Genomic DNA, 263,293 nt, shown 5'->3' with positions numbered 1-263,293 from the left:
TACGATTCTGGGAATAAAAAAGTAAAGATCAACAAAAATTCTAGGTAAATGACGAAACTTTTGAGCAGGCCGATTTGAACGTGTAATTCGATTCGTTGGATTGTTTTTGTTTTCATCGTGAAACAAGCGTTTGCACACACTTGAATATTTTTTGCATATTCGGATTCCTTGTAAAATTTGCAGTAAATATTTAATATCCAGAAGCATCAGAATTTATTATTGCGGTGGATTGATGGTAAGAAAATTTACCCTAAAGCGTGCTTGAGTGTATTTTGTCCTACCTTCGTTAGCTAGTAATCTTGGCAGTAGTTTGTTGTCAAAATACCAGCGCCGGCGTCGCGTTTTGTGGCTTCTGTCTGACGGAGGTAACTTATTTTCCGTCACTGTGAGTTTAAAATAAAACGTTGATGGTTGATTTTGTGATTAATTGCACGAACAAAAGTGATTATTTTATTGTATTTAAACCAAAAGGATCGTCTAAATACACCAATTTGCGACAATGTCTATTCCAGGTAAGATTTATCAATGAATAAAGAAAATCTCATGCTCCAAACGACGGTTGACGGAACGTTGTTGGTATGACAGTGACTCCCAACCTGTTGTTTACAGAACCATTGCCATCAGCAGAATTTTATTTTCTTGAATTGTGAAAACAATGCCATTATAAAAACACTTTCGATGTTCAGTTTTTTCAGAATCCTTAAGCTCCACAGTGGATTACCGTCAAATGCATTTGACCGAACCATTTTCCCAAGCATTATGCGTGAGCGACTCCGACGAAACACTTTCACAAGATACCTTCCGGACGGGGTCCCCATCGCCTGTAAAGGAAGAACAACATTCCGTCGCCGTCGTAGATCTGACCACGCTATCGAACAGCTTGAACGACACGGTCTCTTCCAAACGGTCTGAACTGACGGAAACAGTCGATAATACACCTGGCTCACTGATTGTGCTGTCCGACAGCGCCGATTCCTTCTCTGCTGATCTCAACTGCTCGACGGTGAACAACAGCTCTCATAGATTGAGTTCCGCTGCTCAGGCTCGCTTGAACGAGTTTTTCGACAACATTCCCAGCTCCGTTTCGGATGCTGATTTTAAGCTGACCGAAACTCAACTGTCGGACGACAGGTTTGGCCGTTCCTCCGGAGATGACGAAGGTGATAGGGAAGTGTCCGTAGCCGAGACGGATGCCTCCGACAGAATCACCCCGGTGGATAAATCCAGTGAACCGGAGGAGCAGCCTTCACCGCCCGTTAGAAATGTCAAGGTTTCGGCCAAAATCAAAATCAAGGTGCACGTGTCGGAGGAAACGGGCGACGAAAGTTCATCCGACGAGTCGGAGAAACGGCAGACAGATTACCGAGAACAGAAGGCGAATCAGCAGGGGCCGCAAAGGGCAGAATCGCCGGTCATCGATGACGATATGGTGCAGATTCTCACGGAAATTTACGGTGACAAGTGGCGGACACCGAAAAATCTGGCTTTGTGTCAATCGCAACCGAAAAAGGCAGCTGAGTGCCGGAAAGGTAAATATGCATACCTACTGATTAAACGACTCGAAAGGTTTTTACAGGATTACGTTAGGCTAAATAAATTACAACTACAACGGTTTAGTAAAGGATTAACGCACTACCTACTGATGATTAAGAACTTAATTCTTAACATGGACAGGGTGGTGTTTTACGACACTTACCGACCAGGGCCGGATTTACAAATGTGGGGTCCGAGGCCACAGCGTTTTGGGGGCCCTTTATTGAGGATATATGTTTGCCGATATAACACGGAAAAAAGTTAAAAACAATATTGATTCTTACAAATATAATAGGGGTACTCACTAAACAGTTTAAACGACTGCTTAAGCCCGTGGTCACCAAAGGGCGGCCCGCGGGCCGAACGTGAAGTCCGGTTCTCTATGTTGCCGAAGAATCTCTTGCAATGTTTCCTATAGAAGTTGTTCTACTCCGGAAATAATTAAGAATAACGTGTTGAATGTTTCATAAATCAATCCAGGTGTTACAATACTAGCAGTTGAACAAATGGGTCTGAGGATCACTGAAGCCATGATTTTCTGGTTATTGAAATGTTTCGTGAAATTCGGGTCCCCACTGTATGACATTCTAGCGTAAAAACAATGACAATATAAATTTATATGAAGAAAAACATTCTTTTGGCGAGTGTATTCACGGCTTGAGATCCCAGATTCAGTAAAAATTCATGCCTGAGTTAAGAGCAACTGCAAGAAGAATTGATAGCTGTAATTTTCAAGAAATTTCTAGTGAAATTTGTAGTAAAATCGGTGATATCGTTTTTGCGAAATCCCAAAAGAATTTCTAGTGCATCGCTGCTGCAATTTTTGGAGAAGTTACTGGTAGATCACATTAAAGAACAAACCTTTAACAAAAAATTATTCTAACACGATTGCTAGGGGAGGTTCACAAGACTTTGAAATCAAAAAGGAAATTCTAGTAGAAAATGCTGAAGAAATTTTGGAGGGAACTCATGATAAGTTCTAGAAGGAATTTCTGACCTAATTTCCGATAGAATTTTCTATTTATATTTCTTGAAAATCTTCAGCGGAAAACCCGAACAAATTTTGAGCCAAATTCTTAACAATTTTTTTCTGAAATTTCACAAGGAATCTATGGATTTGATCAGGAGTTCATCGTGGATTCATCCTTATTTCAGTAAGCAAATTTCTCAACTCAAAACATTCTTCAAAACTGAAGCTCTTCAACTCTTCATGTTAGATTACCTTTAACAAAATGTTTCAACGGTTTCGTTGTTCTCTGATTTGTGTAAGTTATAAGCTGCCTAAGTAAAATCATGCTCAAGAGTTCAAAAATAAACTTTTAAATGTCGAAAAAAGTGTCTTTAATACTTCCAAGAGCTAGCTCTATAGAAAATTCTTCAAAATATTTACAAACACTAGACAGGAAAAAAAACTAATAAATTCAATACGTACCTTTTGACTATGATAAAGCACAGACAAACAGACATAACACTCTGCGAAACGACTTGGCACATGCATTTATTTAACGATCAATTCAAATTTTGTTTGATTGCCGCGATCCTTCAGCCTATAGAGCTAGCTCTATAGAAAATTCTTCAAAATATTTACAAACACTAGACAGGAAAAAAAACTAATAAATTCAATACGTACCTTTTGACTATGATAAAGCACAGACAAACAGACATAACACTCTGCGAAACGACTTGGCACATGCATTTATTTAACGATCAATTCAAATTTTGTTTGATTGCCGCGATCCTTCAGCCTGCAACACAGCGTCCGTTCCGTCGAGGTTTGCGTTTTTTTTACAGTTTTCCCATGAAAAATGTGTCAAACTACTGTCACGCACACGCAAACGTATGCATTGTGTGGGGAACTTTCCACCAGAGGCGCTTGTGTTCGATCGCTTCGACGTTTGCCATTGTATACGTTGCTGAATGATGCAAACCAAAATTACAGGCGATTTGTGTAGTAGTGTGCGTGTTAGACTGGTTAGACTAACGGCAAATCAAAATTCATCATGGCCGGCAGTCTCGCGCGGTTATACCAACAGGTGGCAATGTGCCAATGAAAAAGACACCGGGCAAACAGTTGTGATGAATTATCTCTAAGAGTTAAGTCTGTTTGTCAGTGTTTATAGGGTTTTGAAGTTCCTCTAGTACGCAGTTGAAGTTTTTCTTCAGGATTTCCGGTAAGTTTTCTTAAGCAATTGCACAAAAAATGTTGATAATTGCAGTCTTGAGATAATCACAACATACCACAATACTACATACACTCCCGTTCAAAAGTTTGGGGTCACCCCCTCAAAAACATGTCATATTTTTAGGCCCATATCTCCGCCAATTTGCGTCCGATTTCAAAACCCTAGGTTTCATTCAAAAGATAATAAGTCAAAGAAACTTTGAACATGATTTAAAAGAAACTTTTTCAAAAAAAATTGTATGTAAACTTAACCTAAAGTTGCCAAATTGTCTAAAAAATGAATATAAACTTACGGCAGTGTCGCTGGAAGTTGGGTCGACCAAATTTTAAGATGAGAGCGGTAATATGACCCATTTTCTATTAGCTTTCATCTGCTTTTTACAAAACTTAGCTAAAAAATCTAGAAGAAAAGTTATTAAGTAAAGTAATTCTTGGTGTCATTGACCAAAAGTTTGGGGTCACCCCTCAAAATGCTGTATCGGCCAAAAGTTTGGGGTCACTATCGTAAAACATGGAAAAGTAATTTGTTGATATCTTTGTCATCTTTCATTCAATTTTAGTTCTTCTTGGCTTATTTGAAACAAAATGAATGATACTTACTGCATAGACATTGAACCACACATATTTGTTGAAATTTACATACTAAAACTTAACGTAAAGTTGCCTCATTTTTTGAAGCGTGGTAAAATGTGCTATTTTTACATAACATTTTTATATACAAAAATCGTTAAATACGTTAAGTTGAAGAAATCAAACGTAAATTTAGTTAATTATCTTTGAAATGAGCCAAAAATAATTAAAATCACTTTTCCATGTTTTACGAAAGTGACCCCAAACTTCTGGCCGATACATCATATTGAGGGGTGACCCCAAACTTTTGGTCGATGACATCAAGGATTAATTTACTTAATAACTTTTTTCTAGATTTTTTAGCTAAGTTCTGTAAAAAGCAGTTGAAAGCTAATAGAAAATGGGTCATATTACCGCTCTCATCTTAAAATTTGGTCGACCCAACTTCCAACGACACTGCCGTAAGTTTATATTCATTTTTTAGAAAATTTGGCAACTTTGGGTTAGGGACAAGGTATTTGGAGTACATAGCTCAAAGTTTCTAGAGCACCGTTTTTTAGAACCGTTGAACGGATTTGGATGAAAATGCACCACGATAATGTTCAGTGGTTGTCAACAGCGTGATGCATTTTATTCCAAATCCGTTCAACGGTTCTAAAAAAACGGTGCTCTTGAAATTTTGAGCAATGTACTCCAAATACCTTGTCCTTAAGTTTACATACAATCTTTTTTGAAAAAGTTTCTTTTAAATCATGTTCAAAGTTTCTTTGACTTATTATCTTTTGAATGAAACCTAGGGTTTTGAAATCGGACGCAAATTGGCGGAGATATGGGCCTAAAAAAATGACATGTTTTTGAAGGGGTGACCCCAAACTTTTGAACGGGAGTGTACATACATTTTTTTCTTTGTTTTTGAGACTTTCAGCCCTGAGCTGGTTGGTCTCTTTACATACATGCATCTTGCCAGTAACTTCTTATAATAAAAACCAAATGAGGACAAATTTCTTGCACTACTTTTTTTCCTTGCTTCACATTGTTTTCGCGAATTGAAATTTTCTGGGGTCCTCTAAAATGTGAGGACCCGGGGCCCTGGCCCCCTGCCCCCCACTAAATCCGGCACTGCTTACCGTATTTCAACATGCTTCAAAGTTCATGTCTTAACCTATATTTTACATTTATGCTGATCTTAAACTAAAAATCGAGTAAACCCTGTAAATTATTGACATTGGAAATCGCCTGGGTAATTTAAAATTCTGCTATGGTTTATTACAAGTATTATAGTACAGGTATTATTTGCAAGTTATTACAAATAGTATACCAACGTGCACGTTTATTATGTTGAAGTTTAACAACCGGCCCTTGATTCTCAACCTGCACATTCTTTTGTCGATCGGCCACCAATTGATTACGCGCCTCTGCATATCATCACGATGAAAGCTGTTCCCATCTCGCGTGTATTGCCACAGCTAAGGTAGATGCTCCTAACGTTCGCACCATGGATCCTATCCTGCAGCGGCACGATGGCAATCTCGCGGTGTTTCAGTAGATATGAGCAGTGCTGAAAAATTAATTTCGTCATATCTAAATTCAATCACCTACAGTTCATTTTAGAAGCTGAACCTGAGAATATGGTACATGAAAAACTTGTGCGGCTAAACCAGTTCTGCAAGAAAGTCACGGAAAAAACTATACTTTTCGAATATTTAAGGTAAATGTCACGCGAGAGTGCGGGAGATTGGCATCTAATAGCCGAAAGAGAGATAAAGTTGTGAAAGACGGACCCGGTTTAGGGTGGTGCTTCGAATCCAGTTTGACTTTCTATTCTGCAGAGTTGTAACTTGTTCTGTAGCTTAGTTGGTTAAAGCGCCGGACTAGCGATAACGGAGTCGTGGGTTCGAATCCCACCAAAACAAGTGGTAATTTTTTCACAAATTTATCTCTCAATTTGCCAACTAAACGTACTTTGACTAAAAATACTTCAAGTTTTTACGTCCAAATGTCACGGACTACCTTCGAAAAATGCCAATGATATTCACGGTGAATATCATTTGGCATTTTTCAAAGTTAGTCCGTGACATTTACCTTAAATATTTAAAAAATAGCAGCTTTTCCGTGACTTTCTTGCAGAACTGGACTAGTCGCACAAGTTTTTCATATACCATATTCTCAGCTTCTAAAATGAACTGAATTTTTCAGCACTGGATATGAGTGCTCCCAATGAATTTGAATCGCAAGTCCTTTTTGTTCGCTGAGATCGTTACTGTTGCTGATTTTTCGTTGCAATGCTTTTTAACGGCTGGCTCGCAAGGTTGAACACCAAACCCCTACTTTCCGGGCGACCGTATTGCACAGTTGAGGTTAGAGTTTTTCTCTGATACTTAGACGTCGAGTCGATCAGCGGGCTTGGTGGTCTAGTGGCTACCGCTTCTGATTCGTATGCAGAAGGTCATGGGTTCAATCCCTGGCCCGTCCTTTTCATCCTACTTAATATCTTTCTATCCACTTTCTCTCACTCTCTCTTCTCTACATATACAACTCATGTATATTCATATGTTCATAGCCATCGCTAGAACCAGAAACGAATTGAAAAAAGTCGTTTTTCTCCCTTCCAACTTCCACTCACAGCACAGTGTATATATAGCCTATAAGTTATGCAACCAAAGCGTGCTGTGCCGCTTGACCTTATTCACCTTATTCACCACACAATCTATCACGAACACTATAAATAACCCTATCCATGGATCGCATCACCGACCCAACGGTGACTCCCAGATCTCCCATCCTTTCCGTCTAACAAATACCCCAGTCCGTGCGGGTTGTGGGACGCAGAGTGCTCTCGGTCTCTAGTAGCAACAACCAGTACACTCTAACATTCCTTTCCCTTCCCAGCTGACTATAAGGACTTGGCCGGCGCCGTTATTGATCAAATATGCATGAGCTGCTAAAATTGCACTTTGAGAATAAGTGGAATGTCCCAGCCCCTTATTCAGTTGGATCACAGTGCAACTGGTACCAGTTCAGATCAATCACGGAGGAGCAACCATTGACATGTATAGTCAGAATTGATCGATCGTTGATCGATACTTATGCCGTTTTTCTTTTTGATCCAGTTCCAACCTGGGTTGGAACTGGATGAGATCACAATTTCAACCCCAACCCGACCTCGGTTTCGCTTGTACTAAAGTTTGTTTGACGTTTGTTTATTTACACATTTTCCGCCAATCCAGTTCCAACACAGGTTCAAAAAGAAAAACGGCATTAGACGTCGAGTCGATCAGCCGCCCAGAAGACAGACGCTGCTGTGAGTCGCTCCTCTTGGATAACGAACGCTTAGGTTTGCGGATGCAAACTTCCCCTCCCCTGTCAGCCTACGACCAAAGTTTCCACCGGAGTTTCTTACCCAATTTTCCTTAAGGTTATTCGCTGAGGTAGGAATAGGAGTTGTTGGGCAGAGGCTAATAGAACTCAATGGGGTCAGAATTGTCTACGCAAAATGGCAGGAATTGATTCTATGTTCCAGGTTCCTCTCTAGAGCCACCATGTCGCAAACTAACCGTCTTGTTGATGCTACTAGCACTTTTCACGCGAAGGGACAGGGCGTTTATAGTGACTTATAATTCGAAGCAAAATTTAGATGTTTAGATGTTTTTCGAATCGTTCGAATTTTGAATCGAATTCAATTTGCTATTCTTAATAACTCACTTTCCGTCATTACAGACCACAAGAGACCCATCCTAGCAACTCGAGACGGCAAAACTGTATCATTCCTGCAAGCTCTAGATGGTAAAGTATTCCGCAGGGAATAACGATTTAGGGGATAGATGATTAAGCATATGCCTAAACTTTTGTTGTTTTCTAGAGAAGACTCCTCTGGATTTGTGCACCGCGGAAACCAGAAAGTACAGAACTAACTTCAGCAGCACTAAGGACAAATTGATGGTCCAGTTGTACGAGATGTACAACCAGAATGTGTTTGAAAACAAAATGGATATACCGCTAAGCTGGAACAAGAAATTGACCTGCACCGCCGGACGATGTTTCAATATTAAAAAGTAAGTAGAATTTAATATTTTATTTCATTAATTTAATAAAACGTTTCCTACAACTTACTTTTCTACATCAGGAACGGAGAAAGATCCTGCAGAATAGAGTTAAGTGACAAAGTTATAACGTGTGCCGAACGAATGCGGTCTACTCTAATACACGAAATGTGTCATGCGGCCGCATGGATCCACAACGGAGAGAATGGGCATGGCAAACACTGGAAGAATTGGACCTACCGTGCTCGACGAGTTTTCCCCGAATTGCCGCCCATTACCGTGTGCCACCACTATGAGATCGAGTACAAGTATACCTACCAATGTGTTCTGTGCAAGGCCAAGTAATGATTTCGCTTCGATCTGCCAAAATAGTTATTTAACTGAAATTTGCCCTCTTCCAGGTATAATGCTCACACCCGTTCGAAGAAGACCGAAAATATCCGATGCGCCTACTGTCACGGTAAGATTGAACTATTTGTTAATAGGAAAAACAAAGACGGCGCCACAGTTGCCACTCCGGCAAAGAAAGGCAAAGGCTTTGCAGCGTTCGTCAAAGAAAAGTACAAACAAGTCCGACAAAACGAGAATAGCCATGCGGAAACTATGAAAATTTTGGGGGAAAAATTCGCTGGACTTAGCACAGAACAGAAAAATATATATACTTAGTAGTAACGTGACGATAACAAGGTAAACTGTTTAAATGTTTTCTGTGAAAACGTGCCTTTTTTATTTTGTTTAGTAGTTTAAGTTTTGTAAAGCGCGACACAAAGAAAGCGATCAATTACACAAGCACGTGGACAGCGTGCTTGTATCAATGTATCAGACTTTGGTTGTGTATAATTGGATTTACCTGCTTGTGATCACAAAACTATCACCTATTAATTGGAAATCCAGCACATATGGGATTGGTATGCGATTATAGGCAGTGAATGTAAATGAGCCTCGTCTTGTCTATAACTTTATATCTGTAACATTTGTCAAAATTTTACAGCTGGAAGCAATATTAACAAAAAACCCTGGCACAATCTCAATACATGAACCTTGAAATCTTCCACTGCCTATCGTACATACCGAGTCGAAGCCAGATAATCGATTAAGTAAAAAATTAAAGTTAGAGTATATAATTAAACCTGGTTTAACGCTTAAGCCAGGGTGAAGAAATTGGCGCACTTAAAAAGCATTGCAGTTAAGGGAACGTTCAAAAATTACGTCCGAGATTTGGGGGAGGGGGTGTCTAGAAATCCCGAAAAACGATGGACGTTATAAATTAACCCTAAATCGTTCGCACCGAGCGAACGTCTACTGTACAAAATCCTGCTATGCGGATACTTTCAATATGCAACTCTCATGATCTGGTACTTTTTCACAAATTGACATAAAAATTCGCATTTTTTATTATATGTAGCACCTATTTGGAAATACATCGACAATGATGACTATTCATAATGTAAACTCAAAAGTGATGAAAAGTCACATGGGACTGTTATGCGAGTGGAGGCAGTACAGTTGTTGCAGAATTAAGTAGGCCATATTTTAAGTTTTATTACTGACACGGTTTTTGATTTTTCTTTATTAAAACTTTTTGATGTTTAACATAAGATTAAATCGCATTTACATAAACTGAACAATCCGAACGATCCTTGTTTCTACCAAGATAATATATTAATCGGTTCACAGTTTCGCTACCGTAATAGTCAGGCCCGGATTAAGGATTGTGGGGGCCCGGGGCCAGAGCGGATGTGTAGGCCTCTCGGAGAGATGAGCAAGAATGTTTTTCTTTATTTTCGAACAGTACTTGAGAAATATGAAAGTCATTGCAACCAAAAAAGGTTTTTGTGGGTCCCCTCAAATGTGGGGGTATGGGGCCCTGCTCTTGAAAAGAAGCAAAAGTCATGTGCGATAGCGGAATCGAGTTTAGTTCTACCCCTACAGGTGTCGGAGATAATCAAGTGGTTCCTTAGCTTAACGTCCGTCTAGCGAATTGGGTGTCTTGGGTTCGATTTCCACCGGAGCACGTATTTGTGTTGTGTACATGAATGTCAAAGCGTTTAACAAAAAAATATACTTTGGAACTCTATACAAATGCGCTAGGCCCCACGTCTGGTACCAATGTAACAAAACAAATGTTGGAACCTGTAGCAGGCCTCGCCTGATACTAATAATAGTAGTAGGCCTGGAATCTAGAATAAAATAAAATGTCATTGCCAACCACCAACCAAGTCAGAAGCAATAAACTCTAGCTCCTAGCGACCTATTTTATTCCCTTGGTTACGGCCGTGGTTACGGCAATATAACAGTTGGCAATGAAAAGAAAAAGTTTGAAGCTACTCGAAGACCCTAATGAAAAAAAAAACCGGAAACATCAAGAAAATGCCCGACGCGGTTCTGAAGAACGCTATCCTGCAGCTCACCAATCTCATCGCGCGGCAGCAGCAGATTGAAGGGCACCTCTTCTATCTATCTCTTTCGCGTGCATGTTCAGGAGAGTGAGTGAGAAAAAAGAAAATGCTGGCGGCAATGTCCGGGACTACACGCTGGATGAGACCGTCACGAAGCTGAAGAAACTTTTCGATCGATAGAGTTCGATCTTTCATTCCCGTTACCAATGCCTGCAGTACGCAAAAAGTGACGCGGATGCAGGGTTGATAAGCGTCCTTCTCGTCATCACTGCGTGAAGATAACAATAAAACAATCTTCGTCCGAAAGAACAACGGTGACAATTAGCCTTTTTGTCGCCGACTGCGGGCGTCACGACGAAGCTCAATCATAAATAGTCACCCACCAACTTTTTCGTCGTCCTCTTTGTTCCCTGGAAACGAGCGACGACGGGCCAAGCGAACGCCAACTGGGAATAGCTTTTATTGACGTTTCGGCACTTACGGTGAAACCTCACTAGCTCAGTTGGTAAAAGTGCTGTATTGGCAATCTAGAGGTTCGTTGTTTGATTCCAGGTGCAATTATTTTTTTTATTAAAATCTTTTTTTTTTGTGTGGCAACATTGACTCCGTCGGCAAGATGCACTTGGACGAAGAGCGTAACAAAACGAATGAAGATTTTGTATTCGTCACGACGCAAGCCCTTCGCGGCGATTCGCTGGCTTGAATGAGTCATCCGATGTGGAACGAGCATGGATCACGATCTAGTTTTCGTTCTTGTCGTCGCCTTTTTGTGGTCGTTATTTCAGCCCTGCGCGGATGACTTCACCTCGTATGCTGCCATGACGAAGAAATACTGTGAAGCGTTTCAACTCTCCAAGCTTGCTCTGGATCAATTCGAGGCGTTCCGTTTCGTCTGTGGACTTCAATCGCCACGGGAATACGAACATCCGAGCAAGATTGATCTCGAAGCTGGAAGCCGACGAAACCGCAGTCAACGAACTAGGAGAAGAGGCCAGCAAGGTGACCCTAAAGCACCTAGTGGAAGAACGCCATCGTGTGGCCAACCTCTAGCATGACACACTGATGGTGGAAAACACAGAAGCTCGCAACGTCAACATTGTCTCCTGCAAACCGAATAATCATGTGAAGAATTTGAAAGTGCCCAAAACGCCTTGCTGGAAATGTGGTGACCAGCACTACGTCCGCGAGTGTCATGCATGACACACTGATGGTGGAAAACACAGAAGCTCGCAACGTCAACATTGTCTCCTGCAAACCGAATAATCATGTGAAGAATTTGAAAGTGCCCAAAACGCCTTGCTGGAAATGTGGTGACCAGCACTACGTCCGCGAGTGTCCATTCGCTTCGTACACCTGTTCCAGATGCAAGCAGCCACGACACAAGGAGAGATACTGTTCAAGCAACAAACCTACACCCTTGAAGCCATTTAACACTAGGAGCACCGAATCAAAAAATTTTTTTATCAATCTCATGTCCGAATCTTAAAATTTCAGATGCTTGAACAGAAATTGTTCTAGGGGTGTTCAAATTCCCTCTAGAACAGTGCAACCGATACAAATTTTGTTTCGTCATGATTATCTGGCTGTAAACGTTCCAAATATTTCAGAAAACATCATAAATCTGAGGTGTTCAAATGAAAATAGTAGAAGATAACTGGATGCATATCGTTAATCTAACAGAAACATATTTTGAACATCCCTAGCGCTCCCGGCACAGTGGCTAGTTGCAATTAAATTTTCAATTGACTATATCTCAGCAATGGCTCAACCGATTTTCAAAATTCTTTTGCCAATCTCTTCTCCGAATCCTAAAGTTTCAGATAATTGAACAGAAATTATTCTAGGGGTGTTCAAATTTCCTCTAGAACCGTGCAACCGCTATATTTTTTTTTTTAAATATTTTACCTAATTGGAAGCGGTCTGAAAATTACTGTACGTATAATGGATGTGTGTGGTATAGTATAAGATAAAATATTTTGAACATCCCTAGCGCTCCCGGCACGATATTAGAAAATTTGTTGAAACTAAATTTTAAATCAGTTATATCTCAGCGATGGCTTAACCGGTTTTCAAAATTATTTTCCTTACATGTTGTCCTAATCTTCTAGTTTCAGATAATTGAATAAAAAATATTCTAGGGGTGGTCCAATTTTCTCCATATCAGTGCAGAAGATACGATATTTTTCAGCCATTTTGTCTTCATTGAGGACGTTCAAAATATTTCCTTGAACTTCATAATCCTACATTATTCAAACGAGAATAGTATAAGATCTATCTGGATACATGCAGTAAACCTCAATTAAGAAGATGTTGAACATCCCTAGTGCTCCTTGAATTGTGACCGAAGCTTGACTGTAACTAAATTTTCAATCGCATATATCTCAGCGATGGCTCAACCGATTTTCAAAATTATTTTACCAATCTCTTGTACGAATCTTCAAATTACAAAAGTTTGAATAAAAAAACCCTTCTAGGGGTGTTCAAATTGCCTCTTGAACAGTTCAACTTTTTTCAAAATATTTATATCATTGTAAAAGTTCTAAATATTTCGGTAAACATCATAAATCTTTGTGATTCTAATGAGAATAGCATAAGATCACTTGATACATATTGGGAACTACATAGTAAATTGAACATCCCTAGCATTACTGGCATTGTGATCGAAATTCGGCTGTAACTATATTTCCAAAGGGGTAAATGTCAGCGATGACTTGACCGATTTGCGGTGTTCAAATGAAAATAGTAGAAGTAACTGGATCCATATCGTTAATCTAACAGAAACATATTTTGAACATCCCTAGCGCTCCCGGCACAGTGGCTAGTTGCAATTAAATTTTCAATTGACTATATCTCAGCAATGGCTCAACCAATTTTCAAAATTCTTTTACCAATCTCTTGTCCGAATCCTAAAGTTTCCGATAATTGAACAGAAATTATTATAGGGATGTTCCAATTTTCTCTAGATCAGTGCAACCGATACACTTTTTTTTCGACATGTTTATCTGGTTGTAAACGTTCCAAATATTTTAGTAAACATCATAAATCTGAGGTGTTCAAATGAAAATAGTATAAGATAACGATACATATCGTTAATCTAACAGAAAAATATTTTGAACATCCCTAGCGCTCCCGGCACAGTGATTAGTTGCAATTGAATTTTCAATTGGTTATATCTCAGCGATGGCTCAACCGATTTTCAAAATTATTTTACCAATCTCTTGTTCGAATATTCAAGTTTCAAACAAATGAACAATAATCATTCTAGGGATGTTCAAATTTCTCTAGAACAGTGCAATCAATATAATTTGTTCGACATGTTTACCTAATTGTAAACGATACAAGCGCTTCCGTAGACATGATTAATTTGTATAGTTCAAATGGGAATCGTATTCAATAAAATATTTTGAACATCCCTAGCGCTCCAGGCACGATGGTCGAAAATTAGTTGAAGCTTCATTTTGAATCAGCTATATTTCTGCGATTGCTTAACCGATTTTCAATTATTTTTTACTAATATGTTGTCCTAATCTTCTAGTTTCAGATAAATGAATGAAAAATAATCTAGGGCTGGTCAAATTTTCTCCATACCATTGCAGCAGATACGATTTTTTGCGACCAGTTTTTCTTCATTGTGAACCTTCCAAATATTTCCGTAAATATCAAACATCTATGTGATTCAAATGAGAATAGTATTAGATAACCGAATGCTTATAGTGAATCTCACAGAAAAATATATTGAACATCTCTTGAGCTCCCGAAATTGAGATCAAATTTTAGCTGCAACCAAAATTTGAATCTCACATATCTCAGCGATGGCTCAACCGATTTTCAAAATGCTTTTAGAACTCTCTTATCATAATCTTCAAGGTTCAAACAATTCAACATTATAGGGGTGTTCAAATTTCCTCTGTGCAACCGATATATTTTTTTTTCGATATGTTTACCAATTTAAACGTTCTATAAATTTCCGTAGGCATAATCTATGTGTGTGGTTTATATTAGAATGGCATAAGAATAAATATTTTGAACATCCCTAGCGCTCCAGGCACGGTGATCGAATTAGTTTAAACAAAATTTTTAATCAGCTGTATCTCTGCGATGGCTTAACCGATTTTCAAAATTCTTCTAGAAACATGTTCTGCAGTTATTCAAGATTCAAACAATTGAAAAAAATCATTATGAGGGCGTTCAAATTTCCTTCAAACCATTACTACCATTACATTTTTTCAATTTGCTCATTCATTGCAAAAGTTCAAAATTTTACCCCAAACATCATACATAAATCTACGTGGTTCAAATGAAAATTGTATAAGATTACTGCATGCATATCTCAGCCGGTTTTCAGGGCTTGTTTTAAAAATATGTTGCGCAAACCTTCAATTTTCAGACAGTTTAACAAAAATCATTCTATGGTTGCTGTGTAACAACAACAGCAACAGTGCAACCTAAAAAAATATTTTTCAACATATTTGCCTCATTGTAATCATTCTGAATATTTCGCATACTAGCACTCCCAGTACGTTAAATTCTTAAGTTCCACATTTCGTAGCTAAGAGTTGTCTTTACTAATTACCAGTTTTGCCTTAATATATCACGTGACATGCACGAAGATTCTCTTTGAAAAGACTACACCGTCTTCAACCAGAGGTTGTACAGACTGAACGATCACAAATATGAGACAACGGACAACACACGAAAAACCCAGTAGTCGTCCAGTGATGAATTTTCCGTTTCACGAAAAGTTTTCACCGACTGGAGCAGGAATCGAACCCAAACTGCGAGGCTTACGAAACGCCTAGACGACTGACGCCTCTAACCACACGGCCACGAAGGCCACAAAGATTCTCCTTAGTAGTAGTCAAAGTTTTTTACACGAAGTTTTTTCCTTCCATCATAAAAATCAGTTTTGTGCCAGTTTAATTTCTCTTTTTTTATTACGAAATTCAACGAAACGGCTTGACGGTTTTTGAAACATTGATGTAGTGAAAATATTCATGACTCATTCACACTAATTCAGTGTAAACCAAATGTTCATCAAAATAAAAAAAAATCAACAATTCAAATCTGTGTCAATTGGAACAATTCTCGCAATATTTATGGAACTAGAATAAGTTTTGTTCAATGGTTCCAAACATGAAGTTTCAGACAAGAGATTAGTAAAAGAATTTTGAAAATCGGGCGAGCCATCGCTGAGATGAAGCCAATTGAAAATCATAGTGCCGGGAGGGCTGGGGATGTTCAAAACCTGTTTCTGTGAGGCTAACTACATGTTTCCGGCATTTTTATACTTTTCTCATTTGAAGCCAGCAAATTGATGATGTTTGCGGATTTTTTTCATAACGCTTACAATGAAGTGAAAATGGCTGAAAAAAATGTGTGTCGGTTGCACTGTTCTGAAGGAAGTTTGAACACCCCTAGAACGTATTTTCTTCATTTGTTTGAAGTTCGAAGACTTGAACAACATATTAGCAAAATAACTTTGAAAATCAGTTGTACTATTGCTGCGATATTGCAGATTGAAAATTAAGTCATCGTTATAGGAGCGCTAGGGATGTCCCAATATTTTTTTCTGTGACAGTTTCAGAACGTTTACAATTAGGTAAACATGTCGGAAAAAAATTGTATCGGTTATCTGGTTCAGGGGAAATTTTAACATCTCTAGAATGATTTTTGTTCAATTGTCTGAAACTTGAAGATTCGATAAGTAAAAGAATATAAAAACCCAGTTGAGTTATTTTGCGAGATATAGCCAATTGAAAATTTATTTATAGTTTAATTTCAATCACCGAGTGTGTTTTTATGTGATTCACAATATGTATCCTTTTATGTTATACTGTTCTAATAAGAATCTCGCAGATTTCTCATGCTTGTGAAAATATTTAGAACGTTCACAATGAAGTAAACAAGTCGAAAAAAATACACCGGATGCAGAGCTCTTGAGGAAATTTGAACACAAAACAAAATTCTGACAAGAGATTAGTCAAATAATATGGCAAATCGGTCAAGTCATCGCTGACATATAGCCCATTGAAAATATAGTTACAGCCGAATTTCGATCACAATGCCGGTAGTGCTAGGGATATTCAATTTACTATGTAGTTCACAATATGTATCAAGTTAACTTATGCTATTCTCATTAGAATCACGAAGATTTATGATGTTTACCGAAATATTTAGAACTTTTACAATGATATAAATATTTTGAAACAAGTTGAACTGTTCAAAAGGCAATTTGAACACCCCTAGAAGGGTTTTTTTCAAACTTCTGTAATTTGAAGATTCGTACAAGAGATTGGTAAAATAATTTTGAAAATCAGTTGAGCCATCGCTGAGATATATGCGATTGAAAATTTAATTACAGTCAAGCTTCGGTCATAATTCAAGGAGCACTAGGGATGTTCAACATCTTTTTAATTGAGGTTTACTGCATGTATCCAGATAGATCTTATACTATTCCCGTTTGAATAATGTAGGTTTATGATGTTCAAGGAAATATTTTGAACGTCCTCAATGAAGAAAAAATGGCTGAAAAATATCGTATATTCTGCACTGATATGGAGAAAATTGGACCACCCCTAGAATATTTTTTATTCAATTATCTGAAACTAGAAGATTAGGACAACATGTAAGGAAAATAATTTTGAAAATAGGTTAAGCCATCGCTGAGATATAGCTGATTTAAAATTTAGTTTCAACAAATTTTCGATCATCGTGCTGGGAGCACTAGGAATGTTCAAAATATTTTATCTTATACTGTACCCCACACATCCATTATGCGTACAGTAATTTTCAGACCCCTTCCTATTAGGTAAACATTTTGAAAAAAAAAATTATATCGGTTGCACTGTTCTAGAGGAAATTTGAACACCCCTAGAAAAAATTCTGTTCAATTATCTGAAACTTTAGGATTCAGAGAAGAGATTGGTAAAAGAGTTTTGAAAATCGGTTGAGCCGTTGCTGAGATATAGTCAATTGAAAATTTAATTGCAACTAGTGCCGGGAGCACTAGGGATGTTCAAAATATTTTATCTTATACTATACCACACACATCCATTATGCGTACAGTAATTTTCAGACCGCTTCCAATTAGGTAAACATTTAAAAATATATATATCGGTTGCACGGTTCTAGAGAAAATTTGAACACCCCTAAAATAATTTCTGTTCAATTATCTGAAACTTTAGGATTCGGAGAAGAGATTGGTAAAATAATTTTGAAAATCGGTTGAGCCGTTGCTGAGATATAGTCAATTGAAAATTTAATTACAACTAGCCACTGTCGCGAGCGCTAGGGATGTTCAAAATATTTTTCGATTGTATTTACGATATGCATCCAGCTATTTTATACTATATTCATGTGAACCACGCAGATTTATGATGTTTACTGAAATATTTTGCGCGTTTACAATTAAATAAGCATGTCGAAAAAAATTTGTATCGGTTGCACTGTTCTAGAGGAAATTTGAGCACCCCTAGAATAATTTCTGTTCAATCATCTGAAATTTTAGGATTCGGACATGAGATTGATAAAAAAATTTTGAAAATCGGTTGAGCCATTGCTGAGATATAGCCAATTAAAAATTTAGTTACAACAAATTTTTGATCTTGGGGCCGGGAGTGTTAAGCAGAGGAAATTCAGACAGACCGTGAAGACGAGGAGCGTTCACGTTCCGAACGGTGTGAACGCTCCTCGTCTTCACGGTCTCTCTGGATTCGCAAGCGTAAGTTCATCCCGGTCGAGCTCAACGGTACAACAGTCAAGCTTCAGCACGACTCGGCGTCCGACATCACCATTATCTCAGAAGATACTTGGATCAGCATCGGACAGCTATCCATTCAACCGACGAAGGAATCTGCAGTAACCAGTTTCTGGTGACAACCTCAACCTTCTCACCGAGTTCCAAACCGATATCACCATCAGGAATGTGACCAATACCGGTTGCATTTTCATCTCGGACAGCTGAACTCAGCGTTCTTGGATTCGATACTATGGATCTATTCAATCTGTGGTCTGTACCGATCAGCAGCTTGGTCAACGTCGTACGTATACCAACGTCCCGACCAACAACCCGATGAATAAGTGCATCAATTCAAGCAACACTTCCTCTACGCCGTTCTCAAGCGTGTGTACGTTTCCACTTACGTCTCGAATGTGATGGCACAAATTTCCCAAATGGAGGAGAACGTGCCTCTAGAGCCGTAAGTAAGTAAGTAAGTAAGTAAGTAAGTAAGTAAGTAAGTAAGTAAGTAAGTAAGTAAGTAAGTAAGTAAGTAAGTAAGTAAGTAAGTAAGTAAGTAAGTAAGTAAGTAAGTAAGTAAGTAAGTAAGTAAGTAAGTAAGTAAGTAAGTAAGTAAGTAAGTAAGTAAGTAAGTAAGTAAGTAAGTAAGTAAGTAAGTAAGTAAGTAAGTAAGTAAGTAAGTAAGTAAGTAAGTAAGTAAGTAAGTAAGTAAGTAAGTAAGTAAGTAAGTAAGTAAGTAAGTAAGTAAGTAAGTAAGTAAGTAAGTAAGTAAGTAAGTAAGTAAGTAAGTAAGTAAGTAAGTAAGTAAGTAAGTAAGTAAGTAAGTAAGTAAGTAAGTAAGTAAGTAAGTAAGTAAGTAAGTAAGTAAGTAAGTAAGTAAGTAAGTAAGTAAGTAAGTAAGTAAGTAAGTAAGTAAGTAAGTAAGTAAGTAAGTAAGTAAGTAAGTAAGTAAGTAAGTAAGTAAGTAAGTAAGTAAGTAAGTAAGTAAGTAAGTAAGTAAGTAAGTAAGTAAGTAAGTAAGTAAGTAAGTAAGTAAGTAAGTAAGTAAGTAAGTAAGTAAGTAAGTAAGTAAGTAAGTAAGTAAGTAAGTAAGTAAGTAAGTAAGTAAGTAAGTAAGTAAGTAAGTAAGTAAGTAAGTAAGTAAGTAAGTAAGTAAGTAAGTAAGTAAGTAAGTAAGTAAGTAAGTAAGTAAGTAAGTAAGTAAGTAAGTAAGTAAGTAAGTAAGTAAGTAAGTAAGTAAGTAAGTAAGTAAGTAAGTAAGTAAGTAAGTAAGTAAGTAAGTAAGTAAGTAAGTAAGTAAGTAAGTAAGTAAGTAAGTAAGTAAGTAAGTAAGTAAGTAAGTAAGTAAGTAAGTAAGTAAGTAAGTAAGTAAGTAAGTAAGTAAGTAAGTAAGTAAGTAAGTAAGTAAGTAAGTAAGTAAGTAAGTAAGTAAGTAAGTAAGTAAGTAAGTAAGTAAGTAAGTAAGTAAGTAAGTAAGTAAGTAAGTAAGTAAGTAAGTAAGTAAGTAAGTAAGTAAGTAAGTAAGTAAGTAAGTAAGTAAGTAAGTAAGTAAGTAAGTAAGTAAGTAAGTAAGTAAGTAAGTAAGTAAGTAAGTAAGTAAGTAAGTAAGTAAGTAAGTAAGTAAGTAAGTAAGTAAGTAAGTAAGTAAGTAAGTAAGTAAGTAAGTAAGTAAGTAAGTAAGTAAGTAAGTAAGTAAGTAAGTAAGTAAGTAAGTAAGTAAGTAAGTACTTAGTAGTAAACTCTAATTTATATGTTCTGTTAAGACTATTCCTTATTTTACGTTCAACTACGAAAATGTTTGAATAATTAAGAATAACTTGAAACTAGATCACTACACATTTTGTTATTCAAGACTCTATATGAAAATTTTTACAAAGTGATGCGAGGGGCAAGACACATGAAAAACTCCATCGTAGCGAAAATGATTCCCCTTATCGTATCCGCCTGTCTTTAAAAAAAGTTTCTCTTGGCTGCCGCGTTCTTGACAGCGACAACCAAAACAAACCACAAATAACCACCATACAGGGAAGAAGCCACTTTGTTTTGATGGCTTCGTTTGATCGTGTGAAACAAAGTTTCGCACATCAATTTCCATCGAAGAAAAATTGATCACGATTCTAAATTACGTGAAAGTTATCAGTTTCGTTGACTGGATGTGTAAGGAATTGCACGTGATGCACCGATGGTAAGTAGAAAGCTGTGATTGCCGAAAAAATGGAAACCGATATCGGTAGGCGTATTCACTGATCGTCCCCTTCGATGATTGAAATTGGCTGTGAGGAACAACGAAACACGAACAGGTCGTATACAGGTGAATTGAAACTTAATTGTTGTGATTTGCCAATGGTAACATTGTCCTTTATTTTCAGATCCAACACTAATTGGGCGAGTTGACAGTATTCAACAGCATCATGTTATTTCGAAAGACCGTAAATAGTGTTTTCTGGATTTGCTGCTTGCTGGCCTTGTTATTTGCTTACTTCAATAAAAGCTTGAAGGTAAGTTTTTGTAACATTCATTGCAGGAAACTTCACAGACCTTTTTTTTTAGTGATTTAGTGGTTAGACTGAACCCCAATCCTTAACCCTCGAGTGATCGCGCTGTTGTATTTTGTACAACACGTTGAAAAAATCTCGCTTTTTGTACTCAGCATTAGCGTGGTGCTGACGCAGGTAGTCAACCGCGCGAGTTACGGAAGGTTAATCATCTGCTTCTAATTATTTTGCAATATTGTTACTCAATAGGCAACTAATGAAAAAAAAAAAAAACACCGGTAACACATTGGCGACTGGCACAGAAAACTTTGATTATTATAACTTTTTGGCAAAACTTAGACATACGGGAGCATCGCTAGATGATCATTCAACAATTGAAGAAATGGAAACTACCAGTCAGGGGTCTCCATATAGCCTAGTGGTTAAGGCTATGGATCGCCAAACCGGAGACGGTGGGTTCGATTCCCGTTCCGGTCGGGAAAATTTTCTCGACTCCTTGGGCATAGAGTATCATTGTACTTGCCACACAATGTACATATTCATGCAATGGTAGGCAAAGAAAGCCCTTCAATTAATAACCGTGGAAGTGCTCTAAGAACACTAAGTTGAAGAGAGGCGGGCCAAGTTCCAATGTGAACGTCGAGCCATAAAGAAAAAGAAGAAGAAACTACCAGTCAAAGGTCATTTTGAATGGTCTGCATTTTTGACGGATAGCATCTTAATTGATCAGATATTAGAGAGAAACGTGAAAACCTCTCTCCAAAAGAGGGAGATGCGGTGGATGAAAATTGGATGGACGCTAAAGACTGGCTTAAAAGAAGGAACAGCTGAGAATAGCGTTAACGCTGAGTTTTCTTAATGGTGACGCATTTTGGAAGATTGAATACGGGAGAGAAAGCAAGCGTTAGTTTACTACTAGATCGAGGTTGTAATGGTCAGCAAGCGGAAGACAGATTAGTAAATGCTGAGCTCGTGCGTCTCCGTGGTCGTGCGGCTAGTGTCACTAAACTCTTAGTCGCATCGTGCTGAGGAGCGCTAGTTCGGTTCCCGCCGCAGCTGCCAAGAAAAGTTTTCGGCTATGCCACTGGGCGTTGCATGCTAGGTTATTATTGTCTAGTGTCATGCTTCCTCCAAAGCTCACTGGAAGCATTGAACGTGTCCGTGTCTTTTCTTAAGTGCAGGAAACAAAAGGAATTGGCGGTGAATGCCTCGTTGATTCAATGCGCGATTGATTGAATTTCAAAGGCTATAGTGTGAAAACTGTAAAGTGCCCCACACAATGCATACGTTTGCGTGTGCGTGACAGTAGTTTGACACATTTCCTATGGGAAAACTGTAAAAAAAAAACGCAAACCTCGACGGAACGGACGCTATGTGTTCCAGTCTTAACTTCACCCGATTTTGCCCATCAGCTTCACGTTCAACGTCAATTAGAAAACTAAGGCTGAAGCATATTATGGAATTCTATGGCCGACGGCATGGATTCCACCCTGAATACGGATCAAGCACCTATTTCGCTTGACTCGAGGAAGTTCTTCACTTCAATCGAATGGCCTGCGTACCGCAATCGTTTCACTGCACTTGTCTAAAGTTTTCAATGGAACTTGAACCGACACGCTGAAGAACGAAAACGGCCTACGATTTATCAATTACGTCGCCTACAAGAACATGGCCATTTGTAAAACCTTCTTCTAACACAGCCTCCCTTATCGTTACACCTGGAGATCACCGCAGCAGACGGAATCGCAAATCGACCACGTTCTGATTGCACTTCTCTGATTTTATCGACGGCAATGCCTATTGCCAACATCGACTCTGACCACTATTTGGTGTTGTTCAAGCTGCGTCCAAAACCGACGATCGCCACGGTACAACCCTGAGCGATTGAAGCAACCGGATGTTTCCTCTGTATACGAGCAGAATCCCGAGGCAGCGTTGTCGAACAAGAGTTGAACTTGTTGTAGCTGCTCTAGAGGACTGCTGGTGTACAGAAAAAGCAGCCATAAACAACGCAGCCGAGAGTATCATCGGATACGTGGAACAAAGTCTAGCTGAGTCGACAGAACGGATGATTCAATGCGGAGTGCAAAGCGGTTTTGAAGAATATAAACGCAGCGCGAACGATAATGCTGTAGCATGGAGACCGGAAAATATGATACAAATCAGAAACGGAAACAGCCGACCTGCATCTTTCTGAAAAAAAACCCTGAAAGAAGCGGAGTGGGTAGAAATGGAACTGCTTTCCATTAACCGAAATGTGCAGGGATAATGATGAAAGCCTTTTGACGGACAGTCGTGAGGTGACTGAAAGGTGAAAACAGCACTACGATAAGCGCCTGAATGCCGTGGAGAACGTATGTGTGTAGGGACCTGATCAATGCAGGAAAATACTACGTCAGTGCAGCAGAATACGGATATGATCCAAATTCCACGTTGGGATGCCATTCACCAGCTCAAAATCACCAAAGCAGCTGGTAAGGATGGTATTGCAACTGAAATCATCAAGATGAGCCAAGAAAAGTTGGCCACCCGTCTGCACTGGTTGATAAACAAGATCGGAGTTGTGGAAAGAAGAGGTAACCAGGTCCATTCGCAAGAAAACGCGATGTGAGAAGTTCCAAACTAATCATCTTGAATGCCACCCATAAAGTGCTGTTACGGATTGTCTTCCGTCGTCTGTTGCCTGAAACGAAGCAGTTGGTGGGAAGTTATCAATCCGGCTTCATCGACGGTAGGTCGACCATGGACCAGAACTTCACGGTACGAAACAAGCTTGTGCAGCTTGTTTCTGTTGTATGCAAACGGGGTGCGTCCAAGGGATGACTGATGTCCCTTTTGACGTTTGGTAAAAAAAAACCAAGCCGCTGTTTAGTTCGTCAATTATCGGACTATGACTACATGTTTGCTACTACTAGTTGAGTGGCATGACATATAAATTTCTCAATTCTGTGGTCATCCGAACATGTGTTTATATGGACACGCTGTGTACTAGGATGTAATCGTGCGGACACGCTGTGGACTAGGGTGCGGTCATCCGGACACGCTGTGGACTGAGGGTGCGGTCATCCGGACACGCTGTGGACTAGGGTGCGGTCATCCGGACACGCTGTCGACTGAGGGTGCGGTCATCCGGACACGCTGTGGACTGAGGGTGCGGTCATCCGGACACGCTGTGGATTAGAGAGTACGGTCATCCGGACACGCTGTGGACTGAGGGTGCGGTCATGCGGACATGCTGTGAACTAGTGAGTGTGGCAAGGAGTGTGGTCATCCGGACACGCTGTGGACTAGGGTGCGGTCATCCGGACACGATGTGGATTGAGGGTGCGGCCAAGGAATGACTGATGTTCCTTTTGACATTTACGAAGCAAGGCGGGTTTGATCGTTTTGTTTTGCCTGCTAGATTGTAGATGTTAGTTTATCAGTGATTTGCAATGCTGCTTACACCGAGTGATAGAATAATGTGGACTCACTGTCACACAAAACTCGCCAGAAATACCGTGAATATTCCCAATGCATATCCTGTTCAAGGCAGAATTTGACAGTACCGACAGCACGGAGCTATGGAAAATCATGGACAAGGACGGCTTCTTTGTGAAACTGACAAGACTGATCAAAGTATCGATAAACGGTGTGCAAAACTGTGTAAGAGTCTATCTAGCTCTTTCACATTTCGTCGGAACTGCGACAAGGTGACGAACTTTTATGCCTATCAGACCTCTTAAATCAAACATGAAATGTTTAAATTTAGGCCTCTTATGATCCAGCTAACAATCGGTTATTTCCTGCCTTTTCAGCACCTTCTCCGACGGGGTCGTGTCAGGCCACTGAAACATTCCCAAACTATCCACCATGCGTGGAACATTTGCTTCTTCACGGCAGCCACGATATACCTCTCGCTGTATCACAAACTGTTGATACATCCGGAGATTGCGAACCAGAGCAGCAAATACTTCCCTCAATACAACAACACCATCTTCCTCACGGCGTGCGATGTGGTCAAATTTGAATTTGTAACCATGCTGTTGATTGCCTTCGACGTCAATGGCGCGCTTGGCCGAGCCAAACATGGCGACTATTCGGAAGCCATTTCGAAGCTTTTCTACGCAGCGTTATTGCTGTGCTGCTTTGTATTACGCCTGGAGAACTACAGCGTATTGTTGAATCTCTACTTAGGGATATTCAACACTATACAAGAGTTGTTGCTTTTGTTTTCGCTACACACCAAGGAGAAAAGTGATAGTACTTTAAAACTGTATGTGATATTTATTTTTAGTTCTTGGTAAGATGTTTTATAACAAAATTTATATCTAGTAATCGTTAATCCAGTTCTTCTTCTAGGTCCTACCTGTTCCTTAATGTTCTCCCGTTTGAGTTTCTCATTCCCACCCTCTACGCTAACAGTAAGGAGCTCTATCTGTATTTGAATCTCTTCTTCTGGTTGTGGTACTGTTCGTGTATTTGGAATTCTCCGATACTGAAATACTTCTACCATAAAATCTACCATTTACAACCGAATGATTGCATCGGAGGAGAATCTTCGGTACGTTGCATCCTGTTCAAGGATTCGCCCAATTATCGACACTATCGATCCGTCAAGCAGGCGTACCTGGAGCTGCAGCTGTTTCACGAGTAAGTAGCTAAATCTACGATCTACTCTTCCAATGGGATTTCGATAGATTCAGTAGGGGTAGGCGGGGCATTATGGACACCCGGGGCAGAATGGACACCCTCAATATTTTGAAATATGCGAACTTTTTTGAACTTTCAATGAATGGAGAATATAGTCCATTTGTCTAAAACGTAGTTTCAGGAAAGAAACATTCGAAATTAAAATTATACTTGATTTTACACGAAAAAGTTGCGTCCTCCGTTTTTTGTTCATGGAAATTATAATTTTCACACCATCTAAAATAAGATTTAGTGATTAATTTATTGCAGGCCGTTTAAAACCTGATATTTCTAGAACACATTCAAGTAGTTTTGCTGTATCTGCATGCTTAACATGTTTATATTTTCTTCTTTATCATATCAAAAATCAAGTTTGAAAATATCTTCTGCTGCCGGGGCAAAATGGACACTCACCTTTTTGAAAGAAGCGGCAAGGGAAAAATATAACCTAAATCACAAACCAACCAAATTCTTCGATTTCAGTATATTTTCGGTTAAATGTTTACTATAGTAGGCATAGGGTGAAACAAATTGGTCAAAAAACGACAGCAGTGGAAAATAGTTGTTCTAGGCACAGCTGTACATGCCGACAAAAACGAAGCTTCATCCAAAACACCCTGAATTTAAATTAACTGAACAAAAATGAACTACTTCGGCGTATTATTCATCCATAATAGTTGTTTTGTAATGAAATGACTCTATAGGTGTAAATAATGTACGTAATTCGTAAAAGTCTCATGGTGTCCATATTGCCCCATGGGGGTGTCCATTCTGCCCCGTATGCTTGAAGACGGTCATGAAAAACTAACATTTTTCATAACATTGTTTGAAGTGGATAAATCATTTTTCTTCGTGAGCATTCTTATGCAACAGATGCTAAATAGACTTTAAAAGGATACATGTATCAAAAAACTAAACTTTTTTGACATCTTGCCAGGTAAAGTTGGCAAAAACCTTAGGGTGTCCATAATGCCCCGCCTATCCCTAAGTGTTTAAAATTTAATGTCAAACTTTTTTTTAAATGTTTCATTTATCTCAGCAAATGCAAAATTAGCGGTACGCGACATAGAGAAGGCGAGAATTCATCAACCAAAGTGCTTCAAACTATAAAATGTAAGAACATTAACCATAAACATGAATTCACCAGAAGTGAACTTTTTGAAAATTTTCCTATATTTTAGGCGTGTTGGCGGTGAAGCGAAAACTGAAACGAATGCGCGAAAATCGCGATCAGTTGTGCGAAGACTGATGGTATTATGGCACAATTCCCATGCTTATTTAGGTAGGTACAACTACGATACAGAAACAAACATACACCTCATCAGTGCAAACAGCTTTTCAAGCACATTGAACATAACCTCAATGCGAACAAGCCGGACATAGATCGTAAGGTTTACTTTGTAGTTTAGCGAGAAAATGAAACAAGGAGGCTGAGTAAATAAATTTCGCTCATTTAGCAAAGGTTTCGGATGAGAGAAATTTAGTTCATATCACAGCCATTACACTTATGGCACAATTATGGGTCACACACAATTATTAGTCACTTTCTACTTTAATATATAAATACTCATTAATTGCAAGCTTTTGTTAGCCAATATCATGTTTCATACATAATTTGATTTGTTTTGTGTCACTATACGTATCGCACACAGGCTTATACGTCAAAACATACATATTTTCAATAATTTTTTGTTCGACGCAAAACCATCTATCAAAGTAACGCTTCGATTGTGAACGGTGGAAAATGCGTGCGCTGCTTTCGTAAGCTCTGTAAAAGCGAGCTTTATTGCCGATTTCTTCACCTCGGCTTAACCGGTAAGCCAGGCTTACCCATACAGTTAAACCTGGCTTAACGCTTAAGCCTCTCTCTCTCTCTCTTCTTGGCGTAACGTCCTCATTGGGACAAAGCCTGCTTCTCAGCTTAGTGTTCTATGAGCACTTCCACAGTTAGTCCTCTGCCAATGACCATTTTGCATGTGTATATCGTGTGGCAGGCACGAAGATACTCTATGCCCAAGGAAGTCAAGGAAATTTCCTTTACGAAAAGATCCTGGACCGACCGGGAATCGAACCCGTCACCCTCAGCATGGTCATGCTGAATACCCGTGCGTTTACCGCCTCGGCTATATGGGCCCATAACGCTTAAGCCAGGGGGAAGACATCGCCCCTTAGTGATTTTTAAGTGCGAAATGGTATCGCCACCAGAACAAAGGTATAATTTACGTTCTCAATGTGGAAATTCATGTGATTGCAGCTAATGAAAGCTAATTTCAGGCAAAATTTAAGTGACTCATTATTGTGCCAAGGAACACCGAAAATCACACAATTATGGGTCACTTTTTGTGCAGCATAAAATTGAGAGTTCTGCGTACATGAGCATTGCATATTTTTAGGCGATAAGGCTGTGTTGGAGATTTTGCCTCAATTTTGAAAAATTGATTCCAAATCGTGAAAACACGCTTCATTAAGAGGTTTGAGACCTGTTTTAGATTCTATTATAGTTGATTCACCGAAAACAAGTGATCATTCATTGACAAAACAGACAACACATTATTGTGCAGGCGGTTCCTTTTGAGTGACCCATAATAGGTAACAAATTGACCCATAAATGTTACACATCCAATTTTGACCCATTATTGTGGTTTTCATTAACTACCAACTTTTTTGTAATTTTTTCCACCTGAAGTGAATATTACGAGCAGATTTTTATACAAAACAATAAAATGAAACTCCTTGAAGAGAATATAAAATTAAAATAATGAAAATGTTGTTTTTGTATGAAAAACGATTTATATTATGAAATGATTGCTCCTTGAGTGACCCATAATTGTGCAATGAGTGTATATTGTAAGAACACTTTATCATTTATTTATTTTCATTCATCGGAATACATTCGGGAGGCTTGTCATTGTTTGTATCTTCGTTTGTGAGATCCTTTTTACTGTAATGTGCTACAATGCCTGCGCCGAAGCAGTCGCCAAGTACATTCACCGCAGCACGAATCCGATTTCTGTAATTACATAACAAGATTGCTCTTATTTCAAGGATATACAAGATTTCTCGAGTTATCTGATATACGATTGCAAAATGAACATTGACTAAAACAGTTTCAAATAAAAATACCTAATATGTATAAACGTGTCGTTAAAAAAATAGTTTTTACTACATTCGGAGACCTGGAACCAAAGCTGATTTAACGATAACGTTCATGGGCAGTGACGCTGCAGCATGGAACACGGCAGAAAGTGGAACAATACATTACAAACAGAAGCGAAAACAGCAGGCCCGTCTCTTTAGGGAGTAAAGAGACGCCTGGAAGAAGAAAGGTGTGAGGAAATGGAACTGTTGGGTCATTCTCAAGTTCTACCAGATGATCAACGCATCCCATAACGGCTACATACCACGAGAAAGGATGTACAGGAATTAGGACGGGAGTCTCTTGAAAGGTGGAAGCAGCACTTCGATGAGCATCTGAACGGCATGGAGAACGTAGGAAGAACAAGGCAACCGAAGAAACGACTACGTCGGTGCAGCAGAGAACGGAAACGATTCAACTCACACGCTGGGGAAGTTAAAGATGTACTTCACCAGCTTAAAATCAACAAAGCAGCTGGTAATGATGCTATCGCAAATAAATTTATCTAGCTGGGTACATTTTCGTGTAGCTGCCGGCTTAAAATAACACTGCGATTGACCTGTTCCGTTGGTAAAAGTTCAACGAACAGGGTAACCCCAATTCAAGGTGTCAAGCAACCTGTGTCGAGGAATAAGTGATCGAGGGGGTGAAAAAGATTGAGCCAGTGTGGCACCTGGGTATCCCTTACAATAACACAGCGCAACATTTTTTTTGTCTCAAGAGCAAACTTATGTGTCTCCGAAGGATTTTGGGCCGCTGAATCCGAATCCGGGCTCAGATTTGCTCCAACACGTCACAATTTTGAGCTGTACCTCAATTTATAGGGCAAAATATGCGATTTTGGGCTTTTTTGACTTCAAGCCATTAAGCATGGAAATATTTTTTTTTAAGCAATCAAAAGTTTAAATGGTCAATTAACATCTAAATTAACGACTCATGCAAAATATTTCGTTTTACCTAATCAAATTTGATTGATTTAAGCTTTTTATGTTAGTATGAAAACTTGCATGCAACTTTTGAAGGGTGACTTGTATGGGAAATATCGTACCTAACATAAATCGCTTAAAACTATCAAATTCGATTTGGTAAAACGAAAAATTTTGCATGAGTCGTTAATTTAGATGTTAATTGACCAATTAACCTTTTGATTGATTAAAAAAAATATGTCCATGCTTAATAACTTGCAGTCAAAAAAGCCCAAAATCGCATATTTTGCCCTATAAATTGAGGTATAGCTCAAAATTGTGACGTGTTGGAGCAAATCTGAGCCCGGATTCGGATTCAGTGGCCCAAAATCTGTCAGAGACACATAAGTTTACTCTTGAGACAGACCAAAAGTGAATTTTTGTTACGCTGTGTAATTTGTGCTTTACCGCGTTAATGCAGGGCTTTGTCGTGGTGGACCCCTTTTCCCGTGCAACTCGTGAGATTGAAATATGAGCTTCATTCAAAATAAAGAACAAAGTAGTGGCGGTAGTGGCGAAGTTAACTCCTACGCAAGAAGTAAGTTAGCTAGGTCTCCTTGGAGAGCGGAGCGGAGACGATAAGCGGCAGCTGCGCACTAAGTGTCAGCGTAGGAAGCAGTATTTCATCCCCGGCTAGCTTGTCAGGAGACGTCATGGATGGAGCGTGGTCGATGAGGGCCATGCGCAACAGCTTGACTCCATCATTGTCTTTGCGTCCTCAAAGTCCAACACACGTTGGAAGTGAACGATGGTGGTCAAGCAGAACCAAAATAAACTCATGACAACTGTGGCAGCGGCACAACCCGTGAAGTTGAAGGTGCCGAAGTCTACCCAAACTGAGACCTTCACATTCGGGGGTAGTCCGAAAGGTACGCCAGACGCGATTGCTTACACCAAGAAAATGCAGAAGCTGGGGAAGCAGTTGTCAGGGCAGAAGCTACCAGGCGGTGTTCGCAAGGCCAGGCAATTATTTCACCAAGTCGGACCCCGACCAGATATCCGGAAAGTTGTGAAGGGTAGGCCTGAAGAGATTTGGAAGGAGCAGGAAGTTTCGGTTATATGTAGGTCGTCAGTTCAGTCACCACAGGTAAGGGTGGATCAGGGGAGGACGCCCCTTGGATCCTAGTGGACAAGTAGAAGAAGAAAAAACGACGAAAGAGGCATAGGACCTTAGGGATACCAAGCTATGGAAAGATAGAAGGATGAGTGCCAAGCGCGAGAAGGTTGAACCCCTTGTCGTCAAGGCGGACAGTCTAAGTATTCCGAGGTCTTGCTGGCGATGATGAGTGATACCAAACAAGTGAATCTGGGAGCCGACATACGCAGTACATATTCTACATATGTGTACAAGCGAAATGATCCTCGAGCTCAAACGCGATAAAACCCGGCGACGCTTGCAAATGTGAGGACCTTGGTGAGGGTGTCGAGGTGAGGGCTCTCGCCGCGGAAGCGACTCTAAAGGAAAACAATCTGGATGAGATCACGGACGGGGAAGAGCTTGTCACGACACTGCAGCAATAGTGTAAAGTGCAGGTAGCCACCGAAGCCATTCGGCTTCGGAAAGATCCGGAAGTGACACAGGTGGTGTTGATGGTTTAGTAATTTGTGGCGGACGCCAATAAGTCTGGTTAACTAGGTAAGCTCAATGTGTTTTCCCTGCGAGGACGTTACCACAAGAAGCAAAAGATGATGAAGAAGAAGCATGAGAAACAAAGACTTGGGAGTAAGAGTGGAGATTCTACGATAAATATACTTACACTAGCCAGTCAACGGCAATGATGAGTGAGACGTCTTCACTGGGGAGGCCAATGGAATCCAAAACCATCACCAGCGTTACCAAGCCGCCTTGGGGAACAGCTGCCGTTCCGATACTGGCAGCGGTTGCCGTAATGGCAACCGCTACAACTTTTCCAAATGTGAGCTCAATTCCACGCATCTGGGCGATAAATATGGCCGCCACTGCCTGTTTGAAATAGTAATAGATTGAAATGATATCAGGTCATCAGATTTTCCCTTCCTTTGAACACCTACCTCATACAGTGCAGTGCCATCCATATTGATGGTAGTGCCAATCGGTATAACAAACCGTGTTATCCGTGGATCGATATGATTCTTTTCTTCCAAGCACTTCATCGTAACCGGCAGTGCTGCTGAACTGGACGATGCACCGAAAGCTGTTGCCAAAGCTTGGCCCATATTTGCCAGAAACGTGTAAGGATTTTTCCGTGTGAATATGAAGTATATGAGCGGTAGCGTTACCAATCCATGGAAGATTATACCGCACGTGACCACAGCAAAATACATTCCGAGTTTGTTGAACACTTCGGCCAGATCTTCCATCTCCAAGAACTTGGCCATGATGAGCGACAGGACGCCAATCGGTGAGAGCCTACAAAAAAAAAAAAAAAAACAGAAAGTTTGCAGTTGTTTGCATTTCATTTATTGTATCCTACATTTGGTGACTTTGGGTAATTTCTACAGTTTTGTACCATCTGGAATCGAATCTCTACAGGGTTGTCTGAAACATGCTCTGTTCACCATACCCTTTCGATTCTGGCAACCTTCTGGATTGCCGTAGAGTGCAGTGAGCTCGTGGTTCATCCTTAGCCGTTCTACAGAGGTCCACACGCGGTATAGATTTGGTCGCTTGTCGACCGACCGTCGACAAATTCGGTTTGATAGCTATTCACACTCAAATTCAGAAATCAATCTCTGTTAACGATTCGTTCAACGGAGTTGGTTGATTCCCATCAATCACTTTTCTGGCGTAGAAATTTCATCCGCTGTCTTGATTCTCCATGTTGGTGTTCCCTGCGCCACCAAAGTCTTTTCTGGATAAATTGAGCATCTGGTAGAACTTTGGACTGATGAACTTATGTATCAAAATAACAAAAAAAAATATTGAAAAACACTATGACGCACTTCTCCCCATTCCCTGCGCCTGGTACAATTAATATCTTAAAGGTTTCTGCGAAAATTGTTACTCACCATATAATCCAGCCGGTAATTTTCATAACAGTTTGTGACAGCTGCTGTACAAATTTGAGCAAAATTTGCGCTTCGTTTTTGACGACACTCAACGCAACGCCGAAAACGATTGACGCGGCCACAATACCGATCAAATTGGTGCCGTCGGTGTAGCGTCCACCTATGTCCCATTTTTCAAGATTCGTCTCGTTGGGATTCGCTTTGGGAGCAGTTAAAACCGTCTGATACTGCTGTAGGCATGCTTGCACCACGTTGGGAGGAAAAATGTTACGAATGAGGTCCAACAGAGTGTCCGCCGTTGTAATGTTAGCTTTTGAACCACTTCCCGAGAGTTGATTGTCGTCACCTCGTTTCCCAGGTTCTATGGTTATAACTAGTGCAACTCCTTCCAAAACTGCTATGATTGTCGTGGTCATGTAGTAGAAAATGGACATTCCTCCTATTTTCTTCGACAGACTTGTATCTAGTGATCCTACTGCCGAGATAAGTGACGTCACAATTAATGGCAGTATGATGGCCTTTATCGCTCTCAGGAACAGATCTCCGACAAAGTTGACATACATTACATTCCTTTGAGTCCACGTGCTTCCATGTTCGCCAACATTTCGCAAACCCAGGCCAAGGGCTATGCCGATTACCACTCCACCGATGGTCAGCGTGATCAACAGGTTCCGATCTAGGAAGCGCCGAAACGCAGCTTTGCTTATACGAACCATCCTGGCGTTCCGCTTCTGTGTTACTGATTACAAACAACTTGACCGTAATGATAGAAAACCACCGCAATAAACCGAGCAATTGGGATTTTCAGGGCAGCGACCAAACCCAAATGACACTCCAAACGCGCGCGCCGCGAGACAAGAATCGTACTATTTTCCTGAAGCCGGTCGTACAACCGCGCCAAATCAGATAAAACCGCTTAAAGCATGGGTTGTTCTAAAGCCGTGCGCATCGAAAACTGATCACACAGTTAAAAATGTTACATCATATCACCTGTAACAAAAGGACCCCGTCATATCGCACACATTATTCCATCGTTTTTCAAATTTACAGCTTGCTCTCAGTATGAAGCTTGCGTTCAACATTTCATACAAGAAATTTTTTAATGTACAATTCTGTGAGACGGAATTGAAATTTATAGGTCAAATCTGTTTATGTCGGGTGTAATTTTCAGAAATTTTTGCTGTGCAGCTTATCACTTAATAAAGTCACAAACATTGATTCTTGATCTTCAACAATGTTGTTTCGTTGATTTGCCACAAACTGATACTTTTGCGCCCTGCTGCCAGGTCTTCTTCCACCACGTGTAGCCAGTGCATTCGCAGTCTTACACGAGTTCGCCGACCTCGTTTAGAGACTGTAACTAAAGGGGTAGCTCCCTATCCGGCATCAATGAGACCCCCTTCGAATGAGTTCGTGGGATGTTACCAAGCCGGCTTCGTCGACGGCCGGTCGACAACGTACCAGATTTTAACCGTACGGAAAATCCTCCAAAAATGCCGTGAATACCAGGTCCCAACGCATCACCTGTTCATCTACTTCTAAGCGGCATACGACAGTATCGACCGCACAGTGCTATGAAAAATAATGGACGGAAACGGCTTTCCTGGGAAGCTGACTACAGTCCCAATTCGTTCGTTAAGCGTCTCGATGGTTGAATGTTCGCTGGTTGGGGCAAACCCCAACTAAAAAGCACTGTCAATGTCAAAATCAATGTCAAAACGAGTTTGACGTCTGACCGCCGTCGCATCGCAGCTCCTATATACAGAACGTTTGTGCAAGTATGTGAGTTTCGTGACATATTTCTCGTCACTTGCGTGTGTCTAGAGCATTTTGATTAGTTGTCAGTTGCCCCAACGAACGAACACGATTCGCTAATCGGGGCGCAGTCGTGACCCAACCAGTGAATCCGGACTGTAGACTGATTAAAGTAACGATGGACGGCGTGCAAAACTGCGTAAGGGTTTCGGTGAACTATCCAGTTCTTTCGAATCTCGCTTGGGACTGCGACAAGATGACGGACTCCCTTGCCTACTCTTCAACATCGCTCCGAAAGGTGTAATGCGACGAGCCGGGCTCAACATCCGGGGAATATTTTTCCGGTCATTTTGTGTGCTTTGCGGACGACATGGACATTATCGCCAGAACATTTGGAACGGTGCGTGGCAGAGCTGAACACCCGCCTTAAACGAGAAGCAGCAAAGGTCGGACTGATGGTGAATGCTTCAAAAACAAAGTACATGATGGTAGGCGGAACCAAACACGACCGCATCTATCTAGCTTGTAATGTTACGATAGACGGGGATACCTTCGAGGTAGTGGAGGAACTCGTCTACCTTGGATCCTTACTGACGGCTGACAACAACATGAGGGGGCATACATTTAATACGTCACGCTGAAAATGGGAATTTTCAACCCCCCTCCCCCTTCGTGCGGTTTTTCCCTATATCTAATACATTGCTTGTCACACTTTTCAAAACCCCCCTTCCCCCTCTAAGCGTGACGTACTTTATGGATGCCCCCTGAGCCATGAAATTCTAAGGCGCATTATCAGCGGAAGTCGGGCCTACTACGGGCTCCAGAAGAAGCTGCGGTCTAAAAAGATTTACCCAAGCACCAAGTGCTCCATGTACAAGACGCTGGTAAGCCCGGCGGTCCTCTACGGACACGAGACATGGACCATGCTCGAGGAGGACCTGCAAGCACTCAGAGTTTTCGAGCGACGCGTGCTAAGGATGATCTCCGGCGGCGTGCAGGAGAACAATGTGTGGCGGATGAAACACGAGCTCGCTGCACTTTACGACGAACCCAGCATCCAGAAGGTGGCCAAAGCCGGAAGGATCTAGTGGGCAGGGCATGTTGCAAGAATGCCGGATAACAACCCTACAAAGCTGGTGTTTGCTACTGATCCGGTTGGCAGAAGAAGGCGTGGAGCGCAGAGAGCACGATGGGCGGACCAGGTGAGCATAACATGGCGACCATAGGGCGCGACCAAGGATGGAGAACGGCAGCCACAAACCGAGTATTGTGGCGTACTATTGCTGATTATGTCTTGTCTTAAATTGATGTTGAGCAAAAAAATGTATGTATGTAAATGTATGTATTGTGATTTGTGAATTTTGATGCAGTTTCGCCACCATTCCAAATGTTTTGAAGTCCATGTCGTCCGCGAAGCAAACAGATTGACCGGATCTGTAGAAAATTTTACTCGGCTGAAACATTCGCCATCTAGCAACCGTCTATACAACATCACGGGCATTCAGCAAGACCATGCTGAGGGTGTCTTGATTCGATTCCTGAGCGATTCGGTCGTATGACAAAAGGAAAAAAATGCTGGTTTCGAATTCAATGCGAACAGTTTTTCGATGCACCATTCCTTGATGAGCTCAATGAGCTATCCTTACCCACTAGCCTGGTACACGGTTTATATGGGAAAATATAAAAAATTAAAAAACTCCAACTCCTGTATACTTTTTGAGCTCCATTTTGGTCCCATATCAACTGTGCAAAATTTCAGATCGATCGAAGAAACTATATTTTAGCGCCCGCCATTCTTAGTTTTTCATACGATTTACTATGGGGAAAATTTACCTCTTCAAAGGAAAATCGCTTGAGGTCAACCATTGATCCCTAAAAATAAGTCGTTGAATGATTTCTGTAGATAACTTCACGAGGAATCAGACCACCGAAGACCGCAAAGCGATGCGACATTCGTGGAAAAAGTTATTAAGCCTTACCCGATCGATAAAATGACGAGATTTTATTATTTATTGTTATTCCTTATGTGTTAAAGAGCGTGGGCATGTCATTCGGTTTTCAATCAATAACTTTTTCCACATGCCTTCGATCGCTTTGCGGTCTTCAGAGGGTTTGTTCCTCGTATCCAACAGAAATCATTCATCGATATATTTTAGGGGTTAAGGGGCAACCTGTGGTGATTTTTCTTTAAAAATGTGATTTTCCCCATAGTAAATCGTATGAAAATTTAAAACGGCTGGCGCTAAAATGTAGTTTCTCCGATCGAACTGAAATTTTGCACAGTTGATATGGGGCCAAAATGGAACTCAAAAAGTGTACAGGAGTAAAATGTATTTTGGTGTCCCACACTATTACCCACCCATCTCTCACCACTTAAGCCCACCAGCGTAGAAAGACTTATCAAAACAGTAATACAGTTGAGCTAATACAAGCGTCCCGCAGTCTTATCACGTTTTACACTTCGAATGAGTTTTATCACCTGTAAATACGTGCTTCAAAACAAGGGTTATTAATTTATTAGCGATGACAGTGACATAAATTGTTTATGTGCTCTTCCCCAAATTGCAATGATAGCAAAAGGTGCAATCATCTCCTAAGCATCAGATTGCTTTTTCTGCTGCGTGGTTTGAAAATTAAAAGAAATTAGGTCATTGGATGGAAATTAATGACGTTTTCTAAGACGTTCATAGCTGCTTTAAAATTAGCCATATTAGAGATTCAAAATATCGATTAGGATCATTATGCCACAATTGTAGAAATTATACTTAGAATGGCAGGATATCAAATGAATTAGGATAAATTTATTAACTGAGGTTTGAGGGAGAACGGCGTTGAAAGAGGCCTAGATGAACTATCCGTTTCATTTGAATCATTTGGGCCGGCCTTTTCAAGGCCCATCCTTTCCAGCTCTAAGGGACGCTTGGCCGGGGTCCGACTTGCTGCGCTTCACTCTCGGGGTTAAAAATCTCATGGCCTTAGGAGCGTCGCCTTCTTTTTTCTTCTTAACCATAGAGGGAAAATTTGCTCAACTGAAATCCGAAAAGAAAGGTCTGGGTAGTGTGGGGTTAAGGCCGTCTTCTACAACAAAAGTAAAAGACAGGACTACTCTCTCCATGACCCACTAAACAACATTCCTATGGTCGCCAAACACTTCGTCTCTCCGGAACCACCAAGAAGGCATTGCTTTAGAGAGGGGCTAGTGCACATCGCACCCTCAAGGTTGGCTGCGTAGCCTACACAGCAACGAACATCGATGACTCGCTTTGGAGAGTCTATCACGATAGCATGCTGGCCGCTTAGCCAGTAGTCTTCACCACTCCCTTTGTTCTCGGAAGGGGGACAAGATCAACCCCACGCCCGCGCCCAAATGTTTTGCAGACAACAAGAACTGATGCCTACGTGCAACCAGATCTGACTTGCCCGCAAGGTAAGGGTATCACTACTTACCCTTCAGGCCCACAGAAGGACATGCCGACATGGGGCCTCCATCTACCCCAACCTTTCCAAGGACCCCTTTCCAACCGCGGAGTCGGATACAATCCAGTAGACCGACGCCACGACAACAACGCTATCAGGATGTTCTCCCCGCGGCCACTTAATCCCTGTAAGGGTAGATTTCGTAGCCGACTCTTAACCTTTGGGCCACCTCTTGTATCGCGATTGCACTAGCCATTTTCCGAGTCAACGCGCCACCTCCTCTGTAGCTCCAAGACGACGTGGGTGAAACGGCATTCCAGCCAAACTCATCCCTTCACATCCTCTAGACAAGATTGTCCGGAGTTGTGTCATCTCCGCATGTGGCAAGCATGCGGTCACGCATTGTGTGAAAACGTGGACACACGATCAAAACCAGCGCAAACAGGGCATTCGGGATAACCCGCATGCCCGAAACGATGTAGATAGATAGTGTCAGAAACAACCATGGCCTGGAAGGACCTGAGTCAGGCGGAATGTTACTTCCTCATGGCGCCTGTTGGAACTGTTCCACGCGCGCTGCCATTTGACCATGAAGGCCATTCTAGCAGTCCTGCGTATGCCTCATGCCTCATTTAATGCAGGCCTAAAAAAAAACAATCGCTGCTTCTTAATACTAGTGAGTGTACTAATGTACTGCATAAAGCAACTGGGTCTTACCACAATAGATCAATTAATGGTCGCAGTGGTTGTGTACCCCTACAGGGAAGAAAAAAAGAAAAAAAATGCCTCATGCCGCGCATTTCGAAGCACTCGATGTCCTTCCTGAAGGTACCATACCAGTGATGACGCAGAGCGCGTCGTGTGACGCGCTCGCAACCCTCAGGCACATTAGCTTATAAGTACTTTCCAGCTTACCACGGTTGCTTTTGGTGTTTAGCGCCGTGCCCCAAGCCAGGCCGCCATACCTTAGTATGGACGAGGCGACACTAGCCAGCCACTTTATTTGTTGCCAACACAGTTGTGCTGACACTGTTCCTCAACCGATAGAAGTTTTGACACCAAGTGATTCGCGGTGCCGCTCCAATTTGATCCTGTCCAATGGCTTGGTCATAATGTCCGCGACCATTTCATCGGTCGGCAGATAACGGAGATCGATGACTCCTCGTTGACGCAGGTCTTTCGTGAATTCGTGTTTAGTGTCGATATGTTTAGATCAACGCTCGATGCGGTCCGACTCCACAATTTTTATACAGGACTGATTGTCCTCCCACACGACTATGGGTTCCGAGTTATCCTCTGCCAGATCCTTGAGGAGCTTCTTCATCCACAGTACTTCCTGGCAGCCTTCCGACAGGGCTACGGACCCGGCCTCAGTGGAAGAGAAGGCAACGCAGTTCTGTTTCCGTGTGGGGTGTGGCCCAGCTTACTACGCCGCCGACGAACTTGATGATTTACCCAGAATTCGATTTCTGGTCGCTTTCGTTGCCGGTCCAGTCCGCATCGACGAAGCATTCGAGGCCTTCAGATCCGCCGCCTAGATGGAGCCGCAAGTTTTTCGTCCCCTTTAAGTACCTCAGCATACGTTTAGCTTCGGTGCAGTCACGATCGGTGGGGTTCGAGACCTTCCTGCATAGTAGAGAAGTCCCGACGCTGATGTCCGGCCTGGTATTGACCGCCACATACAACAAACTGCCTACCAATGAACGATAGGATGTGTTCGTTGGCAGGGCTGTCTCTTCCTTTTGTTTTATGTACCCGGGGTCAAGCGGTACCTTCGAGGATTTTGCATCTCCGTGTCCAAATCTTCCCAGCAGCTTCTCAATGTAGCTTTCTTGGCACATGGTGTAGTGCCCGTCGACTTTTTCGATGTGGATTCCGAGGAACTGACGAAGGTCTCCTAGGGAGTACAGCTTGAAATGTTGCCCCAACTTAACTCGAATCTCCTCGAACTCCTGCTCTGAGTGGCAGAAGACGACCATATCGTCTACGTAAATCACTATGAAGCACATCTTACCATCCTTGTTTCTTCGCACGTAGAGGCGCGAATCCGATTTGCCGGGCTCGAATCCCATCTGTTTGAAAATGCCATCGATTTTTGCATTCCAAACCCGCGCGGATTGTTTCAAGCCCTAGAGGCAGCGTTTCAGCCGACAGACCAGATTATCATCCGACCGAAATCCGGGAGGCTGCTTCATAAAGCTCTTCCCCTTCAGGCAACAGTCGCAAGGCTCATCGATGCCACAATCAAACATTTCCAAACCGCTTACCAGGTCGTTCTTTTTCATCCGGATAATCGCTGCCGGGTCCCTGTGCCCGAACCTTCTATGCCTGACGTGCGGGCAGTCTTTGTTGTGATGCCCGCTTACAGATAACGCCACCTCCTCCGGTTGCTTTAGCTGGTACAGTCCATGCTTCAACGTTGCCACGACCATCGTCGTTCCGTCGCGCGTGATTTGGCACCCACGAGCATCAAAAATCAGCATCTGCATTATCGCCGGCACCGACAACAAGTTCATGGCAAGGTCAGGTGTGTAAAGCGCGACACTTATGTTCATTTGTCTTGGTAGTCGGTTTTCATCGCAACACTCGATTGTGCCACACCCCTGGCCTTCCACTTTCGTTAATTTTCCGTCGGCTAGCTTCACATATTTAATGTCACAACTGTTCGGTTCACTAAAGAAGCTCCGATCGGCAACCGTGTGGCGAGTCGCACCAGAGTCCACAACCCACGGCTTCGAGCCGTCGGAATTAGCACACGCGCCGGCCGCGAAAGCAAACGAAACAAAATCTTCTCTTTTCTTCGGGGGTTGTTTTCGTTTCGGCTTCGGGTCACCGTCCGAATCACGAGCTCGCTGCGGGCACTCGAACTGCTTATGGCCTTCCTTTTTGCACCGGTGACAAATCAGAGGCTTCTTCTTCTTGCTGCTTCGGCCTTGTACCCCAGCAACCTTCAAGACTTGGTCGTTTCCGGATGCGCCTTGATGTTTCAGTCCTCGTCCAGGAGCTTTCGCTTTACGAGTTCCAGTGTGAGATCCGCGTCGGACCGGCTCTCAAGGGCAGTCGTCAGGGTATCGTAGGAACTCGGCAAACTCCTCAAAATCATCGCGACTTGAAGATTCTCTGCCAATCCCTGTCCTGCGTTCCTCAGCCTTTCATACAACTCCTCCATGGCAAAGATGTGCTCTGCCATATCTTCACCATCCGCGAAACGCTTATCGCAGATCTGCTTCAAAAGCGAAACTTTTGATCTGGATCGCAATCCAGGCCGCCTTCGCTGTTGGAGCCGCACGGATCAGCCCGTGCTGGTTGTCCTCGATGAGCAGGCCAATGGTTGCCCGGGCCTTCGAATCCAGCGCAATCCAGGCATCGTCGGATTCTCCTGCCTTTTTAACGCCGGGATCGACGCAACGCCACAAATCCTCACGGATAAGGAGCAGTTGCACCTTAAATTTCCAGGTGGGATAGTTGTTATTATTCAACTTTTGGAGGCTGAACCGATTGCCATCCATTTCTACGCGAACAACTTTCGATATTTGGCAAAAAACGAACGATTTTTGCAAAAATCGACAAAATTTAAAAATGGCGTTAAATTTTCTTCCGTCCCGATACTCTCTACCACGCACAGGCCCATAACCTGTTGGCGGATTATGCACAGCGAGAGAGAATAAAAGAACAACGTCTGTTGTCTGGAAGAAACGCGTACGAACTAACTTTATTTATCTTCGGTTTACATAGGGCACTTGCTGGCTTTGTTTAGTGTGCCGAACAGACCCTTTGATTTTGCTGGTAACGTTTTGTAATGAGAATCGCGTTACGAAACGTTTCACAGCAAAATCAAATGGGTCTGTTGGGCACACTAAACAAAGCCAGCAAGTGCCCTATTGGTTTGTGGAGTAAATCGTGTTAATAACTTTATTTGTTGCCAACACAGTTTTGCTGACAATTGGACATTATCCGGAACCGTACTACTACAGCTGTGGAGGCTCTTCTGCAAGCGTAATCAACGTGGCTACCGAAGATAGACTTATCGTCCATCATTACCCCCAAGTGTTTGAAGGAACGCTTTGAAGTGATAGTGCATCGCCTACACTGATCACCGCTTGCTGCTCCGACCTTCGGTTGTTCACAACCCCACCTCAGTTTTGTGGTGAGCCAACTCCAGTTTCCTGAATCTCATCCACTCCTCCACAACCTTGATCGAGTGGAAAATAGTCAATTCCACTTCTTCGATCGATTCACCGTAGCCCTGTAGCGTAATGTCGTCAGCAAAGCCGATGTTCTTCATTCCCACCGGAAACGCTAACTTCAACACCAAACCGAGGATGGAACCTTGCAGGACTCCTGAGGTTATGTGAAAGCACTTCTAGTCTGACCCACCTCCGTATCATAAACTTCGATTCTGGAAGTAACTTCAGAGAATCTTGTACAGATACCCGGGTACCCCAGACGCAGGAGCGCATCAGCAATAGCCGCACAACTGGCGCTATTGAACGCGTTTCTTACATCCACTACTGCACAGTGGCGAATCCCCTTCCTCTTACGCTGGAGCGATTCTTCTTCTTCTTCTTCTTATTCTTTATGGCTCGACGTTCGCATTGGAACTTGTCCTGCCTCTCTTCAACTTATTGTTCTTAGAGCACTTCCACAGTTATTAATTGAAGGACTTTCTTTGCCTGCCATTGCATGAATTTGTATATTGTGTGGCAAGTACAATGATACACTATGCCCAGGGAGTCGCAAGAGTCGGCCATTGTGGCAGCCATCTTGGGATGCCAATGAGCTTGTCCTTAATTGGATTTTTTTTGTATTTAAGACTGGCTTGTAATGGAAGAAATTCGGAAAAATGAAAGTAAATTCTTGCAGTTATAATTGAGGATTGTTTTTTTATAGTTTTAAAAATACATTTAGCTTATCCTAAAAAACTTCAATTACACATGTTAATACAATGTTAACGTAGGCGTTCAACGGAACAGGTTATATTATCTAATAGCTCTCTGTGGATGCGTTTCCTGATGTAATTCATTCTCCAGTAGTGCACATATCCTACTTGAGTTGAAGTGAATTTCATATGACTTAATCTGGTCATATAGAAATTAAATAAACTCATTAAAGACATGTGTGTTACTTGGGTTAAGTATGACATGGTTGCCTTTTATTTTACCATAAGCTCGAGTTTGCCTTTCAGTTGAAGTCGCTTACGTGTATAAACATCAACATCAATGATTGATGTAATATCGCTTTAAAGCCTTTCTTCGAACAGCACTGTCTCGGCACTGTGCGCCATTGAGTTGCGTTGAGGTTTGCCGTTAATCTCACTGCTGGAAGGAATTGTTGCCAGTTCCTTTTGGCTGTAGTGAGCGACGATAGCCGCTCCAAAACTGTCTCCCAATACGTTCACAACGGTTCGGAAACGATCCCTAAAAAACGGAATAGAATATCAAAATACAACATGCTAAAGTACATTTCTCAGGGAATATCTTACAACAACCAATCCACAGCAATGATAAGGGATACATCCTCGGCTGGCAGCCCAACTGTATCCAATACCATCACCAAGGTGACTAATCCGGCTTGAGGAATTCCTGCTGCGCCTATACTGGCTGCCGTTGCCGTTATGCTAATAGCTACGATGTTTCCAAAAGTGAGGGAAAGTCCTAATAATAAAAAGATCATGTTGTTAGGATCTGAAAACGGGTTCATCAAAACTGGTATTCTACCTCTGAGTTGAGCAATAAAAATGGCTGCCACGGCTTCGTACAGCGCAGTTCCATCCATATTGATGGTGGCTCCAATGGGTAGCACAAATCGCGACACCCGTGGATCGATGTGGTTTTTGTCCTCTAGGCACTGCATTGTCACTGGCAGAGTCGCCGAACTGGATGAGGTCCCGAAAGCGGTGGCAATCGCTTGGCCCATGTTTGCCACAAATTTGACTGGGTTTTTACGGGTGAACAGGAAAAATATCGTCGGCAAGATGACGAACCCGTGAAATACAATTCCACCAGCAACTACGGCAAAGTATAGTCCCAGTTTACCGAAAATCTCCCCGAGGTCGTCCATCTCCAACAGTTTCGCGGTAATCAGAAACAGTACACCGATGGGGGACAGCCTGAAAAGAAACAAACGATCATGGATGAAACGTGGTTGATAAGGGCCATTAACCCTTGTGTGGCCGGCAGGGTTCCTTTTTCGATTTCAAATCTTCATATTCATTTGATTTTTGAGAGTAGGAAGTTTCAAATCTGCTAGGTGGCTGTGCAGCAGTTTGATTCCATCATTGACTTTGTATTCTTGAAGTCTAACATCAGTAAGGACCTCAAGCAAGCCCAGATAAAACTTTGTAAGTCAATGATGGCGGCCAAGCAGGACCATGAGAAACTCATGGCAACTACGGCGAAGGCAGAACCCGTAAAGTTGAAGGTTCCGAAGTCTACCCAGACGCATTCCCGGATAGGCCTAACAGTGTACCGGGCGCAATGACAAGCAATCATAGAAGTGTGTGAGGCGGTCGTCAGGTAAGGAACTACCAGGCAGTGCCCGCAAGGCTAGGTGGTTGTTAACCTCGAAAGTCGGAAGTAATGCCAGTAAGTCTGACCCCAGCCAGGCGTCACGTAAGGACGGGTCTGAAAAGGCCGGCTAGGTTGAACAGGGGGTTGCGACCATTGGTAGGTCCTCAGCCACTACAGGTTAACGCCTTGGGCCATAATGAAGCGAAAGAAGAAGAAAAAATAGGAACTTATGGAGCGTAGGGAAACCAGGCCAAAGAAAGGTAGGAGAGTAGGTGCCAAGCGCAAGAAGGGTAACGCACTCTGGATCTGTGAGCCGACATACATAGTATTAAACACAAGGCAAGGGCGTCGCCTACAAAAGTCTCGCTCCTTGGCGAGGGCTCTTACAGCAGAGGCGACTCTGAAGGTGAAAAAACGACGAGATCAATAACGCGCAATAGCTAATCACGGCACAATAGTGCGAGATGCAGGTGTCTACCGCAGCCATTCTGCTACGCAAGGGTCCGGCAAGTGGCCTTGGTACAGTTACCTGTGGCGGACGCTAACAAGCCCGTTAACCTAAGGAAGTTCAAGGTGGGCTGATCAGTGCCACCGAAGGCTTGCTTCAGATATCTGGAACCAGGACACAAATCATGGGACTGTGAAAACTCTGACAGGAGCAAGCTCTATAGGCGATGTGGAGGTGAAGGCCCTAAGGCACAAGGCTGCACGAAGCTTCTCAAGTTGTAGATTTGAGCCGGGCATTCCACGAACAGCAAGCACCCAACGGGAGGCCCAAGGTGCCCGGCCCTAAGAAGATCCACAGCTGACAAGTAGCCGTGCTGGTAACGCAGCTGAAACTGAATTATTGTTTTGCAGCTCAGCAACTGCTGTGTCAGGCAGTTGAGAAGTGGAGGACGGATATCGCCATCATAGCAGACCCATACCGAGTGCCCGCCGGTAACGGAAACTGGGTTGCGGATGGGACCGGAAAAATGGCTGCGATATTGGCGACGGGTACTACTACTAATTACGAGAACGTGCCTCTGGAGTATACCTACTGATACCTGACCTACTACTTACGAGGGCTTCGTTGTCGCAAAGGTAAACTGGGTCTTCTTCTGTAGCTGCTATGCGCCTCCGCGGGGGTCGAACGTGCAGTTCACGCAGATGCTGAACAATTTGACGACCGTTCTGAGAGAGCGAAGGCCGGTGGTAATGAAGGGTGATTTCGATGCCTGGGCCTGAAGAAATGGAACTGCTGTGCCGTTCCCAAGAAACACGGAAGTTCTATCAGAAGCTCAACGCATCCCGCAACGGCTTCGTACCGCGAGCCGAAATATGCAGGGATAAAGACGGAGGCCTCTTGACGGACGGACGTGAGGTGATCGAAAGGTGGAAGCAGCACTTCGATCAGCACCTGAACGGCGTGGAGAACGTAGGCACGGGAGCCCACGGCAACGGAAGAAACGACGACGCCAGTGCAGCGGAGGACGGAAATGAACCAACTCCCACGCTGAGGGAAGTTAAAGATGCCATTCACCAGCTCAAAACCAACAAAGCAGCTGGTAAGGATGGTATCGCAGCTGAACTCATAAAGATGGGCCCAGAAAAGTTGGCCACCTATCTGCATCGGCTGATAGTCAGGATCTGGGAAACCGAATAGCTACCGGAGGAGTGGAAGGAAGGGGTAATCTGCCCTATTCACAAGAAGGGCGACCATTTGGAAAATGAGAACTTCAGGGCGACCACTATTTTGAATGCTGCCTACAAAGTGCTATCCCAGATCATCTTCCGTCGTTTGTCACCTAAAACGAATGAGTTCGTGGGAAGTTATCAGGCTGGCTTCATCGACGGCCGGTCGACAACGGATCAGATCTTCACCGTACGGCAAATCCTCCAGAAATACCAGGTCCCAACGCATCACCTGTTCATTGACTTCAAAGCGGCATACGACAGTATCGACCGCGCAGAGCTATGGAGAATCATGGACGAAAACGGCTTTCCTAGGAAGCTGACTAGACTGATTAAAGCAACGATGGACGGTGTGCAAAACTGCGTAAGGGTTTCGGGTGAACTATCCGGTTCATTCGAATCTCGCCGGGGACTGCGACAAGGTGACAGACTCTCATGCCTACTCTTCAACATCGCTCTGGAAGGTGTGATGCGACGAGCCGGGCTCAACAGCCGGGGAACGATTTTCACAAAATCCGGTCAATTTGTGTGCTTTGCGGACGACATGGACATTATCGCTAGAACATTTGGAACGGTGGCAGAGCTGTACACCCGCCTGAAACGCGAAGCAGCAAAGGTCGGACTGGTGGTGAATGCCTCAAAAACAAAGTACGTGCTGGTAGGCGGAACCGAACACGACCGGATCCGTCTGGGTCTGTTACGATAGACGGGGATACTTTCGAGGTGGTGGAGGAATTCGTCTACCTCGGATCCTTACTGACGGCTGACAACAACGTGAGCCGTGAAATTCGGAGGCGCATCATCAGCGGACGTCGGGCCTACTACGAGCTCCAGAAGAAACTGCGGTCGAAAAAGATTCACCCACGCACCAAATGCACCATGTACAAAACGCTAATAAGACCGGTGGTCCTCTACGGGCACGAGACATGGACCATGCTCGAGGAGGACCTACAAGCACTCGGAGTTTTTGAACGACGCGTGTTAAGAACGATCTTCGGTGTACAGGAGAACGGTGTGTGGCGGAGAAGGATGAACCACGAGCTCGCTGCACTTTACGGTGAACCCAGCATCCAGAAGGTGGCCAAAGCCGGAAGGATACGGTGGGCAGGGCATGTTGCAAGAATGCCGGACAACAACCCTGCAAAGCTGGTGTTTGCAACGGATCCGGTTGGCACAAGAAGGCGCAGAGCGCAGAGAGCACGATGGGCGGACCAGGTGGAGCGTGACTTGGCGAGCATTGGGCGCGACCGAGGATGGAGAGCGGCAGCCACAAACCGCGTATTGTGGCGTACTATTGTTGATTATGTCTTGTCTTAATGATGTTGAACAAATAAATGTATGTATGTTCGATGCCTGGGCCGTTGAAGCCGATTCCCGAACCAGCGGGGACAGATCCTGCTAGAGGACTGACCATGCTGGATGTCAATTTGACAAATGTCCTTACGAAAAGTACTTTTAGCCGAATCAGAGTTGAGGCGATCATCGACGTTCTGGCCTATCAAGTAGTTCGAGCTGGAAGGTAGACAATGTCTACACTCACAGTGATCACCTGTCGGTTCGCTACAGTTTCGACTACGACAACAGCAGGTAGCGGATAGAGGAAGGGGTTGGCTTGGACAAGGCTAGGCCCTCGTAGGTGAAAGAGATCTTACTTCAACAACGAGTCAGCGAAAGCTACTCGGTTTAAGCGGGGACGAATTGGTAGTGGCGTTCTCGCGTGCAAGCGATGCGGCCCTGCCTAGGCAAGTCCACTCTAGGAATGGGAGACCATCTGTGCATTGATGAACTCAAGCGTTTGCGAACCTATACCGCGTCTGCCTACGGATCATGAGGCGGATGGAGCGAGCAAGTGCTGATGAGCATTGAAATGAGCGACGGGTGGTGTCCGCCGCTGCGAAAGTCGCATTGAAGACCGAGATAAGGGCAAGCAAAAAGGCCTGCTTTTAGGGTCTCTATCAGAGTAGCAATGCGAGTCCGTGGGGTAATGCCTACAGGGTTGTGGGCGCCAAGACAAGAGGTGTAATGGCTCCTACCGAGCAGTCTCCAGAGACGCTATCTTGTTAGTTACAAATACCACCGAGATAGAGCTCCAGCGTAAGAGGAGGGGGATTCGCTACTATGGAGTAGAGACTGTGGATGTAAGGAATGCGTTGAAAGTGCCAGTTGGACGGCTATTGCCGATGTTTCTAGGGATACCCGAGTTATGTGTTCTATTGTTAAGGAATTTCATGTACGACAAGGTGTTCAGGTTAAAGTTTCCGGTGGGAGTGGCAATCGTCGGTTTCGCCGACGACATTACGCTAATGACTTAGATGAATCGATCGATTGAATTAACTCCAGCTCACTCGATCGCAGTTTTGGAGGAGTGTATTGGTGAAAAGCACAGTGTAAAAAAAGGTTGAGATCGCGGATGCATCAAGACACTGCAACAACAGTGTGAGGTGTAGGTGGCCACTGTGGCCCTTCGGTTGCGGAAATGCCTGTTAGGAACACAGGTGTGCGGTGAGAACGAAGGTTTGTGACTTTCCCTTCGCATGTCTTACCCCTAGCAAGCAGTGACATTATGAGCTTGTCATTGTGATGCTTCTTCATTGAATAGTGGAGCTTTGGCGGCGTAAGTCGCGCTCATTGTGAGGTCCCGTATTATGCCCCTAGTGATTCTACAATAGTGGTTTGCGAGGAAGGCTTAGAACGGATTGCTCCAGTAAGCTAAGTTACATTCACAATACACACCATGTTCGATGAGAACCTGCAAGCAGTAACGCGTGCTAAGGGCGATCTCTGGCGGTGTACAGCAGAACAGTGTGTGGTGGCAAAGAAAACTAGTATTCAAAAGGCAGCCAAACCGGAAAACCGGACAGGTCTTGTTGTGAGAATGAATTTGAATTTTACACTAAATAACGGAAAACTAACTATTACATAGGTAGATTATAAATTGGTTGAAAAACTTACCAAATAACCCATCCGGTTACTTTCATGATCGTGTGCGACAGCTGTTGAAAGAATTTCAGCACTAGCTGGACATCATCCTTCAGCGCTCCAAGTGCTATGCCGAACACAATAGATGCTACCACCAACCCGATTATGTTCATCCCATCGACGAATTTTCCACCAACGGACCAGAGAAGCAGATCGCTTTCTGCCGGGTTACTTTTCGGGGGCGTCAGAACAGTTTGGTACTGCTGTAGACAGGCTTGAACCAGGTTCGGTGGAAACATGTTCCGTACCAAATCCAGCAGCGTGTCAGCCGTTGTAACGTTTCGTACTTCACCCTTTTCTGAGCCGCTGGTTTCTTCGGCTCCTTTGCCGGGTTGAATGGTTACAACTAGGATAATACCTAAAATTACCGCCATTACCGTTGTTATCACGTAGTACAGGACAGCTCGACCTCCGATCTTCCCCGAAAGTGACAAATCGAGGGAACCGACGGCAGCGATGAGAGACGTTACAATCAGAGGTAGGATCAACGCTTTCAGCATACGCAGGAAGATATCTCCGATGAAGTTGATGTACGATACATCGCGAGGACTCCATTTTTCACCTTCCGCTGGAACTTCCCTGAGGCCAATACCAAGCACTATTCCAACGATGACTCCGCCAATAGTCAAAAACGTCAGCAGATTCTCCTTGACGAACGCTTGAATCTGCTCCCGCCGCATCTTATCAACGTGCTACTAGTGGACTTAGAAGCACGGATAAGCCGTCGAAAATCTGAAAAGGGGGTAAGCACAGAGATTTTAGAAACTTGAACGTATTTCAAGTGGCACGCGATCGATAACATTTGAGAGCCATTGATGTTTTTACAGTTGATTGAGAGATTGTGCAGATGTTTATATGGCGTTTGGCTTTTACGAGGAAATTAGCCTTTATCATCGTCGGCGGTTGTTAAGTGGTTGGATTGGATTGTACAAACTTCCGCTTTTCTTATCGAATGGTCGGCGTGGGGCATTATTGAATGTTATATGGCAATAAAATAATACTCATCCATTAGAGAAATTTTAAAAACAATCATGTTTTTTCGTGTATTAGTTCCTAGTAAAACCCCAATTAAGATTTTCTGAGAAATTAATGATGACCCAATTAAGCCATTGCAAATAATTTAAATCAAGCCTTTGTTACCTATCTATTCTTGTACTATGAGCCTTACAATACATTAATTAATCATGCGAAAGACACGATCAATGACATCATGCCATCTTTTCAGCAGTTCATACACACTATAGGAACGTGATATCTATTAAATCATATGAATTTTTGTAGTGCCAATTCTGGCAATAGACCAATGAATCATGATGCTATGCCAGTGGTCCTCAGAGAATTCATTTTGTGGATCATCTCTTCGTTTGGTAGGTGGAGTAACAATGAATTCACTATCAAGCGCACTAGTGGAGTTGAGTCCCGTGGTCATCGGTGGAGACTTCAACGTCAGGGCTATTGTGTGGGGCCGCTCGACTAACATAAAACGCTGGGTTCTAATCAAAGCTATGGCTAGTCTGAACGTGGATGTCGTGAACGTATGCGACAATAAACTTACAGGAGAAACGGTGCAGAGTCCATCATTGATGTGATCTTTTGGAGCCCGGGTCTAAACCCTAGCTCGGACTGGAGGGTCGACGATGGATACACGGACAGTGACCATCTGGCGATTCATAACAGGGTGGAACACGGAGGTCACTGGGGATGACCGACATCGCGCATGGATAAGCCGGCATTTGTGGAGCGATTGCTTATGGAGGGTAACACCGACGATCTATCTAGCGATGATCTAGTCAAAACCCTTGCTGTTGTGGTGTGTGCTTCCATTCCTATTGCTGCTATTGCTGTTGCTGTAATTGTGCTTGACGAACAGTTCCACAGTTTTACCACACCACATGAGTCAACTGTGGTTGCGCAGTAGAGCAAACGAGATGTCAAAACTCGACTCGAAGCGTAAGGAGAGCGTTCACGGTAGTTCTCCATCCAGCGAGATTTCCAACAATGAATTGGCTCGTTTGATTACGAACCAGGGAAAAACAATGCAGGACCAAATAAACAAGCTCGGGGACGATCTGCGTGCTGAATTGGCGAAAGGTATGGACGAGATAAAGACAGACTTGGTCGAAGTGAATTCGAAGCTGTGCTGCATGCGGCGAGACGTGTTTAACAATACCGATCTTCTTCTTCTTCTTCTTCTTCTTGGCGTAACGTCCTCACTGGGACAAAGCCTGCTTCTCAGCTTAGTGTTCTATGAGCACTTCCACAGTTATTAACTGAGAGCTTCCTCTGCCAATGACCATTTTGCATGCGTATATCGTGTGGCAGGCACGAAGATACTCTATGCCCAAGGAAGTCAAGGAAATTTCCTTTACGAAAAGATCCTGGACCGACCGGGAATCGAACCCGTCACCCTCAGCATGGTCATGCTGAATACCCGTGCGTTTACCGCCTCGGCTATATGGGCCCTTTTCCATACCAACAATACCGATGCGATTGCTCGATCGAATCTATCCAATGATTTGATTATCAGTGGGGTTCCATTCATCGAAAACGAGGATCTCCAGTACTATTTCCGAACCTGGTGTAAAACTTTGGGCTATGTTGATAACTCCATTCCGATCGTGGATATTCGTCGCTTGACCAGAACACCGCCCAGAGCTGGAAACGTTTACTTCCTCTTGGTGCAGTTTGCTATAACCAACCAGCGTAACGACTTTTTTTCGAGCTACCTACGAAGTCATTCCCTCAATCTGAACCAAATTGGCTTCCAAACCAATAAGCGAGTGTACGTCAATGAAAATCTTAGGGTATGGCGGGGCAAGATGAGCACCCTAAGGATCACGTTGAATTTATTGAAAGTGAACACAATTTTTCAAGGTACCTCTCAGTAGTTCTTTTCTATACCATGTTTTCTACCACCCATAAACATGGCAGGGTTCAAAATTCACAATAAGGATGATTTATTTGACTAAACAAAAAAGATGTTTTATGGTCAGTTCGAACATGTAGCGGGGCAAGACGAGCACCCCTACGGGGCAAGAAGAGCACTTCATTAAAAATGCAATATTTCAACTATAAATTAGCCATACAGTGATCGATATAGCAAATCTTGTTTATAGCTATGGTATCACGTTCCAAAATTATCAGTTTCTTTTAAGATTATTAAAAAATGCGGTTTTACAATACTTTATACGAAATGACCCGAAAAACAACGAACGATTATTAAGTCGCTTATTTTTTAGAAGTTCACGCAACTAAATAGTTACAGAGGATACGGAAACCTATGTTTGGCACTATTGAGTGGATTACAATAATTTCAAAATATTTTCTATACTCCCATCAGGGGTGCTCATCTTGCCCCAATATAGATAAATACCTAAAATTGAACAAATTTTAATGTTTGTTGTTAAAAAACATTTTCTAATATATTTTAAAATGCGTTGTAGTATGCCAGTAATGTTGGCTGATAATAAGAATTATGGTAAAAATTTGATTCTGACGTAAAAACCTTATTTTATTTTGATGATTTCTTATAAGAAAATGCTAAAAATCCATGCTATTGACTAATTTGACGATATTTTTCAATTCGTTCATTATGAAGTACCTTTTTTAAGGTTTACAAACAGGATGAACTTTATTCTTACGGATTATGATGTTGTTTGGACAAAATTCATCATAAAAGTAGTAATACGGAGGGGTGCTCATCTTGCCCCGGGTGGCCATCTTGCCCCGTCCTACCCTACTCCAGCAACCAGAAAAATCAAATCCATAGCCATTGATTTGAGGAAAGCGGGGGAGCTGGTGAAGGTGTTTTCCCGTGGCGGAGAAATCCTCGTTAGACGCAAAGACGACGATAGGGACGTAATCATCAAATCAGAAGAGGATCTGCGACGTTTCGGGCATCTTGGGAGTTAACCAATCCTTATAAACAATCTCTATCCTTCCTCACCTATCCCTTGATTTCCATGTATCCTGTCCTAAAAGTATTAGATTAAGTGAAAATTGTTAAACTTGTCAGTAGATTTTTGTTACGTATTTTATTATGATGCCTTTTTTGTTTGTATCAGTGTTATGAGTAGTTTTATGCGTAGTTAGTATTAATTTGTAATTGAACTTTTTTGGTTTGTTTTTGTGTTTGTAAAAGGATGAGTTATTTAAAGGCTACAAAGATAAGTAAACATGTTTTCTTGGGTTTGGGATTAAACTGGGATAATGGCTAATAGTTATCGCGGATATACCTCTACAGATTGGAGTGTTCAAGGTATCGTAATGAAATCAGCATTCGTACATAACAAATTGTCGGTTTGTTGCATGAACGCTCAAAGTATCTGTGCCAGACAAATGAGTAAAGTTGTTGAGCTGCGTGAGATTGCCAACATTTCTAATGTAAGTATGATGTGCATAACAGAATCCTGGCTGAACGAAGGTGTACCCAATGATGTGCTGAATATAGAAGGATACGAAATAGTCAGGCATGATCGTGTAGGTAGACTTGGTGGAGGAGTTCTCGTATATCTCAAGAAGAACTTGAACTTTAAAGTAATTGAGATGTCTGCCAACGAAAGTGGTGCAGCTGAAACAGAATACATATTTTTAGAAGTTTCTATAAACAAAACAAAACTTCTCATGGGATTCTTTTACAATCCACCAGGACTGGATTGTTCGCAAGTGCTTTGCGAAAAGTTGACTTCCTTGAAATTTCAATATGAGCATATTTATGTGATGGGAGACTTTAACACGAACATTTTGGATACTTCATCAGCCTCAACCAAAAGATTCCATATGGCTTTACAGGGTTTATCTCTCTCAAGCTTAGGTCAAGTTCCAACACATTTCAGTCGAACCGGTTCTACACTCATTGATATGATTATTACGAACAATGCCAATTCAGTGTTACGCTTCAATCAAATTGATGCACCGTTTTTATCTAAACATGATTTGTTGTTTGCTTCACTAGATTTTGATTTAGCACCTATTGAAGACATTAGGACATTCCGCGACTATAGTCAGTTGAATCCATCACAGGTTATAACTATGTTCAATCAAATTGAGTGGAGAGATTTTTACAGCACCGATAACCCCGACATTTTGGTTCCTTTTTTCAACAGACATATAGAGCATATTTTTGATGCATGCGTTCCATTGAAAACCACCCACAACCATCCAAAATATAATGCTTGGTTCAATCAAAGTATATCAAGGGCAATGATTGATCGTGATCTTGCCTTTCGAGTATGGAAGGCTTCACGAAGTGATGCGGACTATTCAACGTATAAGAGACTAAGAAATAGTACTACGGCTCTGATAAATAGAGTAAAGAAAGAATATTGGAATGCTAAACTCTCAAACTCTTCTTCTTCGAAAGAATTGTGGAAGTACTTTGGACAAATGAACCTCAAAACTAGGAAAAACAACTCTATAACTCGGTTTTCACCTGATGAAATCAATGTTCATTTTTCTAACTGCTATAGCTCTCGCAATGTGAGTACACGGAATAGTCAGCGATCACCCAATTCAATGTTTACCTTCAGGGAGGTTGATTCCAACCAGATAATAAATGCGACTTACGAAATTAAGTCTAACGCAGTCGGGTTGGATGGAATACCTATACAATTTGTTAAATCTGTTTTTCCTCTCTTGTTGAAGCCAATGCATCATATTTTTAACAACATAATCAAACTAGGGGTGTTTCCCAAAGCATGGAAAACTTCCAAAATTATACCGATAAATAAAAAGGCAAGCAGTAGTTCATTAGATAATCTCAGGCCCATTAGTATATTGAGTGCTATTTCAAAAATATTTGAAAGGTTGGTCAAACATCAAATAGTCAGCTACATTTCGGACAATAGTTTACTCTCGGTTTCACAATCTGGTTATCGCAAAGGACATAGCCCGAAAACAGCCATGATTAAAGTGTGCGACGATATTGGTCTTGTTTTGGATAGTGGAGGTTCAGTAGTTCTTTTGTTGCTAGACTTTTCGAAAGCTTTCGACTCCATTTCCCATGAGATATTATGCCAAAAATTAAAGAATCAATTTTGTTTTGATGATACTGCTGTACGTCTGGTTTGTTCGTATCTGACGGACAGATCGCAAACCGTATTTGTCAATAATGAACTTTCCAAATTTTTGCCAATCACCTCGGGTGTACCACAAGGATCAGTACTTGGACCCATACTGTTTACCCTCTACATTAACGACCTTCCAATGAGACTTACTGGTTGTCAAATCCATCTTTTTGCGGACGACGTGCAAATTTATTTCAATTGCTTAGGGCATTCAACTCAGACTGTTTCAGAGTTGATCAACCATAATCTGCAAAATATTGTCAGTTGGGCAGTAGACAATTCGTTAATCCTGAACGCACGTAAAACCCAAGCTTGTTTCATTAGTCGCACCACAAGAAATGTTGAAAAACCTGAAATAGTTCTGAACGGAAATCGAATTTCATACTCTGAATCTGTATCTAGTCTCGGAATAGTCATACAAAGTAATTTCGAATGGGATAGTTTTATTCTATACCAGTGTGGGAAAGTATATGCTGCTTTACGTACTCTTCGATACAACGCACATTTTTTGGACATACCTTCTAAACTCAGACTTTTCAAAAGCTTAATCTTCCCCCATTTTTTAACTTGTGATTTTATTACAACCCAGGCATCAAGAACAGTTTTAAATCGATTGAAAGTTGCACTCAATTGCTGTATTAGATTTGTTTACAACCTGAATCGTTACTCTCATGTTACTCACCTACAGAAAACTTTGATCGGTTGCTCATTCAGCCAATTTCCCATGTTGAGATCAGTCTCGATACTGCATAACATTATAAAAACACAATCTCCACCTTATCTATATACAAAAATGGTTCCATTGAGAAGTCAGCGAGGAAAAAAATTCCATATTACGCGAGCAAGAACTTCCCATCATTCACGTTCACTCCTAATTAGAGGTATATCTTTTTGGAATGATTTACCATCCGAAATTCAAATCACTAATTCGTCCCTGGGGTTCAAGAAAGCATGTTTACAATTCTTAAATCAACCATAATTAGGCAAAAGTTGTTGCACAAGTGTTTTTACGTGTCATTTCATACTACCGAACTACGCTTAAACAGAAAAGACATTGTCTTAAGTTTATGGAGATAAAAAAAAAAAAAAAAAAAAAAAAAAAAAAAAAAAAAAAAAAAAAAAAAACGTGCATGTGACTTCGCAATGCCAAATCGATCCATGCCCAGAAATGAACGCAATCCGGTACAGTAGACGTTCGCTCAGTGCAAACGGTTTAACTGCAATGCTTTTTGGCTGCAAGTCTGCTAAGTGCCACAATTTTGCAGTTATCGCACTGCTATCTGTCAAAAACAAAACGTCAACAGAGTCGCGATGTTTTTCGGATGCACTACAGCTGCATTGCGATGTTTTTGAGTGCATTCTGGCTGCGTCCAACAGCAATTGACAACTGTTTGATGGCGTAACGTAAACATGTTGCACTTATCGAACGTCTACTGTAAACTGGTGGTGTCCAGAGATCGCAGAACTCCGCGCATCTTGCCTAAGAGCTAGCAAGAGGATGCAAAGAGCTCGCACTGCTGGCAGTATAATGGAGGGTTGCTAAACTGGCACTGAGCAGAGAGATTAAGGTGCGTAAGCGGGCGTGCTTCGAAAATCTCTGCCAGTAAGCCAACACGGCCCCTTGGGCCTACAGAGTAGTCATGGCCAAAACGAAGGGCGCGTTAGCACCCCCAGAACGCTCCCCGAGATGCTGCAGAAGATTGTGGTAACGTTGTTCCCGCGCCACGATACAAGACCATGAGCCCCCGTCCCCTAAGGCCAAACTGGCCAGAGCGAGATCGTCCCGGTAACGAACGACGTGCTCATCGCAATAGCGAAGTCGCTTAAGTTGAACAAGGCTCCGGGTCCGGACGGTATCCAGACAGTAGCCATCAAGACGGCCATCCACGCTAATTCTGACATGTTCAGAATGGCTATGCTGAACAGAGGCGAATTTCCGGAGAGGGGGAAAAGTTAAAGATTTGTTCTAATACCCAAACACAGGAAGCCACCTGGTGACCCGTCGGCATACAGACTTATCTGTCTTCTGAACACCGCCGGGAAACTGTTGGAACGGATCATTTTGTCGAGGCTGATGGTTTATATCGAGAAACTTGATGACTCTGGCCTCTCGAATAATCAGTTCGGTTCCCGGAAGGGTCGACCGACGGTGGACCCTATTAGGACTGTAACCGAAACGGTTAAGATAGCGCACCAAAAGAAGCGAACGGGAATCCGCTTTTAAGCGGTCGTCACGCTGTACGCAAAGAATGCGTTCAACAGCGTTAGCTGGGCCGCCATCGAGTGCGCCATACATCCCCTAGGAGTTCCGATTAGCTTATGCCGGATACTGGAGAGCTACTTCCAGAATAGGGTGCCTATCTATGCACCAAGGATGGCGAAAGGAGTTACACCATGATACTATGGAACGCGGCGTATGATGGCGAATTGAGGCTGGTCGTCTTTGCCGATGATATTATCCTCGTGGTAAATGGCGAGTCGATAGAGGAAGGGTAACTGACAGCAACGCACGCAATTGACATGCTGTAGGACTGGCACTCGCGCACCATAAAATGGAGGTGGTGGAGGTAAAAATCCGCAAGTCTGAACAACTGGCAGTGGTCACCACAGGCGGGTGCACGATCAACTCTATGTACTCACTGAAGCGTTTGGGGATCATGATCGACGATAAACTGAAATTTGGAAACCACGTGGAATATGCCTGCAAAAGAGCAAGCATTACGATAATGGCATTGCCTAGGATAATGTCAAATAGCTCGGCAATAGCCTCGAATAAGCGTAAGCTGCTCGCGACAGTAGTGGTCTCCATACTACGGTATAGCGACGCTGCATGGATGAATGCGTTAGTGGTCAACCAGAGTACCTACAGGCTGATGTGCCTTTGGGTGGTTAGCACATACCGCACAGCCTCAAAGGAGGAGGCGGTATGTGTGCTAGCGGGCATGATGCCCATAGCACTAGTGGTGGCAGAGGACGAAGAGTGCTTCGAGCGACGCGGCATAAGAGGCGAGAGACGGATCGCTAGTACATATATGTATCGTCTATGTTGAAGTGACAGAGAGAATGGGATTCATCCAGGAAGGGTAGAAGGACACACAGTCTCATACCGATCGTGTCTAAACAGACGAGCAGCCTACGAAGGTGGCCGGAGAGTGGCGGATGCAGCAAAAACCCTCTTCGCGGGCCGGGCGGCCAGGTGTGACGGGTGTGGTTGTAATCCAAAGGCGATCTGGCATTTTGGCGAAACGTCCAACGGAAGTCCATCGAGCGGTTGGGCTAGCAGGCCGTGTGGCGGGGCTTGGTAGAATAGCGACCGACGTGAACTCCGCGTGTCGTTCGACACTTGGGTGCTTGCCACGGTCCGGCGGCCGATGAGTTTCTAACCGGACGAACGGGTGAATGAAAAGGCGAGCAGCGAAGAAACGCCCGTAGCTGACTTTAGGCAAGGTTTTCTGTAAAGTCTTGCTATTCCCGATAGTGAGCGGAGGCCTTGAGCGGTTTTACGTGGGTTACCGGAAGACGTCGTTCTCGGGCTAGCGGACGCTGCAGTCCGTCCATAAATTGCACAAATTGTGGTTATTCGCCTACGAGGTTCAAACTGAACTCCATTTTTCGGATCAAAGACTAAAGCTTCGAATCTCCTTCATTGGAAAACATGATACGCATGCATGTCTTCGAGCCCGAGTAGCAATTCACTGATCCCGAACACCTCTTGTCACCTATCTCGCAGTGCCATCGCCAGATTCTCTCTTCGGTTTCCGCAGAAATTCATAACTCTTTACTGTGCGTTGGCGTACCGTGGCGCGCATTCTGTCGACACACACGACGCTCACTCTTCACCAGACCGTTGAAGTCCCAAGAAAAAGAACTTTGTTTAAGAGTCATTTGTTCCACTCTTGTACAGCAACAACGTTTCCATTCATTCCCACCTCCATAAAGTAAGGTTACCGTTCGGATGAAACCTTGTGAAAATCTTGAGGTTACGTGAAAGCACTTACGATCCTCCTCTGTGATGAATATCAGTACATACTTGAATTTAAAAATAATATTCAATAATCTTGTGCATGCCGTCCCTAGGCTTAGGAATTATCTAGAAGCCCAACTGACGCTATTCAACCCATTCCTTACATAGAGGGTCCCCTTCTTTTACGTTGGTCAGCTATATCGGTAGTTTTAGTAACCGAAAAGATAGCATCTACAGTAGAGTCTACTGAGTAGACTTCCTCTTCCGGAAGCTAAACTGGTTACTCGAGCGACTAATAATACCCTTGGTGTACCTCAACAGTCTGTTGAGGATGATCCTCTCTAGTACTATTCCGCCGTGTCGAAAAAGCAATTGGTCTAGCCTACGGGTCACCGAGTGCTTTCCCATTTTCGCACATGCTTATATTGTCAAATAGTCACGATTTTCGATGTAAAATAAAACGCGTCTTTGACTATCTGCAGCGACGCCGCGCTTACGCTGTATACCACAAGCGTGCATTTTTCATGGTGCGTGTACTCAGTACACGACGCGACCGCTCCCGGGTTAAAAATCAAAGTAGAATTTCATGAATTTATTGTAAGCTGGATATAACAACAGTTATATAAACAAATCACACCCAATCATCATTGTCATTTAATAGTGAAACAAATGCACCAATCGAATCCGTCACATGCCAATTAGAATTCTAATGAGCGAGACGACTTAGCAGAATATCTACTTATTGAATACCTCACTAAATAATGCATCACGCTACAGCCAGCGGTAGGGAGATGTTGAAACAGCAGCGTCTACTGTACACAGTCAGTGGGAGATGAGTACACGTGCAACCGCAATCGACACATTCGTATGATTTTCATTCAAGGAACCAACCAAACCAAGTGGAGATCGAAAAACATACGTAATTGACCCGATCTACCCTACAATTAAGCAACAAACTTTCACTTCTCGTGTTCTTGCCACTACATACCTATTGTGTAGCAGCAGCATCGGCATGCCGAGAATGCGAGGGATAGATAAACCGGACAAAATGTTTAATAAGCATGCCTGCAGCTTGGGATTAAACTCGAATTGTTTGCGATCTGTGCGATGGTGGCGATATTTTTCCACATGGCTATGTGTACTAGTACCTAGTCGTGCTCACTTTATGTTAATTGATGCATAAGCCGTAGGGAACAAAGTGGTAGAGTTCACCTGCGCGCGTGGCTGAATTGACTGGCACCTCAGTGAGTCAAAACCACTACCGTAGTGGGTGGAAATTTCAGTTTGAAAAGATTTTTTCTACTAAATGGTTGTCACCACAGTTATACATTATGTGAATGATTTATCTTTATATTTCTAAACAGGGCCCATATAGCCGAGGCGGTAAACGCACGGGTATTCAGCATGACCATGCTGAGGGTGACGGGTTCGATTCCCGGTCGGTCCAGGATCTTTTCGTAAAGGAAATTTCCTTGACTTCCTTGGGCATAGAGTATCTTCGTGCCTGCCACACGATATACGCATGCAAAATGGTCATTGGCAGAGGAAGCTCTCAGTTAATAACTGTGGAAGTGCTCATAGAACACTAAGCTGAGAAGCAGGCTTTGTCCCAGTGAGGATGTTACGCCAAGAAGAAAAGGAAAAGAGATTTCTAAACAGATAAACTGAAACTTTATATTTCTAAACTAAATAACTGGATTATCGTGCGCAATCCAATGCCAACATCGGTGATCTTACGGTAATGCAAAATAAAAGAGAGGAAATAAGCGAAACAATTAACCAGTTGTTAATCGTTCATCATCGAAGCGATTGAATTCGATTTGCTGCATTGCAATAGCATTGAAGCTATTTGATCGCACCGAGGAGAGACGACATGATTGGTTGGTAGGCACTTGAAGTGCTTGTTGTTCTGACATTTTGTTAGCTTTTGTTTTCAGTTCCTATCCAGAGTGAATGTTTAGCAACTATGTGCGTCATTTTGATAGGTACCCCTTTCACCGAATGAGTTTATGCAAACAAATACAGAATCGACAATTTTAACTGTATGAATTAGACTACTGAGACCTACATATTTTTCTCCAAAAGTTCATACATTCTACTGCATTCTTGTTTCTCAAAATTTAATAATTGCACAAAATGTGAAAAGTTGTTTTTGTCAGATGTGCTAGGTGCAAGGCTAGGTTATCCAAACTGACCTTGAGTTTTCATCATGAAGCCTACGGGTATAACAATAACCACAGACAAACAGACGTAACTCTTAGAAGAAATTCATCAAGAACATTTGCCCGGTGCCATTTTCATGAGCACACTGCCACCTGTTGATGGAACCGCGCGCGACACTGTCAGCCATGATGGATTTCGATTTGACACGCACACTACTACACAAATTGCCTGTAATTTTCGTTTGCATCATTCAGCAACGTGTACACTAACAAACGTCAAAGCGATCGAACGCTAGCGCATCTGGTGGAACGATCGCGCAAATCAAATAAAATTTGAATTGATCGTTAAATGCATGTACCAAGCCGTTTTGAAGAGTGTTACGTCTGTTTGTCTGTGCAATAACTTTTTGACGTTTGTTAGTGTACACGTTGCTGAATGATGCAAACGAAAACTACAGGCAATTTGTGTAGTAGTGTGCGTGTCAAATCGAAATCCATCATGGCTGACAGTGTCGCGCGCGGTTCTATCAACAGGTGGCAGTGTACTCATGAAAATGGCACCGGGCAAATGTTCTTGATGAATTTCCTCTAAGAGTTACGTCTGTTTGTCTGTGCTTTTAGCATCGCTCAAGGCTACGAATCTACCGAGTCAATTGAGTCTTCTGAAAGTTTAGTTTAGAAAATATTGTAAGATCAGTTGGGATGCTTCAGGTTTTCCAAACTCTTATTGAGTTAAAAAAAAAACAGAATCTACAGTGAATAGAGTTTCATTTTTCTAAATTATATTCAAGAGTTATGTTTCAAAGTAGGTCTTAGTAGCATGACGTTACAAGTTTAACGTTTTAACGTTGGCAGGCCTAACTGGCCTCTCGGATAACCAGTTCGGCTTCCGGAAGGGTCGATCGACGGAGGACGCTATTAGGGCTGTAATCAAAACGGCCGAGATAGTGCTCAAAAAAAAAAAGCGAACGGGAATTCGCTATTGCGCGATCGTCACGCCATACACCACCTAGCTACTTTCAGAATAGGGTGCTAATCTATGACACCGGGGAAGGTGAGATGAGCTACAAGATCACCGCGTAGGTACCTCAGGGTTCCATCCTGGGCCCGGTACTTCCACAGGGCCCAGGATGGAACCCGGCTTTGCCGATGATATTACCCTCGTGGTGGGTCGATAGAGGAAGTGGAACTGACAGCAACGCACGCAATTGGCATAGTGGAAAACTGGATGAGTTCGAGACAATTGGCACTCGCGCACCACAAAACGGAGGTGTTGATGATAAACAATCACAAGTCTGAACAACAGGCACCACAGCACAAGTGGTCACCACAAGCGGGTGCACGATCAACTGTAAGCGCTCACTGAAGCAATTGGGGGTCATGATCGACGATAAGCTAAAATTCGGAAGCCACGTGGAATATGCATGCAAAAGGGCAAGCATGGCGATAATGACATTGTCAAAGATAATGTCAAATAGCTCGGCAATAATCTCGAGTAAGCGTAAGCTGCTCGCGACAGTAGCGGTCTCCATAATACGATATGGCGCCGCTGCTTGGTCGAATACGATTGTGGTGAAACGAAGCGTGAAGCGACTTGAGAGTACCCACAGGGTGATGTGCCTTGAGGTGGTCAACGCTTATCGCACGGTCTCATAGGTCGTAGTATGCGTGCTAGCGGACATGATGCCCATAGCACTAGTGGTGACAGAGCACGATTAGTGCTTCGAGCGACGCGGTACAAGAGGCGCGAGACGGATTGCCAGAGCATCATCGATGTTGAAATGGTAAGGACATTGGGAGCCCTCCAGCAAGGCTAGACACACAGGCTCATACCAAGCGTGTCTAAGTGGACGAGCAGGCCCCATGGCGAGGTGAATTTTCACTTGACACACTTTCTGTCAGGCCATGGCTGCTTTAGGTGCTATCTGCACAGATTCGGACACGCGGGCTCCCTCCCTCGGAGTATGCAGACTGCGACGAGACCGCGGAGCATGTGCTCTTTGAATGCCCACGCTTCGTGTAGCAAAGGTCGAGTATGCAGGAGACGTGCGGTAGAGATATCACTCCTGAAAAACATTGTTGAAAGGATGTGTACCGTTCTGCCGAATCCTATACTTGAATTACATAGAAAATAACCAGCCGACCAACAGCAAGTTTGATTGTCCCCCCTCCTTATAGAACTTGAGTCCAACGGGTAGTCTTAAAGTACTAGCCAGGACGCAAGCTTCCAGGGGAGATAGGACAACTTAAGGCGATAGCTGGTGCAACGCCAACCAATAGAGCGTACTCATGAACGGTCCCCCCTTCTCGAAGTCATCCTTAACGGGTATACCGCGAAGATAAGGGAGAGGGAGAATGAGCTTTTAGTGAGTCGAAACCCACATAACCCGAGGAACCACCTCTTGGGTATCAGCAGATTTTCTCATTCTATAAAAAAGACCCAATGTGTTCCTTCACGAAAAGTTCTTAGGCCGACCGGGGATCGAACCCGTCACCCTCAGCATGGTAATGCTGAGTACCTACGCCTTTACAGTTGTGGCTATATGTGCTAAGGGATCTAGTTCGTGGCTTGCAATCAAAAATTCCAATATCGCAAATTTTGCCCCATAAATTGAGGTCTAGCACAAAAATGTGACGTGTTGCAGCGAATATGAGCCCGTATTCGGATTCAGCGCCACAAAATCTGTTACGCTCAACCCTTCCAGATTTACGGTAGCGGGCAAGCAGTGGAGAATGTTGAAAGCTTTCGGCACAAAAAATTCGGCACCAAAATTCGAATTTTCAACTCAATCGTGAAATCTGTGCTTCTGTACGCCAGTAAAACCTGATGAGTATCAGTGGAGAACACTCAACGGTCAGAGATGTTCAGCAATAGATGCCTATGGTGGTTGGGATAGGCATTTTTTTTTATTTTACAAAAAAAATCAACAAGCTGTTACTTTTTATAGAGTGCATAAAAAAATCTCAAATTCTGACTGTTTGTCAGCGTATTATATGTGCATCATTGGTACAATTTAGATCTCGATTGGTTGATCTTTCGCGAAGCTAGAACCATTCTCTTGAAACACTATTTTAAGACAATCAATTATCACCGAAACCAGTGAATCAAATTTAATAAATTTTTGATGCACTTTACGAAAAATTAAAGCTTGGTGAACTTTTTGGGAGAGAAAAAAAGTTGCCTATCCCAAACATTTTGTTCACCCCCTGTATATAGTTCGTGCATGTTGGCCTCAAAATTGGATCACAAACGTGGAGCTACATCGTCGATGTTATCAAAAGCCGATAGCAACAGAAATTCGTGAGCAAAAGCGCCATACCTTACGCAGGGCCGGAAACGAAATTTGCAAGCAAGCGGTAGATTGGAACCCAGCAGAACATCGCAGCAGAAGCAGACCCAAAGGCGCATGGCGGTGCAGCCTAATAAAGACATTAAGGAGGCGCAGTATCATAACGTCCGAGGCCATAAAGTCCCAGGACTTTATGGCGCATTTTTCCGGGGCATAACGTCCGAACTTGTAGATACGCCACGAAGTCCAAGGAAAGAAGGCACATAGGATATTATGACGCATCCAAACTTTTGGACGCTATTTCGCAAAAAAACGCGACTTAATGTCCGGGACTGTATGGCCTCGGACGTTGTGATCCGGCCCCGAAGTCGACAGCAATTTGACCCAAAGGTCAAGGCGATGACGGGCAATCGCCCAGGATGGAGATTTTTCCATTCGGCCCTCTGCACCATCATGGGTGCTCAGGATTGAAACTACATACACAGAGAAACAAACATAATACTTATAAAAAAAATTATTTAAAAACATTGTAATGAAAACGTAATCGCCCAATGCTAAACATACTGTGCTTGACCGGGCCACCACTAGGTGGCGGTAGTAAGCAAATTCAAATAGGAGCAAAAACAATGCCAGCACCACGAGTGGTCAATCGATCACCTACTAAAAATTTGAATGTTCCGTTAAAAGGTGATCGATGGGAAGCGGTCAGAGTGTGACGTTTGTTTCTCTGTGTTACAAACATATACATATTAGCGTGGGACACAAAAAGACATTTTACTCCTGTACACTTTTTGAGTTCCATTTCGGCCCCATATCAACTGTGCAAAATTTCAGCTTGATCGTAGAAACTATATTTTAGCGCCAGCCGTTTTAAGTTTTCATACGATTTACTATGGGGAAAATCACTTTTTCAAAGAAAAATCGCCACAGGTTGCCCCTTAGTCCCTAAAAATATATCGATGAATGATTTCTGTTGGAAATTTTACGAGGAACAAACCCTCTGAAGACCGCAAAGCGATCCAAGGCATGTGGAAAAAGTTATTGATCGAAAACCGAATGGCTTGCCAAAGCTGTTTAACTTGTAAGAAATAACAATAAATAATAAAATCTCGTCATTTCATCGATCGGGAAAGGCTTAATAACTTTTTCCACGAATGTCGCATCGCTCTGCGGTCTTCGGAGGCCTGATTCCTCGTGAAGTTATCTACAGTAATCATTCAACGACTTATTTTTAGGGATCAATGGGTGACCTCGAGCGATTTTTCTTTGAAGAAGTAAATGTTCCCCATAGTAAATCGTATGAAAAACTAAGAATGGCGGGCGCTAAAATATAGTTTCTTCGATCGATCTGAAATTTTGCACAGTTGAAATGGGACCAAAATGGGACTCAAAAAGTATACAGGAGTTGGAGTTTTTTTTCATTTTTTATATTTTCCCATATAAACCGTGTACCAGGCTAATACATATGACCTTTACGACCCTAAAGGGTTATAGGGTTACATATCTTGAAGGTGATCAAAAGGACCCACAGAACACGCCTAACAGTATCACACATCCTCTTCATGTATAGTAAAATGTAGAAATCAAGCTAATACTTGACGTGGCACTGATTGAAATAGCGTCAGTGTTGTCCATATTCTCAACTTTGGATTCCAGGTTGGCCACAGGATCACTTGTGTTTCTTATGAGAGTGACCAAACTAGAAGACCCTGGTCAAAACACTCATATATTTGCTGATTTCTTAAGGAAAATTATTTTTTCTACGGTTTTTCGATTAAATTAATGGTGTTGAAAGCTGTAGTCATGTGAAGGTAACTACGTAAGCCATGATTATATGCGTATTGAAATGTTTCAGGAAATTGCGAATGAAACAGTCAAAGATGGCATTGCAAAGATATCCTTCCTTTTTGCAAAGCCCCATTAGTTGACACTGAAATGATTTTATCTAGTAAGGAATTAGATTCAAGTAGGGGTATGCGGAGCATAAATTAGAAGGTGGAAATAATGAGCACCTTCTATTTTAACTGTAAATTTCCAAATTTTCAAAACAAATTTCTTGATTGTAGCTTATGTATCTCAAATCCAATGAATTGATGACGAAATATTAGTAAAAAAGCCGTTTGCTTTAAGAAAATAATCAAAATGCGTGACGTGGTCATGATCTGGGGAAATATTCTAAGAATCAACTGACCTAAAATAAGGTTTTTGGGATCGAAATAATGACGTAGTGGGTATCTATCTATCCAGTTTAATGATATTTCCCATTTGGCTCCTTTCCAGAAATCTGAAGCGCTTGTGATAAAGTGCAACACACTCGCACAATAAATGCTCATAGGTTTCAGTCTCTAATTTACAAAATCGACATTTATCTTGCAATTTCAAAAGAATTAATTCAAATATTACGCCGAGGGATTGCGAGAAATTCTAGCGATATATTACGTTCTATACAAAATTTCAAGGTTGCCCATACAAAAGATTTTTTTGTTTTTATTCAAGAGGTTTTCAGCTTCACAGCTGGTTCGCTGTTACGTTGGGTTAAGTGGAGTTGAAGAATTGTCAAATTCATCGTTACGTATTATTCGAATGAAACCAAAGAGACATCACATGAAATCAGTGTGTGGAGCTCATTTTACCCCGCTCTCTCTTTCTCACACATTTTTGATTAAGGGCGGACGGTCGAGGAAATATCCGCCATTGCTCTGTTGCTACTAAGATGGTAATCTCAGATTCTACTTCATATAATGGAACAAAAATCTATCATTGTGTATGCTCACTTGCAGTGCATATGCTGATTGTTTTTCAGCCTCATCTGTGCGATAGAAATCGAGATTACCATCTTCAAAATCGCGAGGCAAATTGTTAGAAAGAGAGGGAAGATAGGAAAAATAACACAGCGTCCCGATTCACCTCAAATCCTCATATTCCCGCCTGGCGTTCAAAATAAATACCTTGTTTAACTTGTATTTGGTTTCACACAAGTATCGGCAATTTGACATTGATTGATGCACCAAGCGAAAATAAGAAGAAGCTTTGACATCCAAGCAGTGTGCCGTTTACATCCATCGACCAATCAGCGACGAGGATCTCATCGACGGCACACCGCTTGGATGTCAAAACTTCTTCTTCTTTTCACTTGGTGCAACAATCAATAGGGTTGGTCCTGCTCTTATAGTTTGCGTTCCACTTCGGGCGGCGATGCATGTGAAATTTTAAAGAAAAAGGGGATGTCGGGGTAATTTGAAAACATTTCAATTTTTAAGGCCGTGCGGTGAGCCAAACCAGCTCCATTCGATACTACGGAAGTTTTTACACAAACCTAAATTAAATGAATTATTTATTTTGTACTTCAGGATTTTTTCCGAAAAGGTGAAAATGAGAGAGAATGGGGTAAAATGGGCCCGATACACAGATTTCCAGCAAAGTGCGGCGAATGACACCCTCCTTATCTGAAACTATAGAGATTTTTGCAGTTTGTATCAAAAATTCATTCGAAGCCATCCACTCCGAGCAGAGATATTGTTTGTTGCTTTCATAACAAAACGCGCTGCCAACTTCCAGTCGGCATTTCTGAATCATCGCAACGAATCAAGCACCATCTCTGCTGCTGTTTGTGTTAGTGAGATCGGAGAAACATCAGACTCTCGCCTGCTGATTGGCTGCGACGACTCTGGCGACGGTTTCAGCCGCGACGGATTCAAATCGTCGCGTTCGATAAGGGGGGAAACCGTCAATATTGAATTTATTTGCGTATTGTGCCTATTTTTTCCCATTGTGCAATAATGCGCCTATAATAGGTTGACAAACAGTCAAAATTTGAGATTTTTTGATGCACTCTATGAAAAGTTACAGCATGTTGACGTTTTCTGTGAGAGAAAAAAAAAGTGCCTAAGAGCCTATCCCAAACATTTTGGCCACCCCCTGTAGTTCATACATTGAACAATCGATAGAAAAATAACATTGATAGTTTGATAACATTGATGATGTTTGATATTGTTTGTTGCTTTCATAACAAAACGCGCTGCCAACTTCCAGTCGGCATTTCTGAATCATCGCAACGAATCAAGCACCATCTCTGCTGCTGTTTGTGTTAGTGAGATCGGAGAAACGTCAGACTCTCGCTTGCTGATTGGCTGCGACGACTCTGGCGACGGTTTCAGCCGCGACGGATTCAAATCGTCGCGTTCGATAAGGGGGGAAACCGTCAATATATCCTAGAAAATCACAATTTTCAAAAAAAAAAAATATCACCCCAACTAAAGTTTTAGCATTTCTACAGCATTTTTGTTCATCGCATTATTAAGTCGCAATATGCCGTTGTTAATTTATATGAGAATGTAAATCATAGTTTTGTAGTTTGTTTTCTATAAACTCGTCATTTGAAATTCTTTCGTTTCCGTATTCACTCACGATCGGTACTGTCGATCTGCGCAACCCACTCAATACATAATTCAAGCGTTTTCCGGTGATTCATTGACTATGTTTCATAGGTTTTATTCTTAAAAATCCCGCGTTACGGGGATCCACGTGCCAAACTACCATAAACAAAAAGGTTACCACAGCGATGTTTACGTTCTCGCTTCGCCAATCTGATTCACATATTCTTCAGTGAATTTGAATTTCTGATTCATCTATCATCTATCATGCACATGCACTGCTAGGGCTAATCCACCAAAAAACTTTCACTTTCTCTCGTTGACCCACGGCTCAATGAATGCACTGTTGGAACCACAAAACGGAACCGGTCATGGGCTTATGCTCGCCCAAAAAAAAACTTCAACCGCGCTTAAAACTGTTGCACTGTCCCGATCTTCACAGCAATGCTGCTATATTGAAGTTATGAATCTAAACTAAGCGGGACGTACTCTCGATCAAAGCTGGTGCTGTGTTCTCTCACCCAGAACTAGCGCGCTGCCAGTCTGAAGGGCCACACTTCGTGTTTCAACTACTTAGCCCTGTGCTCACTAGGACCGGCCGGACGGGATCAACGGAAGCTTCGGGCTAACGCGTGCGCACCTGAGAACTGGTAATGCTAAACTGAGAGCTTTAAAGTTTTGCGTTCTAACCGCGTTTAGGGCGTCAATCATCATCGTCGTCGTCGCGCAGTGGTTTGTAGCGCTGCAATATCAATTTTATGGATGATTGACAAATGATACAAAAAGTTTTAAATTTTTTATTACATATTTTAATTATACTAATAAAGTTTACAAATTTAGATGAACTGTTTTATTTAGGAAAGTGAAAAAATAACTTGGGTAATCTTTTATACTAAATTAAATGGTAAATATTAACAATCCATTTATCGAAAAAGATAGAAAGATTCACATTCACATTTATGTATTTCAAACCAGCATACCCCATTATACAAAAAGACGTTGGGAATAAGATCGCTGCATAAGCGTTTGCTAAACATAAAATACGTTAGGCATAAAGACATTAGGCATAATGGACGTTTGAAAAGATTAGCACATTATGCTCGTCGTTCATAGATCCTAACGTCCATTATGCTAGTCGTCTATTATTCCTATCGCACTTAATGTCTAACGTCCGTATTCCTAAGAGGGCGTCCAAAAATTACGTCACACATGTCACAAGTCACAAACAGGCAAGCTTGCTGAATTGTTGCTCGATAATGGTAATGATAGCTGAACTAGAGTTATGCTCTACAAATTACTGTTTAAATGATTTTATGCAATTCAGTATCATAATTGATATTTTATCTAACTCATTTTGGTATCATAATGGCCATTTTTTCCGAACTGGTTCATTATGCAACTGAAATGAGTTGTATAATAAAAAATAGTTGTATAATTTTCATAATGCAACTCATTTGAGTTGTATTATGAACATTATGCACTCAAATGGGTTGCATTATGAAAAAATCATTGCATAAAATTTTGTATGGAACTCGTTGCAAAACTCGCTTTTTTCAGCACTCTTCGTATTTATCCAACTCGGCAAGCCTCGTTGGATAAATGTACAACTCGTGCTGAAAAAATCAACTTTTTGCAACTCGTCACATAAATAACTATTTCAATTGAAAAAGTAGTCAATATTCGACTTTCCTCACCGGTATTATAAGGTATCAGGTATCAGAAGGCCGGCTCTAGAGGCACGTTATCCTCCATTTGGGACATTTGTTTTATCGCCATACATATAAGCCTATTACATCATTTACCTGAGGGGATGAGAATGGGACAAGGGATGGGAATTAGGAAAGGAAAAGGTGATGTAATAGGAAGGGGTGCCCTAGAAGAGGGAATGAACGCATAAGCGCAACGAGAGCTCATACCCCATACCACAGCGGGTTTAATCAGTGCCCTGAAAAGGACACTGTAAAATGCATAAGCGTAAAGAGTGCCTATAGCTCATTGGAGGTAGCTTGTGATGTCATGCGACTATCAATGTGACATTGAAAGGCGTCATCGAAAGCATCCTCAGTATTCAAGAAATCATCCAAGCATAAACTACGTTTGAGTGAGAGCTTCCTTGAAAACGTATACAACTTTGTGTAAAAGAGTCACGGTGGACTTTCCAAATTGGGAGTTCACATGAATAGGCATGTTAGCCAGACGAACATCACTGAAGTGATGAACGACAATGCGTTTCAATCATTTCAGAAAGAACGAGGTAACCAGATAAATCTGGAACTTATTCCTTCTTCATACAACGCACGTACCCTTTCGGGATAAAACTATAGAGTAATTTCACGCTATGGAAATACTCAATAGAAAACTACAAGAGTTCAAAACATGTTTAAAATATTCAAATCCCTCTGGAGAAAAATAGTACAAAACCCCATTTGCTCCTGGAGATTTGTAAGATGGAGATAAGTAAACAGAGCTTTTTAGTGCCCATTAAATCAATTCTACAATGCTACAATCCTCAGGGCAGAAGCTACACGGAGAAATCAAACTACCTAATTTTTGGGTTGATTTTACTCAAAGCTGAGTATATCGAATAAACTAGTTACCCAAAATTAGGTTGTTTTCCCTCTTTCCCTCACCGATGTTGTCAAAAACAAACAGAGATGCATCTACCCAACGAGGGTCCTTGAGCCCAATAAGCCAATTTTGGGTAAATGCAGGTTTACTCAAATTTGGGTTGAATGAGGGGGGGTCTTGGGTTGAATTTACCTACTCTTAAGTAAATGTTTTTGCTGGAGGTGAAGGCAATTTACCTAGTGTGAGTTTAATCGATTTACTCAAATTTGGCTTATTGGGCCGAACTATGGGGTTGCGTCAAAAGAACTCAATTTTGGGTAGTTTGGCGGTTCCGTGTAGAGATTCGTAGCAATACAAAAGACTGGTTTATCCGAAGATATTTTGAACTTGAACAGATCAGAGTTCTATTCAGGAATGCCTCTTGCGGTCCGCATAGACCGCAGAGGACAAGTTTCCTTCAAAGCAATAGTTATGGTATACCACAATGGAGGGTGTGGTAGTAACAAAACCACAATGAAGCTCTCTTGGAGTAGCAATGGAAGCGAATTATCCATACAATGTGGTTGCAACCAGTTAGTACAGGTTCCCTAGGTTGTTTAGCAGGGACGCCTGAACACGCAAAGTTTGCGAAAGAACACTCTAAAGTGCAAAGATGGTCAAATGGAGACTCCTCATCTGACACATGCCAATCAGTCAACTCATGACAAATTCTGCTCATGCAGAGTTGGGTTAGGTGCAATTCTATGTTAAGTTATCCATAAACTGTACTTCCTAAGTATTCCATCAAACTGAAGCATCTCTAATTAATGTTTGAGCTACTTCAGATGATATAGGATGCATTGTAGCAATACTGCCAAATATCAGCGAATTATCTCCTGAATCGGTTGTTTTGGACTCTCAGGAGTTCCATTCGAAATTTGAGCAAAATTGATTAAGTCTAAGGGGGCGCTCAAAGTGATTGAAGTTTGTATGGGAAAACGAGGCCAAATGTATGCAGAATTTTCAAGTTTTCGATTTCTGCCGCTAGGTGGCGCTGTAAGCGTTTAATGATGAAACCCTTTGGTATTACTGTAGGTGACTATTTTTCAATCAACTTCGTCGAAGACCGCAAAGTGATCCGACGCCTGCGAAAAAAGTTATACCCTAGGCAAAGTGGGGTGAAGTATTGAAATTTCATTGATATTATTCCTTTGCATGTAATGAAAAAACAACCATAATGACTCGCCTCATTTTATCTACGGTATAACTTTTTTACCATGCGTCATATCTCTTTGCGGTCTTCGACAAACTTGTTTGGCATATAGTCACCTGCAATAATACCAAAGGGTTTTATCATTAAACGCTTACAACGCCACCTAGCGGCAAAAATCGAAAACTTAAAATTTCTGCATACATTTGACCTCGTTTTCCCATACAAACTTCAAGCACTTTGAGCGCCCCCTTAGGCATAATCGATTTCGCTCAAATTTTGAACGTAGCTTCTGGGAGTCCAAAACAACCAATTCAGGAGGTAAGACTTGACATTTTCCAAATTTTTTGTTTTTCATATAAGTGTGGGCCACCCTAGTTCACAAGGTAACCTATACAGAAGTTACCCTACGAAGATGAACTTTTTGAAGTATAACCACTTCGACTACTCACGCTTTTTACGCCAAAATTGATCTGAAGTTTCCTAGCCGTAGCCACTACCCAAACTAGACAGGATTACACTCTTCACAATCTCCCTGCCAAGTTAATCAAAGTCTTTATTTAAAAAAAAAAACGGTGTAGCTCTTTAATTTTTTTCTAAGTTGTTGTCTCGTTGTCTCGTGTATGTAATGTTCAGTCTGTGCAGCCTCTGGCTGAAGACGTTGTAGTGTCTTTAAAAAAAAAAGTTCCTGGTGGAGAAATAACTGCAACAACCTCTAAATGATTTTCTAGATTCTTGGAAAAATATCCGATATAGGAAAAATCATTCTGCAAAGAATCAAAAAGCAAATCTCAATAGAAGTCCTGCAGAAATGTGTGATAGAAAAAGGACGCTAAGAAAAGGCTTCGCCACACAGCTTCGGATATTATGCTCCAGGGGCACGTTTTGATTGCCACACAGGTTCTGAAAAGAAAGAGATGTCAAGAGGAAATTCAAAGAACTGCTCCAAAAATGGCTGAAAATTACTTTTTGAGGAAATTCTGGGAAATTCCATAGGAAAAATTCTAATGGATTTCCTAAGTACGTGTTTGCCATAAGAGTCATAAGAGACTAATTTTTTTTCTTCTCAGCTGTAAGAAGAAATTCGGCAAAGTATGGCGAAGCATTGGGATCAGTTCCATATTTGCAGGCAGTGTCATTTATACTCATCAAATGGCTCGGATTTAGCAAGATACTAGACTGCAAGATACTAGGATCTCCAGTTAGCCTAGTGGTTAAGGCTATGAATCACCAATCCGGAGACGGCGGGTTCGATTCCCATTCCGGTCGGGAAAATTTTCTCGACTCCCTGGGCATAGAGTATCATTGTGCTTGCCTCACAATATACAAATTCATGCAATGGCAGGCAAAGGAAGCCTTTCAATTAATAACTGTGGAAGAGCTCAAAGAACACTAAGTTGAAGAGAGGCAGGCCAAGTCCCAGTGGGGACGTAGAGCCAAAAAGAAGAAGAAGAAGAAGACTGCAGCAAGAAAGCTGCATAGCCTTATACTTTTGTCGAGATTGTAATAATAATGACGAAGTCAAAAACTATTCTCATGCCATGGTGTAAATACCTGGTAATGAACAATTACCATCGTTATCCAACCACTGTGTGTCACTCACTACCGATACTGCCGCCACCCACCCCCACGTGTTTCTTCCGTAACGCTGCTGACTAAAATCTGTGGGTATCGTTTGATTGCCCATATCAACTGACTCGCGATGATGACGATCATTTTATCTTGCTTTATTACTGCTGGCTGGCTCTGGCTAGGCGGGAAATGTGGACAAATAACTATAAATCTTTGTTTTTTCAAACTTTATGGTTTGCTATGGTAGGAGAGTGCCCGCCCATAGAAACCTCTGAAATAACATCTAGTGTTTTGCGAAAGCTCTCGAACTATTATTTACACAAGCATGAAACTGGGATGCAAAAGAATAACATTAGACGATATATCACAGAAAATTATTTAAAATGAGCAATCAAGCCTTGTCTGTTTTTAATCAACCATGAGCATAGGCATAGCTAACCGTAGAATTAGTAGATGCTAATTCTTGATCGACTACGTATAACAATAAAAATTGCAAATAGAACCAATAAATAGAGCATACCCTAACCACTCTCAATGCACATATTTTAGAGGCTCAATCTTCCCGAATATCCTACTAGGGTTAAGACAAGAACAATACCGTAATCCGGGGTCAAATTGATCACTTTAAAACAACTTTTGCGGATAACATCAGTGACAATTCAAATATTTCTAAAAGAATTTCTGTAAAACCAGTATCCAGTGGATCTCCATGGAACCATGTGACAGAATTTTGTTCAACAAATTTGAACTTTAAGTTAAATAACTTCAAAAATCAAAAAGTTGGAAATGCCACTTTGGGACGAAATTGATCAGTATACAATTAAGCATCGGTTGGAAAGGAATATATCCCTTTCCGCTTAATTTTGCTCTTCTAAAACCGAATAATGCGTTTAAAATTTTACAACTAGTGAATTTAATACTTATGCAAAATAAAATTTTGAAATTTCCCCTGAAGTTAGGCAATTTCATTTGATATAAGTGATTTCTATCACAACAAATGATTGTTTCATCATAAAACTTTTTAACTATTTAATGTTTTGATTAGTTACATAACTAACCAACCAAGGTTCCACAAAAATGTTAAAACAGAGAATTCACGGGAAGTCTTATTTGCAATCGACTGTTTAGTAGCAATGATTTCGGCAAAATGAGAAATACATTGCAAATTCCTAAAAAATAAGGCAAAACTAACTTTTTTTTAAAAAAATAAATGTCTACTCTCATCTCTATACATCTACGAACCAGATGTCGTAAAAGTTTAAGATCCTTACGACGCTTAAGGCGAAACTGGAAGCAATTCCTCACTTTTTGGTTTTTGATTTTTTTTATTAAAAAACGAAGCAACATTTTCAAAATCGGTTTTCGTGCACATGTAGCATATGGATCAAGGTGTCTCCTGATTTTTTTTCCTAGTGGAAAATGTTTTTCGTTTTTGCGGAAACCATTTTTGACCAAAATTTCACACCAAAATGGTTTCCGCAAAAATGGAAAACATTTTCAACCACAAAAAAAAAAATCAGGGGAAACCTTGATCCATACTCTACATGTGTACGAAAACCGATTTTGAAAATATTGCTACGTTATTTAATTAAAAATCAAAAACCGAAAAAATGAGAAAATGCTTCCAGTTTCGCCTTAAGAGTTCCTAGTATGGAATTACAACGTAGTACCCGAATGATCAATTTCACCCCGCTGATCAATTTGATCCCGGTTTACGGTACCGACCACGTACCTATTTGAAATGTTCGTTACAAATGATAGTAAAACGTTTCTTTTCTGTACAGTTCTGGAAATATTTGCTTGCCTTTTTCGTACAACAAAGTATACTTAGGAAAGACTGAGGGGACTTGATCCCTTTAGGGCATAGGTTCTCAAACTTTCAGGTCACGCGACCCCCTTTTGCCAGCTGATGTAGTTTTCGCGACCCCCCATAGAAATTCCCTCATTTGTTGTCTGTTACAGTAAAATATTTTACTGTCCCTCGCGACCCCCTGGATGAACGCCGGCGACCCCCTGGGGGTCGCGACCCACAGTTTGGGAAACCATGCTTTAGGGTGATTGTATTTGTTTTTCAAACTATGTATTTCTAATAAGCGTCGGATGCTAAGAACCGTTCTTGGTGGTGTGCTGGACAAAAGGGATGGGCGGCGAAGGTTGTATCACGATCTTGCTGCAGTCTACGGCGAACTTAACATCCGGAAGATGGCAAAAGCTGGAAGGATATGAGGGGTAGGATATGTTGTGAGAAAGTCAGACAACTATCCTGCAAAACTGGTATTCGCAAGAGATCTGGATGATACAAATAGACCTGGAAGGAAGCGCGCAAGGTGAGCAGTCCAGGTGCAGAACAATCCGGTAAATGTAGGACAGGGCCGAGGATGAAGGACTACAGCCAGGAACCGAGTGTTGTGGTGAAGAATTATTGATTGAGTGTTATTGTAATTATAATGTAGGTAACGCCGAATAAATGTAATGAATGAAACGCAGCTGCTATCAAGGCAAAACAGGATAATTTACGGCCCATATAGCCGAGGCGGTAAACGCACGGGTATTCAGCATGACCATGCTGAGGGTGACGGGTTCGATTCCCGGTCGGTCCAGGATCTTTTCGTAAAGGAAATTTCCTTGAGTTCCTTGGGCATAGAGTATCTTCGTGCCTGCCACACGATATACGCATGCAAAATGGTCATTGGCAGAGGAAGCTCTCAGTTAATAACTGTGGAAGTGCTCGTAGAACACTAAGCTGAGAAGCAGGCTTTGCCCCAATGAGGACGTTACGCCAAGAAGAAGAAGAAGAGGATAATTTACGACGAATTACATCCCCGCAACTTCGACATCGTGGCGTTGCAGGAACTTTGTTTGACTGGACAGAAAGTGTGGAAATGTGGCTATTGAGCGGCTACCTTCTACCAAAGCTGTGGCACCACCAATGAACTGGGAGAACAGGATTTATAGTGTTTGGCAAGATGTGAAAACGTGTGAACGGGTGGGTGCCGATCAACACAAGGATGTGCATGTCGAGAATTAAGGGCCGTTTCTTCAACTACAGCATCATCAACGTCTACTGCACACATGAAGGGCGACCTGATGACAAGAAAGTAGCGTTCTACGCGCAGTTAAAGTAAACATACGATGGTTGCTCGCTGCGTGACGTGGAAATCGTTGTCGGCGACATGAACGCGCAGGTAGGAAGGGAGGGAATGTACAGACCGGTAATCGGGCGAAACAGCCTGCACGCCGTATCGAATAATAACGGCCAGCGATGCGTAAACTTTGCAGCCTCCCGTGGTATGGTAGACTACGCGCAGCAGTTAGCAGTGGCCCTACCAAAGGAAGAGCAGCTTGGCGCAGCTACACTTGAAGATGACTGGAGGGCATCCGATCCGCCATAGGTAGTACCTCGGCTACAGCACAGGCTTCGCGACTCCGAATCACAGAAACGACTAGTACGACGGCGAATGTGAACAGTTGAAAAACGAGAAGAATGCAGCATGGGCGAGAATGCTACAACACCGTACGAGAGCGAACGAGGCACGTTACAGACAGGTGCGGGACAGGCAGAACTCAGTCTTTCAGATGAAGAAGCGCCAGCAGGAAGAACGAGATCGCGAAGCGATGGAAGAGCTGTACCGCGCTAAGGACACACGAAAGATCTACGAGAAACTGAATCGCTCGCGCAGAGGCTTTGTGCCACAAGCCGACATGCGCCGAGATAATCACGGGAATATTCTCACGAGCGAGCGTGAGGTGGTCGAGAGGTTGCGGCAGCATTACGATAAGCACCTCAATGGCGACGTTGCAAGCACCGAAGGTGAGGTGGTAACAGATCTGGGAGTACGTGCGCGGGACGAAAGATTTCCAGCCCCTAACCTCCAAGAGATTGAAGAGAAGGTTAGCCGGTTGAAAAACAACAAAGCCGCTGGAGCAGATCAACTACTAAGCGAGTTACTAAAACATGTTGGAGAAGCACTGGTTAGAGCACTACGCTGGGTCAATACCAAGATTTGAGAGGAGGAAGTATTAACAGAGAAATGGATGGAAGCTATCGTGTGTCCCATCTATAAAAAAAGGCGACAAGTTGTATTGCGGGAGCGGGAACTATCGCGCGATCACACTACTAAACGCTGCCTGCAAGATACTCTTTCAAATTTTATGCCCACCGATTCCATGAGAGTTCGTGGGGCAATATCAGGCTGGATTAATTGTTGAACGCGCTACAACGGACCAGATGTTCGCCATTCGCCAGGTGTTGCAGAAATGCCACGAATACATCACTTGTTCATCGATTTTAAATCGGCGTATGATACAATCGGTCGAGACCAGCTATGGCAGATTATGCACGAATACGGATTTCCGGATAAACTGATTCGATTGATCAAGGTCTGCTTGATTCCGCTGATGATATTGGTATTATAGTTCGCAAATTTTAGAGGATGGCGGAAACGTACATCCGACTAAAGAGTGAAGCCAGGCGAATCGGATTAGTCATAAATGTGTCGAGGACAAAGTACATTATGGCGAAGAGCTCTAGGGAGAAATTACCGAGCTCGTCACCACGAATTTCTATCGACGGTGATGAAATCGAGGTGGTTGAAGAATTCGTGTACTTGGGCTCACTGGCGACATCAGCAGAGAAATTCAGAGACGCATTGTTGCAGGAAATCGAGCTTACTTTGGACTCCGCAGAACTCTACGATCGAATAAAGTTCGCCGTAACACGAAGTTAACTATCTACAAAACGCTGATTAGACCGGTCATCCTCTATGGGCACGAAACATGGACCCTACGGGCAGAGGACCAACGCGCCCTTGGAGTTTTCGAACGGAAGGTGTTGCGTACCATCTATGGCGGAGTGCAGATGGAAGACGGGACTTGGAGAAGGCGGATGAACCACGAGCTGCATCAGCTGCTGAGAGAACCAACCATCGTCCATACCGCGAAAATCGGGAGGCTACGGTGGGTCACGTCATCAGGATGTCGGATAGCAACCCGACTAAAATGGTTCTCGAGAGTCATCCGACCGGTACAAGAAGACGTGGAGCGCAGCGAGCTAGGTGGGTTGATAAAGTGGGTGGACGATTTGCGAACCCTTCGCAGAGTGCAGAACTGGAGACGAACAGCCATGAACCGAGTAGAATGAAGACGACTCCTATGGGTGTGCGTTAGTTTGATGGCATATTATACCTGTTTTCCCTAAGCGGATTGACGATTCGAAGGCTTCTTAGTTAGGAAGCCCCGTGTTCGTAATAGATGGAAAGAACTGGAATAATTGGATCAGAGGTGGAGTGGAAGAAGTATTTGCAGAGAAAGATGGCTAGATCAGAGAGGCAAACGTGTGAACGTCAGGAATCCAAGAGCAACAGCAAACTTGCCGATGTTGGAAATACAAGATACTAAATCCGGATCCATAGGAAAGCCTGTATCAGAGTTACGGGCTGGAGAGCTGGAAATGTAATTGAAGTTCTCCTGGTGGAAGTTATCCGGAATCAGTTGATTTGGATAATAAATGTCTGGTGCAATCATGAATTTCAAGTTTTTGTAACTCTGTGATTTTAGAGAGTTAGAGCTCGTGCAACACGCTTTATTTTTCAGGATGAGTTCAGCAGGCAGATGATGGAAATAGATAACAATATTTGTGCAACGAGTGTTTTCGGAACTCTATTTTCGGATAGCGACACCCAGGAACATGCATTGAGCATTACACAGAAAAAAATGTAATTAAAGTTCAGCTAGAAATCATGCACATAAAGGGAATGCTAGAGTTAGTGCATTTTTACATGAGATTTAATGTAAAATTACATTACCATCGTGTAAATTTCCGTCAACCATCGCGTAAACCATCATGGACTCCAACCGGTTACGTGAATATTAGCGGAAATTTACACGATTGTAACGTAATTTTACATGATATCTCATGTAAATATGCACTAACTCTAGTATTCCCTTTATGTGCATTATTTCTCGCTGAATTTTTCATGAATATTTTTTTCTGTGTAGTTATAGCTCATTTGGGAATCATTGACTGCACAATAAACCGGAAGTAGGTTGGAGTCCAAATTAGACTCGGACATTAAAAAGCTTGATTACCCTGCTTTTCAATTTCCGACTATAATTTTCAAATCATTTCTTTAGTAATCGCTGATTACCTAACGACGCGACGCAAAGCTTCAATAAACTCCTGAAAGTAGACAATATTTGTCATAAGCTGCATTTGTCCTATTAACGAGATAAGAAGATACGTTGAACACTATATGCGTTCCAATTTAGTGTTCCGCCGCAGTCGTTAGAGTCATATTTTAATTGCATCTATCTCACTTATTAGTATAAACTAACATAGAATAATTGTGCAATGATTGTTTAAATATAGAGTAACTATTATCCGAAGTTGTGTTCACTGTGGGCATGACTCAATTAACATATTCCAATGTTAATGTCCCAAAAAGGAAAGTGTTTATTAATATACACACAACCGGCAGCAAAGATAACTCCCCCTCGTGAGTTCCACACTCAGCTGGAAAAGATCTGACCAGAACTCTTGAACTTGAAAAATTGTGCCGATCGGTATTAGGTGTACACAAATATCACATCGGTATCGGAAATCGATGATAAGATAACGAGCATGCGGTCTGCTGATAGGTGCTCAGTCACTGTTCGCCGTTCAGCAAAAGTGGATTAATGTGAGCAACTTCAAAAAGGCTACGGAGATGAATCCCAAAGATAATGACGCTGGGCGAAATGATTCGTCGAATTTTGCAGAAGGTAAACTCCATAATGTAGAAAAAAAACTTGATAACTTACGAATTACTAACGTATTAATAACGTACGAATAACTTATTTTTCATGCAAAAGAAAAGTGCAAGCAATGGGTGGAGAGCAGCGAATTTTCGGCGATAAGCGATGACGTATCCTCTCTCAGTGGACGCAGTACGGAGTTCAACTCGACCGTAGCCGACAGTGACGTTAACTCCATCACAGGCGATATCGGCAATATCAACATTGGAAGCGTTAATAAAGGCAAGTAGTTAATGCTGCATTTAAATCATAAGGGGTTTGCTTCACAAATAAATGTAAGTTGGTTTTGCATACGATAACTCTGGTTATCGTAGGTTATAAGTACCGAGGTTCAAATATTTGCCAAGCGATGAACTGAAGAGCAAACATCTGTTTGATAATAACGAAATTTCAATCGAATCGAATTCCAGATGTGTGTGCCGTGCATTGATTTGTATATGGTAAAATGTGTATGCAAGCTTCCAGCACAAATTTCCCAAACGGAAGAGAATGTGCTTTTGGTATCGACCTACTGATGCAAGTTTCCTAGTTTGCAGATGATGACAAATTTTGCGATCTTTTTCTATAAGACACTGATTCTTCCGGGTGCCTCTATACGACCATATGACCACGACACTTGAAGGTTAAGGAAGTCGATGGGTAAGAATTTGGCGTATTTGAACGTAAATTTCCGCGAGTACTACTCGGTGGTAAAGAAGAAAATTCATCTGGCCACATCTGGCAGATTTTCATGAATCACAAGTTATATCAACAAGTGTATAAAGGCATACATAGATGTTTTCAAGCTAATAAAACACGACAGGCTGCGTTGGGCTGGGCACGTCGCACGGATGCCGGAAGAACTACATACGAAGATGCAATTAAGTAGAGAACCAGGACAATGCCGGCGAACCTGTGGCATGCTGCACACACGGTAACCGTTTGCGGATGAAGAAGACCTAACAGTAATCAACGTCCAGGGTAATAGGTTCAGTGGAGCAAAAATTGGCGTAGATTTCACGGGGCGAATTGTTGACCATCAAGTACTAAGCAACGCAAGCTTTTTTTTACAAATGTATACAGTTTCAAACTAGAGTGATGTGAGCCAATGCTGATACAATCTTACTTACTTTAGCGGTCAGACTAAAGCATGAGTGTCCTCTGCTGTACGTAGGAGTTGTCTCCAGTCTACTCGGTCCATGGCTGTGTGTCTCAAGTTCCACACTCTGCGAAAGGTCCGCAGATCGTTCTCCACTTGATCAACCCACCTAGCTCACTGCCTACCACGTCTTCTTGTACTGGTCAGATGACTCTCGAGAACCATTTTACTGCCCTCCATGTTTTTAGTCCCATGTTTGCTGGGTTTCCTATTCACATGGGACGGTTGTGCGAATCGAGGCAGTTTAGTCGGGTTGCTCTATCCGGCATCAGGATGTCGTGATGACACCGTAGCCTTCCGATTTTCGCGGTGTCGACGATGGTTGGTTCTCTCAGCAGCTGATTCATTCATTCATTTATTTAGTTCAACATCAACTTCAACACTGAATCAACAATTTGCCGCTATAATACTCAATTTGTAGCTGCAGCTCTCCAAAGTCGATCAGGCCCAACGCTCGCCAGATCACGCTCTACCTGGTCCGCCCATCGTACTCTCTGCGCTCCATGCTTTCTTGTACCAACAGGATGGTTAGCAAACACCAATTTTGCAGGGTTGTTGTTCGGCATTCTTGCAACATGCTCTGCCCACCGCCACCGTATCCGTCCGGCTTTAGCCACTTTCAGGATGTTGGGTTCACCGCAGAGTGCAGCGAGCTCGTGGTTCATCCTTCGCCACCACACACCGTTCTCCTGCACGCCGCCGAAGATCGTTCTTAGCACGCGTTGCTCGAAAATTCCGAGTCCTTGCAGGTCCTCCTCGAACATCGTCCATGTCTCGTGTCCGTAGAGAGCCACCGGTCTTATTAGCGTCTTGTACATGGTACATTTGGTGCGGGGGTGAATCTTTTTTGACCGTAGTTTCTTCTGGAGCCCGTATAAGGCACGACTTCCACTGATGATGCGCCTTCGTATTTCACGGCGCACGTTATTGTCAGCCGTTAGCAAGGAACCAAGGTAGACGAATTCTTCTACCACCTCGAAAGTATCCCCGCCTATGGAAACATTGCTGCCAAGGCTTGTCCTGCCTCGCTCAGTCCCACCTACCATCATGAAGTTTGTCTTAGCCGCATTCACCACCAGTCCGACCTTTGCTGCTTTGTTTCAGGCGGGTGTACAGTTCTGTCACCGTTCCAAATGTTCTAGCAATAATATCCATGTCATCCGCAATCATCTTCATCGTACTGACTAGACTGATTAGAGCAACAATGGACAATGTGCAAAACTGCTTAAGGATTAGGGGTGAACTATCCAGTTCATTCGAATCTCGTCGGGGACTGCGACAAGGTTACGGACTCTCATGCCTACTCTTCAACATCGCTCTGAAAGGTGTAATGCGACGAGCCGGGCTCAACAGCCGAGGAACGATTTTTACAAAATCCGGTCAATTTGTGTGCTTTGCGGATGACATGGACATTATCGCCAGAACATTTGAAACGGTGGCAGTACTGTACACCCGCCTGAAACGCGGATATACCTTCGAGGTAGTGGAGGAATTCGTCTACCTCCGATCCATAGAGCAATGCGGGGCAAAAGTTCGCACCTAACAGACTTCACAAAATAACTTTTAAAGAAAAAGATAATAATATCATTTTTCTTCGTTAAACGGGTCCCTATCATGTTGCCTTCAAAACGTAGTACTAAATTTGTTCGTGTTCCTTTTGTAGTTTTAGTAATACAATTTTTAATACAAGTAGTCCAATGCGAACTTTTGCCCCATAGCCGATGACCTTAAGATCTACGTTGTCGTCGAAAGCCCGGCGGATTGCGTCAGACTGCAGAGTTTGCTAGACATATTTGCTAAATGGTGTGAGGAAAACCGCATGACACTTAGCATTAGCAAATGTCAAGTAATAACATTCCATCGCTCCGCGGCTCCTGTCCACATGGATTATAAAATCGGCGACACTAGTATTCAGCGCGTCAATCAAGTGAAAGACTTGGGTATACTGCTTGACACCAAACTAACATTCAACGACCACCGCGCAGAGATCATCGATCGCGCCAATCGACATCTAGGCTTCATTATGAGGACGACCAAAGATTTCATCGATATCCACTGCCTCAAATCGCTGTACTGCTCGCTGGTTCGTTCAATCATAGAAACGTCCTCAGTTGTCTGGAGTCCACACCAAGCAAACTGGATCGATAGGTTCGAACGGATTCAGAAACGTTTTGTACGTGTCGCCCTACGATTACAACCTTGGCGGGACCGCGCTAATCTCCCGCCCTACATTGAGCGCTGCGGCTTGGTAGGCATCGACACTCTGGAGCGTCGTCGGACTATCCAACAAGCAGTGACTGTTGCAAAAATCCTGAACTGCGATATAGATTGTCCAAACCTTCTGGCACAGTTGCCGTTAATCGCTCCTACACGTATTCAACGTTGGACACTTGACCGGATGCTTGCGACGCCGTTTCACCGTTCACAATTTGGCTTTTATGAACCGATTTCCGCCATGGTGAGAGCCTTCAACGACGTGGCTAACTTTTTCGAATTTGGAGTTTCTTCAGCAGAGTTTCGGAGCAGAATTATTGCTTCAGCACGTCCGGCAGTCGCTAGTTAGATTAGTACACATTCATTAAGACGTAAGTCAGATGGATTGTAATAACATAATAATAATAGTAATAATAATAATAATAGTGGGGGCAAAAGTTCGCTCCTTGTACAGGGTAGTTTATTGGTGTGATGTTCATTTATTTCATGTTAATTCATGTTCGTCCTTCCACTCTAGCCATGAAATCAGTTTCTTTCTGTCCTTAGCATTACGGTCCAACTGGAATACGATTTGGTGTTCAGCTTTTGTAGACAATGTATTTTATGAAGACTTTCACAAATATTAACTAAGGAGCTGTCCTTTCCAGCGTTACCGTAATCCGGGGTCAAATTGATCACTTTAAAACAAGTTTTGCGCATAACATCAGTGGTAATTCAAATATTGCCAAAAGAATTTCTGTAAAACAAGTACCTAGTAGATTTCCATGGAACCATGTGTTTAAATTTTGTTCAACAAATTTAAACTTTGAGTTAAATAACTCCAAAAATCAAAAATTGGTAATGCCACTTTGGGGCGAAATTGATCAGCATACAATTAAGCATCGGTTGAAAAGTAAAACTTTCTGCTCCGCTTAATTTTGGTCTTTTATAACCGAATAAAGCATTTAAAATCTTAAAACTAGTAAATTTAATACTTAAAATGCAAAATTAAATTTTGAAATTTCCCCCTTAAACGCCTAAAGGTAGGCAATTTCATTTGAAATAAGTGATTTATATCACAATAAATGATTATTTCATCATAAAATTAACTTTTTTTAAACTATTTCATGTTCAGAATAGCTACATTACTTCCCCACAAAGGCTCCACAAAAATGTTAAAACAGAGAATTTACGGGAACTCGTATTAGCAATTGATTGTTTAGTAGCAATGATTTCAGCCTAATCAGAAATACATAGCAAATTCCTATAATAAATAAGGCAAAATTAACTTTTTTTTCTGAAAAATAAAAGTCTACACTCATCTCTAGACATCTACGCACCAGATGACGTAAAAAGTTCAAGATCATTACGACGCTTAAGAGTTCCTAGTCGCCGGGGCCCGTGGCGTAGTGGCTACACGTTTGCTTCATAAGCAGATGGTCATGGGTTCGATCCCAGCCCCGGCACTTTCGTCAGTTGCTCTTTCCTCCTGAGAGCAGCTGACACCGACCCTCTTCTGAGCCCATGGCTCAAATGAACCCGGATACCTGGACATCGGCGAACGGCAGCCCATAATGGACCCCAATCGGACTGGAAACAGGAACAACCAACAGCACCACATCATTCCTCGAGCTCATCATTCTACCATGATAGGGTAGAAAGTGAAAGTAGCGCAACGGCCACCAGTTTCGTTGTAGTACAATTAGAAATAGAATACATTTAGGCGCTGTACAAAGGGTATGTACAGCTTCCAATTGGAATCGCTCACGCAGTGCCTTAGTGGACAATAGAGCTGAAAATTAGGTTTAGTGATTAAAGAATAAAAAAATAAGAGTTCCTAGTATGCAATTACAATGTAGTACCCGAATGATCAATTTCACCCCGCTGATCAATTTGACCCCGGTTTACGGTACTGAAGTTGTCAAAATAAATTGTAGGGTAATCATAAAGATACGTGTTGCACAAAATACATGAAAAAAAAAATTAAATAATGCAGAAAAACTATTGAACGGGACCGTAATCGAATCTTATCCCCGTCGGTATGGTGATGAATTATAACTGTGATTTTACAAACTAAGGTATGAAAGACCCCGTTAAAGTAGATGAATATAAGACCTTTATAAGACATACGAAAAGACACGACAAAGAAAATGTTTTAAAATGTTTTTTAGGTATTTTTCGTTTCTTGATTTATATGGGTGAACATAATGTTTGCATTACAATCGATCTTCTTACAAAACGAAGATCAAACCCTCCGCCGGAACGATTTCAGGGTGCATACTACACATGTTATACATAAATAGTAGTTTCTATTCGAAATCATATTTGCATAAAAGATTCTGTAATTATATTGATGTACTAGATTCAGAAATCTAGTGCGAACTTTTGCCCCACAGCTACTGCGAACTTTTGCCCCACTGTCGAGGTTTTATCAATGTCCTTTTCTGCAAGAAGCACTAGTAGTTTATTGTTTATTCGAGTGCACCTCTCGAACTGCTATGGATTATCGATTCTCTGACATCAATAGGTTATGAGATTTTTTTCTTCGTGTTACTACAAATTCTTATTCCAAAATTCTATCAAAACACATAGAAACACATTTTTTCGCATAACTCTGCCAAACCATAACAAAATCGTTACAATTTTAATTGACGAGTAACTGACCTGATAATGTATCGAACCCATACAGATTTGTTTGGGTTCTTAACTCATGCTCAGAAAAAGACCCACTGCGAACTTTTGCTACTGACGGCTGACAACAATGCAAGCCGTGAAATACGAAGGCGCATCATCAGTGGAAGTACGGAAGGCGCATCATCAGAAGAAGCAACGGGGGATCTTCAAAATAACTGGAACAGGTAAAATTTTCACTTTTCAAAAAATGTTCAACTTGCTGTAACTTTTCGAAATGGGCATTAAATATTCTCAAATGTAAAGTTTATCAATTAGTTATGTATCAGTGGTCCAAAAAAAGATGGAAAAGATCGGGCTATTCTACACGAAGTAAGAAAGATTTAAAAAAAAGGGTATAATTATCCGATAGCCAACTTTGAGCTATTATATCTCCGGATTCAACAAACTGAATGCAATGAAATTTAGAACATTTATGATTAATATAATGAGCTTTGAAAATCATTTGACTAAATTTGAAATTGTTGATAAGAAAAAAAAATACATCGATTTCATTTATTCTATTTTTTTAAACAAATTTATCTATTTTACATATGCATTCCATTTCTTTTGCAATTTAATGCTGGCCATTTGGTTGCTTTCCTTCGAAACATAAATATATTCAAGTCAATTACACTGAATTTAAATGAACTATAATTATTATCTCGAATTTTCAAACGAAGATGAAGTTTCGGATGAATTGGTGTTATATTAGAAAAATAATCTAATCATTTTCATTTTCTTTCGTGTAAAGAATTTTATGTTTAGTCAAAAGTTTTTAATAGTTCATTATATCAGTCATAAATGATCAAAATTTCATTGCATTCGGTTTGTTGAAACCGGAGTACAGTGACCCCACACCGATGAATCACCTTAATTTTTGTACACTTTTTATGAATCACCGTGTTGATCAAATGGAGTGATCCATAAACCGTGGTCATTTTTGCCGATTCATAAATTGTGGGGTCACTGTATAACAGCTCAAAGTTGGCTATCGAATAATTACACTCTTTTCTAAAATCTTTCTAGCTTCGTGCAGAATAACCCGATCTTTTCCAAATTTGGACCACTGATACACAACCAATTGATGAACTTACAGTAAAAAATTGAGAATATTTGACGCCCTTTTCGAAAAGTTACAGCAAGTTGAACATTTTTTGAAAAGTGAAAATTACCTGTCCCAGTTAGTTTGAGTATTCCCTGTATTGTCTAAAAGGATTTACCCAGGCACCAAGTGCACCATGTACAAGACGCTGATAAGACCGGTGGTCCTCTACGGACCATGCTCGAGGAGAACCTGCAAGCAAACGAAGTTTTAGAGCGACGCGTGCTCAGGACGATCTTCGGCAGGAAAACGGTGTATGGCAGAGAAGGATGACAACGAGCTCGTTGCACTTTACGGCGAACCCAGCATCCATAAAGTGGCCAAAGCCGGAAGGATACGGTGGGCAGGGCATGTTGCAAGAAAGTCGAACAACAACCCTGCAAAGTTGGTGTTCGCGACTGATCCGGTTGGTACAAGAAGGCGTGAAGCGCAGAGAGCACGATGGGCGGACCAGGTGGAGCGTGACTTGGCGAGCATTGGCGTGACCTAGGATGGAGACCGGTAGCCACGAACCGTGTATTATGGAGAAATATTGTTGATTCAGTTTTACATTGAATTTGATGTAATACTAAATAAATGAATGAATGAATTTCTGCTATGACAGTGTCATACCTGGAAGCCTTTCACGCGGCTAACTGTTTGATAGAGAAGACGAGCTTGATGTAGTTGATCTGCGTAGTTGACTTAGAATCCTAAGACTACCTTTAGGTTGCGACTGACCTAGCCACTTCTAGAATCCACGCTCCACCTATTTTGTAACTCAGATACGATATGGACGATAGCTAATGAAACGACTTTCTAGCCAAACAGATCCCTACACATTGCATGATTTTGCATACTGTGAGGCAACCATAGTGATACCCTATGCCCAGGGAAGTCAGGAAATGTTCCCAACCGGAACGTGAATCGAGCCTGCCGTCTTCGGATTGGCTATCCTAAAGCTTATGCACAAGGCTAACTGGAGTCCACAGGCCTAAGTTATCTGGATTGTCGGATGTTTTTATACAAGTCATCGCATACTGTACTTCAAAAATCCTCCCGCAAATTGTAGGCAGTGATGCTAATGCTCACCATATCATCTGGGGCAGCTCATACATTAACTTGAGATGCTCCAGCTCGGGTTTCATGGAATATTGAATTAATAATTAACATAGGCGCCCAATCATCACGGAAAGAAATCTATTCCCATAATCATGAATTAAAAATCATGGTTCTCTTACGTTTTCCAAGTCATAATGTCATGGCAATTGTTCATAATATCATAAGCGAGTTTTCCAGAATCATGAATAGAAACAAGCATATTGCGTCCCTTCTCTATCAAAGTTCGTGTTTTCCCCTCTGCGATGCCGTTCTGTTTCAGCGTGTAGGCGGTCGTGAGTTGTGGAGATATCTCCTTTGAGCGGTGGAATCGTCCAAGCCTTGGACTCCAAGGCGTTTGGACTTATATTTCCTTCCTTGGTAGGACTGTTGGGTATCTGCCGACGTGTGTGAACCATTTTCACATAATCTTCGACTTTCTCGATGGCATCGGACTGGCACTTGAGGAAGTACACCATCGTGAACCGACTGTGGTCGTCGATCATCGTCATCAAGTATCTTGATGATCAAGCGTCACGATGTTTATCGTGTTGGGCACATATGAAGAGTGCGATAAATTGGGAAATTGCGCCTGCGAGCTTAGAATTTTGGGACTTATTCTTTTACTTAATTTTATTATTTAATAATCTGATGTAAATACTTAAGGCGAAACTGGAAGCATTTCCTCATTTTTTTGGTTTTTGATTTTTCATTACATAACGAAGCAATATTTTCAAAATCGGTTTTCGTGCACATGTAGAGCATGGATCAAGGTATCTTCTGAATTTTTTTGGGGTGGAAAAAGTTTTCCATTTTTGCAGAAACCATTTTTTTGTGAAATTGTATTCAAAAATGGTTTCTGCAAAAACAAAAAACATTTTCCACCTCGAAAAAAAATCCTACATGTGCACGAAAATCGATTTTGAAAATATTGCTTCGTTATTTTATAAAAAAAATCAATAACCAAAAAGTGAGGAAATGAATCCAGTTTCGCCTTAAACCACAATTTGCAATATTATTTGACTTCCAGGTAACGAATTAAAGATAGTGTCAAATGGAGGGCAAACTGATATCAACCACACGGAAATTTTACAAACTGTGTTCCAAGGAAATAACACTCAAACATTTGGTAACGTACAGGTATGTATATGATTTAAAATATCGTTAAAACATGTCACCCGTTTTGGTAACTCAAATTTTTACTACATAATACGTAAAAACCAATGAAAGCTTGCGATACGTAAACTGTACCCAAGTCAATTAAATTTTGTAATTACAGGTGGAAAATTCCAACAAAGTCCACATCGGTAATGTCACATATGTGACGGGGCCCATCCATATTATACACACCGGTGGTAACAACCTCGGATCTATACAGCAGTTCATAACAAATACTCCACCGGTTTCGCTACCTTCCAGTAATAACGGTACGGCGACGCCAGCCGTTTCGGAATCGACCAATGGAGAAACAGAGGAAGAAACCGATGCACCGGAAGTGGTAGAACGAAATCGTGATGAAATATTCGTTTCTAACGTTTGTATGTTATTGTGATATCTAGTTAATTTCATACTTCATACTTAAAAGGATATTATTTCAAGCAAAAAAGTTGAATGCTAGAGTGCTGAGAATAGTCGACCGACGGTCGTGGTTGGCGCAACCTGCTCTGGAATACCAAGACATGAAAACCCCTGTACCTTATGTAATCATTTGTAAGTAAGCAAGAAAAGTGCCTTCTGAACATCCCAAGAAACTTAAATTCGACGCAAATCTTTCAGCTCACACAGCCACAGAATCGGCAGATACCCAAGCCGGAATGGTCTACATGGTGCGAATGATTCAGTGCTTTCACATAGAGTCGAGGCGATGGCATGATATCGCCTACAACTTCCTGGTAGGCAACGACGGAAATGTCTACGAAGGCCGTGGATGGAAACGAGTCGGAGCGCATACTCAAGGTTACAATTCACGGGCCATCGGTATTAGCTTTGTGGGTTGCTTCATGAACGAGATTCCTGCCCAAATAGCGATGGATGCATGCCGGTCGTTGATTGAAAGGTATGCTTTGAATTATGTTTATACTAGCTAACTCTCCTATACCCTTCCCGGATGGGCGGATGGGTCCAGAAAAATGGCAGCTATATGGACGACGGATAAATACCCCGTCCAGTAGTTGATGTCTACTACCTGCTATGAGAGCTTCGTAGTCGCCAAAGTAAACGGGGTCTTCTTCTGTAGCTGTTATGCGTCTCCGCGGTGGCCGATCGAGCAGTTCACGCAAATGCTGGACCGCATAACGACCGTGCTAACAGGGCGAAGGCCGGTGGTAATAGTGGGTGACTTCAATGCCTGGGCCGTGGAATGGGGAAGCCGTTTCACGAACCAGCGGGGTCTGCAAGAGACGCTGGCCTTCTTAGATGTCGACTTGGCTAATGTCGGTACCAACAGTACCTATAGTATCTGTAGTCCTGGCCTAACAAGTTCGAACTGGAGAGTAGATGACAGCTACACTCACAGCGATAACCTGGCAGTTCGCTACAGTATCGACTTCAATAACAGCAGGCAGCGAGTAGAAGAAGAGGTGGCTAGGCCAAGGCCAAGCCCTCGCAGGTGGAATACATCATACATCGACGAAGGGGTATTTAGGGAGGCGCTCCGCCGTGAGCGAAAATTACTTGGCGACCATGCCTAGGCGAGTCCACCCTAGAAATGGGAGGCCACCGGCTTACTGGTGAACCGACGCGATTGCGGACCTGCACCGCGCCTGCCTAAGGGCTAGCCGGCGGATGCAGCGAGCACGATCAGAGGAAGAGCGAAATGAACGGCGGGTGGTGTTCGCCCCTGCAAAAGCCGCGCTGAAGACCGGGATAAGAGTAAGCAAAAAGGCCTGCTTTGAGGGTTTCTGTCAGAGTGCCAATGCGAACCCGTGGTGTGACGCCTACAGGATCGTTATGGCCAAGACGAGAGGTGTGATGGCTCCTACAGAGCAATCTCCAGAGATGTTGAAGGGGATCATCGAGGGGCTTTTTCCGCGTCATGATCCTAGTCCTTGACCTCCTTTCGTAGGACAGCCGGGGACTGGGGCTGGCGATGAGGAGAGGGTCACCGATGCGGAACTTGCGGGGAAAGCAAAGCCCTTTAGCGTAGGTAAGGCCCCAGGTCCGGACGGAGTTTCGAACCTGGCCTTAAAAGTACCTATTGCAGAGGCTCCCGAGATGTTCAGTAGTATGGGACAAACATCAAATTCTCGCTCCAGTCGACTTTTTTGATTCCATTTAGGTCCCATATGAACTGTGCAAAATTTCAGCGCAATCGGCGAAACTATAATTTAGCGCAAGCGGTTCAAAGTTTTCATAGGATTTACTATGGGAAAAGTTACACTTTCAATCAAAAAATCCCAGAGGTCGCCCTTTGCCTCCTTAATTCAAATCGATCAACGTTTCTTGTAGAAAAATCATTTGTGAAACTTTCCTTCGAAGACCGCAAAACGATTGGATGCTTGTGGAAAAAGTTATTGATTTATTACCGATTAGTGATCCAACGAACGGCTTTTTGTTTTGATTTATTAGCAGCACTGTAGCTACTGTCTCGGCTGCTGCTGTTTCTGGGGGTGGTGATGCCTCCCGCCACCCCATGCAACAACGATTTGAAGTAAGGAGGCAAAGGGCGACCTCTGGGATTTTTTGATTGAAAGTGCAACTTTTCCCATAGTAAATCCTATGAAAACTTTGAAACGCTTGCGCTAAATTATAGTTTCACCGATTGCGCTGAAATTTTGTACAGTTCATATGGGACCTAAATGGGATCTAAAAAGTCGACTGGAGCGAGGATTTATTTTTTCCATACATGCGTGTCCCACACTAATGTTCAGGTCTGCTATGCAGAAATGCCTAGACGAGGGAATTTTCCCAGAAGCTTGGAAGAGGCAGAGCCTGGTACTATTGCCAAAGGCGGGGAAACCACCCGGCGACCCATCGGCATATAGACCAATATGCTTGATAGACACGGCGGGGAAGGTGCTCGAAAAGATCATCCTCAATAGAATGTTGAGGTTCACCGAGGGCGAAAATGGTCTTTCGAGTAACCAGTACGGCTTCCGGAAGGGGAGGTCCACCGTAGACGCTATCTTGTCGGTTACAAAAACCGCCGAGAAAGCACTCGAGCCTAAGAGGAGGGAAATTCGTTTCTGTGCGGTAGTGACTCTGGATGTTAGAAATGCGTTTAATAGCGCCAGCTGCTATTGCCGATGCGCTCTTGCGTCTAGGGATACCGGGGTACCTGTGCAGGATTCTCGAAAGTTACTTTCAGAACCGAGTACTAGTTTACGACACGGAGGTGGGTCGGAAGTGCTTTCACATAACCTCAGGAGTCCCGCAAGGTTCCATCCTGGGTCCGGTGTTATGGAATGTCATGTACGACGAGGTGTTGAGTTTAGAGTACCCAGTTGGAGTGGAGATTGTCGGATTTGCCGACGACATTACGCTCGAAGTCTACGGTGAAACGATCGAGGAGGTGATGTTGACTACCGACCACTCGATCAAGGTTGTGGAGGCGTGGATCCGGTCCAGAAAACTGAAGCTGGCTCACCACAAGACTGAGGGGACGGTTGTTAACAATCGGAAGTCAGAGCAGCAAGCGGAGATCAGTGTACGTGAGTACACTATCCTGTCAAAGCGCTCCGTCAAACACTTGGGCGTGATGATCGACGATAAGCTTACCTTCGGTAGCCACGTCGATTATGCCTGTAAAAGAGCCTCTACGGCTGTTGCGGCACTGTCCCGGATGGTGTCCAATAGCTCTGCGGTGTACGCCAGTAAGCGCAAGCTTCTGGCTAGTGTTGCTACGTCCATGCTTAGGTATGGCGGCCCGGCGTGGGGCACTGCGCTAAGTACTAAATGCTACCGACGGAAGCTGGAAAGTACTTACAGGCTGATGTGCCTGAGGGTTGCGAGCGCATACCGTACCGACCGTGTCACACGACGCTCTCTGCGTCATTACTGGTAAGGTGCCTATCGGCATCCTTATCAGTGAAGACATTGAGTGCTTCGAAATGCGCGGCACAAGAGGCATACGCAGGATGGCCTCCATGGTCAAATGACAGCGTGCGTGGGACAGTTCCACCAAAGGAAGGTCGACACATAGGTTGATACCGAGGGTAGATAGTTGGATTAATAGGCGCCAAGGGGAAGTTACATTCCACCTGACACAGGTCCTTCCAGGTTATGGTTGCTTCCGACAGTATCTTCACCGTTTCGGGCATGCGGATTCTCCCGAATGCCCAGTGTGCAATGGTTTAGAGGAAACGGCGGAACACGTTTTGTTCGTGTGCCCGCGTTTTCGCACAATGCGTGACCGCATGCTTGCCACATGCGGGGAAGACACAACTCCGGACAATCTTGTCCAGAGGATATATACGGATGTGTTTGGCTGGAATGCCGTTTCAACGGCTATCATCAACATCGTTTTGGAGTTACAGAGGAGATGGCGCGTGAACTCGCAGAATGGCTAGTTCGCACGTGATATAACAGGTGGTCCAGGGGTTCGGAGTCTGCTTCGTAGATCATACCGGTGCCCTGCGGTCGAAATAGACCCTTACAGCGATTAAGTGGCCGCGGAGAGAAAATCCTGGTAGCTTTGCTGTCGTGGCGTCGGTCTACTGGGTTGGATCCGAGCCTGCTGTTGGAAAGGACTCAGCAACATTCTGGTGCTGATATGGCCTGAAGGGTAGAGATACCCCTGCCTTCAGCAGGTCAGATCGGGTTGCACGTAGGCATCAGTTCTTTATGCTTGCAAAACAGATGGGCGCGGGCACGAAATTGACCCTGCCCGCCTTCCGAGGTAAAAGGGAATGGCGAGGACCACTCGGGAAACTAGCTAAGCGCCAGCATGCTATCGTGATGGACTTGCCAAAGCGAGTCATCGATGTTCGTTGCTGCAGGCTATACAGCTAACCTTGAGGATGCGATGTGCACTGCCTTTTTGGTGGTTCCGGAGAGACGTAGGGTTTGGCGACCATGTCGATGAGAGAGTAGTCCTGGCTTTTACTTTTGTGGCAGAAGACGGCCTTAACCCCACAGGGGCCGTCCATATACCACGTGGACAGAAAATTCATGGTTTTTTACCCCCTCCCCCCTCCCCCCTCCCCGTGGACAACCGTGGATTTTTCATTGATCCCTATTGTCCACGTGGACATCAGAAAAAAAGTTTATCTAAAAAAATAGAACAAGTGATTTTGAACAGTTTTTTTTTATTTTTTTTCGTAAATCATGTTTTAAATATAATTCAAAACTTTATAAAATACAAATATTCTATAGCTTTACATAGAATACAAACAAGTAGCACAAAATAGGTATCTACAAGTTTTCAACATTGTTTTTAATTCAGCTTAATGTTTGTGAGAGTGTGGGTTCGATTCTTGCTCCAGTTGGTGAAAAATTTTCGTCAAACGAAAATTCTTCATTGGGTGTTTTTCGTGTATATGTCTATTGCCAAATGTTAGTGATTGTTTAATGTTTAGTCTGTACAGCCTCTGGTTGAAGACGGTGTTTTTTAGAATATTTATTCAATCTATGATTGTCTGATTGTTTTGTTGAGATAAGGTAATTTAAAATCTTAGATTTTTGTTGAGATAAGATTATATTTCTCAGATTCTCACAAAAACCAAAATTTACAGCAACTAAATTGTATTGGTGAGGCTTAGACTTCAATATCCATTAGAAAAATCTTAAATTTTAAAGGAACCTACAAAAAATTTTTTTTGAGATAAGCCTGCAAATCCCTACTTGTATTTTGAAACTTTGAAGTAGCTTAAAAATTGATATGAAACTTATAAAAATTCATACAGAACTTCAAAGAAAATTTTCTGACTGAAACACCAACATTAGCATGGTCTACACTCCATTTTAAATCTCCAGTATATTCCTCGATGAAGAAAACTAAGTAAATAGAAATTCTGATAATTTAAAACAAATTAGTCTGTGAATCAGTACTGTGGTGACGAGTGTCTTTACTCGTTCACCTTTATACAATGCACTCGCGCGCATACATGCACCTGCGTGGAGACACATCAGCCGACCCACTCTGCGCGGCACAGCAGCAGATTAGTTAGTCTTATATACACGCTCGCGCTTGCCAGACGCGGTTACCACAAGTGGCGACGAGGATAAACAATAAATCGAATTCTGTCGCGAACTGTTCGCGATTTTGGTTCGTTTTTGATTGAGATCGAGATAAATTATGCTTATAGGTATTTTGTGTCAATTTATCGCGAAGTGATTGAGAAATTTTTGTTGCATTGGAGTTAAGAAAAGAAACACCATGTGATTGGAATTCATACGAGAAAAAAAAGATATTTTTTGGTGAAAAATGCAAATAGATCGGGAAAGAAAAAATATATAGAATTTAAATCGTGAAAAGTGAAGCAAAAAGGCTAATGGTGTGAGAAGTTTTGATTTTCTAGCAGAGTTATGAGGTGGCGAAAAAAAAGAAAGCAACGATGTGACGCCGCTTGTGGCGTGGTTGCTTTATGCAGAAAAAAAATGATGACCTTGAGTCATTGTTCCGTGCGCGCGGCATGCAAGAGGAGTGTGTTACAGTGAATGTGCTAGTGACCAACCGAATGTGAGCAAGGTAATCAGATCGTGCAACTGTGTTTATGATACTGTTGAATGAAGGCTTTGAACTTGGAATTACTGCAACATGCGCTGATGTTTAGAGAAAGAAAAAAAGTGAGTATTGATTATTGCGTCGGCGTTGCTTCAGATGCACCACCAGTAGTGCAGGATGTGTGCTGTTTTGTACTGAGAGGTATGTAGGTATTATCAATAAGGTTGGCAACTGGACTTTACTAGTCGCGAAAATCAATTTATCTCCACAACAATGTGTCGGACCTAACGTCGCGCATAATGCACTGTGTTGCGCATCTTATGCGCCATGTATATTAAATACAGACGGAGAATTACAGAATGCCGTTGAGATGTTCTTTGATGAATTTAAATAACCCCGGGAGCGGTCGCGTCGTGTACTGAGTACACGCACCATGAAAAACGCACGCTTGTGATACACGGCGTGAACGTAGTGCCGTTGCAGGTAGTCGAAGACGCGACTGCTCGAGGGTAAAGGAATTGTTGAGGTTTATGACGAATGAAATGTTATCTCGAAATCGCGTATCTAAAGTGAAATAAAAAATGAAATGCCCATTATTGCACCAAAATCTTTGAAGACATCGTGATTAAATTCACTAGTGATTAAAGAAAGTACTTTGAAATATTGTGATTAAATTCACTCCTGGTATTATAAAATCTTTTTATCAAATTAGTGCATTCCCCAAGAGTGCTGCTATGCTATGTTAGTAAAAATGCCATTCTTCAAGTTTCCAGCACCTAATTAATCGTGTTGTTCTCTGTACAGCTCAGCAATAACGAAATTTACACAATGTTTTTGTGTATATGTACTCGCAGGGAGTTAGTCGCTTGTTTATGGAAAACACCAATCGGATAAGCATGTGCGTAGCACATTTGTTGTAGAACGAGTTTCTTATAGGCCGCAGTTTCTTTTACAATCCATAGAATGCATAATTTTCATTCATGGTTGCTAGTATAAAAACAAACTTATTTCGATATCTACCACTAGGTTTGACGCTTTCGGTGTTTCGGATGGTGCATTCTAGTTATCAATCCACACATACGGTGGATTATCATGCCATAAAAAAATGTCAAGACCTTAAGACAATCGTACCAGTGTTTAATAAATGAAACGTTTCGTGGCACTATCTTTAATTTGAACTACATTCAACAAATACTCTAGAAAGTCTTTAATTTAGTTCAAGTGACCAGCGGTTGTTCATGCAGTTTGTCCAAGCCTCATGGGGAGGTTGATTGCATGAACGGATGTCAAAAGACCTCATTAAGTAATCACAATATTTCTGGCGAATTTTCCTCACATTTCGGATGTAGTCCATGTCATGTATTTGAATATTTTGATGGAGTTTATCGTTTGTACCTGGTGCAGGATTTAGTTGATTTGTGATTAGATTCACAGGAAGCATGTAAGATGCATGTAAGGATGTAAGATGGTGTGATTTGATTCACTGAACACAAATGGAAGGTATTTGTGATTAAGATAATGAGAAGAACGTAACACGCATTGAGAGGACTGTGATTCAATTCACTGAGAGCAAGACGATGTTGGGATTAATCTCACAAAAGCACGGATAGGTAATAGTCATGTGATTAAATTCACTAACAATATGTTGAAATTGGCTGATTGAGTCACTGAGAAAGCTCATGGGACCAACTGTGATTAAATTCACTGATTGACCGCCTGAGTACACAAAGCGTTGTGATTGAATTCGCTTGCATGCGAATAGAGAAAGAAGCGTATTGAATAAGAGTACAACAGATGTGTTTGGGTTCACTGAGGATGAGGTTGGGAGAGAAGCTGTTCAGCGAGATCATACCGAGAGTCTTGGTTCAAATCCTGGTATCCTTTTTGTGCTAGATGGTGTTATCAGGATAACCATACCATTAAGTGGCCTCTTGCAATGAAATGAGCGCTGTTTTGTTCTTTTGCTTCGTTGGTAGCCGAACAGAGTTTTGTGTACTAGTTGTTTCTGTCATGGATTGTCCCGGTAGCTGTTTCGTTTCAGCGGTTGAACGAGGGAAGGAATGAACAGTTCCTTAGATCAAACTGGATATATGGTTGCTCCAAATATGAAATAAGTTGGTTTTCTCATAGCAAGTCCGAGCACGCTGGTACTACGATATTTCGAATTGTTCACAGGCGTGAAAAAAAATGTTCTATAATTCCACATCAATTTGATCAACGTAAAACGGCGATTAGAACGACGTTACATGTTTATGTCGAAAATTAATGTGTACACAGGTTACTGCCTGCTTTGTGAACTTGTATGCCGTGGCTGGTACGTCCACCTGGGACTTGTCCTGCCTCGCTCCAACTTAGTGTTCTTTGAGCACTTCCACAGTTATTGGTTCATTGATTTGTCTTTATTAAAGAGACTTTCAGCCTTCCACAGTAATTAACTGAAGGGCTTTCTTTGCCTGCCATTGCATGAATTTGTATATTGTGAGGCAAGTAAAATGATACTCTATGCCCAGGGAGTCGAGAAAATTTTCCCGACCGGAACGGGAATCGAACCCGCCGTCTCCGGATTGACGATCCATAGCCTTAACCACTAGGCTAACTGGAGACCCCATCCTATCCTAGGATATTGACCAATCCAAATACATGTATGGCAGTGATTTGCTTCCAGATACCCTGTGTTATGAATCTTTTGTTCTCCCGTGTATGGATTGCTTGTATTAGATTTCCTGAGACTTTTTTGGACAACTCAATACGATGGTACAGGTTCACATCTTTATTGTTGAAGTAAGGGCTTCTGCTTGACAAATGCTTTAGTCAGAGTGAAAGTTGGTGGAGTAAAGTGATGTTGTGCTGCAGTTGTAACGGATCTGTAATTCAGAAATAAACAGACAGCGCCAGCGGTCTGAACAGGGATATGTCCACACAAAGTGATTTCTGCCCCTGGAAACTGTCTTTCTAGTAATGGGTCTGTTTGGTTTGTTTCGCAGTATTGTTACATATTAGACAATTGTTGCAAGTTCGAATGCAAGGAGTGATTTGGTTGAGGTAAGCAGAGTTTTATGCTTGAAGCTGCGTCGCTTGAATTTGTTGTACCAAACAGTGTCCAGGACTCTGTTATGAATGTGATTAGTTGTATCTGCCTTATGGCCGAAGCGGTGGATGAGCGACTATTCAGCAAGACGTAATGGTAGTTTCCTTGGACTTCTTAAGCGTAGACACTCACGCTATGCAGTTGCATGATAGTTATTGACAGAGGGAGATCTCAGTTGGTGTAGAGGTGGTCGAGGCTGGGAAGCAGGCGATGTCCTAGTTGGTGCGTTGTGCCGAGACGAGGAGAAAAAACCTTCAAGTGTAGGTCGATCCAACATGGTAAGGACTTGTGTTTAAATTCACTGGAAGCGTGTTGTTGTGATTAAATTCACTGAGGGTGTTCAAGTAGCAATGGATTCGATTATAAGAATTTATTATGGAGGATGGGGAGTGTAGTAATTAATATTACAAGGGTTCCACCTCCGTTCCACCTTAAGGTGTCTTAAGAAAAAAAAAATGCAGTAATGCGAGAGATCAGTATTTTTATTGGTTCTACTGCGAGAAGGTGTGTTTCGGAAAGTCAGGTTACAAAGAGCATCAGTAGTGCTGCGGAGCTATGCTGAAATGGGATCCAGCAGCATACTTTGGATGATCAACATGCGAGCTGCACTGCAGTGGTTACATAGGGCGGACACCATAAGAGGGCCTATCGGAAAATATGACGTTATTTTCATGCCAGGCTGCTCGCATGAAAGATTTTTGCGATTGAAAAGAATATTCGTGGCCTCGGAGTTGTACGGTTAGTGTCATCAACCATTTGACCGTGTTGTACTGTGGGATGCGGGTTCGATTCACGACGCAGTCGGCAGGCGGAATTTGTGACTGTGCGTTGCATGTTAGTCTGTTTTCTGGTGTCGTGCTCCCTTCATAGACAAAAGGGAAGTCATACAGGGTATATTAAATGTTTTGATGTTTTTGCTCATAAAATTGAACATTCAGTGCAACCGAAAGTGTTTGACTAGGGCAAATGGAGAATGGACCCACGATTCAAAGATAACTAATAATAAGTAATTATTCGTTGAAATGAGAAGTCTTACGAGGAAGTCGTATATTCGGAACTTGAAGATAATATGCGTGTGTTAATGAATAGTGATCCTATGAGGAGTAAGGGGAGCAACTGCTATGCTATGCAACTATTGGTCAGATGGTAATTGGTGTTTAGACAGAAGAGTGCCACAGTTCCATGCTTTTGATAAATCGTACAAGACCGGTCGATTGTATTCTAGATTAAGAGACACATTTTATTGTATGGGGGGAGTGACGGAGCAAGTCTGCAGAAACTTGGAAGTATTGGTCTGGCGATAACATCATAATTGTCTGAAGGGTGGTGGCTTGCCGAACATGATAATCATTGGAGATTCATAGAGTACCAGTAGGTGTAGTTTACTCATGGAGTGCGGCATCGAATCTCTACATTAAATTATTGATTATACCATATGACGTTAAGACGATTCTGACACTCGACGATTTCAAGGATCAGTCGGACTTTAGAAAATGTTAAGCCAATGTGCAAAATCAGATTATAGAAAGGGGGATGTGGTGACGAGTGTCTTTACTCGTTCACCTTTATACAATGCACTCGCGCGCATACATGCACCTGCGTGGAGACACATCAGCCGACCCACTCTGCGCGGCACAGCAGCAGATTAGTTAGTCTTATATACACGCTCGCGCTTGCCAGACGCGGTTACCACAAGTACCATATTTTTTTTGTATAATAAAATAAAATGCATGAAAGAACTGTTGAAGAGAATCTCATCAATAATGCGACATAATTTGTTTCGTTTGTTGATTCTTGTTTCCTAATTTATATGTTAATGTTGTCCACGTGGACATTTGACGAACCCCCACCCCCCTCTCCGTGGACAAGCGTGGACTTTTCGCTAACCCCCTCCCCCCTCCAAGCTGTCCACGTGGTATATGGACGGCCCCACACAAGTTTCCGAGTATTCGGTAAACATTTGATCAAGTGAAACTGACCTAAGAAGCTTGAATCTTCAGGATGTTCTGTTGTTCTGAACCCGTTGTGGCAAGTAGCTATAGGCTTACTTTATGCTTTATGCGCTTATTACAGTGCCCTTTTCAGGGCGCTGTTTGAACCCGTTGTGGTACGCTTATGCGATTATGTCTATTCCCTTACCTTCCCTTTCCCTATCCCATCCCTTATTCCTCCCCTCGCTCTCCCTCAGGTAAATGATGAATAGGCTCGTATTCATGGCGATGGCACAAATTTCCCAAATGGAGGAGAACGTGCCTCTTGAGCCGACCTACTGATAACTGATAACCCCACACTACCCGGACCTTCCTATTTGGGTGTCTGTTGAGCAGATTTTTCTCCCATGGCTGTATGTTGTAAAACACATTGGAAAAATCTAGCTTTTTGTACTCTACATTAGCGTGATGCTGGCGGTGGTGGCAAACCGCGCGAGTCTCGGAAGGTTAAAGACGACGCCGAAAGCAAACGGAGTCGAATGAATAGTTGATTTTTAAAGAAATGCTGCAGCATGGTACACAAGTGGAATGTGGAATGATATAAACAGAAACATGAGCCTCTTTCGGGAGAAAGAAAAGATATAGAGAGAGAGCGATAAATAATAAATTCTGTTACATACCTGTTACGGTGAAGCAATAAGCCTGTGACGAGCGCGTTGTGCATTTCATATTTCTTTAGTCAATGGTGTACTCCTCCAGATCCTTTACACCGCCATGGTTGCCAGTAATTATAGTTTTTTTGAAGTTTACAAAATTTTTAATCCAACTTTGACTATTCACTTCACAGGAAACACAAGTAAACATATATTTCAATAACTTCAAATACTTCCACATTATTCACTATCACTGTAGTAGTTTTCCTGTGCTTATCTCTGTTTGTACATAACCACAATCATGTCTAACTTTTATTGACCAGTTTCCATTAGTCACTATCAACCTAATATATTTAGTCGGAAACTCGTGTTCAAATGCGCAGCATCTACCACAGCCGTGACCATATGTTTATACATATAGAATAATAACCATATTTCCTTGCACTTTTCGTTTCAGAGGTGTCGAACAAGGCTACATTCAACCAGACTACAAACTATTAGCACACTGCCAATGTAGTGCAACCGAGAGTCCCGGACGGAAACTTTTCGAAATAATCAAAACGTGGCCGCACTGGACGGCGGAACCATGACCAAGGATGTTCTCACAAAAGTTGCTGTGCAGCAAACAAGCGCTCTATAGTTTTGGATCAGTTCTATTCAGAAATAAAGGTCCATCGACGAGATTTAACCTCTCTGTAGCATGCAGATTTACCTCGTGGCGGTCCGAAGGATATCACATACCCCTTTAATCCACAGCATCGTTGAAGAATATTTTTGCACTGCTCAGATTGCAAAACAGAAGATCGAACTCCTGCTGGACCATCTTGAGCCGTTTTCGCGTCAAAGCGAACGTTTGCATCAGTTTGTCACCGTCGGCCGTTTTGACAAACTGCTGTTGTTGAGTTTCTAGTTTTTTGATTTCTTGGTTGTATTTATTCTTCACGGAACGGAACCAATGTAGGGAGTTGAACTTTGATGTTTGGTCCAGGAGTTTCAGAATGTAGGCAATTCCTGTGAAGTAGAAGATCGGAGAAGGAAAAACTGAGATTTTTGTTTAAAGATTTAAGTCTTTTGGATAATGTACCCAACATTCGCATTAATAATCTTCTTTAATAGGCTGTGCTACTTTTCTCCGAATGTCGTTTCCTTGCACACCAATTTTTCGAATGTCGTTGCCTTAAATGAAATTTTCCCCATATTAATTTCCCGGAATCGTCTATTATAAGCCTTCTTCATTTCACATGCCGTTCTTCCGGGGTCTGTGTCATTTCTAGACGAACATTTAAAAAGGGCCTATCTGCTTTGCGTAAACAAACATGTTTTTGTCTCTGTGGGGCCCATCTGCATCCACCCACGCACATCAACACCCTTATCAGAAAGAGTGTTCTTCAAGCTATCTGTTAAGGGTGTTGATGTGCGTGGGTGGATGCAGATGAGCCCTGCAGAAACAGAAACATGTTTGTTTACAAAAAGTAGATAGGCCCTTTTCAAATGTTCGTCTAGATTTGACACGAGGTTACTTTACATAAAATACAGCTCGCATAATAGTCATTTGGCATAAAAAGGTGCAAAAAGACCGTTATATTAAAGAATTTGATATGTAGAAAGAATGTCTGATGATAATGTATCCGGTGGTTCTCGGAGCAAGGTTATCCAAGATCTTTTGCGAGTAAGTGCCTACAAGCGTAATCAAATGGACTGTTGACACATTCATTCATTCATGGTGCAACATCCTATATGGAGCATAGATTTATAGAGGAATAGTTTTCTCTTCAAAGATGTTGTAGGTCCACCAAGAACTTCCGCGAGTAAAGCCCTTCAGATCTACAAGCGTAGTCAATAGATTGTTGTTACATTACTGATGCGGTGTAACATCCTAACAGGTCCATAGAGCATACACACTTAAAATTGGTCCTCGAGCTCGGCAGAAATATTTGCTGATTTCGAACGGCAATTCTTAATTTTGCTGATATTTCAGCAAACAAAATGTTTTTGCCGAGATTGTTCAAAACATTTCACTTTTTTTTTTGTTTTTATTTATGTGTATTTTAACTAGTTGCTAATTCTACACTCAAAACATTTTACTGAAATATCAGCAAACTGCTTTAAAAATTGGAAAACTGACAGCATTTTTTGCTAAACCTGTCGGTGAACACGGATTTTACCGAAATCAGTAAACGTGTTGGGGACGGAGATTACCTTTCGGAGATCTTTTTAGCAGACTCACCAATGTTCCCGGTAGAATCAGCTCAAAGCTGTAAATTTATTGTTTAAGAATAGATGCATAATATAACAACAATTCGTACTCACAATTGGTCTCCTTACTAGGCAATTCGAATCCTGTATATCGGTACAAATTAGGGCTCATATAGGGTAATATAGAATGATCTGTAACTCTAATAGGAAATTAAGTTAGAATTTGGCATTTAAATAATATAATTCGTAATTCACTTCAATTCTGCGTATACAATTCAGCATCCAAACAATGATTTGCAAATTCTAACTATCACGGTCTCTGACAGATCATAGCGATCGACTCACACATTCGTACCTGAACGCCAAAGCTTTCGGGGGGCGCTCCGATGGACGAAGCTGTCGCAACATCCTCCCCCTCGTGTCGTGCGGACACTGGTTCGACGACACCATATCCGCTGCGTTCACGAAGCCCTCCGCTATCTTCATCACCATGACCATCCTGTTGCACATCCTTGGGATCTTTGACATCCAAAACGGCCAGCTTGCAAACTGCTCTTCTCTTCAACACCCCTGTAGAGGTATTCACGTCCACCAGACGTACTGCTCCATCCTTGCCGGGATAGGTTCGGCTCACCCGTCCACGTATCCATTGGTTCCGCATCTTCCCGTCGACTATAACAACCAACGCTCCTTCCTTGATAGGCGTCATGTGATTGAACCATTTCGATCGGCGAGATATTACTGGCAAATACTCGGAGATCCAGCGACTCCAGAAAGCGTCCAACTACTGTTGAATGAGGTCCCAACTGTTCTTCAATGCTTTTCGTTCACACGCTGGTGCTTTGATCGGTTGCCGCACTCCAGTAGAGCTAAGCATCAGAAAATGATTAGGAGTCAACGACTCCTGCTCCTCGCTGTCAACAGGCAAAGAGGTTAAAGGGCGCGAGTTGACCATATGCTCCGCTTCTGCCAACAGTGTCATGAAAGACTCGTCGTCCAATTCCCTTAATTCCGGTAGGGTTCCCAGTGCGGTCTTCACGGATCGGACCATGCTGGGAGGGTTGAATCGCCACTGGGTATTGGTGTCCGTGAATGTGCTGCTCAAGGTAACGTTGATGTTCCGCAACTCATCTTCCAACTCTCTACTCGCGCCGATGAAATTCGTCCCGTTATCCGTATAGACTTCTTGTGGTGCTCCTCTGCGAGCGATGAACCGCCTAACTGCTTTCTTACAAGAATCGGTAGAAAGCGAATGCACTACCTCCATGTGTATAGCCCGTACGGTTAGGCAAGTGAATATCGCTACCCACCGTTTGACTGCACTACGACCGATCTTCACTAGGTAGGGCCCGAAGTAGTCTATGCCCACAAATGTGAAGGGTCTAACGAATGGTGTAACGCGGGGCCGAGGCAGTTGACTCATCTTCGGGACAGCAGGAACGGCTTTGTAAACGCGGCACCACTGGCAACGTTTCGCAACTGATCGGACGCATGATCTTAGCTTCGGGACGAAAAACTTCTGACGCACTTCGTTTACGACCGTTTCATTGTTGGCGTGACGAAACTTTCGGTGATACCAGTCCAGTAGCAAGTCCGTAATCGGGTGTCCTTTAGGTAGAATTACTGGGTACTTGGTGTCGTAGTGTACGTAATCTGCGGCTGCGATTCTACCATCAACACGGATCAATCCATGCTCATCCAACACAGGAGGAAGATTTGTCAACGAACTGCTTCGACCTAACGATTGTTGGTTTTCAGGTGTTGACTGCTTGTTGTGTGTCAATATAGCGACCTCATCCGGGTAACCATCTGATTGAGCGAGCCGCCAGAGACACCTTTCCGCACTCCGCAAATCTTCACCGCTGACACTCAATGCACCTTCGGAAGGCCTTCTTCCAATTCGTTGTAGAAGCCTATTACAAAACCGATAGACATACGCCATGCTCCGTAACAGCCTTTCGTATTTTGAGAATCGCGAAATATCAATCATGGGAACTGACAGGAAGTGACTGCACACGTAAGCTGGTCTCAATTCCTCTGGCGTATCTTCAATCATCACGAACTTGTCCTTTGGCCAACTATTCTTCTCTTCGTACAGAAAGGCGGGCCCTCGCATCCATCGGCTGTCGGAGTTACAATTCGGTCCTTTTCCCCACTTGGTGGCTTCATCTGCAACATTGATCCTCGTTCCCAACCATCGCCACTCTTCAGTTTTCGATAAGCTCAAAATCTCATTCACCCGAAACGCAACGTACTGCAGGTATCGACGGGTGTCAGACTTGATCCATGAGACGACAGTGCTGGAATCACTCCAAAAGTAGGTGCGTGTTACCTTTATGGAATGGCCATCCTCGATGGTCTTACGTAGACGTGATCCAATTACGGCTGCCTGCAATTCCAGTCGTGGGACGGAAACTAGTTGGAGTGGAGCTACCTTCGTTTTAGAGGCAACTAACGCACATCGTATCTGCCCTCGATCTCGAACACGGAAGTAATCTGCGGACGAGTATGCTTGTGCACTCCCATCCACGAATACGTGAAGCTCCAGGGTATCGAAACAGGTAGGATCGTAACCCCGAAAGTAACTTCGAGGGATGCGAACGTTGTTCAACTCCTTCAGCATTTGCAGCCAAAGCTTCCAGCGCGAGAACAGATCTTCGGAAATCTGCTCATCCCAATCCATTTTAGCTCTCCACACGTCTTGCAGCAGTATTTTTCCTTGGATCACTAGTGAGCCCACTAGTCCCAAGGGGTCGTAAATCTTCATAACAAAGCTCAGCATCGTACGTTTAGTCGGCGCAACCTCACTTTCAAGGTCTCCTTGAAGATTAATCGTGAAGCAGAACACATCGTCACCTGGAATCCACGATATTCCAAGCACACGCTCGAAAGCGCTCTGACTGTTCATCGAAAGACTTTTCACTGCGGCCGGATAAGCTTCTCCGATTGCTTCCAGAACCGTTGTCCGATTAGATACCCAATTGCGGATGCGGAAGCCCGCTTTGCTGTGGAGTTCAGCAACTTCTAACGCTAGCTCGACGGCTTCCTCTTCAGTGTCGACGCTATCAAGATAATCGTCGACGTAGTGCTTGTTTTTGATCGCCGACGCTGCTCTTGGGTACTGAGCCTCATGCTCCGTTGCGTTGATATTCTTCACGTACTGTGATTGGGCCGGGGAACACGTCGCTCCGAAGATAGCAACATCGGACGCCATCGTCACTATAGGTTCGTTCGAGTGATTGCGGTAAACAAACAATAGCGCGCTCCTGTCCTCCTTTCGGATTCCAACTTGCAGAAACATTTCTTGTATGTCGCCGGAAAAGGCAACTTCTCGCTCACGGAACTTGAACGTAACAGACAGCTGCGGAGTTAAAAGATCGGGTCCTTTCAGCAGCATCGAATTCAGCGATGATCCGCCAACTTTTGCCGCCGCGTCCCAAATAACGCGTACCTTCCCGGGTTTGTTTGGGTTCAACACGACGCCTAATGGAAGATACCAAACACGTCTGGGGTCGAAACTTGCCATTTCTTCATCAGTAACTCGGTGAATATAGCCCTTGGACTCGTAGTCTGCCACTTGCTGCCTCACACTGTCGTCCAACTGCGGATTTTTCTCCAGACGTCTCTCCAAGCATTTCAACCGACGCTCAGCCATTGGTCTACTATCCGGGAACTCGACGACATCATGCTTCCAAAGTAATCCGGTCTCGAACTTTCCGCTACCCGTTCTAACTGTTGTTTCTTGTAGGATTTGGCGTGCTCGTTGATCCTCGTTGCCCTCCAAGTTGGGTGCTACGGCAACGCCAAGGCTTTCCACGGAGAAAAATTCCCGTACGTAATCATGCAGGTCACGATCGGACGTTTCCATGCAAATGTGCATCTGACGGTGCTGGAACTGTTCTTCTCCCCCTCGTACACGGCCGCAGATGACCCATCCTACTCGCGTCCTTGCAGCGATCGGTTCTCCCTCTGTTCCTTCCCGAATCTTCGTTGTTGTAAGTAGGTGCGAATTGCTTAATCCAATCAACAATCCAGGAACGGCCTTGCGGAAACTCTTCACGGGAAGATGACGCAGATGCTTGAACTCCTCCGTCAGCTGTTCAAAGTTCAACGATTGCTCAGGCAGACCTAGGTTTTCAACGGTGTATACTTCCGATAAGTTGAAGCGCCTTTGACTTCCGGGCTCCGAAATACTGAAGGTTTCCAGAGCCGTTGTCGCAATCTGCTTATTTATTCCACTTGTCCAATGGATGCACAAGGAATGCGGCTTCCCATTCATCCTCAACTCATTCGCAATGGTCTTCTCTAGAAGGGTTGCCGAGGAACCGTCGTCCAAGAATGCGTACGTGTTCACGACGCCATTCTTTCCATACAACGTCACTGGTAGGATTTTGAACAACGTTGGTGAAACGGGCTGACGATGAATAGTAACAGTAGCGTCGGTGGAGTTCACAACCTGCCTCTTGGATGGCTCATAGTGAAGTAAGCGATGGTGACGTTTCTGGCAACTGTTGATCCCGCAAAGCTCGCCTTCGCATGGCCAGCGAGTATGCGCCACTAGGCATCTCCTACACAGTTTATTGTCTTTGACAAAGTTCCACCGTCCATCTACTGAAAGTTTCTTGAAGGCTGTGCATTCCGCAGTAGTGTGTCCATCAGCGCTACATAATGGACAACACTTGCTTCCTTCGGCGATCTTTCCTCTAGAATCCTGGGCCTGTTCTCGTCGATTTCTAGCTACTGATTTGTAGGATGGTTTTGATTCCTTGCGCTCGTACGTAGCATGAGCATTCACGAACGCTTTATCCTTTATCTTCACCTTTTCTTCCTGCGTAGACTTTGCCGGAGTGCAGAAGTTTGTAACTCCACTGGTAGCGGTTGTGACCTTCCTCATATACTCGCTGAACCCGTTCAGGTCAACCAGTGGTAGAGTTTCCTGATGAAGCGCCCAGCTGAATTTGATGTTTGCCGGAAGCTTGTCCACGAGCTCTTGCAGGAGGATAGGGTTGGAAAGATGGTTCTCCATTCCCACCGCCTTTAGGTGTCCACACAAGTTCTGCACAGCCAAACCGAACTGAATTAACGTCTTCAATCTCTCTGCTTTCGGTGCGGGTGTACTCCGAACTTTCGCAACAAGATTGTGGACTATCTGCTCAGGTCTTCCATGTAACGTCTGGAGGGTTGATATGACCTGCGGCACGGTAGATGGATGGAGGAGAAAACTACTGACAGCTTCCTTCGTAGCTCCTTTCAGTGATCTTTGCAAACGCAGCAAGTTTTCTGAAGATGAATAGCCACACGCCTCGGTAGAATGGTTGTAGCTACTGATAAAAAGCGGCCATTCTATGGGGTCACCACCAAATACTGGCAGCTCTCGTGATATCACCTGCCTTGCTGCCATCTGATGAGGTGTAGGCCCCTGCGCCACCGGTTGAGGGTAGGCCGGCCCGAAAAGGTTGAAACCAGCTGGATCGTTTACATTAAAGCCTGACTGTCTTACTGTATCGCCAATAGGAGGCCCTAACTGGGAAGTTACAAATGGTGTATAGGGGGGCCCTACTCTCCTGTACTGATTAGCGACACTTGGACAAGGTGTCAGTCGACTCGGATCACCATCGTGTATTTGGCTTGTGTCGTTTTGCTCGATTTGAGAACTACTTACCGGAGCTGCCGGTGGGTTAGTACTCACTAGGGGGACTTGCTGATGAACTATCTCTGGAGGTGTTCCGAACTCTGCCGCGTCTGGTGTTTTCCCGCTATGCAGACGCAGTAACTCCAGCTGCTCAGTCAGTTGCTGTTCCTTCGCCAGAAATGATTGTTTCTCCTCATCTCGCTTGGCCTTTTCCTGTGTGTACTGCTGTTCGTAGAGCTTCAGTCGGTTGACTAAATCCATTTCACGACTTCGCCGCACATCGTTCTCCCTTCGGTGTTGTCTCTCTATGTCCTGCTGCTTCTTCAACAGTACTTCAATTTCTTGCATTCGCAGCCTGTCCTGCTTCCGTTGTTCCTCGGAACGCTTCAACAGATCAGTCAACTCCTGTTCGCACTGATATCGATAATCGTCTGCCTCTTCTTGGCGCTGCTGTCCGCGAGCATGCTGTCTCCGCATTTCGCTTGTTTCGCGTTGCCACACTGCGTAGGGTAATGACGGTCCCACTATCTTCTTCACGATCCTCGGACACGCATCTGTTTTTCCCAAATTCGGAACTAGCGAGCATGTAGGGTTCGCTTCTTCGAGGAGACGAATATACGGTTGAATGTTCACTAACGGTAAATTCGGGACACTTTCCGACCGTTCTACATTTTGTTGCTGTCCTCGCTGTTGGAAATCATCTTCGGCACCAGGACTCTCACCAATCGAAATGCTGTCGGTGGTACGCGGAACTGACTCCACTTCCGTTGTTCCAGCTTGACCCCGCTGAAGACCAACCTCCGCCACTCTGCTCATTTCCATAGGAGTTGACGAACCAACAGGCCCTGCAGGTCCACTCACTGGGACCTGTTGAAGAATTGATTGGTTTGACCCGACGGTGGGTAAATCGGACATTTGGTTGTTGAACCAAGCTTCCACTTTCTGCCTACTGCTTGCTTGACTTCGGCTGCTGCGGCTACTCCGTATACTAAACACCTCTTCGTCCTGCTGGCGAAGCAGCTCATGCTTCCGAGCCAAGAACTCCTTCTCGCGTTCCAACTTTTCGTCACTTGCCTTTTCGACAAGCAACCTCTCTTCTTCCAAACGTTGTAGTTCCCGAGCAATCTGAGCTCTTTTTGAACTGGCAGCACTCGAACGACCGGTACGCGAGCTGGCGGGAGGAGGTGGATCCTTTGCTTTGCATTTTCCGCAAACGAAATCGCTAGATTGTGCCGTAACTGTATCCACTTTCGCACACGAGAAATGGTACCAATGCTTGCAATTTCCGCATCGTACCATGTACAACTCAGCGCTGTTGGGTCTCCTACATTCGACACAATCGTTATCATCGCCGTGTTCAACGTCTATCACCGAGGGCTCAAAAGCTTCTGCAATCGGTTCCGGAATTTCGAGATGTGTACCGTCGCCGCGGGTCGGTTGAGAACGACTGGCGGCCGCTCGTGATTTCGATCGTGTCTGACGAACAAATGATCCCTGCATACCGATGCCTCAATTCTTTGAGATTGTTGGGAACGGAGATTACCTTTCGGAGATCTTTTTAGCAGACTCACCAATGTTCCCGGTAGAATCAGCTCAAAGCTGTAAATTTATTGTTTAAGAATAGATGCATAATATAACAACAATTCGTACTCACAATTGGTCTCCTTACTAGGCAATTCGAATCCTGTATATCGGTACAAATTAGGGCTCATATAGGGTAATATAGAATGATCTGTAACTCTAATAGGAAATTATGTTAGAATTTGGCATTTAAATAATATAATTCGTAATTCACTTCAATTCTGCGTATACAATTCAGCATCCAAACAATGATTTACAAATTCTAACTATCACGGTCTCTGACAGATCATAGCGATCGACTCACACATTCCTACTAAACGCCAAAGCTTCCGGGGGGCGCTCCGATGGACGAAGCTGTCGCAACAAAACGAGATTACCGAGATATCAGCAATCGTGTAATCCTTTGCTGAATTTCGGTAATACAACTGTCACTTTTGCAGGTGCCATGTTTTGGTGAAAAACAAAACAACAAATCAGTGGTAGTGGTGCTGAAGTCACATGAAGTGCATTCCCAAACGATTACGAAGTCCAGATAGGTATGTAAGAACTATCGAGCTTCTATATATAAATTATTGGAAATTAGCGTCATATTCAATTTATTCTAGAATAGCGGTCCCTCCCATTAGTAGATGTTTGTCGAGGAGCGGTACGCCTTTGCAGTAGCCAATTTTGAAATGAAAGGTGAAACCCTGGGAGTAATGAATGTTTCCGGCAACAAAATACATATTTTTCATTCCAATTTTATAGACCAATGAAAAATAAATGTTCAAGAATAGAACTCTTTTATTGTATTTTCGTGCGGGTTAAGAACGCGTAATTTTATTTTCAATACTGTCTTCCATTCTCAAAAGAAAACAAAATCAAATGCCGAGATTCAGTAAGTTCATTTAAGCTGGGTAATGATTTTGCCGAGCTTTCGGCAAATATTTTTACTGAGAATCTCGGCAAAAAATCGATAGCTGTCATTTTTTGTGATTGCCGAGGACCCGGCAAATCTAATTTTTGCTGAGCTGGTTGCCGAGCACTCGGCGGTGCCAATCTCGGCAATCGGTTTGCCGAGTTTCAGCGAAAAAAACTTAGTGTGTAGGTCTAGGTTCATGGAAGATAATTTTGAAGGATCATTCGGATCATTCGGAGAACTAACTTTTGCGGTAACCAAGTACATATTTTAGGAATCAGCGTTCGGGAAAACGACATTCGATGAAAAGTAGCACAATATCTTCAACTTTATACTCACCCATGGCAAATCCATCGTCGGTAAATAAGGCACCCACTTTGTCTTTCTTGGTGATTTTCTCTTTCGCTTTCAGAATGTATTCCACAAAGTTGATCGTTAGAGGCGGTACGATCATGTAGAAATTTTGCAAATGAATATTCTCCGCGTGACGTAACGTGAGGAAAGCATTTACCAACAACCGGAAATAGTTGGTATCGATTCGATAATTTTTACACAAATTGTTGATATCGTTTTCCAAGATCTCTGCCGCCTCGGCTGTCATATCATGGAGGGATTCCTCCTCGCAAAATTTGGAAAAATTGAGATCTCCGTCTATAATGGGCAAATATACGGTAGCCTCCGTACATTCGTGCAATGCTCCGGAACGGATCATCCGGACGTATCCCATGGCGTTACCTTAGTTGTAAGAAATACAATGGGTTATTATGCAACTATTGGTACACCTCTACCGTGAATACTTACCGATGTGACAAATCAACTTCCTGAACAGATCCATATAGGTTTCGCCTGCTTCCGATAAACCCAGATTCTTAATCTTGCGATTGAAAGCATGGGCACGGTTGTAGTCGTACGTTTGGTTGAGCGCCTCGCCATTTTCCAGGAAATATTTGGCATCACTGGTCAATCGGGCTTTAATCTGTTCATCGTAAAGGAAGTGCGAGAAGGCAAAGAACTTCTGACGAAGGAATTGGAATGTGTAGTTAACCTGCGAAATATGAGATGAAAGAGTTATCATGAACCTACTATCGTCTAAACTGATTATCGATGGACGTAGGTAAAAATTATGATTTGGTGAGCTCGTTTTATCTTATTTATCTGATACAACTGATCTAACGCAGCTAGAGTTATAACTATGGTCCATCGAGCACAAGCTACAACAAATACACTAGTTTCGGCTTACCGTAGTGTTGATTATCCCATTGCCGTGCCGCCGCAAAGAATTGGCAATGTGCCCAATGTTGACCGTGTTCAGGAAATTATTGCTACTCGACTGCTCGATAAAGATCTGGAAGTTCAAATTGTACACGTAGTGGCTAACAAAGTGCTCAATGTTGTGCATAATCTCCAGCACGTCCAGTCCTTGCTCCAGCGTTTGCTTCGGTAGCTGATCCTCAATAGTTTCGATCTGAAAGCTAGCCGCGTGGCAGCGCATTTCCTTGTAGATCTTCCAGTCGTGCTGCGAAATCGATGCCAGCGTGTAGTACGTATTGCTGAGGTAGCGTTCGACGTGTTCCTTCACGCTGAGGTACTGACCCCCGACCAAAATAGGTTCCATCCTCACTAGGGTATAGATGTTACTCAGAGCCATGGTGGTATCGGTGAAAGGGTTATAGGGCTCAATCTGGTTAGTCTTCCCGTAGTAGTCCAAACGGATGTACGTTTCAATATGGTTGCTAATTTGTTGTAGTAACTTCTCCTGGAATGATTTCCTATGGTTTTTTGATAGGGCAGCAACGGCGTTCTGCGTGGTATCATCGGAGGCAACTTGGGTAACTGAGTTGCAGCAGGTAGAAGCAGACTGCAGCAAGTACTTCAAGTTGTTTTGAGCCGTATTGTGATCGTAGAAATCCGAAACGTACAGGGAAAAGAACGTTTGATGCCAGTACAGGAATTGCGTATCGCTAAGATTTCGAAGCTTAGTTTGCAGGTTTGCTAGAATGTCGAGTTGATCCAGGAGAATGCGGATTTTTTCGAAGCTTTCAGGAGAAAGGGTTTGTCGTGGATCGCTTATGGAGATGGCCAAACGTGCGATGGTTAGGCGAGTGCGGTTTGCCGGTCCACTCATACAGCGCTCTATCACGTGGAAGGCCGACAGTTTATCGATGAAAATTTCGCTCTTTTTTAGCTTTGCTTGTTTGGCGTCTGCTAATAACTTTTTCTGCGAAGAATTTTTTTTTTTGAATGTATTTAGTGTCGGAACGTTTTATGCTTCATAGAAACCTTGTACGTCCGCTTACGTACTCTCTTCTACAGTTATTAAACAATATATATCTTACCTTCGAATGCGCTACAATTACGAAAACCTTATGCTGCAAATGCTGAATGATGAACTGGTTGGTTTCCGCAATGGCTTGCTGGTTGGTATCGAAGAAGTTCTGAACGGCTTGTAGATATTCCAGCAATTTACCCACTGCGTGGAACATCTGCTGACTGATGGATTCGTGCATCAGTAGATGTAGCGACGTTATCGATTGCACCAGAAAACTTATCTCCTGTGCATAATGGACACCCTCGAATATAAGGCCGCACTTTTGCCGCAAAGTGTCCAACGTGGTGTCGTATTGGGTCGTTTTGAATGCAGCCGTGGTCCGAACTAACCAGCTCGTTATCTGGATGCAGTACACCAGAATTTCTTTGACCATGCTCTTTTTCCGGTAGATCAGCGCAGCCTCGCGTGACTTTCGGTAATCGTTGCGATCGCAATCACGGATGGACTTATGGCCATATTTCCGAAAGAAGTCATCCGGAATCCACATCACCTTTCCTAGCAGCGGTACTCCACAGAACTATTTGATTAGGAGACTCGATTTCATAAACGTGAATTAAATTTCCAGAAGACAACATTCTTACCTTATCATTGATGTCCATCAAGCTTTTGATCACCTTGTTGTCGATGCTTACGAAAATATAATGGTACAAGTTTACCATGGCGTTCAGCTTCACAACGTTGGTAGTTTCATCAATACTAGACAGATTGGCATTGTAGCTGCCAACCTCGACCAAACGCTGTCTGAGATATTTCATGAACTTTTCCGACAGAACCGTTGCCGACTCGAGAACCAGTTTTTGCTTGGCGTTGAACATGGCTTCCAACATGTGCTGAAAATGAAAACTCACGGCATTACCCATACTGCAGGTTGAAATCATTTGACATTTTTTTTTGGGAAATTATTAATTCAAAGTTCAAAGGTACATGGTTATGGATCAGTGGCGGGCCTGAAAAAAACACGAATTGTGTCTAAATTGACTGAAAATCTTATCTACCCACAAACCAACACAACTGTACGATGAAGAGGTCACTTCTGTGTCGTAAACTAGTACTCGATTCTGGAAGTAACTTCCGAGAATCTTGTACAGGTAGGTACAGGTACCCGAGTATCCCCAAACGCCATGCCACAAAAGTTCAGCTTATTGGACGCAGTGGCTTAATTTCCCCAACAGGGGAGGAACGAAAAAATCCCCAGGCGCAAGAGCTCATCGGCAATAGCTAGCCAACTGGCGTTATTGAACGCATTCCCAGACTCACTAGTGTACAGTAGCGAATCCTCCTTCAATTCGCTTGAGTGCTTTTCCGGCGGTTTTTGTAACCGACAGGATAGCGTCTACGGCTGACCTCCCCTTCCGGAAGCCGTAGTGGCTACTCGAGAGACCATTTACACCGTCAGTGTACCTCACCAATCTGTAAAGGATGATCTTTTCGAGCACCTTCCCCGCCGTGTCGATCAAGCATGTTGGTCTATATGCCGACGGGCAATAGAACCAGGCTCTGCCTCTTCCATACTTCTGGGAAATTCTCTCGTTTATGCATTTCTGCATAGCAGACCTGAACCATCTCGGGAGCCTCTGATATAGCTACTTTTAAGGCCAGCTTCGGAACTCCATCCGGACCTGGGGGGCCTTACCTACGCTAAAGGACTTTGCTATTCTCGCAAGTTCCACATCGGCGACCTCAGACCCCGATTGTCCTACGAAAGGAGGCCAAGGACTAGGATCATGACGCGGAAAAAGCTCGATTACGCCTTCTAACATATCTGGAGATTGCTCTGTAGGAGCCATTACACCTCTCGTCCTGGCCATCACGATTCTGTAGGCATCACCACACGCATTGGCACTCTGACTGACAGAGACCCTCAAAGCAGGCTTTTTTTTTGCTAGCTCTTATCTCAATCTTCAGCGCGGCTTTTGCAGCGGCAAACACAACCCGCCGTTCGTTTTGCCTTTCCTCTGATCGTGCTCGCTGCATTCGCCGCCTAGCCCACAGGCAGGTGTGGTGCAGGTCCACAATCGCTATTATCACCGGCCTCCGCCCTGTTAGCACGGTCTGCTCGATCGGCCACCGCGGAGGCGCACAACAGCTACAGAAGAAGACCCCGTTTACTTTGGCGACCACGAAGCCCTCATAGGTAGTAGACACCAACTCCTGGACGGGGTATTTACCCGTTGTCCACATCGGCGCCATTTTTCTGGACCCGTATGCGACCCAATTGCCATACCTTGAGAAGGTACTGAGTCGTACGCCTTTTTGTAGTCGATGTACGCCATGCTTAGATTCCTCTGCTCATCGGCGGCTTAACCCACAATACTTGCAACTATGATGAGCTGATCTGCAATTGCGTGTTTACGCGACACCCTTTTGTTCCTCGGTCATCACGATGGCATCGCAGCGGGTTTGTATCATTCTCGCTATTATCGCCGACTGCGCTTTGTACAGACTCGAAAGGCACTTTATTGGCCTGCACTTTGCTGGGTCAATTGTGTTTTGCTTTTTCGAAAGGAGATGGATAAAATTCTACGAGGGAAGCGGGCCTGAGATCCATAAACTGAGTTATGTTTATGGACAGCTCACAGTGTTCAAAAAATAAAGTCGATTACTATGAAATGCACTCCTTTTGGATTGGTCAATACGAATCGCCTAATACGATCATACAATTCAAACGTTTCAACGATATCTACCTCTTTTTTCCCTTCCCTTCTAACATATTTTTGCAATGATGCGTACGATTTCTCAGAGCGCTTGCATAATGAAATAAATGAACGATCCCAAATACGGTATTGGTTTCCTTATTAAGCATGTGGCTCCCATTTTCATCCCACGAAAAACAAAGGATTGAAGCGTTGTTTGTTTTGTTTCATATTTTTGTAATTTTTGTTAGAAGCGTCATGCGTGCTCAATGGAAACAAAAAAAGTGGAATCAATCGGTGCGGTAATCGCTTGTTTTCGAATAAGATGAATGTGGGAGCATGAGATTACCGATGGCACACATACCCTACCTTATACAAATAGTTTTGCAACATTTCACAAATGTAAAGCTACCCCGTAACGTGGGTAGATCACCTTAGAATGGTGCGTTGCGGTGTAAGATCTACCAAATCAAATTTTGATCTTGATATTTACCGTATTTTTAAATAATCCAAGATCAAAGTTTGATGCTCTTTTCCCTGTGTTTTGTAGTATTTGTGTTTCAATGTACTGCTAATTAACATTTTATTTCAGCAGGATTCAGGTAAACGTATCGTACGATATAAATAATATTTTAAAAATATGTAACTGTGGCGAGCGTATCACTAATATGTAGCTTATTTGACGTACGATGTTAATATTATTTTATATTTCAGATTATCAACCGAAGAATCTAGTAATTCAACCAAATGCCAACAAGATGACGAGGACACCAAGATGAATTGGGCAGACAACTGATTCGCAGTCTAACAATGGTGTGACTGAACGTTAACTAAGCGTATCCTTTGGAGTTTACCCTTCCACTAACAACACCCAAATTCCCGTGACACCTAGGCCTGAGAGATCGTAGAGTTGTCTACATTTTTCATAGGTGTCCAAAACTAACCACCCTTTCCCATTCCTCAGCAGTCGCAAGGACGTGGCCAGGACAGTGCTCGATCATTGGAGGATTGCGTCAGTCTTGTCTAAGAGTCAGAGATTAGTCCCAAATCTTTGTGCTTTGGTTCGGACGGGAAGGAGGCAACCCTCATACCAGCGGTCTAGGACTGTACCACCTACGAATTTGTGCGACTCGCTTAATGCTAATGCTAATGCTAATGCTAATTTCCCAAATGTAAAGCTCACCTTATAGGCATTCTCATCAAGCCACGCCGAAATTTCATCGATAGCTTTGTTCAAATCGTAAATCTGATCGACCTTGACCGGCTTCGACAGCTTTTTTGGGTTCATTTTCAGTGCTCGCATCTGTTTCACGTAAAACTTCCAGTACGTTTTGAACATTGAGCTTCCGAGGACGCAATCGAACAGCAGGGGCATGTACATCAGTTCCGACAGGTAGTTGAACATTAGCTAGAATGCGAATGGGATGTTTGATTAAACAGAAGCCAAATTGTTGGTGTTTTCACACTTACATCCATCTCCCAGTTGGAGTGATTGAAGTGGCCCAGCTTGTTCGACGGATCAAAGAGTGCACCCAGTTGCAAGACAATCACAACGGCAACTTCCACGATTCTCTCAAAGTAGCATTTGATCCTCGTCAGGAGTTCAATCTTTCCGCTGATGGCCAGCAGCGAAGACCGATCCACAGCTACGGTGCTGTCCTCTCGCAGCTGTTCCGTGTTGTCGTCCAGTGATTCATCGAAGCAGAGGAACTCCCGGACGATCAGCTCGAATTCCTCCTTCAGTTGGTCCACCTCATGGCACAGTGCACTGAACGAGTAGAGGATTTTGTTCAGGATCTTATTGTCGGTGTCAATCAGCTGGATGCTGCTCAGATTTTCCTTCGATGAATCCAGCTGGATTGACACTGTCGGAACGGTTGAATCATCCGCAGCACCGACTGCGGATGCAAGCCGCTGCAATGTGACATCGTAGTCCTCGAGGAATAATCCGAATTCTTTGATTTGCGTTGCTCCGTAGTAATCTGTAAATTCGATGTTTGCGGAGAACATTAGTCATCGGATGTGGGCACTACCTACTAGGTAAATAACTTACTCAGATTTTGTTGGTTCCGGTGCATTTTATATCCTACTACATGCAACAAGTATTCACATTTAAAATACGACACTGGGACGATAGATTATTATTTTCTACAAGAATTTGATTTAATTACCCTGGGAGATTTTCTTTGATATTTTTACGAAAGCAACGTAAACAAACTGATTCTTTGAGTGTTAACTCGAAGTTAAATAAACCCCTGTTCCCACTAGGCGTTACGAAAATGCACTTTTCTGTTTTTTTTTTGCACTGGTCGCAGACTGTCAGACTGAAGTCGACAGTGATTTTTCATTAAGGCCTGACTGACATTATTGATTGATGCACCAAGCGATAAGAAGAAGCAGTTTTGACCAAGGTAAGTAAAAGGAAGGTAATCCAATATGTCAGATTCCACCATCCGCCATATTGGAAAACCTAACGACAGCTGGCAAGTTTGTATTCAATTTTTTTTCACTAGTGAGATGACAAACAAAAACTTTCAGCCCTAGCAACGTAGCAACCCCACAGAAACCATGCACGCTTAACTTTCTCATCACTAAAATCGGACAAACTCCATGACACTCATCGAGTGTTTCCTACTTACACGGATTGCAAATTAGCTCGTACACCCACTCAAGCAAATATTTTGCAATATTTTCGGCAAAGCAATCTCTTTTGGTTAAGAAATCATCATTGTATTCATAATTAACAAAAATGCGGGGGCACGAGCAAATTTTAAACCTGGGGGAATACTACTCATTTTATGAGTGCCATGGAAATATGTCAACATTGGTTAACCGTGTTGAGAATGTGGTTGCCGATGCGGCGCAGCAACGCTTCTGTAGCGTTCTGCAGCATAAACAAACTGGCCGGCTGTCACCTTCATCCCCCCGCAGTGTGCCGCACTCCCCGCATCCACTTACTGCTTATACGCTAACACCTTCCTTATAAACATCTTGGTTTTGACATCCAAGCGGTGTGCCGTTTACATCCATCGACCAATCAGCGACGAGGATCTCATCGACGGCACACCGCTTGGATGTCAAAACTTCTTCTTCTTTTCGCTTGGTGCATCAATCAATTGCGCATTGCGCGGTTATAAGTGCGACGATGAAGTGCGGAATCTCAAATAAAAGTGCGATTTTGCGTCAGATTGTTCCGGTGTCTTCACCGCACTTACTCATTAGCTCGTGATGAATAAGTGCGGTGAAGACACCGGAACGATTTGATGCAACATCGCACTTTTATCTGAGATTCCGCACTTTGTCGCAGTCCAGTTAGCAATGCAATAAACTATATCGATTTCTTTTTATTGATACTCTCGGGTTATTATTAATTCTGGCGTTCGATTTGAATAGGTCGAATCTACATAGGAATCACAACTAACTTAGGACCTTGCTTATGACTTATTCAAATCGACAGCCAGAATTTTCCGTTACACGAATAATAGAGAGTGAAAATGCTGCAAAACCGCTAATTCTTCATTACACCAACAAAGCAAGCCATGAAAATATTTGACAATTCACAGGTCATTTTGACAGACCACGCACATGCACGAAAAAGACGGATAACATATTCTACTTTATCGATCTTGTTGCCGTCCTTTTCATGCTCATTATACATCTGTCAAAATGACCTGAGATTTGTCAGTCATTTTGAGGTTAGGTTCGTTGGTGTAATGAAGAATAGACATCGGCTCGTACTTTTAGTCGTTCTGGTGTCCTTACAATAACTGCGCGAATGGGCCAAGGAATGGTCCACTGCACGAATTTATGCTGGCCTGCTTACTCTCATAGAAAATTTGACGTTTAAGAGGTGCGGACACCGCTCAAACGTCAAATTTCGTGTGAGAGTAAGCAGCCTAGATCTAGAATAAACTCGTGCAGTAATCCATACTGCGCCGAAAACATAAAACCGATGTGATGTACCGTACTGGCACGCACGTACACGAGCGTTTTGCGCAAATGTTCGCGCAACGCATATACAGAATATGTATTGCACGTTTCACCGTAGATTATCGCTCAAAATATGTACAAAATTGCTCACAGATGGTCGCCAATACATCATTCTAAAATAAGTGCGGAATTTAGCTAATGATGACCGCACAGAAGATACCGACACTATTAAATGCAACCACGCATATCTAGTAGCGTTTTCGCATCACTTTGCGTGATAATTTAACTTGCCATGCATATTGCGCATTTCCCACCCCATTCCAGCCATTGGCAAAACTACGATTTTTTGCCAGGGGATGCCCTACAAACTAATATTCATTAGTTCATCCATTTAACATTCATCACCCCATATTTCATAGTAATGCATTTAAATTCTCCTTCACCGCCAGTAGTTTCGCCTATGATTCCAACATCTAAAAATGAATAAGTGCGCAGAAGACACTGACACGATTGGATGCGAATGCAGTTTTGTTCATGATTCCGCACTTATGCTAACTCCGAAAGGGGCCCAGTGGAGTGGGAAATGCGTTATAATAGGGGAACCAATATATTTTGGTTCACGGCAAAAACAAATGGAAGTCCCGCATAGAGAAACACAGTTTGTCATAAAGTTCAAATAGTAAGCTTCCTCTATATGTTAGAGTTCATGTATCACAAACAGTTGCTGTTTTGTTGAACGACAAGACACTTGAAGCTTCTAACTGTAGAAAACTGTGTGGGTCATCCATACCAAATTGTAGCAATATATGATACTGTTTAGATACTGTTGAATGATAAAAAAACACATTCGTGCTTGCATTCGTGAGAAAAAAGTTGCAATATAAAACAACATTCTGTCAAATGGTTTGTGCGCAGTACATCCACACATGAGAAATTCAACATATGCTACTCATATTTAACAGTTTGGGATACTGTGGCATGTATTAGTATTTGTTAGCGTCTTCTTTAGCGCTGTGTGCCTACAGTAATAAAGATACACGCCTAAAAAAATAACGCTGAGCCAGTGCAAGTTTAGCATTAAATCGTCATACCAAGCTGTTTTTCTCTAATGTAAATCAGCCCTCTAGTCACTCAAGTAAATAAAAATGAAACAAATTAAATGTTACATTGTTTCTCCGTTTGGTATATGGATGTTTTTTTAAAGTACAATGATTTTTTATCGTTATTATTGAATTTTATTTCGCGGCCACTGCATCACTTTTTTAAGCGTGTATGTTTTTGCTGCATCAGCATCAGTGCCGTGCTCGTCAAAGCAAAAAAGCGTCTGTTTTTTGAAGTGTCCTGCTTTGCGGATTGTTCGGGTGCGCAAAGAAGTTCCGTTTCCGTTCCCCCCGTTTGCTGCTGTTTCCAGAAGGCGCCGGCCGGCCGGTACCTACTGCTGATGCAATTTATCAAAATATCAACACGCGACTCGCATCTCGGCTCGAAGAAAAAAAAACTGCGAGGCGGCCAACTACGTGAACGGGAAGGCTGTTGGGGAAGTCCAAACATCCCATCGGTGCTGCAAAAAGTAAGTAAGTCTAGAACAGTATTAAATTAGGATATTTTTCTGAATTTGTTAGTTAACATTGGAGTTAACTTATAATAGTGATTTTATCTAATTCCAGTTTTCGAAACTATCCATAAAACCATGAAGATCGGCCGCCAGGTGTCGATCCACAAGCACAACGAGGACCGGAAGATGTGCGTCAAAGAGCGCTTCAATTATGAACTGGCTGAAACGCGAACAACATCGGAGCTTCCGGCCAGAAGCGAGAAGCGCAATGCCGATGAACAGGTGGACAAGAAGCGCATAGCTCGGAATGTTCGCGGGAAGGAAACGGAAGTGGAAGCTACGGAAAGGACTGAGCAGCAACCACGACGCTGGAAACAAGTTCGATGAGTTCGTGTAATGCAAGATCTTTCTTTGCATTTCGTGACTAGGACGGAAACGGAACCAACCAGCCCGATGGCAGTTGCGCACACTGATGAAGTACGAACCAACCCGGAAGAGGAAATGGCGTGTTCACTTACGTTATATCTTCAAAAAGTTTATGATTGAATCTCGGATTAAATTTAAATCGGTAATAATTATATATGTTGTAATAAATATGTATCGTATTTAAAGTTTTTTTTATTTAGCAACAATAATACAAGTAATGACACGCGGGAAAATCTCATCTCAGTTTAAGCACATGGAGCTCAACTAAATCACGTTGAGCTGTATGCTAGTTTAGATTGAAAGGATTTTTCCGTTCGTTTTTACTTGTATTATTGTATCTGATTAAATTTATTAATCAATTGTTCAATAGTACAAACGTAACAGAACCGTAAAACGTATTGTTATTACAACTGTAAGAGAACTATATATTATAAGATCGGCACCATAATACACAATAAAGCAATGATTACACATACATTGCTTATTTTATTCAAATTAAATTGGTCAACAGTTCTAGAACTGTTTGCTTAACAGTAAACAGGTCAAAAAATGGATAGTATATTGACCTTATGACAAACTGTAAACGAAAAATTTTGTTCGAGAAAATTGGCGTTTTTTTATTGTAACATAACTTAACCGCCTATTCCACATACTGTTATTTGCCCGAGAACCGTCTACCAAACTGTTAAAACCGTTTGTGACACTGTTGGCTTATTGTTACTTTGGGTGCTATACCATACTGTTGAGATATTGTAGTAAATTGTTGGGAACAGTATGGTACACAGTACGAGTATGGTTCATGGTTATGCGGGGTGTTTAAAACATATTGGAGTAAGGCTGTGTCTAAAATACGTTGGTTCCCCTATTGACCAATCCAAATTCCTGTGTGGTAGTGGTTTGTGTTCAGATTTCCCGTGTTAATCTATCTGTAAGAACTTCGTAAACATCTTTTGTTCTCACGTATATGGATAGGCTTGCAGTAGGTTTCGTGAGACATTGTTTGGACAACTCAATGCATTAATGATAATTTTGTTTTATTTTTGAGTTCAACCTTCTCAGATCAGTGAAAAAGCTGAATACGTCCTTTTGAAAAAACATGCTTGATTTATTTTCCACTGGGGTGCTCTGCACTTTTTGCTTGGCGCGTTTGTTGCATCCAAACGTAACGCCTGTCTCTTCGCAACGAAATTCTGGGAGAAGAGCGCATCATTCTTCTCTGTTTTGCATTCGTGTAAACACGTCCAGACGAAGGAAGTGCGATTGTGAAATTAATTTGAATTCTGTTTTGGGAATTTCATTGATTGCAATAGTGAAATTCGGAATTACGCCAGTGTGGTCGATATTTTGGTGAATACGTGTGAAAATAAACCCGACAAAATGAGTGAAACGGATGTTAGCGGAGACCAAAAGCAACAACAGCAGCAGCAGCAGCCAGTGCCATTGCAGGACTCGACGAACAAAACCAGCAAATTCACGGATGTGGCCGACGCTTTGGGGCACGGAAATGGCCTGTAAGTATTGTGTGATTGATTTTTGTGTATGTGTCACATTTGTTTCGTTGTACGATCTTTTGGGTGTAATTTCTACCTGGAAAACACAAGTTTCTTTCTTATTTTTGTGAGTTCTTCGACTCGAGGATGGGGCGATGAAAATTGGAAAACAAAGAACAAAACGTCAAAAAACAAAAAGAACGATCGGCTGAGCTCGTCGCCAGGGGTTGTCCACACGTCTAACGCGTACCATCATCTTAATTGAGTATTAAATACTCAAAATTTTAAATTTTAATTTTTATTGTTTATTAAATATTAAAATTATTTGTTTGTTTTTGAGCCGCTATTTTTCGTTCTATTTGCTAATTCTGCTAATACCGCTGGAAACCCTAACTGAAAAAAATCGCATATTTTAACATTCTTAGCTACAGGTGAAAATGGAACTCATAGTTAGCAACTTTTCCTAGTAGAGAAATGGACCAATATTTCAATAATATAATATATGCTCTGCTCTAGTCTTCGCCCCCTCTATGCAAATTTCATTTTTTATGTATGAAGTGGCGAAGATTACAGCAGAATTCCAGGGGGCGAAGTCTAATGTTTTTACTCTCTAAACAAATAAAAATATGTAATAAAAAAAAAATCGTAGAAAGTATAGCCTATGGTTGAAAGCAGTAGGGTAAAAGCACTAGACATCGCCACTGCTCTAGTCTTTGCCCCCTCCAAACAAATTCCTTTTTTAATGTATGGAGTGGCGAAGATTAGAGCAGAATTTGGGGAGGGCGAAGTGTAGTGTTTTTACCTTAAATATTCCTGATGAAAAAGTTTCCCTGAATTATTTTGATCAAAATTCGTCACAACGACTCATTTGGCCAAATAACATTCGTCCAAACGATATTAGGCCAAACGGAATCCAAACAAGTAGCCGGACATCGAACTTACTTACTCACATTTCGCAGTTAGCAGAAGTGTTTCCTGGTTTATCTTCTATCTCCAAAACCGTTAATCTTGTCACTCTGAAGCTATCGCCGTTCATCCAAATCACTTAAGGTACACCGGGGTAAGTTGAAACGGGTGGGGCAAGATGAAAGTTTCGAAATAGATTTCAATAAAAATTGGAAATTTATCCTTCACTAAAAGATTGTTTGAATCAAAAACTATGTGTTATGGCAATCAAATTGTTTATCATCCATAGAAAACATCATGTTAACCCGCTGTTTCATCTTGCCCACCCGTTTCAACTTGCCCCGGTGTACCTTACTTACCTTACCGGTCAGACTAAGGCCTGAGTGTCCTCTGCTGTACGTAGGAGTCGTATCCAGTCTACTCGGTCCATGTGTCTCCAGTTTCGTACTCTGCGAAGCGTCCGTAAATCGTCCTCCACTTGATCGACCCACCTGGCTCGCTGCGCACCACGTCTTCTTGTACCGGTCAGATGACTCTCGAGACATCCGACGTCCTAAAGACACCGTAGCCTCCAGATCTTCGCGATGTGAACGATGGTTGGTTCTCGCAGCAGCTGATTCAGTTTGTGATTCATTCGGCTTCTCCACACCCCGTCTTCCATCTGCACTCTGCCGTAGATGGTATGCAACACCTTCTGTGCGAAAACTCCAAGGGCGCGTTGATCCCCTGCACGTAGGGTACATGCTTCCTGCCACAATGCGTCTCTGAATTTCTCTGCTGGTGTTGTTGTCGGCGATGAGTCCAAGTACACGAATTCTTCAACCTCCTCGATTTCATCACCGTCGATAGAAATTCGGGGTGGCGGGCGCGTGATTCCTCCCTGGAGCCCTTTGCCATCATATATTTTGTCTTCGACACATTAATGGCAGAGGCGTCTCGTGACCCGTAAAGCTGACTGTGCTCTTGAAAAGTTTTCACATGGGCCTGTAATATGAATGGAAACAGCAGGAACCTGAACTCCGCTAGATAAGCGAATCTATCGACGATTTCGTCGAGAAAACTGCCTTGTTGTTTCAATTGATGAAACAGAGGGTTTTTTACCGACATCAGTTTAAGCCTTTTTAGTCTTTGCTCGCTCATTGTAACTGAAGATAGGTTCTTATTCTTTTGAGATGGAAAAGCTCCTTCTAACGGCATCAGCTGTAGACGTAAGTGTTATTATCAGAGTAATAAGCAGATACGTTTCTGAGAAGAAGTCTTCCAAATTGTTCTTAGTAAGAACTATCTCTGCGACTTTTTTCGTGTAAAACATTCTCAGCTTATTGGTCAGCTGGACTTTATCGAAATGTGGGAAGCGAGAGAAGACATTGCCCACCAATTGTTAAGGGATTTTTTCGGAATAACTTTAGAACTTCGAAGAATCCACTCAGAAGTGGATAACTGACACTGAAGAAGTGAAACACCCATTGCACAATTATGGGTCACTCTGTAACTATTACTATTCAGTCTGTTCTCTATGCTATTCAAATAGAATTTAAATCAAATTAACCCATGTGAGTAACCCATGATTATTCTATGACTGTAGTCGAAACATGCGTATCTGTTTAAGGGCTCCAAGGGTAAGCATTAGAGGGCGGAATTAAAAGTACAAATCTGAGTACACTCAATCGAAGAGGGTATTCTACTTAGATGATTACCGCCTGGCAAACGAATTGCGGGACTAGATTGTCTACGATATCGCGCTCCATTTTCCTTTGAATGTTGCTAGAAAATGACACTGTACGCGACGTGCAACTAGTAGTGAATGAATATGCCACCCATTCAGGTCCACCCAAAGGCATGAACGCATGCCAAAAGAGTGGATGGGCGGCCTCCGTTGAATGGTACACGTTCTCTCACTTTGCTCTTTCGCCTCGCTCTCTTGCTGAAGCATACAGTAGCTCAAATGCGACGTTGCCAAACTTAGTAGCTTCCCTGCGAGCGCAAGCTTGGTGTGAGCAAACAATCTTTCCTTTCCTCCGCCACCGATGAGGCCCACGTCGGCACGTCCATTGGAAGAAGTGCACAAAAATTTTACTAATACATTGCCAAAGCAGCACAGAACAGTCGATCACAAGTAAACACAGTTCTTGCATGCATATACAGCGCTCCCGTGTACTTCTGGAAAGTGAACTGAGGCGAGAGATTTTTGGCGATGCTGTCACGTGGATGTTTCGCATGCTTCGGCGTGGAGCACTAGCAGCGGCAGGGTAGTGTGGCTTCTTCTTCTTCTTCTGTATGGCTCTACGTTCTCACTGGAACTTGGCCTGCATCTCTCCAACTTAGTGTTCTTTGAGCACTTCCACAGTTATTAATTGAAGGGCTTTCTTTGCCTGCCATTGCATGAATTTTGTACCTTGTGAGGCAAGCACAATGATACACTATGCCCAAGGAGTCGATAAAATTTTCACGACCGGAACGGGAATCGAACCCGCCGTCTCCGGATTGGCGATCCATAGCCTTAACCACTAGGCTAACTGGAGACTGGCAGGGTGGTGGCATAGTGAGATTAAGTTGGAAAATTTATTTGATTCCTATTGGATACGCACTAGTATTTCATAGTGGTTTGTTCACTTGAAGTTGTGAACATCTAAAGGATCGAATGAGTAGTTTATATCGTTTGTAGCAAAATGTTGACATTATAGTGATTTATTTTAGTTTTTATCAACTGTGTAGTGAACGCAGTGGACCTATGGACGAGACGCCACTGATTAATGGCTAATCCGATTCGCCTGGCTTCACTCTTTAGTCGAATGTACGTTTCCGCCATCGTCTCAAATTTACGAGCTATAATATCAATATCATCAGCGAAACCAAGCAGCTGAAAGGACTTCATGAAAACACTCTTGTTTATTTCCGCTCTCCTTAATACACCTTCTAAGGACGATGGTAAACAGCAAGCACGAAAGACCATCACCTTGCCGTAACCCTCTACGTACATCACTTGATCCGTCGTTGACTTGATCAATCGTATCAGTTTATCCAGGAATCCGTATTCGTGCATAATCTGCCATAGCTGTTCTCGATCGATTGTATCATACGCCGATTTGAAATCGGTGAACAAGTGATGTGAGGGCACGTTGTGTTCGCGGCATTTTTGGAACATCTGGCGAATGGTGAACATCTGATCCGCTGTAGCGAGTTCACCTATGAATCCAGCCTGATATTGCCCCACGAACTCTCTTGCAATCGGTGATAGACGGCGGCATAAAATTTGAGAGAGTATCTTGTAGACAGCTCTCAGTAGTGTGATCGCGCGGTAGTTCCCGCAATCCAAACCGCCCTCGCTGCGTTCTTCTTTTCCAAAATCGCACTACACTCATCGTCGAACCAATCGTTCCTTCGGCTCCGTCCCACATACCCAACGTTGGTCTCCGCTGCGTTGTTGATGGCTGCTTTTCTTGAGCAGTCCTCGAGAGGGGTTTCATTGAGCTCGTCCTTGTCCGGCAACGCTGCCTCGAGATTCTGCGCGTATGCGGTGGCGACATCTGGTTGTTTCAGTCGCTCCAGATTATACCGAGGCGGCCGTCGGTACCGTGTGTTGCTGATCACAGAGAGTTTTTGGCGCATTTTCACCATAACAAGAGTCGTTGGTCAGAGTCGATGTTAGCGTCACGATAGGTTCTGACGTCGATAATGTCCAGTGCCATCCGTTAATCAGGACGTGGTCTTAGAGGCGGCTAAATCAATTAGTCGTAGGTCGTTTCTTTCCAATTGTCGATCTAAATTTTGTCTTCTGACCAACCTGAGCATTTATTACTTAAATTAAGTCTCCGATGATGATCTTGACATCGTGTTTTGGGCAGCTATCGTACTCGCGTTCGAGCTGCGCGTAGAATCCGTCCTTGTCATCATTAGTGCTTCCGGAGTGTTGGCTGAGCACGTTTATTATGCTAAAGATGAAGAACCGACCCGTGACCCTCAACTTGCACATTCTTTCATTGATCGGCCACCAACCGATCACGCGCTGCTGCATATCGCCCATCACTAAAAAATCTGTTCCAAAATCTGGCCAAAGTCTACGCCAGGCTTGATAATCCTCCTCGAAATCAAAAGAGTTTTGCAACATACTCCAGAGCGGTGTTTTACTTTTGCCTCGTCGCGAGGTAGCGAACGAACCCCAAACAGAGAGGCGATAAAAACTGAGCGAGGAAGAGGGGAACGAAAAAAGAGCCGATGATTATTTCGGGTTTTTGAGTGTGATTTTCGCCTCGAGAGTCTTTCTTTGTATGGGAGTGGAACTCGCGAGAGCTTTTTGAGTGTGAGTGGACGTGAGAAACACAACAAGCAATTATGAGTGTTGGACGAACTCCTCGTTGCGCGGCAAGCTCGCGCTCGTTGCTGTTGAGAATTTGCGTTGTGATTTTTGAGTTTTATTTTCACCCCTCAGAAAATCGCCAAAATCGCTGCCTCATTTTCTCGCGAGGGAGTTTCTGTCAAGCCTGGTCTACGCTCCACACAAATTTTTAAATTTTTGTATGGACAAAAGTCTACGGAGGGAGAGGGGAGTTCTGAGATGGCCAAAAATGAGTCTACGTAGTTTATGGACAGCGCCTAACTTAAAAGTCATGAAAGCGCCACCTATGTGGATGAGTTGCACACTAAAACATTATTGATAGTTGAAGCCCTTATTATGCCAAAGAAGCTTGTCGAAAACACAATTTTAGGGTACTGGTAGCTGGTAGTTTGCTCTACCAGGTACCAGTTACCCTGCTTTGAAAACGGGATAAGTCTGTGTATAAACCTTGAATTAATTGTCCGAACCTGTGCATACTAAACCTTGTTCTTTTTTATGCTCAACTACACTGAGAAAAAAAACATAGTAAAATTAATAATTCAACCATGTTTAATTTTACCATGCCGAAAAATAGTCGTAATGAACATGATATCAGTAATGACTACTATGTTTTCCTTACAATTACCATAATTTGACGATCAAGCGCATAGTAATCAATACCATCAAACGTGGTTATCTTGATTACGCTATTCGTGATTGTGAGAACCATGTTCATGTTTTCCAATACAATTCTCATGCTTAGTCACACCTTTTCCGTAAGTTTTTCTCGTTATCGGCCATTTTCACAGAATGAAATGTTTGCCACGTCGGTTTCATAAAAAAACGATTTGTGATAGATAATTAAAGCAAAATTGTGGAATTGTGCATTGAGTGAACATAAAACTTAGTGGAAAGCGTTCATAGTGAGTTGGGTCATAGTTGATTAAATCAAATAATATTGATTATATACACTATTCATTAAAATTCACAGAACCTCGGTACCTGCTGCCACTAACAGAAGCCAGTATTTCCGGAAGCCTGTTCCACCCAAGGTTCCACCGTCATCGTGGGAGGTTAACGATTGTTTACCGGTAGACAACGAATCTAAAAACACGCAACTCTCACCACCCAAAGGGCAGCCAGAAGTTCCGACACTTATTGCATGATGTTTTTGGTTACGGTGGAGCCTCCTCTAAAACCGCCTCCACCGCGGTGTATTCAGAATGCCAAACCACCGTTTGCAATTGAACCGAAGATGCAGGACTCCCACTTCGCCGGTCACTCCGTTTCTCAAACCATAGAAGAATCAAGGAAGTACCTCCGAAAACGAACGACACAGAAACCTCCACATTCAACAAATCGGCTACCAGGCAGCACACGGAACAGCTTTAACAGTTTCAGGACTATTCCATCGATGCCCGGGACTGAACGAAGGAAGTGAACTTTGTGGAAAAGTCTCCGTCAGGACAATCTCAATCGTAACAGCTCAACAGCATCGCAGCGCCAGCGGCCTCAGTTTCCAGGAAACCCCAACGCATCGCCCGGTGCCGGATCTGTCTTCAGTTCCGCCGATGCATGCCTCGAAATCCACTTAGCCGCACGTTTCCAAAAAGCGTCGCCGTACGCCAATGGCGTTTTAGAAAGATAATCATTATGTTTATTGTGTTTATACATGTTATTTATTTTTATTGAAAGCCAATAAAGTTATTGAATGTATCATAAGGATTTTTTTTAATCTATACAAAAGAGATGAAAGTACCATTAACGGAACCAAATGCATAGTAACTGAAACTATTACACGATGGTTAAACGTACTATGTTATTGCTTGCTTTTTACCATGCGCATGGTAAATTAAACTATGGAATCCCATTCAAAAATACCATGAAATGTCAACATTATGCAGCATGGTAAATTCAACCCCTTCCATTGTACGTTCAAGCAGGAATCATGGTCTACCAAAATCAAGTAGTAAAAGTGTTTTAAGTTCACCCTCGATACGGTCAATATTACCATGTCGGTTTTTTCAGTGTATGTTGTAGCGCACCTTCTGTGTGACATTTCCTTGATGATGATGATGATGATGATTGTGTACCCACCATCAGCGCAAGGATTACCTATGGCTGCAGAGTCATACCAGAAGGGAATGATCTACCTGATGGTTTGTTGTAGCAGGGTAAGCTAAATTCACTGGAAACCTTCGGAAGACAACACGATGGTTGATATCTCGTGACAAAGTCTGGCCACCCCACGAACATTTGTCCAGAAACCAGTTCATTTATATAGCTTCCTTAGGCTACCCCTCCCAAAATCACAAGTATCGTGTAATTTAAATATAATTAATTACTTAGTTGATGATTTACCTGATTTTATCTGAAATGAAAAATATTATTATAGATATATAGAATTTTAATTGACCTACATTATAATTACAACTTTATTTACCTGAACAGCGCTGAAACAAATAGTTATTATAGTTGTTTCTTATAGTTAAAATAGGTTAAAATCAAGCAAATAACACTGAAACAAATGGGGTATTAGTAGTGAAAAACAAAATACAAAAATAAAACAAAACCAAAAAGTAAACCAAATTTTGATCTGATAATTAATTTAAATTAAATTAAATTTTTTTCTGCTTTCAAATTAATGAAGCTGGAGAATTACGAAATCAAAATTTGTTATGGTAGATCTTACGCCTTAAACCTTCTGTGTGACATTTCCTTGAGTTAATAAATTAAAATGTGTATCGACGTTAAAGCGAAAGCACGCGTTTTATTTCGTCGCGAAAACGAGTTTCTTTATACAGTCCGCTGAATCTGATGACCATCTTTTTGGTCCTTTAGGAGCCGGATAGTTCCGCGGAACGGCCGGAATCGAACATCGACGGGGTTTTCCACCGGGAAAATCTCGATTCTAATCCGAGAATTGTGAACATTCGGTCGGGGCGTTGCGTCGGTCGAGTGTGCGTGTGTGCTGCCGACGAGCTCGCAGTGAACGCGCTCCCAGTGACGAACATGATTGGACGTGTTCGAAACGCTTGCTGAATGGAAGATAACGGAGCTGCTGCCGTGCAGTCTATCAGTGATCAACTTTCTGTGCAACGAAGAAAAGAAGAATCGCGAGTGATGGAAGAAGCGCTCAAAGCTCTCGTTCATCAGAGAGGGGCGGTGAAAGGAAAATTAACGCGAGTGAAGAATGCGATCGTACATAGTGCCACGGTTCCGAATGCGAACATTAGAAACGTACACTTTCTGAAGCTGCACGTAAAGACTGTCGAGAACTGCTACAGTGAATACAACGCATTCCAAAATCAAATATACGCCCTTCCCCTCTCTGATGAACGACGACGAGAGCAAGAAGACCGCTATGTGGAGTTCGAAGCTCTTTATAATGAGCTCACGATCCAGCTGAGCACCCTGCTGGAAGAAGCGATGCCGAAACCGGAGCTACTTCCTCCGGTACCCCTAGTAGCTGGAAATGCGATTGCTCCTGTTGCTCCAGCCATTGCCCCCCAACACTTCATCTCTCCATTGACCGTTCCGTTGCCTACGTTCGATGGAACGTACGAAGCATGGTACTCCTTCAAGTCCATGTTTCAGAACGTGATGGCACGGTACGCGACGGAATCACCCGCAATCAAGCTATACCATCTCCGGAACGCCCTCGTCGGTAAAGCAGCGGGAGTGATCGACCAGGATATTATTAACAACGGCGACTACGAGGCTGCTTGGGCGATTCTAACCGACCGATTCGAAGACAAGCGCTTGATAATCGACAAGCATATCGAGGCGATCTTCTCACTGCCGAAAATCTCCAAGGATAGCTCCACTGAACTACGGAAACTGGTTGACACCTGCGTCAAGAATGTTCAGGCACTCGAAAACCTGGAACTCGAAGTGGATGGCTTGGGGGAGCAAATGCTGATTAACCAGTTGGCATCGAAGATGGATCAGCAGGACCCGGGGGAGCTGTCATCGTATGCGGATACCATCGAGTTCCTGAAGCAGCGGTGCCGAATAATGGAAAAAGTGGAAACAAACAGTGCTAAAGTGGAGAATCCGAAACCGGCACGCCCGGTAACAAAATCGAAGACTCTAGTGTCAGCAAATGAACTACAGTGTACAGTGTGCAACAACTCCCACGAACTCTATAAGTGCGAAGAATTCAAGAAGAAGAGTGTCAGCGACAAGTACAGCTTGCTTCGGAAGTCTGGTGCTTGTTTCAACTGCCTTGGAAAGGGGCATCGTACCACCGAGTGCTCCTCCTCTAGTACGTGCCGGAAGTGCAGCAGGAAGCACCACACGCTTCTGCATCCGGAGGAGAGCAAGAAGGAAGATATTGTGCATCCGTCAGCAACGAGGCAGGCAGCAAGTGAAGGCTGTTCCCGAGCTGAGTCCTCAGCTGCCAGTGCCGCTCCGGTTGAGGCAGCAACGAAGAATCAGAACGTCGTTCTGTGTGTGTCATCGGACCGTCCGACAAGACAGACGCTTTTGACAACCGCTGTAGTGATGGTCAACGGCTATGGCAACGTCTTGCACCCGTGCCGAACCCTCATCGATTCATGCTCCCAGAATCACTTTGTGACGGAACGATTCGCCACGCAGCTGGCGCTCAAGAAGCACCGTGCCGACTATCAAGTTAGCGGTTTGAATGGAGTTACAACACGAATCCACAACGTCGTCCGCACGACGGTCAAGTCTCGCGTCACCAGCTACTCGACCGAGCTCGAACTGCTGGTAGCGCCGAAGATCACAAGTGATATGCCGGAGAAAGCGATCGATGTGACGAACTGGAACCTCCCAGTCCATGTGGAGCTCGCCGACCCCAACTTCAACAAGCGAGGTCGGATTGATATGTTGCTGGGAGCAGAAATCTTCTGGGACCTCATCAACGCGGAAAAAATCACCCTTGCGGAGAACCTTCCTTCGCTCAGAAGCACCGAACTAGGATGGGTGATTGGTGGCGTGATTTCGGATCAAATACCCGTCATCGCACGCACATTCTGCAACGTTGTCCAGCGAGACGACCTGGGCGATTTGCTGAAACGATTCTGGGAGATCGAAGGTGCTGAAGATCTACGCCGAAACTCTACTGCGAGTACCGATGAGTGCATCCAGCACTTCCGGAGCACCTTCCAACGAATGTCCGATGGAAGGTTCCAAGTTCGACTTCCATTCAACGAAAGAAAGACAGAACTAGGCGAATCGCTGCAAATGGCTACCCGGCGGTTCCTGATGCTCGAACGTCGCCTGGATCAGAGACCCGAGCTGAAGGCAGAATATTCCGAGTTCATCCACGAGTACGAGCGGCTCGGACACATGTGCGAAATACAGGCCAACCCGAACGAGAAGGTCGGATCATCGTACTATTTGCCGCACCACTGCGTATTGCGGCCGAGCAGTGCAACGACGAAACTGCGGGTCGTTTTTGACGGTTCTGCAAAAACGTCCACTGGAACCTCCATCAACGACACGCTGAAGATTGGCCCAATCATGCAAAACGATTTGGTGTCGATCCTGCTGAACTTCCGGTGCTATCGGTTCGTCTTCACAGCCGATATACCGAAGATGTTTCGCCAAGTGATGATGCATGCTGAAGATGCACCTTTCCAGCGTATACTATGGCGGGATGATCGATCGAAACCCCTGAAGACTTTTGAATTACGCACGGTGACCTACGGCTTGGCTTCGTCGCCGTTTCACGCCACGATGGCACTCTCCCAGTTGGCCGATGACTCGATGGAGGATTACCCGATAGCTGCACCCGTACTCAAAAAGTCTTTCTACATCGATGACGCCCTCTGCGGGGCGCGCACAATCGAGGAGGCGCAGTTGTTGTGTCGACAGCTGCTGCAATTACTGCACAGCGGTGGATTCGACGCACATAAGTGGTGCTCAAACGAACCAGCCATCCTAGAGGAAATCCCGAAGAACCTCTGGGGTACTACTTTCGACGTTGGAGATGCTGCTGATAAGGCGGTTGTAAAAACTCTCGGAGTGGTTTGGAATGCTTCGCAAGACTGGTTTTCGTTCCGCGTCCAACCACCTGAAGAAGCTTGCCGGTCGGTGACTCGCAAGGGAGTGCTGAGTGAAATTGCAAAGTTTTTCGATCCACTGGGACTTGCTGGACCAGTGGTCACTACAGCGAAACTGATCTTCAGAGAAGTCGGCCTTCTCAACCTTGGGTGGGACGATCCCATTCCTGACGCCATTGCCGAGAAGTGGCGTGCCTTCCGGACTCAACTGCCAGCATTGAACGACTTGGAAATTCCAAGGTGGATACTCAGCGATGGAATGAATCTCGTGGAACTCCACGGGTTTGCTGACGCTTCAGATCAAGCCTATGGGACGTGCCTGTACACGAGTCTCGTACTCCCCGATGGTGCCGTCAAGATGAACCTTATCTGCAGTAAGTCGAGGATTCTGCCGAAAAAGACAGGTAAGATGAAACCAATCACAACGCCAAGAGCCGAGCTTCTTGCCGCCTTGCTTTTATCTCGAGAAGTAACGAAGGTACTCAACTCGGTCGACACAAGATTCGATCGTGTGACGCTGTGGAGTGATTCGCAAATTGTGCTTTGCTGGATCCGAAAATCGCCTGCCGATCTACAGCTATTCGTAGCGAACAGAGTCATCGAAATTCAGAAGCTCACCAACGAATTCCAGTGGCGGTACATTCCAACGTATGATAACACGGCCGATTTGATATCGAGGGGCGAGATGCCTCAGCACCTGATCCACCGGTCTATTTGGTGGAATGGACCCGATGTGCTGAACCAACAAGTAGTGCAACTGGAACAGCCGTCTCCTCTGAACGATAGTGACCTCCCTGAAATACGAACGTGCCTTGTTCTCACCAAACCGCCAGCAAGATTAGCAGTATTTGATCGAATCGGTACGTTCACTCGGCTACAGCGTTGTATGAGCCTGGTGGTTCGATTCACCCACTATGTGCTTTCGGGACGAGAGATGTTGACAAAGGGTCCGCCAACAGCCTACGAACGAGACGAAGCATTGAAGCTGATAGTGCGATGCGTGCAAGAGGAGGCATTCCAACCGGAACTGCGCGCATTGAAGGAAGGCGGTACACATCGCCTACGAAGTCTCCACCCGTTCATCGATCCTGTTGACGGGATTCTGCGAGTTGGTGGTCGTGTCAAGAAGGCTTTCATTCCGTATGATAGTCGCCACCAAATGTTGTTGCCACCAAACCATCCCTTCACCGAACTGCTGATCCGCCATGAGCATCAGAGTAACCTTCACGCAGGACAAAAGGCGTTGCTTGCAATCGTACGACAGCGGTTCTGGCCATTGCAGGCTAAGAACACTATTCGGAAGGTGATTAGGCACTGTATCCCGTGCTTCCGAGCAAACCCGATGAAGACGACGCAGTTGATGAGCGATCTCCCATCCTATCGTGTCCAGCCGTCACCAGCTTTCTTCCACACCGGCATCGATTATGCGGGACCTTTTTTGATCAAGTCGCTCACCCAGGCACGCAAACCGATGATCACGAAAGGGTACGTATGTCTCTTTGTTTGTCTCAGTACGCGCGCCATCCACCTTGAACTGGTGTCAAGCCTCACGACCGAAGCCTTCCTTGCAACCTTGAGGCGGTTCACTGGACGAAGAGGACCTGTCAGCAAGATCTATTCCGACAATGCGACGAATTTTGTCGGGGCTGAAGCCGAGTTGGAACAGCTGGGCAAACTTTTCGCTGACGAACATCACATCAAGGCGCTGACTGAGTTCTGCGGAAGCCGATCGATTTCGTGGAGTTTCATCCCACCGAGGAGTCCCCACTTTGGAGGGATTTGGGAGTCCGGGGTAAAATCCGTAAAACACCACCTGAGAGTAGTCGGAAGCCAGAAGTTAACGTTCGAAGAAATGAGCACAGTACTTGTTCAGATTGAATCGGTGCTCAACTCACGACCACTCACGCCATGCTCCGATGACCCCAACGATTTGACCGCCGTAACCCCAGCACATTTCCTGGTTGGACGGCAAATGCAGTCAATCCCCGAGCCATCGTATACCAATATGAAGCTCTCGACGTTGACACGGTGGCAACTAGTGCAGGCCACTCAACAACATTTCTGGAAAAGGTGGCTTGCCGAATATCTGCCGGAGTTGCAGAAGCGCCAGAAATGGTTCAAGACAACCCAAATCAAACCTGGTGCCTTAGTGCTCATCAATGATCCCAATGCTCCGCCGATGCAATGGCAACTCGGCAGAATCATCGAGGCTCATCCGGGTAGCGACAACATCACCAGGGTCGTAACTCTGCGTACCGCCAGGGGTGAATGCAAACGAGGCGTCACCGAGATTTCCCTTCTTCCACTGGATCAGGAGGAGCAGAAGCTGGACCATTGAAATAGCCATTTCAATGCGGGGGAGGATGTATAAACCTTGAATTAATTGTCCGAACCTGTGCATACTAAACCTTGTTCTTTTTTATGCTCAACTCTGTTGTAGCGCACCTTCTGTGTGACATTTCCTTGAGTTAATAAATTAAAATGTGTATCGACGTTAAAGCGAAAGCACGCGTTTTATTTCGTCGCGAAAACGAGTTTCTTTATACAGTCCGCTGAATCTGATGACCAGTCTGCATTTATAAATTGAAGTACGTCCAGGAGTAACGAAAGAAGCTGAAGCGTGTAATGGTTCCGCATTTTTCACATGTTGGTCTAGTATGTCCTGTTAGATTGTGATTCTGGTCCTTAGTTCATTGTTAGTAAACAGTTGAGAACCTCTTGATGCATTGCTTCGTCATACCGCTCTTGTGGATCTGTTCGTTCCACCTGAATGAGCTTCCCTTAGATGATGATTACCCCTATGCATGGAGGTAGAAATTTGACACCGAAGATAAAGCTGTGATTGCGAAACATAATCGTCGATCTTTATTTGTCATCTTGCTAACGTTCGCGTAACGATTCTCTTCCAGGGATAGCTATGGAAACCGCTTCAAAGCACGCATGCCGGTGGATCGTTATGCCTCGGAATATAACATGAATCATCCGAAGCGCGGCCTGGCACTGATTTTCAACCACGAACACTTTGAGATCCCCCAGCTGAAGGCTCGCACCGGGACCAACGTGGACTGCGAAAACCTTGCCGCTACGCTTAAATATCTGGACTTTGATGTGCGCGTGTACAAGGACTTAAAGCTGAGGGATGTACAGAAGGAGGTCGAGAAAGGTACTACTTACAATGTTTGCCTTATATGTACTTGCTTTAAGTACAGTCATTGCACAATTATGGGTCACTCTGTCACAATTATTAGTCAGACAGTTCACCATGCAATTCAAATGGAATTGATCCATAATTGTGGGTGACCCATGATTGTGCTATGACTGTACCTGTAGCTGAAAAGTTAAACAAATGCATAAAACCATTATCATTTTTTGTTTCAGTTGCCATGATGGACCACTCGGAGCATGACTGCGTCTCCATTACGATTCTTTCGCATGGTGAGCTGGGCTACCTTTACGCGAAGGATTGCCAGTACAAGTTGGACATCATTTGGTCGTACTTTACGGCCAATCGGTGCCCTACGCTGGCTGGCAAGCCAAAGGTGTTCTTCATTCAGGCTTGTCAGGGTGATCAGCTGGACGCTGGAGTGTCCTTGGCCGAACGCACCGAAACCGATAGCGCCGGCTCGATGAGCTACAAAATCCCGTCGCATGCGGATTTCCTGATCGCCTACTCGACTATTCCGGGATTCTACTCGTGGCGTAACACCCAGAAGGGTTCCTGGTTCATGCAGTCGCTTTGCCAGGAGCTGAACCAGCACGGTAAGAAGTACGATCTGTTGACCCTTTTGACTTTCGTTGCTCAACGCGTGGCGTACGATTTCGAGTCCAACACGCCGGACATTCCTATGATGCACCAGCAGAAGCAGATCCCTTGCGTGACTACCATGCTGACGAGGTTGTTACGTTTTACCGAAAAGTAATAGCGACCGAGGCAGTTCGATGTTTGATCATCCTGCTTTGAGCATGACAAACCTCCCCCCTCTAATAGCGTAAACGCACCACCTCGTTTCGAAATTTAAAATTACTTCTTCACCCGAACACCTGCTGCACACGGGTAGGAATGGCCGCGCACCGATGCTTGGGATAGGGGACTCAGATTTTGGGCAGGTAGGCTCGACTGAAGCAATTGGCTGTAAGCAATTTCGACCACGATTTCCTGTATTGATTTCTTCGCTTTTTTACGCGCTAGGTTTATTTTCCTTTTAGGTGTTTAAGTTAATCGTCAATTTTAGAACTTTTTATTATTATTCGATCTGACTTGTGTATGATATCCTGTAAATGGTGTACACATCGTATTGTGTACTAGGGGAAAGCTAAATTCAAGTTTTTCAGTTTGCTTTTCGTTCGTTTTGTGTTTGGCTAAGTATAAAAGAAAAAAAAAGGCATTATGGGTAAAGCCAATGGTTTGGACAAGTGTTAAACATTTCAATTTTTTATTTGTCATAACAAATTATACAAGTTTTACTTGAAAAAATATACATATGTACGTACACTATTGCTTGAAGATCGAATTTCATGTTATTGGGGTTCAGTGCTATGAGTGAGAAAAGTTGATTGAGATGCTAACATAAGGTTGAATTTCACAAGACTGAATGCACATAAGGTTGGGCACAAAAGACTGAAATTATAGATTGTGACATAAAGGTGAAACTACAAAGGGCTGAACATTGAAAAAGCTGAAAGTAATAAAATTCATGAACAAAGTTGTTGCATTATGACTAGTAAACGGTATTTTTTATTAGTAATATAACATACCTACCTACTAACGGAACGCACAAGTAGAGATGTTCCTTATTTCGATATGAGCTGTTCTTTCGAGTTAACAGCATGATCAGAGACTTCGACATTGATTTTTCATTTGGGCCTAACTGACATTTTCGAATTCTCTTCATCGATCCTCTCTTTGCGTTATCACAGAATGTGTATTGAGTTTTCCAAAGATTTTTTGGTTGAAATGCGAAGAAGACGACTACATGTTGCTATAGAAACAAAAAGAATGATGATTTTGTTTGTTTTGATCAAGTTATTAGCGAAAGAGAGAGTCGATGAAGAGAAATCGATCAAGTCAGTTAGGCCCTTATGAAAAATCATTGTCGACTTTCCCCTTTTCCCAGAGACAAACGCTATATTTTTGAAAAATACTGCCCTAATTTTGTAGCCGTTCAATATAGCAATTTGTTATCGTTGGGGTCGTCTTTAGCACGGCTGTACTTGGGTGGACGGAGTTTGAAATCTAACAGAATCACTTTTTAAGCCCTATATCATGTTTTTCAGCTATTTGACCGAGTGTAGAATTAGCATTTAAGTTAAAATACACATTAATAAAAACTAAAAAAAAGCTTTTTGATGTTTTCAGCTTTTCGAGATTTAGCTTTATGTATTCTACCTTCTGTAATTTCAGTCTTCTGTCCCTATAAATTAATTCTTCACTCGTTTCAGACTTTTTTCCTGACATTTTTTTCAAAAATTAGCCAGACATTACTTTTTATTATTTTAACTCTTTGTGATCAAATCTTTCGTGATTCGGCCATTCGTTATGCGACCTTTTGTGCATTCGGTCTTCTGTGGTAGTTGGAAGCTATTCGGTAATTTGTGCTGCAATTCTTCAAGTCATTACTGTTAGACTAATTCCATTTATCCAATGATTTTTCAAAAAAAAAAAAATATCCAGGGCATTTTGTTTATGAATTTCTTATGAGTTTTTTCCAGGAATTTCTCTTGTAATTATTCCAGGAAGTTCTGCTGATAGTGCTTCAGGAATTTCTGTTGAGATTTATGAATAAATTTCTGCTGCGTTTCCTTCAAGAATTCTCCCAGGAATTTCTCTAACAATAATTTATGAGATTTCAGTAGAGATTCGTTCAACGATAGCTCCAGAGATTTCTACAGCAATAGAGTAAAAGCTCTAGACTTCTCCCCCTTCACAAATTCTGCTCTAATCACTTCATACATAAAAAATGGAATTTATATGAAGAGGGCGAAGCCTACCTCTTGAACTGGGGTTTTCTCTAGAAATTTCTCCATTTATTTCTCCACAGAATCCACCAGGAACTCTTCCTGTGATTCTAAACAAGATTTTTTTTTTCGGGAATTTGTATTGGGATTTTTTCAGTGATTTTTCCATAAATTCGAAGAAATCTCTTACAAGATTCTTCTGAGAATTCTTCTACGGAGTCCTCTATGGATGTGTCCAGAGATTCCTTCAGGAGTTCCTGCTGGGATTACTCCCAGAAACCCTTCTGGTATCCCTTCAACAATCATTCCTGTAATTTTGATAAGAATTCCTCGAAAAAATCGTTCATCATGAGATTTCTTCAGGATTTCCTCTTGGCATTTCACCAGGAATTCTTATTAGGATTACTCGAGTTATTCCTACTGCGATTGGTCTAGAAATCTTCATGAGATTCCTCTAGGAATTTTCCAGGGATTGGTCTAGGGATTTCTACAGGGATACTTTCATAGATTATTCCATAGATTCCCCAATAATTTATCTAGGTATCCAACTTGGGATTTCCACAGAGGTTTTTCTAGAGATTTATCCAGGCTCCTCCAGGAATCCTTCTCAAGATTCTTTCAAGTTGTTCTTCACTTGATATTTTTCTAAGGATTCCTTCAGAAATGTCTCCAGCTACCGTTTTCATCTACTGTTGACTTCGAAATCAGGTACAGTGCATAAGAACGAATAGATATTTTTAAACATGTTACGAAGGGACTTCCATCAAGCTCCGGTAACGAAATTCTGACAAGAAATCACAACATTTCGTAAAACATGTTCAAATTGAAAAAAATTAAGAAGTTTGAATCCGTGTTGAAGTATATAAATCACTGACGCAACTTACGAAGATTGAACAATTATAGAGCCAACTTAGTGGGATTCGATCTCAGGTCCTCGTCATGAAACCATCATACCAGGTCTGATTAACCGTTTTGTTTGTTTCAGTCAATAAAGTACAGTTTTAGCTCAAATCGCGTGAAAATTATCAGATATTTTGAAAACACAATATTCATCCCGCAAAGTTAGCACTAGCGCTGTCTTTTTTGCACATCATTAAAGGCTTATTTACAAGTTCAGGGCAATTGTCCCTGGGATTACTACCAGAGGAGTTTTTCACGACGTTTCTGCAGAAGCACTTCCCGGGATTTTTTCCAGAGGTTTTTTCGGCATTGCTCTTCCAAAATGTTTCCAACAGTTTTTCCACCGAGTTTTGCAAGACTTCGGCAAAAGGTCAGCCCAAGATTCCTTACAAAGAACTTTCCGAGCTTACTATTGGAGTTCCTCGCGGGATTTTCCTCCTAGTTCCATAGGATTTTTCGTAGAGGTTTTCTGAGTTCCTCTCGGAATGTCCCAATACCCAAGATTACTCGCAGACCTTTTTTCAAGATGTTCTAGTTTTTCTAGGATTCCTTAATCCTTACGAAGTTTTTCTCGAATTTCTCCAACAGTTCTTGTCGGAATTTCTTGTAAAATTCTACCTGGTCTCCTTAAAAAAATGCAGGAATTTCTCACGATCAATTTCGTAGCTTATTCGAGAAGGTATTCGTAGAAAATGTTCTGGTAAAATTTCGATAAGAACTCTGGGAGTAACTGACATGCAAAGGGCGTGATAAAATCGGAACATTACTGTACCAAATAAAATTTCAAAAACATGGTAACATCTGAGAAATATCATGGAAGATATCCTAGCAAATTTTCTTGGAGATAACACAAAAATAACTCCGAGATAAATCTCGCAAGGACCTCTTGAAGAAATCCTGCAAAAAGAAACTCCAGGAAAACCCAGAAATCCTGGAAGATTCTCAAGGAAGACATCCGGAATGGGTGGCTAGAATCTTGGAAAAATGCCGGTAGAAATCCAGAAGAATCTAGTGTGTTTTAACTTAAATGTGCTTAAAGCTTATTCTATACTTATGCCTGAACTTATTCACGCGGATTTGTTGTATTTTATGGGAATAACCGACTTGTCGGAAAAATCTGCTGGATCGAGGAGTTTCACAAAAGCTCATGTTCGGAAGAAGCAAACACTAGGTACATGTTTGAAAACTTTTTTATTCATACCAACAATTTAGTTAACTCTGTGGATTTTACTTCTGAGTGGATACCAAGCAGGGCCGGATCTAAGGGGGGCCACATTTTAGGGGCCCCCACAAAAACCTTTTTTGGTTGCTAACATTAGCTTTATTTTTCATATTGCTCAAGTACTGTTCGAAAACAAGGAAAAACATTTTTGGTCATCTCTCCGAGAGGCCCCATCATCCGCTCGGGCCCCGGGCCCCCACAATCCTTAATCCGGGCCTGATACCAAGTATTAAAGTTCTCAACTTTTTTATTCATACAACCTTTGTTATAGTTGGAAAGTTACTCCAAGAATTTTAAGAACAGTACTGTGAAAATTCAACTTCATTTTGTTATGCCATGTTGCCTCAAAGAGCAAAACCTTATGAAATTTTGATAGCTTTTTTCTCAGTTGTACGTTTTTCACATGGGCCAGTTGAAGCTTAGAACGGCAATAGATGAGTTTGTTCCTCTGTTTCGGACCCCCCAAGATCAACATGAACATCTTCAAACGCGTGTACAAACGTAAAAATTACAAACACAACAAAATAAATAAAATAAGACCATCCAGAAAACGGAACTGCCAATCATCTCAGAGATAACAACAGTTTTAACAATAATCAAAGGATTTATATATTTTAGAATGGGCACAAAGATGGAACAAGAGACGAATAAGCAAAACTGTGAACGAATATAAAAGACTAAAAGTGATCGACCTAGCAAAAGATATAGGCATTCGATTGAAAAAAAAAAACAAATGAAAGACTCGATTGATCTTGTATGAAGCATTTATTGACACTAACCTACTTAATTTCCTACGAATCGGCTTCCGGTTCAATTTATGCGAACTAGCAGTTTCAATCCTGTTCATCTCAATTGAACCCGAAGCTGAACTTGTTAGCGCGTAACAACCGTTTGACAAACCATCTATCTCTCTATTCGTCCTTCGTATGAAAATTGTTAATGAAGTATATACCTAGATTCAATAATAGCTTGTAGTTTTAAGAACAACGTATTCAAACTCCACAAAAACAGAATCGAAATATTTTTGCATGCTGACAACACGGAAAACTGCAATGCATATATCAAGCAGATTAAGAGATGACGTATTACATTGAACACTACAAATAAATGAACATTGAACAGTAAACATCGCGTTCCGTCATCATTTAATCCCGAACGTTCTTGTTGACCTTGTCGTACACCTCGGGGAAGCCATCTTGACATTGGTACTTCTGGCGCATCTTGTCGTACAAACCGTGGTCAAACATGCGGCGGAACTCCTCACGGCTGCGGTACGTGTCGGCGTACAACATCTGGAAGCCTTTGCTCTTCTCAACTAGGTCTTCGATCGCACGGGTCGTGTCCACCGGGTGGAACCGGCGGCCCTTCGGTACTCCATACACTCCGATGTCCACGTACAGGTCGCTTTCCATTCCCTTGGCCGGCTGAAGCATTCCGGGGTTGTTGGGCAACAGGAACGGACACAGCCACACCGGGTAGACGTTCACAAGGCGGTCGAATTCTTCGCAGCACTTCTTCATGGTGCTGGTCGGCACCAGCAGATCCTGGATGATGTGATTGTTTTCGTACAGCTTCTTCACCGTTTCGGTTTGGGTGAGCTTCAGCAGGGATACTTTGACGGGCAGCAACCAGCCGAACAGGTAGCGGAAGATGACGTTATTTCCGAAGGGTACAATGTCCTGTAAGTAGGAATAGCACGGTAAATGTTTTCTTAGTTGATATTCAGTAATTCGGCCAAAGGTTTCACTCGTCCGGTAAGAGAACTATTTTCATGAGGAATGGTTTATAAAGGGCAAGGGACATTTAGGATTTTTATTGCACTATTAGGGACTTTGCTCTCTTCGTTTGGCAAGGATTTGAGGCCAACTCTGAGTTCAACAGGTTTCAAAAAAAAAATCCCATAGCGAAGAGACCAGAACTGTCGAAAATAGATAAGTTCCCCTATATAAAATTCCTCAACCACAGTCTGAGCTTATGCAGATACCGAACCATGGTTTTCTAGCGAAACTTATTAGGTAAATAGTTGCACCTATCTTGGATAAATCAAATGACAATAACAATACAATAAAACATACCTGAATTTCCCAGAACAGAGCTCTAGAATGACGGTGGTAATATTCGCGCAATGGGATGTACTCATAGGTCTTTTCGCGACGTTTCAAAATATCCCGCACATGCACAAAAAACCAAGGCTTGTACCACTTGCTAATATCGTTGATCTTCTCGGGCTCGACCTCACTGTCCTCAACCATTTCTCCGGTCATGATCACTGCTTCATCGAGAGTATACAGCAGACCTTCCACATACTGATTCCGTTTCGTGTCTCGACTGGCACTTTCGAATTTGTCGACGATGTTTTGCAGACCAACCACAGGCTCATAGTGCAGTCGAATGTATCTGCAAAGTATGTAAGATCAGTAATTATATCATTAAGCTAAGCCACGTTACTCACGTTGAAGCCGGAATGATTTTGATTTCTACGGCCGTCAGCAATCCCAGTGTTCCGTACGACCAAGGGACCGCATAGAAGAGATCCGAATTCTCCGTTTCAGAACACTTCACCACGCTTCCGTCGGCTAGTACCAGTTCATACGATAGGCAGATGTGCTGAAACAAGCCGTAGATGTGCGAACTGGACTCCACACCGGTTCCCATGACCAATCCACCCACAGTCAGATCATCCAGTTCAGGCACAATTGGGATGGTCCAACCCAGGGGTGCTAACGTCTCCGACAGTTGACCTGGAATACCAACAAACTCCGTTGTATTTCCGAGAACCAAAATAGTTGCACAGAGCTACTAACCCATGCTTACGAGTGGTTCGCAGCGGACCACTTTACGATCGGTGTCAACTTCCAGAACGTCCACCAAGTTGCAATTGATTTGATAGGATGATTTCTTGTACATAGGCTTTCGGAAGCTCATCGTTTGCCAGCCGGGGCGTGCCGTACACATTTTCGTCTTCGATCCAGACTCCTTCCATTGTCGGACCTGGCAGTAACAAAATAAAGGTAAATGAATACAATACTAAACAGGATTTCAATTAGCAGCTGTGCAGCGGGGTTTTGCAAAACTACATACACTGCTGCTTCGTAACACTTTTCGCTGGCGTACAACAGGAGAGATATCACGTAGGAATGGAAAACTAGAATTTTGGTGCGTTGGTTAATCTGATTAGATATCCATATATTTAGTTAACTCGCAAAATCTGCCTTTTTTATCCTCCAAACCATGGGGGGATAATCTGCTCAACAGACATCTGAACAGGGAGGTCCAGATATTGTGGAGTTAAGGATCGTATTCTACAACAAAAGTAGAAGTCAGGGCTTCTCTTTCCTCGATCCACTAAACAACAATCCCATGGCCGCCAAACCCTTCGTCTCTCCGGAACCACCAAGAAGGCATTGCTTCAGAGAGGGGCTAGTCACACCCTCAAGGCTAGCTGTGTAGCATGCAGCAACGATCATCGATGATTTGCTCTGGGGAGTCCAACACGGTAGCATGCTGGCGCTTATTAGCCAGTTTCCCGAGTGATCCTTGCCATTCCCTTTGTCCTCGGAAGGCGAGCAGGGTCGACACCACGTCTGCTTCCAACTGCACAGCAAGTATCAAGAACTGATACCGCGTGTACAGTGATTTGACCGCAAGTAAGGCCCTATCAGTCAGCACACAGAAGGACGTGCCGACATGTCCACCTGCCTCGACCTTGCCGAGGACCCTTTTCCAACCACGGTCTCGGATCTCACCCAGTAGACCGACACCACAACAGCAACTGTTACGACACCGCCAGACAGTACGACTGTCCCAACGGGCTGTCAAAATTCGAATGGCGAAAGCGCCATGTATAGACAATTGGCAAACAGCAACACTACCAGAATTTTCCTCCGTGGCTACTTAATCGCTGCAAGAGTCGATTTCGACAGCAGGGCACATGTATATGACCTACGTAGCCGAATCCAAGCCCTTGGACCATCTCTTGTGTGGCGCCGCCTGAACTAGCCATTCTTCGAGTTCACGCGCCACCTTCTCTGTAGCTCCAAGACGATGTGGGTGATAGCCGTTGAAACGATATTCCAGCCAAACTCATTCCCACACATCCTCTGGACAAGATCGTCCAGAGTTGTGTCCTTCCCGCATGTGGCAAACATGCGGTCACGCATTGTTCGAAAACGCGGGCACACGATCAAACGTGTTCCGCCATTTCCTCTAAAGTCTAAACTAACACTAAGCGGACATTCGGGAGAATCCGCATGACCGAAACAAACTGTCTCACGCACGTTGCCATTTGACCATAAAGGCCAATCTGTCAGTCCTGCGTATGGCTCTTGTGCCGAGCACTTCGAAGCACTCTATATCCTCCCCGTGGAGGCGTGGATGCGGTCCAGGAAACTGGAGCTGGCTCACCACAAGACAGAGGTGACGGTTGTTAACAACCTGAAGTCGGAGCAGCAGACGGAGATCAGTGTAGGAGAGTGTACTATCCTGTCAAAGCGCTCCGTCAAACACTTGGGCGTGATGATCGACGATAAGCTTACCTTCGGTAGCCACGTCGATTATGCCTGTAAAAGAGCCTCCACAGCTATTGCGGCACTGTCCCGTATGATGTCCAATAGCTCTGCGGTGTACGCCAGTAAGCGCAAGCTTTTGGCTAGTGTTGCTACGTCCATACTTAGGTATGGCGGCCCGGCGTGGGGCACCGCGCTAAGTACTAAATGCTACCGACGGAAGCTGGAAAGTACTTACAGGCTTATGTGCCTGAGGGTTGCGAGCGCGTACCGTGCCGTGTCACACGACGCTCTCTGCGTCATTACTGGTATGGTGCCTATCAGTATTCTTATCAGTGAGGACATGGAGTGCTTCGAAATGCGCGGCACAAGAGGCATACGCAGGACTGCCGGGATGGCCACTATGGTCAAATGGCAGCGCGCGTGGGACAGTTCCACCAAAGGAAGGTGGACCCATAGGTTGATACCGAGGGTAGATAGTTGGATTAATAGGCGCCATGGGGAAGTTACATTCCACCTGACACAGGTCCTTACAGGTCATGGTTGCTTCCGACAGTATCTACACCGTTTCGGGCATGCGGATTCTCCCGAATGCCCAATGTACAATGGTTTAGAGGAAACGGCGGAACACGTTTTGTTCGTGTGCCCGCGTTTTCGCACAATGCGTGACCGCATGCTTGCCACATGCGGAGAGGACACAACTCCGGACAACTTGGTCCAGAGGATGTGTAGGGATGAGTTTGGCTGGAACGCCGTTTCAACGGCTATTACCCACATCGTCTGGGAGCTACAGAGGAAGTGGCGCGTGGACTCGGAGAATGGCTAGTCCAGATGCAGTACAAGAGGTGGTCCAGGGGTTCGGAGTCGGCTAGGTCATACCGGTGCCCTGCGGACGAGATCGACCCTTAGCGGTGCTGTCGTGGCGTCGGTCTACTGGGTTGGATCCAAGCCCGCGGTTGGAAAGGGGTCCCCGGCAAGGGTCGGGGCAGGTGGAGACCCTGCCGTCAGCAACCTACGGATGCATCTGATAGGGCCTGAAGAGTAGTGATACCCTTCCTTTGCGGGCAGATCGGGTTGCATGTGGGCATCAGTTCTTGATGTCCGCTCAGCAGTAGGGCGCGGGCGGGATTGACTCTGCCCGCCTTCCGAGGACAAAGGGAGTGGCGAGGACCACTCGGGAAACTGGCTAAGCGCCAGCATGCTACCGTGATGGACTCTCCAAAGCGAGTCATCGATGTTCGTTGCTGCAGGCTACGCAGCTAACCTTGTGGGTGCGATGTGCACTAGCCCCTCTCTGAAGCAATACCTTCTTGGTGGTTCCGGAGAGACGAAGGGTTTGGCGACCATAGGAATGGTTTAGTGGGTACGAGGAGAGAGTAGTCCTGGATTTTACTTTTGTTGTAGAAGACGGCCTGTCAGACCTACACTACCCTAACTTTCTGTTAGGGTGTCTGTTGAGCAGATTATCCCCCTATGGTTTAGAAGGAAAAAAAAAATATCCTCCCCGATAAAGATACCGATAGGCACCATACCAGTGATGACGCAGAATGCATCGTGTGACACGGTACGGTACGCGCTCGCAACCCTCAAGCACATTAGCCCCTAAGTACTTTCCAGCTTACCACGGTAGCTTTTGGTATTTAGCTCCGTGCCCCAAGCTAGGCTGCCATACCTTAGTGTGAACGAGGCGAAACTAGCCAGAAGCTTGCGCTTGCTGGCATACACTGCATAGCTATTGGACACCCTTGCAGGCATAATCAACGTGGCTACCAAAGGTAAGCTTATCGTTGATCATCACCCCCACGGAGTGCTTCGAAGTGATGGAGCAATCACCTACACTGATTATACATCTTGCTGCTTCGACTTTTACTTTATTCACAACCACCATCTCAGTTTTGTGACCTCATCGGTAATCCTCTCCTCGTTGCCTGCCCGAATTCCCAGTTGTCCTACGAATGGAGACCAAGTACTAGAATCACGGAAAAAGCCCCTCGATGATCTCATCCACCATCTCTGGAGGCTGCTCTTGTCTTGGTCATCACGATCCTGTAGGCATCACCCTACGGATTCGCATTGAATGACACCCTTCTTGCGTCGTTTGTCACCTAAAACGAATAAGTTCGTGGGAAGTTATCAAGCCGGCCTCATTGACGACCGGTCAATGACGGACCAGATCTTCACCGTGCGGCAAATCCTCCAGTAATGCCGTGAAAACCATGTCTCAACGCATCACCTGTTCATCGACTTCAAAGCGGCATACAACAGTATCGACCACGCAGAGCTATGGAGAATCATGGACGAAAACGGCTTTCCTGGGAAGCTAATTAGACTGATTAAAGCAACGATGGACGGTTTGCAAAACTGCGAAAGGGTATGCAGTTCATTCGAATCTCGCCGGGGACTGCGACAAGGTGACGGCCTCTCATGGACTACTCTTCAACATCGCTCTGGAAGGCGTGATGCGACGAGCCGGGCTCAACAGCCGCGGAACGATTTTCACAAAATCCGGTCAATTTTTGTGCTTTGCGGACGACATGGACATTATCGCCAGGACATTTGGAATGGTGGCAGAGCTGTACACCCGCCTGAAACGCGAAGCAGCACATGTTGGACTGGTGGTGAATGCCTCAAAAACAAAGTACATGCTGGTAGGCGGAACCGAACACGACCGGATCCGTCTGGGTAGTAATGTTACGATAGACGAGGATACCTTCGAGGTGGTGGGGGAAATCGTCTACCTCGGATCCTTACTGACGACTGACAACAACGTGAGTCGTGAAATTCGGAGGTGCATCATCAGCGGAAGTCGGGCCTGCTACGGGCTCCAGAAGAAGCTGCGGTCTAAAAAGATTCTCCCACGCACCTAATGCACCATGTACAAAACGCTAATAAGACCGATGGTCCTCTACGGACACGAGACATGGACCATGCTCGAGGAGGACCTGCAAGCATTCGGAGTTTTCGAGCGACGCGTGCTAAGGACGATCTTTGGCGGTTTGCAGGAGAACGATGTGTGGCGAAGAAGGATGAACCACGAGCTCGCTGCAGTTTACGGCGAACCCATCATGCAGAAGGTGGTCAAAGCCTGAAGGATACGGTGGACAGGGCATATTGCAAGAATGCCGGACAACAACCCTGCAAAGTTGGTGCTGTTCGCTACTGATCCGGTTGGCACAAAAAGGAGTGGAGCGCAGAGAGCACGATGATGGGCGGACCAGGTAGAGCGTGATCTGGCGAGCATTGTGCGCGACCGAGGATAGAGAGCGGCATCCACGAGTATTGTGGCGTACTATTGTTGATTATGTTTTGTGTTAAATGTGATGTTGAGCAAATAAATGTATGTATGTATTACACTCTCCGTATCTGAAACTGTAGAGATTTCTGCAGTTTGTGTCGAAAATTCATTCGGATCGATCCACTCCTAGCAGAGACATTGTGCGATATTACTCCAGAAGTTCATTTAGGAAATGTTCAAAAATTCTTATCCAAGAAATTCTTTACGAATAACTTCGAAAAGTTTTCAACTTTTGTAAAAATTCAAAAAGATAACAAATAGGTAATTATCATCTACATTTCTTGCACCATTCAAAAGGCTGTTAAATTATGTATTGTCTTTCAACAATGGTTCAGTCAAAGTAGAATACATAATTTAGTATGTTTGCTGAAATACCAGCCTCATTCGATAGCCACCCATAGAACTTCTAAAGGTCATTCAAATGAATATTCTTCTCAATTATCAATCTCTACCTACCTGTTTTTGAATGCCGGCCACTTTAGCATCATGTCGCTTCGGTGCTGAGTGCAATTTGAAGATTATTTTACTTCTAACACTATAGAACAAATTGTACAGAAATGATGCCGGTAACAGGAAAAACACCACAATTATCCACCGATAGTCTATCAGAAGGATCTCTGTTAGAGTTTTGTGTGGCATCTTGAACGTTCTGATATCACTGCGCTCGCGAAATTAACCACCGGACGCGGGACTCCAAGCAGATAAAACTGATGGAGAGAAAAAGGCGAGAGAAGTTCAATGGCAACGACCTGACCGCGAACTGATTCGAAACACGAGTGAATCAAATTTGCAAATGCGCCCACGGGAGGAGTTGCGTTTTTGCAATTCTATTTTTTTTCGTGGTTTGTCGATTTTTTTTATTGCACTCTGTTTCGTCCACACATGCTCCCTGTTTATATTTAGATAGGTATCAATTCCAGACAGTGTGAAATCATTCGCCGTTTAGCGTTGCATCCCGTGCGTTTGCAATCGAAATATTGCGGTTTTTCGTATGTAGCTACCTTCTGATTATATAGCTTATCATGAAGGTACGAAAACGCAGCAGATACAGCATCGACTAAGGTCAGTTGAAAACAACATTAGAGTAACATTTGCAAAGATTGATCGTTTCATGATTTCTTTGGTCATTTCCAATAAACAAAGATGTACAATAATGTATGTGAATGCACATGACCATTTCAATGCTGAATAATCTAAAGGCTACCACTAAAAGCCCTGAAATATAACAGATGACCTTCCAGTGTATATCATCTGGAAAGCAATCACTTGTTAACAACTATTCGAAATGTTATGAATAGTTGTAGAAAAGAATATCTTTTTTTATAGAATGAGGAAATCTGCTGATCAGATACTCAAGATGTGGTTCTTCGGGTTATGTCCCAAGCAACACACATGGTCACAAAACAGTCACGGCAGCTCAGGTAATGGTTGCGCAGTAAGTCAGTCAAGTAGCTGTCGTTTGGCTCGCCATTTTCTCTGTCGTTCAAGTACGATTTGAGAAACCGTGGACGTTACGGAATCCCACTTGTCCGCCCTCGTACACATCCTTTCAACAATATTGTTAGGCGTGATATCTCTACCGCATACCTCCTTGATACTCGACCTTTGCTCCACGAAACGTGGACATTCAAATAGCACATGCTTCTCGGTCTCGTCTTACTTTGCACACTCCGGACATACGGGGGAGTCTTTTTTTATAGAATGAGGAAATCTGTTGGTTGGCAACACCGTAGAAAAACCTCATTCTGCACTACCTACCTGACCTTGCTCCGCGGTACGCCCGTAAGGGATTACTTCGTAGAGGGGACCGTACTTTCGCACTCTCACTATCAAACGTCAGCCATCACATACAGCTGTTCTCTATAGGGGGCCAACTCGACTAACTGTTGGTCGGCCCCCCATTTCCTCTGGAGATGAAGCACAATTGTGGATACCGTGGTCGACACGGCGTTCCACTCGTCCACCCCCGTACACATCCTCTCTATTATGTTATCGGGAGTAGTATCCCTACCGCATACCTCTAACATGCTCGACCTCTGCTCCGCGAAACGCGGGCATTCGAAGAACACATGTTCCACCGTTTCCGCCCTGTTTGCACACTCCGGACATGAGGGTGAATCTGCATGCCCGAATCTGTGCAAGTACCACCTAAAGCACCCATGGCTCGACAGGAATTGTGTCAGGTGAAAGTTCACTTCGCCATGGGGCCTACACGTCCACCGGGACACGCTCGATATGAGCCTGTGTGTCCACCTACCCTTGGTTGAAAAGTCCCTGACTCTGCCATTTCACCATGGACGAAGTTATGGCGTTTCGTCGGGCACTTCTAGTACTTCTTTCATCGTAGCACTCAACATCCTCGGCCAACACCAGTGCTATCGGCATCATGCGTGCTAGCACGCATACCGCGTCTTTCGAGACGGTCCTGTATGCACTGGCCACCCTAAGGCACATTAGCCTATTATTAGAGAGGTCAACATTCCTCTGCACTTTGAGCGCGTTCGACCATGCGGCGGCGCCATACCGTAGTATGGACGCCCTCTTTCAACCATACTCGACATGACTACTGAAGCTCAACTTGTCGTCGTCCATAACTCCAAGAAGCTTCAGTGAGCGAAAAGACTCGATCGAGCACCCGCCCGTGGTGACCACTGCTTGTTGTGCAGACTTACGGTTGTTCACCACCACCACCTCCGTCTTGCGGTGTGCGAGTGTCAGTTGCCTCGACCTCATCCTGCCTTCCACTATGTCAATCGCATGCGCTGCCGTCAATTCCACCTCTTCGACCGACTCACCGTATACCACCAGGGTAATGTCGTCAGCAAAGCCAACCAACTTTACTCCCGATGGTAGTGCTAGCCTCAATACGCCGTCGTATGCCGCGTTCCACAGTACCGGGCCCAAGATGGATCCTTGCGGTACCCCCGCGGTGACATTGTACTGCTCGTCCACTCTGACACGCTTGGTATGAGCCTGTGTGTCCATTTACCCTTGCTGGAGAAATCACATTCTCTCTGCCACTTCAACATAGACGATGTTCTGGCGACCCGCCTTGTGCCTTTCATGCCGCGTCGTTCGAAGCACTCTTCATCCTCTGCCACCACTAGTGCTATGGACATCATGCCCGCTAGCACACATACCGCGTCCTTTGAGACCGTGCGGTATGCGCTGACTACGCTAAGACACATCAGCCTGTGGGTACTCTCGAGTCACTTCACGTTTTGATTGATCACTAGCGCATTCAACCATGCAGCGGCACCGTACCGCAGTATGAAGACCGCTAAGTAGCACTGTGTTATCTTTGACAATGCCCTTATCGCTATCCTTGCCCTTTTGCAGGCATATTCTACGTGGCTTCCGTATCTCAGCTTATCATCCATCATGACCCCCAAAAAAAGTTGATCGTGCATTTAGCTATGGTGACCACTTCATGTTGTTCAGACTTGTAGTTGTTTACCATCATCACCTCCGTTTTGTGGTGCGCTAGAGCCAACTGTCTCGACTTTATCTTGTCCTCCACTACGCCTATCGCGTGCGCTGGGGTCATCTCCACTTCATCAATTGATTCGCCGTATACCACGAGGGCAAAATCATCAGCAAAGCCAATCAGTTCTACGCCCGGTGGAAATGTGAGCCTCAATACATCATCATACGCCGCGTCCCGTAGTACCGGGCCCAGAGTGGACCCCTGAGTTACCCCCGCGGTGATTTTGTAGCTATGGCACACTCGATGGTGGCCTAGCTGACGCTGTTGAATGCATTCTTCACGTCCAACGTGACGACCACGCAGTAACGGATTCCCATTCGCTTCTTTTGGTTACAGCCTTAGTAGAGTCCACCGTCGATCGACCCTTCCGGAAGCCAAACTGGTTATCCGAGAGCCCAGAGCCATCATCCAACATCAAGCTCCTCAACGTCGGTAATCTCGTCCAGGTTTTTACATGCCACCACCGTCAGGGCTCTCACCTGCACCTTCCCGTCCAGGTGCTGGCGCTGGTCTTACCCTTTCTCTTCGACGATCTGCTTAACTCTGCAAGGCGCTTCTTGGAGGTCACGCTTCCTCGACCGGTTTCGACCATGCAGCTCAAGCCGTAGGCTTCTCCCCTACGGATCCGACGAGTTACATTGTTTCGTGCGCCATCGTCGCGTTGCCAGCAAAGAATAAGCTGTACGTTTCAGTAGACCGCTCATCCTTACACGCGTCTATCGATCAAGCTCCTATTCCGTATGCCTTCCCGAATAAAAAATACAGTTGAAAAACTGAACGTTGTATTGTAACAGTAGTATTTAAAACCATATTTTTACAATACACTACTGTAAAAATAAAAATACAAAAACAATAAAATGTAATGTAAACACCATACAGTAAATTGTAAATAAGATTTTTACAATATACTATACGGGTGGTTAAGTATCGTAACAATATAAAAAAATATTTTTCTCCATATATTTTTTTTGCAAAACCATACATTATATTGTAAATGAATTGTTATAAATACTGATACGTGGGTTTTAATAAACCGTACATTATATGGTACACATATGGTTTCAAACAATAAAATGTATCGTAAATATATTGTTTTTAATTGTAGTTTCAGTACTGGTTATACATTTAATTAAATGGTTTTGGAATGGTTCTCTTTTGTTATGTTGTATTGGTTTACATTACATAAACCATATAATATTATATTATCTTGTCATTTTCCTCCTGTTAATGGCATCTTAGGCTTACTAGCATTATGAGAATGCGCTTTGGGAATTCTCCAGAGCGTTTTGGATAACCCTTCATATATTGGATCACCCACGTCTAAGTCTGAGTCGAGGTCTGAGTAGTCTCTGATTGCATTAACAGTTGAAGCTTAGGCTCCCATGCCCCACCAGCCAGATAACCGGGTTTCGCAAACTAAGCATTATTTGTGGCAACACTTTGAGAGGCATGATGGAACTATGCCGAGCGCGCTAAGTATTATTAGACCACTAATGTAGTTGCATGAATTGGGTGACGAGGTACATAAGTATCATTACAGCGTGCTTAACCGTTATTGCAATATTGAGGCTCCAGTTTGACTAAAGTTTAAAATACACGGGGAAATACATAACAACTCATGAGAAAACTGTCAAGTTCGATTCAAGTATATAAGTTAGGTTCAAAAGCGAACCCGCAGACGAACCTATATTAAAAGTCATGTCAGTGTTCGGTCCAGTCCAAGGGGAATGACATTTCCTTTGCTAACCGAAAATATCCGCATTTATCCGTTGCTAACCGTCGTTAACCGCGTCTAACTCGTGGTCTAACTGCTGCTCGGTTAGCAGCGGTTAGCGACGGTTAGAAACGGATAAATGCGGATTTCCCGGTTAGAAAAGGAAATGTCAAACCCCCTGGTGTTAAAGATGGCTCTACGTCAAAGAAAAAGTTTATCAATCGCATTTGATTCGTTTGTGGTCGAAGGCAAGTTCGCATAAGAGAAGAGGAGAAAACTCCCCTAAATGCAAATACAGAAATAATAGTGTTGAACTCATCCACTGATTTACGGTAATCTAACATGCATCATTCCGGGTTGGCCTACATTCGTATTTCTGTCATCGCACTCTACACACCTAGTCCGCCATATCTCTTGGACCCCTGCTTGGACCTGCAGTTCTTAGGATAGGACATTTGGTTTACCACTGATTTAAACATGTTATTGATTTTCAATTGATGTTTCAACTTATTCACTTTTTTCTCTTTCCTATGAAAGCTTTCCTTTGCATCAAAAAAGTCACAAACATCAACAAAACAAAGCACGGAAAAAATGTTAAACTGAATAAATCTGGTGTTCGATTTAAATAGGTCGAATCCGAGGTCGATTCTGCACATGAATCACAGCAAACATACGACCTATTCAAATCGAACACCAGAAATAATTAAAAATTCACGGAAAAATAATGTTTCGGAAAAGTGAATGGTTCAAACGTTAGAAAAACAGTATAATATATTGTTACATAAAAATCCAATGTAAATGTATAGTCTAGCGAACCATTTCATCACAAAACAGTTTATTGTAGCTGGTACACTGTTTGGTGCAGAAATGGTTTTCGCCATACACCCTATGGTTAGTTTTTATCCGGGTTCCTGGCCAGGGCCACCGATTTGTGGAGCTTCAGCAGACCGAGGGCACAAATCTCTTCATAAAAAAAAACCAGCGCACCTGATCTGAAAAAAGAGCAAGAACAGCATAATAAAATACACTTGTATGAAGCTTCTTGAGATTTGTGCATTTTAAGTGCTGATGCACTGTTGAAGCGGAATTTCAAGACGTTTGTCCTTAAAGATCTTTGCTGATATAACTCGACCTCGTTCTGACTGATGTACAAAACTTCTTCTATTTCATGTTTATAGTTACATAACTTCTCAATCAAGGCTCCACAAAAATATTAAAACAGAGATTTTACGGGAAGTCCTATTAGCAATCGATTGTTTAGCAGCAATGATTTCAGTTGAATGAGAAATGCATTGCCAATTCCTGAAAAAAAAATAGGCAAAACAAACTTTTTTTCAAATAATAAAAGTCTACACTTATCTTTTGACATCTACGAAGCAGATGACGTAAAAAGTTTAAGATCATTACGACGCTTAAGAGTTCCTAGTACGGAATTACAATGTAGTACCCGAATGATCAATTTCACCCCGCTGATCAATTTGACTCCGGTTTGCGGTATGTATTTAGTGAACTATTGCTGATTATGCGTAGGATATCAGGGTTGTTACAACAGCGCGGATTACGCGAATTTCGCGGATTTCGCGATTTTCGCGGATTTGGCGCGGATTTACCCATGGAATTTGGCCCTCGCGCGGATTTGGCGCGGAATTGATTTTTGTAGTGTGTATAGCTATATAATTGAAAGATTTTCGACACTTGATAATAAAATTATGAAATGTGTTTGTTTAAGGCGAAACTGGAAGCATTTTTTTCATTTTTTTGCTTTTTGATTTTTTATTAAATAAGGAAGCAATGTTTTCAAAATCGGTTTTCGTGCACATGTAGAGTATGGATCAGGGTATCTTCTGATTTTTTTACGCGGTAGAAAATGTTTTTCGTTTTTGCAGAAACCATTTTTTAGTGAAATTTTGTTCAAAAATGGTTTCTGCAAAAACGAAAAACATTTTCTACCGCGTAAAAAATCAGAAGATACCCTGATCCATACTCTACATGTGCACGAAAACCGATTTTGAAAATATTGCTTAGTTATTTAATAAAAAATCAAGAACCAAAAAATGAGGAAATGCTTCCAGTTTCGCCTTAAATTGCCAGGATTGGATATAGTAGTACGTAGTCGATATATTTCAAAAATATGTTAAACTAGCTGTCTCCGACAAACTTTGCGTTTTTAACATTTCAAGTCCAAGTCACAAAGCCGAAGAATCGGACGTTTCGTTCACGAGTTATGCGTGGTCCTACGTATCCCATTGCATTTATATATAGAGTGTCTTACAACACAATACGACCACCTGTCATTTTTATACAAAATTGCCAAGTTTGACGATATGGTACATATTCGGTTTTTAGTGAGCCGATTTGGCTGAAATTTTGGCAACCGACATGAATTTATGGGAAATTTGAATTGTATTGAATTGATTGAGTTCTGTTCACTACTTCCAAAGTTACAGATATACGAAACGACAAAACAATAGGACCAGGACCACTTTCAGGTTGCCTTTACCAAAGGATATATCAGAGTAATGTTCGGTGATTGAAATACTAGTACTATAATTAAGGATGCCATTTAACCCCTTCGGGACGACTTTTTGCAACAACCTCGCCGCTGTAAAACGCGTCAGCGAGGTGCAAATGACCCAACCGTCCTGAAAGGATTAAACTTGGGGACATTTTTATTGAATTTACCACAAATAACCATCATAAAAGTCTGGTGTTATTTGTTTTGTCGCATCGCATATCTGTAACTTTGGAAGTAGTGAACAGAACTTAGAACAGAATTCAATACAATTCAAATTTCCAGTAAATTCATGTTGGTTGCCAAAATTTCAGCTAAATCGGCCCACCAAAAACCGAGTACCATATCGTCAAACATGGGCATTTTGTATGAAATAGAACCGGTGATCTTATTGTTTAGTCCGAACAAAAAAAAAACACAAAGCAAGCGAAACTTTGGGACTGGTTTCTGTTTTCTCGAATTTCTTTGGGCGGATTTTGGAGCGGAAAAATGTGCTTGAGAAGGCGCTGTGTGCTAGTGAAGAATTTAGAGCAAGTTTTCATTTTGGTTTGCAACATTTTTTTTACGATTTTCATCAGTTCTTCAAAATATTTCTCTGAAGAAGTTGTGCAACAATTCCTCCAATATTTCTATTACGGTATGTTATTGACGGTTTCCCCCCTTATCGAACGCGACGATTTGATTGATTGATTGATTTGTCTTTATTAAAAGACTTTCAGCCCTTGGCTGGTTCGTCTCTCCCGACGATTTGAATCCGTCGCGGATGAAACCGTCGCCAGAGTTCTAATTCTTTAAAGAAATTTTTTTAAGCAAAACGTTCTTAATGTTATCGAATGAGATTTTGATGCTCTATATTATAGAAATAACATTGTGATTTAAAAACTTTTTGTCTAAAACCTAGCTAATTGAAAGTATATTGCAAAACATTAACACTTTTTTCAATCTGAAGTCCCTAAAATATTTTAGAAGCATTTTAAAATGCAGCTCCTATCCTTTCCCATGTTAAAAAAAATGTTTTCACGCACAGCGCAATTCTCTCAGAGAGCCTCCGTCAAGGCGAATTCGTTGCGATGATTCAGAAATGCCGACTGGAAGTTGGCAGCGCGATTTATTATGAAAGCAACATACAATATGTATCTAAATTCAACTGTCAAAGAACACAAGTTTCTCAAAAAAAATCAAATTAGTTCCCAGGAAATCAATTTATCAGAAGCCGAAAGACTAGTTCCGAAAAAATCTGCCTGAATTACCGGTACAATTCTAAAAGTCACTTGCTATATATTTTTAAAAGAGATTTCTAGATAAATACCTAGTTTATTTTGAGAAAAATCAGTTGAGGGGAATCCTAGAGAAAAAGTTTTTTTTTTTTGTCTGTATTAACGAGATTTTTAACCTTAGGCTAGTTCATCTCGGGACCCACGCTTTACTTCCCTTCCGAAGGAAGAACCCACATTTTTGTGAGTATGTTGGGAGTGGGATTCGATCCCAGGTCCTCGGCGTGATAGTCTTGTGTTCTAACCACCACACCAGGTCCGCTCCACTGAGAGAAAAAGTTTGAAAAAGGCATACCGTCTGTGTACCAGTAGCCGCTCATGACCCAATAGCCGCTCACTGTTGCAAAAATCAAGTTTTCACGCATAAATACACTATTTTCGTCGCTGATATTCTTGGACAATATAAATCATATGAGAGCAAAGCCATTTTATGCAATATTCAACGAATAACATAAATTTTAAAAACAAAACAGTAGAATTTTTTGAGCGGCTATTGGACCCAAAAAAGCCGTAGGAAATTTTTTGTGTTCAAATAACCGCTCACGCAAAAAAATGCGTGAAATTCGTAAAATCTGTCGATTTTAGTACACAGTGTATTTAATCACTATTATACACTCCCACTGAACAGGAAAAAATAATTGTAAAAACATAGAGTTGCAAAAACTAATTCACTTTTCCGCAAAAGTCTATTTAAAAGATGGCATACATTTGTCCGTGAGCGGAATTAGGACTACTTTGGTCTCACACAAATTGTAATAAAATCATACTTTTTTGAAAAGTTCTACATAAGTCTTGTTCTCTATCTGATTGTACTTAGATTAAACTATCATAAAATGCAAAATATTACAAATTGGCTTACCAGTCATTTAACAGATGATGTTTTTTTGCAAAACTGGCCTTAGATGAGCGGAATCTGGTACCCTGATGGTATAAATCATTACAAGAATTGTTACTGAAAACATTAGCGAACATTTCTGGGGAATATCTGCAGGTATTTCTGGATATATTACTGCAGGAATTGTTAGAGAAACTCCTAATAGAACCAGGTAAACCCTGTAAGAAGTTCAGTGGACTCTAGCAAGTAAACTTTTCAAATTTTTAACATTGTCCTTCTAGGCTTTTCCCAGTGATAACTCATTGTAAGGGATGTTTTCCAGGTATTCTCCTGAGAAAATTCCTCACTGAAGATTCATTCAAGAATTGCTAAGGCATTACTCAAAAAACCGAAGTGATTTTATAAGAATTTTTTAGGATACTCTCAAATTCAAGTTCTCTAATTGGTTTTAAAAATTCTTCTAAAAATTGTATTCGGGAACTTCTCCAAAAATATTCAGAAATACTTAAAGAAAGTCTTCACGTTCTGTTTATTTAAAAGCTTTTTATTTACAGAAATACCGTCAAGGCGCCATTCACCGTGGGGGCTCCATTCACCGTGTCCCTAAGAATATTTTTTCATTATTTCCATATTATGATTGAATGATATGACAATTTCCCTTCAATTTCACCAATACAACACTAATGTATTGTTACCATGTCAAAACGCTCATTAGAAACATTTAAAAGTTTCATTTTGACACTAAAGTGTGTTTACATGAAGCGGGTTTCTGCTTGTTCACTGCATTCATAGTGAAAAAACGAAAACTGCGCTAAGGTGATTTAAGCGATAAACTAAATGTAGTAACGTTTTTATTCCACCAAGAAGCAATTAAATTCACATATCAGGTATGTATTTTGCCTTACCGAAGTAAGTTTAACAAGAAAGTACAATTACTCGTACTTTTTAATTGAATCAAAAAGGCACGGTAAATGGGTACCCTATAAATCAATGGTCTCCATTCACCGTGCCCCATATTGTACCATATATCTAAAAAAAATCGAAAATTTAAACATTCGTTTTTCTAATAAAATCGTGCAAGTTATTACTTGAAATGAATTTAAACGAAGAAAATTCCCTTGGCTGGGTTGTTTTGATCATTTTTAAACAAAGTAGAATAAAATTTCTCATACACGGTGAATGGTGACCTACCACGGAATTAGGCGACCCTACTACCCTTTACTGATTGTACTATATCACCAAATTTTGTGAAAAATTTTCTGCTTCTGTGGATATTGCTTTAATTTTAACCTATAATGAAGGCAATTAAAAACGGCACCAACAATGTTTATAAGACTGGTGTCAAATGACAGCCCTTATTTGCCCCGAATCCTCTTAGATCCACGGTGAATGGTGCCTTGACGGTATATTTATTTATTTCAGTTCCCTTTTAAATTTCTCCAGTTTTTTTTTATATTTTTCCCACGAGTCCAGTACCTAGTTCTGGGCATGTTTCTCCTGAGATTTTGTCTAACGAACTCTTATCAAAAATTGATTAAAATATATTTGAGAGATGTTTTTAGCAAAAAAAAAATCGGGAGTTTTGCAGAAATGTCTTCAATTTCAAGCAGAAAGCTTACAATAATCGAAATGAGTTGCGTTAATTTACAAATCAAAAGTTCATTCTTCATTAAGCACTCAACTAGTCCACTCCAGTTTAATGGATTTCTTCAATAACGCGCGTAAAGTAAAAAAAACACAAATTTATCGTCACACTCTCGCGGATTTGGCGCGAATTTGATCCCAGATTCGCGCGGATTTGGCGCGGATTCAAATTTAACTCGCGCGGATTTGGCGCGGATTTTTTCCCACCCTTCTCGTAACAACCCTATATATACTGGGGATGGCCAAAATGTTTGGGATATGCAACTTTTTTTCTTCAACAAAAAAATTCAACATGCTGTAACTTTTCATACGGTACATCAGAAAATCTCAAATTTTGACTGTTTGTCAACCTATTATATGTGCATCTTTGGTACAAATTTGGACTCGATTGAATAATTTTTCGCGAAGTAAGAACCGTTCGGGTAAAACACTATTATTGAGACAACTAATTTTTGAACTGTCATATCTCGGAAACCAGTTAACCGAATTGAATGATTTTTTTAGCGTTTATCAACAATATATTGAAACTTAATACGACGTTATAAAATGTAATATTTTCTCACGGCTAAATAAGTTACACCGGGTTCAAATTTTTACTCATATAGAGGAAAATAAATCAAATTTACAATACCACACAAAAATTACTAAATATGTTCTTCCTTCAATCTAAATAGGCTCCAATATGTCCGATTAGAGATAACTTGAGAACAGAAGTTGAAAATTTCCGGATATCACCACTAGAATTTATTGACATTGATGCAAAAAAATCACATTTTTTCGAAATAAATCCAAAAAATGTCAATTCTTGATAACTTTTTTCTACGTTCAAAAAGTACCTATGTTTTAATTGTTTGTGAAGCATTTACATAGTGTTAGTGTACGTTCAAAATTTCATTCAATTCGGTTCACTGTTTTCCGAGATATGACAGCTCAAAAATGAGTTGTCTAAAAAATAGTGTTTTACACGAACGGTTCTAACTTTGCGAAACATTAATCAATCGAGCCCAAATTTGTACCAATTTGAGATTTTTCGATGCACTCTATGAAAAGTTATAGCATGTTGAACTTTTTTGTGAGAGAATAAAAGTTACCTATCCCAAACATTTTGGCCACCCCCTGTACACGCCATGCAAACATGTTTGCGGTTTTATACTAAAAAAATCGTTCAATTTAATGACCCCCTTCATAAGACGGTAGAAATTGTCTTAAGTTGTAATTTTAGAAGAGGCCCAATCCAAAATCAAAACGATCAACGATCAATTCTGACTATACATGTCAATGGTTGCTCCTCCGTGATTGATCTGAACTGGTACCAGTTGCACTGAGATCCAACTGAATAAGGGGCTGGGACATTCCACTTATTCTCAAAGTGCAATTTTAGCAGCTCATGCATATTTGATCAATAACGGCGCCGGCCAAGTCCTTATAGTCAGCTGGGAAGGGAAAGGAATGTTAGAGTGTACTGGTTATTGCTACTAGAGACCGAGAGCACCCTGCGTCCCCACAACCCGCACGGACTGGGGTATTTGTTAGACGAAAAGGATGGGAGATCTGGGAGTCACCGTTGGGTCGGTGATGCGATGCATGGATAGGGTTATTTATAGTGTTCGTGATAGATTGTGTGGTAAATAAGGTGAATAAGGTCAAGCGGCACAGCACGCTTTGGTTGCATAACTTATAGGCGTTATATATACACTGTGCTGTGAGTGGAAGTTGGAAGGGAGGGAAACGACTTTTTTCAATTCGTTTCTGGTTCTAGCGATGGCTATGAACATATGAATATACATGAGTTGTACACTCCCGTTCAAAAGTTTGGGGTCACCCCCTCAAAAACATGTCATTTTTATAGGCCCATATCTCCGCCAATTTGTGTCCGATTTCAAAACCCTAGGTTTCATTCAAAAGATAATAAGTCAAAGAAACTTTGAACATGATTTAAAAGAAACTTTTTCAAAAAAAATTTGTATGTAAACTTAACCCAAAGTTGCCAAATTTTCTAAAAAATGAATATAAACTTACGGCAGTGTCGCTGGAAGTTGGGTCGACCAAATTTTAAGATGAGAGCGGTAATATGACCCATTTTCTATTAGCTTTCAACTGCTTTTTACAGAACTTAGCTAAACAATCTAGAAAAAAAGTTATTAAGTAAATTAATCCTTGATGTCATCGACCAAAAGTTTGGGGTCACCCCTCAATATGATGTATCGGCCAAAAGTTTGGGGTCACTTTCGTAAAACATGGAAAAGTGATTTGATGATATCTTCGTCATCTATAGTTCAATTTTAATTATTTTTGGCTCATTTCAAAGATAATTAACTAAATATACGTTTGATGTCTTCAACTTAACGTATTTAACGATTTTTGTATATAAAAATGTTATGTAAAGTTAGCACATTTTACCACCCTTAAAAAAATGAGGCAACTTTACGTTAAGTTTTAGTATGTAAATTTCAACAAATATGTGTGGTTCAATGTCTATGCAGTAAGTATCATTCATTTTGTTGCAAATAAGCCAAGAAAAATTAAAATTGAATGAAAGATGACAAAGATATCAACTAATCACTTTTCCATGTTTTACGATAGTGACCCCAAACTTTTGGCCGATACATCATATTGAGGGGTGACCCCAAACTTTTGGTCGATGACATCAAGGCTTAATTTACTTAATAACTTTTTTTCTAGATTGTTTAGCTAAGTTCTGTAAAAAGCAGTTGAAAGCTAATAGAAAATGGGTCATATTACCGCTCTCATCTTAAAATTTGGTCGACCCAACTTCCAGCGACACTGCCGTAAGTTTATATTCATTTTTTAGAAAATTTGGCAACTTTGGGTTAAGTTTACATACAAATTTTTTTGAAAAAGTTTCTTTTAAATCATGTTCAAAGTTTCTTTGACTTATTATCTTTTGAATGAAACCTAGGGTTTTGAAATCGGACACAAATTGGCGGAGATATGGGCCTAAAAAAATGACATGTTTTTGAGGGGGTGACCCCAAACTTTTGAACGGGAGTGTATATGTAGAGAAGAGAGAGCGAGAGAAAGTGGATAGAAAGATACAAAGTAGGATGAAAAGGACGGGCCAGGGATTGAACCCATGACCTTCTGCATACGAATCAGAAGCGGTAGCCACTAGACCATCAAGCCCGTCATTAATTTTAGAAGAGGCCCAATCGGGACACTTAGTCTCGCTTTCTCCTAGTTTATTGATTTATATGTGTTAGGAGTGCAGTATAGGTATACCTATGTACTGATTGCTTCCCAATTGGTGTGAATTTTGGGTTCGGTGCACTGCCCCTGTGATATCAGTTCACCACACATTCGGTTGTGCCAGATGTTCGAAATGTTAATTGTTTTATGGCTTATTGTCGGCAATCAGGACAGATTCTTTCATTCCAGTACGGAGTACTTACGCGATAGAGAGATATGACTTACCGCTGTTGAGGTTCGGTTGACCTGCCCGACATTGCACCTGGAATACGTATCGGTTGTCAAGATGGACAATCAGGTAAACCTATCAGTTCACTTTATCATCTACCAAACAATATGGATTTTTTGCATTGAGTTGTGCATGGTTTTGTTTATTATGACAGAGATAACGATGTGATTAAGGATTGAGATCTACAAGATCGTAGTTTCGCGGCAGAGATCAAATTAGCATCTTTGAATTGATTCATAGTCAATTATGCAAATTGTTAGAAATTGATGTAATGCATTTCCCGTAGAAAATCTTCCTACTGATTATGATGTTTTGCAATTCATGACCTGACGGTTAGATCTTTAAACCGATAAAAAATTAAAATAATCTGTTTTTTTTTTTATCAAAAGATTGATATTAGTGGGTATCAAAATTGAAAATTTCAATTCAAACATCATTAAAAGAAAGTGTTCTCTATGACCTTTGTAAAGTTAAGTGGTCTGAACGTGGGTCTGAACACAAACCTTCTTCGGCGACGACATCTAAACTTTGCTTGCATCAACTCTCCTATGCTTTCTCACAGCATGACATTCTTATTCATTAGGTAGATTGCCGTCTTGACGAGCCACTTGTTGACTAGGTATGTGGCTGGCTATTTATTATCGGCAAATTTGAAATGGCTTGTCTCTGTGGCAAGTACTCGCACATGTATGAACGTTGTGTGTAAGTAGGTCTGCGCACGTATTATGTCGTTTTCCACTTGAATCGCGTGCTGAGTGCATCGTTTTCGGTTCCAGATTCTGCCACTCATGTACCACACGTACTTTTCAGCAGTTATTTTTCAAACTGGTAAAGTGTCGATTGCCACCCATCATCGTGCCGAGTAAGGAGGAAAAATGTATCCCTTTTGCAGTCTTCTCGAAGCTAGGATTTATGACATGGTACTCGTGTGTCAATATAGACGATATAAATAACTATTTTAGCAATGACATTGGTACAATTACTAGAAGACGATTGGTACTTACTACATAGAACGGGAAAGCATTCCAAGGTCAATTATGACGAAGAAAAGTTGAAATGTATCGCTTGCACTTAGAAGATGCAGGTTTTATCCAAAAGACAAAGCGAAGGGATCTTACTTGGACAAGGACGTAGTCCCTCATGACGAAGAGAATAAAACGTTATTCAGATCAACACCAAATTCATGATAACACTGAGGCAACAATTTGCCGCTATAATACTCAGTTTACAGCTGTAGCTCTTCAACACTCGTCAGATCACGCTCCATCTGCTCCATCCATCGCGACTCCGCGCCGTATCAGTAGCAAATGTAAATTTTGCAGGGTTGTTCTCTGGTATTCTTACAACATGCCTTGGCCACCATATCCGTCCAGCCTTAGCCTCTTTCAGGGTTCGCCGTAGAGTGCAGCGAGCGCATGGTTCATCTTTTGCCGCCACATACCATTCTCCTCCACGCCGCCGAAGATCATCCTTAGCATGCGTCACTCGAATACTCGCAAGTCCTCCTCGAGCATGGTCCAAGTCGAAGTATCATGTCTGTAGAGGATCACCGGTCTTACTAGCGTTCTGCTTCCTCCATCACAACTAAACTGGCTGTGATGGCGAAATAAAATCGAAATAAACAACTATATTGACGATGTTTTAATATATGGCATAACAAGTGTTACATGTTGGTCATTAAACATTTCTAGATTTGGCTAGAATCACCAAAATATCAGTTCAGTTGCCATGATAGTGATCTAGAGAGCGGGTCAGTATCAAGTCGTTCCCTTCACCCTGATGTTGATCGGCCTGCAGTGATAGTGACGGTAGTGCAACATCAGTAGTCAACTGACATGACTGATATTGTGCAGCTGGATGTGAGAGATGCTTCTTTCTAAAAAATAGTCTATAGAAGACTTTCTAAAGGAAACTTTGATTGAATTTCTACAGGAATCTATAGAAGATTTTCTTAAAGATCTTGGAATGATTTCTGAAGCAATTCTCAGAGGCATTTTAAAGGAATCTTTGCAGGATTTTCTATAGAAATTTAAGGAGGAATTCCTGAGGAAATCTATTGAAGAGATTCTAAGTAACCCTTAACCTTCCAGGACGCGCGCCATCAAGCAACCGAAACTGCACCGCGCTCGCGCTGTATACAATAAGCGAGGTTTTTTGGTAGTGTTGTACTTTTTACAACAGCGCGCGCGCTGAAGGGTTAAATATATTTTTCACGAATCTTTAGAGAATTTCAAAGAAAAAAAACTGGAAAATTCATAAATGATTCTCCTGGTGAAACCCAATGTCAATCCGTTCCGATATACGTGAACTCTCAATCACGGCAACGGCAACAAACGGGAACTATGCATAGCAACGATAACAACAATAAGAAATGTACACCGCCCAACTTACAATTGCAAGTCACAAACAAGCAAGCTTGCTGAATTGTTGCTTAATAATGTTAATGATAGCTGAACTAAAATTATGCTTTACACATTACTGTTTAAATGATTTTTCAATTGATAAAATAGTCAATGTTTGACTTTCCTCATCAGTATCAACAATGATAAATTAAAACACTATTCAAAAGTTTAACAAGAAATTTATTCGACAAGCATTGATTCCTTAACAAAAGAGTTTAACAAAACATGTGTCTGCAACTTATTACACGGGGAAACGAAATAACCCAAAATTAAGTCTTTTTCACTCAGCTTGACAGCTAAGTAAAACCAGTCAAATTTGAGTTTTTCGCGAAGTACTCAAATTTGAGTTGTTTTATGTAGACTCTGTTTTAAGTAAAAATAATGTATTGCAAATATAGTGGATTTTGAGCTAAAAATACTCAAAATTAGGTTTTTCTTAATAGATAATTTTATGAATATTTGATTTTTGGTTCTCGTAAATAATAAATAAACTCATAGGTACCAAGCGTGCATCCAAGTTTCTTTTATTTAAATATTTGGTACAAATAATCAAAAATATAACACAACGTCACGTAATTTGATAATTTACGCCCGCCTGGGGCTGGTAGATACGCCATCCGGGTCCAGGTTACATCAGCGGTCACGTACAGTTTTCCGTCTTCCATCACCGGGAGTTCGGCCAAGAGCGGCTTAATGACCAGAGAAAATTTCTGTTTGTGAGGATAAAATCATCAGTTTCGCATTGAACTGAATAAATGCAATATAGAGCTTACCTGCGATTATTAACCAACGAATAAATTTGATCATCTTTTGTCCAAATTGAAGCTCTTGGAATTGAAAATCGTGGAATCAACCGGGGAATGATGTGCGCTTATCGCTTGGTGCATGAAGGTAACAAACATTTCCTGAAAATGATTTAAAAATGAGGTACAATCCGAAAAATATCATAAATTTGTGAGAACTTACCAAAATACTCGTAAAGAATGACCTGCAAATGCCCAACTGGAAATAAACATGGCGTAGAATAAAATTTTCATCCAAAATCATGTATGGTAACAACACCTTCTTTTGGATACTTTCAACAAAAACAAAACAAATCACCAATCTCTAAATTTACTCAAAGCTTAATCTTTTCGGTATACTCCAACATTAAGTTAAAAGTATCCAACAATCAGAGTCAAATTGTACTCAATCCAGTAGTGTTGGAAAAGTACTTGATTTTAAGTACTTTTTATCTCCGTTTTGAGTTATTTCATTTCCCCGTGTAAGCTGATGTATCGATAAGCATATGCTCCTGAACAATGTGCTTTTCACTTGTCAAATAAACGCCTTCAGCCCGTCATAGTTTGACTCGGAACTTTCAGGCTTATTCTGCGCGGCGTGTGAGGTGAGACGAGTCGAATGAGGTGACAAAAGTCGACTCGCCCCATTTGATTTACATTAGTCGTCTCACGTCACGTGAGACGAAACCGTCCGTCTCACCTCACACGCCGCGCAGAATAAGCCTGTTTGTTCGGATTATGGGATAAATCATGGCTAAAACTGTTTAGACAACCAAGTTATTGAAGAACCAAAATATTAAACGAATCACATAAAATAAAACAGAATAGAATCATGTAGTTCAACATTGAGTTCCAAGAGACGTAATCAACGTAAAAAAGAGGCATTTATTTATTATTATTAGTCTGTAACAAGATATCTTGTACCTTGATTATTATATTTTTTTATCTTCCGCAGCAGTTCGATTGTACGAGACGCTTGGATCGATGCATTTGACATTTCAGGGCTGTCGTGTTTACTGAATAAAGCCTGTATTCGCAATAATCGGGACACAGAAATACAGCTAAATGAGCTAAATTGCTCAAATTTGGCCAAAAATTATCTTCAGATGTTTTCATATCACCTACAAAATTTCAGTTGAGTCGGTGCAGCACTTTTTGTTGTAACAATGAAAGAGTGGAATGCGCGCCATTGAATTTTGTACAGCCCCTAGTTTTGTTAGTCAGCGCTGTAACTTTTGAATTTGTCAAAAGAAATAGCTGAAATTTTGAACACAAATCTCTCAATCTACATTTGTTGCATAGGCAAAATTGCAAAAAAATCGATGCGCTATTAACAATTTTATAGTCGAAACATGTATTGGGACTGAACGTGATTTTACCCCTCAGACAGCAATTAGTCAGCAACCTTTATTGTTTCGATTGTATTTTTGAAAACTATACCAATAATCATCAAATTTTGTAGGCATAATATACACATAATCAACTACCTTCTGTGAAAATTTCATGGAAATTGGCAGAGAAATTCAAAAGTTATGAATATGCAAATATTTCACATGCAAAACACGAAAAAATTTGACTAAGATTCACCCCTATCAACACCAGTATTTTGCAAACCAATTGATCAAAGTTGATGAAATTTTGCAAGAAAGTGTCTTTAAATATAAGTATCATAACTGCTAACGAGATTTCATAATTATCATCACAGAACTAAGAACTGTAACGCAAAAGAACCATCTAGTATGCGAATGAAAATTGGTCATAATTGTATAAAATGCTTAAAACCATGTCCGTTTGTTTTTCATCCACAGTTAAAAGTAATGTATCGATTTTTATAAAATTTGGCAAACATAATAAACATGCACTAAAGAGCTCTCAGTCAATTGGGTTGTTTAGTGAATAAAACATTGCCATTTTCTTTACCCTAATCGAAAGAGCTCATTTTTCTGAGTATATCATGATTTTATTGCGTTCCAATTCTTTTGTTTTGATGGTTAAATAAACAAAACAGTTTTAATTTCCGTGGATAGATTGACAGTTCAATCGCTAAAGTAACAGTTCGCCCCGAACAAAAAAATTTCCCCATACAAACTTGAAATGCATTTTAAAAATAGTTCCCGGGCACCAAAAATGATGAAATTTTTGATTTCGACTAAATTTTGGACGCAGATTCCGATTATGCAGTAATCTGGATACCCCTAAAGAACCCAATTATTTGGCCAATTTTACCGATTCATTACAGAGCTACAGCTGTACTTCTGTGTCCCGATTATTGCGGATACAGGCTTTACTGTTCCCACAGTCACCTAGATAACCAAACAGCATTCAGAAATCGACACATTTCAAGTATCCCTAAACATTCTTATGCACTCTTTATTGAACATAATATCAACACAGACAAACAGACGTATCACTTGGAACAAATTGCGATAAAAATCACCGTCACGAAAACATAAGCGCCCAATGCTAACCAGGCTGTGTTACGCAAATAACTCAGTAGGTGGCAGTAGTGAGCAAACGTCAAGCAGGAGCAAAAACGACACGAGCGCCGTGGCCGAGCGATTTTCGAACTACAAAAGATTTGAACTAACCGTTAAAAAGGGTAACGATGAGAAGTGAGTAGAGTGGGACGTCTGCTTGTCTGTGATATCAAGATTCCATGGCAAAATCATACATAAAAAATTGCTTAACAGATTTTCGACTGAGCATGAGTAAAGATCGATATTTAATAATAAAAATAAAAACATATTCATATCGGAATTAGTTCGTCTGGAAACAATATCTTCAATAAGGATCAACACTTTTTGGCCGCATTCGATACAAGCTTTCTCACCGTGCGATAAAAATACTGACAGCGAAATCAGAATGGAAAACACGTGTTTTGGGTTGAACAGCTGTTGAAGTATAAGGCGTTGTTCAGTTGATTACCACGTGCTGTGCTAATTCACCACTGCTGAACACAAGTTCAGGAGTGATCATTATTGAGGAAGATTATGTTTTGCTTTGGGTGCTGCATCTCACCATCTCTAGGATGGCGCAGATAGGAAGGCATGCGGCTGGCAATCTACAGGTCTCGAGTTCTAATCCGGATTTAGGTAATTTTAATTCTTATTTAATAATAGGTGTTCTCAACATGAGAGCAAATAATTACTCTCGTGAGAGTTCAACATTTTTGCATTTTATTTATTTTCAGTCATTTTTGCCAAAGCTTAATAACAACTTTCTTGTCATTTGTAAAATGCTTTGAACAACAAAAAATTAAGTTGGTGTTCAACATGATGCTTTATAACTTCTCCAAATTTGTGTGAACCAAACCCGAACATAGGTTGTACGTGAAAATAATTCAAATGTTATTCAACATTATGCTGAATTAATTCGTCATAATGGTGCCTGTTAAATGAGTGATTGTTAGTTGGGCGTGAACTAGATTTCACGTTTTCTAGAACGCCCATATTGACAGCTGGAACTAGTTCCAGTTCACGGTGTATATTTGCTTGTTCTCATATTTACGTTTGTTTGTTCACGTTTATCAGAACGGTTTTCTGAGCGTGTGTGGTGAAAATGTCTTGAAGAAACTGACCAAATTTTACTCTGAAAGATTTTTTAAAGAATCCCTGAAGTAGTTTCCATGTGAATTTCTGGAAGAATTCTTGAAGAAATTTACAAATAATTTCCTAAAAGAATTTCTGTAAGAATCATTGAAAGATTTTCAATCCAGCAAGAAATATGGAAGAAATACTTGGTGAAATTTATGAAGGAATTTATGGAATATTGAATTTGTTCCGGGAACATAAAATAAACTGACTGGTAGTTACACTAGTTTACAAAATAAAACGAAATTCGAGAACTTCTGTTAACGATCAACTTTTTGGAAGCACAATTTAGCGCTGATTTTGAAACCGTGCTTCAAAAAAAAAAAAATAAGTAGAACGGGTTTTGAGTTTTGGCTCAATATTGAGTTTTACAACTTTTTAAAATATGGAATTTACTAAAAATCAAATATCTTGCGTTTTGTTCAAGATTCAAAAATTTTCTCCATAAATTAAGAGCTGAATATAATACCATTCGATCATCTGAATGTGTGAAGTGAGCGACATTGCCTAAAAATAGAGCAAACATCGATTTCAAATCATCAACCTTGTATGGAAAGTCGAACAAATTTCCGCTCTACTGTTTTTTTTTCCTTCGCGTTTTCAAACTCAGGGCATGATTCCACACCAAAAAATGACCATCAGCTTACCGAGTTCAAAAAAGCTGTAAACATTTGCCTTTTTCTGGTAGATTTACAGTTTAAGCTTAAAAACCATTAACTAAAAAAAAAACAATTGTATGAACTGAAAGAGCAGCATCTGGATATTTTCCAGTTAAAATAGTTTTATCACGGAGCGGACCTGGTGTGATGGTTGAAGCACGTGGTTAACACGCCGAGGACCTGGGATCGAATCCCACTCCCGACCAACTCACAATATGTGAATTCTTCCATCGGAAGGGATGTAAAGCGTGGGTCCCGAGATGAACTAGCCTAGGGCTAAAAATCTGGGTAATACAGGTAAAAAAAAGTTTTATCACCACTGTAAAATATTTCAATGAATGCGAAGAAAATGCTAGGAAGTAACCTCAAGACATCCCGCAATGAGAATGTTTACGAATTTTCAAATTCAAATTTTCACTAGAATTTAGAGTGCATATTGGTTTTTCTTTGCTCATTAAAAAAAACTAAAATAGTTTCTTAAAATAAAATAGTAGAAAAAATCACAAGTAACATGGGTAAATATTCAAAAAAAAAATCTAAAGAAATCTGATTTTATTTGAGAATACGGAAGAACATAAAAAAAACATGATCAATCTTAGATATTGTAAATAGTAAAATCTTCACCCTGCTTCCTGGTAGCCTCAAGCCTTCTCGGCATCCCTCTAATGCTGGCGCCCTTGGCGAGGGCCAACCAAACGCAGCTCTGGTCACGGCAGTGCATGTAAGGGTTGCGCAGTAAGTCACAGTGGCTTCTGTGCAACCCTTACATGCGCTGCCGTGACTGTTTTGTAACTATACAGGGGGTGGCCAACATGTTTGGGATAGGCAACTTTTTTCTCCCACAAAAAAAAATCAACATGCTGTAACTTTTCATAGAGTGCACATTTTGTCTGTTTGCCAACCTATTATATGTGCATCATTGGTACAAATTCGGGCTCGATTGGTTAATTTTTCGCGAAGTTAGAACCGTTCGGGTAAAACACTATTATTTAGACAACTAATTTTTGAGCTGTCATATCTCGGAAACCAGTGAACAGAATTGAATGAGATTTTTAGATGCAATCTATGAAAAATTACAGCACACGCTCCCGTCAGAATACCCATTTTTTCATTGCTATCTCTGTCGCTCTTCAAGAGGCTCCATTTGAAAATACCTATTTTCAAGTTGGGTGGCCCAACTCATAAATCGGTATTTGTAAATGGAGCCTTTTGAAGAGCGACAGAGATAGCAATGGAAAAATGGGTATTCTGACGCGAGCGTGCATGTTGAATTTTTTTGTGGAAAAAAAAAGTTGCCTATCCCAAACATTTTGGCCACCCCTGTAGTGTTGCTTGGGTCAACATGGTTATGCCACAGAGAACAGACATCCAAGTCCAGCTCCGAAACTGTGTAAGGAATTTAACGGCCATTTGAAATCGGCATCACATGTGACAATAGCGAGGCGCTGTAAGCGGTTAATTTCGCATACTTATTTAATTCACCACTTGAAATGTTTCAATTCACCACTGACTGTGGCAATATGGTGTTTGGTGGCGTTAGTGTTGTCTTCGTGTATTGGTTTGCAACCTTTCTGAAGTAAAGATTCAAATCCTTACACAACTTTCCGAATGAAATTTGTTCTAGCCGGGATGTCTGTTCTTTGTGGTTATGCTGAATATCCACGCCTTTACAGCTGTGACTATATGGATCATAATCTGCAAGCTGTACTTTTCCACAGGGTGAACATCTGATCCATCGTTGATTGGCCTTCACTAAAACCCGCTTGATATTTTCCGACGAAGAAATCATAACATAAAGTGTTATTTTAAACATGTTGCAAAACTCAATTTTTTCATTTTATATTTCACGTAATGTATTTAAAATCATAGTTTTGCAACTCGTTACGTAACAACTAGTTTATTCTAAGCCAAGTTCTGAGCACAGCAAAATAATAAACCTAATTTAGCGCATTTTACCGACTGTTTTTTCTAAATTTAATTGTAAATACTTTTCATTTGAAAAATACAACTACAAACCTAGTCGGTTAAAGTAGAAATTAAAATTTTTCTAAGGTCGATTTCTTCTTACCTCGTTCCAGGAATATTGTCTGGTCAGCGGCATATCTCAACCGACCAAAGTATGTCATGCAATGAGACGCTTCTATACATATAACTTATGCACAGCTAAATACCTTAATTATTATTTGCCTAGCAAACTTACTCCTCGAACGTCCAAAGCCCACATCAATGAAATTACAAACGGTCCGGTGCTGGTGACGTCAAATCTGCACGGCTAAGTGATCTTGCATGTAGCCACTCACAGACTTTGCAGCGAATTATTTCGGATGCGACATGAGGTTTGAAGCAAAAATCACCCCCAACCAACATACGCATGCCATCCGGAAAATCGGTCGGCTTTTTTACTTCGCCAGCATAGCAGTTCGCTTTCGCCTCGATTCCCCGCCGGTCCGGTACGCACACCGAATGACTTGCGCGGTTTCCCTCTGCTTCCGATCTGTTCTATATAAAGTCCTCAAAACAGTGTCTCCGGCTACCAGTAGCAAAGTTTCCGGTTGCAGAAGAAGTTGTCCCCACCGAAGGAGAATTATTAGAAGCAAGTGAAGTGATAACGCTCGTGCCGTTTCTGGTGTTTTCCCGTTGGCCGCTGGCGGAACGAATCTCTGATCCAAGCAAGCCTAGCATCCCAGAACAAGGGCCAGCCAGCGCCTACTTCAAAAGTGGCAATCGGCGGAGTGGAGTGGACTTTTTAACAACTATTGTGGGGCCCATGCAATCTAGTTGGCAGTGACCGAAGACAGGTGTGTACAGCACAGTGTGCAGTGTATCGTCAATATATTAGATTACTAGCTGACCGGAAATAATACATCACAGAGCAGTTGTAATTCAATATCCAGCGCGTCCAGATAGTTCTCGGAGTTCTGCTAAAAGGTTTGTAGACACAATCATATGCTATCAACTGTTTTCAGAGTGATTGTTTCCAGTGCCTACGGGGGGCTAGTAGTGATGCAGGCGTATCCGAAAGAGTGAAAGACAACAAAGCAGGATAATTACAACGTTTTATATCGTGATTTGATTGCGTGGATTATACGTCAGGACACGAACCTGAATGATTGGCACGTGATAACAATGCCATTTCAGGTACTCGATTAGTGCATTTAGTCGCGTTTTTGATTTTATTTAAGTTTTATGGTAAAAAAAGGAAAGCTAAAAACCTAATCATGGAAGGTGAATGGCGATTAGGATGTTTCACGTCCGGGTTGATGACCGTTTTCGTATTAGTTTTAGGTTTTACCCAAGTATAAAAATGTTACATTTGATTGGAAAGTGTAGAATTACCATAAGTTAAAATACACATAAATAATAAAAAAAAAAAAAAAAAACATTTGCTTGGAAAAAAATTACATCGCAGCCATATGCCGGATTGACCTTTTTATAACTCATATTTTGTTTTTTATTTTTACTAGAATTAACTGGAATATAATACGTGTAGGTAAATTTATATTAAACTAAATGTCCATCAATCGCATTTTGTTTTACAAAATTCTTATTTTATCATGATTATAACCTCGTAAACCGGCCTTGGGTGGAACCTATCGATTACACTAGTTAATAAAATAAAACGAAAGTCGTTAACTTCTGTCAACGAGCAAAATTTTTCATGCATAAGAAAGTCCCTATTTTAGAATCGTGTTTGATATTTTAAGTAGAACAGTTTTTGAGTTTACGATGAAATTCGATTTTCACTATACATAGGGTAATCCCTTATTAAGCATGTGGCTCCCCATTTTCATCCTACTTAAAACAAAAGATTGAAGCGCTGCTTGTTTTGTTTCTTATTTTTGTATTTTTTTTGTTAAAAGTGAGAACACATGAAACCAAATAGAACGGAATCAATCAGTGCTGTAATCGCTTGTTTTAGAATAGCATGAATTTGGGAGCGTGAGTAAAAAAAAATGGAATTAAGTAAAATTCAAATATCTTGGGTTAAGGTAAACCAATTTCGAATCTGTTGGTGAATTTTTGGCGAGTACCGTAATCCGGGGTCAAATTGATCACTTTAAAACAAGTTTTGCGGATAACATTAGTGGCAATTCAAATATTTCCAAAATAATTTCTGTAAAATCAGTACCCAGTGAATCTGCATGAAACCATGTGAAAGATTTTTGTTCAACAAATTCAAACTTTGAGTAAAATAACTTTAAAAGTCAAAAAATCGGAAATGCCCCTTTAGGGCGAAATTGATCAACATACAATTAAGCATCGGTTAGAAAGTAAAACTTCCTTCTCCGCTTAATTTTGCCCTTCTAAAACTGAATAACGCGTTTAAACTCTTACAACTAAAGCTATGTTCACTTAGAATCCGGAATCATGTCACATTTTCTAGTGGCGCTCTCAATGAACATAATCATCATTCTTTTGCAGCACTCTGATCATACACTAATCCTCTTTAAATGGTGAAAATTTCATCGATTTTCTTGCAACGAGTGAAAAGTTATTTCAGATTGAAGACAAGAGGAGGAAAAAATCTTGCACAAACACGTTGAAAATTTAGCGTGGTCAGGTATGACAGTCGCGAAAAATGTTAATATCGTCAAAACCATTATGTGTTATGTGCACAGATGTTGTTAACCATGGCATAAGGAAGTGTCCGCGGAAGAAAAAAGCTTGGGTTCATTGATAAATCTGCTTTGAATTTGAAGATTTGGCATGAAGTTCGAACTCTGGGCATGGTTTTTTCGCAACAAGATGATGAGAAGCAATTCATACAAGGATGACAGCCTCAAGAATCGCGTGCTGCTTTTCAAAAACGCACACAAGGGATATGTAGAGGTTTTACCTATTTTGATGAGCTGCCATGACAGCCGGAGACGTTCAGTGGTATCGTAACAGATGGGTAGTGTTTATCAACGAAAAAAACACTCAAATTTCGCGTTTTCTCAATTCACTGAATTGCCCCTCATTTCGCAATAAAAAAAAGTTTGGCAATTTTTCTTCGGAATCCTAGTCAGACTAGTCAAGGCACTCAGGACACTGCATAGACGACCTGATTGTTGAACAAACGTGCGGAAGGGGTTGTTGCTAAAATTTACCACCGTTGTGCAGATTTTTAGAGAGGTCAACACTGAAAAAGTGAGAAAATGTGTGAAAAATAAAAATAAATAATTTCAATGATATTTTTCCATGAAAGTACAATAAATAACCTTTGTTTTGAGGGCTTCACCTTTTATGTTTGTTATTCCATCCCTAAGATATACGTGATTTTGTCATTCCGGATTCCAAATGAACATAGCTTTAGTGAATTTGATACATAAAATGCAAAATTAAATTTAGAAATTTCCTTCTAAACGCCTAAAGGTAGGCAATTTTATTTTAATTAAGTGATTTCTATCACAATAAATGACTATTTCGTCATAAAATGAACTTTGTTTTAATTATTTTATGATCAGAATAGCTACATAACTTCCCAACCAAGGCTCCACAAAAATGTTAAAACAGAGAGTTCACGCGAAGTCCTACTGGCAATCGATTGTTTAGTAGCAATAATTTTAGCTAAGTGAGATTGCCAAGTGCAAATTCCTCAAAAATATGGCAAAACTAACTTTTATTTCAAAAGTTAAGATGCCATACTCATCTCTAGACATCTATGAACAAGATGACGTAAAAAGTTTTAGATCATCATGACGCTTAAGAGTTCCTAGTATGGAATTACAATGTAGTATCCCAACGATCAATTTCACCCCGCTGATCAATTTGACCCCGGTTTACGGTATATGGGACAATCTCCTTGAAATTTTGCAAAATGAAAAAAATAAGGAAAATGTGGAGTTATTGTGCCCGGGCTGGTTTTTTTGGCCCACATAGAGAGTTTTATTACATTTATCATATAATTCCTATAAAATCTTGATAATTTTTTATTGGAACAATGAAAGTTTTTAATTATTTAGTGACCTTTGTTTTGGTTGTCAGTTAACCTTCCTATGGTGTTCGGGTCATTATGGAGTTACTTTAAAATTCTTCCAAGAATTTCACCAGAAATTCCCCCAGCAACCTCTAGTTTCTCTAGAAATTCTACTAGGGATTCCTCCAGAAGTTTCACAAAGAGTTGTGTAAGAAAGTTGTGTATGAGTTTCTGCAGAAATTCCTCCAGGGATTTTTTTAAGGAAATCCTTCAGAGATTTACCCTATTTTTCGGGACTTTTCTATTTTTTTCCGAAAATCTTTTGGAAATTCCTTTAAGCATTCTGTCATATAATTTTTCAAGGATTTATTCCATAACATTTTTGCGGTTTGCTTTAGAAATTTCTCCAGGGATTTTTTTTTGAAAAACTGTTTTTCTGTCAGAAAATCTTCCTGAGATTTCTTTAACTGCCCTAGGGGTTCCTTCGCAAATTTTTCGAGGAATTCTTTTAGAAAATTTCCCATGACTTTTATCATAATTTCGACTTATAATTTCTTCAGAAATATCTCCGAATTTTCCTCCAATGATTTTTCTACGAATTTCTCCAAGGATTACGTTGAAAAAACTTCCACTGATTTTTCGATAATTCTTTCATGGCCCTTTGCTAAAATACATCTAATCCATTTTTTTATAGAAAAATGATTCACGGATACTCACGAGAGTGGACACCAGCACCTGCTCGACCTTTAAGAAGGGAGCCATCAGTGTAACATATGATGCCGTCCGAAATACTTCTCTCCAGATAACCAGATGTCCACTCATCCCGAGAAGGGATTTTCGTGGAAAATGTCCTATATGGAAAATTAAAAGCAATTGTAAGATCACTTGGAGCAAGGACCACTTTGCAGTGTTGCAAAAATTCAATTCATTCATTTGAACACTAACCAACCAATCTGTTCAGTCATTTTTCCTTCTAGTTATGTTCAAAACGATTTCATTCAATCAGAGCACCTATCAAACGAGAAGCGAATCCTTGTCAATTGAATAAATTGTCACTCGAATGAGTAGCTTGGCATGAAACACAAAAAACCCCGAAAAATTCCGCCAGACTGAAAAAAATGTCGAATGTCGGGTCAAAGTCGGGTCAACTTTTATCGAATGTTGGGCCAACATCGATCAACTATTGGGTCTATGTTGGGTTTGGTGGCCAAAATAAAAATAGGTGAATGATAGGTTGATGTCGGGTTTGACGTCATCAATGATGGAAAAAGCTTTGAACCTACAACACCACACATTTATGCTTCCTAGCTGGGGCTCAATTGAATGATATGCGCCTTGACTGAGGCTGGAGCTGATGTCAATTGAATAATCAGAGGCTAGTCAATTGATATTGCGATGGTAAATGGAAAAATGAGTGGTTACCTATCTCAATTTCATCTTTAAATATCGGTTGATACTGACACTTAGCAGCTCTGCCACTTTGTCCCAATTTACCAATAGTGAAAACAACGAAGTGTGTGTTGATCTACGGTTCACAGAATTTTCTGATTCTGCACTCAATATGAGGTGTCCAGCAAAGCTTGGAATGACCCCAACGGGCTTTACCTGATCAGTCACATTAATTTCAGAATCAAAGAGACGCATAGGTCGAACGCCATCACGGGTTCGCCTTTCCGTGAAAAGAACAATAGATGTTCCAAGTTAATCCGAGTAAATGAAGTAGGCCGAAACGTTATGCCAAAACGATTTGGAAAGTCTTTTTTCACCGAAAAAAATCAACAAATCTCGAAACATAAAATTCAACGGTGACGAAAAACCCCACTTGTGTAAAAGAGTCACATTGGACTTTCCAGATTGGTGAGCATGTTGGTTCACATGAAGAGGCACGTTGGCCAGATGAACATCACGGATGTGATGATCGACAATGCGTTCTAAACATTTAAGAAGAAAAGAAGTCTAACCGATAGGTCTGAAACTGTTTGCTTCTTCATACGATGCATAACCCGACCCACTTTATAAATATCCAGTAATATCCCGCCAAGATTTGGGAATATACAGGGTGTTAGGTTCCTGAGTGCAAACTTTTTAAAGGGTGATAGAGGACCATAAATGGTGAAAAAAATTGTTCCACGCATATGGTCAAATCTCAACCGTTACGTAGTTATTGAACTTTCCATGTATCGTACTATGATTGACTTAACTGGCTATAATTTGAAAATGGTCAAACCAATCGAATTTTTTTACCCTTATTCGAAAAATTATTGAATTTTTCTATCAAATGGCATCTTTGAATCGATTGGTTTAGTTAAATAACTAAGTTTTCTAGAGCAAAATAGCTCAAAATAGCGTGTTTTAAATTGTTTTTGTCAATTACCTTTGAAAAATGCGTAATAATTTGAAATTCTTTCTTTGGCAAAGTTGTGGCCCCTGTTCCACTCTATAATTCGTTCTTTGACGCCAAACTTCTAGCTCTTATCGTTTTCTTGAAATTTTGATTTAAATGTGCGGCACAGTGCGCAAAAAAGAGCTTACCTTGACAGTTGCAAATTTATGGTCTGAAATGCGATGTTTAAATCAAAATTGCAAGGAAACGATAAGAGATAGACGTTTGATATCAAAGAGCGAATTGTAGAGTGGAATAGGGGCCACAATTTTGCCAAAGAAAGAATTTCAAATTATTACGCATTTTTCAAAGATAATTGACAAAAACAATTTAAAACACACTATTTTGAGCTATTTTGCTCTAGAAAACTTAGTTATTTAACTAAACCAATCGATTTAAAGATGCCATTTGATAGAAAATTCAATAATTTTTCGAATAAGGGTAAAAAAATTGCGATAAGTTTGTCCATTTTCAAGTTATAGCCAGTTAAGGCAATGAGAGTCAAAAACATAGAAAGTTCAATAACGTTCAATAACTACGTAACGGTTGAGATTGCGTAGAACATTTTTTTTCTCCATTTATGGTCCTCTATCACCCTTTAAAAAGTTTGCACTCAGGAACCTAACACCCTGTATGTACCCTGTAGCAAAACTGCAAAATAGTAGTTTTTTTCAAAACATGTTTGAAATAATCAAATCCTTTCTGAAGCAAAATAGGATTATCCCATCTGCTTCAGGAGATTTGAAAGGAGCAAAGCTGTTTAGTGCCCACTCAATCGAGTCTATAGTTATGATATTAGGAGCCGAAGCTAGAAAACCATAACTACAAGAAAAGCCATCAGGTTCATCCGAAGATGTAATATCCACACATCCGGAGAAGTGTGCACTGAATAAACATTCCAAAACTTCTTCATCAGAGGAAATGAAGTCGCCTTTAGCAAACGAACGTCTTCACTCGAAAATCCTTGGATTTTGTAAGGATTTTGTTCAACCGACTGGCTTCACTCAAACTGGAAACATTTTTACAAATATTTTCTAGCTGGTTCGATCAGCAGATTGGAGAGCTTTGTCGTAGGCCTTGCGGGCCGACCTGAAAATCTCCGATGCAGCCGGACGTCGTCTGTTCCAACTCTTTCTACATTGTTTCCTGAGCATCGGTTCCTCTTGTGGTCTTCACACACCGAAGAGGGCAGGCTTCTTCAAAAGCTTCCATGATGAAGACCGTTGAAGTATCAACGGCATCATCTAAATCACTTGGAGTGTCAATTGATGGTGAGTATCCATGAAATTTGGCTGCAACCAAATCGGTAAAGAGATCCCAGTTGATTGACCGGGGATTCCTGAAACGCAAAGTTTGCAAAGTAACATTCACATGTTCAAACAATAAGTAGCGATGGTCAGATAAAGATTCTTCATCTGACACATGCCAATTGGTCAGCTCATGACTAATTCTGCTAGAGCAAAGCGTTATGTCTAACACTTCCTCTCTACCAGATACCATGAAGGTTGGGCGGTTGCCTATGTTAAGTAATCCAAGATCTGTACTACTTAAGTATTCCATCAAACTGGAGCCTCTCAAATTGATGTCTGAGCTGCCCCAGATTATATTGTGAGCATTAGCATCACTGCCAACAATCTGCGGAAGGCCTTTTGAAGTACAGTATGCGATGACTAGCTTGAAAGCATCCGTAGGGGATGGTTCATCATGCGGTAAATAAACCGAACAATAAACGTATTTCCTGTTGAGGTTTCCAACAAATACATCGATTGTGATAGTACATACATCTCTAGTAGTTAGTTCAGAGATGAGTGTAGCAACGATTGCGTTGTTGACAAGCACACATGCTCGAGGCATGACACGTGTTTTTGCCTTTTCATTTTTACTGAAAGTAGCAAACACCGGATTCACAAGGTTTCCTAGATAGAAATTCCCTTTACGAAAGTAAGGTTCTTGGACTAACGCCACTTGGGCTGCACCATTTTGCAAAAGTCTGCAAAGATTAATCGTTGCTGTTATTCTATGCTGAAGATTGATCTGAGCTATCCTAATCGTAGCCACTACCCAAAATAGGCAAGATTAAACTCTTTACAATCACCAGCACAAGACACCGTCTTCGGCCAGAGGCCGCACAGACTGAACATTACTAATATTAGACAACGGACAACACAGAATTTTCTGTTTATCGAAAAGTTTTCCCCGACTGGAGCGGGAATCGAACGCACACTCCGAGGCTTACGAGACACCTAAACGACTGACGCCGCTAACCGCTCGGCCACGAAGCCAATACAGAATATGTTGTGTAAATAGCATAATGCAAAACCATATAGGTGAAAATTTTAACTCAAGTTCGAGACTAAATAAGGGCTGATGATTGTCTCGGAGAAGCATAAGGTCCATCGCGCTTTTGCTCCGGTTAGCGCAAAAGGGCAAAATACTGTGGAGGCACTGATGCTCCACAGGCTCCGTTTGCGATGTTTTTATTTACCCCTCTAACCATTAATTTCTAGACACGGTAAGCATAAAGCCGCATAACACTGTGAATTAGAGGTCATCTGATTAGCGGACTCCTAACACTGGAACAGGCGGTCCGTAGTGCTATTCTTATCCAGTCGAACGAACCGCTACCGACACCACACAGCTATCTAGGCTGATCGGGAAAAGAAGTTAACTCTCGAGCAGTCGCGTCTTCGGCCATCCTCAGCGACACCACGCACACGCTTTGTACCACAAGCGAGCTTTTTCATGGTGCACGTACTCAATACACGACACAACCGCTCCCGGGTTAATATTGATGATCAACTTCAACGGTCCCGAAAAGCCGAAAAATTGACCGGGTGCCTACAATTAACATTCAAATTACAAAATTCTAACAAGGTAATACAAATATTTTTTTAATCTTAACAAAACTACTATTAAAACTAAATACTTTTCAAAAAAACACTACAAATTACTCAAAAAATACGTAAAATAAAATAAACTGAACGGTTACAAAATCTTGGTGACTTGAAAAGGTTTTTTTTTAATTTTTTTTTATATTTTTATTTTTTAATGCTAATTCTACACTCCTTGAAAAGGTGCTTTTTAAGGACAAACGTTTTGAAATCCCGCTTCAAGAGTACATGAGAACTTAAAACGCACAAATCTCAAGAAGCAAGCTTCAAACAACTGTGCATTTTATTATTCTGTTCTTGCTCACTTGTAATAAGCTGAAAATAAAAAGATCAATTGCGCTGGTTTTGTTAACGAAGAGATTTGTGCCCTCGAAATCGTGAGTAGGTGCCAAAGTCGGCCATTGTGGCGGCCATCTTGGGATTCTAACAAGTCTGTCCTTAAATAAAATATGAAAATTATCAAATTTATCAAAACTTGAAAACCTAATTGCTTTGAGGTCAAATTGTAAATAAAACGCGCTCACCTGCAAAGCACTAAACTGAAACAGCCTATTTTTAAGTTAATGGTAGTTATTGGTTTGCGAGGTAGAATGCCAAAATTGATACAATTGAGCCGATATGAATATTCACCACATGTTGTCCCTTCATTTGTGATGAATGAATTCAAATACATAATGTAGGTTAAGGATGAAAGCGAGATGTGATTGACACAATAGTACAAAAACAGGATGAAAACACTTGTTCTGTTTTTGTGATTTAAACTGAGATCCAAACATATGAATACTATCCAATATATGTATGTATCTACAAAAAAAAAAGTTCATGAATCCCCGCCAAATGCAGTGGCAGTGTTTATCAAACATGCGGTGCAATGACAAATGAACTTGGCGCTTGATGATAACCCTTGTGTTGTTGAGATGACGTGAAGAAGTGCAAAATGTGCCAGCATATTTCAACAGCTAGAGCAACGTGGGCCGTCTAGAACCATATGTATATGTAGGATGGTGATGTTGCATCTGCATATGTAGGACTGTGCAGCGTGCTTCCATGTCTCTCGTCGTCACAACACTTCAAAAGCAGTCATTCTAAGGGAGAAGATGTGTGCAGTGGGGTGATCTGGTGGGCAAGTTTAATGTTTTTTTTTCATTAATGTAATTCTTCAAATTCGAATTTAGCACTAGAATTTCGAAAAAAATTAAGCATAGAATTAAAAAAAAGATGAGAATTGATGAACGATATCTTCGTGCTCTTCAAATATCAAAATGTAATGCAATTTAACACAAGATTTCGATAGTTTTTCCAATTTGGCTCCTGTCCTGTTCACCAATATAAATTATTTAGCAAAAAAAATGAGGATGTCTGCTTCGGCCGTTTTAAATGTGGAAAATGTGAATGGGTTAGGGATTTAGGAGTAATCTTAGATTCTAAACTTACATTCGTTGACCACTACAACACAATCTTTCACAGGGCTAATAATATGCTAGGGTTCATTAAGCGCTTCTGCTATAACTTTCATGACCCATATACAATTAAAACACTTTATATTGCCTATGTTAGATCTATTTTAGAATACTGCAGCACTGTATGGTCTCCTTTTTCAACCACGCACGAAGAAAGATTAGAATCAGTGCAAAAACAATTTCTACTGTTTGCTCTTCGTAAATTAGGCTGGACATCATTTCCACTTCCGTCTTACAAAGCACGCTGCATGCTTATTGACATACAAACTCTGCAAGAGCGGCGTGAAATCGCAATGATTTCATTCGTAAACGATATCGTTTCGCATCGTATAGACTCGCCTGAAATCTTATCAAAACTAAATTTTTATATACCTACTCGGCAATTAAGAAGTCGAAATATTTTCACAAGTAACCACCACCGAACAAACTACGCCAAATTTGGGCCTATAAATCGCACGATGGTTGCTTATAATAAACATTGCGAAACGATTGACTTTACCATGTCTAGGCAAACTTTGAAAACATATTTTCGTACCATTAGAAATAGGAACACTTAAAAAACACTACTAAATTTAATTTTTTTTAAAAATGTATTTTTCAATGTATTTCATAATTATATTACTAAGTATAATGTACTAGTCTACGTCGGTTGACGAAATGAAAAAATAAAATAAAATAAAAAATGAAAAAAATATATATTATCTGTTTTATGTCAAGAAAAAGTGATGAGTATACCTTTTCAATTTTTCGATAGCATTTTATTAATAATAAGGAAATTGTTTATCCTTTTCCCCTAGTATCCTCTCTTAGTGGACATAAAAGTAAAATAAAAATTTCCATCAGTTTGAACAAATCAGCAAAGCATATTCCTAAATTGGTATTAATTGCTGACTGTTTTAGAAAGATTTGCTGGTAAATCTGTACAAAGCTGGTAAATTGTATACAAAATACATCATGCTTTTTGAAAAAGGAGCGGTGTCTTAGAGCGCGATAACCATTAGAAGCAGAAGACGTCATTTTTGTAGATCATTCAAATTTTGTGGTATTTAATACATTAGGGGATGCTTAACTCTTTGATGCAGCTGCAAAACGGTGAGTCGATAAGGAGAGCATCTAACATAGCTCTGGTCCTCACAAGCTCCTACCTCATGCTTCCACGGGTCAAACGATGACAAAGACCGCCAGCTAAGAGTTGTGTGCTTAGCTGGTAGTGCAGCCTGGGCACTGTTGTCCTTCTGACTTCAGCTAGATTGAGGAGGTACGATCCGAGCGTCTGTTCACCAAGGAGGTGCGGCTCAAACAGCGTCTGTTCTGGCATCCAGCGGCTGAGTATGAAATGCTGTATTGCGTCAGCTATACCTAAGAAGGCAGCCCCTTCAACGCAATGTAGGCAGCGCGGCCCCGGTAAGGTAGCCTGCTGAAAACCTTCAAACACCCAGAAAAGCAATAGTAGAGTAAACGGATTGATTCAACGGCAACAGACCCGGCAACGAATAAAGGACAACGATTGGAAAGTCGGATCTTGGAACGTGAGAACTTTGAATGAACCCGCACGTGTTGGGCTCCTGGCTCGTGAACTGCGTAATGTCGGCGTTAATGTGGCCGCTATCCAGGAGATACGCTGGCCCAAAACTGGAGAACGCGAATTCCGAGCGGTGGATCCCATCGCCAACACTTCATTCAAGTACCACATCTACTACAGCGGCGGCGATAAGGCAGAACGTGGAGTTGGCTTTATAGTGATCGGGAAGCAGATGAAGCGAGTTATTCGGTGGAAGCCGATAAGCGACCGAATCTGTGTGTTGAGGATGAAGGGCAAGTTCTTCAACTACAGCCTGATCAGCATCTATGCGCCAACGAACGACAAACCCGATGACATGAAGGATGAGTTCTATGAGAGCCTTGATAAGGCCTACGGAGAGTGCCCAAAACAAGATGTCAAAATAGTCATCGGAGATGCAAATGCGCAGATCGGCAGAGAAAGTTTCTTTCGGCCTGTCATTGGAACGGAAAGCCTTCATTCTGTTACCAATGATAATGGTCTGCGCCTTGTGACATTCGCTGCTGCTAGAGGGATGGCAATCAGCAGTACCTACTTCGCACGTAAGAATATCCGAAAACACACCTGGCGACACCCGAGTGGTGACACTTGCTCCCAGATAGACCACGTGCTGGTCGACGGGCGACATTTCTCGGACGTCATAGATGTGAGGTCCTACAGAGGCCCGAACATCGACTCGGATCATTATCTTGTAGCCGCTAAAATTCGGGCGCGATTATCCAGCGTCACGAGTTCAAGAAACAACAGGACGATGCGTTTCAATATCCAGCGCTTGTCAGCCGAAGGGGTTGCTGCACAGTACCATCAGAAGCTAGACGAGAGGATAGGAGAGACCAACGGATCTGGAGATGTCAACAGCTTGTGGGGAAGTATCCACGAAGCAGTGACAACAACAGCGCAAGAGGTGATTGGTACCGCTCAGCGACGCCAACGTAATGGTTGGTTTGACGAGGACTGCCAACGAGCGACGAACGAAAAGAATGCCGCCAGAAGTCGAATGCTAGTGGCCGGTACCCGGCAGAACAGAGAGCGGTACAGGGTTGCAAGAGCAGAAGAGAAACGAATCCACCGCAGGAAAAAACGGCAACACGAAGAGAGTGTTATTGCTGAAGCGCAGGAAAGTATGGACAGGAACGATATGCGGAGATTTTATGCAACTGTCAATGGCGCGCGGCACAAGACTGCGCCAGTGCCCGCCATGTGCAATGACCGGGAAGGAAATTTGCTGACAGACAAAACAATGGTGGCAGCCAGGTGGAAGGAGCACTTCGAAGATTTGTTGAATGGTAGCAGCGAAGGAGCACCCAGGAATAGGATTAACATAATGGATGACAGTCAAGCAGTGGAACCACCAACACTGGATGAGGTTAAAAAGGCCCTTAAGGAGCTGAAGAACAGCAAGGCTGCTGGGAAGGACGAGATCCCGGTCGAACTTCTTAAGCACGGAAGCGAGCAGCTACATCAATCAATCCACCAGATTATTATAAAGATTTGGGAGGATGAAGAATTGCCCACCAGTTGGTTGGATGGCCTCATATGCCCAATCTACAAGAAAGGGCACAGACTGGAGTGTGCCAATTACAGAGGGATTACCCTTTTAAATTCGGCGTATAAGATACTGTCGCGTGTCCTGTTCAACAGACTGCGACCTCTTGAGGAGTCCTTCGTCGGCGAATACCAGGCTGGTTTTCGTGAGGGCCGATCAACGACGGATCAAATGTTTACCCTGCGGATGATCCTAGATAAATTTCGGGAATATAACTTGCAGACTCACCATCTGTTCATTGATTTTAAAGCAGCGTACGATTCAGTGAAAAGAAATGAGCTTTGGCAGATAATGTCAGAACATGGTTTTCCGGCGAAACTAATTAGGCTGATACGCGCAACGCTGGATGGATCAAAATCAAGTATTCGGATCGCGGACGAAGTGTCTACGTCGTTTGTGACCTTGGATGGATTGAAGCAGGGGGATGCTCTTTCAAATTTATTGTTCAACATTGCACTCGAAGGAGCGATTAGGAGGTCAGGCGTGCAGAGGAATGGCTCTATCATCACACGGTCGCACATGCTCCTCGGTTTTGCGGACGATATTGATCTCATCGGCATCGATCGTAGGGCAGTGGAGGAAGCTTATGCTCCTCTGAAGAGAGAGACAGCGAGGATAGGCTTGACGATTAACTCTACCAAGACGAAGTACATGATAGCGGGTAGAGACAGAAGCAGGCCTAGTGGTGTTAGTGCTGAGGCAGTGATTGATGGGGAAGTGTTTGAAGTTGTTGAAGAATTTGTTTATCTTGGAACACTTGTGACATGTGACAATGACGTTTCCCGTGAAGTGAAAAGGCGTATTGCAGCTGCGAATAGGGCCTTTTACGGATTGCGTAGCCAGCTTAGGTCCCGTAACTTGCAAACGCAAACAAAATTCGCTCTGTATAAGACGCTGATTCTTCCGGTTGCCCTCTACGGTCACGAAGCGTGGACGTTAAAGGAGGTAGACCGAAAAGCTTTTGGAGTTTTTGAGCGCAAAGTGCTGCGGACAATTCTCGGTGGGAAACAAGAAAATGGAGTGTGGCGCAGACGCATGAATCACGAGTTGTACCAAGTGTACGAAGATGCGAATATTGTGAAACGTATAAAATACGGCAGACTTCAGTGGGCTGGACACGTAGTGCGAATGTCGGAAGAAAGAATAGCGAAAACAATATTCAGCAGAGAACCCGGTAGAGGTAGGCGGCTTCGTGGGCGGCCGCGAACTCGCTGGCTGCACGCGGTTGAAGAAGATCTACGATCCCTACACGTTCGGGGAAACTGGAGGAACATCGCCCAAGACCGACGAAGATGGTGTTCTACTATACGCTCGGCATTGGAGTAAAGTTACTTTGTAGCCAACAAGGTATCAAGGTAGGTAACTCTTTGATGTGTTAAATTATTTTTGTTGCCATATCTTTCATATTCAGATGAATACATTGCATCGATGAACACTTGGTTGTTGGTTGATTCCTGTGCACAACCATGGACACGATATGATGCAGATAACTGCCAACATCATGCTGCATGACACATGCTTGCAAACCAAATGTATGTAGACAATACGCAGAACACTTTAAATCCACATCCTTAACCTCCTGCCCGTTGTTAGTTTGGACCATTTGTCAGTAGCTGCTGGCTGGCACAAATCTACTACATATTTAGGTGAAAGACCGAGAAGAAGATTGTGGGTGTGGGTACTAGAATATGCCACCTGTTTGTCATCTCCTTGTGCTCCTTCAGTCTAGGGAGTAGACGTCTTAGAGTTGTACTGCATTTGAAAACACTAAAATAAACCACCATCCAAACAGGTGGTTTGTAGTAGAAATCTGGCACACGGCGTTATTCTTATGCACAAAGATATCAGGCGAACTGAAGCGGTTAAAAATGGTTGAATGTCTAGTTTTTTGAAAGCCAATGCAAATTACATCAATTTTGGCAACATTTTTTCTAGACGAGGATGGGCAGATCTCAGAGCGAGAATTACTCATTGTGTATATGCTTTATTGATTTCTCAATTCCCTTTGTATTCTAAATCATTTTGGCCAAGTTTAGGTTTGATGGGGTCTCCACTTCACCTAGTGGTAGCATAGAAAGCCCTTCAATTAATAACTGTGGAAGTGCTTAAAGAACACTAACTTGAAGAGAGGTAGGCCAAGTTCTAGTTGGAACGTAAAGCCATAAAGAAGAAGAAGAAGAAATTAGGTTTGATAGAAATACTTCTTTAGCGTCTAAAAGCGATGAACCATATAAGCTATCGATCCTCATGTTATCATTACTTTTCCGTTTTCTAGAAGTAGGCAACATTGAAAAAGAACAGACAGTTCGGATTCAAAAGTGAAATGAAAAAGGTCGTAAAAAGTACAACACATTCGGTTTGTGGCAGATAATAGCTTGTCGAAGCATTAGGCCGATGTCCTGTGCAATAGGCGAATGTGATTCAAAATGCTTCTTTTTCTTTTTCTTTATGGCTCTACGTCCCCATTGGAACTTGGCCTGCCTCACTTCAATTTAGTGTTCTTTGAGCACTTCCACAGTTATTAATTGAAGGGCTTTCTTTGCCTGCCATTGCATGAATTTGTATACATATTGTGAGGCAAGCACAATGATACCGGAACAGGAATCGAGCCCGCCGTCTCCGGATTGGCGATCCATAGCCCTCATCACTAGGCTAACTGGAGACCCTGATTCAAAATGCTATAGACACTTGAAGCTTGCTAAGATTCCAGTTGTAAACGCTTTTATTTTAAGATCTACGGGATAATAGAAGCTGAGCAATATTTGCGACAGAAAAGAAAACTACAAAATCAATGCATGAACAAAAACTAATATGGTGTAAAATGCCATTTTACATGAGGTGAAGTGAAACGCCAGATTACACGGGTAGCATTTGCATCAACTACCAAGCGTCTCCATTTGATTCTTAAACTTTCATATGTTTGATAACAGCAACAATGTCATCACAAAAACTTATCCGCGTTCTTGCTCGCGGAAAAGCTTTTGTGATAACATTGATTTTGTTATGGAACATGTCAAGGTTTGAGAAACAAATGGAGACGATTGGTAGTTCATGCAAATGCCACCAGTGCTAACTGGAGAGGAAATATGAAATCACATGAACTTTCACGAATTTACCAGTTTACAAGAATATGTGAACGTATCTCAATGCGGCTCACCAATAATAATAAATAGTGGGTACTTTCAGAATTTTTCTATGTAGCCACCGATGGATCATTTTACCCCATGAGTGTATTTTATGCCATGTCCCCATTGGATTCGGGTTTCGAATATTTGCACTCTTCCTAGCAAAGGGAAAAATAACTGCGGGTGATATGTGCTATGTTGATAGATTTGTTCCCTTATGTTGTCGCATGCCAGTTATCCCAAAATGCAATGGAGCACCCATACAATTCGACAAAAGGAATGATAGCTTTCAATCCTGTCGTAGACAACTTTATGATGTCCTCTTGGCTATTGAGGAAAGCAGTCGGGCAGTTAACTTAGTTTATGTGGGTAGCTAGGTACTAACTGATACATAGCTTCTTCACTTACGGGCAGTAGGATTGCCTTTTTGCAATCTTTTTTTTTATCTTTTTGCAGTGCTAAAAACATTGATAAGGGAGTAATTACTCTCTACATGGAAGCAAAAATCGACCCAACTATAGGTTCTTTTCACTCATACCAACTTTTTCGTGCGAGAATTCAAATTTGACTGAACTGCGTTATAGCTTGAAGTGCTCAAAGAACACTAAGTTGAAGCGAGGCAGGCCAAGTCTTAGTGGGGACGTAGAGTCATAGAGAAGAGAAGAAGAAGAAGCGTTATAGCTCTGAGTGAGTATTACGTTTCCAGTTATTATGTTTTCAGCATAAAATCGAATAAGTAACATTTTTTCCTTCACTTCCGCTGCTCTTTCTATACGTTTAATACAATAATGTCAGGAGTGCCACGATGAATGCCACAGTGATTTTTATTAAATAACAAATTCATATTTTAAAAATCTGTTTCCATGGACATTTAGAGGAAGGATAGAGGTATCTCCTGATGCATTTCCTGGTGGAAAATAATTTACTAAACTAGAACACCGGTGCAAAAAGCCGTGGTCAATTCGTTCCATTCACAGATCAAAGTTTTTAAAAGCAATTTATATTTTATGACGCATTTTTTTTTAATTTTTCGTGTGTTATGCTATTTGATTTCGTTAGCGTATTTTGTCAAATTCTAATTTGTTATTTCAAAATGTTAGTCTTAGTTCTTTGTTTTCATTTTGTATTTTTTTTTACCGCTAGTGGTATTTTTGCCGCTGGTGTTTCCGCAAATGCAAATGGACAAACAGTCATACATATGCCGAGCTTCAGAAGGGATATCGGTTGCCGTTTTTGCATCAATTAGATAAACAAATCAGACGCGTCAGGAAGATAATGCACCTGCTCACACGAATCCAGCTACCATGGTTTGGTTTCGCGAATATCATATTCAGGCTATGGAATATCCAGCTTTTTCTTATTACCAATAAACCCAATCGTGAATTATGTAAGAGTCTATTATAAAAGCAGTGCATGCAGGTCAAGCATCTGCCTAAGATTTCAAAGTATGCCAGACAAGCCTTTTGAGTTTATTCATATTATGCTTTTGGTTGAAATCCGAAGTGACCGGCGGTGCGAAAATTAATTTTGAAGCTACTTAGAAATGTCGCAATGCAACTGGGATTAGTGCATATTGTAGCTCTTAATTAGCTTAATGATGCGCAACAGAAAAAAAAATAGATTCTATTTTACTTCGCGGCTCCAACTTCGCATGCGCTTCAAGCGACGACTTCGATTTGGTGGTGCGACGATAATACATAGTAAAGGAAGGACCTTAGACCTTAATCTAGAACACAAATTTTAGTTCATTCAATTCTGTTCATGTTCGGCAAACACATGAATTTTTCAAAAAAAAAAATATATATGAAAATGGTTTTTTTTAAATGCGTTAAAAATATAAGAAAGTACATCTTCGAATGAGTGTAATCAGTTTCGTACCTTTTAATTCCGCCCTATGTTGCTTATCCTTTGACAGATACGCGTATTTCGACTACCACTTGTAATCTTCCTCAGTGTCAGTTATCCACTGAGGAAGATTACAAGTGGTAGTCGAAATACGCGTATCTGTCAAAGGATAAGCAACATAGGGCGGAATTAAAAGGTACGAAACTGATTACACTCATTCGAAGAGGGTGTTCTGCTTAGAGGGTTCGAAAAGTCGGTACAAGATATTGTCCGCCACCAAACCGGACTTCGCACAATCAAGTCGCGACGCGACCCAACTCGCGACGTTTTTGAATCATGTTAAAAGTAGTGCGCATCCTTCCCGTTGTTGTCAGCAACACAGCGCACTAGATGCGAAACAGATGCGACACTTGTGGTCCAAGGAAATGGCAATTTTTGATTGAATGTCTGTCCTGATTCCAACCGGATAGGCAATAAGAAAGTGCAGTTCTGTATCATCCAAAACACGGAGAAAAAAATAAAGTCAAGTCAATCATATTTCGGTCCCAAACAAGCATATTTGTGCACTGACTTTTATATAATCCTATTTAGAGATTGTATTGCGCATAATATAATAGGCCGAAGAATAATGGAAGCTTGAATTAAGCAAAATTGATGATCTCTTTAGAACAAGAAGTATGGTTGATTCAAACATAATATGCTTACATCAGCAATATTTATGGTTGATGATTTGACAGTTCATTTGACAGTCATGGTAGATTCAAACATGTTTATGTTTAACTTGACCCCTAACTTGAGGCTTGAACTAACTATACCGGATGATTGATTTAAGGTATTCCAAGCATACATAGAAAATCGCTGTTATTTCATTTAAAAAATAATGAAAATCTTCAAATTATTGCGTAAACGTTTCAAGAATAGTAGTATGTATGTGCAATATGTTCTAATAAGTCTATTTAACGGAAGCCTACGCTCACTTCAACAACTGGTAGCAGGAAAATGGGATAATCTGGTTGAAAGAATGACTTCGACAAAAATGCCCTTTCTCCGTTGCAAAGACCCCTTTTCTCACTTTTATTATCGAAATATGCACCTCAGAGGATCAAACAAGCCATTTCTTGAGAGAAAAGTAAGATTTCTTCTAGATGTGCTTGGATCCGATAGGTACTTCGAAATAAATTGGGGCAAAACTTAAATTCATTTTGGGAATGAAAAATTAAAATTCGATTTTGGGTACACCTTGTCCTTTTTTTACGTCCATGCATGACTTAGCGACAAAAAATTCTGCCGCCAAGAAAATGAGCAAACTCAACATTTTTATATTTTTTAAAACATCTCCGTGATTAGGAGAAGTGTACAAAAAAATAAAAATGTCTATTTTAATTATTATTTTGGCAGAAGAATTTTATTTCGCTAAGCCAATAGTGGACGTAAAATGAGGTTTAGGTGTACTTTAACTCACCTGGTGCCGCCGCCGATTTTCGGTTCACGCCGCCCCCGCCGATTATTTTTCGGCGCACCGCCGCGTACGTCGCCGATCTCCAATTTTCTACGCCGATCTCAAAAACGCATCGATAAATTAAATTATTTCTTGATTTATTTCATTACAATATTTCAAGCAATGGAGTCATCTGCATACATAGCATTTGTAAGGTCGTTTTCAGCGGTGGACCATTTTTTTGGTCCAAATTTAAAACAGTCCTAAAAAAGTGAAAGAGTTTGTCCTTCGAATTAAAACGAGTTTACAAAGATACCGGGGGTCCCTGAAGATAACTGATGGCTGAAAATAGAGTCTAGGGATTCCGAAGATTGAAGAAAATGCTGGTGATTCTGAAAAAAAATGTTGTCGTTTTCATCTTCAGAAGAAATTTCTCCAGCAACTCTTTTGAGGATTCTTCCAGCAGTTTCGCCAAGCATTCCTCTAAGAGTTCCTCCGGGAACTCTAGAAGGTTCTTCGGGAAATCCGAGGGTTTCCTCCGAGACATCCTCTAGGAGTTTCTTCGGGCATTGCTACAGAAATTTCACTGAGACTTTTTGTAGTGCTTCCTCTAGAAACTCTTCTAAGAGTTCATTTCATTTATTTAGTTAACATCAAATTCATGATAATACTGAATCAACAATTTGCCGCCATAATACTCGATTTGCAGCTGCAGCTCTCCAACCTCGGTCACGCCCAACACTCGCCAGATCACGCTCCACCTGGTCCGCCCATCGTGCTCTCTGCGCTCCACGCCTTCTTGTACCAACCGGATGGTTAGCAAACACCAACTTTGCAGGGTTGTTGTCCGGCATTCTTGCAACATGCCCTGCCCATCGTATCCTTCCGGCTTTGGCCACCTTCTGGATGCTGGGTTCGCCGTAAAGTGCAGCGAGCTCGTGGTTCATCCTTCTCCGCCACACGCCGTTCTCCTGCACGCCGCCAAAGATCGTTCTTAGCACCCGTCGCTCGAAAACTCCGAGTGCTTGCAGGTCCTCCTCGAGCATCGTCCATGTCTCGTGTCCGTAGAGAACCACCGGTCTTATTAACGTCTTGTACATGGTACATTTGGTGCGGGGGTGAATCTTTTTTGACCGCAGTTTCTTCTGGAGCCCATAGTAGGCACGACTTCCACTGATGATGCGCCTTCGTATTTCACGGCTCACGTTATTGTCCGCCGTTAGCAAGGAACCGAGGTAGACGAATTCTTCTACCACCTCGAAAGTATCCCCGTCTATCGTAACATTGCTGCCAAGGCTTGTCCTGTCTCGCTCAGTCCCACCTACCAGCATGTACTTTGTCTTAGCCGCATTCACCACCAGTCCGACCTTTGCTGCTTCACGTTTCAGGCGGGTGCACTGTTCTGCCACCGTTCCAAATGTTCTAGCAATAATATCCATGTCATCCGCAAAACAGACAAATTGGCTGGATTTCGTGAAGATCGTACCCCGGCTGTTGAGCCCGGCTCGTCGCATCAAACCTTCCAGGGCGATGTTGAATAGTAGGCAGGAAAGTCCATCACCTTGTCGTAGTCCCCGTCGAGATTCGAATGAACTGGATAGTTCACCCGAAATCCTTACGCTGTTCTGCACACCGTCCATCGTTGCTCTTATCAGTCTAGTCAGCTTCCCGGGAAAGCTGTTCTCGTCCATAATTTTCCATAGCTCTGTGCGGTCGATACTGTCGTATGCCGCTTTGAAGTCGATAAACATGTGATGCGTTGGGACCTGGTATTCACGGCATTTCTGGAGGATTTGCCGTACGGTGAAGATCTGGTCCGTTGTCGACCGGCCGTCGATGAAACCGGCTTGGTAACTTCCCACGAACTCATTTACTTTAGGTGAAAGACGACGGAAGATGATCTGGGATAGCACTTTGTAGGCGGCATTCAAAATGGTGATCGCTCGAAAGTTCTCACACATTAACTTGTCGCCTTTCTTATGGACGGGACAGATTATCCCTTCCTTCCACTCCTCCGGTAGCTGTTCGGTTTCCCAGATCTTGACTACTAACTGGTGCAGACAGGTGGCCAACTTTTCCGGGCCCATCTTGATGAGTTCTGCTGCGATACCGTCCTTGCCAGCCGCTTTGTTGTTTTTGAGCTGGTGGATGGCATCCTTAACTTCCCTCAGCGTGGGAGTTGGTTCGTTTCCGTCCTCTGCTGCACCAACATAGTCATTTCCTCCGCTGCCTTGGTCCTCCGTGCCTACATTCTCTTCGCCATTCAGGTGCTCGTCGAAGTGCTGCTTCCACCTTTCGATCACCTCACGTTTGTCCGTCAGGAGGCTCCCGTCCTTATCCCTGCAGATTTCGGCTTGCGGCACGTAGCCTTTGCGGGATGCGTTGAGCTTCTGATAGAACATACGTGTTTCCTGTGAACGGCACAGCAGTTCCATTTCCTCGCACTCCGCTTCTTCCAGGCGGCGCTTTTTCTCCCGGAAGAGACGGGTCTGCTGCTTCCGCTTCTGTCTGTATCGCTCCACATTCTGTCGGGTTCCATGCTGCAGCATTACCGCCCGCGCTGCATCCTTCTCCTCCAGAACCGCTCTACACTCCTCGTCGAACCAATCGTTTCGTCGACTCCGTTCTACGTACCCGATAGTGATCTCGGCTGCGTTGTTGATGGCTGCTTTGAATGTACTCCAGCAGTCCTCTAGAGGGGCCACATCGAGCACACCCTCGTCCGGCAACGCTGCCTCAAGATTCTGCGCGTATGCGGTGGCGACATCCGGTTGCTTCAGTCGCTCCGGGGCGGCCGCCGGTAATGTACGTTGTTAATGACGGAGAGTTTTGGGCGCAGTTTAACCATCACCAGGTAGTGATCAGAGTCGATATTAGCGCCACGATAGGTCCTGACGTCGATAATGTCGGAGAAGTGCCGTCCATCAATCAGAACGTGGTCGATTCGCGATTCCGTTTGTTGTGGTGATCTCCAGGTGTAACGATATGGGAGGCTGTGCTGGAAGAAGGTGCTACGAATGGCCATGTTCTTGGAGGCGGCGAAATCGATGAGGCGTAGGCCATTTTCGTTCGTCAGCTGGTGGGCGCTGAACTTTCCAATCGTCGGTCTGAATTCCTCCTCCTGGCCTACCTGAGCGTTTAGATCCCCTATGATGATCTTGACGTCGTGGTTTGGGCAGCGGTCGTACTCGCGTTCGAGCTGCGCGTAAAATGCGTCTTTGTCATCATCAGTGCTTCCGGAGTGAGGGCTGTGCACGTTTATTATGCTAATGTTGAAGAATCGGCCCTTGATCCTCAACCTGCACATTCTTTCGTCGATCGGCCACCAACCGATCACGCGCCTCTGCATGTCGCCCATCACTATAAAAGCTGTTCCCAGCTCACGTGTGTTGCCGCAACTCTGGTAGATGGTATGATTACCTCTAAATGTTCGCACCATAGATCCTGTCCAACACACCTCCTGCAGCGCTACGATTCCGAACCCGCGGTCCTTCAGTAGATCGGCGAGTATGCGGGTGCTCCCGATGAAGTTGAGAGATCTGCAGTTCCACGTACCGAGCTTCCAATCGCAAGTCCCTTTTCGTCGCTGTGGTCATCGCCATTGGTATCGGTTCGCATTCTTCTCTTGTTGATTTTCCGGTGCTAGTCTTTTTTACGGCTGGCTCGCAGGGCCTGACACCAACCCACTAACCCAGGGAGCTGGGCTTACCTTCCCGGAAGCTACGGGTTCTGCATTGGCATTTCCTCCAACTACAGTGCTAAATAGCTAGGCTCGAGCGCCAGTCTTCGCCGGGGGTGGAGTTTTTAATAGGCGCCCAGGAGATAATATTTTACATGAGCTTCCACCCCCTTCTAAGAGTTACTCCGGGTATTGTTTTAGGGAATCCTCCAGGAATTCATCTAGAAGTCTAGATGTTTTTCCTGTGAATTCCTTTAGGAGAACATCCGGAAATTCCTCTAGGACAGAGGGACGGATGACCACTAGTTTAAAGTCCCTCTTCAAAACCAAATTTACACACAATTCCTCTGGGAGCACCTCCGGGAATTCCTCCAGAATACCAGAAGTTTCCTTCGATAATTTCTCTAGGAGTTTCTCTTGTAATTCCTCTAGGAGTTCTTCCGGGAATTCTTCTGGGAGTTCTTCCGGCAAGTTTTGTGGCAGTTCCTACTGGAATTCTGCCAGGGTATTCTTTAAGAGTTCGTCCGGAAATTCTTCCAGAAGTTTCTCCGAACATTCCTCTAGAAGTTCCTGTGGGAATTTCTCTAGGGTTTCCACTAGGAATTCTTCCGGGAATTCCTTCCCTCCGAGTTCCTTCGGGGATTCCTCACCAATTTTTTCCGAGCATTACACTAAGAGTGTCACCGTGACTTTCTCTACCTATTTGAAATATTTTTTAGAATGTGGTCTTTTCTAATACTTAAGTTTCCCAAATACATAACTTTTTGTTTTGAACGTTCTGATTTATTTACACCTTTTTCTTCTATCTTGCGATCTGTTGTTTATTGTTGATTTTCGTGCACCTTTTCAAAGACATCTGGCAATGTATTTATTTATCTAAGTATACATCAGATGTTACAATAAACTAAACCAAGAAGAATGGTGTGATATTATCATTTTAGCTAGACTTGCTCAATTTCTATCAGGACCTCGTAGTATAAACTGGACACTAGGGCAGTTCAGATTTCAAACATGTTGAAAATTCAAAGCTCCCATATGTTCATTACAATTCTTGGTACAAAGCTAGAGTCCTGTCAAATTTTCAGCCATTTCGGTGGTGATTTAATGGTGGCCCAAGAGCAAAATAGGTTTGTATGGGAATTGCTATGGAGAATTTTCAAAAAAAGTTCTCCACGTTGTAGAGCATTCACACATGGATAAAGTCATAGGGTCAAAGCCAAATTGAATTCTTCAGATCTCAATGATGAATGTTGCCGAAGACCGGAACTTATTTCGACAATCGGCAAAAAAGATATTAAACAAATTCTTACTCGCATGCGCATCTTCTTACACGATGTCCTGCAAGGTGTGCAAGAAGCTAACACGCATACTATGATTGCGTGTCAAGCGTGTCGGTCGAGCTGTGGTCTTCTGTTCAAGCATGCATGGATGAATATTGATTTATAACTTTGGACTCGTGAGTCGAAATGAGTTGCGGTCTTCAGCAACATTCATCATTGAGATCTGAAGAATACGAATTGGCTTTGACCCTATGACTTTATCCATGTGTAAATGCTCTACAACGTGGAGAACTTTTTTTGAAAATTCTCCATAGCAATTCCCATACAAACCTATTTTGCTCTTGGGCCACCATTAAATCACCACCGAAATGGCTGAAAATTTGACAGGACTCTAGTTTTGCACCAAGGATTGTAATGAACATATGGGAGCTTTTAGTTTTTAACAATTTTGAAGTCTGAACTGCCCTACTGGACACGCGTCCAGTGATAATCTCTATAACCAAAATGAAATCACTGCAGCAAGTGCTGCCGGCCGTGAGTGGGTGGAATAAGTGTGCGGTTATCCGTTTATGTCCGAGCATAAATTCGCCTAATTATAGTCGATTTTTTACGTTCCTCCGCGAATGTGCTATTCTCGCTTGCATGCAAACAATGTCTCCGATCAAGTGGTTTGCGGTGTGCAAATCATCCGTTTGTTTGCAATAGTGTGATGCATTGTGGACAACTAGGAAAACGAGGATTTTTGTTTGATGAACGGCTTCATTAGTAGTAAGTGATGGTTGTTCGCTCTTTTGTGGGACATGGTTTATCGTCGTTCAACCTCTCCGTTGCCCGTTACAGCAATGCTCGTGGGGATGGGGTGGAAATATGACACAGTATTTTTCCGAGCCATATCACAACCATTGCCGTGAAGGAGTAGATGCCTTTTCATTAGGAGAAATAGTGAGACGCAAAGCAATCTGACTTTTCAATCACATGTTGCAAGGATGTTGTGTCAGGCCAAGGTTGGGATTGGCGGATACGCTAAAAATAAACTGCGGATGACGAATGTTCATAGATTAGGGGAATGGGAATTCAACTACAATTCAAACGTAAGTTGCTTTTCAATGTTTTGATGATTATATCGAGCACAGTTGTGACCAACATCGCGGTGTGTACCGCTTTTCCAAATGTGGTGTTGGTAGGCTTGCACCCGCCTAGGCGTCATCAACCATGAGGTTGCTTCGCATGGAGGCGCATGGTTACTGATGCAAGGATCCTATTTCCTTCATCAACGCGATCGTTCATTCTTTTTCTTTTTCTTCTGTGTCATTCATAAGGTTTTACGACAATGGATCAATGAAGGTAACTTTTCTAGCATTCCCCGCATGTAAACAGAGGCGCCACCGTATATGAACGTTAACATTGTTACAGTAGTGGAGTTATGTCAAACACACAAGACTACGGTGGCGCTATCTGTTCATTTCATAGCGGCCGTTTTAGTTATTTTAGTGCTCCATTAATGACAACACGAATCCAACAATTTGACCGTCATTTCATTTGGTTTGCGGCTGCACTCTTCAACTTCATGCAATGTTCGCAAGGTCAAGCTCCCGGTAGCACTCAACATTCGTACTACAAAAGTGAAGCCAAAAACTGTTTGATAAATAATATACATACCATATAACACATTGTTACTACTATCGCAATCTGTAAACTATAATGAGATCCCCATAATTCATGTACACTATCTTGCGTAGCAACTACTACGGTCCAAGCATTCGGTAATCCAAACACCTGTTTGAGAATTAATGCGCCTTCTGTTGCAACCGGGGAGGTGCTCTGTTGCTCCTTGGCAAATTATTCTTCAACACGGCTGCACCGTTATCTCTATATTAGGGAGTTTGCTTCTCGAACAGCAATGTTTTGGTTATACGGTTTACCTTGCAGCAATCATCATCATCATCATCATCGGGTCAGAGGGTGTCACACCGAACATTTTACGCTTACCGAAACGAAATTGACAGGGTCTCACGAACGACCGACATCAATCACGTTAAGATGACGAATATCTGCGTATATGCTCTAAATCTGTATTTGCGGCAGTGATTAAATTAGGCGCAATCTATTTCCCAGCGTAACAGGAAAAAGTAGCCTAGCTTCATCGGGAAGAGAGATTACCAGACCAGGAGTAAATCAAGACGACGCGTCGCCGCCTTACATACCTTCACAGGGGGCTATATAGGGCGACATTTTTAAATTGTATCTCTAGCGAAGCAAGCTGTATTAAGGTGAAGGTTGCTCGAGATCATAATAATAAGCTTGGCTCCCGCTCTAATAACCCTCTCAACCACCCACTCAAAACAAACAAATCAGACGGCGCACAGTGTAGTATGACTTGGTCAAATAAACTAACAAAAACATTCCAAAATGAGCTGTAGTAAAATAGCAGTTTTACCTTTGAATTTTGGCACACATTTGATTTGTTGCATATGCCCACCAACACATTTTGTTCTTATAAAACATTTTAAAATTTATTTAAATTCCTACTTTGCCCAATGTTTTCATCAATTATCCCATTGTGCACCACTTTATTTACGTTTTTGTTGACAACTCTCTCCTCTCTTCTCTCGTACTTTTTCTCTCTGACCGTAGAAAACTACCGTGTTATGGGGTGACATTATTTGATGTAATTTCAACTCATAAACAGCAAACGATTGTTCTGTTATCTATTGAAATTACATTGGCAATATGATATTTAAAATAGTTGAAAAGATTAACAGAATAACAGCCTTGTTTCGTGATGAACATGAACTGCGGTTTAATCAATTTCACCGTACGTTGAACAATGCCACTCAGTTTAACGGTACGCTTTTCCGTTTTAGCGAACCGCGATGTAAATTGATCCGGGTTTTCGACCACAAAAGTGGAAAACGCGTAAGTTTTTCGCGATAAACGGTAGATCAGGCGAAAGTGAGGACAATTTCACGTAATCGATCAATTTATTACAGTGCTGTGTTGTTTGGAAGACTGCTAAAAAATGGTTTAAAAAAGTGGGACGCACTAGACGAAGAAAAAAAAAGTGCAGTGTGTGCTACATTTTGGCACGAAATCGTGAAAAGACTGTGAAAAATGCAAAGCAGTACTTCCCGACGGACGAAAAATATAGTTGTCTACCACCAGTAGCAACCTAAGTGCATTTTGAGAAGGTAAGCACGTATAATTTTGATAATTTGTTTGCTTACTTCCGCGCTACTCGACGACTAGGGTGAGGGGAGAGAGGTATAAGAGAGAGAGTGGCGGCCATACTCGCTGCCATTTTGTAACCCCAGCAACTATGTCCTTAAGATAGGTACAGCTGATTGATATATGAACCAGCTCGGGGGTGACATTATTTGGTCTGTTATCCACCGGAGAAGAAAAGTGGCTGAGGTTGTGGGAACAACCTGTGGCAATTGCGTCATATCGCACAGAAGTGGGACATCTGCTGCTTGGTATGTTCCCTATGGGTAGATATCCATACACCTATTCATGTAAAAACCTGATTGTCATCAGTTCTTTGAGTAGGTGTAAATGCCAGTATTGAGGTAATTATTGTCATCACTTGCGTTTTCTACAGATATATTATCGCATTTATCATAATTGTCTGGTACTATGATTTATATGATTAGCCTAGTTTTTTGATTCTATTTATTATATCTTAGTGTGATCTTTTTCTGAATTATAATAATGTTCCCATGTATTCTGGACACGTTGCTCACTTGTGGATGCATACCAGACCCTGAAATAAATAAGTAGACCGCGTGTCTGTGGTCTAAGTCAATGCCTACTTTAATTTAAATTTATTCATCAAAGCCTACTGCAACTCGGCCATCCGGACCATTTCGATGTCCTCATCTAAATAAGGCTATCTGACGTTTGATCACCTTTCTCTGTTTCGCTACCGAGGAGGATAGGTTTGATTTCATACGGAAACGTTTTCGTATGAAAATAATAAACAAAAAATTGCTATCTTCTGGGTCTGGTTGAGAGAGAAGGGTGATGAGCGCTAGATTGCCTTATAATCTCATTTCGAGACATCATCATCCATTTAAGCATTTACTCATATTTTCAATATCAACTGCATCACTCAAAGGGGCTTTTCCCTCTTTCAAATTTTTTAGTTAAAAATAAATAACAATAACAATAACAATATCAACTGCAACGAAACGATCATTTGGAAACAACTTATAAATTTTATAGGGACCTTTAAATTTTGAAGACAGTTCTTCAATACAACAAAATCTCCTTCTTTATAGTTAGTAATGTTAATTCCTTTTTTTATCTGCTTTTTTTGTTTTTATTCATGTTTATTTTAACTTATGATAATTCTACATTAATTTTTATTTGCTATTTTTTATATTTAAGAATTTCCAAGTTGTGTTGCTGTGCCTTTTTTTTCTTATTTCATTAAAATTTTGAATTGCACTCGCAACCATTTCGAACAAATTATTTTATATTAAAATTATTGTTTCAAATACTGTGTTGCATTTGACTAAATAATGAGACACTTGGATAATTAATAATTAATTTGTTTTACGTATTGTTGTGTACAAATTCTATTTTCGATAGCACTTTCCATGTGTAACCGATCGCGTAGCGAAGCCATTGAAGTAATTCAAAGCTTTCAGTTTGATATGCTTTATAATTCAATATGGATTAGGCAAGCGTTACACCACGTAACGTTTCAATTAGTCCGACTGAGATTCTAGCCCGGACAAGAACCAAACCACGTGAAACGTATAAATTTAGATTTGAGCACAAAAATTCCACTCTCAAATTTCTCTGATATTAAAAAAACTGGATTAATCAATCAGGAGGGGACACATGTTGGCGCAATTTCCACCCAACAGTTTGAGGGTCTCTTTATGCCTCACATGTGCAAGACAGATGATTCCCAAGTTGATCTTAAAGTGAGACAGTTCGTTAGCCAAAGTTAAGCCGAAAGATTAACTACCAAGTAGTGAGAGAAGTTCGCAGTGAAAGATTGTTAAACCACAACGTGTCGTAATTGCTAAGTTGAACGAAAAGCGAAGCCAAATCTAGTTGCCCCAAAAAGCTGTGTAATACAGGTCAAAGCCTTCGAACGAAGGTTTTAATTGCGGGCAGATTTGTAGTGGCCATAACCGTGGCAAAAACGGCGTGCAAACCACCGCAGCCTTTGTGTTCCGTCGACCGGCCTACGTGATCGCCGCCCTCCCACGTGCTCGGTGGTAAACGCCTATTGTTGAAGAACAATACCCACTCGGATCATCACGAGTGCAGCGCGTCCTTCGTAAGCGCCCGTGCAAACGCCCTGAGCAACTGAAGCCCGCTGCGCAATAGTGTTCTTCTTTGAGCGCCGTCAAATCGTCCCAAGGTTCACCACACGTGACTGGCCCGACGCGAGCATTCACCGGCGCCTTCGCGCTAGCCCCACTGCAAACAGTCGTGCAGTGAGAAGTGTGAATCACAGCGTTCTATTTTTGTCGCTGGGCCACCCTAGTCCGGTTCAACAGCCAAACCGTTGGAACACACTGCGCACACGTGTTCTACCCCGATTGCCAAAAGCAAACCGCCGTAAGTTTCATCACACGTGACTGGCCCGACGCGATCATTCACCGGCGCCCTCGCGCTAGCCCCGCTGCCAACAGGTGTGCAGTGTGACGTGTGAATCACAGCGTTCCGTCTCCGTTGCTGGGCCGCTCTAGCCTGGTTCGTCGACAACACCAGCTTGCCGCCAGATATCCAGTTCACGTGCACGTTCATCATCCTTCGGATCACCGATCCGAATCCACGTTCATTCGCCACGCCTTCATCGTCAAGTCGTTCTCCAGCATCACCAAACCTTCTGAGTTGAAGATCAAGGTCAGACCTCTTAGCTTGTAATCTAAAACCATTGTACACACACTACTAACCTCCTAACGCCAATATTCCGGAAAAATTATACTATCCAACCATTTTGCAAACCATACAACCTATTGTAGTAAGTGAAGTACTGTAAAGATTTGGTGACGTCAGTTAGTTTGATATTTTGAGATTTTTGAGTTTGGTCCCGCGATCGGTAGACCCGCCCTGGGGAGTTAGCTGGGCATCCTTGAAACGCGCATTTCCGCATCACGCTGTAAAGCGTGTTGGCGCTAAAGCGGATTTGTTACTTCCATCTCTTAGGGTATTGGTCAATCTCGTCCGTTACAGAAGATCAGTCCTCGGTAAGTTGAGTTCCATTTCGTCTGAAAGCTGAGAACCGCTTCACTTCTGCTATCGAACCCGGTGATCAGGATACCTACGGCACAGGCGTACTGAAATATAAGGTTCCGTATCGTATCGTTTAGTTTTGACGTTTCGGTTGGTCTGCCCCGTAAGTATCTTGTTACACATGGGCGTATTCAGAGGGGGGCACAGGGAGCGTCATATATTTTTTTCAATTCAATCCAACTTAAGATTATTAGAGTTCCAGAAAACAAACTTTGATGAAATTCAATAATATTATCAACATGATTATCAAACTTTTTCTTCTCGAGAGCCATAAAAAAATTCGCCAACAATTTTTCAGGAGCGCCACTTAAATTTTATCATAGAATTTTACTAAACAACAAGCATGGTTGAATGGCTGAATTTTGCGATATTTATTCATGGAATACAAAAAAACAATTTGCCAAATTTTCCGTATATGGCGGAAATAGTCCCGTTAGGGAAAGAAAAGGACTTTGTAGAATCATATTTTTTAAATTTTTTTTATATGCTGGTATCGACCTAAGTAACCACAAGCATTATATCATTGCACGAATTAGACTGAATATGAACCTTTGCAATGCAAAATGCAGTAATTCCACACTTTTCATGCAATAATCCTTTAGATTGGCATTATCAATGTATTGATGTATTACAATTTTTCTTTACATTAGGGTGCATTAAAAGGTGATATACGATAATTCAATAATTCAGCACTGCAAAAACTGGATAAATGCAATGTACAAACTAGCAAAGGTTGCTCTAACAATACAATTATAAAAGCTTGACTCCAATGGTAAACAAATGAAATCAAGAAGAGTGAACAAACTTTGCGGTCAACTCTAGCGTTCTTTAACACTTCTGGTTCGACTCCTGACCAACTTATTCTCCGTTTGAACCACCGATCCACGACTTTCTTCAGCAAAACCTTTTTAGAGATGACTTTTTCTCTTAATTTCTGTTGCCTGCTATCGCATGCCAATAATGCTGGAATTCACAATTAGCATATGAGTAGTGTGCGAGGGGTGTTTTAATTTTCTTATATTGAATAAATATATTCTAAAATGCATTATGTATTTTTCAGTGATTTATCAGAATGTAATTACAGGGATTCTATTACATATGGCATAGTCGTTTTGCACTCTACAGCAATGATTGAGACAGAAGAACAGTTTCCTTTTAGTTAATGAAATTTCTGTTGTTATCACTGCAGCAGAAACAGTCCAAGGCGCCAGCACGTATGGAACTCATCTAGCGGTCTTCAACACTTCTGGCTCGACTCCCGACCCGGCAACAAAAAAATGATGGTTAAAACATTCATATGGGGGGCATTAGTGCCGTCGATAACGAAACGGTGCTAAAAATAGATTTTTGTTTTGGTTTTTCGTGTTGCACGTATTAAGCATGTGCAAATGCAAATGTACAGCACATGCCTGACGCACCCCCCCGCTTGCGAGTCAGCCGCGTAGTTGCCGGCTAAGAATAGGACTACTAACCCCAATTCAAGGTGTCAAGCGACCCGTGCCGAGGAATGAGTGATCGAGGGGGTGAAAAAGATGCTCGATCTTTAACGGAGCCTGTGGGGCACCTGGGCACCCCCCACAGTAAGCTGTCCCTTACCGCGTTAATGCAGAGCTCTGGCGTGGTGGACATTCTTTCTCGTGCGACTCGTGGGAATAAAATATGAGTAACAAACCAATACAGAAATCAAGTGTAGCAGGTAGTAGTGGTGGGATCAACCCCTTCGCAAGAAGCGGGTTGATGAGATCTCCGACAAGGAGAAGTGAGGAGATAGGCGCTGGGAGTTGCGTACGCAGCTCAAGCGTGGGTGCTCCAGTCCACTTCCCGGCAAGCCAGCCGGTGGAGGTTATGGACGGAGCGTGGTTGTTGAGGGCCGTCAACCGAGGATCCAAAGGACGGTCCGCAATAGAGGTGGCTGAGCAGCAGCTTGGCAAAATCATCGACTTTGCGTCCACTAAGTCGAATATAAGCAAGGACCTGAAAACGGCCTTGCCTCGACTTAGGGCGTCGATCGACAATGCCAAGCAGGAGCACGCGGCACTCGCGTTGCTGACTGCTGCAGCAGCGGAGCCTGCAAATGAGAAAGTGCCGAAGTTTACCCAAACGGAGGCCTTCTCCTTCGCAGGAAGTCCGAATAAGGCGGAAGCGACTGCTCGCGACAAACGGGGCAAGCAATCGCAGAAGCGGGCGAGGCAACCGTCAGGCGAGGAGCTGTCTGGCGGTGCCCGCAAGGCCAGGCGAATCATTACCCCGAAAGTCGGTAATAATGCCGGAAGGTCGGACCCCAGCCAGGGTTCCCGGAAAGCTGGGAAGGGTGGGCCTGAAAAGGCTGGCCCGTCCCTGAACGATGGGAACAAGGGGTTGCGACCGCTAGTGGGCCCTCAACAGCCACAGAGTAGGGCGATCCAAGGGGTGGACCCCCCTTGGACGAAGGTAGAGCGGAAGAGGAAGAAGAAGGCGAATCCGCAGGTAGTAGCGCAGGACGCCAAGCCAAGGCGTAGGAGGGCAGGTGCCAAGCGCGAAAAAGGCGACGCTATCGTCATCAAGACGGAACAGTCCAAGTACTCGGACGTCTTGAAGATGATGCGAAGCGACGCCAAGCTTGAGGGTCTTGGAGCCGACGTACGCAGTATTAGACGTACTCGTACGGGCGAGATGATCCTGCAGCTGAAGCGCCAGAAGGAGCACAAGGGCGCCGCCTATAAGAGGCTGGCAGAAGAGGTCCTTGGTGAGGGTGTGCAGGTGAGGGCTCTGACACATGAGGCGACTCTGAAGGTCAAAGACATCGATGAGATCACCGAAGTGGAAGAGCTCGTCACGGCACTGCGGCAACAGTGCGATGTGCAGGTGGCCGCCGCAGCCGTTAAGCTACGGAAAGGGCCAGCAGGGACACAGATAGCTTTGGTTCAGCTACCTGTGGCGGACGTCAAAAAGTCCGTTAAAGTAGGGAGCATAAAGGTGGGTTGGTGTGTATGTCACCTGACATTCCACGAGCCACCAGAGGTTTGCTTCAGGTGTCTGGAACCAGGACACAAGTCGTGGGACTGCAAAGGCCCCGACAGGCGCAAACTGTGCAGGCGATGCGGCGCTGAAGGTCATAAGGCCCAAAGCTGCACGAGTCCGCCCATCTGCATGATCTGTACCGGGAAATCCTCGAACAACAGACATCCGATGGGTGGTCCAAGGTGCCCGGCCTTCAAGAAAGCCGCAGTGAACAACAAATCACAGTGCAGGTAACGCAGCTGAACCTAAACCACTGTGATGCGGCTCAGCAACTGCTTTGTCAGGCAGTTTCTGAGTGGGAGACGGATATCGCCATCATATCGGACCCATACCGAGTACCCGCCGGCAACGGCAACTGGGTCGCGGATGGGACCAGAAAAATGGCGGCGATATGGACGACGGGTAAATACCCCGTTCAGCAGTTGGTGTCTACTACCTATGAGGGCTTCGTGGTCGCCAAAGTAAACGGGGTCTTCTTCTGTAGCTGTTATGCGCCTCCGCGGTGGCCGATCGAGCAGTTCACGCAAATGCTGGACCGCTTAACGACCGTGCTAACAGGGCGAAGGCCGGTGGTAATAGCGGGCGACTTTAATGCCTGGGCCGTGGAATGGGGAAGCCGTTTCACGAACCAGCGGGGTCAGATCCTGCTAGAAACACTGGCCATCTTAGATGTCGACTTGGCTAATGTCGGTACCAAGAGTACCTTTAGTCGAAACGGAGCGGAGTCAATTATTGACGTGACCTTTTGTAGTCCTGGCCTAACAAGTAGTTCGAACTGGAGAGTAGATGATGGCTACACTCACAGCGACCACCTGGCGGTTCGCTACAGTATCGACTACAACAACAGCAGACAGCGGATAGAAGAAGAGGCGGCTAGGCCAAGGCCAAGCCCTCGCAGGTGGAAGACATCATACTTCGACGAAGGGGTATTTAGGGAGGCACTCCGCCGTGAGCGAAACTTAATCGGTTTAAACGGCGACGAGCTGGTAGCGGTGCTCTCACGTGCGTGTGATGCGACCATGCCTAGGCGAGTCCACCCTAGAAATGGGAGGCCACCGGCTTACTGGTGGACCGACGCGATTGCGGACCTGCCCCGCGCCTGCCTACGGGCTAGGCGGCGGATGCAGCGAGCACGATCAGAGGAAGAGCGAAACGAACGGCGGGTGGTGTTCGCCGCTGCAAAAGCCGCGCTTAAGACCGAGATAAGAGCAAGCAAAAAGGACTGCTTTGAGGGTCTCTGTCAGAGTGCCAATACGAACCCGTGGGGTGACGACTACAGGATCGTTATGGCCAAGACGAGAGGTGTGATGGCTCCTACAGAGCAATCTCCAGAGATGTTGGAGGGGATCATTGGAGGACTTTTTCCGCGTCATGATCCTAGTCCTTGGCCTCCTTTCGTAGGACAGCCGGGGGCTGGGGCTGGCGATGAGGAGAGGGTCACCGATGTGGAACTTGCGGGGATAGCTAAGTCCCTTAGCGTAGGTAAGGCCCCAGGTCCGGACGGAGTTCCGAACCTAGCCTTAAAAGTAGCTATTGCAGAGGCTCCCGAGATGTTCAGGTCTGCTATGCAGAAATGCCTGGACGAGGGAGTTTTCCCAGAAGCTTGGAAGAGGCAGAGCCTGGTACTATTGCCAAAGGCGGGGAAACCACCCGGAGACCCGTCGGCATATAGACCAATATGCTTGATTGACACGGCGGGGAAGGTGCTCGAAAAGATCATCCTCAATAGAATGTTGCGGTTCACCGAGGGCGAAAATGGTCTTTCGAGTAACCAGTACGGCTTCCGGAAGGGGAGGTCCACCGTAGACGCTATCTTGTCGGTTACAAAAACCGCCGAGAAAGCACTCGAGCCTAAGAGGAGGGGAATTCGCTTTTGCGCGGTAGTGACTCTGGATGTAAGGAATGCGTTTAATAGCGCCAGCTGGTCTGCTATTGCCGATGCGCTCTTGCGTCTGGGGATACCGGAGTACCTGTACAAGATTCTCGGAAGTTACTTTCAGAATCGTGTACTAGTCTACGACACGGAGGTGGGTCGGAAGTGCTTTCACATAACCTCAGGAGTCCCGCAAGGTTCCATCCTGGGTCCGGTGTTATGGAATGTCATGTACGACGAGGTGTTGAGGTTAGAGTATCCAGTGGGAGTGGTGATTGTCGGATTTGCCGACGACATTACGCTCGAAGTCTACGGTGAAACGATCGAGGAGGTAAAGTTGACTACCAACCACTCGATCAAAGTTGTGGAGGCGTGGATGCGGTCCAGGAAACTGGAGCTGGCTCACCACAAGACAGAGGTGACGGTTGTTAACAACCTGAAGTCGGAGCAGCAGACGGAGATCAGTGTAGGAGACTGTACTATCCTGTCAAAGCGCTCCGTCAAACACTTGGGCGTGATGATCGACGATAAGCTTACCTTCGGTAGCCACGTCGATTATGCCTGTAAAAGAGCCTCCACAGCTATTGCGGCACTGTCCCGGATGATGTCCAATAGCTCTGCGGTGTACGCCAGTAAGCGCAAGCTTCTGGCTAGTGTTGCTACATCCATACTTAGGTATGGCGGCCCGGCGTGGGGCACCGCGCTAAGTACTAAATGCTACCGACGGAAGCTGGAAAGTACTTACAGGCTTATGTGCCTGAGGGTTGCGAGCGCGTACCGTACCGTGTCACACGACGCTCTCTGCGTCATTACTGGTATGGTGCCTATCAGCATTCTTATCAGTGAGGACATGGAGTGCTTCGAAATGCGCGGCACAAGAGGCATACGCAGGACTGTCAGGATGGCCTCTATGGTCAAATGGCAGCGCGCGTGGGACAGTTCCACCAAAGGAAGGTGGACCTATAGGTTGATACCGAGGGTAGATAGTTGGATTAATAGGCGCCATGGGGAAGTCACATTCCACCTGACACAGGTCCTTACAGGTCATGGTTGCTTCCGACAGTATCTACACCGTTTCGGGCATGCGGATTCTCCCGAATGCCCAGTGTGCAATGGTTTAGAGGAAACGGCGGAACACGTTTTGTTCGTGTGCCCGCGTTTTCGCACAATGCGTGACCGCATGCTTGCCACATGCGGGGAGGACACAACTCCGGACAACTTGGTCCAGAGGATGTGTAGGGATGAGTTTGGCTGGAACGCCGTTTCAACGGCTATTACCCACATCGTCTGGGAGCTACAGAGGAGGTGGCGCGTGGACTCGGAGAATGGCTAGTCCAGATGCAGTACAAGAGGTGGTCCAGGGGTTCGGAGTCGGCTTCGTAGGTCATACCGGTGCCCTGCGGTCGAGATCGACCCTTACAACGATTAAGTGGCCGCGGAGAGGAAGTCCCGGTAGCGGTGCTGTCGTGGCGTCGGTCTACTGGGTTGGATCCGAGCCCGCGGTTGGAAAGGGGTCCCCGGCAAGGGTCGGGGTAGGTGAGATCCTGCTGTCTGCAACCTACGGGTGCATCTGATAGGGCCTGAAGGGTAGTGATACCCTTCCTTACGGGCAGGTCAGATCGGGTTGCACGTGGGCATCAGTTCTTGATGTCCGCTCAGCAGTAGGGCGCGGGCGGGGTTGACCTGCCCGCCTTCCGAGGACAAAGGGAGTGGCGAGGACCACTCGGGAAACTGGCTAAGCACCAGCATGCTACCGTGATGGACTCTCCAAAGCGAGTCATCGATGTTCGTTGCTGCAGGCTACGCAGCTAACCTTGTGGGTGCGATGTGCACTAGCCCCTCTCTGAAGCAATACCTTCTTGGTGGTTCCGGAGAGACGTAGGGTTTGGCGACCATAGGAATGGTTTAGTGGGTACGAGGAGAGAGTAGTCCTGGATTTTACTTTTGTTGTAGAAGACGGCCTGTCAGACCTACACTACCCTAACCTTCTGTTAGGGTGTCTGTTGAGCAGATTATCCCCCTATGGTTTAGAAGGAAAAAAAAAAAAGAAAAAAAAAAAAAAAAGCACATGCATTTATGTCACTTTAGCAATGGCTGTCAACGTGCTGCAATATGAGGCACTAATTTGATTTCAGTGGGGCCCTTTTCGACTTTAATATTGCTTCAATGAGGTGTTTAAAGTAATGCAGCATTATATACACAATTTTAAATATAAATATATGGCAAAATTGATGCACTTATATACGGCTTCGTGGTTACTTGGGGAGTGTACTAACTCAAAGTGCACGAATTTTTAGGGGCCGGATCACAATGTCCGAGGCCATACTGTCCCGGTCGTTGAGTCGCGTTTTTTTTTTTGCGAAATAACGTCCAAATGTTTGGACTTCGTGGCGTATCTGCATGTTCGGACGTTATCCTCCGGAAAATACGCCACAAAAGCCCTGGGCAGTGAAGAGAATTGTCAGACAAAAGAGGCACAAAACAAGCAACAAAGAAGTAAAAGAAGGTACATCTTCAGCAGCGTTGCAGTATTTATCGACTCGAAGTTACCGCTCGAAAATCACAATGCAAGCCTTAAAAATCTCTAAACTGATGGTGCACGATCTTTGTCCTATTCTGCTCAAGTTGGGACAAAAGTATGTCGCATTGGGTAGAATGTCGCAACAAATTCAGGTTGCGACATTGTCGTTATTGTTGCGCGATGGTTGCATTTTGATTCACTGGCCCTGGGACATTATGGCCTCGGACGTTATGATACTGAATTTTTACTAGTATACAATTCTAATTAACGTTATGCTAAGAACAAAAAAAAAATGGGCTCTATGAGTTCCTCCAGGGACTTCTTCGTGAATCCATGGACGTCTTGCGGGGTTCCGATTGTGATTGTTTCAGGGCTTGTTCCAAGAAATGATTCAGGAATTCCTCCCACGATTCCTTCAGAAATTTTTAGAGATACTTCTGCAAGGATGCATCGACACATTCCTCCAGGAGTTTTCCCACAGTTTCCTTTAAGAATTCCAATATGAACTCCTCCAGATTTTCCTTCAAAAAATCCGCTAGACATTTCACCAGACATTACACCGGGATTTTTTCTGGAATATCTTTAGAGCTTTCTGCTGTGGTTGTTCCAATGCTTCATTTCGAGGATTTCTTCAGGAATTTCTGCAGGTATTCATTCAAAGATTTCTACAGGGATTTCTCCGTATATTCCTTCAAAAATTTTGCTAGAGTTTGCTCCAATAATTCTATCTGAAAATATTCGAAGTATTTCTGCAGGAATTTCTGCCAGTAATTCTTTTAGAAAATTTAACCAGATGTTCAGGCTTGTCATTTGCTCCCGCAATGTGCCTCAAATGCATGTTTTTGTTCTCTTTATCTTTGTACGCTCCCACCGCTATCATTTGTGCGAGAGCGTTACGCAAGGAGGAAGCATGCGAAAACAAAGAGAAACGTCGAACCACAATAAATCAGCACAAAGAGAAACATTTTTGTGCACCCTTAAATGAAACAACACAGCGCATGAGTAACTTTCACGCAGCGAGCAAAAAGACAAAGGATTTTTCACGCAGATTTGTGTACGACTGGATCAACACAAAAAATGTGCTGATCCGGTGTTACAAAAATCTGCGTTAAAATTCTTTTGTCTTTTTGCTCGCTGCGTGAAAGTTACTCGTTGCTCTGTGTACATCGAGTTCTGCGTGTGCATCATTTTTGAGGCTCCCGCAAAGTTGTTCGACAATAGGGTCCTAAAATTAAAGACGAAATCTCGCTTATATTGAATAATACGATCAAGCATGGTATTCTAATTGAAATTGTACTTTACTCGAACTTGAAAAACAAAGGAATAATGAGAAAATTCGAAATAAGTAAAATGGTAAATAGTTCTACTTTGACATTTGAGGTCTACCTTGTGTGACTGAGCTCGACATTTTTCGCACTGGGATTTCAAAAATGTTCCTATCTGACATACACGGTGAAAAAAAAATTACTCAAAGTATGTGTTATAAGCTAGGGACGAGACAAAAGGCTAAAAAAATAAAAATTATATATTTTCAACTACGGTTAATAAAAACGTCAAAAATTGAGTAAATATGTACTCTTGAACCATATATTGTGGTTTAAAACAAGAAACTCGATAGGACTTTAGGAGCCTATTTCACCGGCGTTTTGAGCGGTATGATCGTGCCGTTCGCATTGCATGACACAATTGCATATATAAATACTTGTACGCTTGTTAATTATTGATTTTATGAGCATGAGCATATTTATGTTAACTCCCGGTGCACAAAGTGCCTCAATTTTGAGCAAACGCACTTTTTTGTGCAAACAAATCCGCACATGTTTCGGTGTCACAAGCTGCAAGCAGGAAGGCGAAAGAAACCGAGAGAAGTCGCTCTGGCATTGGATGCGGGAGCGTGGTGCAGATTTTTTGTTCTCTTGTTTTGCTCTGAGGAGGATTCCATCTCTGCAGATGTTATTCAAAATGAATCCAGGAATTCCTTAAACATTTTGTACAATATATGGTTTAAGAGCCCATCAATGGATTTCTCTAAAAGAAATCGTCCGGATATTACTGCAAACATTGATACTTTTAGATATTTTTTCCAGGGTTTCCTACAGAAATTCCTCATGGGATTGCTTCCGGGATTTCATATGGGGTCAGGAATCCCTCTAACAAATTCTCTCGGGAATTTCTTATGTGATTGTTTCAGAAATAACTCCAGGTATTATTTTAAAAATTCCCCCAAGTGTTCCTCCTGGAATTCTTTCAGGGACTCCTCCGAGAATTAATCCAGGACTTCCAGGATTGCCTTAGGGATTTCTCTTGGGTTTGCTTCTGGGATTCCTCCTGAGATTTCTTCAGGAACTGCTACAGGGATTACTCCAAGAACTCTTCTTAGGATTCCTTTAGGATTTCTTCAAGAATTCTTTCTGTAATTTCTTCAGTAAGAACTTTTTGTGATTGTTTGAGATACTGATCACCCGGCAACACTGACTCCAGTTGATATACCGGAATCGAGGTCAATGAAGAACGTTAAGTGGACAGACGAATGACAGACATGATGAAGACAACACGCACAAGATAACACAGAATTGATTACACTGTTGAAAATGCTTTGACACCCATGTGCACAACAGTACATGTGCTCGATGAACAAATTGAGATTTAAATTAAGAAAAAAAATCCACGTACTCCGGTGAAACTCGAACTCACGCCTCCCAATTCGCTAGTCGGGAGTCGTGGGTTCGAGTCTAACCGGAGTCAAAGCATTTTCAACAGTGTTATTTCCCACATGGCTTCGTCAGCCAAAGCAAAATCAAGAAATTGAATAAATTAACTTTAATTTGACTGTAATTAAACCACATTTTTATACTAAAACATTTGAATTTCATATTAAGAGTAGCTGATTTTCTCATCAGAGATGTTTCCCTTGTATAGACTGTTCTTTCAAGTTTCATTAATTTACAATGTTCAGATGTTGAAGTTGCTGGCTTTTCATCAGATAGAAAGAGAACCCTATTCTGAAAATACCAACTAATGGACTTTGGATTGGTCAGACATACATGCATACATTTGTTTGCTCAACATGACATTCAAGATAAGACATAATCAACAATAAGGACTGTTCATTTTATAAAGAGGACACCTTGCTTGTGCGACATCTTTTTTATTTTTCAATAAAATCATTATCAGTTTTTTGCATAACTTTCAATGGATACACTGTGTTAATCGCATAATACGAAACCTATATGGTTGGTGAAAATTTAAACTAATTAACAATATCTTCATAATCCCGCCGGAGAAACACAAGGTCCAATGCACCATTGCTCCGGTTAGCGCAGTAAGGGCAACATACTGTGGAGGGCACCCTGGTACTCCACAGGCTCCGTTTGTGGTTAGGTTTTTATTAGACGCCATTCCCCCCCCCCCCCCCCCCCCTAGCCATTCATTCCTAGGCACGGTAAGCATGAAGCCGCATCATACCATGAATTAGGGGTCACCTGTTAGTGGACTCTTACCACCGGAACAGGCAGTCCGTAGTGTTATTCTTAGCCAATTCAGACAATCACTACCGACACTACACAGCTATCTAGGCTGATCGAGAAAAGAAGTTAATATTGATGATCAACTTCATACGGGCCCGAACAGCCACCATTTTATAAAGAGGTCACCTTGCTTGTGCGACATCTTTTTCATTTTTCAATAAAATCATTATCAGTTTTTTTGCATAACTTTCAATGGTTATTCTGCAATGTAGAAAAAATATAACATTATACAAACTGTTCTTTATTAGGCAACTGAAGCGGTTTTCGTTGAACCACAATAACAACCCAAGCAACACTCATGGTTATAACAGTCACGGCAGCGCATGTAATGGTGGCACAGAAACCACTGTGACTTACTGTGCAACCATTACCTGCTCTGTCGTGACTGTTTTGTGACCATGTGTGTTGCCTGGAAACCCATTTTTCAAGATTCTACATAACTTTTCACATGCTAAACATTCACATTTTTATCAAGTTCTTAATGTACTGGATTCTCATGCTATTCTACTGAGGATAGAGTTTAATAGTTGGTCAGTAATAATGTACCAAGCAGCATCCAGCTTGATATACTGAGTTGCCTTGTTTCCATAGAAATTGATAAAAAAAAATACTGGACTGATGCAACAAACAACCATACGAATTCAGCTCAACATTTGTCCAGTGTAGTAGAGAAATGCTTTCTTATTTATATAGAAGAAAGATATGCTTTTTAAGTGCATTCTTCAACATAAAATTAATCCATAATGATGGTCATAGTGAAAAATTGCATACCTTCTGTTCCATTATTGCAATTTTTCGACTCTAGAGAAACTTATTATTGTTGTTTTTTTTTCAACAAGGCTTGATTTTACGTCATTATTAGGGTGGCCCACACTTATATTGTCGCCTTTCTTGTGGATGGGACAGGGTATCCCTTCCTTCCACTCCACACTGGGCCACGAGCGGGATCTAGCAAGTAAAAACCTCTAGCGTTTTGGGAGTACATTTTTTTGAGTTGGTGTCTTCTGAGACTTGTATTTATTTTACCTGTACTTTAATGTGGTGAAGAAAATTAGTTGGTAATTTTGCCGCATAGGTGGCGCTGCGATACTAACTTTTTTGTCTTACGTCCTAGAGGTTTCCCGTCTTCTGCAAAGTTGTAGAGCGTGCAAAAATAAGTAAAGTTGTCGAAGACACCAAAGTTGTGTGACTTCAAATAGCAAAGTTATATTAAAAATAGTAAAATTTACTTGAAAATCACGTTTTCATGACTATTTTTAATGTTTATCTCAAATTTATCAATTTTAACACTTTACACGTGTTAATCAAAGTGGCTTGTGTCTTATAATACCAACTTTACAATTTTTTTGAGACCTTTAAAATGGTTTTTCAGGCATAATAGTAAAAATTACTATGATTTTTACTAGCAGTTTTTTCAAAAAGCTGCAAATTTCGGCTTAATTTGATGCTTGCTTCAAAATATACCACTCAAGATCTATTAAATCTGAAAGTTTGCCGGAGGTATAATTTGGTGTTTTTGAGATATCTTGTTTCTAAATAATGATGTTTTTAAATCTAAATTATTTTGAAAGAGAAGCAATTCTTAATTCCACAGTTTTTTTTGTCTGTATTAACGAGATTTTTAATCCTAGGCTAGTTCATCTCGGGATATTCCGGAGTTGTCCTGCCAGTAGATACTCACGGATCACTTTTCAATTAAGAGTTTTATGTTAACCCATCGCCCTGATTACTCAAAATTGACGTTTTGTGTTCAATTGTTTTGTGCATCAATTTGTTGAATCAACAGTGCTCATATATTTATTGAAAGAAAGAAATTATAATGGTTTTTGACCCTGTGTGAGCGACTCACGCAAGTGCGAAGTTTCGTAATACCAATCCGTGTGGTCAATAATGATTTTCAGTTAACTCAACGTACATACGTAAAAATGAATAAATTATTGGTTATATTATAAAAAAAATCTTCAGCTCAAGATGAGATTTGAATTCACGACTCTTATACAAGTGCTTTACTTACTAAGTCACAGTGCCAATTAATGACACGGCATTGATGAGCTAAGTTTTTTTTCCATAATGTCATCAATATCCATCTAAACATACGTTGAGTTAACTGAAAATCATTATTGATTCCACGGATTGGTATACCGGAACTTTGCACTAACGTAAGTCGCTCACACAGGATCAAAAAGCATTATTTTTTTTCTTTCAATATACCAATACATATATGTGCATTGTCGATTCAATACATTGATGCGTAAGACAATTAAACACAAAACGTGTCAATTTCAATTAATTAAGGCGTTGGGTAAACATAAAACTTTTTATTTAAAAGTGATCCGTGAGGGTCTAATGGCAGGACAACTCCGGAATAAAGATTTGCATCTCTTTCAAAATAATTTAGGCATAAAAGCATCAATATTTTAAAACAAGATATCCCAAAAACACCAAATTATACCTTCGGCAAACTTTCAGATTTAATAGATCTTGAGTGGTACATTTTGAAGCAAGCATCAAATTAAGCCGAAATTTGCAGCTTTTTGAAAAAACTGCTAGTAAAAATCATAGTAATTTTTACTATTATGCCCAAAAAATCATTTTAAAGGTCCTAAAAAATTGTTAAGTTGGTATCATCAGACACAGGCCACTTTGATTAACACAAGATTGATAAATTTGCGATAAACATTAAAAATAGTCATGAAAACGTGATTTTCACGTAAATTTTACTATTTTTATTATAACTTTGTTATTTGAAGTCACACAACTTTGGTGTCTTCGGCGACTTTATTTATTTTTGCACGCTCTACAACTTTGCAGAAGACGGGAAACCTCTAGAACGTAAGACAAAAAAGTTAGTATCGCAGCGCCACCTATGCGGCAAAATTACCAACTAATTTTCTTCACCACATTAAAGTACAGGTAAAATAAATACAAGTCTCAGAAGACACCAACTCAAAAAAATGTACTCCCAAAACGCTAGAGGTTTTTACTTGCTAGATCCCGCTCGTGGCCCAGTGTGCACTCCTCCGGTAGCTGTTCGGTTTCCCAGATCTTGACTACTAACTGGTGCAGACAGGTGGCCAACTTTTCCGGACCCATCTTGATGAGTTTTGCTGCCATACCGTCCTTACCAGCCGCTTTGTTGTTTTTGAGCTGGTGGATGGCATCCTTAACTTCCCGCAGCGTGGGAGTTGGTTCGTTCCCGTCCTCTGCTGCGCCAACATAGTCATATCCTCCGCTGCCTTAATTCCCCGTATGTATGTACGCCATTCAGGTGCTCGTCGAAGTGCTGCATCCACCTTTCGTCACCTCACGTTTGTCCGTCAGGAGGCTCCCGTTTTTATCCCTGAAGATTTCGGCTTGCGGCACGTAACCTTTGCGGGATGCGTTGAGCTTCTGGTAGAACTTACGTGTTTCTTGTAAACGGCACAGCAAATCAATTTCCTCGCACTCTGCTTTTTCCAGGTGGCGCCTTTTCTCTCGGAAGAGACGGGTCTGCTGCTTCCGCTTCACTCTGTATCGCTCCACATTCTGTCGGGTTCCATGCTGCAGCATTACCACCCGCGCTGCGTCCTTCTCCTCTAGAACCGCTGTGCACTCCTCGTCGAACCAATCGTTTCGTCGAATCCGTTCTACGTACCCGATAGTTCGAGCTGCGCATGAAATGCGTCTTTGTCATCATCAGTGCTTCCGGAGTGAGGGCTGTCCACTTTTATCATGTTGATGTTGAAGAATCGGCCCTTGATCCTCAACCTGCACATTCTTTCGTCGATCGGCCACCAACCGAACAGAGAATTGCCAAACGAAACTCCTGGGGGTATCCCTTGAAGAAACCTTCGGAGAAATTTACTGCAAATTTTTCCCTGCTATACCAGTACAGTAAGACTTCCTGCTGGATTCTACCAGAAATTCCTGAATGAATCCCAGCAGAAAAGTCCTGGAGGTATTTCAAGTGGTTCCCTCTTTATCTTGAAAGAAGGTGATTTCACTTGCGGTTGTTTTTACTTGGGATTCGTGAAGAATATCCTTGCAAGGGGCTGTCCATTTAATACGTAATGGAATTTTCCAGACCTTTTCCGACACCACTTACCCCCCACCACCCCTTGTAATTTTTATTTTGTATGAGAACTTAAATGTTTTTGTATAGCGCGTACAATTTCTCGCTCGGTAAAAATATTTCAGTGTAACTGTAGAAGTGCTGATATAATGCTGCGAAGCAGGCTTTGGCCCAATGAAGACGTGCTTCTTCTTTGTCTTCTTCATGGCGTAACGTCTCAACTGGACCAAAGCCTCGAACTATGAACACGTTACGCCAATAAGAAGAAGAAAATGGAATATGGGAGCATTAGATTTCTGCTGACCTTATGTAAACATAGATTTGGTTTTATTGATCCCATTTTTAATCCAAGCTTTACGTGATTAATTACAAAAAATCTTCATATCAGCTTTGATTTATAGACCTTTTCCCATGTGAAGGCAGGTAAAACTCATGCAGGGTTTTAATATTATCACATCCTAGTGTTGGTAGGTACATCCTCTACAATGGCAAGAAAAGCTCCATCGATATGAAACTGTGTGACAGTGATTTGTGCGATTTGTTTCACCAGCACGCGTAGTAACGGCAGGCGCGTCGACTTGAGCAATTTTCAAGCATCAATAACAGCATTGTCTCTTTGGAAAGGTATTCGACGAGTATAAAACTTCACTCGAGAAAAAAAAAACAAGCACCCAGCGAGTCAAACCACGCGGAAAATATCGCCTATATTGAAATGCTGTGTTTTCTTTCCACTTGCACTCGCAAGCATCAAGTCAGTGGCGGAAAAGTGGGTAAGCAGTTTGTTGAGCAGTTATTTTCAGATTAGGAATGGCATATCCTTCAGGCTTGGAAGAAAGTTGCCCTACGGAAAACTCACTTCAAGTAAGTTCCATTCCTTCTGTGCATACTAGAAATAACTTTTTCCCAGACAAATATATACTGTGGACAAGAATTATGATTGCAAATCAGTGTTAAGCAAAACATTGGCGAAAAATGTTGTTTGTCCCCTGTCTCATTCATTGTTGTTAATAAAGTTGATCTTTGAAGTTGTCGCGCGAGAAATCAACTATGTTGTTTTCGTAAGGTGACAAAAACGCAATGGACTTTTTTTTTAACAAGATTGGGTTGTTTAATGAATAAAATATTGCTATTTTCTAGAGCCTGATCGAAAGAGCTAATTTTTTTCTGAGTATAATGTGATTTTATTGCCTTCCAATTCCTTTGTTTTGGTGAAAAAAAAACAAAACAGTTTTAATTTCCGTGGATAGAATGACAGTTCAATCGATAAAATGACAGTTTGCCCAGAAAAAAAAAATGCTTTTCAAAAATAGTTTCCGGCCGCCAAAAATTATGATGTTTTGGATTTCGACTAATGTTTGGACGGAGATTCCGATTATGTAATAATCTAGATACCCCTAAAGAACCCAATTGTCAACTTTCGGTTTCTCGTGCATGCAATAATTCGGCACCAACATTTCAAAAGGGCGTAACTGCATTTTGAAACAAACCACTCTTTCACATCTGTGGGTCATATTTTAAGTTTCCCACGAAATTCACAAACATTACTAGACAGAGAAATTGCTCTTCTTTCCCATACTGGCGGTGATTTGCATGGCGGCATTGAAATACGATCCACAGATGTGAAAGAGGGGTTTGTTTCAAAATGCAGTTACGTCCTTTTGAAATGTTGGTGCCGAATTAAGGTTTTCTGGCCATTTTATATTAGCCAAGGAGATTGAGACACACATGGAGGCGCATGGTTGTTGTTGCCTGCGCTATCCGTGTTAGAGGTCATTCAAATATGATGACACTCCCAGCGGGACAGAGGGGGGAAAAAGGGTCTGGAATGACCGAAAAATGATAGACGTAATTTTTGAATGTTTTCATCAAGTGGCATCTTACCTCATGGCAGATGGGGTTTGTACCACTTCCGTTTTACGAACCAACATTTCAAATCGCTAAAAATCATTGAAAATGCATTAGCTTCGGGAATATTTTTGCTAGAGGATCAAGCAAATATTGTTTAGTTGCTGTTACCACTTTGAATGCCTAACAAATGACGCTTTTTATCATTGAAAGCGATGAAAGTTTGAAAAATGGATCTTACCCCACTTTCCTCTAGTAAAAAAATGCTGACAACTTATCAATGTGGTATTTTTAACATCTATCTAGAAGCTAGGCAGGCAAACCCCGGATTTTTTTGGATTTCCCAATGAAAATTCCGGTTTTTGAGCTTGCAATTCAGGTTTTCTGGTGATTTGATTTATCACATGTTTCCATCTTTAGTCATTTCAATATTTACAGCTGGAGATGGTAGCAGGCTGTGCGCGCATGTGGCTACATTTTTAAAATCGTCTGTCACGCGTTTTCTCTGTTCCACGTTGTTTTGAGTATGGCCGGCCAAAATGCTATGCCATCCGAAAAAGTGCCTTCGAAGTGATCTTCGGTGTTTTCACATTTTTATCACTTGCCGGTGGATCACGTAACAGTAGCATTGTGGCTCTTACGCTACCATTAATAACTCCCAACTTCCTGTGATGTCTATAGAAGAGATGGATGTGTTAGCTAGATACTCTTTTAACCCTCGAGCGATCGCGCTGTTGTATTTTGTACAACGCGTTGAAAAAATCTCGCCAGTTGTACTCAGCATTAGCGTGGTGCTGACGGTGGTGGCCAACCACGCGAGTTACGGAAGGTTAAGTAGGCATTCAAGCCACATAGAAAATGTTAGAAATTTTCCAATTCCACAAAATTGTAAAGATGTTCATAGGCTTCTAGGTTTGATGAGCTATTTAAAAAAATGTATCCAAAATTTTGCAGTTATTGCCAGGCCTTTCCACATTTTTTTTCAGAAAGATGTAGGGTTTCGATTTGAAAAAGAACAACACGCAGAAAAATATCACAAGGTCGAATCTAAGAACACAATGATTAGAATCAATTATTTTTGTACATTTTGAAACAAATACTATATTTTATTATTTCTAAGCATGCATTTTTTAGAAACAACAAAAATTCGAGTTGAATCAAAAATTGCATTTTAATTATGATTTCAACTGATCGCAATTATTGCTTCAACAATGCAGTTTTGTAGAATCAACAAAACTTTTGTTCAAACCAATAAATTTTAATTTTCGACTTTAAAATTTGTTCCGGTGTATAAGATTGGAAGCAAAATACGGCCGCCATCTTGTAGTTGTCAAGTCAAATAAACAAAAATGTCGAACGCGGAACCGAAAATCGAAGAGCTGGTGGAGGTTGAAAGCCTCGACGAAGAAACGGCAGAATTTATTGCAGTACTTGAAAGTTTTGGTTCGTCGGATACTATTATCAACGCTTTTTTGGGTAAGTTTATATCGTTTGAACTAGATCAGAATAAACATTCAATATTGTTTTCAGCAAATCAGTACACAATCGACACACTGCGAATCATCGAGCGGCAGGAGGTGGAAGAGCTTATTCCGCAGCCTTTCTTGGCGGAAAGGACGAAGTTTATACACGGCCTCAACGAGTGGAGAAAGCAGAAGGTAATGTGTACTATGCCGATATAATAGTCAATCGAATTAATTTCTTCTATCACAGAATCTCCCTCTTCTCTCCGGAACTGGAAATCCTCCTGCGGTATCGCTGCCGCCGGCTATACCGGAATTATCGAGAGAAACGTGTACCGCCGCATATTTCCTCCGATCGTCAGCAAAAGGCCAGGCAATCCTGAACAAATACGCTGAAAGTCCGTTTCTGACCAGAACTGATAAGAAATCGATTACGCAGATTGTGGTGGACGAATTCAAAGATCGTTTTTCGAAGCTAACCTCTTCCGAACTGGAGCAAAGGGCGATTGAGTTGTCGAAACTATTTCCGAGTGAACCGAAGGTAAGTTCTTTTGGTGCTGTTTATTACCTAAGATTAATATAACCACATTACTTTACAGGAAGTGTGGTATCAATCCCCGTGGAGCACCGACGGCGTTGGCCGAAGGATTAAGATCAGGAAGCAGGCTAAGGGAAGATTGTACGACCGTAATATAAATTACAAACCAGTCGGCGTGAATAACCTTCAGCCGCCGCCATCCGGAAGTGACGCAGGACAATCAGCAGAGGAAATCACCGACGAACAAAGTAAGTACTCGAGGCAAAAAATTGTTAATTATCGAGCAGTCGCGTCTACGACCACCATCAGCGACACCACGCTTATGCTGTGTGCCACTTGCGTGTTTTTTATTGCGTGTGTACACAAATGATCTATCCACTTTTTATGTTTGCTATGTTATTTATATTAGTTTAAAACAGTTGTCCAATTCATCAGTTCAAGAGAGACGCAAACATTCAAAGCTTTTTCTAATAAATCTTTATTAATTGAAATAAAATTATTACTAAAATCACAATAACAATAACCTGCATTTAGTTTCAGAGTATCAACAGACCAAGAAATGGATTGTGCATAATCAGGATGAGTGGGAGGAGTTGAAGACTAAATGGAAACAAACAGCCCGATTGAGAATTTACGAACTGTCAAAGAACACCAGCAAAACCGCTGCGTCTATTCTCTCTGAGTACTCAGTGTTTCGCAATCATCAAGCCTATCAGCTGGTACAGATTGATTTCCAGCAGCGATTTCCAGACAAGGAGAAGCTACTTTTTGATCGTTGGTATCAATTTCTCGCGGGTGTCCTCCCAATATTGGAGGCTGAAGTTAATGATGCAGACGGGAAGGAATTGCTTAATCATTTGAGGGCTCAGGATATAACAACTGGTAATTATTGTTTTATTAAAACATATGAATGATTTATAAATTGGTAATAAGCTTTTCTTTTTAGATGGTCAAGGTTTCATAACAGTTTTGCTGCTGGCTCACATACTGCCAAGCCCGGTACTGACGTTTGCGCAGAAGCGACGTTGGAAGCCTTCAATCGTGGAGTCCCGTGACAGCGTGATAATCCAGGTCGACAATTTGGCGGAACTACGGACAACATTGAACAAATATTTCAACTCCTGTCGTGAAAAGGGAATAGACTCAACGCCTTTCATCGTTGTTCATGGAAGTGATCCAAAACATCCGGAAGGATTCTCAGTCTGGAACAATGTAGTGGCGTATAAATTGCCAAATCTGCAGAAAGCACTTGACGTTTGCGTGAAGCTGTTCAAAACCTACGACATCCCGTTTCCACGACAATCATCGTTGATTTGGAATCTGCTGGCTACGTTCCTCTACGGCTTTGACGCCCCACCGGATCAAATTCATATCGCTGCCCTTTGCTCATCGATTTCGTCAAACAACTGATCTGCAATATGATCCACTGCATAGTTCCACGATGTAATTGGAAAAATAGCTCGATTGAACGGTTATATGATCACTTAAATAAATACCACGGAAGTCTCAAAGTTTACGAATGTAATTCAGGAAAATGTACCAGAAAGTTCAACGTGAAGTCCTCGTTTTTACGTCATTTCAAAACGCATTTCAACGAAACACCATGTACTGGAATCGCCGAATCAATCGAGCAGACATCAACGCAGTCATCCACTACCGAACCAACCAATTTTACCACTGCATACGCCGAAAACGACCCAACTACAAGCCATACCCCAAGTGAACCGAAAGAAATCAATGCTCCAAGTCTCCGATTAGAAGAAGACCTGTTATATAGGACCGAATTGAACGTTCTGCTTCAGAAAATGCAGCATGCATCTATAGACTTCAACCTGAAATATTTGAATGAAAACACGATTCCTAGAAAAATTGTATTTGATATTCAGAAAGACATCAAATCAAAAATCATCGATCCATTTTCTGAAGCGGTTGACGTTATGCAATCGCTTGGTTTGGTAACCGAAGAAGGTAGACATATTTTCAATCAAATGCTGTCAGCGGTTAACGAAGTAGAATCTGAGTATAAGTACCTAGCAAAGTTGAAGGAGTTGGATTTGTACGTCGATCCCAGGGAATTTGTTATAAGTAATGAACTTCGACCTGGTATTGTACATAATGAACAGATGTTGGATAACAATCCCGTAACAGGTAAGCGATAATTTAAATCAATTTAGTTACATCTAAGCTTTTACACTTTATTTTTCTCTGATTTCGTACGCTTCCATACTATCAATAATATATACTTCATTATATACTATTCAAATTTTAAATGATCTAAAAAAACAGCGCATATTAAAAAACGAGCGTAAATAAATAGTAAGTTATTGAAAACGATAGGCTTTTGAAGAATGTGGGTTGGGTTTTCTGTTAGATATGATGGGTACAGTAATTGCGTTGTGCATAATTATTTTTTATTGAAATATATTACAGGTGTTCTTCTGCCAGTCAAATTTACCTTGAGGAAATATTTAGAATCGGAAGGAGTCATGGACACCCTGATGAGCAACATTCTACCCTCGGCAGATGGTTATATTCGGAGTATACTGGATGGCAGTGTTTGGAAATCTAGAACTGCAGGACTAGAATCGAGGGTCATCATCCCGCTAAACCTATTTTTCGACGACTTCACTACCACCGATACTGTCTCACCTCATGCAGCGCGTACATCTATATGTGGAATTTACTGTTACATCCCATGTCTTCCTTCGAATGTTCTGACAAAGTTGGAGAACATACTTGTCGTCGGTTATGTACTATCAGAAGACCGAAAGGAGTATAACAATGATCAGTTGTTCAGTAACTTAGTTAGTTCACTAATCGAATTGGAAACAAAAGGTCTAGTAATCAGTTTTAGAAAAGAAAACATCACAGTTTATTTTATGCTAGGAAATATTACTGGAGACAACTTAGGATTATCAGGTATCCTAGATTTGGTAGAGTCGGCACGAGCTAATTTCTATTGTAGGTTGTGCAAACGAAATCGAGAGCAAAGAGAAAAGGACACAGTTGAGTATATAGATAGTTTCAGAACGATTGAGAATTATCAGGAGGATTTGCTCAAGGATGAAGTATCGACAACGGGCATCAAAAGTAACAGCGTTTTTAACATAATACCATCTTTCCATGTAGTTCTTAATGTTTACTTTGATATGATGCACGATCTCTGGGAAGGAGTATGTGTGTATGGCTTAGGACACTATTTCCATTATTTTATCAAAATCAAAAAATGCTTCACTCTAGACGATTTGAATTACAGAAAAAATCTTTTTGTATTTGGAAAACACAACTCATCTAACATTCCAGATGACATAAAAGATATAAATATTTCAAAATGCAAAGTTAAAATGACGGCTAGTGAAATAAAAACTCTAGTTACGTTCTTGCCACTAATCATAGGAAATTTAGTACCTGAGGATGATCCAGTATGGAAACATTTCTGCATATTGCTCAAAATATGTAACATATTAATGCTCCGCGAAATATCATTAGATCATTTAAAAATTTTGAGAGAGCTTGTAAATACGCATCATGAACAATATACAATTCTTTTTAACGATTGTCTCAAGCCAAAACACCACAACATTGTTCATTACGCAACTTTTATTCTATGCTCAGGCACCCCTCGTCATCAATGGACTATGCGAGGAGAAGCGAAGCATCGAGAAGCCAAGCAATATAGTAGAGTGAACAATAACAAAATCAATCTGTGTAAATCTCTTGGTATTAAAGCTAGCCTGAAATTTGCTTTCAACGTATTTAATAATTCATTTATTTCGTCCACAATTGATCTGTCTAAGTCAAAATTATCGGTCATGCATCTTAAAAGCGAATATGCTGGACTTCTCACTAATGATTACAAAATAGACAGTAACGCGGTAAAATATGTCGACAAGTTTTGGAAGTATGGATTAGAATTTTCAAAAAACACAATATTTTATGTACGACAAAACGAACTGATAAGTATTTATGAATTGGAGGATATACTGTTAAACAACGATGAAAAGTTGATAATTATTTGTCGCAATATTCATTCACATGGTTTCAATGAACACTTCCAGTCGTTTGAAGTTTATAAAACAATGATTGTTACTGTTGTTGTCGACATAGAGATCTTAGAAACTTGTATAGTTGATTTACATAAGTTAGAAGATAAGTTGTATCTACGTTGTTGTAACTTGATAAAAATAATAAATAATGTATGAACATAAATTGGGAGTAAACTTTACTACAAGGCGCAGTTTTTTGCAAAGGGATTCAATTTTGTCAAAGAACAAAATTGAATTCCTTGCAAAATTACGGCGCCTTGTTGCAACTTTTGATACATTTAACAAAAAAAAAAACTATTCAAACTCAACAAATCTGCTTTTTGAATCAATGTTTCGCATTTGTTGAAACAAAAATATTTTTTTTAGAAGCAAACGCACTATTTTGTCGTTTTAAACTGATCGCAGCTGTTGATGCAAAAATATATATTCATTAAATTTACAAATCATATTTTGGTTTCAACAATATTATGCTTTGTTTTTGACAGCTAGTCGATTTTAGGCAATTTTAGAATCAACAATTTTCGTTTTTAGAAATGACTGGGTACATTTATTGAATCAAAAGAAATTATTGGTAAGCCCTGAGTCTACAATATTATTTGTTGAATCTATTCGTATTTCTTTTATATTTACAATATATTTCTCTGCGTGAAGTCTTAAGTGACAATAACAATTCTATGATGATCTAGAAAATATTTTCAAAGATAAAACCATGAAACAAAACTGTTTATCCTACAAAGGTAGAATGATCCAAGGTATACGTCACAACACTAATTTGGCCCACGCTACAGTAGGTTTTCAAGACTATTTTTTAAGTTTCGCTTAAATAATAACGGTTTTATAGAAACGTACTCAGAATACGGGATATTCATAAATCAATGATAAGGTTAGCTCTAAGTTTGTCGATCTTAATATTACCTCTTTTAAATGCGATTATAGCATAGCTTAAATCAATATCAAATAACATCTAACTAACATTTAACTAACATCTTTAGTTCATATGAATCTGTTTAATTTTTCAAATATAGGAGGTACACTTTATTTAATAAAAGATATATTTGAAAACATAATAAATATTATTCATAGATGTTGCGGTGTTCTCCGGCACGAATAGACAAAAATTGAAAGCAGCTTTGGTTGGAGCAGCTTCAATGCTGGAAATACATCATTCATTATAATACCATCTCTTTCCACAACAGTTTACTTTCTGCTATGGATCCGAACCTTATTGCCAGTTTCACAGATAGATAATAACCACCACAACAATAGAAGTATCAGAACATCAGATTTAAGATTTAGCATGGAAAATCAAGATGTCGCCCTCAGTCTATCGGTAATATGGTGCGTAATATTTGCAAAATACACGTATTTTTTTATACGAAAAATATATCATTATCTAAAAATAAAAACAGCTTTTGGACTCACAATCTGTTTTTGCATTTATTCCAACATGGCTTCCGTATCAGGTATCAGAAGGCCGGCTACAGAGGCACGTTATCCTCCATTTGGGACATTTGTGCCATCGCCATACACATAAGCCTATTTCATCATTTACCTGAGGGAGAATGGGACAAAGGATGGGTATTAGAAAAAGGAAAGGTGATGAAATATGAGAGGGGTGCCCTAGAAGAATGAACGCATAAGCGCAAGAAGAGCTCATAGTCCATACCACAACGGGTGTAATCAGTGCCCTAAAAAGGACACTGTAAAACGCATAAGCGCAAAGAGAGCTTATCCGCTTATCCGCGAGCGGTAATGGCGGCGGCGGGCACAAATAACCGATTCGAATTTTGACATTTCTTGGGGATCGCAATCGGTTGGCGCCACCGAACGGTGGGTGAAGGGGTGAGGAGGAGAATGGCACTGTTTTGACTTTCCCCCAATAAACGTCAAAATCCGAACCGGTTGGATATGCCCGCCGCCGCCATTACCGCTCGCGGATAAGTGGATAGCTCATTGGATGTAGCTTGTGACGTCATGCGGCTTTCAATATGACATTGAAAGGCACGGCATCGAAAGCATCCTCAATATTAAAGAAATCACCCAAGCAAAAACTACGTTTGAGCGAGTGCTTTTTTGAAAACGTATACAACTTTGTGTAAAAGAATCACTGTAGACATCCCAAATTGATAAGCATGTGAGTTCACATGAATAGGTATGTTAGTCAGACGAACATCACAGATGTGTTAATCGACAATGCGTTTCAAGCATTTTACAAAGAACGAGGTAACCTGATAAATCTGGAACTCATTTCTTCATTATACAACGCACGCACCCTTTCGGGATAAAACTATAGAGTAATTTCACGCTATGACAATACCCAATAGAAAACTACAAGAGTTCATAACATGTTTGAAATACTCAAATCCCACTGGAGATTAATATGACGGAGAATCAAAGCTGTAATTTAAATGTATGTAATTCATTGTGTAGTACAGTTTTAGTTATAACATATGTCTACCATCATTTCTACGTCCATTGTGAAATATTATGCGTTGCGCGAAATTTTTTGAGCGCGAGTGCCCGTATACCTCCGCCAGTACGGTAAATCGTGTTGGTGTTTTCGGCGCAGTATTCTTTGGCCCATTCGCGCACTTATTGTAAAAGACACCATAACGATTAAACGTACGAGCGGAGGTCTATTAGCGATTTTGCACCATTTTCGCTCTCTATTTTCTTGCAACGGATAATATTTGTTTTTTTAGGTTAACATTAATAAGTACGATTAAATTGCTATTCGACTAAATGTACATTCGACCAAATGTCATATAATAGGTTATATTAAAACAAACCTTCAACCAAACGTTTATTCGACCAAATGCCCTAAAGCCATTAGGGCATATGTTACATTCGGGTGGATAGTTTTCGGTTAAATGTAAATGGTAAAGTTTTCGCGACCCACTAAAGAAAAATAGAGAAGCTAAGGTTATACGAAAATAATGAAAAAACTGCAGAATATTTTCACTGAATTATTTAAGCCAAGCAGTTGCAGAAGATCTACTTTTTTTATCAATTACGTTACAGTTATTTCAACTACTTTTTTTTGAAGAAGTTGAGCAAAAGCAATTTTAAGACATTCCCAAACAATAATAACTGTAGTCCCGTTACGTGGGTAGATCACCTTAGAACGGCGCGTTACGGTGTAAGATCTACCACATTGCATCAAATTTTGATCTTGCTATTTTGCTGCCTAAAGTGGTAGCATTGCAGATTAAAATTTGATGTATTTTTTGTTATGTTTATGTTTTGTTTTAACTGCTAATAATCCTTTTGTTTTAGGGAGATTCAGGTAATTTTAATGTATAATTTTGAAAAATAGTAACTGTAACGAGCGTATCACTTATATCTTATCCAGTATTTATTTATTAATCCTTTATTCTCTTTTCAGTGAATCTTACCATCATGGCTGGCGCACTAATAAATCTTTTTAGCAAATCACCGTACACATCATCATATTGATACATGCGAACATGTTTAAATATCTATATCGTTCTGGAAGCGTTTGGTACGGGAGGTCCACGCTTCCATCTTTCCCATCGATTTCAAGGTGTAGAATGTTTTCAAATATTTATTATGTTGAAATCGTTTTATCCCTTGAAATCTTCTCTGCGGTACATGCTGCGCAGTTGGTCTGGCCATTAGACATGAAAAATGATAGACTTGAAAAGTCTTCATTTTCCAGGATGCATTCAAGTAATGGCTGCGTTAGTGTGAGATTAGATTAGATTAGATTAGATTAGATTAGATTCTCAAACAATAATAACTGTAATGTTATTTTAAATTGTAGTATGTTGGAGATGATTCCGATTTTAGATTTTTACTTGACATTTTTAGTTAGAAAACTACACGGATCAATTCTAAATCCTATTTTCAAATTCTATGCTACTAATATTAACATCAAATTCGTCATAAGGCATGGTACACAAATTACGTAACGCTAAAATCAGCGATTTCAGACTCCCCCCTCCCCCATGTAACGCTTTTTGCATGAAAACCAAAAATATTTTGTATGCCTCGTAACGCTAAGCTAGACCCCCCCCCTCTCCCTATAGCGTTACGTAATTTGTGTACGATGCCTAAACAGCATTATTTTTTATTATCTATATGAACGAGATTTTTAGTCCTAGGCTAGTTAATCTTGGGTCCCATGCTTAACTTTCCTTCCGAAAGAAGAACTCACATTGTGCGTGTTTGCCGGAAATGGGATTCGATCCCATGTCCACGGCGTGATAGTCCCGTGCTTTAACCATCACCTCAGGACCGCTTCACTAGCATAAAATAATTCGCATGATCTGTCCATAATCAGTTCGATGTCCGGGAATCTATAAAAGGTTAGCTGTGCGGACTGCGGAGTTGTCGGTTGGATGTGCGGAAATAAATTCTTTGGAGCAAGCAGCTACAGTCGATGCGATTAGCCAACATGTCAAAAAAACAACAACTTTCTCCGAAGAAAGTTTGACGTTCCGATAAAGTCATGTATTAATGCGGAAAAAAAGTAGGTTTCGAGCATCAACACAGGGCAGTCGGCGTAACAACGATGATAAATTGCTCACTAGAAACCCGAACTGTATGAAGCTAAAAGCCTAACAAACATAAATCAATAACAGAATAATCTGTACGTATATTAAACAAATGACCACAAATGTAGAATGTCCCTCGCGACCCATCCAAAAAGGTTGAAAAAGGTCGGTTTTTGCGTGACATAATTTGTGTATCACCCCTTGGGAAACCATGACCTAGAATACAATTATCTACCATGCGTCTCCACCACAATCTAAGGTAAGTTACATTTTTGAATATAAACATCATACTTTTGACGATGCTGTGTTCAAATCGTCAACACTTCAGGATTTAATTTCTTCTTCGTGAGAGTCAGTTATGTGCCCGTTCATGCCTATAAACATTTGGGAATCATTGAACTTGCAGAGACGACAATTACAACCGAACAACTTCTCTGCAGGAGCAAAGAAATCGTAACCTGCATACAATCGGATTGGAAAAGTCATCATGAGAATGCGACATTGAACTCGAACAAAAAGCAAGATCATGTACAAGTGATGGGAAAGCACTCCACCCCCGTATCGCCGTGGGAGGGCACATTTCTCACACTTGACCAATCGCCTTTCCCCCATAGGGGTCGCATGCATGGACGATGAAGATATACCGCAAGAGAAAGTAAAAGCTACATACAGTTGGATATGTGTTTTGTCAAAAGTGCCGGAAACCTGGTGGCAATGTTAACCTGTGTGACAATGACAATAGAACTGGTGTGTTGAATCGAGTATTGCTTTCACACGGCGCACGATAATGATTTCTGTTTGGTTTGCCGTAATGGTCATCTGTTGTAGAACAAGCTGTTGGATTAGTAATGCCTTTTACTATAATAAAATGTTAATTACTGTACGTAGGCAAGGCACTTATCGGACGTATGGCTGACATAATCAAGCCACTATAATCCTAAAGGGTTTAGATTTGATTAATGAATCCCCTTTTTGGTGTACATGACTGCGCGCGTAGGGGTTAAATTGGGCTTGAACCAGACAGACATTTGAACTTTAGATGGTTTATAAAATGGCAATCGATATCCAACATTGTCTAATGCTTATTTCTAGACATTAGACATTGATAAGGTAAACAATTATATGCACTAGTTAACGGGGACACCAACTTCTTCTTCTTCTTCTTCTTTATGGCTCTACGTCCGCACTGGGACTTGGCCTGCCTCGTTTCAACTTAGTGTTCTTTGAGCACTTCCACAGTTATTAATTGAAGGGCTTTCTTTGACTGCCATTGCAAGAATTTGTATATTGTGAGGCAAGTACAATGATACTCTATGCCCAGGGAGTCGAGAAAATTTTCGGACCGGAACGGGAATCGAACCCGCCGTCTCCGGATTGGCGATCCATAGCCTTAACCACTAGGCTAATTGGAGACCCCAACTTAATGTGGAGTTCATAGGCGTAGCCAGAGGGGGCAGGGGGGGGGGGCGTGGCCCTCCCCTGGCCGCCAGATTAATTTTTAATATCGAGCCAACTCAAATATTATCAATAATTCAGAGTTCCAGAAAAAAAAAATCTCAAAAAATTTGATGTTTTAATAATTTAGGTTTTTATCCACAACTATCAAACCCTTTTTACTCGAGAACCACAGGAAATTTCGCCAAATATTGCTCCAAGAGAACCACTTCAATCTTATCTTAGATTTTTTTTACCAAATAACAAGCTTGGTCGAATGGCTAAACTTTGTGATGTTTAATCATAGAATACAAAAACAGCATGCCAAATTTTCCAGATATGCCGGAACCGGTTCCGGTAGGGAAAAAGAAGGACTTAGTAGAATTATATGCTGCTATAGAGTGTAGTTATGTGCTACTGCAACACGAATTTTCACTAGTAAAGCCTGTATCCGCAATAATCGGGACACAAAAGTACGGCAGTAACTCTGTACTGAATCAATAAAAAATGGCCAAAAATTAACTGAGAACTCTTTGATGTATGTTTATTATTTGTGCAAAATTTCATAGAAATCGATGCATTACTTTTAACTGTGGATGTGAAACAAACAGACGTGGTTTTTAAGATTTTGTACAATCAACACCAATTTTCATTCGCATATTAGATGGCTCTTTTCCGCTACAATTCAAAATTCTGTGAAGATAATTATGAAACTTCGGGAGCAGTTATGATACTTATAGAGACACTTTCTTGCAAAATTTCATCAACTTTTATCAATTGGATTGTCAGTTACTGGTGTTGAAAGGAGATAGTGTTAGTGAAAATGTTTCATGATTTTTCTGTGCGATGTTTGCCCATTCATAACTTTTGAATGTCTCTGACAATTTTCATGAAATTTTCACAGAAGGTAGATGATTATGTTTATATTATGACTGCAAAATTTGATGATTATTAGTGTAGTACTTTCAACAATACAATCAAAACAATAAGGGGTAATCACTAATTGTTGTCTGAGGGGCTAAAATCACGGTCAGCCCCAATATATGTTTCGACTATAAAATTGTTGATGCAAGTAAAGTAGATTGAGAGGTTTGTGTTCAAAATTCCAGTCATTTTCTTTATCAAATTCAAAACTTACAGCGCTGACAAGCTAAACCAGGGGCTGTACAAAATTCAATTGCTCGCGTTCTACTGTTGCATTGCTACAACAAAAGGTACTTCACCGATTCACATGAAATTTTGCAGGTGAAATGAACACATCTTGAGATATTATCAGGCAAAATTTGAGCAATTTTAATGTATCTATTGCAGAGTTGCAGCCATATTTCTGTGTCCCGATTATTGCGGATACAGGCTTTATTCAATTCAAACAAACGCCATGCTAAGAGCCAAATACCGGGGATTTCTTTACAAATGCTTTCAAGGACACCTTCAGAGATTTCTTCAGGAATTTCTTCATATATTCCTTAGAAAATTCCTCTTAAATATGATACAATCTGGAATAATTCGAAGTATTTCAGCAGGAATATCTTACAGGAAATTTTATCACAGATTTGCGAAAAAATCCAGGAGTTCCTTAAAACATTGTGCAATTGTATTTTTGAGTCCATCCAAAGATTCGAACAATTATTCGACCAAAAGTTATTGCGGACATGCATTCCTCCATATTTTTTTTCCAACAAAAATATGTGCAATAATTTGTTAAGAAAGTTTTCCTGGGATTTCCTAAGGAATTCCTCATGGGGTTGCTTCCTGGATACCTCATGGTTTTTTTTCAGGAATTCCTCCATGTTTTCCTTCTAGAATTCCTCCAGGAATTCACCCGGGAATTTCTTCCGTGTTTCTTTCAGGAACAAGTCAAGGGATAATTTAAAAACTCCTCGAACGCTTCCCCCAGGAACGCTTTTTAAGGAGTTCCTCTTGAATTTCTTTCAAGAATTAATCCAGTACTTCCTCTAGCGACTGTTTAGGGATTCTTTTAGGAATAACTCTAGGAATTGCTTTCAGGATTCCTGCTGGGGTTTCTTCAGGAGCTCATGCAGGGATTCCTTCAGGAATTGCTACAGGGATTCCTCAAGGAGTTCCTCCAGTAACTCTTCTTGAAATTCCTTCAGGATTTCTCCAAGGATTCCATCTGCAATTTCCTCAGGAATTCTTTCTGGGATTCCTACAGGAATTTCTCAAGGGATTCCTCCACGAATTTCTTCAGTGATTCCTCCAGGAATCATTCCAGGGATTCCTCTGGGAATTGCTGCAGGGATTTCTCTAAACAATCATCCAGGGATTCCTTTAGAAATGCCTCTAGAGATTCCTCCAGAAACTCCTCCAGGAATTCTTTTAGTGATTCCTCCAGGAGTATTCCCAGGGCTTCCTCCGTTTATCCCACAGACATTTCTCTAGGATATACTCCAAGAATTCCTCCATGGATTCCTCCAAGATTTTCTGCAGGACTAATCGGGAATTTCTTCTATGACTGTGCAACTTCTTATTTTAAAAATTTCTGCAAAGATTCTCCCAAGAACTCTTCTTAAGATTCCTTCAAGAATTCCTCCTTGCATTCTTTAAGGAGCTTCTCCAGGAAATACTTCAGTACTTCCTCCAGGAACTGTTTAAGAATTTCCTTAGGAATTCTTCTTGAAAATGCTTCCGGGATTCTTTCTGGAGTTTCGTCAGGAACTCTTCTGGGGATTCCTCCATAATTTCTCCAAGAATTCCATCCGTGACTTCTTCAGGAATTATTCCTGTTATTCCTCTACGAAGTTCTTAAGAGATTCATCCACGAATTTCCTCAAGAATTCCTCTAGGTATTTCATTTTATCTAGAGATTTCTCCAGGAGTTGCCTCTAGGATATCCTCCAGGGATCCCTCCAAGAATTTCTACAAGATTTTTCTTCAGAGATTCTTCCAAGAAATCCTCCAAGTTTTCCTCAATGCATTCCTTCCTCTAGGCATTCCTCCAGAGATTCCTCTAATAATTGCTTCCGGGATTCTTCCATGAATTTTACCAAGAATTCCTACAGAAATTTATCCAGGAAATCTTCGAGGGATTCCTCTAAGGATTGTTTCCAGAGACTCCTGCAGAATCTCATTTATAGATTTCTCCAGGAATTGCTTCAGGGAATCCTCCAAGAATTCCACTAGGAATTTTCCTAGGCATTTTTCCAGGAAATTTTCCAGGCATTCTTCCAGAGATTCATCCTTGGATTCTTGCAGAGATTTCTCCAGAAATTTTTTCAGCGATTCCTCCATGAATTCCTCCAGATATTCCTCCAGGAATTCTCCAGGAGTTGTTCCAGGAGTTTCTCCTAGGATTGTTTCACGAATTCTTAGTGGGGTTCCTTCAGAAATCAAGGGAATAATCAAGGAATTCCATCATACGTTATATCAGTAATTCATCCAGGATGTTTTCTAGGAAATGCTTCAGGGATTCTTTCAATAATACTACCAGGATTTTCTCTTGAAATACCTTCTAGAATTTTTTCAGAAATTCCTCCAAGAATTCTTGTAGATTTACCTCCAGGCTTGGATTTCTCCAGAAATTTCGCTAAAAATTCCTCCAGGAACTTCTTCAAGGATTTTTCCAGGGGGTTTTCCACGCATTTCCCCAAGAACTTCCCCAAGGATTCTTTCAGAAGTTCCTTCGAGGATTTTTCCAGGAATTTCTCCAGAAATTTCCTCTAGAGATTCTCCAGAAATTCATTCAGTAATTGTTGCAAGAATTTCTCCAAAGATTCCTTCAGAAATATTTCCAGGCTTTCCTCCAGGATTTAATCCAGGAATTTCTCCAGAAACTCCTTCAGAAAATTCTCCAGGAATAACCCCAAGAATTTCAAGTAATTATTCTAGTAATCAAGTAATTACTCAAGGAACTGATCCAGGAATTGCCCCTGGACATCCTTCAGAAATTATGCCAGCAATTTCTCCAGGAATTTTTCCAGAAAATCTTCTGGGATTTTCTCCAGGAAATTCTCCAGGATTACCCTCAGGAATTTTTCAGGAACTACTCCAGGCATTTTTCCTGGAATTTCTCCTGATATTCCTTCATGAATTACTCCAGGAAATCCTCCAGGGATTTCTCCACGAATTTTCCCAGGGATTCCTCCAGGAAATCCTTTGAAGATTTCTCCAGAAAATCATCTGGATTCCTCCCAGGATTCTTCCAGTAAATCCTCTAGCGGTTTCTTCTGAAATTTTTGCAGGAAATTCTCCAGGAACACCCTCAGGAATTTTTCAGGGATTCCTCCAGGCATTTGTCCAGGAATTCCTCTAGAGATTCCTCCAGGAATTTATTCACAAATTTCTTCAAGGATTCCCCCAGGGATTCCTTCAGGAATTCCTTCGAGAATTTCTCAAGGAATTCCTCCAGAAATTCCACCAGCAATTCCTCCAAGATTTTCTCAAGGGATTTTTTCAGAAACAGAAAAATAATATAAATCTTCCAGAATTCCTCTGGAGATTCCTCTAAAAGAGATTCCTCTAAAGGAGATTTTTCTAAAGATTCTTCCAGAAATTTCATCATGGATTCCTCCAGCAATTCCCCCAGAAATACCTCTAGGAACTCATCTAGAAATTCCTCCAGGAATTACCCCAGGACATCGTTCAGAAATTTTGTTAGCAATTCCTCTAGGGATTCCTCCAGCCATTTCTCCAGGAATTTCTTCAGGAATTCCTCCGAGATTTCTGCACACATTTCTCCAGGGATTTTCCCATGGATTCCTCCAGAAAATCCTTCGAAGATTCTTCCAAGAAGTTCTCCAGAAGTTCCTCCAAGGATTCTTCCAGGAAATCATCTAAGGATTTCTTTATAAATTCTTCCAGGAGGAGAACTTCTTGGAATACCTACGGGAATTTTACAAGGATTCCCCCAGGTATTCCTCCAGGGATTTCTCCACAATTTTCTTCAAGGATCCCCCAGGGATTCCTTCAGGAATTCCTTCGAGTATTTCTCCAGGAATTCCTCCAGAAATTCCGCTCCAGGAATTTTTCAAGGTTTTTTTTCAGATATAGAAATAGAAATGTCCAAAAATTTCTCTGGAGATTCCTCTTGAAATTCATCCAGTAATTTTTCCAAGAATTCCTCCAGATGTTCCAGCAGTGTGATACCTCTAGGAATTCCTTCAGGCAATTGTCTAGGGTTTTATCCAGGAATTCCTGCACGAAATACCCCAGGAATTTCTTCAGAACTCCTCCAGGAAATTCTCCATGAATTGCTCCTGGACATCCTACAGAAATTATGTCAGCAATTCAGGAAATTCTTAACAAATTTCTTCAGAGATTTTTCCAGGAAATTCTCCAGGAATACTTGCACGAATTTTCTTCCAGACATTCCTCCAGGATTTTTTTCAGAGATTTATCAGGAATTGCTTCAGGGGTTCCTGCAGGTAATTCTCCACGAAATTCTTCAGGGATATTCCTAGAGATTCCTCCCGAGAATCATCCAGAAATTCCTCCAAGGGTTCTTCCAGGAAATCTTCCTGGAATTTCTCAAGGGATTTTTTCAGAAATTTCTCCAGCAATTCCTCCCAGAACTCCTCTGGAGATTTCTTCGGTGATTTTTCCAGGGATAGCTCCAAAAATTCATCCAAGAAATTTTTTCAGGAATTTCTTCAGGATTTCCTGTTAGGTCTCATCCAATAATTCTTCCAGAAATTATTTACGTCAGGAATTTGTTTAGAAGTTTCTCCAGGATTTTCTCTAGAGATTTTCCCAGGAACTGCTTCAGGGATTCCTCCTGGAATTCCTTCAGAGATTTCTCCGAGAACTTTTCCAAGGATTTTTTTTAATTCTTCTAAGATTTCGTCTTTGGATTCCTCAAGAGATTTCTTCTGATTTTTTTTTTCTAGGGATTCCTCCCAGAATTCCTTTAGGATTTTCTCCAGAACTTCCTCCAAGGACTCCTCCAGAAATTTATCTAGAATTTCTTCTAGGATTTCCTCATGAGATCTCTTCAGATATTTCTCTAGGTATTTTTCCCATAATTTATATAGGAATTCCTCCAGGTATACTTTCAGAAACTCTGCCGGGGATTCCTCCGGGATTTCAACCAGGAATTTCTACGGGAATTCCTCCAGGGATTCTATAGGGCTTCCTCCAGGTATTCCTGTAGGAATTGCGCCAGGGATTTATACAGGAAGTCTTCCAGGGATTGCTCCGGGAATTCCTCAAATTATTTCTACAGAAATTCCTCTCAGATTTTCTTCTAAAATCAATTCAGGAGTTCCTTCGGAAATGTTAGAAATCCTTCAATCATCTTATCAGAAGTGTACCCAAAAACTTCTCCAGGTTTATTTGATGATTTATTTTTATTTATTTCAAGAATTTCTGGAGGGATTCCTCCAGCGAATAGTATTGAAAGATAATTTAAAAAGGACTCAAACAGGAACCAGGAAATTCTAGTCCTAAGAATCCTTAATCTTCCAGAAATTGCTCACTGCTACCAGCACCACCTTGATTCATGTAGATCAGTGACTGCTGATGGGTTAAATAATGCTTTTAGAATATAATGTTATTATATTCAATTTCATCGTACTGCGTATAGATGTAGAAGCTAGTAGGCACAAATTTTCTAAGGGTGCTTGCCCCCCCCCCTGACCGAAAAGCTGGCTACGCCCTTGGTGGAGTTGGTCGCCTACATACGTACGATTAAGGTGAAGATATGACGAAGTCACACCCCAGATTTTCAAGACCACAAATTTGACAAACCAAATATTGGTTTGCACTAAAAAAATGATCGATTGGTTACTCGCTGGTGGTTATCAATCGATCAACTTTTCAGTGCAAACCGTCGTTTGGTTCTTCAGATTTGTGCTCTTGAAAATTTGTACCATTGAAAATTTGGGGTTGAAAATTTGTATGTCTTTAACACCCCTCCCCCTTTTATGGAATTGTCCTATTGTTTGTCACACTTTCACAATCTTCCCCTCTACTCATTCTAAGCATGACTTTATGAATGGCTCCTTCAAATGGTTTAACGCTTAAGGAATTATTTCACAAATAAGCGTACTTTTTGTCGCCCTTCTCCAGTGCGAGCTGCGAACACACAATACATATCTCATAGGATAACTAGCCGGGTGGGCATGATTTGCAACGCCAGCAAACACTCAACATCATTTTCCAGCTACTTTGGGGGGAAGGAAGAATATGTAAATTTCCACAGCGTTTGCATTTCCTGGTGCGGTGGTGTTCAACAGGTCTGACAGTGCGGTGGTGGTGGAGTGGACCTTTAACACTGTCTGTCGCCTAACTTAAACGCCATCCACGAACAACCCCGATGAAGTTGCATTGTAATACTTTGTGCTAATATATAATATGGCTCAGCGGCAGCATCCCTCAGTTTTGTATCTTGTCAACAGCATTCTCTTCGTAAGATGTATTGGACTTATTGGGTAATGATTTTCTCCCATATTCATTTTGAATACTTGAAGCTTACGGTTACGATCAATGGTACAGTGACTTTAGGTGAAATTGTTCGAAATAAAGGCCGTTTACATTACATGCAATTTGTTAAAATAACGCTTTAATGTGAAAAATTACCATCATTTCACTTAACCCTTTGGAGCCGGAGGGGTCATATATGACCCCAACGTAGAAACGGCTGTATAAATTCACCCATTCGATATAACAGAATACTGTCTTCGGCAAAGTTGTTGCAAATTCGGTCCTCTATTAGGGAAAAAATGTGGATATTTGTATTTGAGACTTCATTGATAACCTAGAACATCCTGAACACCATGAAATTTGGAAAATACGAAATAACGTTTGCATTAAAAAAAGGGACTTTTTTCAACAAGTTTTTCATGAAGTTTTTTTACACTGGAGTGTGACCAGAGTTTAAAATTTTCATTTTCAATGAGTGAAATTCAACGTGAATTTTGAAAATTCTCAACTGAGGGATCAAAATAAAATTCATTTTGGTGAATGAATGTTTTCACCTTTTCATTCATTTTTCTGTCACTGACAATTTTCACTGAGAAATAAAACAGGACCGTAACTCCCGATTATACTTCCAATCACCTCAAAACTTGTGTATAGTAGTTAATTCGAATATTAATTAGGTTTTCTATTTGTTCATTAAATCGGATTGTGCGTCTGTTAACAGAAATTGGACGTGCGAAAAAATATTCGTGACAGAGAATTGAATGAAAAAAGAGAGGCATTCAGCTGACATTGAATGTGGCCAAACTCGAATGAAAAAATGAGAATGTCAATCTTCACTTTCAATCTTCGAATTTTTTACTCTCTGAGTGTGACATTTAAAAATTTTCTTTCAAAACTTGTTTACCACTTTCACTCCAATTTTCATAACGATATATGCATTTATTGTGAAGTTATTCTAATAAATGTGAAACGGTATTGAAAAATTCTATGTTTTTTTTTCAATGATTTTCCATTAGCACATACAATACATTGCAGTGTATCTCTGTGCTCCATTGAGATAAAATCGTTCAAAAATTTATACGAATATACCTAGGCATGATCAATGAAAATACATGGGAAACTTGGATGATTGTGATCATGTCCAGGGATGGGAACACTCACTTGCAAAGAGTTACACTCACTTGCTATTTTCTCAGCTCAGAAGCGTGCAATCAAGAAACGATGTATGTACGACTTTTGCCTTGTGATTTGGTCTAAAAGTTTGCCGAATAGAGTAGGAGTCGCACACGCATACCAATGTCGAGAGGAAGCTCTACGAGGTGAATGTAAATTACACTCACCTCGTGGAGAGTCGCTTTCACAGCTCTGTCACGTTGCAGCATTTAAAAGTAGGTAAAAGCTCAACTATCGTATCCCAGGTTACTTAGGATTTTAACAAGAAGCATAATACCTGTTGCTAAATCTTTATCCATTGTTTATCCAGTACTATTGAATCTTTGGGACATTTTTTTAAAATCTAGGTACTTGGTTCAGCATATTCACCAATGTTGTTCCATGTTTTAGAAATCACATCTTGAAAATTTTACAGAATATAGATCATGTAATTCCCTTCCAAAAATATTTTTTTATAATTTTTTTCTGAACTTCGAAAATAGGTTTTCCGACTTTTTCAACCGCTTTTCCTCAACAATGGAAAATTTTGTGAAACACAATTTTCATTTTGTATTTTTTTTTTGACTGTTGAGAAAATTTGCTTACGATTTCACAAAAAAATGTGTCTACGATGCTTCGATCGTAAGTTATGATTTTTCAAAAAAACGGCTAATATAGCAAATCAGGAAAATTTACACAAAATTGGTCATAACTCAGGAACGGAGGAAAACCACATCACAACTGCCCTAAACACGCGTCTCTTTTCACTTTTTTCCCGAAAATGATTTACGAATGCATTAAGAATCAGTAACTCAGAACTCCTTTAAAATTTTCCCAGATGCTTTCCAAAGAATTTTCTTCAAGGATTTCTTTAAAAATGCTACAAGAAATTATTAAGGAAATCCCAAATATTTTTTCACATTTATTTAGATATTCCTTCAAGACATTTCTCTTCCCGAAATTGCTCCAAGGATTTCTTAAGTAAGTCCTCCAAGGGTTGCTTCGGTTTCTACAGATTCTTTCAGAGATTCTTATAAGGAATCTAACGGAATGGCTGGAAGACATTCTTGCAGAGATTCCTGCAGAAAGCCGGGGCCCGTAGCGTAGTGGCTACACGTTCACTTCATAGTAAGGCGTTATATTGCTCGCTTGTACGTCCAATTCTTGCCTCTATTGTATGGTTTCCGCATGAGGTTTCATGGTGTTTGCTAATAGAAATAGTTCAGAAACGTTTTGTTCGAATGGCGTTGCGAGATCCAGTTAACCTACCGCCATATCCGGCGAGATGTCAATTGCTTGGTTTGGACACACTAGAACGTCGGCGAAAAATTCAGCAGGCTGTGTTTATCGCAAAACTTATAAATGGGGAAATTGATTCACCAGAGCTGCGAGCGATGATCAACTTCCGGATTCCTAGTAGAGAACTGCGATACTCAACCCTGCTTGTGCACAGATTCCACAGAACCTTGTATGGCTACAATGAGCCCATCGCCGCATGTATTCGGACATTTAGCATTGTGGAAGATCTGTTCGAGTTTGACGAGCCGTCCAATCGTTTTGCAAACAGAATTCGACGATCTGGTTTACTTTAATATTAGATTGGTTGTGTATTGTAAGCACTGTAACGTGACAAGTGTTGTTTATGTTTAAGATTAAGTTAAGTAAATGTGTGTATTATGTATTTTAACAGTTTATGTAGACCTTAACCCTCTAATACCCAAATTTTTGATTTTGATCTAAATATCATTTTTCGTCATCTAAAATCGATTTAAACATGTTTTGGAAGATGATTCTTTTTAATTCTCGATTTCGTGAATTTTAGTTTTTGATTTTTCTTATTTTTATTTTTGAACATCCCCACAGTTTTATATTTTTCCTGGAAGCCTATTTGGAGTACGGATTTTTTGAGATGAAAACATTTCGAGATTTTATGATAATTGTTGAAATATTTTTATTTTTAATTTTTTTCATAGAAAATTTTATTTTCCGTGTTATTTTAAGGAAACTGATTTTAGAGTGTATTCGATTCCCATAAACTATTAAACTAGGATAGAATGATTTGGGAAAAATTTAAAATATGTTTATAGTAGCGATTTAATACTAAATAAACAATGACTTCTAAAAGGTGACTAAAACATCAATTTTTCAAATGATTTTTAAAAAATGTAAATGCGCTTTAAAATACACCAAAAACAATTTTGAGATATACAAAACAGTCCTAAATATCAGCCAAAAATATAGAAAAATTGATTTTCTACGGAACAAAAATTACAAAAATTCTCAAACTATACCCCGTCTAAAGGCGGGTGTTACCGACCGATAGCAACGAGGACATAGGTGGCTATGCATTGAAGAAAAAAAAATCTGTCATTACTTCAAAAACTTTCAAGCGAAGCAGAAGCAATTAAACCAAAAACTCAAACCTCCAAACCTGACAAACTCAAACCTACAGTCCCGAAATTAGTCCTCCCAAGTCAAGGCTTCCGAACCGAACCTGACCCCTGAAATCCGCAAGAGAAATACCGCAGCGACGTAATCTGGTTGTTGGCATCCGGTACGGTCCGTCTCCCGGAAAGAAGTCCCCGATCGCTGGCATCTGGAACGATCCGCCTCTCTGAAGGAAGTCCCTAGTTGCCGATATCAGATACGGTCTCCCGGAAGGTACGTCCCGAGATTCCGACCGAACCCTGAAGTGTCCCCTGTTGCTGACATTTGGTCCCTCTCTCCGGCAGGTACGTCCCGAGAATCCGACCGAATCCTGAAGTGTCCCCTGTTGCTGACATTTGGTCCCTCTCTCCGGCAGGTACGTCCCGAGATTCCGACCGAATCCTGAAGTGTCCCCTGTTGCTGACAGCGGGGTTGGGTATTAGAGAGTTAAGGTCCGATGAACTTAAATTAATAATAAATAAATAAATAAATAAGTGGATGGTCATGGGTTCGATCCCAGCCCCGGCACTTGCAATTTTTCGTCAGTTGCTCTTCCCCCCGAGAGTGGCTGACACCTGACCCTTTTTTGAGCATATGCTCTAACGGACCCGGAAACTTGGATATCGGCTAACGGCAACTCATAATGGACCCCCAATCGGACTGGAAATGGAACAAGAGCCACACAGCAACATCGTGCTCATCATTCTACCATGGACAAGGTAGAAAAGTGACAGCAGCGCAAAGGCTACCAGTTCGAGTTAGAATTAGTGTATTTAGAATAGAATACATTCAGGCGCTGTACATAGTATAAGTGCAGCCGCCAATTGGAATCGCTCACGCAGTCCCTAGTGTATAAAATAGCTGTAAATTAGGTTAAGTGATAGAAGAATAAAAAAAATCCTGCAGAAAATCACAGAGATTTTATCAGAAATTTTACCGGGTATTGTATTTTCTCAGAGATTCCTCTAGTAATTTCTCGATGGATTCCTCCAGAAATTCATTATAAAATGGTTTTGTTAGGTATTCCATGTTTCTTCAGGTTTCATGGAATTTCTTCAGAAAATCCATGAATAAATTCTTAAAATAATCCTTTTTCTTCAGATTTTTTTGTTTTAAATTCCTTCTGAAATTTCCTCCGCGATGCTTTCGGCATTATATTCAGATACTTCCTCAATATTCCTAGAATTAATTTAGACATTTCAACAGGGATTTCTTTAAAAGTAGTTCCATGTTTTTTCAGAAGTTGTTCCAGCAGTTCCTTCAGGAATTGCTCAAGAGGTTCCTTCAGAGATTTCTCCAGGAATTTCATCCGTGGAAATGCACCAGTGAAGGGGCGTCATGACTAACTAGCTCTGATTTTACCATGACAGCACTGGCAATAATTTATCACACATCTTGTCAGTAATTTTCCGAAGCATAACAATGACCTTTCTGTTGAATTTGCTATTTCTGACTGCACCCCAAATTTGACTGACACAATAATGTGCACACATCTTCAAAGTGTGATTGCAACGCAGGGCCACGTCGGATTACTAAGTTTACGTGGCAACTGCATATGTTGTTTTCAGCTAAAACAGTAGTAGTGGTCGTTTTTAACATGTCTATGCTTGTACTGTACTGAACAACGTCGAATCATTTTAAAGCAAACTAAGAGAATATTGAATTTTGCAATAAATTCAGTCCATTAACAGTGTTGAGAATACAGGCATAGAACCTACAGAAAATTACCCATCTCCACTGCCCTTTAGTAACATAAATGGGTCAACCAACCAACAGTTACCAGAAATTGTCTCAATTGAAAATTGTAATTTGCATAATTTTTTGCGCTACTACCTTCATGCCCACCAGTTTAGCTGTCCATTTTAAATTTGAAATGAGCGTATCCTGTCCTGGATTAAAATCACAAATACCTGCCCGGAAGAAATAGATACCACGTGGAGCAGCGGTTACTGGAAACGCTTAATCGGTGCTTTCTGGAACAAATACGCTATCTCCTGCATACATCAGTTTTATTGCTTCTTACCTTTACCTATTCTGTTAGCAACTATTTCCGTTGCGACAAAGTGTCCCACTTTCAGTAGCCAATGCAATGTTAAAGAAAACATGGAAAATATTGCTCTGTTCGAACAACTAACTGTACGCGGGAGTAACTTCAATGAACACTCAAAGTCGATATGCAAACAAAACTCTTGAACTTTTGAAGAAGACGGCATCCTCTAGTCGATGGCTCCAGGAAGAAATTCTCACGTCTCATCTTTTAACAACACACCCCACCTATCGCCATCTGCTTCGATGATAACAAGGATACGAAGAAAAGCACCATCTTCCAATGCATGAAGATCTCCCGCAAAGTTTCCCTGTTGGGTAACCAATTTGCTTGACTTTTGAATGCAATCATGGTCATTGGTTATGTCACTACTCTTTATTAGTTGTTTTACTATACGCATTTTAATTTATAGTAAACTTTTCAGGTTTTAAGTTTGCAAATCGTATGGTTTCAATCTCAAAAAAGCTCAGAACTACTAGATTAGGAAATAGATTTAACTCACACTTCACTGCATACAAGCTCTCTTCCTTTGAAGTTCATCTCAAGTCAAATGTAATTACCCAGCATGAGATTAAATTCCAATTCCAAGTAATTACTACTTAACACCTTAATCGCGCTAAAACTGTGCCCAACCAAGGCTACGGACATTCCACGCCGCGGTTGAGTAATGAATTTCTTAATTGTTCATGCTTGTCTGGGCAGATGATGCCCTCATTCGATATGCATACAATTTACGCCGATAATTTCAATGTGAAATTGAAAAGAAATACAATGGGTGACGTAGAAATAAATTTCAATAAAACGACTATTTATGCCAACGGGCAGTCCACTTAGCGTGGCGAACGAACGCTGGAATTGAAATTGTTTGTTCTATGCTTTCTCTTACGAAAAGTGATTGGTGTGAAAAATTTGCATTTTATTTTGCAGCAGCTGTTATCAGAATCAGAAAACGAAAACATGATTCATGCAAACAATTGCTATTCAACTGCTAATCAATTATCTAATTCTTTGAGGATTCAACCTCGCATCAAATGCACCATGTATAAAACCAAAACGTTTATAAGACCGGTTGTCTTTTACGGACACGAGGTGTTTTCGAATGACGCGTTCTAAGGAAGATCTTCGACAGTGTGCAGGAAAACGTTGTGTGACGGAGAAGAATGAAACAAGAGCTCATAGTAGCACTAGTAGCACCACTATTGGTGCGTTTACTCCATAAACAGTAAAACAATAATCAGTGGGGCTAGCCTCGCTATAGCCTGCGTACATGGTCTCAGTGGACTACTTTCAACAGGTTATAGGCCCAGGAGCGTTTTTGACAGCACGTTTAGACCTGGAGAAGAAACGGCCACAAAAGCCGCGAAGGCGCAGTGCGGGATCCTTAGGGAGACGGATTGAGATGAGGAGGTTGAAAATGGAATGAATGGTTGCCGATAGGAGGAATGTTCCGGTAGCCAACATGAAGGAATAGTTCGGAGATGGTCTGAGCTCGGTGTGTTGTTGCAGAGCTTGTGCAAGCGTCGAAGTAAGTCCACTTACTCAAGGCTTGGAATAAGACGCAGCTTCAAGGTAGAAGGAAGCTCATTTTTTTTTCTTCTACGCAATGGGAGTTAACCTGCTCAACAGACATCAGAACAGGAAGGTGGTGTGAGATTAGGGACCGTCTTCTACAACCAAAATAGAAGCCACGACTACCGCCGAGTGGGAGGCAATAATGGATGAAGCCACACGGAAGGAGTATGACAGGGCCGTCCGGCAGCGCTCCTAAGTGAAAAGCAAGCTTGTAACAGGATAAACCTCAGTTTTTTGGCCGATACGATACGATACAAAAATGCTAACCAGAATTTGCCTCGACCGAGGGTCACTGTCACGGTTAGGGGCAACCTTTGTAGTGCGCTAGCGTTATATCGCAAACGAGACGAAATAGGTCCAGGCTTAGCGCAGCTACCCTTCTGTTGCGACCGATTTCCAAACCCCGTAAAAGTATACAAGTCCCACTTATGCGCCAACACACTTAATAAATGTGATGCGGAACCGCGTTTTTTTAGTAAATTGCCCGACTACCTCACTCAGGGCGGGTTTTGGGACGATCCACTCAACAAAAGAAACTCAAAAGGAATCAAACGAACAACCGTATCAAGAAATTTGGATTTCGTTAACAAAACTATTGGGGCTAGTGTTTCAGCTTATATTCATTACTTGACCTTTTCTCTCCCTAGCTTATTGTGCGCGCACACAGACTATAGTGAATATAAAAGTTGTAAACTAGTAACTACTATGCTCTATCAAATTAATACTAATGATTCGACTCACGTGACGAAGTGGTTGATGCGATGGCGGCTACAGTGGCTTTGGTTGGCCGATGGTTTGCCCGGACTCACTATCCTTGGGCGACTCTACGGCGTAACTGGGCCAGCGGATAGCTAGCGGCGGAACGGCGTCTCGACGTGTCGGAAGGTGACTTGATGGTGCCGACGGATGGGCGCCGGATTTCTGACGGATTGCCAGTGGATCACCAGCGACGATAGGCCGGTCTGTTTGGTCGAAAGTTGGCTCTCGACAGTACCAACGGATTGCCGGCGAATCACCAGCGACGGATAGCCGGTTAGCTTGGTCGGAAGTTGGCTTGACTGTGCCGACGGATTGCCGGCGAAACACCAGCGACGAATGGCCGGTTAGCTTGGTCGGAAGTTGGCTCGACTGTACCGACGGATTGCCGGCGAATCACCAGCGACGGATGGCCGGATTGTTTGGTCGGAAGTCGGCTCGATAGCGCCGACGGAATGCCAGCGGGTTACCAGCAGCGGATGGCCGGATTGCGCAGTCGTAAATCGGCTCGACAGTGCCGACGGAATGCCAGCGGGTCACCAGCAGCGGATGGCCGGTTCGAGTGGTCGGAAATCTGGCTTGACGGTGCCGACGGATTGCCAGCGGATCACCAGCGACGCTTTGCTTGGTCGGGAACCGGCTCGATGGCGCCGACGGAATGCCAGCAGGTCACCAGCAGCGGATGGCCGGTTCGAGTGGTCGGAAATCTGGCTTGACGGTGCCGACGGATTGCCAGCGGATCACCAGCGACGCTTTGCTTGGTCGGGAATCGGCTCGACGGCGCCGACGGAATGCCAGCGGGTCACCACGTGGTGTCGGGTTATTCGACCGTTCACTTATCTTCACCCTAATCGAAACTGAAAGGCACAGCCTTCAAATAACAGAAGAAATTAGCTGCATGCCACAAATAGAATTCATCGCTTTCACTTCCCACCTTTTATTCCTTATAAAACAGCCTCTTCTGGCTAGTTTTCCATTATAAATTATACTGTTTTATCAACTGTTTAAATCAACTGTTTCCTACGACGTCCAAAGTTTAAAGAGAACAGGTTGTTGAAAATGACTCAGGGGGAAAACTCGCGGGACAGATTATCATGACGTTTTCCATCTGATGAGGCTCATCAGTTTGGCTGATGTGATGAGGAGAAAATCAAAATAAAAGTCATAACAGTATAACTGTTATACACGGTGAATGATCACCGATCGCTCTAGATGGGTCCTGGCTAAGGTAGCGTTAGCTTCGCTAACGCTTTTCAATTGACCCGTACTGTTAAAGCATTCGTTGGCTGCTTACGCGCGAACGCACAGATTATTGCCCGCTATACTGTTACAAGCTGCTAAGGATCAAAAGAACGTTGGTTCAAACCAACGTGATTGGATTGCCGCAACCTTGGCTGCAACTGAATGTACTTTCCAAGAGCATTTCCGCGATCTACTCGGAATACAGTCAACTCCACACCATTATCGTGGGGCTGGTACCGTACGAAGCAATGGAGGATCAGGAAAACGAGTATGCGGATTTCGAAGATCTGCATTACGATATTTCCAATATCGTCGAAGCGCTAATTTTTGATGCAGAACCGGTGAGTAAAGCTTCGAATCCTCCACACGGTGCAGCTGCACCTCAAGTCGTTATTCAGCAGCAGCCACTGAAAGCGCCAATCCCGACATTCAACGGCACCTATGCCGCTTGGCCCAAATTCAAGGCCATTTTCCTAGATTTGATGGCCAACTCGGGGGATAGTGACGCGATCAAGCTCTATCACCTCAACAAGGCGCTGATCGGCGAGGCGACTGGTGTGCTGGACACCAAGGTCCTTAGTGAGGGCGACTACGATACCGCTTGGGGCATTCTGACGGACCGCTACGAAAATCGACGCGTGATTGTGGAAACGCACATCCATGGGTTGCTCTACCTGAGAAAGATGGCATCGGAGTCTCATAAGAAACTACGGGCGCTCCTCAATGAAGCGACTCCCCAGTCAACCAATGATCGTATAAGATGTTGCATAAGATGATAAAGTGGAGGTGATATGCGTATATTTTACATGCGCCTAAATGGAGGCATGCACGCATATGGCCTCCACTTTACCATCTTATGCAACATCTTATACTATAACTGGTTTTCTGGGTCGGCACGTCGAAAGCCTCCGCTACCTTAAACAAGAAATAACGGGAGTTTCGGAGCACATGATCGTGTACTTGATCGTCTCGGCGCTTGATAAGTCCACTCGAAAGGCCTGGGAAGGAACCCAGAAGAAAGGAGACCTTCCCAAATACAAACTATCGAGTTCCTTACATCGAGGAGCCAGATCCTGGAGAACTGCGAGGAAGCCTTCCCCCAGCGAATTCTGCAGCGAAGCCAAAGCAACTTCAGTTACTATCAAATTTTCGTGATTTGTGCCAACGTAAGAACAGTAACGACATTCACAATACGCGCGACGTGAGACGAAACATAACACTTATAGTTCTTACAATCGTCAAGATATTAAAATTTACCTTTCGTCGACCGGTTTCGGGCGCGATGTCGCCCATCAACAGGACAATGTCCGACTGATTGCCTTCAGTTTTCGTACGATGTTCGTACACGTCCGAAGAGAAGAGATGCTACTGGGGAGTCGTGCTATCAGACTAAAAAGACACGACGTAATGGGCGGGTCGTCTTCATTCATCAACGGCCTTCGTGTGTTGCTGATGAACATTGACTCCCAAGCGTTTAAGTGTAACGTTTTTCTTACGCTTTTGACGAGTTTGGCATTATTCCAATCAATTTCATGTTGGGAGTCTACTGTATGCGCTGCCACGCTGGATTCGGTTGCTTTGGAAGACTGGACAGCATTTTTGTGCTCTTTGAAGAAGAAAAAAGTCGTGCGTATACAGCAGCTGAGGTGAACGGATACGACAGGCCTTTTGTGAGCAAAGTTTTGAAGAAGCACAAACGGAAAAACCACCGCAGGAACATTACCACCCTTCAACAGAACCCAGAAGAAACCAGAAGAATTAGCTTGCCGTTTTACCCCAGGATAACCAATCAAATAAAAACAGCCCTTCGCCGACAAAATCTACACGTTGTGCATAAGAGCGACAAGACCTTACGTGACCTTTTATGCAACCTTAAGGACAAGGTACCGCCGGATAAACAATCCGGAATATACGAGATACCATGTAAGGACTGCCCGGCAGTTTACATTGGCCAAACTCGCCGGAAAGTAAAGGTCTTTTTAAAAGAGCACAAAAATGCTGTCCAGTCTTCCAAAGCAACCAAATCCAGCCTGGCAGCGCAGACTCCCAACATGAAATTGATTGGAATAATGCCAAACTCGTCAAAAGCGTAAGACAAACGTTACACTTAAACGCTTGGGAGTCAATGTTCATCAGCAACACACGAAGGCCGTTGATGAATGAAGACGACCCGCCCATTGCGTCGTGTCTTTTTAGTCTGGTAGATACGACTCCCCAGTAGCATCTCTTCTCTTCGGACGTGTACGAACATCGTACGAAAACTGAAAAACGAAAACTGAAGGCAATCAGTCGGACATTGTCCTGTTGATGGGCGACATCGCGCCCGAAACCGGTCGACGAAAGGTAAATTTTAATATCTTGACGATTGTAAGAACTATAAGTGTTATGTTTCGTCTCACGTCGCGCGTATTGTGAACTTCAGTTACTTTTGAAGAATCCACCGCTGAAGAGCCATGCGGTTTCCACTTTCTCGCAGGCGTTGGGAAACTTGATACCTCCCCAGAGAAACGAGAAGATCCGAGTTGCAGGACTTTGCTTCAACTGCCTGCGTAAGGGGCACTGCTCTCGAGAGTGTCCGTCCATCCGACAGGACATGCCACAAATGCCAACGCCGGCACCATACGCTGCTCCACGATGATGGGGCAATTACCCAGGACACCCGGTCCAACATTTCCCTCCCCGCGGAAACCGCGGTATTGAGACCACCACCGGTTCCAGCTGTTCCATCTCTACCTACGGTGGTGCATGAAAATCCTTCTGCCATTGATCAACCAGTATCCACCATCTGCTCGTCGAACTTCGCGCAGTCATCGAAAACGGTACTGCTGCTCACCGCAGTCGTACAGGTGTTCTATAAGAAGAACCAGCCGCATCCATGCCGCATCCTGTTGGACAGCGGCTCCCAGGTGAATTTCGTGACTGAAGAGTTGACCAACCGCCTGGGTCTGCCGAAGAGACAAGCGAACATTCCGATAACCGGGATCAATGCTTTGCACACTCTCGCCCGCAATATTATGCGTTGCGCGAAAATTTTTGAGCGCAAGTGCTCGTATACCTCCGCCAGTACGGTAAATCGTGTTGGTGTTTTCGGCGCAGTATTCTTTGGCCCATTCGCGCACTTATCGTAAAAGACACCAGAACGATTAAACGTACGAGCGGAGGTCTATTAGCGATTTTGCACCATTTTCGCTCTCTATTTTCTTGCAACGGATAATAACGTAAGCCTAAACATTAAGTCCCGAGTATCCAGCTTCCGAGCAGGCCTCGAGTGCCTAGTAACCCCGAAGGTGACCGGCATAATTTCTTCGTCGAAAATAAACATCGATCACTGGGACATTCCCGACGGTGTCGTCTTGGCCAACCCCACATTCCACACACCCTACAATGTGGACTTGCTGATCGGCGCTCAGCTATTTTTCGACATCCTCAAACCGAGTACCGGACAACCTTTCGTTTCTGCGAGAAACCCACTTTGGGTGGATCGTGTCTAGAGTCGTCGTCAAGCCCCAAGTAGCCAAAGTTTCTGTGCAACAAGCCAACCATGCATTCGTCGACGATCGAGCGGATGATGCAGCCGTTTTGGCAAATCGAGGAAGTGTCAGACGTCCCGAAGCTTTCCACCGAAGAGGTGACAACCAAGGTGCAAGAGCGACCATCCTTCAATGAACCAAAAGAATTCCCTTGTCAGCAACGAACCAACCATCTTCATCGACAGTGAAGGTGAAGCCGAATACTATAAGATACCGTCGTCAAGCAAAGCGCCTATCGGAACCGACCCGGTGACAAACCCATTCCCAATTCCATTCGACCCGATTGGAGTTGATCCGAAGCTGACGTTTCTGATGCCTACCGGATTAGATCCGGTGCTGAAGCCCGTTCCACCTCCACCAGGATTCCATCCCACGCAGAGGTGGATCCCGAAATCAACCGGAATGCCTCCGGCGCCTCAAAATCCGACCGGATCCCTTCCGCCGTATCAATCTGCGACCGGCTTCTGTCCGGTATCCCAGACGCTGCAGTTCGTGACCGAATCCCGTTCGGTAACCCTACAGTTCCAGTGTTCAACCGGTTCTTTCCCGGTAACCCAGCAGTTCCAGCGTGCAACCGGATCACATTCAGCAGCTAATCCGATCCTAAGGTCTACCGGAGCCAGTCCGGTAGTCGATTCCGCCTTGATGCCCGTCGATACCAACTCAGCGGCTAAGACGTCTACGTGGTTCACCGATCCTCCGATAGCCAAGCCGTTTCCGAAGTCCACTGAGATCAGTCGAGTGGTGAAGCCGATCGTGATGCTCGTCGGTACCAGTCCAGCAGCTACGCCTTCGATCGTATCAGCCGGTCTCAGTCCGGTAACAAAGCTATCTCCGAAGTTCGCTAGAAGTCGTCCAGTGATTAAGTCAAACCCTAAGACAACTACCATTGCTACAGTATCCCCACTGGTACTTCTACGTGTGTCAGCATCATCAGGCTTGCTTCGAATTGTGAAGCCTATTCCAAAGAATACTGAATCTAAGAAGCGAACCTCTGCGACAAACGGAACTCGTCCGGCACTCAAGCCAAACCGTAAGACAGCCGGAACCCGTCTAGTCTTGAGAGAACCTCCCGAGAATAAGTGAATCGTAGTGTTATCAATGTTGAAACAACCACCGTTGGATCCGCCACCGCTCAAGCTGACTGGTGCCTATGAACATCTACCCGTGGCCGTGGAAGCCACCCGAAACCATTCAAGCCATGTCGACCCAGCGAGGCATCCCGAGGCACGTGTCCCGAACACGCGCATCCAACGACCCGAAAGTAGCTGAGCCAGACCACAAAACCCATCGAACCCAGCGAACCTTAATTAGTCTTGAGTAACCTCAACGGGGGGAGTATGTTCCGACTACCGTCGGAAGCTGAACCACTGCCACTGCCACATTTTGCTAAAGTAAAACCCAAACTCGAGCCAGCGCACCAACGACGGCGGAGTCGCGGAGTACCGTTTTACCACCACTACACCTCAAGCCACCGCATCAGCGGCGGCGACAATCAGTCTTTTTCGAAGCGTCGAACCGATCGGCCGCGCGCGCACTCGACAGCAGCGCAAAAGAAGTGCAAAAGAAAAATTTGTAATAGAGAGAAAGAAGAGTAAAATAAATGTAGTGCTAAGAACGTAGCCGTCAGTGCCCTGATCACCTTTTTCTACCGAAGAATTGGCCTTTGCCAAGTTCCCTCCCTGTGAAGTGATTTTCCCCCTGTTGGCCCTTGCCAAACGAGGTTGTGTCCATCATTTTTCGACATCCGATTCCCAGAGACTGGCCCTTGCCAGACCTTGCTCCTCTCGCGAGTGTTTCCCCCAATAACTAAAAGTGATACAGTACGCTGCAGTTCGACCCACCCTGCTGGGCTCGAACAGTCCGTTTAATAGAAAAACAGAGTTTTGAGGTTGAATGTTTTGGAAAGTTTTCTACCTGAATGAAGGATGTAATTTATGGAAGTACAGGGGATGGCCAAAATGTTTGGGATAGGCAACTTTTTTTTCTCTCACAAAAAAGTTCAGCATGCTATAACTTTTCATAGAGCGCATCAAAAAATCTCAAATTTTGACTGTTTGTCAACCTATTATATGTGCATCATTGATACAAATTTGGGCTTGATTGATTAATATTTCGCAAAGTTAGAACCGTTCGCGTAAAACACCTTTTTTAGACAACGCATTTTTGAGCTGTCATATCTCGGAAACCAGTAAACCGAATTGAATGAAATTTTGAACGTATACTAACAATATGTAAATGCTTCGCAAACTATTAAAACATAGATACTTTTTAAACGTTGAAAAAAGTTATCATGGATTGACACTTTTTGGACTTTTCTCGAAAAAATGTATTTTTTTTACATTAATGTGAATAAATTTTAGTGTTGATATCCAAAGATTTTCCACTTCTGTTCTCAAATTATCTCTAATCAGAAATATTAGAGCCTATTTAGATTGAAGGAAAAACACAATTAATAATTTTTGTGTGGTATTGTTAAGTAAAAACGATTGAAGAAAACAACGCCTTTGAAAGCCCCTGAAACACTTCTGGATACCCATGGAACCCGCTGAACACGTCTGCAACGACCCTGAAATCCCTGCAAACCCGTGGGTCGCTCCTAAACCCCTCTGGAACGCCCTGAAATACTCCTGGGACCACCTTAACACTCTGAATCCTAGAACGCCCTTGAAACCCTTTCAAAACCCCTGGAATCTTCCTGAAGCCCTCTACACCACTCCTGGAACTTCCCTGGAACGTCCTTGAAAACCCATGACATGCACAATTAGGTAAAGTGAAAAAAAGTCTGGCAGTCATGCTAACATCGTAGGTTATGCCAGTGTACAACAATTGGATTCTAGACGCATAATGTGTGATAAGAATTTTTTTTTCAAACGATATTACAATGAAAATGTGATTTAAACAATGTTAAACTGTTAAGGACATCCTTCCAGTTCTTGTAACTATGGTGTGACTTTGATATTTGTGAACGATTTGCCAGCAAAGCTTATTTTCCTCTATATGGGTAAAAATTTCAACCCGATATAACTTAATTCGCCGTGAGAAAATATGACATTTTTTAACGTCGTATTGAGTATCAATATATTGTTGATAAACGTTAAAAAATTCATTCAATTTGGTTCACTGGTTTCCGAGTTATGACAGCTCAAAAATGAGTTGTCTAAAAAATAGTGTTTTACGCGAACGGTTCTAACTTCGCGAAAAATTAATCAATCGAGCCCAAATTTGTACCAATGATGCACACATAATAGATTGACAAACAGTCAAAATTTGAGATTTTTTGATGCACTCTTTGAAAAGTTACAGCATGTTGAATTTTTTTGTGGGAGAAAAAAAGTTGCCTATCCCAAACATTTTGGCCATCCCCTGTAGTTCTGGCAAAACACAAAGATTCCCTGAAAAAAATCGAGGAAATATCTTAATAGGTCTTGAAACAGTTAAAAGATGTTTAGTTCATGGAAATCGTTAAGTGTAGAATTAGCTATAAGTTAAAATACACATTAATAAAAACAAAAAAAAATGGAAATCGTTCAGCCACTATGCACAAATAATTCCATAGCAATTGTGCTAAAAATTCTACTACAAAAAACTTTGCTAAAAGTTCTTTATAGAAAACTAAAGTAGCTTTGTATAATCATCGAGTATCTAATTTTCTTTGCGTTTTTTTTTATTTACAGCGATTGGTATAGCTATGATCAGCCAGCACCTACTTCAATGGGCAAATTTCGGAAAGGTTCTGCTGCTGCTCGTGATATGTTCTCTAGTTAGCAACATCCAGGCGGAAAATGCTTCCTCGGAGCAGCACCAGATGGAGCACGTTGACGAGCCATCGCATGCACACACAGCTCAGAAACGAACGTGGAAGAATCTACAAGGCGGTTGGGGTAAGCGAAACCCAACCAGCGAGCAACCCGATCCCAATGCCGACTACTATGGGTACTCTGGCAGAAATGACGAAACATCGGATTATGGCAACGCCGAAAATGAGCTGGATAAGTTGAACAAGTATCTGATAAAGGGACTGATCAATCAACGGTTGGCGCAGTTGGACACTCAGTATGACGGGTCCGACGAAGAATATCCGGTGGAAAAACGAGCTTGGAACAAGATCAACGGTGGATGGGGAAAGCGGGTCAACGCTGGACCAGCGCAATGGAACAAATTCAGGGGTAAGATTTATCTGCAATACTTCATAGGAGATGCTGAACATAACGATCAAATGCATCATGCTCAAAATTTTTAACCATTATATTTTCCAGGTGCATGGGGAAAGCGCGAACCCGGATGGAACAACCTGAAAGGACTGTGGGGCAAACGATCGGAAAAATGGAACAAACTATCGTCGTCTTGGGGCAAACGGGACAGCGGCAATAGCAATAGTTACTAATTATCCAATCCGCCAATTACCGCTCACCGAACTTGTAAATATCCACGAAATCTCTACAGTCTGTTATAGGATAAGTTGTTTTCGATATTGTAATTTTTCTTTTGTATACATACAACTTAGGTCGCATATGCAATAGCACAACTGGAAAATGAAATGCGTGAAGAGCTACAATCTAGAAAAACCAGTGTATTGATATTGGCCATGAGGTGTTACCGCAACTTTCTGTTTAGCGACAATGGACATGCAGTGAACATTATCATATACTAAAAACAAAAAGAAAACAGTTTTCAGACTTACAGTATCAGTGGAAAACGCAAAAAATCATGGAAGTGTACAATATGGATGTCAGAAAATATTCCAACATGTTACCAGTATCATATACCCATGCCGTCAGTATTACTAAGCAGATGCTGACACGAAGATAAAGAAAATAAATAAATTTAGCGTTTACAGTCATTCATGAGTGTGGTTCTTTCTTTTATTTTTCCATCCACCGTTTACTTCAGTGTCTTGACTTTCTATGCCTATATGATATGTGGGGGCAAGATGGGTCAGGGAGCAAGATGGGTCAGTACCGTTTTCAATCGCACAATAAATGTTTTGAATCTTTCAATAATTTTCCCAGATGAACGACGGGGATACACAAAAAAGTGATATATTGTTTTGAAAATTCTACACGTTCCACGCACAGAAAAAAACAAAATATTTTTTCGTTATACTCCTTATGCTATACATTCCATATAACTACGTGTATTGTGTAGACGGGGCAAGATGGGTCACCCTAATTTTTCGGTATGTTTGCATAGTTTTTGAAAATGTTTTATTTTTCCTGGAAAGGCTATTCTGTGACCTACATTATTGAAGCGATGAGAGCGCTGAAAATTTGAGAACATATTTTTTAAATTTTCCTTCAAAAAATATAGGTTTTCAAAGTCCGTTTATGGCTACCCGAACAAAAATCTTCTAGTTCTGAGAATAATCTACCGATATGTTTCAACACTTTCTTCATGTAATCTGTACGTCTATGAAGCTTAGATGTATAGAGGAAAACTAGAAGATATAGTATTTTTTGTTGGAGGAAAATCGAGTTTTCTTATAGCTGACCCATCTTGCCCCCGTTAAAATGAGGTGGGGCAAGATGGGTCATGTTTTGAAAATTGTTTGTCAAGAAGCAGGTTTCAAACTTTATTACCTTTTTATACTCTTATATCATAGCTGACTAGTGTATCTGAGAGTCGTGGTAGAATACAAAGAAATGCGATTTATATTCAGAAAATTATAGGTATCCATTTCTTAGGTGACCCATCCTGCCCCCACTTACCATACTAACTTCAATACGACCTGTATGGTCGTCGAGGTACTGCTTCTATCTTTAACTCATCTCAACTGAATAAGATGCAAAATTTTCCCTCGCTCGCAACTGGACTGGACTTACAAAATTTAATGGTTTTCTTTGGTACATCGAGGTCTTGAAATTAGTCTATGGTACTATGGCAGCGCAGTAAGTGGACTGTACCGGCTGAACACAGTGGAGGTATGTGGTGGAGGATAATTGCCAACATAACAAGGATTGCCAGCACTTGTGGCACCGCAGACTCGGCCACAGAGATCCAGATGTGGTGGGATCAAACGGAAGCACCTGGCGTCCGGGATGCAAGTGAAGAATTGCGCAATACAGATGACGTGTGAATGTTGCATTGAGAGAAAGATGCCACGACCGGCGTTTCCATTGGTAGCTGTGAAGACTTCAAAGGAGATTCTGGACATCGTTCATAGTGATGTCAACGATAACTCCAGGCGGATGTAGATTAGCGTGGCTCAAAAAATCGTTTTTGCTCCACACCGCTTATTCGGTTCGTAACCAGATTCTATGCCTTCTCCCAAAATTTGAGCTCATTTGGTTGAAAATTGAGACTGCACAAGCCCTTCAAAGTTTGTTTGGGAATTACTATGGGAAAACGATGTTTTTCATTCAATCGACCGTAGTATTTCCCCAAGTGCCATAGA

General features: G+C 42.1%; 14 protein-coding genes across 19 annotated transcripts; 7 read left to right on the top strand and 7 right to left on the bottom strand.

Moving 5' to 3' along the window:
* The first annotated feature begins 318 nt into the window (after positions 1-318).
* Positions 319-9,919, top strand: LOC109415581 (germ cell nuclear acidic protein). Its single transcript, XM_019689470.3, has 6 exons — positions 319-512; positions 687-1,529; positions 8,003-8,068; positions 8,145-8,337; positions 8,409-8,666; positions 8,727-9,919. Exons 1-6 carry the CDS (start codon positions 500-502, stop codon positions 8,989-8,991), a joined length of 1,638 nt encoding a protein of 545 aa, XP_019545015.3. The 5' UTR covers positions 319-499; the 3' UTR covers positions 8,992-9,919.
* A 10,542-nt stretch (positions 9,920-20,461) lies between these two features.
* On the top strand, positions 20,462-27,093 carry LOC109431504 (uncharacterized). Its single transcript, XM_019707726.3, has 6 exons — positions 20,462-20,773; positions 20,832-20,960; positions 24,755-25,239; positions 25,299-25,589; positions 26,668-26,741; positions 26,810-27,093. Exons 2-6 carry the CDS (start codon positions 20,874-20,876, stop codon positions 26,875-26,877), a joined length of 1,005 nt encoding a protein of 334 aa, XP_019563271.3. The 5' UTR covers positions 20,462-20,773; positions 20,832-20,873; the 3' UTR covers positions 26,878-27,093.
* A 1,378-nt stretch (positions 27,094-28,471) lies between these two features.
* Positions 28,472-33,644, bottom strand: LOC109431503 (excitatory amino acid transporter 3). The gene is made up of 4 exons (XM_019707725.3): positions 32,718-33,644; positions 31,761-32,118; positions 31,487-31,692; positions 28,472-28,638 (listed from the first exon to the last, which is right to left on the bottom strand). Exons 1-4 carry the CDS (start codon positions 33,431-33,433, stop codon positions 28,494-28,496), a joined length of 1,425 nt encoding a protein of 474 aa, XP_019563270.3. The 5' UTR covers positions 33,434-33,644; the 3' UTR covers positions 28,472-28,493.
* A 5,696-nt stretch (positions 33,645-39,340) lies between these two features.
* LOC134289748 (uncharacterized) lies at positions 39,341-39,961 on the bottom strand. The gene has a single exon (XM_062856188.1). It carries the CDS (start codon positions 39,959-39,961, stop codon positions 39,341-39,343), a length of 621 nt encoding a protein of 206 aa, XP_062712172.1.
* Positions 39,962-40,018: 57 nt separating this feature from the next.
* On the bottom strand, positions 40,019-40,992 carry LOC134289745 (uncharacterized). The gene is made up of 2 exons (XM_062856186.1): positions 40,906-40,992; positions 40,019-40,837 (listed from the first exon to the last, which is right to left on the bottom strand). Exons 1-2 carry the CDS (start codon positions 40,990-40,992, stop codon positions 40,019-40,021), a joined length of 906 nt encoding a protein of 301 aa, XP_062712170.1.
* Positions 40,993-42,752: 1,760 nt separating this feature from the next.
* LOC109431497 (excitatory amino acid transporter 3) lies at positions 42,753-69,580 on the bottom strand. Of its 3 annotated transcripts, none has more exons than XM_029862031.2 (5): positions 69,395-69,580; positions 49,025-49,783; positions 43,607-43,998; positions 43,372-43,543; positions 42,753-43,306 (listed from the first exon to the last, which is right to left on the bottom strand). In XM_029862031.2, the coding sequence occupies exons 2-5, from the start codon at positions 49,729-49,731 to the stop codon at positions 43,129-43,131; spliced, it is 1,449 nt and encodes a 482-aa protein (XP_029717891.2). In that variant the 5' UTR covers positions 49,732-49,783; positions 69,395-69,580; the 3' UTR covers positions 42,753-43,128. The 3 variants fall into 3 exon arrangements, with proteins under 3 accessions (XP_029717891.2, XP_029717893.2, XP_029717894.2); XM_029862033.2 differs by having other exon boundaries at positions 69,427-69,574; XM_029862034.2 differs by lacking the exon at positions 69,395-69,580 and adding an exon at positions 69,087-69,363.
* A 10,926-nt stretch (positions 69,581-80,506) lies between these two features.
* Positions 80,507-103,182, top strand: LOC109415577 (peptidoglycan-recognition protein LE). 2 transcript variants are annotated; one of them, XM_019689463.3, is made up of 7 exons: positions 80,507-80,993; positions 81,089-81,248; positions 90,240-90,349; positions 90,489-90,747; positions 90,809-90,919; positions 90,986-91,265; positions 102,942-103,182. In XM_019689463.3, exons 1-7 carry the CDS (start codon positions 80,955-80,957, stop codon positions 103,072-103,074), a joined length of 1,092 nt encoding a protein of 363 aa, XP_019545008.3. In that variant the 5' UTR covers positions 80,507-80,954; the 3' UTR covers positions 103,075-103,182. The 2 variants fall into 2 exon arrangements, with proteins under 2 accessions (XP_019545008.3, XP_019545007.3); XM_019689462.3 differs by having other exon boundaries at positions 80,509-80,993; positions 81,084-81,248.
* LOC109431476 (WASH complex subunit 4) lies at positions 103,120-119,995 on the bottom strand. Its single transcript, XM_019707686.3, has 9 exons — positions 119,807-119,995; positions 119,224-119,735; positions 118,937-119,161; positions 115,702-115,950; positions 115,128-115,637; positions 114,032-115,009; positions 113,593-113,836; positions 113,131-113,526; positions 103,120-103,495 (listed from the first exon to the last, which is right to left on the bottom strand). The coding sequence occupies exons 1-9, from the start codon at positions 119,829-119,831 to the stop codon at positions 103,230-103,232; spliced, it is 3,405 nt and encodes a 1,134-aa protein (XP_019563231.3). The 5' UTR covers positions 119,832-119,995; the 3' UTR covers positions 103,120-103,229.
* LOC115265002 (uncharacterized) lies at positions 103,988-113,118 on the bottom strand. Its single transcript, XM_062845738.1, has 2 exons — positions 104,936-113,118; positions 103,988-104,880 (listed from the first exon to the last, which is right to left on the bottom strand). The coding sequence occupies exon 1, from the start codon at positions 111,810-111,812 to the stop codon at positions 105,465-105,467; it is 6,348 nt and encodes a 2,115-aa protein (XP_062701722.1). The 5' UTR covers positions 111,813-113,118; the 3' UTR covers positions 103,988-104,880; positions 104,936-105,464.
* A 4,871-nt stretch (positions 119,996-124,866) lies between the features above and the next one.
* LOC109431512 (caspase) lies at positions 124,867-145,278 on the top strand. The gene is made up of 3 exons (XM_029862030.2): positions 124,867-125,175; positions 139,317-139,570; positions 139,786-145,278. The coding sequence occupies exons 1-3, from the start codon at positions 125,042-125,044 to the stop codon at positions 140,325-140,327; spliced, it is 930 nt and encodes a 309-aa protein (XP_029717890.2). The 5' UTR covers positions 124,867-125,041; the 3' UTR covers positions 140,328-145,278.
* Positions 129,871-138,912, top strand: LOC134285252 (uncharacterized). The gene is made up of 2 exons (XM_062845737.1): positions 129,871-131,298; positions 131,367-138,912. Exon 2 carries the CDS (start codon positions 133,418-133,420, stop codon positions 138,743-138,745), a length of 5,328 nt encoding a protein of 1,775 aa, XP_062701721.1. The 5' UTR covers positions 129,871-131,298; positions 131,367-133,417; the 3' UTR covers positions 138,746-138,912.
* LOC109431506 (delta(24)-sterol reductase-like) lies at positions 140,644-153,102 on the bottom strand. Its single transcript, XM_019707728.3, has 5 exons — positions 152,741-153,102; positions 147,289-147,475; positions 146,937-147,225; positions 146,560-146,881; positions 140,644-146,163 (listed from the first exon to the last, which is right to left on the bottom strand). The coding sequence occupies exons 1-5, from the start codon at positions 152,921-152,923 to the stop codon at positions 145,630-145,632; spliced, it is 1,515 nt and encodes a 504-aa protein (XP_019563273.3). The 5' UTR covers positions 152,924-153,102; the 3' UTR covers positions 140,644-145,629.
* A 23,720-nt stretch (positions 153,103-176,822) lies between these two features.
* On the top strand, positions 176,823-261,742 carry LOC109431517 (allatostatins MIP). Of its 3 annotated transcripts, XM_019707750.3 has the most exons (4): positions 176,827-177,547; positions 260,577-261,068; positions 261,159-261,320; positions 261,407-261,742. In XM_019707750.3, exons 2-3 carry the CDS (start codon positions 260,591-260,593, stop codon positions 261,284-261,286), a joined length of 606 nt encoding a protein of 201 aa, XP_019563295.1. In that variant the 5' UTR covers positions 176,827-177,547; positions 260,577-260,590; the 3' UTR covers positions 261,287-261,320; positions 261,407-261,742. The 3 variants fall into 3 exon arrangements, with proteins under 3 accessions (XP_019563294.1, XP_019563295.1, XP_029717889.1); XM_019707749.3 differs by having other exon boundaries at positions 176,823-177,417; positions 261,159-261,742; XM_029862029.2 differs by having other exon boundaries at positions 176,831-177,547; positions 261,159-261,742.
* On the top strand, positions 225,986-228,209 carry LOC115260707 (uncharacterized). Its single transcript, XM_062856178.1, has 6 exons — positions 225,986-226,274; positions 226,329-226,456; positions 226,512-226,802; positions 226,861-227,047; positions 227,334-227,681; positions 227,746-228,209. Exons 1-6 carry the CDS (start codon positions 226,148-226,150, stop codon positions 228,207-228,209), a joined length of 1,545 nt encoding a protein of 514 aa, XP_062712162.1. The 5' UTR covers positions 225,986-226,147.
* Positions 261,743-263,293: the final 1,551 nt, after the last annotated feature.

Source organism: Aedes albopictus, chromosome 1, assembly GCF_035046485.1.
Source record: "Aedes albopictus strain Foshan chromosome 1, AalbF5, whole genome shotgun sequence".
Classification (NCBI taxonomy): Eukaryota; Metazoa; Arthropoda; class Insecta; order Diptera; family Culicidae; genus Aedes; species Aedes albopictus.
Note: the sequence above shows the minus strand (reverse complement) of the source record. Positions and strands in the feature narration are given on the sequence as shown.

What these genes read in the sequence shown, in the direction of transcription:
- LOC109431517 (XM_019707749.3), top strand. Translation starts at nt 260,591, where the DNA reads ATGATCAGCCAGCACCTACTTCAATGGGCAAATTTCGGAAAGGTTCTG. An exon ending in GCAATGGAACAAATTCAGGG is followed by an intron (nt 261,069 to 261,158) that starts GTAAGATTTATC and finishes TATATTTTCCAG; the next exon opens with GTGCATGGGGAAAGCGCGAA.
- LOC109431503 (XM_019707725.3), bottom strand. Translation starts at nt 33,433, where the DNA reads ATGGTTCGTATAAGCAAAGCTGCGTTTCGGCGCTTCCTAGATCGGAAC. An exon ending in ATTACCGGCTGGATTATATG is followed by an intron (nt 32,119 to 32,717) that starts GTGAGTAACAAT and finishes TTTTTTTTGTAG; the next exon opens with GCTCTCACCGATTGGCGTCC. An exon ending in ATGGCACTGCACTGTATGAG is followed by an intron (nt 31,693 to 31,760) that starts GTAGGTGTTCAA and finishes TATTTCAAACAG; the next exon opens with GCAGTGGCGGCCATATTTAT.
- LOC115265002 (XM_062845738.1), bottom strand. Translation starts at nt 111,812, where the DNA reads ATGCAGGGATCATTTGTTCGTCAGACACGATCGAAATCACGAGCGGCC.
- LOC109431476 (XM_019707686.3), bottom strand. Translation starts at nt 119,831, where the DNA reads ATGCACCGGAACCAACAAAATCTGA. An exon ending in ATGGGATAATCAACACTACG is followed by an intron (nt 113,837 to 114,031) that starts GTAAGCCGAAAC and finishes CATATTTCGCAG; the next exon opens with GTTAACTACACATTCCAATT. An exon ending in GAAGTTGATTTGTCACATCG is followed by an intron (nt 113,527 to 113,592) that starts GTAAGTATTCAC and finishes CTTACAACTAAG; the next exon opens with GTAACGCCATGGGATACGTC.
- LOC109431506 (XM_019707728.3), bottom strand. Translation starts at nt 152,923, where the DNA reads ATGCCACACAAAACTCTAACAGAGATCCTTCTGATAGACTATCGGTGG. An exon ending in CGAACCACTCGTAAGCATGG is followed by an intron (nt 147,226 to 147,288) that starts GTTAGTAGCTCT and finishes TTGGTATTCCAG; the next exon opens with GTCAACTGTCGGAGACGTTA. An exon ending in CTCTGTTCTGGGAAATTCAG is followed by an intron (nt 146,164 to 146,559) that starts GTATGTTTTATT and finishes TCCTACTTACAG; the next exon opens with GACATTGTACCCTTCGGAAA.
- LOC109431497 (XM_029862031.2), bottom strand. Translation starts at nt 49,731, where the DNA reads ATGCGGCGGGAGCAGATTCAAGCGTTCGTCAAGGAGAATCTGCTGACG. An exon ending in GTAACCGGATGGGTTATTTG is followed by an intron (nt 43,999 to 49,024) that starts GTAAGTTTTTCA and finishes GTTTCTTTTCAG; the next exon opens with GCTGTCCCCCATCGGTGTAC. An exon ending in ATTGCTGTGGATTGGTTGTT is followed by an intron (nt 43,307 to 43,371) that starts GTAAGATATTCC and finishes TCCGTTTTTTAG; the next exon opens with GGATCGTTTCCGAACCGTTG.
- LOC134289745 (XM_062856186.1), bottom strand. Translation starts at nt 40,992, where the DNA reads ATGATTTTGAGGAGTTTGCCGAGTTCCTACGATACCCTGACGACTGCC. An exon ending in CGGATCTCACACTGGAACTC is followed by an intron (nt 40,838 to 40,905) that starts GTAAAGCGAAAG and finishes CAAGTCTTGAAG; the next exon opens with GTTGCTGGGGTACAAGGCCG.
- LOC109431512 (XM_029862030.2), top strand. Translation starts at nt 125,042, where the DNA reads ATGAGTGAAACGGATGTTAGCGGAGACCAAAAGCAACAACAGCAGCAG. An exon ending in TTGGGGCACGGAAATGGCCT is followed by an intron (nt 125,176 to 139,316) that starts GTAAGTATTGTG and finishes ATTCTCTTCCAG; the next exon opens with GGATAGCTATGGAAACCGCT. An exon ending in ACAGAAGGAGGTCGAGAAAG is followed by an intron (nt 139,571 to 139,785) that starts GTACTACTTACA and finishes TTTTTGTTTCAG; the next exon opens with TTGCCATGATGGACCACTCG.
- LOC109415577 (XM_019689462.3), top strand. Translation starts at nt 80,939, where the DNA reads ATGAATCCCAAAGATAATGACGCTGGGCGAAATGATTCGTCGAATTTT. An exon ending in AAACATTTGGTAACGTACAG is followed by an intron (nt 90,350 to 90,488) that starts GTATGTATATGA and finishes TTGTAATTACAG; the next exon opens with GTGGAAAATTCCAACAAAGT. An exon ending in TGCCGGTCGTTGATTGAAAG is followed by an intron (nt 91,266 to 102,941) that starts GTATGCTTTGAA and finishes TTTTCGTTTCAG; the next exon opens with AGGTGTCGAACAAGGCTACA.
- LOC134285252 (XM_062845737.1), top strand. Translation starts at nt 133,418, where the DNA reads ATGGAAGATAACGGAGCTGCTGCCGTGCAGTCTATCAGTGATCAACTT.
- LOC109415581 (XM_019689470.3), top strand. An exon ending in ATTCCTGCAAGCTCTAGATG is followed by an intron (nt 8,069 to 8,144) that starts GTAAAGTATTCC and finishes GTTGTTTTCTAG; the next exon opens with AGAAGACTCCTCTGGATTTG. An exon ending in CGATGTTTCAATATTAAAAA is followed by an intron (nt 8,338 to 8,408) that starts GTAAGTAGAATT and finishes TTTCTACATCAG; the next exon opens with GAACGGAGAAAGATCCTGCA.
- LOC134289748 (XM_062856188.1), bottom strand. Translation starts at nt 39,961, where the DNA reads ATGGGATTCGAGCCCGGCAAATCGGATTCGCGCCTCTACGTGCGAAGA.
- LOC115260707 (XM_062856178.1), top strand. Translation starts at nt 226,148, where the DNA reads ATGTCGAACGCGGAACCGAAAATCGAAGAGCTGGTGGAGGTTGAAAGC. An exon ending in TATTTCCGAGTGAACCGAAG is followed by an intron (nt 226,803 to 226,860) that starts GTAAGTTCTTTT and finishes ATTACTTTACAG; the next exon opens with GAAGTGTGGTATCAATCCCC. An exon ending in GGCTCAGGATATAACAACTG is followed by an intron (nt 227,682 to 227,745) that starts GTAATTATTGTT and finishes TTTTCTTTTTAG; the next exon opens with ATGGTCAAGGTTTCATAACA.
- LOC109431504 (XM_019707726.3), top strand. Translation starts at nt 20,874, where the DNA reads ATGTTATTTCGAAAGACCGTAAATAGTGTTTTCTGGATTTGCTGCTTG. An exon ending in ACTTCAATAAAAGCTTGAAG is followed by an intron (nt 20,961 to 24,754) that starts GTAAGTTTTTGT and finishes CTGCCTTTTCAG; the next exon opens with CACCTTCTCCGACGGGGTCG. An exon ending in AGTGCTTCAAACTATAAAAT is followed by an intron (nt 26,742 to 26,809) that starts GTAAGAACATTA and finishes CCTATATTTTAG; the next exon opens with GCGTGTTGGCGGTGAAGCGA.